We start from the raw sequence: 241,187 nt of genomic DNA, 5'->3' as shown, positions 1-241,187 counted from the left end.
ATGTGTTCACTTTGGAAAATTCATCAAATTGTACACTTAAAATTTGTGCACTTTTCTGTATGTATGCAATACAGGTTTTTTTTTGGTTTTTGTTTTTGTTTTTTTTTTAATGAAGGTACAAGTATAGCTGTCCTGAGAGAAGGATGCAGTTTTTCTACAGAATGTCTCAGGTAATGTAGATTTAGTGGTTCCTAAGTCTGGCTATGGATCAGAATCATCACAGAAAACTTGTTAGGAACACACATCCCTGGCTTCATCTCAGTGCCTGGCACACAGTAAGAATTCAAAACCAACCACCATCATTATTGGGGTGTTATAGAAGCCCCCGAATGGAAAACACAACCCTACCCTGGGATTGTGAAATATTTCCCAGGACCCTCCTGCCAACCCCTGCTATCTGCACTAGGGCTACAAGTAATGCTTAGTCCAGTGCCTGTCCTCAAGGAGCTTACAAAATAGGGAGTGCAAGAAAACCAATAGCAACGAGTCAATGTGATGAATGCAAGGTGCTGAGGAAATAGGAGAGATGGCCTGTAAACCAGAAATGAGATGAGAGGAGCTGGATTTTATATTAGTTTTGTATTGCTGCATAACATATTACCACAAACTTACAACAACACACTGCTGGCCACTTATAACAAACACATTTATTTATTTATTTTGAGACAGAGTCTCACTCTGTCACCAGGCTAGAGTGCAGTGGTGCGATCTTGGCTCACTGTAACCTCCGCCTCCCAGGTTCAAGCGATTTTCCTGCCTCAGCCTCCCAAGTAGCTGGGACTGCAGGCACGTGCCACCACCCCCAGCTAACTTTTGTATTTTTAGTAGAGACGGGGTTTCACCATATTGGCCAGGATGGTCTCGATCTCTTGACCTCGTGATCCGCCCGCCTTGGCCTCCCAAAGTGCTGGGGTTACAGACGTGAACCACCACGCCTGGCCAACAAACACATTTATTATCTCACATTTTCTGTGGGCCAGGAATCTGAGGATGGCATAGCCGGCTCCTCTGCATCAGGGTCACCCACAAGACTGCAATCAAGGTATCAGCCAGGGCTGGAGTCTCATTTAAAGACTCAACTCAAAAAGGGTCTGCTTCTGAGTTCCCATGGCTACTGGCTAAATTCAGTTCCTTAATGGTTGTTGGACTAAGGGTCTCAGTTCCTAGCTGGATTTTGGCCAAAGGCTTGTCACATAGGCTTCTCCAGTGTAGCAGCCTGCTTCATCAAAGCATGAAAGCCTAAAAGTTAACAGGGAAGCCAAGAGTGGTGGCACATGCTGGTAGTTCCAGCAGGTTGGGAGGCTGAAGCAGGAGGATTGTTTGCCCCTAGGAGTTCAAATAGAGCCTGAGCAACATAGCAAGACCCAGTCTCTAAAAATTAAAAAAAAAAAAAATTCAAAGAAGGCAGTAGCGGCTGGGCATAGTGACTCATGCCTATAATCCCAACACTTTGGGAGACTGAGGTAGGAAGATTGCTTGAGCCCAGAAGTTTGAGGCCATCCTAGGCAACATAGCGAGACTTCGTCTCTACAAAAAAAAATTAAAAATTAGCCAGGCATGGTGGTGCATGCCTGTAGTCCCAGCTGCTTAGGAGGTTGAGGCAGGTGGATTGCTTGAGCCCGGGAGTTCGAGGCTGCAGTTAGCTGTGATCACACCACTGCACTCCAGCCTGCACAATAGAGCAAGACCCTGTCTCAAACAAACAAAAGGAGGCAATGGGAGATTCTATTAGCAAGAGAGAAATTACAATCTCATGTAACCTAATCATGAAAGTGACATCACTTTTGCCATGTTCTATTTGTTAGTAGCAAGTCACAGGATTTGCCCACAGGGGATTACACAAGGGCAGGAATACCAAAAGATGTAAATCAATGGAGGCCATTCTAGAGTCTGCCTGCCACAGATACTTAGAGGACACATATCAACCCCAGGTCTGTAGCAGAGGAGGTAGAGGTGCAGAGAGATAAAGACAATTGTGATAGTAATGACCACATTTGTCAAACCCTTGCTTCATCCCAGGCACTGGAATAAGCATTTAATATACATTATCTCTTTGACTTTTTTTTTTTTTTTACTGAGATGGAATCTCACTCTGTCACCCAGGTTGGAGTACAGTGGCACGATCTCGGCTCACTGCAACCTCTGCCTCCCAGGTTCAAGCCATCCTCCTTCCTCAGCCTCCCTCGTAGCTGGGACTACAGGCGCTTGCCACCACAGTGGGCTAATTTTTGTATTTTTATTTTTATTATTTATTTATTTTATTATTATTTTTTTTTTTTTGAGACGGAGTCTCGCTCAGTCGCCCAGGCTGGAGTGCAGTGGCCGGATCTCAGCTCACTGCAAGCTCCGCCTCCCGGGTTTATGCCATTTTCCTGCCTCAGCCTCCCGAGTAGCTGGGACTACAGGCGCCCGCCACCTTGCCCGGATAGTTTTTTTTTTGTATTTTTTAGTAGAGACGGGGTTTCACCGTGTTAGCCAGGATGGTCTCGATCTCCTGACCTCATGATCCACCCGTCTCGGCCTCCCAAAGTGCTGGGATTACAGGCTTGAGCCACCGCGCCCGGCCTATTTTTGTATTTTTAGTAGAGACAGTGTTTTGCCATGTTGGCCAGGCTGGTCACGAACTCCTGACCTCAGGTGATCTGCCCATCCTGGTCTCCCAAACTGCTGGGATTACAGGTATGAGCCACTGAGCCAGGTGCTCCTTGACTCTTTGTAAGAATGATAAGAGGTAGATGCTATTATTACCCCATTTTAAAGAGAGGTTTAAAGACTAGACCAGAGTCACAGAGCTGGTAAGTGGGTGGAGTGGGGATTTGAATTCAGCCCTGTTTAACCACAGAGCCTGTCCTCATAACCTCCCTACCAAGAGCCCTTCCCAAGCTCCAAGAGGTCTCAAGTGCCACAAGCTGTGTCAGAACAGTGAATGTTTCCCTTTATTGCTGTTAGTATTATTATTTTATTTATTTAGAGATAGGGTCTCCCTCTGTCACCCAGGCTGGAGTGCAGTGGCGTGATCATGGCTCATTTCAGCCTCTGCCTCCTGGGCTCAAGCAGTTCTCTTGCCTCAGTCTCCTGAGTAGGTGTGACTACAGGCATGCACCACCATGCCTGGCTAATTTTTAATTTTTTTGTAGAGATGGTTTCTCAATATGTTGCCCAGGCTGGTCTTGAACTCTTGGGCTCAAACAATCCTCCCACCTCAGCCTCCCAAAGTGCTGGGATTACAGCCACCATGCCAGTCTGTTGCTGTCATTTTTGGAAAACTGATCTTCTACTGACATGGAAGGGACAGAAAAAGGTGCCAGAAACTGTGTGTTTTGTTTTGTGTTGTTTTGTTTCTTCTCTGTCATCCACACACACTGGACGCATGGAAAATGCAATCTGTATCCTGGTGATTGGTTGGGAGAAAATCACATACAGCAGTCTTTGGTCCTTAAAATAATAATTCCGGAAAAAAATATATGCACTGATTCCATCTTTTTCTATGGGTACAAAGATGTTCATATCACAAAGGTTTTGGAACTAAATAACATGACTGTAAGAAGTCAAAACATCCAATAAATCACCAACTTCTCCAAATGTATCTGTTTTCTCATGTGTTAAACACGATAGTTAATATCCACCTCATCATTAGAAGGCTTAAGGCTGGATGTGGTGACTCGTGCCTGTAATTGCAGCACTTTGAGAGGCTGAGGTGGGAGGATTGCATGAGACCAAGAGTTCGAGACCAACCCGGGGAACATAATGAGACTTATCTCTCAAAAAATAAAAATAAAAAAACTAGCTGGGTGTGGTGGCACACACCTGTAGTCCCAGCTACTATGGAGGCTGAGATGGGAGGATAGTTTGAGCCTGGGAGGTGGAGGCTGCAGTACGCTGTGGTTGTGCCACTGCATTTCAGTCTCAAAACAAAACAAAACAGAAGGCTTAAATGAGATAATATAGACAATGCCAAGAACATAGTAGATGCTCGAAAAATGTTAGTGAAAAGGAAGGAAGGAAGAAAGGAGACTCCCTATCAGCTGGAGTGTTAACTTTTACATTTCTTTCATCTTTCTCCCTTGCCGAAAAAGCTTAATGAGGAATGTTGGTTTACAAAGGACACATTCTTGTCTGAGCTAATATGTGTCCAACTGAAATTAAATTTAAAAGCCGGGTTAACAGGAGAGGCCTCAAATCATGCATAAGTCATTTGCAAACATGCAAATACAGAGCAATTTCTTGGCCTGGCTTCTCCTCTAGATTAAAAGAAAAACAACTAAGAACAACTATTTGGGTTGGCAAAAGAGAGGAGTGTCCATGGTTCGTATAATCAACAAAGTCTAGGGGTAACTAGGGAGAAAACTGTCAATATTCAGTGCTACAAAATAGACACTGAAATATCTAGGTCTGAGTCTTGCCTGGCCCAGACACTCTGAGTCACCTCAGATGAATCAGTGTTCCCTTCTTTTGCATGTCAGTCCTCCAGCAAGCATGTGTTTGCAGAGCACTCATTGTTGAGATTAGCTGTTGTTTGGCGTCCAGTGTTTATTTCCTCTGTTTTCCTACCAATAGCAACTTGATCACTCCTTAGGGAACCGTCACTCCCATTTCAATATGTATGGAGTGGCATTGACCCCTTACCCAGAGTTTAAATGTCCAAAATTGTATTAGTCATCTAGGGCTATGCAACAAATCATCCCAAAATACAACAGTTTAAAACAGTAATCCCAGCACTTTGGGAGGCTGAGGAGGGCAGATCACGAGGTCAGGAGATTGAGACCATCCTGACTAACATGGTGAAACCCCGTCTCTACTAAAAATACAAAAAAACTAGCCAGGTGTGGTGGCGGGCGCCTGTAATCCCAGCTACTTGCTAGGCTGAGGCAGGAAAATTGCTTGAACCCGGGAGGCAGAGGCTGCAGTGAGCCAAGACCACACCACGCACTCCAGCCTGGGCAACAGAGCAAGACTCCGTCTAAACAAAACAAAACAAAACAGTAATAATAGTTTTTTAGGCCAGGTGCAGTGGCTCATGCTTGTAATCCCAGCACTTTGGGAGGCCAAGGTGGGAGGATCACTTGGGCCCAGGAGTTCAAGACTAGCCTGGGCAACATAGTGAAACCCCATCTCAATTTAAAAAAATAGTTTATTATCCCATATAGTGTCTGTGGGTTGGGAGTTCCAAAGTGGCTTGGCTGGGTGGTTCTGGCTTAGGGTCTCTCAGGAAGATGCAATCAGTTGTCAGCTAGGACTGAAGACTTGATTAGAGCTGAAGGATTCACTTCTGCAGTGGATCGTTTACTCGCATGACTGCTGGGTTGGTACTGGCTATTGGCAAGGGGCCTCGGTTCCTCTCTACAGGGCTGGTTGAGTGTTCCCACCACATGGCCCCTGGCATCTCTCAAAGCGAACAATCTAAGAGATCAAAGCAGAAACACCAATGTCTTTGTGGCCTAGCTTTAGACGTCACAAACTATCACTTCAGCCACATTTCTACTGGTCACATAGGCCAGTCTTGATTCAGTGTGGGAGGGGTCTTACTATACAAGGGCATGGATATCAGAAGGCAAGATCACTGGGTGCCATCTTGGAAGCTGCCACATCAATCTAATATGAGCCTGGATAAATGGCATATTCTAAACCTTCAGTCACAGTGATTGGCTCAAGAGTGGATACATGATGTTCAATTGTTTTTTTTAAGAGACAGGGTCTATATTGCCCAGGCCAGTCTCGAACTCCTGGTCTCAAGTAACCCTCCCGCCTCAGCCTCCCAAAGTGCTAGGATTACAGGCATGAGCCTTTCCATCCAGTCTGCCAAATCTATCCAGTGATACCCAATTCTGGTATCTTTATTTGAAATCAAAAGGAAAGAGAAGCTCTCCTTCTGATGAGATTGTTAGCAGTAAGAATAAACTTATGCTGGCTGGAGGCCACCACATAGAACCTGAGAATGAAGCCAACTCAGAGAACTGCAGAGCCAAGAAAAGGAATGATAAGCAGAGAGAGAATGAAAGAGAGAGATGACATCATTTGAACCCTGGATCTAGGCAAACCTGAATTCAGGTACCCTAAGGCTTTTCTCATGCCTGTTTTGCTTAAGCCATTTTGAGTTGGGCTTCTGTCCTAATACAACTTTTAGGTGCTCAGTCCTTCTCCTGTTTAGTTGACCAGCCTTTTCTAAAGATTATGACTGGTACCCACTGGGGCAAGAGGGGTGAGATTGTTAACTGTTCAAGATCATGACCAGAAACAGTGGCTGGCATTTCAAGTTGCTAGATTAGGGATAAGGAGATATTAGCTTCTGGATAGACCAGGTATACCTTGGGTACCCACCAATTGGTATTCTTTTATTAGACCAGTGGTGTTCTGGAGAGGTACATGGTAAAGAGGTAGCTGATGGATTGGTTGTACAGTCTAATGATGTAAGTGTTAAGCCCATTTATATCCCTTAATTACTAGGCAAACTGGACAAGTTGCTTAGCTTATCTAAGCCTCTGTTTCCTTAGCTGTATAATAATGCTTGTTCAACCTACTATAATCACTCAGCAACAAATATTCATTGAGCACCTACCATGTGCCAGTTATCATCAATAAAGTAACGATTCAATTCCAGCCTTCAAGGTTTTCACAGTCTTGTCAGAAATATGAATAAAACATAAATCATATAGCACGGTTTAAGAAGTATTGTGATAGGCATATACATAATGCTTTGAGGTCATAAGGGAAAAACCTTTTTTTTTTTTGAGACAGAGTTTTGCTCTTGTCACCCAGGCTGAAATGTAATGGTGCAATCTCGGCTTACTGCAACCTCTGCCTCCCAGGTTCAAGTGATTCTCCTGCCTCAGCCTCCTGAAGTAGCTAGGATTATAGGCACCCACCACCATGTCCTGCTATTTTTTCGTATTTTTAGTTGAGACGGGGTTTCACCATGTTGGCCAGGCTGGTCTTAAACTCCTGACCTCATGTGATCCACCCGCCTCGGCCCCCCAAAGTGCTGGGATTAGAGGCATGAGCCACTGTGCCTGGCCAAAAAAAATTTTTTTTTTTTTTTTTTTTGAGACAAAGTCTCACTCTGTTTCCCAGGCTGGAGTTCAGTGGCACCATCATTGCTCACTGCAACCTGGGACTCCTAGGCTCAAGTGATCCTTCCACCTCAGCCTCCCAACTGGTATTGCAGGTATGAGCCACCACACCTGGCCAGGAAAAGCATCGTATGTAGTAGGATATACATGGACTCTCTGGGGAGGATGCTGTTTAATCTGAGTTTTCAGGAAATCTAGGAACTGACAGGTTAGTAGAACTTAACAAGGAAAGGAGCAAAGACCCAGAGGTGTAAAAGAAGATGGACCATTCAGGTAATTGCAAGTAAATGTGTATAGCTTGAATCTCAGAGTTTAAGGGCATTTTAAGGAGAGGCCAGATTACGGAGGGCTTTGTGGACCATGCTAAGCAACTGACGGTGGGGAAGGTCCTGGAGGGTTTGAATGAAGCTGAGAAATTTTTAGAAAGATAACTCTAGTAGTCAATGGTAGGCAGTTTTGTGAAAAGAATAAAAGAAAAAAGATAACTCTAATAGCCATGGCAGTGGACAGAATAGATGATAGCAAGAATGGAGCTAGGGCTGGTGCAGTGGTTCACATCTGTAATCTCGAGAGTTTGGGAGGCCAAGATGGGAGAATCACTTGAGCCCAGGACTTTGAGACCAGCCTAGGCAACATAGAGAGGCCCTGTCTCTTCAAAAAAATATAAAAAGTTGGGTGTGGTGGCTCACGCCTCTAGTACCAACTACTTGGGAAGCTGAGGCAGGAGGATCACTTGACCCCAGGAGGTTGAGGCAGCAGTGAGCCATAATGATGCCACTGCACTCCAGCCTGGGTGACTGGCTGACAGAGCAAGACCTTGCCTTAAAAAAAAAGATAAAAGAATGGAGCTAGGCCTGTGTCACAGTTATCTGTTGCTGCATAATAAACTACCCCCAAATTTAGTGGCTTATAAAGATGTATTATGTCTCATGATTCTGTGAATTGGCTGGGCTAAGCTGAGTGGTATTTCTGCTCCACGTAGTGTCAGCTGGTGTTATCATTTGGTTACACTGAGTTGCGTGCTCATTTGAGGCTGGAACGTCCCAGACAGCATCATTCATATGTCTGGCATCTGAGTTGGGGTGGCTGGAATAGCTGGCAGCTGGGTGGGGCTCTCTTGCCACATGGTCTCTCTTATCACTCAGTAGTCTAGTCCAGCAGTTCTCAAGCAGGGGTGATTTTCTCCCACAGGGGACATATGGCAATGTCTGGAGACATTTCTGGTTGTCACTACTAGAGGAACTAGGTATTAGAGGCCAGGGATGCTGCTAAACATCCTGCAATACACAGAGCAGCCTCACCACAAGGAACTATCTCACCCAAAGTATTAATAATCATGAGCTTGAGAAATGGTGGTATAGCTGGAGCTTCTGTGTGGTGGTTTAGACCCCAAGAGGGTAAAAAATGGAAAACATATTTCTTTTCTTTTCCTTCTTTCTTTTTTTTTTTTCTTTTGAGACTGAGTTTCACTCTGTTACCCAGGCTGGAGTGCAATGGCATGATCTCAAGTCACTGCAGCCTCCACCTCCTGGGTTCAAGTGATTCTCCTGCCTCAGCCTCCAGGGTAGCTGAAATTATAGGCACTTGTCAACACACCCAGCTAAGTTTTGTATTTTAGTAGAGATGGGGTTGTACCATGTTGGCCAATCCTCAGCCTCCCAAAGTGCTGAGATTACAGGTGTGAGCCACTGTGCCTGGCCTGTTTTTTGTTTTCTTGAGACAGAGTCTCACTTTGTCACCCAGGCCGGAGTACAGTGGTGCCAACACTACTCACTGCAGCCTCGACCTCCTGGGCTAAAGCAATTCTCCTGCCTCAGCCCCACCAAGTAGCTGGGACCACAGGTGCATGCCACCATGCCCGACTAATTTTTGTATTTTGTGTAAGTATGGGGTTCTGCCACGTTGCCCATGCTGGTCTCGAACTCCGGGGCTCAAGCGATCTACCTGCCCTGGCCAACCAAATTGCTGAGATTACAGGCAGGAGCCACCGTGCCTAGCCAAGAAACTGCCATATTTCTTTTCTTTTCTTTTCTTTTCTTTCTTTTTTTTTTTTGAGATGGAGTTTCTCTCTTGTTGCCCAGGCTGGAGTGCATTGGCTCCATCTTGGCTCACCACAACCTCCACCTCCCGTGTTCAAGCAATTCTCCTGCGTCAGCCTCCCAAGTAGCTGGGATTACAGGCATGCACCATCATGCCTGGCTAATTTTGTATTTTTAGTAGAGATGGAGTTTCTCCATGTTGGTCAGGCTGGTCTCAAACTCCCAACCTCAGGTGATCCGCCTGCCTTGGCCTCCCAAAGTGGTGGGATTATAGGCATGAGCCACGGCGCCTGGCCGAAGCGTCATATTTCTTTTTATGTATGTATGTATGTATGTATCTTTGTAAGACCTCTCAGGAATGAATGAAGCTGCCATTTTTCTCAAGCCCTAGGCTCTGGAACGCCACACTATCACTTCGTCCACATTCTATTGGTCAAAGCAAGTTACAAAGCCAGCTCTGATTCAAGTGGAGAGGAATTAGTCCTTCTTCCCCATCCATGGGCAACTACTGGTCTGTTTTCTGTCTTACAGATCTTTGGTGACTGTTTTAACAGGAAATCAACCACAGCCAGCGAGACCATTTAATAAAAAAGATTCATGTGAGAAGTAATAGCAGTGTGAGCTCAACCATTGGCAAAGTGTCCTCATGAGAAAATGAAATAATGGCAGTTGAAATCTCTTTGCAAGGTGTCACATAAATATATTAATTTCATAATCCACACTGTCCTCAGCCAGGAACTGCTGTCCCTAGCAGCTTTCTGTTAAGCCAGGTTTTCTTTCGATAGGCCTCCATTCTGTGTCTGTCCAATCCCCCTGGCCTCTGTCGGATTCATCAAAGCTTCTGCTGACTCCAGAAGATTCTAGAGAATGATCACTGCAGTGAAAAGTCTCAAATCATCCCCCAGGGCCCCTAATAACAAAACATCTGCTTGTCATTGTCTCCTACCCCTTTTGGTTTTAGTGAGAAAACAGCGTTAAGTGATGATAATGGTAAACAACTTAAAAACCAGGTCTCCTGGCTTCCAGGAAGAGAGCTTTAATTTGAAGGCAGCTAATTATCCATTCATTATAATTTACAAATAGTGGTCGTCTTGCCTCCTGTCACTGGTCTGTGAACAACAGTCAGAAAGATGAAAAAAAAGTCAGAGTTAACACGTTTTAGAAATCAGAGGGCAGAGAATCCCCCAAATCGAAGAAAACGCTTACAGAACGTGTAACTCAAACCTTTCATTTTATGGATGAGGAAACTGAGGCCCAAAGAGGGAATGGGACCTTTCAGAATTACCCAGCAGTGGGGGAGATGGCAGAATGGGCACCGGAACCAAAGTTTCCATGCTGGCTCTAGCCTAAAGCCCCACCCAGGGAGATGAAAGGGTGGCCCTGTCTGCTTCCATGCAGCCTGGAGACTCTGCACTCAGACCACCCATCAAAGTGGCAGTTGGCATGTTCAGGTCTCTCTATAATCATCAGGGTGGGACAATAAAGCCACAGAACCAGGAGGTAGAAACAATTCCTCAAACGCTGGGACGTGGTTTAAATTCAGAGGGGGTTGGGGCAGCGAGCATTTTGCTTCACGTCAAGATTTAACATTTTTTATTTGGTAGCATCTTGTACATTCTTTTTTTTTTTTTTTTTGAGACAGGGTCTTGCTCTGTTGCCCAGGCTAAAGTGCAGTGTCAGTGATCACAGCTCACTGAAGCCTTGACCTCCTGGCTCAAGCAATCCTCCTGCCTCAGCCTCCTGAATAGCTGGAATTACAGGCGCAAGCCACTGTGCCCAGCTATTTAAAATTTTTTTTTTCTTAGAGATGAGGTCTTGCTCTGTTGCCCAAGCTGGTTTCAAACTCCTGGACTCAAGCGATCCTCGCAGCTCAGCCTCCCAAAGTGTTGGGATTACAGGCGTGAGTCACCATGCCCAGCCACATCTTGTACTTTCCATGTAGGATCTGAAAGGAAGGAATTTCAAGAGGTCTCCGGCTATCCTGGTGATGGGAAAGATTGATACTTGGCAGTTTTGGCCATTAAACCTGGGGTTTCAATCCAGTGGAATATCGCCAGCTCTTCAGCTTTCCTTGAGAGAGTTTGAAAAGAAGTTACTGGAAGATTTACCTTGACCATCATGAAAAGAAGGGAACCCTACTTTCTTTTCTTGCTGAGTATCTACTCTCTGGGCTTGCATAGTCCCCAGAGATTTCAGTATGCCGCTGCTCTGACCTAATTCCTTGAGTGCAACGGCCCCTTCACACCTCAGGGAACTAGCCCATGCTGCTTCCTCGGCCTGAAATAACCCCCTGCTCTCCTTGTCAAAGTAAAGCCTCCTCTTCATCTCATCTTTTCCCAGGTTATAATCACTTTCCTGATACACGCATTCCTAGCTAGCTCCCTTCACTTCCCTTGTGTATCACTGGTCACAGCTTATCTTCCTGTATTTATGTGTCATCAATGAATGATTGACTCCTTCGTTAGACTATGTGTTCTGACAAATTAGAGACCTCATCTGTTTTGTTCACCAACCTTATCCCCAGTGCTTAGCTTGGTACCTGGCATCTTATAGTGTGCAATAAATATTTGCTGACTGAATGATTGAATCAAAGTGCTAGGATAATCTAGACCAACTCTTCCAATTCCAAGTAAGAAACTGTGGTCCAGAGATGGGCAATGACTTGCCCAGGGTCACATAGAAGGTGTCTAATAGCTCCTTGTTGATTACTGACTTCCTTAAAATACCTTGGCCCTGAGACAGGGCCATTTTGAGGAGAGGCAAGACTGAGAGACTGAGCTGTTTTCCATACTGTTTTAGTCCGCTTGTGTTGTTAAAACAGAACACTTGAGGTTGAGCTATTTACAAAGATCATCAATTTATTTATTTTTTTTTCTTGAGTCGGAGCCTTGCTCTGTCACCCAGGCTGGAGTGCAGTGGTGCAATCTCAGCTCACTGCAAGCTCTGCCTCCCAGGTTCACGCCATTTTCCTGTCCCAGCCTCCCAAGTAGCTAGGACTACAGGTGCCCGCCACCAGGCCTGGTTAATTTTTTTGTATTTTTAGTACAGGCGGGATTTCACCATGTTAGCCAGGATGGTCTTGATCTCCTGACCTCATGATCTGCCCACCTTGGCCTCCCAAAGTGCTGGGATTACAGGTGTGAGCCACCGTGCCCAGCCTACAAAGAACATAAATTTATTTCTAACAGTTCAGGAGGCTGGGAAGTCCAGGATTAAAGCACTAGCAGCTTTGGTTGTCTGGTGAGGCCTTGCTTTCTTGCTTGCAAGATGGTGCCGTGTTGCTGTATCCTTCAGCGAGAAGGAACACTGTGTTCTTGCATGGCAGAAGGAGGAAGGGCAAGAAGGTTGAACTTCCTTCATCAAATCCTTTTATGAGGCCGGGCACGGTGGCTCATGCCTGTAATCCCAGCACTTTTGGAGGCCGAGGTGGGTGGATCATCTGAGGTCAGGAGTTCAAGAGCAGCCTGGCCAACATGGTGAAACCCCATCTCTACTAAAAATACAGAAAATTAGCTGGGCATGGTGGCAGGCGCCAGTAATCCCAGCTCCTTGGGAGGCTGTAGCAGGAGAATTGCTTGAACTCGGGAGGCAGAGATTGCAGTGAGCCAAGATTGTGGCCCCGTGCTCCAGCCTATGCAACAAGAGCAAAAAAAAAATCCTTTCATGAGGGCACCTAACTCAATCACCTCGTAAAGGCTCTACCTTTTAATACTGTCACATTGGCAACACCTGAATTTGGAGGGCGCACATTCAAACCATAGCACACATTCTGAACAACTGTAATTCCTCTCCTTAACAGAAGGCTCCCCATGAGGCACGAATTCTAAACTCAGGTCCATGAAGGGGCTCCCAAGATCTGTGTCCCTCTTGAATTGTACACAGTTGTGTTTGGGGAACATTTTTCAGTAGAGAGGCTGAGAGGCTTCATCTGATCCTTAAAGAAACATCCTCAAAAGGCTAAGAGCAACTCACACCAGCACCCTGGTGAACCTCTTGTTCCCTTCTAGTTAGAAAAGCCATCTCGGCCGGGCGCGGTGGCTCAAGCCTGTAATCCCAGCACTTTGGGAGGCCGAGACGGGCGGATCACAAGGTCAGGAGATCGAGACCATCCTGGCTAACACGGCGAAACCCCGTCTCTACTAAAAAAAACACACAAAAAAAATTAGCCGGGCGAGGTGGCGGCGCCTGTGGTCCCAGCTACTCGGGAGGCTGAGGCAGGAGAATGGCGGGAACCCGGGAGGCGGAGCTTGCAGTGAGCTGAGATCCGGCCACTGCACTCCAGCCTGGGCGACAGAGCGAGACTCCATCTCAAAAAAAAAAAAAAAAAAAAAAAAAAAGAAAAGCCATCTCAAGGCCCAAGAATCTGTGGTGATAGAAACATGGCTTAGTGTGAGGCTGAGAGGCAGGCAGTGGTCAGGGCAGTGGTCAGTGGTTAATACATGGAATCAGAAATACATTTTCAGCTTCAATTGGTTAGGGATGTCAGGGAAAGCTTACTGGAGTAGGTGCCAATCAAGCTGGGCTGTAATGGACTGTGAAAGTTCAAGAGGCTGCAAGTGATGTGGGGAGGGAAACACAGTCCAGAATTCCCTTTAGGTAGCCCCAATGTCTTCACCAATGCCCATTCCCAAAAGGGGGGCTTGTTTAAATTGTCCAGTATTGGTGTCATTTCCATCCAGAGATCATCCTGGATGTAGAGTTTCTTTTCCCCTTTCCCTTTATTTTATTTTTTATTTTTTTGAGTTAGATTCCCACTCTCGCTAAAGCTGGAGTGCAGTGGTGTGACCATGGCTCACTGCAGCCTTGAACTCCCGGCCTCATGTGATCTTCTTGCCTCAGCCTGTCAAGTAGCTAAGATTATAGGTGTTGGCTAATTTTTTTTTTTTTTTTTTTTAAGAGATGAGATCTTACTATGTTGCCCAGGCAGGTCTTGAACTCCTGGGCTCAAGTGATCCTCCTGCCTTGGCCTCTCAAAGTGCTGGAATTACATTATAGGTGAGTTGCTGCACCTAGCCCCTTCTCCCTTTATTCTTTATCATTTTATTTTCTTTTAATTTTCTTTTATTTATATTTTATATATATACTTTTTTTTTTTTTTTTGAGACGGAGTCTTGCTCTGTCACCCAGGCTGGAGTGCAGTGGCGTGATCTTGGCTCACTGCAAGTTCCGCCTCCCGGGTTCATGCCATTCTCCTGCCTCAGCCTCCCGAGTACCTGGGACTATAGGCACCTGCCACCATGCCCGGCTAATTTTTTCGTATTTTCAGTGGAGACGGGGTTTCACCTTGTTAGCCATGATGGTCTCGATCTCCTGACCTCGTGATCCGCCCGCCTCGGCCTCCCAAAGTGCTGGGATTACAGGCTTGAGCCACCGCGCCTGACTATATATATATATGTGTGTGTGTGTGTGTGTGTGTGTGTGTGTGTGTGTGTATATATATATATATATACAGAGTCTTACTCTGTCACCCAGGCTGGAGTGCAATGGCGCGATCTCGGCTCACTGCAACCTTCACCTCGAGGGTTCAGGTGATTCTCCTGCCTCAGCCTCCTGAGTAGCTGGGATTACAGGCATGAGTCACTGCACTCAGCTATTTGGCTATTTATTTGTTTTTAATGGAGATGAAGTTTTGCCATGTTGCCAAGGCTGGTCTCTAATTCCTGGGCTCAAGCAACCTGCCCACCTGGGCCTCCAAAAGTGCTGGGATTACAGGTGTGAGCTACTGCGGCCAGCCCATTCTTTCATTTTTTTGAGACAGTCTTGCTGTGTCACCCAGGCTGGATGGCAGTGGCACAATCACAGCTCACTGCAGTCTCAGCCTTCCAGGCTGAAGTGATCCTTGATGCTCAGCCTCCCAAATAGCTGGGACTACAGGAGTGTGCCACCACACCTGGCTAATTTTGTATTTTTATTTTATTTCATTTTTTTGAGATGGAGTCTCACTCTGTCGCCCAGGCTGGAGTGCAATGGCACGACCTCGGCTCACCACAACCTCCGCCTCCTGGGTTCAACCTGCCTCAGCCTCCCAAGTAGCTGGGATTACAGACGTGCACCACCACACATGGCTAATTTTTACATATTTTAGTAAAGAAGGAGTTTCGCCATGTTGGCCAGGCTGGTCTTGAACTCCTGACCTTAGGTGATACACCTGCCTCAGCCTCTCAAAGTGCTGGAATTACAGGCATGAGCCACTGTGCCCAGTCCCCTCTCCCTTTAGAAGAAAACATAGACTGATTTTGTGGTGTCAACCACTGCCAGTGGCCCTTTGTCCTCTCCGCTGAATTATTCATCCTGCAAAATGAATTATTAATTTCCAGTTTTGGAGAGCAAATGCCAGGCAAATAGGTAGAAATGGAATTGGGACCTTGGGCATGGAGCCACAGACCTCCCTAGGTCCTCCAAAGCACAGGCCACCAGGGCCAAGAAATGAAGCAGGAACCCACAAGGGGCTCACCTTGGAATGCACTTGACAGAGGGTGAAGTTGGTACAAGATTACGGTGCCCCTGGAGTGGCCGGGCTCCATTACTCCTGAGCTCTCAGACCTCTCGCTTTCCCAAGCCTTAGCTGTAGCCACCCTTTGATTGGCTCTGGCATAGGGATGTATTGCATTTTTAGAGTGGGCTCAAGCAGCATTCTGTGGAGTGACTTGGGTTTGAATCTGAGCCTACCATCCAAGTGACCCTGGATTAATCAAGCAGGGTTTCTCAATGTCAGCCCTATTGACATTTGGCCTGGATAATTCCTTGTTGTGGGGGACTGTTTCATGCATTGTAGGACATTGAGTACCATTTCTGGCTTCTACTCACTAGACGCCAGTACCATAGCTCCCTCCTTCCTCTTCCCCACTCCCAAGTTATGACAACCAAAAATGTCTGTAGACAGTATCAAGTGTACCTGGTCCCCTGGGTTGGAGGGGACGCAAAATTTCTTCTGCTTGAGAACTACTGGGTTGGTGCCATCACTTTTTTGAATCTTTTTTTTCTCATCTATTAAATGGGGATCGGAATGGTAGTGACCAGTATGATATGACAATCAAATGAGATCATGGATGTAAAGCCTCAGCTTATTTGGAGTGTCTCTACCCTGTGACTTTTCTTTTATTTATTTATTTTTTGAGACAGAGTCTCCAACTGTTACCCAGGCTGGAGAGCAGTGGCAGGATTTCGGCTCACTTCAGCCTCGTCCTCCTGGATTCAAGCAATTCTCCTACCCCAGCCTCCCAAGTAGCTGGGATTACAGGCATGCGTCACCACACCGGGCTAATTTTTGTATTCTTAGTAGAGATGGGGTTTCACCATGTTGGCCAGGCTGGTCTCCAGCTCCTGACCTCAGGTGATCCACCCGCCTTGGCCTCCCAAAGTGCTGGGATTACAGGCCTGAGCCACCACATCCAGCCTGGGACCTTTCTATTACATGAACTCATGGTTCTCTTTTAGGTTTAACTTCAGGCTTGGTTAGGTTTGCATTCAGCTTGCAAGTAACAAAACATCCACCATAAATGGACTTAAACAGTGAAGGGGAATCATTGGTGCACATAAGTGGAGATCCAGAAGTAAGTTAAGCTTCAAGTTTGGCTGATCCAACAACTCGCCTGGGTCCTCAGGGACCGGTTTTGTCTTTTTGCTCTGCCATATATAGTGAGGTGTTCTACTGAGAATGGTTCACCTCGGTGTCTTAAGATGCACTCCAGGCCGGGCGCGGTGGCTCAAGCCTGTAATCCCAGCACTTTGGGAGGCCGAGACGGGCGGATCACGAGGTCAGGAGATTGAGACCATCCTGGATAACACGGTGAAACCCCGTCTCTACTAAAAAATACAAAAAAACTAGCCGGGCGAGGTGGTGGGCGCCTGTAGTCCCGGCTACTCGGGAGGCTGAGGCAGGAGAATGGCGTAAAAACCCGGGAGGCGGAGCTTGCAGTGAGCTGAGATCCGGCCACTGCACTCCACCCTGGGCGACATAGCGAGACTCCGTCTCAAAAAAAAAAAAAAAAAAAAAAAAAAGATGCACTCCAGCGCCTGTAGTCCCAGCTACTTGGGAGGCTGAGGCAGGAGAATGGCATGAACCTGGGAGGCAGAGCTTGCAGTGAGCCAAGATCGCATCACTGCACTCCAGCCTGGGAGACAGAGCGAGACTGCATCTCAAAAAAAAAAAAAAAAAAAAGATGCCCTCCATCCGCAGCCAGCACCATGGGCTTCCTTCTTCCCTTGAGCACAGAAAGAACACACGTGTTCCAGCATTCCAAGCCAGTCTTGAGAGGCAGGCTGGCTGGGCCACTTTGGTCACATGCTCACTCCAAAATTAGTGTCTTCATTCAGTGGAATGGATGTACTTAAACTGGTTAGTTTAAGCCTCTCAGGTCCTACCCATGGGATGGAATTGTATTCCCAAAATACATGGCTGTGTGAATACTCAAATGAAGATCTAAAGCACCTACGATTCAGGGACTGGTCGTGAACTAATCATTGTAGCTGGCAGGCAGGAACAGGCTGTGTTGATTGGCTGGAACTGGGACTTGAGCAACCCTTGGAGTTGGTGTCTTGGGAACAAGGAGAGGTTAGCCTCACCCAGTCACAGGGACTGGAAGTGAGAGGGTGGTTTCCCAATCCCAAAATGGAGATGCTGTTCCCAGGAATGGAGGGAAGGATGCTGAGCACGTCTTAGTCCATTTTGTACTGCTATAATAGACTACTGAGACTGAGTAATTTTTTTTTTTTTGAGATGGACTATCACTCTGTCGCCAGGCTGGAGTGCAGTGGTGCTGCCTCAGCTGACTGCAACCTCTGCCTCCCAGGTTCAAGCGATTCTTCTGCCTCAGCCTCCCAAGTAGCTAGGAATACAAGTGCGCATCACAGCGCCCAGCTAATTTTTGTATTTTTAGCAGAGACAGGGTTTCACTATATCGGCCAGGATGGTCTCCATCTCTTGACCTCATGATCTACCCGTGTTGGCCTCCCAAAGTGCTAGTATTACAGGTGCCCAACCAATTTTTTTTTTTTTTTTTTAAAGATGGAGTCATTCTGTTGCCCAGGCTGGAGTGGAGTCGTGAGATCTCGGCTCACTGCAACCTCCGCCTCCTGGGTTCAAGTGATTCTCCTGCCTCAGCCTCCTGAGTAGCTGGGACTACAGGCATGTGCCACCACACCCATCTAATTATTGTATTTTTAGTAGAGACAGGTTTTCGCCATGTTGGCCAGGCTGGTCTTGAACTCCTGTCCTCAGGTGATCTGCCTGCCTCAGCCTCCCAAAATGCTGGGATTACAGGCATAAGCCACCCTGCCCGGTCTCATACTCTACTTTTAGGGGAATCTAGAATAAGTCAAAGATTTTAGCTGGTCTGAGATTTAGATTTGTCTTTATACTTTTTAGACATGTGAGAAATAAGTACATTTTGTGTTTTTAAATTGGCCTCCTGCCTGCTGATCAGGAGCTGCACTCAGAGGACGCTGCGCGAAGGGACTGAAAGTCAAGCTTCTGGAATTCCAGTGAGGTCCAGACCTTTCCTGGTAGGAGGCAGTAGCCGGCCAGCTGCTGTGCCTGGGGTGTACAGGCGGGTGGCAGAAGCATCCCAACATGAACTGTTGCCCAGAGAAGCTGTCAGGGGCTGACTGCAGGACTTGAGAACTTTATCAGCCTGTCACCAGCCTAAGAGAGAAGGCGGCTATGCCTCCAGCTGAGCTCATGTGGTTCTGACCAATGTATCATGCTACTACTGATGTGTTCTCAATGCCACTCGGTCACTGAGTGTTTCATTGGGGTGGCTTGCCGGTGACAAGGCACAAAGCAGCTTTTGCAGCGATACTAAGAGGAAGGAGGAGAATGGGCTGTCTCCCTGTCTCTAGTGGCTTTGCCGCTTCCCTACTGACTATAGATAGACATATGTCACAATACGTCTCTGCTCCTCTGGGCTCTGTGCCCTATACCAATGCCCACGGATAATCCCTGACACTGTTTGGATGAGTGTCTCATTTTCTCAACCCTCTGGCCCCTGTCCAGCCACCTGTGTCATCTTCCTAATAGGGCCCTTGGACACCTCCCCAGGCTGAAACCTTGCTTCCTGTTGATTGCCAATGAGACCAGCAGACACAGTACTTTTTGCCTTTGACAATCCTTTAGCTCCCTATGAGAAAATCAGCAGTGCCAGCAGGGCATGAAAACATCCCAGTTTATACGTATTTGTCAATATCTCAGTTTATGGTCAGCCGTATCTGGGGAATTTGGAACAAAACTGAATGGTTACTGACTAGCCCCGGATTGATATTTTGCAATGGTTCTCCATGGCAGTTCAATGAACTGTGTGGGGTATTTTAACCTCTTCAACTGTATCTTATCTTGTCCCACAAACACCCACAGTTGACTCAACTGTGGCTCCATGACCATCTCACCCCTCTAGCTCCCATGTCTGTATCCCAGCTAGTCCCACTGCAGAGGATGCTCTTCCCACTCCTGTTCCCCTTGTACCTGGTGTACTTAGAATCATCTTTCAGGTCTCAGCTGAGTGCCATGTCCTCCAGGAAACCCTTCTGACTTTCTCAAACTGAGTAAGGTTCCTCCTGTAAGTTCCCAAGTTGCCAAAAATAAACCTTAGCACATTGCCTTGTACTTGTCTATTGATGTGCTTGTCCCTTGCAGCAGGTGATAAATTCCTAGACATTCAAGTCCTATGTCTAGTTCACCAATCATGTCCTCAGGGCCAAGCCTTGTGTCTGGCACAGAGAAGGTGCTCAGTATTTCTTGAATAAATATTAGTTGGCTTCAAAGTGTCTAATAATTTGAGTTGATGATATATCTGGAGTTAATGAAATCTCAGGTTTTATATTATATATGAAAGTGAAAGCCACGTCTATAATTCCAGCTGCTTGGTAGGCCAAGATGGGAGGACATCTTGAGGCCAGGAGTTTGAGGCTGCAGTGTACTATGATCGCACCTGTGAAGAGCAATTGAACTCCAGCCTGGGCAACGTAGCGAGACCCTGTCTCTAAAAAATAAAAAAATGGAAAAATAATTAGTTCATGTGCTATAGTATGTTAATATGGTAGGCTAATATTATTATGTTAATACATCAAATATATATTTACATACACAAATATTTTAGACTCATATAACCACAAATTTAAAAATCCTGTATTATTAAACATGGAAAGAAAATAAATATGCAACAATCTAACAATATAAGCATTGTTTATTTTCCTCCAGTCGTATATTTTCCAAAGTGGCAGCATATGTTCTTTCTACCCTTTGACTTTTTTTTTTTTTTCTTGAGGCAGTCTCATTCTGTTGCCCAAGCTGGAGTGCAGTGGTGCGATCTCAGCTTACTGCAACCTCCGCCTCCTGGGTTGAAGCGATTCTCCTGCCTCAGCCTCCCGAGGAGCTGAGATTACAGGTGCCTGCCACCACGCTAGGCTAATTTTTGTATTTTTAGTAGAGACGGAGTTTCTCCATGTTGCCCAGGCTGGTCTTGCACTCCTGAGCTCAAGTGATCCGCCTGCCTCAGCCTCCCAAGGTGCTGGATTACAGACGTGAGCCACTGTGCCTGGCCTCTATCATTTTACTTAACATTACAACATCAACATTTTTCAAGTTGGAATCATGACATTGGGAACTAAAAAGAATGTTAGAAATGAGCCCATCCATTGGCTTTACTTTAAAGATAAGGAAACTGAGGCTCAGAGCAGTGACTGACTCCAAGTCTGCCAAGAAAATGACCATTCTAATTTCTTAACTTCCTGACCTCTGATGTCATCTTCGTGCCCTGAAGCCTTTGAGATTTTCTTAGACACTTTCTCTACTTTTGCGTTTGAACAGAAAAAAAACACTTTGAAATGAGAATTCTGAAGAACAGATAGATCATAGTTGGACTTGCAGGCAATCGTTTGTCAGAGTTTAATGACATAAAATTTTATACTCCCATGGAATTCTCATACACTGGTGGTGGGAGGATAAATTAAATTGATACAAATTGGAAAACTCGTTAGGAGCATTTCCCAGAACTGAACATCTACCTACCCTCTTACCAGCAACTCCTTTCCTACATATCAGAAATGGGTGCTTAGGGCTGAGCATGGTGACTCATGCCTGTAATTCCAGCACATTGGGAGGCTGAGGCAAGGGGATCACTTGAGCCCAAGAGTTTGATGCCAGCCTGGGCAACATGGTGAAATCCCGCCTCTGCAAAACAAAACAAAACAAAAATTACCTGGTCATTGTGTCTCATGCTTGTGATCTCAGCTGCTCAGGAGGCTGAGGAAGGAGGATCGCTTGAACCCAGGAGTTCGAGGCTGCAGTGAGCCATGATTGCACCACTGCGTTTTAGCCTGGGTGACAAAGCAAGACCCTGGGAAGGAAGGAAGGAAGGAAGGAAGGAAGGAAGGAAGGAAGGAAGGAAGGAGAGAAGGAAGGAGAAAGAAGGAAAGAAAGAAAGAAAGAAAGAAAGAGAGAGAGAAAGAAAGAAAGAAAGAGAAAGAGGAAGGGAGGGAGGGAAGGAAGGAAGGAAGGAAGGAAGGAAGGAAGGAAGGAAGGAAAGAAGGAAGGAAGGAAAGGAGGGAGGGAGGGAGGGAGAGAGGGAGAGAGATGAGTGCTTAGGTTCAACAAACATGTACACACAACCCCAACATCCATCCACAGTAGAATGGATAAATAATTATGATCTATTCATATAATAAAATACTGGACAACAATGAAAAACAATAAACCCCTGCTACATGTCAAATCATGAATGAGTCTAATAGACATAATGTTGAGTGAAAGAAGCCAGGTAGGCTCGCACGGTAGTTCATGCCTGTAATCTCCGCACTTTGGGTGGCTGAGGAGGGAGGATCACTTGAAGCCAGGAGTTCAAGACCAACCTTTGCAACAAAGTGAGACCTGGTTTCTATAAAAAAATAATTTTTTTTGAGACTGGGTCTCACTCTGTCACCAGGCTGGAGTGCAGTGACATGATCTTGGCTTACTGCAACCTCTGACCCCCAGGCTCAAGCAATCCTTCCACTTCAGCTTCCTGAGTAGCTGAGACCAAAGATACGCACCATTATGCCTGGCTATTTTTTTGTTGTTGTATTTTTAGTAGAGAAGGGTCTCATCATGTTACCTAAGCTGGTCTCAAACTCCTGAGTGCAAGCAATCCACCCACCTTGGCCTAATTTTTATATATATATACACAAATTTTTTTTTTTTTTTTTTTTTTTTTGAGATGAGTCTCGCTCTGTCACCCAAACTGGAGTGCCTGGCACGATCTCAGCTCACTGCAACCTCCGCCTCCCGGGTTTAAGTGATACTCCTGCCTCAGCCTCCTGAGTAGCTGGGACTACAGGTGTGCACCACCATGCCCAACTAATTTTTGTATTTTTAGTAGAGATGGGGTTTCACCATGTTGGCCAGGATGGTCTCGATCTCTTGACCTCGTGATCCAGCCACCTCGGCTTCCCAAAGTGTTGATATTACAGGCATGAGCCAACGTGCCCAGTCTAAAAAATATTTTAATTAGCTAGACAAAGTGGCACATGCCTGTAGTCCCAGCTACCCAGGAGGATCACTTGAACCCAGAAGTTTGAGGTAGTAGTGAGCTATGATTGAGCCATTGCACTCCAGCCTGGGCGATAGAGCGAGACCCTGTCTCTAAAAATATATATATGCGCACATATATACACACACACACGCAGATATATATATGCCAAAAATAAAAGAGAATATACTGTACGATTCCATTTATATAAAGTTCAAGATAAGGCAAACTAATATACAGCAATAAAAGAATAGTGGACCAGGCGAGGTGGCTCATGCTTATAATCCCAGCATTTTGGGAGGCCGAGGCAGGTGGATAGCTTGAGTCCGAGAGTTCGAGGCCAGCCTAGGCAACATGGCGAGATCCCCATCTCTATAAAAAGTACAAAAATATTAGCTGGGCATGGTGGCACATGCCTGTAGTCCTAGCTACTTGGGAGGCTGAGGTGGGAGATTCACTTGAACCCGGGAGGTCAAGGCTGCAGTGAGCTGTGATCACACCACTGCACTTCAGTCTGGGTGACAGGGTGAGACCCTGTTTCAAAAAAAAAAAAAAAAAAGAATAACAGTTATGTGGGAAGGCAGTTATTGACTATAGGGAACACGAGGGAGTTGGTAACATTGGGGGCTGATAACATTCTATATCTTGATAGAGATGTTGGTTACATGAATGTTCACATATATAAAACTACATCAGGCTGTACACTTAAGATTTGTGTACTTTATGTGTAGAATAAAATTGTAAACATATATTATGCTTCCTAAACTAGTGTAATCTGAGTAAGTCCGTTGTCTTGTTAATTGCCAATTAATTTCCTGACTTTGGTAATACACTATAGTTATGTAAGATGTTACCACTGGGGGAAGTTGGATGATGGGTACACGGAACTTCTCTGTACTGTTTTGCAACTTCTTGTGAGTCTATAGTTTTTTCAAAATATGAAGTTAAAAAAATCTTATCCTTCCTATTCTTCATTTAAAAATCAGACAGTTTAAGCATACTATTCTTTCCATCATAATCCTTCTGGCCTTCAACCAAATTTGTGGATCTAATTCATTTATTTTCTTTTATAAGTGATTTCAGGCTCGCTCTTCCCTCCCTCCCTCCCTTCCTTCCTCTTTTCCTTCCTTCCTTCCTTCTTTCTTTCCTTCTTTCTTTCCTTCCTTCTTTCCTTCCTTCCTTCCTTCCCCCCTTCCTCCCTTCCTTCCTCCCATCCAGCCTTTCCTTCTTTCATCCATTCATTCTATTTGCCTGTCATCCATCCATCTATTATTAAATCCTTCCTTCTTTCCTTTTCTCCCTCCTTCCTTTCCTTGAGTATCATTGAATCTGGTCTGTTTCTCCTTTCTGCCTCCTCTAGATCACCCTACCTCAGTGAATACCTGCTCTGAGGGGGCATCTCCACTTTTCTGCCCATAGACTCTTACTGCCCCATGCCTTGGTGAATCTAAGAGCTAGGAAGTCTAGAAGTCTTAATTCCACTACCCTCCCTGCTCTAAACCCTGTTGACCTATGGGCAGGCCTCTAATTTCTCTCTCTCTTTCTTTCTTTCTTTCTTTCTTTCTTTCTTTCTTTCTTTCTTTCTTTCTTTCTTTCTTTCTTTCTTTCTTCCTTCCTTCCTTCCTTCCTTCCTTCCTTCCTCTTCTTTCTTTCTTTCATCCTTTCTTTCTTTTTTTTTTTCGAGACAGAGTCTCACTCTGTCACCCAGGCTAGAGTGCAGTGGCACGATCTCTGCTCACTGCAGCCTCCACCTCCCAGGTTCCAGTAGTTCTCCTGCCTTAGCCTCCCGGGTAGCTGGGATTACAGGCACACACCACTATGCCCAGGTAATTTTTATATTTTTAGTAGAGACGGGGTTTCACCATGTTAGCTAGGCTGGTCTTGAACTCCTGACCTCAGGTGATCCACCCGCCTTGTCCTCTCAAAGTGCTAGGATTACAGACGTGAGCCACTGCACCTGGCATAATTTCTAAGTCTGGGTTTACCTGTTTGGAAAATGGGTTGAATAATAGATGCCTCCTTCACAAGAGTGTTGAACTTTAATTACTGTTTGCAACGTTGCTTAAGGGAGGAGATGAAAGGCATTTTTAAAGTTCATGTTACTGGCATTAGTAATAAAGCTGAGGAATTTGTTTGTGAGTTTGTAAGGTTGTTGTAACTGGGAAAAGGGTGAAAAAAAGGTTGGTTTTATGTGGAAAAACCTTACCCAAAAAACAGCCACAGATTCTGGTTAGTATAAATAGCAAGAACACGTTGTGCCTCAAAGTACTTTACAAATTTCACATTCTTCCATGCCCCTGGAAAGATAGAACCCACAATTCCAACACTGAAAATAAGAAGTTTACCTGGGGTAAGGCAGGAAATTCAAGAGCTGAGTTTTGGCTGAGACCATTCTGAGTTCTCTTCACAATTTGCAAGAAAAACGCAGTTAAAGCACAGAGTTCTGTATTTTCACCATCAATACTTTTCTTTTTCTTTTTGCATTCTGATCACTTTTCTATCAATATTACAGTTAACAAAAACTTTTAGAAATCTACCATTTTTGGGGAGCACTTTATAAAGGAGAGGTTAGGATAAAATAAAAGGCCAAAACTCAGCTCAAGCCTTCAAAGCATTTACCATCAAACCAGAAGATAAATAGGAGTGAGTGGCCTATATTTAGAATTTACTTCACAGTGCCCTGTTATTAATCATAACTGCCCCCTTTGGAGTGTCCAAAGCCCTTTAAAATACATTACTTCATTTGATCCACCGACAGTGCTGGAATTACAAGCTCTGGTTTAAAGAAGAAAGACTGAAGCTCCCACAGAAGTGACTTTTCTAAGGCTACAAAGCCGCCAAGTGATGGCATTGGGACTTAAACTTAGTCTTGGCAATTGGAATGGTCTAGAGGAATCTAGTTGAATGATGCAGTGTTCTTTCCACTGTACTGCTATCCTAGTAGAACTCAAAGGAGAACCTTGGCGTTTTGTCCTAGGTTCAAAGCTAGTCTGTGCCAAAGATCAAGGCCATGTGGCATCTAATCAGAGAGGAGGTATAGTGTAGAGGGTAAGGGTGTGGACTTGGACTCAGAGGCTCTGGTTTTTTTCCTGGCTTTTAATGGCTATAAAGATTGGAGCATATGACTTGACTTTGCTGAGCTTCAGTTTCCTCATCTGTTAAGTGGGTATATAATAACAATGTTTCCAACTTTACTAGGTTCTATTAAAAGAGTTAATCTATGAAGAGCACTTAGCACTGTGCCTGGCAGACATGGGCTTTGCCAAAAGCTATGAGGTGATCTTAGTAGACAAATGAACGGCCAATGCACCTTAAATCCTGAAATGAACCATCTTGGGCCAAAAACTCAAAAGAATTAAAACCTAAACCAAACCAAAACAGAACAAAACCCTTTTATTTTATTTTATTTTATTTTATTTTATTTTATTTTATTTTATTTTTGAGACGGAGTCTCACTCTGCCACCCAGGCTGGAGTGCAGTGGCACGATCTTGGCTCACTGCAACCTCGGCCTCCCAGGTTCAAGCAATTCTCCTGCCTCAGCCTCACACGTAGCTAGGACTACAGGCATGTGACACCATGCCCGGCTAATTTTTTGAATTTTAAGTAGAGACGGGGTTTCATCGTGTTAGCCAGGATGGCCTCAATCTCCTGACCTCGTGATCTGCCCATCTTGGCCTCCCAAAGTGCTGGGATTACAGATGTGAGCCACCGTGCCCAGCATATTTTATTTTATTTTATTTTTTATTGTTATTATTATTTTGAGACAGTCTCACTCTGTAGCCCAGGCTGGAGTGCTCACTGCAACCTCTGCTTCCTGGGCTCAAGCGATTCTTATGCCTAGTCACCCGAGTAGCTAGGATTACAAGTGGGCGCCACCACACCAGTTAATTTGTTTATATTTTTAGTAGAGATGGGGCTTCGCCATGTAGGTCAGGCTGGTCTCAAACTCCTGGCCTCAAGTGATCTGCCCGCCTCGGCCTACCAAAGTGCTGGGATTACAGATGTAAGCCACCGTGCCCAGCCACAACCCTTTTATTTTGAGATAATTGTAGATCTGTGTGCAGTTGTAAGAAAGCATATGGAGAGATCCCCTAGGTCCCTATGTCTTTTGCCCATTTTCCCCCAATGGTGACATCTTCTATAACTATAGTATATTATCACAATCAGGAAATTGACATCGATACAATCCATCGACCTTATTTAGATTTCCCCAGTTTTATATTCGTTCGTGTGTGTGTGTGTGTGTGTGTGTGTGTATGTATGCCTAGTTCTGTACAATTTTATCATGGGTAGATTTGTTTGACTACCACCCACAGTTTCATCACAAGGATACCTTGTGTAACCCTTTTATAGCCACAGCCTTCTCCCTTCCTTCCTGCCTCCCTAACTCCTGGCAACTAATCTATTCTCCATCTCTATAATTTTGTCATTTCAAGAATGTTACATAAATAGAATTACACAGTATTTAGCCTTTCTTTTTTTTTTTTTAATTTTATAAGTAGAGGTGGGGTCTCACTTTGTTGCCCAGGCTCATTTTTGAACTCCTGGACTCCAGTGATCCTCCCACCTCAGCCTCTCAAAGTGCTGAAATTATAGGCTTGAGTCTATAAACCAAAAGGCCATGCTCAGCCTTTTTTTTTTTTTTTTTTTTTTTTTTGAGACAGGGTTTCACTCTGTCACCCAGGCTAAAGTGCAGTAGTGTGATCACGGTTCACTACAGCCTCGACCTCCCCAGGCTTAGGTGATCCTCTCATCTCAGCTTTCTAAGTAGCTGGCACTAGAGGTGCACACCGCTACTTTTTGAATTTTTTTGTAGAGACAGAGTTTTGCTGTGTTGCCCAGGCTGGTCTCAAACTCCTGGGCTCAAGTGATCTGCCCACCTTGGCCTCCCAAAGTGCTGGGATTACAGGCATGAGCCACCGGGCCCTGCCCTATGTAGCTCTTTGAGATTGACTTTTTTTTCACTCAACATAATTTCCTTGAGATCCAACAAAGTCGTTGCAGGTGTCAATAGTTCTTTCCTTTTTATTGTTGAGTGGTAGTCCATGATACCATGTACCACAGTTTGTTTTACATTTACCCATTGAAGGTCATTTGGTTGGTTTCCAATTTGGGACTATTACGATAAAGCTGCTATGGATAATCATGCATAGTTTTTTTTTTTTTTTTTAGATTGAGTCTCACTTTGTTGCCCAGGCTGGAGTGCAGTGGTGCAATCTCGGCTCATAGCAACCTCCGCCTCCCAGGTTCAAGTGATTTTCCTGCCTCAGCCTCCCAAGTAGCTGGGATTACAGGTGCCCACCACCGTGCCTGGCTCCTTTTTGTATTTTTAGTAGAGATGGGGTTTCACCATACTGACCAGGCTGGTCTCGAATTTCTGACCTCAGGTGATCCACCTGCCCTGGCCTCCCAAAGTGCTGGGATTACAGGTGTCACGTACAGATTTTTGCATGAACATTACGTTTTTCATTTCTCTGGAATAAATGCCCAAGAGTATAACTGCTGGGTATTGGTAAGCATATGTTTAAATTTTTAAGAAACTGTCATATTTTTTCCACACTGTTTTTGCCATTTTGCATTCCCACCAGCAATGTATGAGTGATCCAATTTCTCTGCATCCTCACCAGCATTTGGTGTTATCATTGTTTTTATTATTTTATTTTATTTTTGAGATAGGGTCTTGCTCTGTCACCCAGGCTGGAGTGCAGTGGCATGATCATAGCTCACTGCAGCCTCGACCTTTCGGACTCAAGTGACCTTCCTGCCTCAGCCTCTAGAGTAGCTGGGATCACAGGTATGCCCCACCATGTCCAGCTATTTTGTTGTTGTTGTTAAAGACAGGCGCTTGCCATGTTGTCCAGGCTGGTCTCAAACTTCTGGGTTCAAGTGGTCCTCCCACCTTGGACTCCCAAAATGCTGGGATTACAGGCGTGAACCACCTGGTCTGTTTTTTTATTTTAGCCATTCTGCCAGATGTGTAGTTATATCTCATTGTAGTTTTAATTTGCATTTCCCTAATTACTAATCTGAGCATCTTTTCATGTGTTCATTTTCCATCTGCATATTCTCTCAGTGAAATGTCTGTTCATGTCTTTTGCCCACTTTCTAATTGAATTGTTGGATCTTTACTGTTGGGTTTGTCATTATTTCAAAGATGGGGTCTAGTTTTATTGCTCAGGCTGAACTTGAACTCCTGGGCTCAAGCAACTCTCTCACTTCAGCCTCCTGAGTAGCTGGGACTATGGGTGTGCACCACAGCGCCTGGCTTACCATTGAATTTTCATAGTTCTTTGTCAGATATGTAGCCTACAAATATTTTCTCCCAGTCTGTAGCTTGTCTTTTTTTTTTTTTTTTTTTTTTTTTTGAGACAGGGTCTCCCTCTATCACCCAGGCTGGAGTGCAGTGGTACGATCTCAGCTCACTGTAAGCTCTGCCTCCCGGGTTCACGCCATTCTCCTGCCTCAACCTCCTGAGTAGTTGGGATTACAGGCACACACCACCACACCTGGCTAATTTTTCTATTTTTTTTTTTTTTAGTAGAGACGGGGTTTCACTATGCTGGCCAGGCTGGTCTCGAACTCCTGACCTCGTGATCTGCCCGCCTTGGCTTCCCAAAGTGCTGGGATCACCGGCGTGAGCCACTGCGCCTGGCCTGTAGCTTGTCTTTTCATTTTCTTCACAAGGTCTTTCACAAAGCATCAGTTTTAAATTTTGATGTGGTACAATTTATTTATGTTTCCTTTTATGGCTTGTGCTTTTGGTGTCAAGTCTGAAAACTTTTTGCCTAATCCTAGATCCCAAAGATTCTCTCCTATGTATTTTTCTTAAAAGGTTTATAGTTTTATGTTTTACATTTAAGTCTTTGATCCATTTTGAGTTAACTTTTGTATATCATCCAGGTTCTTTTTTTTTCCATGGATGTCCAATTGCTCTGGCATCATTTGTTTAAAATGTGGTTTTTCCTCTGTTGAATTGCTTTTGCACCTTTGTCAAAAATCAGTTGGGCATATTTACGTGAGCCTACTTCTGAGTCAAGAACTCAAAGGAATTTTGACTCAAATATTGAACTGAGGTGAATAAAACATAAGAAATCAATCCACAGAGAGACTGAATGAAGACTAACATGTGAAACATTTATCAAACTATCTAATGCTCTATGTAATAAAGTATGAAATTATAAGAAATTGACTGTGAGTACCCTGATCATTAAAACATAGGCTCAGGGTAGTGGTTCCAATCAGCAGGGTGCATTGGAATAGATACCGACTTTGGGGCCAGGAGACTTGCAAATGGACTGTGATTCCATCATTTATCACCTGAGCGACACTAGGCGGGTAGGTAAGTTAACGAACCTCATGGAGCCTCACCTTCTCCATCACTCACTGGAGATCACATTACTTGCTTGTAGGATTAATTTGTGGACCAGTGAAATGGGAGCCTACAAAACGGCAGACACTAAGCTTGGTCCACAGTAGCTACAGCAGGGGCAGATCTGAGAAATGGTTTGGAATTTTTATCTCAAATTCTCTATCAGTCCCCTCCCAATTACTAAAAGTGAATATCCACTGTAAGTAAAAAGTGCATGTGTGGCCAGGCGCGGTGGCTCATGCCTGTAATCCTAGCACTTTGGGAGGTGGAGGCAGGTGGATCACTCGATGTTAGGAGTTTGAGACCAGCCTGGCCAACATGGTGAAACCCCGTCTCTGCAAAAAATACAAAAATTAACTGGGTGTGGCAGCGGGTGGCTGTAATCCCAGCTACTCAGTAGGCTGAGGCAGAAGAATTGCTTGAACCCAGGAGGCAAAGGTTGCAGTGAGCCGAGATGGCACCACTGCACCCCAGCCTGGGCGACAGAGGGAGACAGTCTCAAAAAAAAAAAAAAAAAGTGCATGTGCTATACATATGTGTCCTGCAAAGGCAAATGCACAGTTTCCTAGTCCCTTTTTCCGACCAGACTACTGCTCTTAAACCCTTGTCTTGTCTTATGGAAATTGCAGAGAAGGCAGGGCATGGTGGCTCATGCCTGCGATCTCAGTACTTTGGGAGATTGATGCAGGAGGATCACTTGAGTCCAGGAATTTGAGAGCAGCCTGGGCAACATAGCAAGAACCTGTCTATAAAAACTGAAAAAAAAAATTACCCAGTTTTGGTGGTACACCTGTAGTCCCAGCTACTTGGGAGGCCAAGGTGGGAGGATCACTTGAACCCAGGAAGTTGAGGCTGCAGTGAGTCATGTTCATGCACTCCAGCCTGGATGATAGAGTGAGACACTGTCTCTTTAAAAAGGAAGGAAGAAAGAAACTGTAAAGATGCTACAAGTCTACACCATGGGTTGGGCATCTCTTCTGAGCATCAGAGTCATTGAGTGGCACCTTCCTCTTGGCCATTGAGTGATTCTGCAAATGAGATTTTCCTTTTCTTTCTCTGGACATCAGCTGTTCCCTAGAAAGGAGAAGAAATTTGGTGCCCACCCCCTAAGGTGGCTTAGAAGGACCAAAATGTACAAAATGCAGAATATCTGGTAGATTTCCTCACACTTTATGTGTATGAAACACTGTTGAGCATGGCTTGGCAATCTACAGCTTGGGCCAAAATGCTGCCCCAACTCTTCCCTCCATCCTGTTCTCATGACCTGACAGCCAAGAATGGTTTTTATATTTTGAGGCATTGTAGAGGTTATTATCAAAAAGATGAAAGGTAAAGTGTTGGCAAGGATGTGGAGAAAGGGAACCTTTGTACACCGTGGGTGTTACTGTAAATTAGTACAGCCCTTATGGAAAACAGTATGGAGGTTCCTCGAAAAACTAAAAATAGAGCTACCATATGATCCAGCAATCTCACTGCTGGGCACATATCCATAGGAATTGAAGTCAGTATGCTGAAGGGATGCCGGCATTCCCATGTTCATTGCAGCAGTACTCAACCATAGCCAAGATATGGAAAAAACTTATTAAGTGTCCATCAGTGGATGAATGTATTTTTTCAAATATGGTATATAGACACAATGGAATACTATTGAGCCTTAAAAACACATGAAAGTCTGTCATTTGTTGTTGCATGGAAGAACCTAGAGGATATTATATGAAGTGAAATAAGCCAGGCACAGCGACAAACACTTCTACGTGGAATCTTAAAGTCAAATGCATAGAAGTAGAGGGTAGAGTGGTAGTTCTAGAGGCTGGTGGGGATGGGGAGATGAGCAGGAACGGGGAGATGTTGGTAAAGGGGGTACAAAGTTATAGTTAGAGGAATAAGTTCTGGTGTCCTATTGCACAGCAAGCTGACCATAGTTAATAATAATGTATTTGTCTATTTTAAAATAGCTAGAAGAGAGGATTTTAAATTTTCTCACCACAAAGAAATGATACATATTTGTGCTAATTCCCCTGATTTGATCATTCTACAATGTGTGAAACAGCGCATTGTATCTGATAAGTATGCACAATTATCTGGTAATTAAAAATAAATTTGAAAAAAGATAAAAGAGTTCAAGGAAGGAAGAAAGGAAGGAAGAAAATGCCACAGGGATGTATGTGGCTTGTAAAACATTAAATATTTATTATCTGGTTCTTTTTTTTTGAGATGGAGTCTTAATCTGTCACCCAGGCTGGGGTGCAGTGGTGCGATTTCAGCTCACCGCAACCTTTGCCTCCTGGGTTCAAGCAATTCTCCTGCCTCAGCCTCCCAAGTAGCTGAGATTTACAGGCACCCACCACCATGCCCAGCTAATTTTTGTATTTTTAGTAGAGACAGGATTTTGCAATGTTGGCCAGGTTGGTCTCAAGCTCCTGACCTCAAGTGATCTACCCACCTTGGCCTATTATCTGGTTCTTTTTTTTCTTTTCTTTCTTTTTTTTTTTTTTTTTTGAGATGAAGCTTCGCTCGGTCACCCAGGCTGGAGTGCAGTGGCATGATCTTAGCTCACTGCAACCTCCACCTCTTGGGTTCGAGTGATTCTCGTGCCTCAGCCTCCCAAGCAGCTGAGATTATAGGTGTGCACCACCTTGTCCGGCTAATTTTTGTATTTTTAGTAGAAATGGGGTTTCACCATGTTGGCCAGGCTGGTCTCGAACTCCTGACCTCAGGTGATCTGCCTGCCTCGGCCTCCCAAAGTGCTGGGATTACAGGCATGAGCCACCATGCCCAGCCTATCTGGTTCTTTACAGAGAATGTTTGCTGTCACCTGTTGTAGAGGATAAAAATGAAGCTCAAAAAGGGGAGAATATTATTGACTTGAGGTCACCCAACAAGGAAATCATCCATCCAAAATAAACAGATTGGGTTCCCTTTATATATAAGGATATAAATACTTACAACATCATAGAACAGTTAGTGCAGTGTTTTCCAAAGTGAGTTCCATGAACCCCAGATCCCAGAATTGCCCAGTAATGTGTTCTCAGCTCAAATGAGTTCTGGAAACTCTGTAAACTCCATAAGCTCTTCTTAGGTAATTATTATGTGCATCAGCGTATCAAGACTCTGAGTTCTGCTGCAAAGAATAAAATGGTTTGGTTACCTTGTTGAACTCAGCATGTCCCTAATTATTTTTCAGCTGGGAATCTTTTTTTGTGGTTTATTTTGATGATAGCTATGTAATACCTTTCCTCAGAAATATTCGAGAAATTCTGAAGACATAGGCCAATCACTTGGGTTTGAAAGCCAGTCCAGCCACCTCTTTGCACAGGACCCTGTGTAAGTTGCCCAGTCTCTCTGAGCCTCGTTGGTGGGAAGTGGAGACTCATTTCCAGAGACATTTCTGATCCCCTGGTTCCTGCCTTTAGAGCTACATTTCCCCATAGGGGTGTTCACTGGCAACCTTCCACACCACTGGGCTCAGGGTAGAGAATGAGCTTTATTTTTTCTCTCTGGTTGTACATAATTCTGTAATTTACTGGAAAGACTGAGGCCTCCACATCACACTGGGGGCCCTTTTATGCAGTATATGCCCTGATAAGGGAGGACACAGTGGGTCAGATTCTAGAAGACCTGACCTTAAAAAGTCACGAACGTGGGAACCAGGGAGACAGATGGAATATGTACAATAAAAGGATTTGTAAGGCCTGGCATGGTGGCTCACGCCTGTAATCCCAGCACTTTGGGAGGTTGATGCAGGCGGATCACTTGAGGTCAGGAGTTTGAGACCAGCCTGGCTAACATGGTGAAACCCCATCTCTACTGAAAATACAAACATTAGCCAATGTGCTGGCTTGTGCCTGTAATCCCAGATACTTGGGAGGCTGAGGCACGAGAATTGCTTGAACCCGGGAAGCAGAGGTTGCAGTGAGCTGAGATCATGCCATTGCACTCCAGCCTGGGTGACAGAGCAAGACTCGATCTCAAAAAAAAAAAAAAAAAGAAAAGAAAAGAAAAGAAAAGAAAAAAGAAAACAAAAAGAAAAGAGAAGGATTTTTCAACATTCAGAGACTTGTTGGGACAGGGTTGATTATTTCCTAGAGGTGCTGAAAAAGGAATTTGTACTATTAAAAGAATGTAACCATTATGGAATCCAGCCTGCACTCTGTGATTAACAACACAGCATTAGATCATAGAATTTCAGCAAAGATTCTCTTCTTAAAATGGTGAGCCTGCCTCACAGAAAGAATAAACCCATACCTGTTGGAGGAAGAGGCCAGCTCTCTTTTGCCTCTGTGTATTTGCAGGTTCTGAGTCAACTTTTTCTTTGATTTTTGCCCACTTAGCTCCTCCCCTTCCTTCAAGTCTGTGTATCAATGTTACCTGGACCTTCACAAGTCTGTAGGTTCCGCTGCACAACTGCTGCCATAAATCCTGTATCTTCTCCATTACAGCACTTACCTGGGCTTCTGTTGACTTTGTCTTACCAACTAGACTATAAGTCTCAGGAAGCCAGGGACTGGTTTTTGTCTTGTTCATGGTTGCATGGGCAGAGCTCGTCCTGGTGCTCAACAAACATTTACAACAAAAAGATTAACTAGGCCAGGCACGGTGGCTCAGGCCTGTAATCCCAGCACTTTGGGAGGCTGAGGCGGGCAGATTGCCTGGGCTCAGGAGTTCAAGACTGGCCTGGACAACACGGTGAAAACCCGTCTCTACTAAAATACAAAAAATTAGCCAGGCGTGGCAGCATGTGCCTGAAGTCCTAGCTCCCTGGGAGGCTAAGGCAGAAGTATTGCTTGAACCCGGGGGGCGAAGCTTGCAGTGAGCTGAGATCACATCACTGCATTCCAGCTTGGGCGACAGAGTGAGACTCCGTCTCCAAAAAATAAAAAATAAATAAAATAAAATAAAATAAGATTGCCTAAGAGAGCATTTGCATCTCTTTGGACTCCTTGGTTCTCAGACACATCGGGGAAACTGAGGCAGCTTGGCTGACTCTGTAGAGATGTGGCAGGGCTGGGAATGTAAGATCCTCTGACACCAGGTGTGAGACTCTTTTTCATAGCCCTCAATCACTTCTTAAATTCCTCCCCCAGCAGAGCTTCTGTGACCTTATTCTATTTTTTCTTGTCATCTTTGCAGAGGTTAAGACTGTTTCAGAGAATTACTTTATAACAAATGGGATCCAGAGTAGAAGAAAATTTATCTAACTCTCAGGGGCAGGAGAAATGTGAGCCTTTGGACCTTGAATTTAAATGAGCCAGCAAATCCCTGCTAATTCTCTTCCCTTGCTGGGTCCCGTCTGCTTCACATTCAGCAGAGGAGAAAGCCAGCCTGTGTCACCCATGATTTATGCCCTGCTGTTTGCTCTCTTTCTCTAGAACATTAAACACCCTGAGCAGAGGAGGAAGAGGTACTCTCAGGAGGCCTGGTTGCCAGACGGATGTCTGGGGGTGGGGAGTTCTCTGCTCTGTTGGGAAAAGGGAGGAGGTTGAGTTAAAAAAAAAAAAAAAAAAAAAAGGCCCATGGGGCTTCCACATAAAAGGAACAAGGGAGTCTCTGTGTGCCTTGACCTCTGCAAAAACAATTGGCCTCTGAGCCAAGTGAGACCTGGGTGCTTGATTTACTCGTTTACTAAGTATCTTTGGGCAAGACTTTCCTCTTTCCGGGCCTCAGTTTCCCTGGCTGTCAAAGAAGGGTCTGGATGGTTTGAGCTCCCTACAGCTTCATGGATGTGGAGCTAGTTGGCACAGCGACCTTGCACAGAGAGAGACTGTAGCGCAGTGGTTAACCATAGGGACTCCAGTCTGCCTCCAGACTGGAGTCTGGGTGGGTTCTGCCTCCAGTTCCACCTCCTACTTCCCACTATGTGGCCCTGGGAAAGTTCCTCACCTCTCAGTTTCATCTGTATGGTGAGGTTAATAGCCAGGAGCTTCTTCATTGGGTAGCAGGGAACTAAAGCCAGGCTCTTGCAGTGGCGCTGGCACTGACCTAGTACTTTATAATAGAGTTAGCTGTTATTGGGACTGTTCCTGAGATGGTCCCCTATTATGACCTTGGTGTCCCTCAACCCCAGTTCTCTGCCTGCAGCTTGCTCGGTGTAGGGCAGGGTGTCTTAGTGAGCAATTGGAAGTTCTGGGCAGAAGGGAGGAGGAGCTATTTTCAGTGGGTTCTTGTTCTATTTGTAGCTGGTAAGTTGGCCCAGGCTGCAGGGAAGCTTTGGGCACAGCACATTGGGCACTGAGAGAGGTGTGTTGTCTTACACTGGAGAGGGGAGGGAAAGGAGACAGAGGAGACACAGAGGTCAAATGGAGAGGAGAAGGAGGGAAGCCACCCCCCACTCACCCTGCAATACCTTTCTAACCCGTTCTTTCCAATTTCATCTTTTCTATCTTACCTGGGGAAATTTAGAGGGGGCTCTGACCTTTTAAAGGTAGATTTAGTTTGTAACGCAAAGTGATCCATCAACCCGGTTACCACAGTGTTCCGAAACCTATGGCATTGATTTTTTCCAGCTGAAGTGGGACTTGTATCCGCAGCAGAATTTTGGGGTATTTGTTAAGGTAGGTAGTGCCTAAACCACCAAATACTTGTCATTTTTCAAAATGAAGAGGAAGCTCTCTCATTTCCCCACTGGATACTGGGGCAGAACCTGCTGACTTCCTCTCCCAGAATAGCCAAGCGAGTTGCTTACCCTCTCTGGCCCTCAGTTCTTCATTCATGAAATGAGGCAGGGGTGCCAGGGAGACACGTTTGGAGCTCTTGAGTTGTTTCCAGTTGCAATTCTGTGGCTCCCTGATGCAATAATCAAACCAGGCGAGGCTGATCCTTTAATCAAAGGATGGTTGGTAGAACCAGGAGGCTCCAAGAAGAGGATGACATTCTACCCTGTCATTATCTGGATGATAAAACTGAGGTCCTGAAGGTGTGGTCAGATCAGACAGTGAGTCAGTGGCTCAGCTGGGTCAGTAACCTAAGCCTCTTACCTCCCATTGCAGCAAAGCCTCCCTGACACTGGACAGCAGGGTGCCTCTTCCTGGGGGAATGATGGCACCCACACCTACTGAGTCCTATTGTACTATTGTACTTGTGTTAACTGATTTAACTCCCACATTAATCCATTTTCCAGATGAAGATCACCCATATAGAAATAAATGGTGACATCAAAAGCTCAATCAAACACTATTTGAGTATTTCCCAATGTCCAGTTATTTGGGTATCATTCTTGTGAATTTTTGACATAATGTGCTTAGCACATTTATACTAATATTTACTTCCTACTTTTATTTCTCTCTCGTACTTTTTTATTTTTTGGAGAGAAAGTCTCACTCTGTAACCCAGGTTGGAGTGCTGTGGCATACTCATAGCTCACTGCAACCTTGACCTCCTGGGCCCAAGTGATCCTCTCACTCAGCCTCCCAAGTAGCTGGGACTACAGGCATATGCCACCACTTCAGGTAACTTTTGTATTTTTTTGTAGAGATAGGAGCTCACCATGTTGTCCAGGTTGGTCTCAAACTCCTGGTCTCAAGGAATCCTCTTGCCTCACCCTCCCAAGTAGCTAGGACTACAGGCATGCCACAGTGTCAGTCTTCGTCTCTTTGATAATAGCCATTTTTACAAGTGTTATGTGATATCTCATTGTGGTTTTAATTTGCATTTCCCTGATGATTAGTAACCTTCAACAGTTTTTCATACGCCTGTTGGCTATTTGTATGCCTTCTTTTGAGAAATGCCTATTCAGATCTTTTGCCCATTTTTTTAAGTAGGATTATTTATTTGCTTACTATTGAGTTCTTTATACATTTTGTATATTGACCCCTAGTCAGATGTATGGTTTGCTACATATTCTCCCATTCAATAGGTTATCTCATTACTCTGTTGTTTTCTTTGCTGGGCAGAAGCTTTTTAGTTTGATGTAGTCCCATTTGTCTATTTTTGCTTTTGTTGCCTGTGCTTTTGGAGTCATATGCAAAAAATCATTTCTCAGACCAATGTTATGAAGCTTTTATGTTTTCTTCTAGTAGTTTTAATTTCAGGTCATATATTTAAGTCTTTAATCCATTTTGAGTTGATTTTTGTATATGGTGTGAGATGAAGGTCTAATTTCATTCTTCTGCATGTGAATATAGTTTTTCCGAGCACCATTTATTGAAGAGACTGTCTTTTCTCCATTGTGTAGTTGTCATCTTTGTTGAAAATCAATTGACTGTAAATATCTGGATTTACTTGGGGCCTCTCTGTTCTGTTCCATTGGTCTGTATGTCTGTTTTTATGCCAGCACCATGATATTTTGATTACTATAGCTTTGTTATTTTGAAATCAGGTAGTGTGATACCTCTGGCTTTGTTCTTTTTGTTCAAGACAGATTTGCCTATTCAGTCTTTTGTGGTTCATATGAATTTTAGAATTTTTAAAAAATTTCTGTGAAAACTGTCATTGGAATTTTGATAGGCTAGTATTGAATCTGTAGATTGTTTTGGATAGTATAGATATTTTAACAATATCAATTCTCTCAATCCATAAACAAGGGATATCTTTCTGTTAATTTGCCTTCTTCGGTTTCTTTCATCAGTGTTTTATAGTTTTTAGTGTACAGATCTTTTACTGCCTTGGTTAAATTTATTCCTAATTTTTTTTTTGTTTGTTTTTGTTTGTTAGCTATTGCAAATGGGATTGTTTTCTTGATTCCTTTTTTGGATAATTAGTTGTTATGTTGTTAGTATACAGAAATGCTACTAATCTTTGTGTGCTGATTTTCCATCCTGAAACTTAACTGAATTCATTTATTAGTTCTAATGGTTTTCTGGTGGAGTCTTTAGGGGTTTCCATACATATGATCATGTTGTCCATAAACAGAGACTATTTAATGTCTTCCCTTCTGATTTAGATGCCTTTTATTTCTTTCTCTTGCCTAATTGCTCTGGCTAGGATTTCCTGTACTATATTGAATAGAAGTGGTGAGCTGGGCGCGGTGGCTCATGCCTGTAATCCCAGCACTTTCGGAGGCTGAGGCGGGCGGATCACCTGAGGTCAGGAGTTCAAGACCAGCCTCAACATGGAGAAACTCTGTCTCTACTAAAAACACAAAATTAGCTGGGCATGGTGGTGCATGCCTGTAATCCCACCTACTTGGGAGGCTGAGGCAGGAGAATTGCTTGAATCTGGGAGGTGGAGGTTGCAGTGAGCTGAGATCGTGCCATTGCACTCTAGCCTAGGCAACAAGAGCAAAACTCCGTCTCAAAAAAAAAAAAAAAAAATAGAAGTGGTGAGAGTGGGGGTCCTTATCTTATTCCTGATCTTAGAGGAAAAGTTTTCAGCTTTGTACCTTTGAGTATGATATTAGCTATGGGTTTGTTATATATGGCCTTTATTATGTTGGGATACATTTCTCCTACACCTAATTTGTTGGGAGTTTTATCATGAAAGGATACTGAATTTTGTCAAGTGCCCTTTCTGTATCTATTGAGGTGATGGGATGGTTTTGTCCTTCACTCTGTTAATGTGGTGTATTACATTTATAGATTTGTATACGTTGAACCATCCTTGCATCCCGGGGATAAATCCCACTTGATCATGGTGAATGATCTTGTTAATGTGCTGTTGAATTTGGTTTGCTAATAGTTAAAAAATGACGCTATTTTAAAAATATCATTGTAAGTCTATGACATGTTAACGTAAATGACATATTTTTATGGAAAAAATCTATATTTTCTCAAACAAAAAATTTCATGAGAAGAATGGCATTGTTTTTAACATGTCTGCAATTTTCATTAAAGTCTGACAAAGGAAGAATTCTGCATTCTCATATCTGCTTCTGCATTTAGTCTGGGGCAATTTGATTTTGTTGAAGTACATGAAGAAAATGCAGACTTATATATTTCAGTTCATTGTCGATATTCTTTCTTGATACTCACCAAAAGTTGGCAGGTAATAGTTTCTTAAAGTTTACTTGCATAAATTCATATCCACTTTAGGAGGCCGAGACAGGCAGATCATGAGGTCAGGAGATCGAGACCATCCTGGATAACATGGTGAAACCCCGTCTCTACTAAAAATACAAAAAATTAGCTGGACGTGGTGGCAGGCGCCTGTAGTCCCAGCTACTCGAGAGGCTGAGGCAGCAGAATGGCGTGAACCCGGGAGGCGGAGCTTGCAGTGAGCCGAGATTGTGCCATTGCACTCCAGCCTGGGCAACAGAGTGAGACTCTGTCTCAAAAAAAAAAAAAATTAAAAAAATTAAAAAAAAATTCATATCGATGAATTTTTCATACACTAAAATCCATTGGTCTACCTTATCCTTTATTTATTTATTTATTTTTTTGAGACAGAGTCTCAGTCTCTCACCCAGGTTGGAGTGCAGTGGCACGATCTTGGCTCACTGCAACCTCTGCCTCCTGAGTTCAAGTGATTCTCCTGCCCCAGCCTCCTGAGTAGCTGGGATTACAGGTGTGCACTGCCATGCCCAATAATATCATGCATTGGTCATATGGAAAATATTGGTTCACTATGTAGCTCTTTCAAATGTTGGCACATTTCATTATATGATATAAAATATTCATTTTGCTAATATCACCAACTGTGTCAGCAGATGTATTGGGAAGGTATATTGGGAGGCTGTCAAGCTCATGGTGGGACATTTAAGTTTTCCAGAATTATAAGTAAGCTTGAATTTTATCATTGACAACAAATACTATTAGCTGTCTTACTAGATGTGACAAACCTACTTCATATATTTTTGAGAAAATATCTGCCAAACCCCGAAATCTGGGTAACTGTAGTTTACATGTTAACCATTCTTTCAAGTAAAAATGGTATTTCCTTAAAAAAGAGGCTAGTTCATGTTGCAACTCAAACAACTGCAAAAGTGTTTTTCTTTGAGACCACTGTCCTACTTCTGTACATAGTAAACATGCTTTATGTGTGTGGGAAACAAGTGCTTAATAGGTAGAGGGTTTTATTTTAGAGTGATGAAAATGTTTTGGAATGGGACAGAAGTAGTGGTTGCATAACATTGTGAATGCACAAAATGTCACTGAATTGTCCACTTGAAATGATTAATTTCATGTTATGTGAATTTCACCTCAATTTAAAAAGTGAAAAAAGTGCTTTATGTGTAATTCCCAATCCATCACACAGAATAGTAAAAAGACTTGTATTCAAACATATAGAGATAATAAAACACATTTTTTTTTACTGCTTCATCAGTGATTTTCTTAAGTGAAACTGTCATTTTGTTTACTACTAGTGTATGTTGGTGAAGAGTACAATGGCTATTAGTACATATCATATCACTGCCTTGATTTGTGATAAAGTGTCACCAATTTTACTACCACTGCTTTTGCACTATTAGTGCAAATGTCAACACCGTAAAAAGGCAAATAATTTCTTGGCATTATTATTAAAATAGTTTTAATTTTATTTATTTATTTATTTAGAGATGGAGTCTCACTCTGTCGCCCAGGCTGGAGTGTAGTAGTGCAATTTCGGCTCACTGCAACCTCCGCCTCCCAGATTCAAGCGATTCTCCTGCCTCAGCCTCATGAGTAGCTGGGATTACATGCACCCGCCACCATGCCCAGCTAATTTTTGTATTTTTAGTAGAGATGGGGCTTCACTATATTGGCTAGGCTGGTCTCAAACTCCTGACCTCAAGTGATCCGCCTGCCTCGGCCTCCCAAAGTGCTGGGATTACAGGCGTGAGCCACCACTCCTGGTCTATGAAAATAGTTTTGACCCAACTAGAACCCTGAAAAAGTCTCAGGACCCTCCAGGGACCTGTGGACTATGCTTTGAGAATCACTGCTCTAGGCTCAATCAGAGTTGAAATTACCCTGTCCTACAGTAGGGTTGCAGTATGGTGTTTGGAAAATCCCAGGAGACATTGAATCACAGCAACATGATTCAACTCTAATTTCTGTCTGACCCGTGGCAAATTGTTCCTCAAAGTCTGAAAACCACAGTTACTTCTGTCTGCTTCGCTGGATTGGGAGATGAAGGAGACGCTGAAGAGATTATGGGCTAATTCGTGCAAAGTGCTCACTGAAATCAGTGACATTTAGAGTTAAGCAGTATTACCCAGTGTTGGGAAGTCTGCATTTTGGGAGGCTGAGGGACCCCTGACTTCCAGGGGCCCTGTATGACTTCAGGAAGCCTCCAACCCCCAATCAGCCTTTTAATCTGTCTTAGGCTATTTCAGAGTCCCGGTGAAGCTGGAAGAATATTTTCAGCTTTGAAGATAGGAGGAGGAGCAAGGCTGAAAGGACAGCAGGAGGAGGACAAGGTCAGGCGGGTAGAGGACTTTACATGAGAAATAGGGCAGCAAGATAAAGCCAGGGTTGGTTCCCCTCTTTCCTTGACCCAGTGCACAAAGCTGGGGCTCTGTCTTCAGCCAAAGCACACAAGGAACCTGTCCACTGATTTGGCTTTAAATAGAATATAAAATGTTCTCAAACCCATTACCTCAAAGAACCCTAACATGTTTCTTTTTCCTTTTCTTTTTTTTTATTTTTTTGAGATGGAGTCTCGCTCTGTCACCAGGCTGGAGTGCAGTGGCATGATCTCGGCTCACTGTAACCTCTGCCTCCTGGGTTCAAGCGATTCTCCTGACTCAGCCTCCTGAGTAGCTGGGACTACAGGTGTGTGCCACCACACCCGGCTAATTTTTTTATTTTTAGTAGAGATGGGGTTTCACCATATTGGCCAGGATGGTCTCGATCTCCTGACCTCTGATCCACCTGCCTCGGCCTCCCAAGGTGCTGGGATTACAGGCATGAGCCACGGAGACCGGCCAACATGCTTCTATGAGGTAAGTAGGTTAATGATTACCACCCTACAGGGCCATGAGGAAACCGACGCATAGAAAAGGGAAATGAGAAGCAGGTATGTGGAGGCGCCAAGAATCAAATTTAAGTCTTTAGACACAGACCAGCTTTCTTTCTATTGTGTCTCCTTAGGCCCTTCTTCTTGAGGTGAGTTTTCAAGGCCATGCTGCAGTTTTCTCTTTCTTATTTATAAATAATTTACTAAAGTCTGCCTTAAAGGTAAGCAGGTGGGCAGCAGTGGGGATGGGGTGTAGTAATGAAGTTGACAAGCATGCACTTGGAGTTAAATCATCTGGTTTCAAATCCTGACCTTTACACTTCCTTATGTGTCAAATGGAGGACAGTAACAATACCTTCCTATAGTGTTGTTGTAAAGATTACATTATCTTTAAATTTTATTTTATTTATTTTTTGAGACAGGGTCTTGCTCTGTTGCCCAGGCTGGAGTGCAGAGACGCCACCTTGGCTTACTGCAACCTCTGCCTCCCGGGTTCAAGGAATTTTCCTGAGTAAGCAATTTTCTTCCCTAGTGCTGGGATTACAGGCACCTGCCACCATGCCCGGCTAATTTTTGTATTTTTAGTAGAGATGGGGTTTCACCATGTTGGCCATCCTGGTCTCGAACTCCTGACCTCAGGTGATCTGCCCGCCTCAGTCTCCCAAAGTGCCGGGATTACAGGTGTGAGCCACCATGCCTGGCCTAAGATTACATTAGATACATGTAAAGTGTTCACATAGCGCCCGCCACAATTGAAAGGTTCAATCCAGTCAGCTGCAGTGGTGAATACCTCTGGACCCAGTAGGGAAGCCGAGGCAGGAGAGTTGCTGGAGCCCAGGAGTTGGAGGCTGTAGTGTGCTAATACCTGGTCTGCGAATAGCCACTCACTCCAATTCATGTTAGCTATTATGAAAAGGAGAAGGTGCAAATACTGTGATTTCATGGGCATAGAGAAATTCCTCCCATGTCCCAAATACTGGTTGAAAATTCAATTGAAGATTACTTAGCCCAGATTAAAAGGCAAACACGATGACACTTGACACTCTGTCTAAAAAGAGGCCAAAATTGTATGCCATCTCCCTCTCCCACTGTGAATTCCTGGGGAGCTGTGGGATTGGCTGAGTGGATGCTGACTGCCTATTGGCAGAACTCTTTGCCCTGTGCCATCTCACTGGGAGCTAGGTAGCCTATGGGTGGGCTGTCCTGGAGTCAGGTGCTAGCTTCAGTCCAATCAGAGGCCACAAACCTGTGGCAGTTCACCCTATGGCCTTTCCCTGAGCAGATGACTAGTTAGGGGAATTTCCCTGCAGGAGGTGCTTGGCGGCTGATGAGAACCTTAGCTTATTAAACAATGGGAAAAACAGGTTGGAAAGTCCTTTTTTTTTTCCCCCCCTTAATTTTTTTTTTTTTTTTTTTTTTGAGACGGAGTCTCGCTCTGCCGCCCAGGCTGGAGTGCAGTGGCCGGATCTCAGCTCACTGCAAGCTCCGCCTCCTAGGTTCACGCCATTCTCCTGCCTCAGCCTCCCAAGTAGCTGGGACTACAGGCGCCCACCACTGCGCCCGGCTAGTTTTTTGTATTTTTTAGTAGAGACGGGGTTTCACCGTGTTAGCCAGGATGGTCTCGATCTTCTGACCTCGTGATCCGCCCGTCTCGGCCTCCCAAAGTGCTGGGATTACAGGCTTGACCCACCGCGCCCGGCCTTCCCCCTTAATTTTTAAAGTTTAAGGCTGGGCGCTGTGTCTCTCCCCTGTAATCCCAGCACTGTGGGAGGCGGAGGCAGATGGATCGTTTGAACTCAGAGGTTTGAGACCAGCCTGGGGAACATAGTGAGACACCGCCCTCACCCAACCCCCCCACCCCGCCCCCCGTCTCTAAGAAAAATACAAAAATTTGCCAGGTGTGGTGGAGCACACCTGTAGTCCCAGCTTCTCAAGGGGCTGAGGTGGGAGGATGGCTCGAGCCCCAGGAGGTAGAGGTTACAGTGAACAGAGATGGAGCCACTACACTCCAGCCTGGGCAACAGAGTGAGACCTTGTCTGAAAATAAAATAAAATATAAAAATAAAAATAGGCCGGGCGCTGTAGTTCATGCCTGTAATCCCAGCACTTTGGGAGGCCGAGATGGGAGGATCACCTGAGGTCGGGAGTTCGAGACCAGCCTGACCAACATGGAGAAACCCCGTCCCTACTAAAAATACAAAAAATTAGCCGGGTGTGGTGGCACATGCCTGTAATCCTAGCTACTCGGGAGGCTGAGGCAGGAGAGTCGGTTGAACCCAGGAGGCAGAGGTTGCAGTGAGCCGAGTTCCCGCCATTATACTCCAGCCTGGGCAACAAGAGTGAAACTCTGTCTCAAAAATAAAATAAAATAAAAAACTTTAAGTCATTCATCAATTTTATGTATTTACTGTTTCTTCTCCCATTCCATAAAGCCTACTGTCATATAACAGTAAGGGAAAATCAGGAGAGCCACATATAAATAAAGGTGCAAAGTTAAGGCAGAAGTGGACCGGAAGGGCTAAGAAGAGGTCATTGCTGAGCTTCACATTTAGCCCTGGGCTTTCTGGAAGCCAGAGTGAAAAGAGAGACACAATCAGCTGCATAACAGTTATCGAAAAGCAGGAAGCATACCGGTTTTTCTGGTAGTAAAGCAAGGGCTTTCCAAGCTTTTAATTCTAAAGTAATTTATTTCGTTCATTCTTTTTTCTTGTTCTGACACCCAGGTTGGAGTGCAGTGGCACAATCAGGGCTCGCCGCAACCTCTGCCTCCCAGGCTCAAGCCATTCTCCCCCTCAGCCTCTCAAATAGCTGGGACTACAGGCGCGCACCACCACACCTCGCCAGTTTTTTGGTATTTTTTTGTAGAGATGGGATTTTGCCACGTTGCCTAGACTGGTCTCAAACTCCTGAGCTCAAGCAATCCACCTACCTTGGCCTCCTGAAGTGCTGGGATTTCAGGCATGAGCCACTGTGTCTGGCCTAAAGTAATTTCTTCCTTGAGATTTTATTTCAGGCTACTGTGTCATGCACTGGGCAGTACAGCCGGGTGGGTGAGAGCATAGTGGTTTTTCTTTTTTTTTTTGTCTGCTGGGTTTGAATTTTGTTTCAATACGTGCAACTTATTCTGTGCTTCACTTTCTTCATCTGTAACATGGAGATAACGGCATCTACCTATTAAAGTTGTGAAGATTCCATTAGATGAGTTGTATGAATAAATGTTAGCTGTTAGTTTTGTTTTTTGAGACAGAGTCTTGCTCTGTTGCCCAGGCTGGAGTGCAGTGGCACAATCTGGACTCACCGCAACCTCCGCCTCCTGGGTTCAAGTTATTCTCCTGCCTCAGCCTCCCAAGTAGCTGGGATTACAGGCGCCTGCCACCATGCCCGGCTAACTTTTGTATTTTTAGTAGATCCAGGGTTTTACCATGTTGCCCAGGCTGGTATCGAACACCTGAGCTCAGGTGATCCACCCACCTCGGCCTCCCAAAGTGCTGGGATTACAGGCGTGAGCCCCCGCACCCAGTCAGCTGTTAGTTAATCAAGAAATTGGACTGCCTACTACTTACACTGCACAGTTCTAGGTGCTAGGGAAACAGTGACGAACACGACAAGATCCTTGTCTTCAAGTAGCTTTTACATTCTAGTGGAGTAAAAAGACAATGAACATTGAAAATAGATTTCAGAAAGTGCTGTGGAAAAAGTTTACAACAGACGCAGGAATAGATTTCATTTGACTAGTCTTCCCAGACAGTTTACAGAAAAGTCAAGGGTAGAATGTTAAAAGGCAACTCAGAGGAGGTGAATCTGTTAGGGCCTACGGTATGCAATCCTGGTTTGTGGAATTCTGCAGGCTAGTGTGGGTAGGTTACAATTTTTTTGGGGGGGTTGTTTTTTATTTTGTTTGAAAACTTACTTCTTCCCGCTGAGCTTTTGATTAGGAGCTGAAGTTGAATCAGTTTGAAATTGTATTCTGGACAGGGTGCGGTGGTTCATGCCTGTAATCCCAGCGCTTTGGGAGGCTGAGGTAGGTGGATTGCTTGAGCCCAGGAGTTTGAGACCAGTCTGGACAAAATGGTAGAAACCTCGTCTCTACAAAAAATACAAAAATTAGCCGGGCATGATGTCAGTCTGTAGTCCCAGCTACTCAGGAGGCTGAGGTGGGAGGATCGCTTGAGCCCGGGAGACAGAGGTTGCAGTAAGCAGAGATGCCACTGGGAGACAGAGCCAGACTCTGTCTCAAAAAAAAAAAAAAAAAAAAAAAGAAATTGTATTCTGAATACAACTTCTAAAACACTATATTTACTTGCATTATATTAAACTGATTTTATCCTGCCCACAATTGCAGGTGGAAGATACCACTATTGTTCTATTTTTCTGGTAAGTAGAGTGAGCCATGTCTTGCCCAGGGTTACAGAGCTTGGAAAAGACGCCTCCTAAAAATCTGTAGGACCACCTTTGGTTTTCTTCCAGATTTTTTTTGTCATCTCTTTTTCTCCACCCATTTCCCATCTGTCGAGCCATTCTTCCTCCGCTGGGCTTTTTCGCGAGCCTCTCCCCAGCCGCGGGTATTAGTCTGGGCTGCAGCCTCGCCCATCTCCTGGGGCGTGACCACCTGTCCAGGCCCCGCCCCCGTCCAACCGGCGGAGATCCGCCCCCTTTCCCGGACACCGGGCTCAGCGCCCGAGCGTGCGCGCGCGTCCCCGGTCGTCGCCCGGCTCGGCGTCGGGAGCGCGCTCTGTGTGGCCGCTGCCGCCATGTTGTTGTGGTTGTGAGAAGGCGGCGGCGGCGGCGGAGTAGTAGCAGCAGGACTAGACGTCCCAGCGGCTCAGGCGCTACCCCGCGCCGGCCCTGGCAGGCAGCCTGGTGGGGTGGCGGAGGAGGAGACTGTGCCGTGGCGGGCCTCGCCATGTCCTGCTGCCCGGTAAGAACCCCATCCCCGTCCTCCGTCTCCTCGGGGGGTGAGGAAGAGCTGGAGGAGGGGCCGGCCTCGGCCCCGGCCCCGGCCAGGCGGCTGTCACCCTCTGAGGAGGCAGCGCCCTGGGAGGGCTGGGGACTGCGTGCGGGGCCCGGGGAGGGGCGTCCCCAGCGGCCGTCGCCGCCAGGGGGAGGCGCTGGGTGTGGGAGTGGGAATGGGAGCTCAGCGGCCGAGCTCGGCCCGGACCCTAGGTGCGGGGGAGGCGGGGTCCTGGGCTCGGGCTGCCTTCCCAGACCTGGCGGGGATGGGCCCGTGCGGCTCTGGGTGTGGGACGTAGCCTCGGAGCGCCCGGGGTTATTCCCACGGACTCCTGGGAGATGGATGTGCGCCCTTCGCCCCCTGCCGGGTCTGTGGCGGTCCATCGTTGCCGGATACTGGAGGTCGGGGGCCATGGGAGCCCCGGGGCGAACTGTACGGGCCTGGGCCTTGTGGAAGGGAGTGACCGCCTGATCATGCAACAGGGCATCCTCCTGACCTGGTAGTACTTAGGTGGGAAGGATGGTTGGGGGCGGTTGGCCTAACTCAGGGAACACTGGTCAGACTGCTCCGCAAATGATTACAGTGTTATTTCTCCGGTAGAAATTTTGCTTTATGGATGGCATTTCCGGACCCGTAAGATGATATTGTCGGTTGTATTTTGGGCTGGAAAACTTAGGTCAAAATTATGGGGTAGATTTTATGGCCACATTAATAGACTCCCCTGGAGTTTGATAATCTCACTTGTGAGTTTTGGACATGGATTACTATTACATATTGATGTTCAAATGTCCTTTCCAGACCCAGGCCTAAATTCTTACTGTTATAGTATCTTGACATCCACTTTGTTTTCTGACATCTACTTTTCCACAACCTAGACAAACAAAACAAAACCCCAAAACCATGTACTTTTCTAGTTGAGGTTCAGCTTTCTCATATGTGAATGGTAATGCCATGAGAGGCCTGGGTTGAATTACAGGAGATGATTTTTTTTTTTTTTTAAATGTCAAATGTTTGTGATTTGTCCATGGAGAGGTGGTGGAGACCTTCCCCTTTCAGATTCAGGGCTGTTCAGTAGGACAGGAGACATTGATGGCATGCAGAAAGTCTTCCCTTTATAGGGCCCATGACTTGGGTAGGCTAGAAGAGTTTACAGAATGACACCTTTTTTCATTTCTTTCTTTCTTTTTTTTTTTTTTTTTAAGACGGAATCTTGGCTCTCCCGCCCAGGCCGGAGTGCAGTAGTGCGATCTCTGCTCACTGCAACCTCCGCCTCCCGGGTTCTAGCAATCCTCCCACCTCAGCCTCCCAAGTAGCTGGGATTACAAGTTTGTGCCACCACGGCTGGTTAATTTTTGTATTTTTGGTAGAGATGGGGATTTCACCATGTTGGCCAGCCTGGTCTGGAACTCCTGACCTCAAGTGATTCGCTTGCCTTGGCCTTCCAAAGTGTTGGAATTAAAGGTGTGAGCCACTGCCCCGAGCCAGAATGACACTGTTTTGAGTAAACTCAGTATAGTATGTGATATTAAATTTGGAGGATTCTAGAATTTTAGATTGGCTGCCTATGAAGACCTCTGTTGGCTCCAATTACTCCCTCATTTTCAGGTGACTCAGAGAACTTCAAGTGACCAGCACAGTGGTACAGCCCCGCTTGTCATTAATGGCCAGCCATAAAAGAACCTGAGTTTCTCAGCTCATAGGCCAGGTTCTTCAGTGGTTGTCTAGTTTAAGGCTGGTCATTAGAAATATTATGGACTACCTAAATTCCTCGAACTCATGCAGGACCTGGTGAATTAAAAATCTCTGAGGATAGAGCCTGGGAATCTATCCTTATAAAACTCCGTGAATGATTCTGGTCAGTAAGGCATGTGAACTTTTGCTTTAGGTTGGGTATTCCAAAGACCTCCCATTAATTACGACTTCTCAGAGTGCTTTTGTTTATAGATCTTTAAGAATTTAAGAGGTGGAGAAGAAGGGAAGCATGAAAAAAAGAGATGCAAATTGAGCATCTCTTAAAATATAATGGATTTATGTCGGGGAAACAGATTTGTTGGCAAAAGTTAATTTGTGCACAGGTTATTAGGAACACATTTGATAAAATTAGATGCTGATTAATTGGAGATATACTGTACCCAAAGATATATTGAAGAATTCAGAAGAAATAAACAGGGAAGGAGAGGAAGTAAGTCAGCTTCTGGCTCATAAAGGGGTCCCCTGAAGATGCTTCCCACCATCATGGTTGCTCCTAAACCGTCTGACTCAGATTTCTAGTGGAGGGTAGGATGGGTGTGTTAGCAGCCATTTGAGACCAGGGTTGTGAACCAGGAAGGGTTACTATGGATTGTGAAAACTTCTTGAAATTTGCCGCAGGCCATGAGGAGTGGTAAAGTCAGTTTAAAAATCTGCTATAGTTCTAGTTAACACGTTCACACCTTCTTCAGTAAAGTGGAATGCTGTTACCAAAGGAAGTATTCATGTTTTAGAGGGGAGTGTGGTGAAGGTTCTTACAAGTTTGGAAGAGGTGGAAGAAAATGTTATAGTTGTGTAGAGTAGTGAAGGACTTTGGTAAATATCCTGTCAAATCATAGAGTAGTATTTTTAGAGTTGCACCCAGCTGTCCATTAGAAGAGCCAGAGGCCTTGTCTGTTTTGTTCCCTGGTGTCCCCAGTACCCAGTGCAGTTATCAGCATATTCTGCGCCCTCAGATATTTTTTTTAGTAAGTGAATAGTATTGATACAACAGTTATGGTGGTTTATAGCAGTGTTATTAAAAGCTACTTAATATTTTGCAATGGATTAAAGAGTCAGTTTTTGATCAAGTAGGGCTCTGGATAGGAAAGAAAATGAAAATAAAGAGCCAGCTTTCAGTGCTTGTTGTTTGGAATTTTTGAGATTCCTTTAAGAAATTGTTTTCTAAAGACTGTTGTGAACATTATTGTGTCCCCTAGTTTTTGAGTCTTAGTGGGTCTTAAGTGTTTTAGATATTAGTGACTTTTTTAAGAGCACAGTAAATGCAGAGGTAGTATAGAATAATGGGAACTTCTGGACTGACAGACATATATTCTGATTCCATCTGTGTCATTTATTGCTGTTGGGAATGTCACTTAACTTCTCTGGGCATCAGTTTTCCCATCTATACGATTAAGGGCCTATAGTCTTTGACCTCAAGTAGTTTCTGTAACCTGATTCTGCAAATTTTTAATAATTTCTAATTATGTTATTTGGTATTCATCTCATATAGGTAGACGAACCTTTCTTATTTAAAAGAAACAAGATTCTGTGTTGGGTTCTGCTTTTAGCTTATGGATTTTAGACATTGTCCAAAAGTGCTTCGGAAATTGAATGTATGTTGCAAGTGTTATGTAGAAAGAACATGCTTATGCTGTTGTAATTTGCTTAGTGTTGAAATCAAATCGGGTTTTACATTGGGAACTTCATAAGTTAGTGTGAAGTCACAAGACTTGAGAATGGTTTGGGGGGAGTTTGTGCAATTTATATAGCTAGCTGTTTCTTACCACCCAATTCTGTAATTTTCTATGGAGAATATATACATAAATTTATAATCAGTGTAACATTGATTTAAGATATAAGATGGTATCAGATTCATACTGGGTTGAACTAGGACTCCCAGTAACTTTAGAGGCTACCAAAGTTATTAACTTGTCATTGCTATTTTTAATCTTAATTTTGTGATATCAATACTGATATGCTTTCATCATTGCTTTTGTATCTAGAAACAATATACCTTTTAAGTTCATATTTGTATCAGATATTAAAAATGAAAATTGTAGCGTGAAAGTGGGTAGATAGTAAATCTTGGGTTCAAGCCTGGGTTGTTATTCTTCATTAGCCGTGTTGTTTCTGGCAAGCTACATAACCCTCTGAGCTCCAATTCCCTCATTAGTGAAAGGAAGAAGAGCAACTTCTCTACTTTTCTAACAGACTACTGGGGAGGATCAAACAGAATAGCGTATATGAAAAGTATTCTAAAAATGTAAGGGGCTGGTATTAGAATCATATTGTATTAGAATCCTATTTTATGCCTTGGCAGAATTGGCTTGTGGAGCAGTGGTAAACCTAGTCCGTATTGTCAAGTTCAGAATTTACCAATATCACTGATATGGCAACAGAAAAGGTTTCTGCTTCTGTACTCTGGCTGGAGAAACCTTTCAGCACGTGTATCCTGTCTGCCAGTCGGAATAGTCACAATGTTACTGGGACTTCAGAGGAGCCTGGGGTGTCTCACATTTATGCCAAGGTCTGTACTTGGAATAGACTTGGCTGACTTTCACCTATTTTCTTATGTTGGAGCAGTAGTAGAAGGTGGTAGGAGCAAGGAGTTTAGTACATTCTGTGTAAAGTTTTAAGGCTGTGTTTTTAAGTAGCAGGTGGCAGTATCATAGGGTAATGAAATCAGTGTACTTATTTAAAGCATTTTCAGAAGGAGAATGTATCAGTACGTTGCATAAAGTAAAAGTAAATATAGACACAGAGGTATTGTCTTGATGCTGATAACTACAGATACTCAGAATGATTCTGGTATGACAGATGGTAGCAAGCTTTTCTGATTTCACTTATCTGGGGTCTAAATCTAATTTCTTTAGTAGTTAAGACTTTTTTTTCTTTCTTTCTTTTTTTTTTTTTGAGACAGAGTCTCACTCTGTTGCCCAGGCTGGAGTGCAATGGCGCAGTCTCGGCTCACTGTAACTTCCGCCTCCTGGGTTCAAGCGATACTCCCTCCCTCAGCCTCCCGAAGTCGTTAATACTTTTGTAACTTAGTTGCGGAAGAGAAATAGAAATTTATTTAGTTTTCAGAATTATTCATAAATTTATACTCTGGCAAAATATAAAGAAATTAGAAGTGTATTGATAAATCATGACATAACTGGCAAGAATTGGTATAAAGACAAGATGGTTAACTTGAAATAGGGTTGTTATTTATTCTATGCCTATCATTTTTCTATGAGATAAACCAAATATTTAATTGTTTAGACTGATTCTACAAATGACATGGGAAGACAGAGTGTTTATAAAAGAGTTTTGGAAGTGATATAGGACAATAATTTGGAGTTTTAACTTAATATCATTTAAATTTCAAAATGAAATTATTTCTGTTATGAAAGCTACAGAACTTTTTTTTTTTTTTAGACGAAGTCTCGCTCTGTCACCCAGGCTGGAATGCAGTGACATGATCTCAGCTCACTGTAACCTCAACCTCCTGGGTTCCAGCAATTCTGCTGCCTCCGCCTCCCGAGTAGTTGGGATTACAGGTACCCGCCACCACGCCTGGCTAATTTTTGTATTTTTAGTAGAGACAGGGTTTCACCATGTTGGCCAGGCTGATTTCCAACTTCTGACCTCAGGTGATCGGCCTGCCTTGGCCTCCCAAAGTGGTGGGATTACAGGCGTGAGCCACTGTGCCTGGCCCAGAACAGTTTTAGTGTTTTTAAAAAAAAAGTAGAGATGACCTGTAATCCCATCTGGATGTAATGTTTGGTATTTTTATTTTTTTTTGTTATACATACCTATTGAAATAATTAAAGAACAACTTTCCATGTAAAATTGATATTCCCTTAATGAACATGTAGTTTTTATAATATGGATGTGTCATAGTTTATAGCAGTTCTGTGTTGTTAATGGATATTGTCAGTTTTTCTCTTAAAACAATACTGTGATGAACTTGTTTGGACATTGAATTGTCCTATTATTTCCTTAGGATAAATTCTTTTTTTTTTTTTTTTTGAGACAGAGTCTCACTCTGTTGCCCAGGCTGGAGTGGAGTGGTGTGATCTTGGCCCACTGCAGTCTCTGCCTCCCAGGTTCAAGTGATTTTCCTGCCTTAGCCTCCTGAGAAGCTGGGCATACAGGCACGCGCCACCACGCCTGGCTAATTTTTTGTATTTTTAGTAGAGATAGGGTTTCACCATGTTGGCCAGGATGGTCTCGATCTCCTGACCTCATGATCTGCCTGCCTCTGCCTCCCAAAGTTCTGGGATTACAGGCCTGAGCCACTGCGCCTGGGCCAGGATAAATTCTTAAAAGTGGGTTTATTAGCCAGGTGTGGTGGCTCATGCATGTAATTCCAGCGTTTTGGGAGGCCAGAGCGGGTGGATCACCTGAGGTCAGCAGTTCAAGACCAGGCCGGCCAACATGGTGAAACCCCGTCTCAACTAAAAATACAAAAATTAGTTGGGTGTGGCGGCAGGCATCTTTAATTCTAGCTACTTGGAAGGCTGAGGCACAGAGAATCACTTGAACCCAGGAGGCAGAGGTTTCAGTGAGCCGAGATTAAGCTACTGCACTCCAGCCTGGGTGACAGAGTGAGACTCAGTCTCAAAAAAAAAAAAAAAAAAAAAAAGTGGGGTTATTAGGTTAAAGGGTATGTGTGTTTTAAATTTGGATATACTCAAGATGCCCTTTAGATAGGATGTCTATACGAAATTCCCATCAACAGCATATTAGTATTCAATTTCATATATTCTTGCTAGTGATTTGTCATCTTTAGCTTGTTGTTGGGAGTTTAAAGTAGTTTGAAACAGCGTTTCTTCTGTTTCTTTTTCAGCATCAGGACTTCCTTCCATAGCTTAACTTTTGGGAGAGAGCTGATAAAAATGAAAGTTCACAGTGCAAGGGAGTGGTGTAGACCAGTGGTCTTCAAACTTTTTGGTTGCTTACCCCATCACTAAAAAATTTTGAGCATTAAGCAGGTGCGGTACATGGTCCTGTGGTCCCAGCTACTTAGTTGGCTGAGGCCGGAGAATGTTTGAGGCAAGGAGTTCAAGGCTAAAGTTCACTGTGATTGTGCTTATGAATATAGCCACTGTATTCCAACCTGGGCAACATAGTGAGACCCTGTCTCTTTAAAAAAAAAATGATGAGATGGGAAGAATGAAGTCAGAAAAAAAAAAAAATGATACGACTTCATGTTGTTGCTTTGAGAAAAGAGAAGAAAAATTGAGCATCAATTCTTAATCCTTAGATATTTAATTTACAAATAATATATGTATAGTAACTGATTATTGTGGACTTTATAAAATACAAACAAAAAATTAACAAGGTTGATAATTAAAAATAAAGTTCAGATATTTTCCTTTTTTACCCTGGGGCGTCTTGGTTACTCCTGGAGGTGTGTGTGTGTGTGGGTGTGTATATATAATATATATGTGTATATATTAATATATGTGTATGTAATATATATGTGTATAAAATATATGTATAATATATATGCATATATAATATACGTATATATAATATATATATAATACATAGGTGAATATGTAATATCTAATATGTATGTGTATATATAATATATAATATATATATATTTTTTTGAGACAAGAGTTTTTCTCCGTTACCCAGGCTGGTGTGCAGTGGTGCGACCTTGGCTCACTGCAACCTCTGCCTGCTGGGGTGAAGTGATTCTTGTGCCTCAGCCACTTGAGTAGTTGGGATTACAGGTGTGTGCCACCATGCCTGGCTAATTTTTGTATTTTTTAATAGAGATGGGATTTTGCCAAGTTGGCCAGGCTGGTCTGGAACTCTGCCTGCCTTGGCTTCCCAAAATGCTGGGATTACAAGTGTGAGCCACCGTGCCCAGTCTCCTGGAGATATGTTATATTTGCTTTGTGTACTACTGCTTTAGACTCTTAAGGTTTAATATTGGGCATTTACAGATGCTTGTTTTTGGGTATTTCACTAGTTTTGCAGATGGTCCAGTTTAGTTGGATCTTGAATGCCTTTAAAATGTCCTATGCTAGGCCGGGCATGGTAGCTCATGCCTATAATCCCAGCACTTTGGGAGGCCGAGGTGGGCAGATCATGAGGTCAGGAGATCGGACCATCCTGGCTAACACGGTGAAACCCGTCTCTACTAAAAATACAAAAAATTAGCCAGGCGTGGTGGCACGTGCCTGTAGTTCCAGCTACTTGGGAGGCTGAGGCAGGATAATCTCTTGAACCTGGGAGGCGGAGGTTGCATTGAGCCAAGATTGCGCCACTGCACTTCAGCCTGGGTGACAGAGTGAGACTCTGTCTCAAAAAAAAAAAAGAAAAAAAAGTCTCATGCTCTTGAGAGTCATATCTGCAATAAGGGCAAAAATACATTTAAAGCATCAGTTCGATACTTTTTGCATTGTTGAGGTGGCCGAATTTGGAAAGGACAAATAGTAGGATAAGAAGCAATGTAAGTAATCTATCTCTTTTAGATATGAAGAATTAATATTGTGTAGAACATATTTTAAAAAATTATGTTTTTTGGAAAGCAGTTTGGCTATAATATATATCTCCCTGTTTTATAAGAGGTTAGGTCCTAGAGACTGAGTGAAGGCATGAATAATTGCTACTTGCTCTCCTTTGCTTTCAAAGTACCACAATTAACCTGTCACTAACTCTATTTGGATTAGCCCGAGCCTATAAAAAACTTTCCATGATGATTCTTAGATTAAAAGATAATTTTTTTCTTGAGTTAGAATAAGTTGCTTTTCATCTGTGGCTGCCTGCCCCCCAGCCCCTATAAGTTGTGAAATCAGGAAACAAGGCTTTTTGTATTAGAAAACAGTGGGGAAATTAATTTCAGTTATTTCATATGGGTCATTGGCAGAGAAAGATAATATTAAAATCTTAGAGACTGTGAAAAGAGATTGTATTAAGCAACTTGAGTGATTATTTTTTTGCCAGTTAAAAGAAATGAGATAATTTATATGGAAGATGATTGCTATATGCAGTGCTTTGCACAAAAGGCTACATATCTCTTTTTACTTTAGGTAACATGATTGATAAGCTACTTTTACATATGTCTTCTTAGATCATCATAAGGATTTGAGATCATCATTTAATCAGGACTGTTGGGACTTGCTGGAGGCCACATGCTTAGTGTTCAACATCATATTTCAAGAGGTAGACTGAAAGTTGTGCAGAAATAGGGATTGGTGGCTGTTCTCTCCTTTACTTCCTAGCAGTTAATACATTGCCTGGTACAGAGTAAGCTATCAATATTTGTGGACTAACTGTTTAAACTCCTGCATATTTACACATGTAAGTAAGTTATAGTATTGTAAAACCAGCAGTTAAGTTTTCCATAGTGAGATTGTTCCTTCATCTTACGTGCACAGAAAATATTTTTGTGGAAGAGGTCATGAATTTTAGATCAATGTTTCACATATCCCTTTACTTTCTCTTAAGATACTTTCATGGTGACAAAAAAATACTCTTAATGTCATTCCTTTCACTGTGTGTGTAACTTCTGTGGCAAGACTGTATATTTGTATGTATGTATGTATTTGTTTATTTAGTAGGCTGCTATTTATGAAGGAAACATACTCATTAGTTGGCCGTTGCATACATAATGGTTCCCAAAACATGGACTCCATGGTTTGCTGTGAGTGAATGAAAAAGGGCAGGTATGATTCCCCTCACCTTTGTCATTCTCTCCAGTTTCCTGTACATATGGTTGACTTACTCAACTGTAAGTGTAACTTCTTTACACCGAAGAAAATTAGTCTTCCAAAGAACTAGTATGTTACTTCCCCCTTGTTCTGCAGTACTTAAAATCCTGTTTGGTAAATGAACTAAGACACTTTTATATACAGAAGATACCCTGGATGGCCATGAATGGAAATATTAGTAGTGATTAATTTCTGTCTTGGTGGGATAATGTGGCTTTTTTGCTTCTTATTCTTTTAGAGTTTCCCATTTTTCTACAATGAGCATGTATTACTTTTATAAGTAGGAAAAACTGCTGTTTTATTTTATTTTTTATTTTTTAAGGCGGAGTCTCATTCTGTCACCCAGGCTGAAGTGCAGTGGCGTGATCTCAGTTCACTGCAACCTCCGCCTCCTGGGTTCAAGCGATTCTCGTGTCTCAGCCTCCCGAGTAGCTGAGACTGCAGGCACAAGCCAGCACAGCCAGCTGATTTTTTTGTATTTTTTAGTAGAGGTGGGATTTTGCCATGTTGGCCAGGCTGGTCGTGAATTCCTGACCTCAGGTGATCCGCCCGTCTTGGCCTTCCAAAGTGTTGGGACTGCAGGTGTGAGCCACCACGCTCAGCCAAAAACTGCTATTTTAAAGTCTTTATTTTTCATTGGATGTTTTGTGAAGGTTTATGTCACAGTCACCATTGAGAAAGTGGGTGGTTAACTGGCTCCAGTTCCTAAGAGGAGTGGCAGTTGTAGGAAGTAGTATGGGAGGAATGGGGCAGGTAAACTGATTTGAACTTTATCATTGTGAACTCCCCTATGGCTAAAGACATTCTGGGATTTGATCACAATTAAACACAAGAGGACTGAGCCATCTAGTTTCTTTCTTCTTAATAAGCTGATTGAGAATTATGAAAGACACTTTAAGAAAAATCAGTTTCTATGAACTCTGTAAACACAGAACTCAGCCCAAACTGCCGGGTTCTGTATCCGTGTGTGTGTGTGTGTGTGTGTGTGTGTGTGTGTGTGTGTGGTGGTGTGTTTTAAATATCAAGTGGAGTTGTAGCAATTCAGATGGGATGTGGTGTATATTAATACATCTGATATGAGTTGGAAGATATTTAGGCAAATGATTTTTATTATGACAGTATAGACTTATTGGAGTTTTGGTGTTAATATACAGCTGGGAGTTGAGCCGTTCTAGGTTTATATAGTCATCTGGTGATATTTTAGGAAGAGCTGTGTCATATATCCTCTAGAGTTTAAGTGATTAGAGCTTGTTGGCTTTTGCTGTTAGTTTACTGCACACTTGTAGTGTTTTAAATGCTTCTGTGAATGGAGAACATCATTCAAAAAGGTTAGATTTCTGGGTTAAGACATTTGTTATTATCTGCCTTTAAAGAGTAAGATTAGGCTGGACACGGTGGCTCGTGCCTATAATCCCAGCACTTTGGGAGGCCAAGGTGGGCAGATGAGGTCAGGAGTTTGAGACCAGCCTGGCCAACATGGCGAAACCCCATCTCTACTAAAAATAAAAAAATTAACAGGGTGTTGTGGTGGGCATCTGTAATCCCAGCTACTCAGGAGACTGAGGCAGGAGAATCACTTGAACCTGGGAGTTGGAGGTTGCAGTGAGCCAAGGTAGTGCCACTGCACTCCAGCCTGAGTGACAGAGGGAGACTCTGTCTCAAAAAAAAAAAAAAAAAAAAGTTGAGCAGTTGAGATAATAAATGTAGGTACTGTTAGGTTGGTGTAAAATCAATCGTGGTTTTGGATTGTGAATTTTAAATCATTATAACTAGGCCCAAACAGATCTTTATTTATCAAAATAGGAACCATTACAATCAACACATTTTTGCCGATGAGAAACAAGTTTGTTTATTCTTGTAGTGTAAAAATCTGTGCTTTGGGATTTGATGAACTTTTGGAAAGCATTTTCTGTATCCTGCTGGTTGTGGAAGCATTTTCCCTGCAAAAAATTTTCTAGATGCTTGGAAAAATGGTAGTCGGTTGGCAAGTGGTCAGTTGAATATAGTGGATGAGGCAAAACTTGGTAACCCATTCAACTTTTGAAATGTTGGTTGTGCAGCGTGTTGTCGGGGAGAAGAATTGAACCCTTTCTGTGGACCAGTGTTGGCTGCAGGCATTGAAGTTCTTGGTGCATCTCATCAATTTGCTGAGCGTACTTCTCAGATGTGTTGGTTTTACCGGGATTCAGAAAGCTATAGTGGATCAGACCAGGAGCAGACCACCAAACAGTGACCATGACGTCTATTTGGTGCAAGTTCGGCTTTGGGAAGTGCTTTGGAGCATCTTCTCAGTCCAGCCACTTAGCTGGTCATCACTGTTGTCGTATAAAATCCACTTTTTGTTGCACAATCCAACCAAGAAATGGTTCGTCGTTGTTACATAGACTAAGAGAAGACAACATTTCAAAATGATGATTTTTAAAATTTTTGGTCAGCTCATGAGGCACTCACTTATCAATCTTTTTCACCTTTTGGCCGGGCGTGGTAGCTCATGCCTATAACCCCAGCACTTTGGGAGGCCGAGGTGGGCAGATCACTTGAGGCCGGGAGTTCAAGACCAGCCTGGAAAACGTGGTGAAACCCCATCTCTACTAAAAATACAAAAATTAGTTGGGCATGGTGGCGAGCGCCTGTAATCCCAGCGACTAGGGAGGCTGAGGCAGGAGAATCACTTGAACCCAGGAAGTAGAGTTTGCAGTGAGCCCAGATTGCACCACTGCACTCCAGCCTAGGCGACAGAGTAAGACTTCATCTCAAAAAAAACCAAAAAACAAACAAACAAAAAAACTTTTTCACCTTTCCAATTGGATTCAATTGCCAAACAAGCGTAGAAGGTCAACATTGGGTTCTTTGGCAATTTCTCATGTAGTTGTAAGAGGATCAGCTTTGATGATTGCTCTCAACTGGTCGTTGCCAACTTCTGGCCAGCCACAACACTGCTCATCTCAAGGCTCTCATCTCCTTTGCAACACTTCTTGAACCACCAGTGCACAGTTTCTGGGCCAAATGTGTAGTTGATGTTGTGAGTTGTCTCCACTGCTTTATGACCCATTTTAAACTCAAGAAAATCACTTGAATTTGCTTTTTGTCTAACATAATTTCTGTAGTCTAAAAAAAAAAAAGCAAAAAATACGTTATTAGCAAGAAAAGGCACGAAATGTGCATTCAAATGGTGTATAACATAACCACATTTATTTAAGAGTGTATTCCAGTACCAAATGGCAAATTTCAACAGTGCAAAAACTGCAATTACGTTTGCACCAACCTAATAATATAATTTTTTTTAAGTTAGAAATTTTATGGTACAGAATAACAGGCTTGACACACACACACACACACACAAATCCCATATAGAATCTACGAAGCCTGTCTGTCTCTGAATTCCACAACCTTGGCTTATTAAAGTAAAATTTAAATATTTAAAAAATGTAGAAAAATATGGAGAATAATTTAACAAACACCATGTATTAATTCAGTAGGTTTCTTTTCCTTCCTTCCTTCTTTCCTTCCTTCCTTCCTTTCTCTCTCTTTCTCCCTCCCTCCCTCCCTCCCTCCCTTCCTTCCTTTCTTTCTTTTTCTTTCTTTCTTTCCCTCCCTCCCTCCCTTCCTTTCTTCCTTCCTTCCTTCCTTCTTTCTTTCTTTTCCTTTCCTTTTTCCTTTCCTTTCCTTTCCTTTCCTTGGAGTCTTGCTCTGTTGCCAGGCTAGAGTGCAGTGGCACAGTCACTGCTCACTGCACCCTCCATCTCTCAGGTTCAAGTGATTCTTGTGCCTCCGCCTTTTGAGTAGCTGGGATTACAGGAGCTCCTTACCACGCCCAGCTAATTTTTGTATTTTTAGTAGAGACAGGGTTTCACTATGCTGGCCAGGCTGGTCTTGAACTGACCTCGGGTGATCTTGGCCCCTCAAAGTGCTAGGATTACAGGGGTGAGCCACTGTGCCTGGCCTATATTTGTTTTTAAAAATTAAAATATGCATACACTTGCAGTCCGTTTTGTCATCCTCTTAGATCCTGTTTTCTTATGCAGAAGTTATTTATGTTTTTAGCTCATGCACTTATATTCTTCCTACAAATATCTACATACATTTTATGTAGTATTGTGTTTCAAATTTATGTGATATTTTAGTACATACTTTCTATAATTTGAAAAATGACATGTCGATATATGTGTATTATTATTATTGTTTTTTGAAACAGAATCTTGCTCTGTCACCCAGGCTGTAGTGCAGTGGCGCAATCTTGGCTCACTGCAACTTCCGTCTCCCAGGTTCAAGTGATTCTCGAGCCTCAGCCTCTTGAGTAGCTGAGATTATAAGTGTGAGCCACTGCACTTGCCTTACTTCATTAATTTTAATAGCTGTGTAGTATTCATATGAATGAATAGTACACAATTTTAGTCCTTTATTGATAGTTGTTTTCAACAAATATACAAAGGTAAACTTTTTCCTCAAATTGGGTCAAGCTACATATGTTGTTCTAAATTAGCTCTTTTTCTCCCAATAATAATAGTGTGCAGGTTTGTTCCATGGGTATATTGCATGAAGTTTGGGGTACAATTGACCCCATCACCCAGGTAGTAAGCATAGCACCCGCTAGATAGTTTTAAGTTTTCTGAGACAGGGTAGGTCTCTGTCCCTCAGGCTGGAGTGCAGTGTTACGATCACTGGTCACTGCAGTTTTGACCTCTCGGGCTCAGTCCATCCTCCCAGCTCAGCCTCCTGGGTAGCTGAGACTACAGTGGTGCGCCACCATGCCCTGCTAATTTTTGTATTTTTTGTAGAGACTGGGTTTCGCCCTGTTACCCAGGTTGCCTCGAGTTCCTGGACTCAAGCGATCCACCCACCTCAGCCTCCCAAAGTGCTGGGATTATAGGTGTGAGCCACCATACCCAACCCCTAGTAGGTAGTTTTGAACCTCATGCCTTCCCATCCTCTCCTCTCTGTTAGTTCCCTGTATCTGTTTTTCCCATGTTTATGTCCATGTTTACCCATTGTTTAATTTAGAATGATGATCTCCAGCTGCATCATGTTGCTGCAAAGGACATGATTTTTTTTTTTTTTTATGGCTGCAGCAAACCTTTGGGTAAAGAAAATTTACAAAAGTATCTCATACTGGTTTTTTTTTTTTTAATGAAAGTAAGTAGTAGTAATCCATAGTTCAGATCTACTTTATAAGTGAGTCACTGATAAAGACAGTAGTTACACATTTTATAACATTACCTTGATGGGGCAAATGTTTCTTGTTTTTGTTTTACATGAGTTAATTTGGATGAGACTTTCTTGAATTACTTACATTTATAGCGTTTACCTCCAGTGGGGTTGAGATGAGGAGCCTTCAGTCCAACAAAGTTGTATACATGCATTCATGGAGATGACACTTGGGTTATTAAATCAAGAAACACTCATACTTGTCCACATGTAGATGCTACACATGGAGTTAGTCCTATTCTGGAAATTTTGCTATGTTGCCCATGCTGGTCTTGAACTCCTGAGCCCCAGTGATCCTCCCACCTTGGCCTCACAGAGTGCTGGGATTATAGACGTGAGCCATTGTGCCCAGCCAGAAATGTAATTTTAATTCCATAGTATATAGTATATTTTATTGTGAATAGAGTATGTGTTTATCCTTAAGTAGCAAATTGACTCCTTTAACAGTTTTAATAGTTTTTTTTTTTTTTTTTTTTTTTTGAGACGGAGTCTCGCTCTGCCACCCAGGCTGGAGTGCAGTGGCCGGATCTCAGCTCACTGCAAGCTCCGCCTCCCGGGTTCACGCCATTCTCCTGCCTCAGCCTCCCGAGTAGCTGGAACTACAGGCGCCCGCCACCTCGCCCGGCTAGTTTTTTGTAGTTTTTAGTAGAGACGGGGTTTCACAGTGTCAGCCAGGATGGTCTCGATCTCCTGACCTCGTGATCCGCCCGTCTCGGCCTCCCAAAGTGCTGGGATTACAGGCTTGAGCCACCGCACCCGGCCAGTTTTAATAGTTTTCTAGTTATTTTGTCTTTAGTTTCCCAGACAAATAATGCTGTTGTCTTCAATCACAGTATTGATTAGTTCATCCCATTCTTCATATTGATCATTGTTTTTTGGATATTAAATAATACTACTGTAATAATTAAGAAAGATGGAAAGCCTCACCAATTTGCATGTCATTCTTGTGCAGGGACCACGCTAATCTTCTCTGTATTGTTCCAATTTTAGTATATTTGCTGCTGAAGCGAGCACTCCATTTCTGTAAAGCTTGAAAAACGGACAAAACTAACAGATGAGAATGGAAATCAGAATAATGGTTATCTTTGGTTGTGAGGACAGGAGATTGTAGGTGTGCTGGTAATGTTCTGTGTCTTGATATAGGTCGTGATTTTGTGGTTGTGTTCAGTTTATGAGAATCATTGAGTGCCCTTCTTTGTATGTATATTATACCTCAGTTAAAAACTTTTGCCTCTCACAGAATTTTAAAGAACATAATCTGCTGAGTTTGTCTTCTTTTAGCTTTTGATGTAACTTTTCCACTACTTTTCTTCATATGTGAATACACTTAATGATAAGCCATTTAACCTGTTTATTATGATATAAAACAGACATTCAGAAGAGTGCACAAATCGAATGTATAGCTTAATGAAATTTTAAAATTATTAAATTGGAGGTTTTTGGGGGTGCATTATACCTGTATCTTTGTTAGGAGGGAAGGAGTTGATGGAGGGGTAAAAATTTTGGAGAGGACAAAGTTTTAAGGAATCTCAGAATACCAGAACCTCGCCTTGGCTCTGCCTTCACATTACTGTTTCTTTGGGTAAGTCATTTAACTTATTTAGACCTCACTTTTTTTTATATAAAAGGTATAATACTTAACCTTTCTTTTGCAAACTGAATTAGGTAGGTGCAATTCAGGTAAAATAATAAGAATATAGAGTACTGTTACTAAATAGGTCTTTATTTAGGCCATTGAATTTAGGCCACTTACCTTACAGAGCAGAATTGTGGTATACACAGACTACACAGCTGGTGATTATTGATATCATTCATTTATTATTAGGTTAGTATTGAGGCTTAGTTGACTATGCAGGTACTACCCTGTGATTTATTGTAATACATGTATTAACTCGTTTAATAGTCTAGGATTATTCCCAGAGGTAGGTAAAATTATCCCAATTTTACTGGGGAGACAGTTGAGGCAAAATTAAGTTAAATAACTTGCCTAGCTGGGTTGAGTTCTTGAGCCTGTGCTTAAAAAAAATTTTTTTTGAGAAAGGGTCTCACTGTCACCCAGGGTGGAGTGAGTGGCGTGATCTTGGCTCACTGCAGCCTCTGCCTCCAAGGCTCAAGTCATCCTCCTGCCTCATCCTCCTAAGTAGCTGGGACTACAGGTGTGTGCCACCACACCCGGCTAATTTTTTTGTGTATTTTATAGAGACGGGGTTTCGCCACTGGACTCAAGTGGTGTGCCTTGGCCAAATCCCAAAATGCTGGGATTACGGCTGTGAGCCACTGCGTCCGGCCTAAGCCTGTGCTCTTTTTTTTGTTATACTGCCTAGTTGTGTGAAAACACTTAAAGACTTTTAGGCAAATGTTAAGATTTTATAATAATCTGTTAGAGAGTTTTTGAAGTAAAAATTTTGGTATTTTGAACCAAAATTAGGAGAAGAGTCTCATTTGTTTTGACCATCATGATTCTGGAAAAGATTGATGTTAATATATATTACTTGGGCTTTATTCCCTTAATTCTCTCCTAAAATGACTAGGATATAAGCACTATGTAGTTTTCTTTAAGTATATATATATATTTTAATCTTAAAGGATTTTTTGACCAATTTACGAATATTGTTTAATTTTTAGGCAAAATGTTAATGAAAGGGAGTTTTCAGACTTGGAGGCAGATCAGACCAAAGTTTAGTGTTCTTGCTTCAGTGGTTTAAGCAGCATCTATTTGGTCTTGGTATTAGAGCAATAAAATTCTATCATATATATGGTTGAAAATTATTTTTATTAAGGTATGTTTGAGTATGGTTCTGTGAGGTTGGGAAACACATCTAGTTTTGCAACCACCATGATCAAGATATAGAGTAGTTCCTCAAAAAATTTCCTCATGACCCTTTCTATAGTCAGCCCATTTCCTCACCTCTAGTCTCTGGCAACCACTGATCTGTTTTTTCTCTGTTGTATTGTCTTTTTTTGAGAATTCCATGTAAACAAAATCATGTGGTATTTAGCCTTTTTGTTTTAATTTTTGTTTAATAGAAATGGGAGGTCTTGTTATGTTGCCTATGCTGGCTGCAAACTCCTGGCCTCAAGGGATCCTCCTGCTTGACTCAGTATGTGGCTTCTTGAGACTGATGTCTTTTATTTAACCTAATGTGTTTTGAGATTCATCTATGTTTTTATGTATCAGTAATTACTTTCTGTTGCTTAGTAGCATTCCATTGTATGGATGTACAACAGTTTCTGTATTCATTCCCCAGTTCATTTGGGTTGTTTCCAGTTTTCAGTAATTACAAATAAAACTGCCATAAAAGCATTCATGCATACATACATACACATGTGCCCATGTTTTTTTTTTATGGTTTAAAAAAATATGGTGCCTAGACCTTTTAAAACTTTATTACAGAACCTGAAAAGGCTGGTGATTTTCACAGAGCATTATAAATTGCTTAGGAAACTTCATCCCCAAAAAAGCCCACTCTGGAATGAGAATAATCTGTTTGTGTAAATAATCTTACAGTATAAACTGTAAGTCATTCGAATTTTTTTAAATTAAAGAAGTACACACACACATACTTGTTTAATGGGTAAATTTAAATATAGAACTCCTTAGTGCATAACTTCATATTTTATGTTTTTAGTAGCTTTTAAATTGTAAATCATTGACTTTTTTGTTCCTCTAAGTAGTAGAATGGTTATATAATTGGTTATGACAGTTGGTTTTTTTTTTTTTGAGACAGAGTCTCGCTCTGTCGCCCAGGCTGGAGTGCAGTGGCACGATCTCCTGCCTCAGCCTCCTGAGTAGCTGGGACTACAGGTGCCCACCACCACGCCCGGCTAATTTTTTTGTATTTTTAGTAGAGATGGGGTTTCATGATATTGGCTAGGCTGATCTTGAACTCCTGACCTTGTGATCCGCCCATCTCGGCCTCCCAAAGTGCTGGGTTTTCAGGCGTGAGCCACCGTGCCTGGTCGGTTATGAAAGTTTGTAAGTAAAAAGTATTTGGGAAAAATTTTAGAACTACAGAATTCCTCTTTCTTCTCGTCTCCTCTCCTCTTCTCCCCCAAGATGGCTGGAGGTATTAATATTGATAACCAGAGTTTCATGTGAACAAGACATAAAACTTAGGTTGATTAGCTATGTTAATAAATTATCTTCTTTGTTCCTGTGTAGTGAGCTTTCTTTTTGCAGCAATCTGAGGCCAAGAGAAATAGATGAGACCTTTTTACCTTAGAAAAGAGATTGCAGGCTGGATGTAATCCTAGCACTTTGGGAGGCCGAGGAGGGCAGATTGCTTGAGGTCAGGAGTTTGAGGCCAGCCTAGGCAACATGGTGAAACCTCGTCTCTACTAAAAACACAAAAATTATCTGGGCGTGATGGCATGCACCTGTAATCCTAGCTACTTGGAGGCTGAGGCATGAGAATCACTTGAACCAGGAGACAGAGGCTGTAGTGAGCCGAGATTGTGCCAGTCCACTCCAGCTTGGGTGACAGACTGAGACTCCATCTCAAAAAAATAAAAAAGAGTTCGCATGCCATTTTTGCAAGTTAATTTTTGAAGTTCCAGTTCCAACCCTGAGTCAGACTACCGAGGCCATACGTGGTTTGACATTTCAGAGAATAGTAGAGTGTTTTTGATTTTCTTTTTTTCTTTTTCCGTTCTTTTTTTTTTTTTTTTTTTGAAACAGGGTATTACTGCCACCCAGGCTGGAGTGCAGTGGTACAATCATGGCCCACTGCAGCCTCAACCTCCTGGGCTCAGGTGATCCTCCTGAGTGGTGGGACTTTGCCTCCTGGGTGGTGGGACTATAGGAACATGCCACCACGCCTGGCTAATCTTTGTTTTTTTGTGGGTGTGTGTGTAGAGATGGGGTTGTGTCATGTTGTCCATCTTGAACTCCTGGGCTCAAGAGATCTGCCTGCCTCAGCCTCCCAATGTGCTGGGATCACAGGTGTTAACCACCTTGCCCAACCATTTCTTTTGTGTAGTGTGGAATCTTAGTTTAAGCCCTCAGTATAAATGTATTATATAATTGAGGTACTAGGTGTACAGAGGTACTGGAACTACAGAGCTTTTCTCATTAATGTACGCTCCTTCTGATGTTGAATATTTAGAAAACTGAATGTTGTGTTTGGAACCAAGGGATATTACACTTGAAATATGGTCATTTGGTGAATAGGTATCTCATTTGTAGGCTATCATTATTTTTGGCTATTTCACATTAAAATACCTGCCTGGAAATACCTGCCCAGTTTTGCCAGTAATGGCGATTGCAGGTTAACAGTTTGTCTTCTATATGTCACTGTCTGATGTGGACAAGACTTGTAGCTCTTTACTTTAACTGAGACAATAATGTTGGTGATCCAAGTCTAGAATTCCAGGATGGGGCTGCCAAAATTAATACCATGGGAGTATGGAGGTAGCAACTATGGGATTAGTAATACAAATAGTTTTAATTAGCTTTATCAGTTGCACACTTAATCTTCATTGCTACCTTGTGAAGTAGGCATGGCAGGCTATATATTGTTACTCTTACTTTACAAGTAAGTAAATTGTTTTTCATAGCTGTCAGGACTTACCTGAGGTTGTCCTGCTAGTGAGTAGCTGAAATAGTACTTGAGTCCAGACATCAAGTTGGATGCTGTTTCCACCATGGCAGTTTACTGTCTGAATAAGAGCTCAGGCTTGGGTTTGAATTGTGGTTCTACCACTTACCTCTGATCTTGGGCAAGTTCTTTAACTTTTCTGAGTCTCAGGTTTAAAATGGGGATAACAATAATACCTCTTAAAGCTCTTGTGAGAATTCAGCAAGTGCTTACGATATGTAGATAACCAATAGTAAGCACTCCATATTTGCTAATTGTGGTTGTTGCTACTGTTATTACAGTGATAACACAACAGTTATACATCCTCTTTCCCCTAAGGATCTGTGTTAAGAGTTGAAAGGCAATACATGTAAGAAGCAAAAATATTCAAAGATGATAGAATAAGTAGCAAGGGGAGTTGATTTTAGCAGGAAGATGGACAACGTTCAGAGAGAGATGTGTGTGTGTGTGTGTGTGTCTTGGTTTTAAACATGGAAGGAGTTAGACAATTAAGTTACAAGTGTGTTAGACAGTTGGAGCTTTAGGACAGGTTGAGTAGGAGGACCAGTGTTGGAGGGAAACTTTTTAATCATCATCACAGATGGCATATGGAAATTTACATTTCTGCCAACATTTAAACATACCAATTTGCTATCCTCTATTATGGTTCTTAGAGCTATTGTTACATCAGAATGGAGTAAGAAGCTTATCGGCCGGGCGCGGTGGCTCAAGCCTGTAATCCCAGCACTTTGGGAGGCCGAGACGGGCGGATCACGAGGCCAGGAGATCGAGAGACGATCCCGGCTAACACGGTGAAACCCCGTCTCTACTAAAAAATACAAAAAAACTAGCCGGGCGAGGTGGCGGGCGCCTGTAGTCCCAGCTACTCGGGAGGCTGAGGCAGGAGAATGGCGTGAACCCGGGAGGCGGAGCTTGCAGTGAGCTGAGATCCGGCCACTGCACTCCAGCCTGGGTGACAGAGCAAGACTCCGTCTCAAAAAAAAAAAAAAAAAAAAAAAAAGAAGCTTATCATACATTTTTCATTTTTAGTGGTTATACAGAGAATAATACAGAACGTCAGCATATATCCCACTACAGTATATCCTTGGTATACTTGGGGGATGGGTTCCAGGACTCCCACATACACCAAAATCTGGGCATACTTAAGTGCCCCAGTTGCCACTGTGGAACCTGTCTATATGAAAAGCTAGTCCTCGGCCTGCTGTATTTTTAGGTTTCGCATCCCAAGAATACTTTTTCCGTCCACATTTGGTTAACAGAAATCTGCACATGAGTGGACCTGTGCAGTTCAAACCCCTGTGGTTTAAAGGACAACTGTGTAAATAAAAGGACGGTCCCTCTCCTTAAAATTTCATAGTTGATATTTGTATCATAGTTGATATATAGGAGTTGATGCTATGAAAATTTCATAGTTGATAAAATTTCATAGTTGAGCCCTTTTACCATGTGTGTAAGTCTTAGGACTAGGGAATTCAGAAGTATAAGTTACGGGGTTGTATCATTTGGTGCTTGAGTCCTTTCTTTTGGTTAAGGTACTTCCTTGATGTAAGGTAATGTTCTTTCAGGCATTTTAAATTAAATGAAGTTGTTTGAATTTACTTGTTGGGGAATATCTTGCCTTTAATATAATAGCTGCTGTGTGGAATTATGTATTTCATGTATTCAGTGTTTTTGAACTTGCATCTTTTATTACTGTATTTTTACAGCTTTCCCCCTTTTGGATATTAAAACAATTTTATGAGTTTTTGGTGCATATTTTAAATTTGTGCACTAAACACTTGCAAAAGCATATTTTAAATTATGGCAAGTTTCTTAAACCCGTTAACCTTTTATATATTAGTTGTTATATATTAACTTTTTTCAAAGTTATTATCTATCCTTTTGCTGACCAGTGTCAAACAAGTTCTGAGCATCTGAAAGTCTAGATTCATCCGGAGCATTTGCTCAGGATGGCATTTTTTTGTTTTTCTTTTAGATGAAGTTCTCATTGTGTTTTCGAGGCCGGCCTTTAACTCCTTGGGTCAAGCAGTCCTCCTGTCTCAGCCTCCCAGGTAACCAGCACTAGGTGCGTACCACTGTGCCAGGCTTGTTTTCAAAGTTTATAGGAAAAACTTTGGTGTCTTTTCTAAAAAGACCTTTTCTAGAAAGTACTTTTCTAAAAGTACCATTCGGTACTACCATACACGAATATATTTATCTCACATTTATCTCTGTCTGTCTGTCTGTCTGTCTGTCTAGCTATCTAAGACCGAGTCTCGCTTTGTTGCCCAGGCTGGAATGCAGTGGTGTGATCTTGGCTCACTGCAATCTCCATCTCCCAGTTCAAGCAATTCTCCTGCCTCAGCCTCCCTAGTAGCTGGGATTACAGGCGTGTGCCACCACACCTGGCTAATTTTTTTTTAAATTTTTAATAGAGACGGGGTTTCACCACGTTGGCCAGGCTGGTCTCCAACTCCTGACCTCAAGTGATCCGTCTCCCTCAGCCTCCCGAAGTGCTGAGATTATAGGGGTGAACCACCACGCCCGGCCTGTCTCACTTTATATACCCTGAAAGCATTATTACTATCCATTATTTTATTCAGAGCTAGGAGCTTTTTCATTCCTGTACTGTGGAACTACTTGAGTTGCCCTATATCCTCTCCCCCTTTCCCCATTCTCAACATTGTTTCACCTTATAAAAATTAAAAATTTGGCCGGTGTGGTGGCTCATCCCTGTATCCCAGCACTTTGGGAGACAGAGGCTGATGGATCACTTGAGGCCAGAAGTTCGAGACCAGCCTGGCCAACATGGTGAAACCCTGTCTCTACTAAAAACACAAAAATTAGCTGGTCATGGTGGCGTGCATCTATAATCCCAGCTACTTGGGAGGCTGAGGCAGGAGAATTGCTTAAATCAGGAGGCAGAGGTTGCAGTGAGCTGAGATGGCACCACTGCACTCCAACCTGGGTGACAGAGTGAGACTTGATTTCAAAAAAACAAACAAACAGAAAAACCCAAAAAACCCTCTAAAAATTACAAAATGTTTTATTGATGGTCTCCTCTAAAACCCATTACTAAAGCTGCTTACTAAAGAGTAGATATTTTACCCCTTCAGTGATAGTTGAAGGATCATCAGAGAATCCTTGGATATCTCAAGCTTTTACTTAACTTCAGAGTTCTTATCTGACACAGAAAAGTTGAATTTTCTTTCCTCAAGGGCATAAAACATTTTAAATGTACCTATTTGCATAAAATCTACTCAAAGAAAATTATCAAGTGATTTTATGGGATATTTTTGCATACTTGCACATAAGAGAATCTTTTAACATAGCTACTTAATCTCCTTTGTATTATTCATTCCCTCTCTTACTAAAAACAAGTGAATGGCTTGGTTGGATGTGTATCTATATCTTTTTTTTTGATACACATTTTGAAGGAGTCTTTTGAAATGCAGTGTTTTGGCCACCATTCCAGCTCTACAGGAATATGGTTTCATGATAAAGCCAACAAAGAGCACACTGGCAGCAGTCCAGCAGCTGACTCTCCAAGGAGTAATGATAGACACTTTGAAAGGAGTGACCTAGCTCGGGATCTCACATTTCAAAGCTTCATGCTATGATTACATCGGTAAAAGGCAGCCAAGAAATCTAGATGAGATCTCGCTTGTACCTCCTAAGAGTAATGGTATATAGGTAGGAAGGACTTCCATAGTCAGATGCAAGTAAGATTTTTTTTTCCTAGCAACCTTGTAAAACCCAGGGGTGGGGAACAAGTTGAGGATTCAGAATGGGAGTAACCATGGTGGAAGCTTTCCTTCTACGAACCTGGATGAGAACAGCCTTATAGTGACTGAGGGTTAACTCAAGAAGCTCAATGCCGTATCAGTTTTCTAGAGCTAAGGGAATATACATAGTTTAGTAGTAAGCACAAGTATCATGTTCACGTCAGACATTGTAGCTACTGCTTCCTACTAGAACAGACCAAAAGAAACCAAAGCAAGACCAGAATCAGTTCAGTTTTGAGGAACAGACCCTTTGCTTACTAGCATTGCACACTTCAGGAGTAAAAATAGAATGAAAGTGGATTTGCTTCAGTACTGTGAAATAGATAGTAACTCTTCATTGTTTTAGTGGATTAGTGATTGCGGCTCTGTTTCTAAATTAAATTTCATGGCTATATGTTGTTCTAGGTGGCAAATTAATCTTCTTTAATCAGTACCATAGATTAATTATTGGCCCTTTGCGGAAATAGCAGGAATGTGCCTTTTTCATTTTGTTGAAGGTTATCTCAGAGTTAAAAATTTACATAATCTGAAAATATTTTTCAGGGATAAGACTAAGTGACTGTATATACCGCAGTGATAGATTGACCCACTTTGATTATTGTAGAACTTTCTGTTTCTCAGTAAAAAGTGCTAAACATGATAAAATTATGAAGGATTGCTTTTAGCTATTTGCTGTATTCTTTAAAGCATATTTAGGAATGAAAAGTTAGTTTCCAAAGTGCTATCATTTATTTAATACACGTTTTCTCCAGAACGTGCTTCCCGAAAGTTGAGTACTTTTATTTATTTAAGAAATATGTTAATTTTTCTTTTCTTTTCTTTTTCTTTCTTTTCTTTTCTTTTCTTTCTTTTTTTTTTTTGAGACAAGTTCTCACTCTGTTGCCCAGGCTGGAGTGCAGTGGCACAGTCATGGCTTACTGCAGCCTCGACCTTCCAGGCTCCCACGACCCTCCCAGACTCCCACGACCCTCCCAGACTCAAGCCATCCTCCCAATTTAGCCTCCACCATGCTCAGCTGATTTTTTATTTATTGTAGAGACTGTATTACCATATTGCCCAGACTGGTCTCAAACTCCTGGGCTTACTGTGCCCGGACCACAAGAAATATGTTACTTTTTTTGAGATTTTTTTATATAGTTTGAGAACACAGTTGCCCTGCTCCCCCAACCCCTAGTGATATAGACCTGGTTTCGTTGCACTGAGAGAAAAAAATTAGTTTCTTAATTTATGTTGCTTTTCTGCCTTTTTGAGATTGAGTGCTTTGACTTTTCTCTTGTTTTCGTATTTGCTGTATATGTGTTGTTCCTGCTTAATTTCTTATATGGTTTAAACTTGCATCTGTAAATTATTTATTGGCTAGATTTATGACTTGGGCAAGTTACCTTATCTCTCTGCTCCTTAGTTTCCCTCTTTATAAGACGAGGATAATAATATTACCTACTTTGTAGAGTTGTTGTAAGATTAATGACTAATAAATGGTGAAGTATTTAGAAGAGTGCTCTATACATGTTGGCTGTTAAAATTATAAGCAAGGACCTGGACTTCTCCCTTCCATTATTTGTAGCTCTTCATTTTTATAATTTTTTCATAAATATATGTCTCTCAGCATATAACAGAACTTTGTATTAAGGAATAATAAATATCACCTTGTATGTAATTCTTTATTATAAATATAAATTTGCTTCTTATTAAAAACAGAGTATCATTTTATTGCCTCAGATTGAGCTTGAAAGAAATTAGTAGAAAGTGGGCCCTTTTCTGTATTTTATAGGTACCCACACACCACTGAATGTAGGTCATCGTTTAAATTCTGAGTGTACATCCAAATCTAGTGCAGTTATGTAGAACAAAACAGTTTGTATGGAACCTTACTAGAAAGGTAAACACTGTAGTTGGTAGCAAACTGATGAGTTAAAGTGATGGCTCAGCAAAGATTTGGGGGTTGCTGGTTTTTATTTCACTCAGTTGTTTCAGAGTGATTACTCCTGAAATCGAGTCATTTAAAATATAGATGTGTTAAGAAATTTCATATTCCTTTCCACTTAAACGTCTTGCGAAAGGAAGCATTTCTTTAGGGATAGTTAGCTATGTGAGTGCTACATGAATTTTAGTCATTACTGTGGCGACTATATGATAACCAAAAGTAGGAGTCTCACACTTTAGTTTCAGATTTGTGCTGTTATTGAGTAAATTTTTAAAATGAGATTGCCCTCTTCCTTGCTAAACTGCCATGTATATAAGCCCATTAAATTGACTTTTATGCCTCTTTTCCTTTTTTTTTTTAACCTGTTAAGACTTTTTTTTTTTCTTTTTTATATTTACCCTAGCCTAAGCAAGACCTCAGCTCTCCACGGAAATCTTTAGTACAAGGCAAAAAGATCTATTCATTATAAAGAGAAACCAGATCATATGTGACAGGACTTTCTGTAATTGTAAGTTAGTGGTTCGGTGTCAGGGGTTAGATTTTCTTAACTTTTACATTTAGTAGGATTATTGATAATTCCTAAGTTGTATCCTTAAATCATATTTTCTGGACATTAGGGATCTGCTTCCAACACTTAATTATACTAGTGAAAGGAATGGAACATTCACTGGATTTCTCATGAGATAGAGATGGATCCCATGGCACTGTGCCCTTGAGGACCTGGTCCTGAAGTTTTTTTCCTTGTTTCTAAGCATCATCTCATTATCCTGTGAGCCATCAAATTCTGATTTTTGGGCTGGGTGTGGTGGCTCGCACGTGTAATCACAGCACTTTGGGAGGCTGAGGCAAGACGATTGCTTGAGCCCAGGAGTTGGAGACCAGCCTGGGCAACGTGGGGAGATTTGTCTCTACAAAAAATAAAAAAAATTAGCCAGGTGTGGTAGCGCACGCCTGTGGTCTCAGATACTTGGGATGCTGACATGGTAGGGTCCCTTGAGTCTGGAAGGTCAAGGTTGCAGTGAGCCATGATCACGATACTGCACTCTAGCCTGGGTGACAGAGTGAGACCGTGTCTCCCCCAAAAAAAATTTTTTTAAAAAAATTTTGTGTAAATTAGCTTGAATTGGGTTTTTTTTTAAACTTACAACTGAGAATTCTGACCAGTATATTTAATGTTAGTCTGACCATTTCTCCAGTGCGCTTTGTACGTATTTAAAAATAGTTTGGACTTTAATCTCAGGGTAAACATTAATATACATAGGTACACTCAGTTTATATATGAGATAATATTCAGGATCAGTGGAGTGAAAATAGTAAGGTATCTTCCATTTTTTCAATGGCTTAGAGGGAAAAGTGTTTATAATGGGTATAGAATAAATCAGTATTCCTTTCCCATTATTTATGCTTATACAGTGTAGACGTTTTCCTTAAAGAGCTTGTCACCATAATAAGTACAATAGCAAAGATATAAAGTCAGTACTTTCACTAATTAGGCATAAATATCCTCTTTGTTGTTTTATTGCAAAGTAGCTGTTATAACCATATAAAAAGGTCAGAAAGGGAGGAGAAAAACTCGGTGAAAAGTCAGACAAGAGGAAATGAAGAGGTGAGGTATGTATAGTAAGCATTAGTGAATTTGTAGTAATTGCTTTAGGTTCCATGGATTGCCCACTTATGGACTAAATGTTAGACTTCTGCAAAATGAATTGATGATAGAGATGAAGAAAAGTCTTAATTTGTTTTCTTTATGCTAAAGTTAAAGTTGATGTGGTTAATTAGGTGTTAAGAGCAGTTTTCCTGTCGTTTTATTATGTTTATGACTGAAGAAATAAATGACGAGGTCTTGCTTTGTCACCCAGGCTGGGGTGTAGTGGCATGATCATAGCTCACTGCTGCCTCAAACTCTTGAGCTCAAAGGATCCTCCTGCCTCATCCTCCCAAGTAGCTGTGATTATAGGTGTGTGCCACCATGCCTGGCTAATTTTAAAATTTTTAGTAGAGATGGGTTCCTGCTATGTTGCCTGGGCTGTTCTAGAACTCAAGCGATCCTCCTGTGTCAGCCTTCCAAAGTGCTAGGAGGATTGTAGGCATGAGCCACCAAGCCTGGCCTTGTCTTGCTTTTTAATAAGCTGTTGTCATGATGTTGTCGTTCAAAATCCAGTTCTTTACCACCCCAGTTGCTTGGAGGTAACGCATTCAGTGAGAATGAAAGATGAGTACCTAAAAGATTCAGAATTGGAAGCCTTTGTTTAATAGGATCAATGTGTAGGAGCTGCAGGGAATATGGACTTTTAAATATTCCAGTCCCAAAATAAACTTGACTATTGGCCAAGACTGTGGTAAGCTAAGTATTTGAGATGTCTATGCTACATCATCCAACTCTTGGCCTGAGCTGTTTTAGCTGGCTTGCCTATGTAAATTGAAACTTCCTTTAATACTTAACTGTAAGTTAAACATAGTTCTGGAGCTCCTTCGAAAGGGTCTTAGTTGGCCAGGCACAGTGGCTCACACCTGTAATCCCAGCATTCTGGGAAGCCGAGGCGAGAGAATCGCTTGAGGCCTGGAGTTTGAGACCAGCCTGGGCAACATAGGAGACCCCTGTGTCTACAAAATAATAATAATAACAATAATTATCCAGCTGTGGTGGTGCTCACCTGTAGTCCCAGCTACTGAGGAAGCTGAGGTGGGAGAGTTGCTTGAGCCCAGGACATCAAGACAACAATGAGCCATGGTTGTACCACTGCACTCTAGCCTGGGTAACAGCGAGACCCGCGTCTCAAAACAAAAACAAAAACAAAGGGTCTTAGTTATACAGATCTTCTTAATCATCCCTAAAGCATACGTTCCAAGTTTGTATTTACAGTAAAGTGATCTATATCCCAAAACATGTTTCCACTGGTTACTAATTTGGGGCAAATCATTAACTTCTTAGAGCCCTTCTGTAACTAAGAGTTAGGGAAAATACTTGTCTTAACCAGAGCACATATATATACCTTTGACTTTTTTGCTGCCACATGGTTAAAAAATCAGCCTTAGAGAAGTATAATTTGCACAAATTTTACCTTTTTTCTAGGATGTAATATAAATGAAATCATACAGGATGTACTATTTTGTGCCTGTCCTCTTTCATTTTAGCATAATGCTTGGAGAGTCATCCATATTGTTAAAATTAGTAGTTAGTCCATTTAATTGCTAAGCAGTAGTCCATTGTATGGATATTCCACAATTCCTTTATTTACTAGTTAATGGATATTGTTTTTTTTTTTTTTTTTTTTTTTCTCCAGGTTTTGGGTTTATTTATGTATTTGAGATGAAGTCTTGCTCTGTTGCCCAGGCTGGAGTGCGGTGGCGAGATCTCGGCTAACTGCAACCTCCGCCTCCTGGGATAAAGCTATTCTCCTGCCTCAGCGGGCTGAGTAGCTGGGACTACAGGTGTGTGCCACCACACCTGGCTAATTTTTTGTATTTTAGGTAGAGATGGGCTTTCACCGTGTTAGCCGGGTTGGTCTTGATCTCTTGAGCTCGTGATCCGCCCGCCTCAGCCTCCCAAAGTGCTGGGATTACAAGCGTGGGCTACCACACCCGGCCCAGTTTTTGGCTATTATGAATAAAGCTCCTCTGAATATTTGCAACACAGATCTTTGTATGGACATATATTTTCATTTCTCATGGTTAAAAATCCAGGAGTAGAAGTTGCAGGATTGTAGGGTAAGTGTGTTTATAGTTTTTTTTTTTTTTTTTGAGACGGAGTCTCGCTCTGTCGCCCAGGCTGGACTGCAGTGGCCGGATCTCAGCTCACTGCAAGCTCCGCCTCCCGGGTTTACGCCATTCTCCTGCCTCAGCCTCCCGAGTAGCTGGGACTACAGGCGCCCGCCACCTCGCCCGGCTATTTTTTTGTATTTTTTAGTAGAGACGGGGTTTCACCATGTTAGCCAGGATGGTCTCGATCTCCTGACCTTGTGATCCGCCCGTCTCGGCCTCCCAAAGTGCTGGGATTACAGGCTTGAGCCACCGTGCCCGGCCGTGTTTATAGTTTTTAAAGTAACGGCCTAGTTTGCATTCCCACTGGCAATGCATGAGAATTCCAGGGCTCCAAATCCTTTTTGATGTTTGGTATTGTCAGTCTTACTAACTTAAGTCGTTCTAGTGGGTCTATAGTGATAAATCATCATGGTTTTAGTTTGTAATTTCCAGATGACTAATGATGATTATCTTTTCATGTGCTTATTTGCCATTTATATAACTTTGGTGAAGTGTTCAAATCTTTTGCTCATTAAAAAAATTAGGTTGTTTTTTGTTTATTGTGAGTTCATAAAGTATTCTCAATATGAGTCCTTTATAACAGGTTTTGCAAATTACATGTTTTGCAAATATGTTCTTGTAATTTGTTGCTTGCCTTTTCATTGTTAATAGTATAGTGTCTTTCAGAGAGCAGAAACTTTTTTTTTTTTTTTTTTTTTTTTTTTTTTGAGACGGAGTCTCGCTGTGTCACCCAGGCTGGAGTGCAGTGGCGCGATCTCGGCTCACTGCAAGCTCCGCCTCCCGGGTTTACGCCATTCTCCTGCCTCAGCCTCCGAGTAGCTGGGACTACAGGCGCCCGCCACCACGCCTGGCTGGTTTTTTGTATTTTTAGTAGAGACGGGGTTTCACCATGTTAGCCAGGATGGTCTCGATCTCCTGACTTCGTGATCCACCCGCCTCGGCCTCCCAAAGTACTGGGATTACAGGCTTGAGCCACCGCGCCCGGCCTAGAGAGCAGAAACTTAATTTTTATGTAGTCAAAGTTATTTTTTTTTCTTTTTGAGTTAATGACTTTTATAGCCTATCTAAGGAATTGTCTCTAAACCTAAGGTTACTAATATTTTCTTAAATTTTATTCTGGAAGTTTATAGCTTTGTTTGACATTTAGGTAAGTGAAACACTTCAAATTGAATACTGAGAGAGGTAAGTGTAGGCTTGTCTTTTTGTATGTACTGTGAATATCTGAGTTTTCCTCTGAGCAGTGCTTCAGTTGCAGCTCACAAAATGACATATTGTGTACTACTATTCAGTTTGAATATTTTCTAATTTCTCTTTTAATGTCTTTTTTGGCTTATGAATTATAAAAGTGTGATGTTTAACTTCCTGTATATATTTTATTGTTATTAATTTAATTTCATTGTGGTCAGAGAATGTACTCTATAGGATTTCAGTCTTTTTCAGGATTTCAGAATTTGAGATTTGTTTTGTCATAAGGCATATGGTCTATTGCAGTGAATGTTTTGTGTCTTTGAAAAGACAAATATTTGGTTCTACCAGTTTTGCCTCATATATTTTGAAGTTCTTTTTTAGGTACATACATATTTAGGATTGTTATGTCTTCTCAGTAAATTCATTCTTTTATGACTTGTCCCACTTTATTTTGATAATATTTGCCATCCCCTAGGCTACTTTAACATGAATATAACTCTGGTAGCTTTATTACCACAGTATTTGCATAATTTTTTCCCCATACTTTTACTTTCAGTCTGTGTATATATTTGCAGTGCATTTCTTGTAATTAGCACATAGTTAGGTCTTGCTTTTTTATTTAGGCTGACAGTTCTCCGTCATTCATTCATTCATTCATTCATTGAGACTAAGTCTCGCTCTGCCACACAGGCGGGAGTGCAGTGGTGCGATCTTGGCTCACTGCAACCTCCACCTCCCGAGTTCAGGTGATTCTCCTGCCTCAGCCTCCTGAGGAGCTGGGATTACAGGTGCCTGCCAGTATGCCCGGCTAATTTTTGTATATTTTGTGTTTTGTGTATTTACCCCCATATTGGCAAAGCTGGTCTTGAACTCCTGACCTCAGGTGATCTGCCCGCCTTGGCCTCCCAAAGTGCTGGGATTACAGGTGTGAGCCACTGCGCCCAGCTGACAGTCTCCTTTTAATTGTTGTTATTAAATGGTGCTTTACTCTGAGTTTGAGTATCCATGTGGTTAGGTTTCAGTTTACCATTTTGCCATTTGTTTTCTATTAATCCCATCTATTCTTTTCTGTCATTTTTTTGAATGAAAGATTTTGTAATATTTCATCTTATCCCCTCTTGTAGTGGAGATATACTTGTTTTATTTTTTTTCTGTGGCTGCTCTACAGTAGAGTAGATACCTTTAACTTTTGACATTCTGCCTTCAAATTATATACCACTTAATGTATAAGAATCCTATGGTGGTATGTCTCCAGTTTCCTATTTTCTGTTCTTTTTGCTATTGTCATACATTTTACTTTTGGATATGTTAGAAAATCCATAATTCAATGTTAGGCTTGTTTTTATTTAAAGCTTTGTTCAGGTGGGCCTGGAGAGGAGCCGTTGCCCTAGGGCTAGTTTAGCCTGTTTATAAAGGTTTCAGCTGAATGGCCTGAGTTTAATAAGGTCTCTTTAATCAGTCAGAAGGAGAATGCCTGTGTAAACTCTGGTAGTTATTATCCAATGGTTGTTCTTTGCCCACCCTCGTGAAAGCTCATCTAATGCATGTGCAGCTAGTTTAGTAAAGATGTAACAGTGCCTCACAAATTACAGCTGCCTCAGCCTTCTGAAACACATTTAAGTTTCTGATTGGGTTTCCACCCTCCCTAGATACTCAGTTTCTCCCTTTCTGGCTGGAGTCTGGAAACTGCTGCAAAGTACAAAGCTTGGACGATCATTAGGGCACAGGTAATTTGCTTGTCTTCTCTCAGGGATCACAGTTCGGTGCCGTCTATTGTCCAGCATCCAAGAATAGCTGTTTTATGTATCTTGTCCAGTTTTTTAGTAGTTTTGGTGGAAGGGCTAGTCTCATGTTACTCCGTCATGGTCAGACTAATTTAACTTTTTATAAATAAATGTAAGATTTGCATGATAAAGGCTATTATAGCGTACTTCATAAATTAATACATTGCATTCTGCGGGCAATGTTTTGCACCATTTGTCCTGGCTTAGCTGATATTCATGTTCTAATTGTTCATTACAGGATTTTATGTAAATAAATAAATGTTCAGCCTTTGTAATGGGATTGTTAACAGTACCCTGGATCTGCTACTTTACCAATTGCTCCCTAATGCCTACAGTTGATTGCCAGAACTATCTCACTGCCCCCTGTAACTGCAGTAGTTTGAGCTTTAAGATATGTCACTAATTAATTATGGATTATTCTGTTTTTGTTCTGTAATATCCCAGTATCTTCAGCAAAAGATTCTGTATTGGCTCTCACCAGCTAGTATTTACTAGAATGTGGAAATAATTCAAACAGGAGGACTGTGCTCTTAAAAACCTGCTTTAACATTAGAAGAGGAAAGGTGATTGTTAATGGCTATTTTTCATGTAAAGGAAGGATTAAGTTTTCATATCTTAATCCTTGTTTAAAGAAATCTGTAGCCAAAGGTGTCTGTTTTTAGTTGGGTCATTGGTTAGGACTATAGACTTCAGTTTTATATTCTTAGTAATGTTACCCCCTTTACCTCCTCTGATCACCCAGGAAAAGTTCCTTCGTGTAAGATTTTAAAAATTTTGCTGGAGGAGCCAAGTGGCTCATACCTGTAGTCCCAGCTACTCACTACTTAGAAGGCTGAGGTGGGAGGATTGCTTCACCCCAGGAGTTCAAGGCCCAAGGCCAGCCTGGGCAACATAGGGAGAACTCGTCTCTTTAAAAAAAAAAAAAAAAAAAAAAAGGGGATTTGAACAACTGTCAAGGGATTACTTGATACAGAGAAGCTGCTAATTTATTTTGAAATTGTAAAATACATTTTCCCCTCTGAAATCACAAAATGCCTCATGTGCTAATGCAGTGAGTTTAAGTGTTTTAATTTAGAAAATATTAGCAACTGCTGGTGTTACTTGGCATGCAGTGAACCTGGAAGGGAAGTGTTGAGGGGCATCATCTGTTTAGAACTTTCTTTAGAGGTGTATAGTGCTTTCTTACACTAGTATTCCAATGTATGCCTGAATAGCACTTTTCTTGTACTGAAAAATAAGTCCATGGTGTTAAGCAGGCATCTCTAAAGTGGCCATCTGATTTAAAATAGCTTCCATAAGTTCTAATTAATTTTGCAAGTTTTAGTGTCTCTTTTTGATAGCAGGTAGTAGCTCTCTGAAGCATTCCTTCTGCCTTGAAACATCTTTCTTCTTCATATCTTTGCCGTTTTCCTTTGTGAGACTTAGGCTTATAATACAATAAATATTTAAGTGCCACCTGTTTACTAGGCACTGTTAAGTTATAGGCTCTGGAGATGTAGTGGTGAACAAGATCTCCGTTGTTACTCAGTTTGTAGACTATGAAGGAAAAGGAATAAGGGTTGGAGAATTACTCATGTATTAAATATATGTTGCTTTTTGGAGGCAAATGGATAAAATATTTAGAATGGTTAAGACAATCTTCTGCTTTCTTTGGATTCACTAGGGGTTTTATAATGTGTCTCATATCATTTCATATGTTAAGAGTAAAGGGAATTTTAATGAAATATGTTACTACTGGTTGTGGATTCTAAAAGACAGAGGGACAAAATATTATTTGCCTTTAAGAATACAAAGAAAGGATTGTCTGTTTGTATGGTTAGTTGAATTGTCTTATTTCCTATTTATTTTTTTAATTGCTGAGATCTCACTTTGTTGTCTAGGCTGATTTCTAACTCATTGCCTCAAGTGGTCTCCTGCGTCGGCCTTCCAAAATGCTGGAATTACAGGCCTGAGCCAGTTCACACCAGCCTATTTCTTATTTCTTATTCTCCCTACAAGGGACATTTTAGTGTAAGGCAAAAATATAAACTTATCACTCATAATGTTTTTGGGAAAATATCATATGACTACATGGTTTTGTAGTTTTCGTAGCAGTCACTGGGTCATTAAGTTACCTCATTTTTTGCTTCCTGTTCTTCCTTTTTTCTGGGTAAAAAGTTTTCTCTAGGTCTCATCTCTTAATTCTTTAGCAAGGCATATTTTTATTCATCATACCATAACTGTATATATACTTAAAAGTAAATGACATTTTGTCTTACCATGGATTTCTCACATATCTGGTGAAGCGGTTTAAACTGTCCAATTTTAGGTACACTGAAAGCAAAAGCTAGCTGAGAAAGGAAAGTTTTTCTCATCAAGAGGTTGAAATTACTGTTATAAAACAGTGATAAATACCGGATAAGATATGTGATCCTTGAAGTTTAATAAATATTTTTGGACTATTAATTTATATTCACTTTTGGGGTTTTTTTTTTTTTTTTTTTTTTTTTTTGGAGACATGGTCTCTGTAGCCCAGGATGGAATGCAGTCATGTAATCATGGCTCATTGCAGCCACTGGGCTCAATCAATCTTCCCACCTCAGCCTCCTCAGTAGCTAAGACCACAGGCCTGTGCCACCATGCCTAGCTAATTTAAAAAACAAATGTTTTGTAGAGATGGAGTCTCACTGTATTGCTCAGGCTAGTCTTGAACTCCTGAGCTCAAGCAGTCCTTCTGCCTCACCCTCCCAAAGTATTGGGATCACAGTCTTGAGCCACTGCAGCCAGCCTGGTTTTAATCTTTAGGAAATATTTTTCTAGGTTAAACTCAACACAGTATAAGTATTTTTACATGTATTTCAGAATCTAAATTTATTAGGATACTGGCTGATGACTCTGTATGTACATTTTATTTTACACATGCTTTTATTAAGATTTAGGCTTCCAGCACTTTGGGAGGCTGAGGCGGGCGGATTATGAGGTCAAGAGATAGAGACCGTCCTGGCCAACATGGTGAAACCCTGTCTCTACTAAAAATATGAAAATTAGCTGGGCATGGTGGCACGTGCCTATAGTCCCAGCTACTCGGGAGGCTGAGGCAGGAGAATCGCTTGAACCTCGGAGAGGTTGCAGTTAGCTGAGATTGTGCCACTGCACTCTAGCCAGGGCAACAGAGCAAGACTCCTTCTCAAAAACAAAAAACAACCAAAAAAAATAGGCAATTTGCTTTAAAAATTAGATACCTCATGAACTCGTTGGTTATTCCTTATTAGCTAAGAAAAATTATTAGACCACTGTGTATTATGCTAATTAAATGACTCATTTCTGCTAGTTAAACCATCTATAATAGGCTGCAGAACACATTTTGCTGGAGTCATAGTGTGTAAAACTAAGCCCACCAGGAAACTTATGGCTAAAATGAAACAGAATCTTGCTAACCTTGTGTGTGTATTCAGTTTTGGTACCTGAAAGATTTGTGGTATTTCGAATATTCGTATGTTGTGTTATATTTGTTTAGATGTTTGTATTTTATATTTACATGACAAAAAGGATATGGTTGCTATTTAAACTTTTTGAATGGTAGGAAAATAATCTTAGGCACAGGAAATCGTGACAAGACCAGTGTTGTAGAACTATGATGATGGATAAAGCTTTTTTTTTTTTTTTTAACTTTATGTATAAGTAATTCTCTAGAGCAGAAATTACTCAAGCTTTCAGTGGTATAAATTGCATTTGGTCTAAAGATTGATACTGACCAAATACAAAAGATTTTGTTGTTTCTCCTAATTTTCTTATACCTTTTGATATTCTTTGAAGAGATCTAATGGTTATTTAATTTCTTCAGGTTTTACTAAATTTTGTTCATTCTAAAGACTTTTAAAAAGCTTACACATCTAATAAGTCAGAGCTATGACAAAAATGCCAGGTTTTTTGGGGGGCAGGGAGGGTGGCGGAGGTGGTCCTGTAGTAATGCTACAGTATCTTGATGGACATCCTGTTAATACTTTGGGGAGTGTATTAGTTTGTTTTTTATTGCTATGAAGGAATACCCAAGGCTGGGTAGTTTATAAAGAAAAGAGTTTTATTTGGCTCAAAGTTCTGCAGGCTATACAAGAAGCATGGCACCAGTATGTGCTTCTAGTGAGGCCTCGGGAAGCGTCCAATCATGTTGGAAGGCGAAGAGGGAACAGGCATGTCATGTAGCGAGAGGGAGCAAAAGAGAGAGGAGGAAGTGCCAGGATCTTTTTAAACAACCAGTTCTCACGTGAACTAATAGAGCAAGAACTTATTACTGAGGGGAGGGTACCAAGCCATATTAGGGATCTGCCCTCCTAACCAGATACCTTCTACTAGGCCCTACCTCCAATGTTTGGGATCACATTTCACCATGAGATTTGGAGGGGACAAACAGCTAAACCACATCAGGGAGTTTCTTTTGGGAGAGCTTAGGATCTTATTTTATTACTTTTTAATGGATGATTCATTTATTTTCTGAAACTCCTATTTTACTTTACTCTATTTCAATTGTACAGTTCTCTGGCATTTAAATACTTTCATATTGTGCAGTGATTACCACCATCCGTCTCTAGAACTTTTTCATCTTTCCCAACTGAAACTGTACTTACTAAACACTAACTCCCCATTCAATCCTCTTCCTAGTCCTTGGCAATCACCATTCTACTTTCTATCTTTGTGAATTTAACTACAACGCCATATAAGTGGAATCATATAATGTTTGACCTTCTGTGACTTGCTTATTTCACTTAACATAATGTCTTCAAGGTACATCCATGTCTTTCTTTTTTTTTGGAGACAGAGTGTCACTCTTGCCCAGGCTGGAGTGCAGTGGCGCCATCTTGGCTTGCTGCAACCTCCACCTCCTGGGTAGAAGCAAATTCTTGTACCTCAGCCTCCCAAGCAGCTGGGACTACAAGTATGCAGCACCATACCAGCTAATTTTTGTATTATGTCTTTTTTTTTTTGAGATGGAATGTTGTCCTTGTCACGTACGCTGCAGTACAGTGTTGCTATCTGTGCTTACTGCTACCTCTGCCTTCTGGGTTCAAGTGATTCTCCTGCTTCAGCCTCCCCTCCCGAGTAGCTGGGATTACAGGCACCCGCTGCCTTGCCCAGCTAATTTTTAGTAGAGACGGGGTTTTGCCATGTTGGCCAGGCTGGTCCCAAACTCCTGACCTCAGGTGATCCTCCTGCCTTGACCTCCCAAAATGCTGGGATTACAGGTGTGAGCCACCTTGCCCGGCCTGTATCACGTCTTTTAAAGACTGAAAAATACTCTATTGTGTGTATACTCTACATTTTGTTTATCCATTTATCTATTGATGGATAGTTGAGTTGCTTCTGCTTTTTGGCTGTTGTGAATAATTCTCCTATGAATGTTGGTGTACAAATATCTGTTTAAGTACCCGCTTTTACTTCTTTTGGGTATATACCCAGAATTGGTATTATTTTTGTTTACCCATTTATCTGCTGATGGACAGTTGGGTTGCTTCTACTTTTTAGCTATTGTGAATAATGCCTCTGTGGACATTGGTATACAATTATCTGTTCAAGTCTCTGCTTTTACTCCTTTTGGGTGTATACCGAGAAGTGGAATTACTGGATCATGTGGTCATTCTCTGTGTTAATTTTTTGAGAAGTCTCTATTTTTCTACAGTAGCTCTACCGTTTTACATTCCTACCAGCAATGCACAAGGATCCGCACACCCCAGCCAACACTTAAAAAAATTTAAAATAGCCATCATAATGGGTGTGAAGTAGTATCTCATTGTAGTTTTGACTCACATTTCCCTAGTGACTGGTTTTTTTTTTTTTTTGAGACTGGGTCTCACTCTGTCACCCAGACTGGAGTGCAGTGGGGTGATCAGGGCTCATTGCAGCCTCAACCTCCTGGGCTCAATTGGTTCTTCTACCTTAGCCTTCAGAGTGGCTGAGACCACCAGTACACACCACCACATCCAGCAATTTTTTTTTTTTTTTTTTTTTTTTGAGACAGTCTTGCTCTGTCGCCTAGGCTGGAGTGCAGTGGCACAATCTTGGCTCACTGCAAGCTCCGCCTCCCGGGTTCACATCATTCTCCTGCCTCAGTCTCCCAAGTAGCTGGGACTACAGGCGCGTGTCACCACTCCCAGCTAATTTTTTGTCTTTTTTTTTTTTTTTTTTTTTCAGTGAAGACGGAGTTTCACTGTGTTAGTGATGGCCTTGATCTCCTGACCTTGTGATCTACCCTCCTCAGCCTCCCAAAGTGCTGGGATTACAAGCATGAGCCACCGCACCTGGCTCGTATTTTTTTTATGTAGATACGGGGTTTTGCCATGTTTCCCAGGCTGGTCCCAAACTCCTGTGCTCAAGTGATCTGCCCACCTTGGCGTCCCAAAGTACTGGGACTACAGGGGTGCGCCTGGCTGACTAGGGATGTTGAGTATCTTTTCTTGTATGTATTGGCCTTTTGTGCTTCTTTGGAACAGTGTCTGTTCAAGTCTTTATTAGTTTTCTCAGGCTACCATAACAAAATATCACACTCTGGGTGGCTTAAATAACAGAAATAAATCTGACAGGGTTTGATTTTTGGTGATGGCTCTCTTCCTAGAGTGAACTCTCTGGTGTCTTGTCTTTTAAGGACACTAATCCTATTGGATCAAGGATCCATCTGCATGACCTCATTTAACCTTAATTACATCCTATAGATGTAATTAAGGCCCTGTCTTCAAATACAGTCATATTAGGGATTAGGGCTTCAACATTTCAGTTTCAAGGAACCAAAAAGCCCATATCAAAGCCCTTTGCCTACTTGTGAATTGGTTTTTGTTCTTGAGTTGTAAAAATATATTCTAAATATTCCTTAACAGATATGTGATTTGCAGATGTTTTCTCCATTCTGTGAGTTGCCTTTTGTACTCTGTTGATAGTGCCCTTTGGTGCACAGAAGGTTTTCATTTGGATAAAGTTAGTTTTTTCTTTTTTAGCCTGTACTTTTGGTGTCTTATCCAATAAATCATTGCCAAATGCCATGTCATGAAGCTTTTCCCCTATTTTCTTCTAAGAGTCTTACAGTTTTAGCTCTTATAGTTAGGTCTTTGATCCATTTGAGTTAATTTTTAAATTAACTCATGTTAATTAAAAACAGTTAATTACATATTATCTAAGATAAAGGTCCACCTTCATTATTTTGCATATGGATATCCAGTTTTCTCAGTACCATTCAGTGAAAAGACTGTCCTTTTCCCATTGCATGGTCTTGGTATCCTTGTTGAAAATCATTTGATCATATATGTAAGTGTTTATTTCTGGGCTCTCTACTTTATTCTCTTGGCCTATATATCTATTTTTATGCCAGTTTCCACACTGTTTTGTTTACTGGAGCTTTGTAGTAAGTTTTGCAATCAGTTAGTGTGAGTTCAAGATTGTTCTTTTTAAGTTCATTTTGGCTATTTGGGGTTTTTTGAAATTGCGTGTGAATTTTAGACTGAATTTTTCTATTTCTGTGTAAAATACCTTTGAGATTTTAATAGGGATTGCATTAAATCTGTAGATCACTTTGGGTAGTACTGACATCTTCACAATATGAAGTCTTCCAGTCTATGAACACATGATATTTTTTCATTGATTTGTGTATTCTTTAATTTCTTTTAATAGTGATTTGTAGTTTTCAGTATAATAGTCTTTTGCATCCTTGGTTAAGTTTATTTCTAAGTAATTCTTTTTGATGCCATTGTAAATGGAAGTTAATTTCTTTTTTTGGTTTGTTCATTGTTAGTGTATATGTATATTTTTTGTATCTTGAACCAATAGTAGAATTGCTAGATTCGACAGTTTATAATTAATTTGGCTATCCATACTAGTATTGATAATATATTTAATTGTCTAAGCAATAGGCTTTTAAAATGTTTGGCATGAAATAATTTGAGAAACATTTCCCCTTTAAATTTATTTTATTTTTTTGGAGACAGAGCAAACTGTCACCCAGGCTAGAGTGCAGTAGCACAATTACTGCTCACTGTAGCTGGTTCCTCCCAGGCTCAAGGGATCCTCCCACCTTATCCTCCCCCAGTAGCTGGGACCAGAGGCGTGCATCACTACGCCTGGCTAATTTTATTATATTTTGTAGAGATGGAATCTGGCTATGTTACTCAGGTCCGTCTCACACTCCTGGGTTCAAACGGTCCTCCTGCCTCAGCCTCCCAAAGTGTTGGGATTACAGATGTGAGCTACTGCTCCCAGCCTGAATTTTTTGACATCATTGTTAATTTGCGTGTGCTGTGTTCTGTCTGGGTGTATTGGACTGGTAGCTTGCAAACAGCTTAACCCTTGGAGATAAGTTTATTTAAAATTAAGAATAATTGTAGTAGATAATTGCAGAGGCCCTCAAAAAGAGTAAATCTCATTTTAAAAAGAAGGAACCAGGAGTAAGAATGTAAAAATATTACTTACCTTTTTATTTGTTTTCCTTAAAAAGAAAAATAGCTTTGTTGAGCTATAATTCATAGGCCATAAAACTCGATCTTTTAAAGTATACAATTAGGGCCGGGCACGGTGGCTCACGCCTGTAATCCCAGCAATTTGGGAGTCCGAGGTGGGTGGATCACTTGAGATCAGGAGTTCGATGAGCCTGGCCAACATGAAGAAACCCTGTCTCTACTAAAATCACAAAAAAATAGCTGGGCGTGATGGCGGGCACCTGTGGTCCCAGCTGTTGGGGAGGCTGAGTCAGGAGAATCTCTTGAACTCGAGAGGCAGAGGTTGCAATGAGCTGAGATCAAGCCACTGCACTCCAGCCTGGGCCACAGAACAAGACTCGGTCTCAAAAAATAAAATAAAAATAACGCATACAATTTAATGATTTTTGGCATGTTCAGAGTTACATAGTCATAACTGCTGTTTAATTTCAGAATCCCTAACAGAGACCTCATGCCCTGTAGCAGTTACTCCACTTTCCCACCCCTCTTTAGTCCTTCGCAACTGCTAGTTGATTTTCTTTCAATGAATTTACCTATTTTTGATATTTTATTTAAATAGAACTGTACAACATGTGGCCTTTTGTGCTGGCTGCTTTCATTTAGCATGATGTTTTTAAGGGTCTTCAATGTTGTAGCACATTATCAGTACTTAATTCCTTTTAATGACTGACTAATACTCCATTGTATGTATGGGTATACCACATATTGTTCATTCATCCATCAGTGATCATTTGGGTTTTTATTATTTTACTATTGTGAATACTGGTGCTTTTAATCTTTACGTACAGAGTTTTGTGGGGATGCATATTTTCAGTTTTCTTGGGTATATACCTAGGAGTGAAATGGCTAAATTATTTGGTAACTGTATGTTTAACTTTTTGAAGAACTACCACACTGTTTCCCATGGTGGAGCTATACCATGTCACATTCCTATCAGCAATATATTAGGATTTTAATTTCTCCACATTCTTGACTGCATTGTTATTGTCTGCCCTTTTGATTTTAGTCATGCTAGTGGATTTAAAGTGGTATCTCATTGTGGCTTTGATTTGTAATTCCTTAATGACTAATGATACTGGGCATCTTTTGTGTACTTATTGGTCATTTGTGTATCTTCTTTGGAAGAATGTTTATTTAGATTCTTTGCCCATTTTTAATTTGGAACTTAAAACAAATTGTTGTCAGGGGAGTTCTTTGTGTATTCCAGATACAAGTTTCTTATCCTTGGGTTGTCCTGATTGTACCCTTTAAAGCACAAAAATGTTTAATTTTGATGAAATCCCATTTATTTCATTTTTCTTTAGCCACTAAATGCTTTTGGTTTTATATCTCAAACCATTGCCTAATCTAAGGTTATGAAGATTTACTCCCATATTTTCATATAGAAGTTTTATAGTTTTTGCTCTTATATTTAGGTCTGAGGTCTATTTTGAGTTAATTTTTGTATATGGTGTGAGGTAGAGGTCTTATTTAATTCTTTGCTAGATGGATATTCAGTTGTCCCACCACTGTTTGTTGAAAAACTGTTCTTTCCTCATTGAGTTGTTCTAGCATCTTTGTTAAATAACATAGATGTTAAATTATTGTTAAATAAATTAACCATCTATGTAAGAGTTTATTTCTGGACTTTAAATTCTGTTCCATTGATCTGTGTGTCTTTATGCTAGTGCCACATTTTCTTGATAATTTCAAACTTACTGCTAAGATATACTTGAGAAGTTTGAGTTATTCAGCTTTGTCCTTTTTTCATGGTTGTTTTGGTTATTCTGGGTCCCTTGTATTTCCACATGAATTTTAGGATCAGCTTGTTGGTGCATGCGAAAAAGCTCACTGATAAAGATTGCATTGAATCTGTAGATGATTTTGTCAGTTTGTTATCTTAAAAAGTTGTCTTTAGATCAGTGAACAAGAGTGTCTCTGTTTAGGTGGTCTTTAATTTTTTTCAATAATGTTTCATAGTTTTAAAACATTTTTGTTTTAAATTCTTGTTATTTTATTTTAATTTTGAGGTGTTAGCCGATACTTCTATTCTTAGTGGTAGTGGTAGAGGTTTATCAAAAAGAGAGCTCAAATACTGATGGGCTTTCTAAAGCAGTGTGTATGCAATAAGGTGCATGCATTGGGCACAGCAACACTTATGAGAAATGATAGTAACATTCCTTGGATGAGACTCTTTAAGGAAGGAAAATGTATTATATTAGTTTCTTGTTTGCATCAGCACCTTCTGGAATTAATTTTTGGTATACAAGTAGGTGAAGAAATTCTCCTTTTAAAATACTTTTTTCTTTTTTTTAAAATTTTTTTTCAATTTTTTTTACCACAATCATGACTACATATCCTTGTAAAATATTAAAATGTAATGCTAAAATCTCTAGCCTTTTTTTTTTTTTTTTTTGAGACAAAGTCTCGCTTTGTTGCCCAGGCTGGAATACAGTGGAACCGTCTCGGCTCACTGCAAACTCCACCTCCTGGGGTCAAGCGGTTCTCCTGCCTCAGCCACCCAAGTAGCTGGGACTACAGGCGCAAACCACCACGCCTATGTAGCCATCATTTTTAATCCTGTTCTTTTATCATCCTCTGTATGGGTAATCACTACATTTTTTTTTTTTTCTTCTTCTTCTTCTTCTTCTTCTTTTTTTTAGACAAAGTCTTGCTCTTATCCCCCAGGCTGGAGTGCAGTGGCACGATCTCGGGTCACTGCAGCCTCTGCCTCCCGGGTGGCGATTCTCCTGCCTCAGCCTCCCTAGTAGCTGGGATTGCAGGTGCCTGCCACCTTGTCCAGCTAGTTTTTGTATTTTTAGTAGAGACGGGGTTTCACCATGTTGGCAAGGCTAGTCTCGAACTCCTGCCTCAGGTGATCCGTCTGCCTTGGCCTCCCAAAAGTGCTGGGATTACAGGCGTGAACCACCGCTCCTGGCCACATTTTTTTTCTTGTAGGCTTTCCCCCCAGTGCCCTTAGGTATGTATGTACCACCAAATAATATGTAGGTTTCTTTTTTTCTTCTTTTTAAGTATGCTGTATGTTTACTCCATATATTTTTCCCCAATTGATGGATATTTAGCCTGTTTCTAGTTTTTTGTTTTTACAACCTGTTGGTGTGAAGTTAAAAAAAAAATTTTTTTTTTATTAATTTTTTTTTTTTTTTTTTTTTTTAAAAGAGACGAAGTCTTGGCATGTTGCCCAGGCTGATCCTGAACTCCTGGGCTCAAGTGATCGTCCCTCCTTGGCCTCCCAAAGTGCTAGGATTACAGATGTGAGCCACCATTCCTAGCTCAAAGTTTTAAAAACATGCCTCAGGGCGTATGTGTGCTGACTTTGTCGAAATATATCAAGAGAGGTAGAGTTGCTTGGCTATATGGAATACGTAGTAGTAGTCGTAGTATTATTGTCAAGATACTCTTCAAAATAGCTTTAGCAGTTTTACCATTACCAAAAGTGTGTACAGTTACTCACTTTTGGCTGGGCACGGTGGCTCACACCTGTAATCCCAGCACTTTGGGAGGCCAAGGTGGGTGGATCACCTGAGGTCGGGAGTTCAAGACTAGTCTGGGCAACATGGTGAAACCCTGTCTCTACTAAAAAATACAAAAATTAGCTGGGTGCGGTGGCGCGTGCCTGTAATCCCAGCTACTAGGGAGGCAGGACAACTGCTTGAGCCTGGGAGGTGGAGGTTGCCGTGAGCCAACATTGTGCTATTACACTCCAGTCTGGGTGACAGAGCAAGTCTGTCTCAAAAACAAACAAATGAACAAAAAACACTCATTTTTCTACCAGTGCCAGTACTTGAAATTAAGCAATATCTTACTTTTCTGCCAATCTTTTTGATGGAAAACGATTATTTAATTTGCATTTTTTCTGATTATGAAGTTGAGATGTTTTCGTATGTATGTTGAACATTTGCATTTTTTCTGTAATTTTTTTTGGTCTGTTTTTCAGGTTTTTTCTCATGGATTATAGAAGGTTTTTTTTTTTTTTTTTTTTTTTTGGGGGGGGTGGGGGACAATCTCTCGCTCTGTCACCCAGCCTGGAGTGCAGTGGCACAGTCTCCTCTCACTGCAACCTCTGCTGCCTGGGTTCAAATGATTCTCTTGCCTCAGCCTCCCAAGTAGCTGGGACTACAGGTGCGTGCCACCATGCCAACTAACTTTTTTTTGTATTTTTAGTAGAGATGGGATTTCACTGTGTTAGCCAGGATGGTCTCGATCTCCTGACCTCATGATCCGCCCATCTCAACCTCCCAAAGTGCTGAAATTACAGGCGTGAGCCACCGCGCTTGGCCTTACAGAAGACTTTTTAAATGGAAATGGTCAACTCTTTTTAGATTATTATTCTAACACTTACTGGGAAGGTCTGAATTTTGACTGAACTGTTTATAGCATTGGACAAGTGTTTGAGAGATGTGAGTGGTGTATGGAAAGTACAGCAGGTAAGAAGAGCCCTAGTAACTGGACAGCACTTAGATTGGGTTCCAGACACATAGCCTTTCAATTTTTGTCTTTCAGTTGAATCTATTCAGTTAATTCCTTTCATACTATTTGATTTCCAGATAATTTTTTAAAGCCTTAGGAGTGTGTTTGTATAATGCTTTTGCTTTTGAAAGTCGATTTATTAAGGTAAATTTTATACAACAAAATTCACTTCATATGTTTTGGAAAATATATACAGTTATAATATACCACCTGATTAACATGTAGAATATTTCCATTATTGCAAAAAGAATTCCAGGTGCCTTTTGGCCATTAATTCTCTCTACTGCTCAGTGAACCACAGATCATATCTCCATCGCTATAGGTTAGTTTTGCCTCTTGTAGAATTTAATATAAATGGTCATTCTCAGATCTTTTATGTAGACTTTTAACATTATATTCACATTAAGAATATGAACTTGGCTGTGCGCGGTGGCTCAAGCCTGTAATCCCAGCACTTTGGGAGCCCGAGGCGGGCAGATCACGAAGTCAGGAGATGGAGACCATCCTGGCTAACACGGTGAAACCCCATCTCTACTAAAAATACAAAAAGATTAGCCAGGTGTGGTGGCGGGCACCTGTAGTCCCAGCTACTCAGGAGGCTGAGGCAGAAGAATGGCGTGAACCCGGGAGGCGGAGCTTGCAGTGAGCCGAGATCGCTCCGCTGCACTCCAGCCTGGGCGACAGAGCAAGACTTGTCTCAAAAAAAAAAAAAAAAAAAAAAAAAATAATAATAATATGAACTTGGCCAGATGCAGTGGCTCATGCCTGTAATCTTAGCACTTTGAGAGGCCGAAGTGGGAGGATTGAAGTGGGAATTCGAGGCCATTCTGGGCAACATGGCAAAACCCTATCTCTACAAAAAATTAACTGAGTGTGGTGGCACATGTGTGTAGTCCCAGCTACCTGGGAGGCTGAGGTGGGAGGATAACTTGAGCCAGTAAAGTCAAGGCTGCAGTGAGCTGTGATTGTGCCACTGCACTCCAGCCTGGGCGACAGAGTGAGACCCTGTCTTGAAAGAGAAAAAAGAGTATGAATTTTTGACTGGGTACAGTAGCTCACGCTTGTAATTCCATCTCTTTAGGAAACTGGGGCACGAGGATTGCTTGAGCCCAGGAGTTTGAGACCAGCGTGGGCAACATAATGAGACCTGTCTCTACAAAAATATAAAAATAAAAAAAATTAGCTGGTCATGCTGGTGCATGTGAATAGTGCCAGCTACTCAGGAGGCGGAGGTGGGAGGATCACTTGAACCTGGGAGGTGGAGGGTGGGTGCAGTGAGCTGTGATCACACAACTGCACTCCAGCCTGGGTATCAGAGGGTGAGACCCTGTCTCAAAAGAAAAAAAAAAAACTTAAAAAATGACCTAACTTTAAGAGTGGTTGGTTTAAAAATCTTGAATTTCTCTAGAGTTGAGGGTTGTTTCTGAATTGATTTGGCAACTTTGTCACTATTTAATAAGTAAAATTTTTTGTGTTAAATTCTGCAGTGGAAATACTGACACAACAAGGTTAACAGTACTTGAATCTCTGAAATGAGATATAGTCAGTGGAAGGAAGATAGCAGTTAATCTACCCCTATCTTTTTCCATACTTGCCTCTTAAATGTTAGTTTCATGGTACTGTTAATCATTATATACAATGATTTTTGGTTGTTCTGTACATACATATGTTGCTTTGAACAGAGGAGGACAACATCCAAAGTGATAATAGTATTTAGTTTTTGCCAAAGCTGTTTTTTCGTTTTGTGTTGTTTTGGTTGAGACGGAGTCTTTCTCTATAGCCCAGGCTGGAGTGCAATGGCACGATCAGTGCAACTTTCGCCTCCCAGGTTCAAGCGATTCTTCTGCCTCAGCCTCTCGAGTAGCTGGGACTATAGGCATGTGCCACCATGCCTGGCTAACTTGACCAGGCTGGTCTCGAACTCCTGACCTTGTGATCCGCCTGCCTTGGCCTCCCAAAGTGCTGGGATTACAGGCGTGAGCCACCACACCCGGCTGCCAAAGCTATGTTTTAAAAAAATAAAGTCCTCCTAGAAGGGGAGGAGAATCCTTTTTTTTTTTTTTTGAAGCAGATTAAGACTATTGGAGGGAAGGAGTATGTCTAACCTGATTCTTAGCCCTTTTTTATAAGACAGCAGTGTTACAGGTTTATCAAGATTTCATGTTATTTGGTAGGAACTCCTGACAGCCAGCTCTTTATTATTCTTTGCACATGTGCATTGAAGAATACTGTACACCTTCTCTTTAAAATTCTGGAATGGTTTATTCTTCTGAAAAAATTCCCATCTCAGAGATGCACTAATGTTGATCAGGATTATAAGGACTTGTTATAAATCTGAATGCCATTGTAATCTATTTCAGTCTATTACATTATAGATTTTTGACTTGAACCAGTAAGTTCTCTGTTCTCTAAGTGCTTCTCTTTTGTTCTTAATTAAAAAAATTGAGACATAATATACATATAAGGTATAGTAACCCTAAATTAAAGCCTGGCAGCTTTTTACATATGTATAGACCCATGTAACTACACCCATATTAATATACAGAACATTTATAGCTCTCTCCTAAGGTTCCCTTCCATCCTTTCTTAGGCAGTACACATTCTGAGATAATCACTCTCTTGTCCTCTGTCACCAGAGTACTTTTGTTTTTGTTTTTGGTTTCATAGTAAAAGTTCTTTTCAAAATGTTCCTTTTTTCGGTGGAAAGTTAACAGGGCACTAAATTGGTCTAACTAACTTACTAGGAAAGTTATAATCAAAGGTTGCTGGGAAGGCACGGAAGTGATCAAGACTAAATATGAGTCAGATTATTAATAGTATCATTGAAAGATAGTATTATGCAGCATTCCTCATGGTCAGAGGGTACTTCACTTGGGACTAGAGTACAACATTTTTAAAATTTGGATTTTACCATAAGGAAAATAATGAAAAAGCAAAAGAATAATGAAGTGATATGATGAATGTTCATGTACCTACAACCTAATTTAACAAATATTTATCTTCGTCATGTTTGTTTCAGATTTTAAAAACTAACTTTGTTATAATTTGAAAATAGTTATAGAAATAAGGAACTCCCAGTGTTCTTCACCAATTGTTTACATTTTGTTTCATGTGCTTTATTATTTCTCCCTTTCTCCATATTTTTTCCCTGAATCATTTTAGAATAAGTTGGAAGCACTGTGCCCCTTTGCCTCTAAATACTTGAGAGTTTACTCTTTTTAAAATTTCGAAATTTTTGTTTTTTGAGATGGAGTCTCACTCTGTTGCCCAGGCTGGAGTGCAGTGGCGCGACCTTGGTTCACTGCCACCTCTACCTCCTGTGTTCAAGCGATTCTCCTGCCTCAGCCTCCTGAGTAGCTGGGACTACAGGTGCATGCCACCACTTCTGGCTAATTTTTTGTATTTTTAGTAGAGATGGAGTTTCACTGTGTTAGCCAGGATGGTCTTGATCTCCTGACTTCATGATCCACCTGCCTCGGCCTCCCAAAGTGCTGGGATTACAGGTGGAGAGTTTATTTCTTGAGAATAAAGACATTATCTTTTTTTTTTCCTTTTTATTATCCAGGCAAAAAACCTGAAGAACATTATTTTACATAACCACAGACAATCCTTCATGGGTTTTTATAGATTAATTTTGAGGATGCTTTTATATCCAAGTTCTTGGATACACGTCACAGTTGGCAAAATATTTTGTGTACTATCTGATTTGTATACCATCAGAATTTTTAGTATATTTTTGATCTTCTTAACTAAATGCCAATGTAGCTTATTTTACTATCGGTCAAGTTATTTTAAAATTTAAGAATTAAAATGCATCTTGCTGGCTTCATTTGTATTTCACTGGGTGGTTGTCACCAGGTATGCTCCCTTCCATTATCTTCATATAATTTTTGAACTGAGAGGTACTAATCAGACTTTAGTCGTCAATGGTAGTCTTGTTCTTGGCACATAAAGATGATAGTATAAACCCAACAGAGCAGTTCTGTGTTTTTTTTTTTTTTTTCCCCCAAGAGACTGGGTCTTACTGTGTTGCCCAGTCTGGACTTGTACTCCTGGACTCAAGCCATCCTTCTGCCTCAGCCTCCCAAGTAGCTGGGACCACAGGTGTGCACCATTGTGCCCAGCTAAAGTAGGCATTTTTAGTTTTGCTTTCTTACCACTTCACAATGAGATGATGCACTTGTGCTTGTCCAGCCATACATACTCTTCTACTTATTTCCCTATAATAGTACATGTTTTTAGGGTAGTTGATTTATGGATAAAAACATGTTTGTATTATGTATAATATCTATGGAAGTGAATAAATTTGCTTATGAAAATTAAACTCTAGCTGGGCACAGTGGCTCACGCCTGTAATGCCAGCACTTTGGGAGGCTGAGGCGAGTGGATCACGAGGTCAGGAGATCGAGATCATCCTGGCTAACACGGTGAAACCCCGTCTCTACTAAAAATACAAAAAATTAGTCGGGCATGTAGTCCCAGCTACTCGGGAGGCTGAGGCAGGAAAATGGTGTGAACCTAGGAGGCGGGGCTTGCAGTGAGCGAAGATCGTACCACTGCACTCCAGCCTGGGTGACAGAACAAGACTCCATCTCAAAAAAAAAAAAAATTAAGCTCTGGACATTAAAGGTGTTAGCGCACATCTAATCAAATGAGCAACTGTGTATTAGATTACTTGAAGGTGGTATCCCATTTGGCTATTCTAGAGCCCAGTTTTTCTTTTGTATGTGTAATTTCTGAAGTTTTCTCTTGCCATGCTTGCATTTTAATATAAAAATCTATACTAATGTGGTCTCTTTTCCTTAGTATCTAAGTTGTTAATGTCATTATAGATTGTAATATTTGGAGAATTTGAAAAGATTCTATTTTAGGGGAAAACTAGGGCATGCAGGTTGATCTTGTCACATTATGGTGAGTTGTTTGTCCTACCCTGTTATATTAGAATCTAGAAACATACTAGCTTTGACCTTGGGCAAGTTATTGAATCCTTGGGAACCTTGAAGTCCTCACTGTTAAGTGGTTTAAATGGCACCTCCTTCAACTATGAAGATTGAATGAGATAATGCATAAAAAGTACATAGCCCAGTGATTGGCACATAGTTCAGTAAATACTAGCTTTAAAGTATGAAAATAATGGTGTTTATTCAGAGTTTGGTTTTGCTTAACAAAGTAATTTATCCATTTAGACTACTTTTATTAAGCATATATTTTTCTATTATAGTATTTAAGTAGAGCTTTGTGTGTAGTATATTTTAACTATAGATGTCTTGTGAATTAAGAAATGGATACTTCTGTAATGAAGACGTTTTAAGAGCTTTTAAGTTGTATATTAGTTTGTTCTTTGACAAACCCATGAGATTGTTTTGTCAGGGGAGATAATTCTATTTCTTTTGAGAGGTAAAAACAGCTTGTACTATAGTTATTGATCAATTTACAACAGGACATTAGTGGTAGAGCTAATATGTATGTGATTACTAAATGGCATGTACAGTTCGAAGTGTTTCTGTTTATTAGCTCACTTAATTCTCACAGTAACACTGTAAGATACCATTGGGAGTGGAAGCATGAGAAAGAAAAAATGACTTGCTCAAGATTACAGAACTACTAGATGCCTGAACTGGGTTTTGAGGCAAGGTCAGGCTGACTTTAAAGCTGTGTAAGAATGTGTTAAAAACTAACATTTAAAAAAGTGCTAGCGTATGTTTTCAGTTCTGACACACTAGTATTCCTTTTGAAAACCTTGTTTAAAACAGCAGAAACTGAAATGATACGGCAGAGTAAAATGAGGCGTCATATTTCTCCACTAGGTCAAAGAGGTAAAGAATAGAAGTAACACTGCCACAAATTTTGGAGAATAGAATAAAGGAAGGAAAGCAGGAGATCTATTCCTCAGTCCTGACCTTTACAAAATAATTTGCATATCTGATACGGTTTACTGGCTGGTTAAATGATCTCTTCTCTCCGTGCCCTTTTTTTTTTTAAAATTATTATTTTTTGAGACGGAGTCTTGCTCTGTCTCACTCTGTCGCCCAGGCTAGAGTGCAGTGGTGCAATCTTGGCTCATTGCAAGCTTCACCTCCCGGATTTACGCCATTCTTCTACCTCAGCCTCCCGCATGCCTGGCTAATTTTTTGTATTTTTAATAGAGACGGGGTTTCACCATATTAGCCAGGATGGTCTCGATCTCCTGACCTTGTGATTCGCCCACCTCGGCTTCCCAAAGTGCTGGCATTACAGGCGTGAGCCACTGTGCCCGGCCTCCATGCCCACTTTTAGGGGAAAAGTTTAGAAGATGGAGACAAAACCAACTATCCATTCTGCTATCTCTTTCTATTCTGTAGCCTACAGTCGTAATGTAGACCAAGATTAGGCTGAAGAATAAAATATTCCTTAATGTATCTAATATTTTTATAGTACTGAACTCTAACCCCATAATAACTTTTTTGGGGAAAGTCAGATTATTTGGTTATGCTTGGCAACTTTTAAGTAGTTGCAGCCTCATTAATAAACTGGTCACATGGACCAGATTGTCTTATCCGGTCAGCTTTTTGCTTCCTTGTTCTTATATTTGCTCTATTGTGCTGGTGCCCATAACAACATAAACTTACAGCTCAGTAATGCAGGGCAAGTAGACTTCCTTCCTGCCCTGGAGCTTTTTCCTGTACTAGATGCCAGTTCTGAGGATGGTGAGCCTGAGAGTTTAATGGAAAACCTGATTTCTTGATTCTCTGTGGTTAGATTAGATTTGTTCCAATGCTGAAATAAACTCTAAGAGTGGGTAGAAAGCAGTGCCTGGCTGGAGGATATTTAAAAAGTGTTCAGCTTTAGAATGAATGGATTTCTTGCTTTGTTGACTTCTTGAAAATGCCAGTGTCTTTAATGATACAATTTAATAGAGGTAATCTGTAGTAGAGCATTATTTAGTGATACCACGTTTTCAGTTCATTAGCCATTTATTTGCTTTTGTAAATTCTCTGTATTTTCTCATTCCCAAAGACTTTCTTCAGTTTTCTAAGTGAATTAATTTCTTTGAGTAATAAAATAGTAATATTAAAAAATATGGCCCCTCATGCTATCAACTTGAGTTTTAAGATGGTTAGGTTTTTTTCATATTACTGACTGGCTAAAAGGAGAATTTGATCCTGGAGAATTTGATCTGAGTTTTAGATTTAAAGGCTTATATTTTATCCCCCTTAAATTTTTTTGTCAAGCACCCCCTCTTCTACAGCTGACAAAACTAAGATACTTCTTAATATTGGATTAAGCTTTTGTTATTATATATTTTCTGTATTATCTTTCTAGTCATATCTAGTAGCGCCAAGCTTCTTTTATCTTGTACTTATTTGGATTTGCAGCTTTAAGATGCTTATCAGCAGGGCTGAATCTTATTTCTCTGGAGGATATGGACTCTTTAAATGGTTATAAAAATAATTTTTTGAGTGCCTACTCGATACCAAGACATTCTCTTCTAGAGACTTCTTTCTTTACCATACACTGTCTACCTTTGGTCACAGCAGTTTTGAGGCTTGGGAGCTATTTATTCTATTCCTTTTTTTGTGCTTATTCACTTTTTTCTCTGAAAAAACTTTGCAGATCTTTTTTTTTTTTTTGAGTCGGGGTCTTGCTCTGTTGCCCAGGATGGAGTGCAAACAGCATGATCATAGCTTACTGCAGGCTTGCTCCTGGGGTTAAGCGATCCTTCTGCCTCAGCTTCCCGAGTAGAGGGGACTATAGGCTACAGGCATGTGCCGCTGCACCCAGACTTGATTTGTTTTATAAAACACTAGTTTTTAGAATATACAACTTGGTGAATAGTAGCACCATGTATAATTCTTGAGTTTCAAGTAAACACATCAAAATGCGTTTCATGGGGAGTATATATTCAGGGCAACTTGAATCTATGCTCCCAAGAAAAATAAATGTAGAAAACCGACAAAAACCCAAAATGCATTTCATAAATTGTAAAAAGATTTGAAGTAATTAAATGATGGAACAAACTTTCACACGCCTTTTTTAGTTGTTGGTTCCTAATTTGGCATCAGTCTGTACTGAGTTGATGCTTCAGTAGGTTTGAGACAGGAATAATACAGGGTGGTCACAGGAGAACTGAAAATTCCAGGCAGCAGTTTTACATGACTAGCATAAAGGAAACTGTTGAAATAGCTGCATAAACTAGGGGCTGACAAGACCTTAAACCAGGATGTGGGCCAAGCTGGCTAAGACTGACCCAGCATGGCATGGGATTTGACCTAAGTTTCACCTAGGACTTCATTATGTGCTCATTAACATACTAAATCACATACCCACCAGCACCATGCAGTTCCAGGAACACCCATATTTGGTGTAGAAATGGGTGGCACTACAGTTCTGAGAAATCATCACTGGTTTCCTGGAATCTTCCTGAATATTCCATGCTTTGGCTAAAGAAACCCATAAAGATAGAAGCACCAACCCGCTTGGTACAACCTTCTCTTGAGTATACTCGCACTCCCCTTTCTTGAGTATAATTTTCGCTTTGTCATAAATCTCCATACTTTCACTGTTTCTGACTCATTCTTGAATTTCTACTAGTGATAGTGTCAAGAGCCTGGACACCGGCTGAGGGAGAGGTCTCACTGCTGTTTGGGACTTCCCCCAGCCCACTGGTGTTCAGACCTTTCTGAAATCTGAGTCTCTGATGTGGAACTGTATAGAGATAAATTTTTCTTGGTCATTAGAGTAAAGGTATATGCAAATTCTTTTCCTTTCCATAGACTCTTTGCTCAGGACAGCTGTATAATTTACAGGACCTCTTCAAGAGGTGATTTAGAAAACTATACATTTTCTTTACTTTTTTTTTGAGGCAGAGTCTCACTCTGTCGCCCAGGCTAGAGTGCAGTGTCGTGATCTCAGCTCACTGCAACCTCTGCCTCCCGGGTTCAACCGATTTTCTGCTTCAGCCTCCCGAGTAGCTGGGACTACAGGCACCCGCCACCACGCCCAGCTAATTTTTGTATTTTTAGTAAAGGCAGGGTTTCACCATATTGGCCAGGCTGGGCTGGAACTCCTGACCTCAAATGGTCCACCCGCCTCGGCCTCCCAAAGTGCTGAGATTACAGGAGTGAGCCACTGTGCCTAGCCGAAAACTATACATTTTCTAATTGTGCTGCATAATTGTATATTTTGTGATTTTTATGTGATGAAACTATGTCCACGCTGGAATTTAAAATAAACTGTTTTACAATGGTATTTTTGTTTCCTAACTTAAGATCTGGTTAAGGAGTGTCAGGGTTCAAACTGTTTTTATTATAGGTTTGAATAAAATAAAAACATAAAACATTGTAGGTCCAAAAGATGGGAAAGGGACTTTATTGGAGCTGATAGTTTTATTTTCAGACATCGAAATCTTGTAGAGATAGACTTTTCAAATTAATCCTGAGTTGTTAATTTTAAGCTTTGTGATTATCTCACTCTTGAGATAATCCTGCAAACCTTTTCAGACATAATCATTGAGGTTAGCCAAAACTACTTTTAGCAAAAGCCATATGCTTGTTTTCCCAGTGAGTGAAATTGAGCACTGACTTTTGGAGTCACAATGTTTTAGTGAAAATGCTTAAATTTCAAAGTAGACCTTAGTGACTTTCTATGTATATGGAGGTATTACTTGACTATTTTATAAAATAAGAACAATAATTGGTGTAGACTTTCAGACGAGATTGGGAACGTTCAGGGTGGTATGGCCATAGACAGTATGGACTTTCAGATAGCAGCTATAATTGTTAATAATACGAGTATGACTGTCAGGCCTCTGAGCCCAGGCTAAGCCGTCATATCCCCTGTGACCTGCCTGTATACATCCAGATAGCCTGAAGCGACTGAAGAACCACAAAAGATGACATTTCACCATGGTGATCTGTTCCTGCCCCACCCTAACTGATCAATTGACCTTATGACAATACACCCTCCCCGCCCTTGCGATAATGTACTTTCTGATATTCCCCCGCCCTTAAGAAGGTACTTTGTAATACTCTCCCTGCCCTTGAGAATGTACTTTGTGAGATCCACCCCCTGCCCATAAAAAATTGCTCCTAACTCTACCACTTATCCCAAACCTGTACAAACTAATGATAATCCTACCACCTTTTGCTGACTCCTTTCTCGGACTCAGCCTGCCTGCACCCAGGTGAAATAAACAGCCTTATTGCTCACACAAAGTCTGTTTGATGGACTCTCTTCACACGGACATGCGTGACAATGACTATACTTTTAACAGATGAGTGGTTTGATGGGAGTTGAAACTAGAACTTTTTTTTCCTCCCTAGTAGGAAAAATTGGAACATTCTTTAAGGTCCGGCTTTTCTCCCCCTGCCCCACCTTTTAAAAAAAAAATTGTTGCTCATTGCCAGTAGACTAGCAAGTGGTTGAACAGTTTCCTTGGCAAGAGGTGCCAGGTGACTGACTAATGCCATCATAAAGCACATGCCATTGATCATATCATATGGACTTGATCTCCTTGGAGGCTAATTATATTTAGGGACATTTTAGTACTTTCGAGGAACCTCAGACTTTGCTGAGGTTGAAAACACTGGTAACCTCCCTTTGGTTATAAGAGAGACCAGGAGTTCGTATGTATTCCTTAAGAAAAATTTGGAAAATGTAACACTGACCTTGGGAGATTAGTGCATATGATCTTGATTTTATGATCTTTTCTAGAGACACTGCAACACTGCTTTTGGATCAGTGTTAGAGCCTCTTTGGGATACTATTCTAGGATTTTAAAAGTTAAAATAGAATTTACATGGTGAAATACACAAATGCAAGTGTGCAGTTTGAGTTTCAATAAATGTTTACAGCAGTGCAGCCACCGCCTCAATCATGATACAGAACTTTTACATCATATAAGAAAGTTCCTTTATGCCCCGCTTCTGGTTAGTCTTTCTCTCCCCTAACCCAAACTACTGTTCTCTTTCCTGTCACTAAAAATTAGTTTCGTCCTTGAACTTCATATAAATGGAATCATACAGTATTCTTTTCTAACTTGTTGCTTTGAGTCAACATAATGCTTTTGAGACTTATCCATGTTGTGAGTATCAGTACGTTGTTTGTTCATTTTTCTTGCTGAGTATGGCAGTCCATTATAGAAGTATACCACAATTTATCTGATCACTTATTGGATATTTGGGGTTGTTCCCAGTTTGGGGCTATTATGAGTAAAGTTGCTATGAACATTTGTGTCCAAACCTTTTTGTGATTATGTGCTTTCATTTATCTTGGGGTGATACCCAGGAGTAGAATTGTTGGGTCATAGGATAAATGTATGCTTAACCTCATAAGCAATTGCCAAACTGTCTTCCAAAGTGGTAATTGCCATTTTACACTTCACGAGCCAGGTATGAACTCTAGTTACTCGACGTCCTCACCAACATTTGCTCTTGCCAGTTTCTTTAATTTAGTCCAGTGGATGTAAAAGGGTATCTCATTGTGGTTTTCATTTTGTGTCTCCCTGATGATTGATTTGAGAATACTTCTCCTACATGACTTTCCTTTTCATTTTCTTAATGGTGTCGTGGATAAGTAGATATTTTCAAAATAAACAAAATTTTAATTGTGGGAGAATATGTATAACATTTATTACCATCTTAACCATTTTAAAATGTACAATTCAGTGGCATCTCTACAAAAAAATAAAAAAATTAGCCAGACATAGTGGTGAGTGCCTGTAATCCTACCTACTTGGGAGGCCATGGTAGGAGGATCCTATGAGCCCCAGGAGTCTGAAGTTGCAGTGAGCTATGATTGTGCCACTGCACCCCAGTTTGGGCAACAGAGTGAGACTTTCTTTAAAAGAAAAAACAAAACCAAAAACGGTATTTTCTATCTTGAATGCCTTTAGTTTTTGGATATGTTGACCCTTCTGTGACACCTTGGTTCACATGATGTGTGTATTTTTCTTGTCTACATTTGCCACTCTTTTAGTATATAAGTTTATAAGTTCATAGAAATTTTAGCTAGTTTTTTGGAGGAATTGTGTTGGGTAAGGTGAGCTTGTCAGGGAAGGAAGGAATTAGTGTGTTATGACTATTCCAGATCTTCTGCTTTGAATCTGTATCCTATGACTTAAAGGATTATTTTGCTACGTCTCATATAGCAAAATGAGGCTCTTATAGCCTTAGAACATGATAGACTTTTAGTTTAGGCATTTTGCTTACCCTTCCCCACTCCCAACCCCACACCCCCAACACCACCTCCTTCATGTGGACAACTTTTTTATTTTTATTTTTTCTTGAGACAAGGTCTGGCTCGATTGCCCAGGCTGGAGTGTAGTAGCACGATCATGGCTCATTGCAAACTCTGCCTCCTGGGCTTATGCCATTCTCCCATCTCAGCTGCCCAAGTACCTGGGACTACAGGTATGCACCACCATGCCTGGCTGATTTTTTTTTTTTTTTTTTTGTAGAGACGGGATTTTGCCATGTTGCCCAGGCTGGTCTCGAACTTGTGAGCTCAGGTGATCCTCCCCGCCTTGGCCTCCCAAAGTGGTGGGATTACAGGCGTGAGCCACTGCTTCCGGCCTCCATGTGGACAACTTAAGGCAAGAGCTAGAGGGGTCTTAGAGTCCAGAAGAGCGAGAACAGTGTTTGATGGTTCCTTTTGAGATCTTAATATATTTCAGGTTGGTGCAAAAGTAATTGTGGTTTTTGCCATTAAAAGTGATGGCAAAAACTACTATTACGTTTGCACCAATCTAATACTTATCTCCACTACTCTTGTCTACCCCAAGAACTTGTCATTGTCTTAGGGGAGCACTAACTTTTACTTCTTTCTGACTTACATGTTAATTTTGTGATGTTTTATTCTAGATTGAGTATCCTTACTTGAAGTCCTGTTTTTGATAATAGTAAGGGGAAAAGTCAGACTTTTACTTTTGTCTTTTCTTCCTACCCCCACAAGAAGACAGGAAGTAGGTAGAGATCAAATTGAGTTGGAAGAGGATAGTATTTGTGGACTTCCAAACAAATTCTGTTATCCTCAGGACATATGTAGCTTGGCATGCAGAGGCAGCATGACTTTTGGAAATTAGGTGCCGTTCTTTTTCTTGTGTTGCATTTTAAAGTTTTGCAAGCTACTTTGCTCAGTTATCTTTAATTTTGTATGTTAGCCACTTGATTAGTGACTTTATTGTGATAAAACTTTATTTGCAGTAGATCTTTGCAAACTCTGAGATCATAGAACATATAAACTCATTAGAACTACTATTTTCAATTGATGTATTTCTGATTTAAGTTTTTCTTATTTTTAGAAGTGTTTACTTTTATATTTGCTAAATAGATATCATTTCAGTCATCAGTTACAATGAATGAACTATATAAATAGGTTCATTGCTGAAATTGCTGCTGTGTGTGATTTATAATAGCAGATTTCTCCATAATCAAAGTAAATACAATATCCACATTTTATTTCTGGAAATGAATTGTTTAAATATTATTTTTTAGACAGGGTCTCCTCTGTCGCCCAGGCTGGAGTACAGAGGGATGATCACCACTCACTACACCCTCAACCTCCTGGACGTGGGTGATTCTCTAGCCTCAGCCTTCTAAATAGCTGGGACCACAGGCAAGCACCATGAGGCCTGGCGAATTTTTCGTAGGGGTGGGATTTTGCCATGTTGCCCAGGCTGGTCTCAGCCGTTCTCTTGCCTTGCCCTCCTGAAGTGCTGGAATTACAGTTGTGAGCCACTGCGCCCAGCCTAGATATGTAAATAATTATAATGACATGTAGTAAGTGTTATAAATCAAAATAACTATATTGAAATGGCACAGTGAACTCTGCAGGGAAGCTTTTGCAGTAAAAATGTTTTTAAGCTGGCCAGGTGCGGTGGCTTACATCTGTAATCTCAACACTTAGGGAGGCCAAGGGACCGCAGACATATGCCACCACGCTCAGCTACATTTTTTTTTTTTTTTTTTTTTTTTAATTTTTTGTAGAGACAGGGATCTTGCTTTACCCAGGCTGGAGTTTGACACCAGCCTGGGTAAAGCAAGATCCCTGTCTCTACAAAAAAAAAAAAAAAAAAAAAAAAAATGTAGCTGAGCGTGGTGGCATATGTCTGTGGTCCCAGCTACTTGGGAGGCTGAGACAGTAGGATTGCTTGAGTCTGGGAGCCTGAGCCTGCAGTAAGCTGTGATCGTGCCATTGCATTCCAGCCTGGGCAACAGAGTAAGACTCCTGTCTTTAAAATGGGGGGTGGGGAGGGAGGAAGTTTTCAAGCCAAGAATTGAAGGACACATGGGCCTTATCCAGGTGTATAAAGTGGGATGAGGGAATCAGGCAAAGATAATAGCAGTTAAAAAAAAAATTCATGCATGAAAAAATTTTAAAAGCAGTCTCAACTTGTTTAATTTGGAAATGGAATGTCAGAGGGTTTATTTTTTGGAGCGAAATTTTAGGGGAAACTTCTATTGAAGGACTACTACAGGGAGTGTTAAAAGATTTGACCAGAGTAGTTCTGTTATAAAGTCAATTGTAAAACTTGTGTGTGTATGTGTATATTTGTGTGTGTCTAAAGTAATTAAGGTCTAATTAAATTTAAGCACATGTTTGCCAGTCAATTTGATAGAAAAAGTGGCGGTGATACTGATAACATGCAATGGAAAGATAAGAATTAGGCATTTCAAAGAAAGCAGTGAAAATTGGTGTCAGATTTTGTCATTGGAAATAGAGTCAAATGGTTTCTAGACTGGAATACCTAGAACAACTGTGAGGAGCTCCAAAGGAGTATTGAGGAGCTGTGGTGGGGAGAAGAGAGAGAGGAGAGGGAGGCAGATGATGAATTCTGTTTAGGATAGAGGTAAAGGTGCTAGATTGACAACCCAGAGGTGATCTGGTCATCTGTGGTCCTGTGCTAGCAATAGCAGTCAGGGTCGAGGAATATTTGGGGAGCTCTCTGCTAGTAGCTGAGGACTCGAGAGAAAGGCTTATCATTTCTGTGGGAAGGACTGATCCTGTTGCGTGTGCGCCAGGTCAAGCCTGTTCATGAATGGTTTCAGACTGTGAATGGATTGGAAAAATGTCTTATGAAGAAAAATGAGGGAACAAAGAATCCTGAGGAAATGATTTTTGTAGCAGTTTCTGTATATGAAGAATTTATATTAGTATTAGGGCAGTATCATTCAAACCTTTCATTAATGTACTACTTGCATATTTTTTTTTGCAGTATCTGTATACCCAATGGGAGTGCATCTTAAAGACAATGGCATGTTATAGTTGAATTGGAAAAGTTTTTTTTTTTTCCTAGCGGTATGTAAATTAATAGTGTGTCTTGAATTTGATGGCGTCTCAGATTGAATAAAAGGTAAAATTTTAAAAATGCTCATTAGCCCAAATATAGTTTTTTAAAAGATACTTGTTTATGTTCTGTTTAATCTCAGATATCACCAATGATAATATATACCTCAGCATGGAAACACTGGTAATAGAGTACTCCCATTGAAAAAATAACTATATGCTTTAGAATATAGGGTTTAGGTTAGATGTAAGGAAACTGTTGAAGATGTAAATCATTAGAAAAGAAAAAGTGTAAGTTCTTCCCAAGGTTCTTATGTTTCCGTATTTTAACACATATATATGTTTTGACTAAACACAATAGTAGTACAGAATCCGTTATCCAATTACAGGTCTGATTTTACCAGAGAGATTGGATAAACATATTATTTCTTTCTCCTCTTTCGGACATTAGCTCCTTTGACAAATGATTTTTATGTTGGAAAATGCAAGGAAAATAAGTAGCTCAGATTGACTTTGGAAATGTAATATTATTCTTAATTCACAGGCTTGTTGGCAACTTGAGAATTCCAATTACTTGTCGGTGTGGATTGGTTTTTTTAAATGCTGAATTGTATAGTGCTTAAGTTTTTGATGTATAAACAATATACTTAGTATATACTCCATAATAAATGAGGATAGGTTTCTATTCGGTTGTATGTTTGAGGAAGTTTTTCCTCTTATGAGAAAAGTAATTTAGCCAGTATGCTTTTTTTTTTTAAACAAACAAACAACTCTGCCTCCCAGTTTTCTGGAGTTAAGTAAAATGATAGTGTAAGAATTTTTTAAATTCAAGGTTTGGTCTGTCTGCATTTTTATGAGTCATTGATTTAAATGCAGTTACTTAAAAGCATACGGGGAGAAATTCCTTTTACTACTTGTTAGCTCTGATTTAACTTGGTACTTTTGCCTTCCTTAAGTAAAGCATGTCGATGAATTCTACTTTTTGGCTTTAGCTGAAAAAGTTCATTTTCTTACTGTGTGTATTTGGATGGCAGTCACATGTATTCCTCTAGTTTACATGAGATAAATATTACTAATTTTAAAAAGGTAGGTCTTTTCTGGGGATATGTTGAATTGAAGATGGTGTTCAGGTCAAGACAGTTTCTGGTCTTTTGGCCATTTAGTAATCTGAGAATTGCTTTGAAAGAGTAGGTATTTGAGCTCATCATTTAAACAGAGCCTGCATTGTGGTGCATGATTATTGGAGGTTGTTGGGGTTTTTACTGGCGTGCTTTCAAAAATATGAGTAGCCCCCTACCTAATTGCCAGAATACAAATTTTAACTAGGCCAGTAGAAGAGGGGATTATTTTCATTTCACATAGCCTCTACTATTTGAATTTTGTCTCTCTTTGAATGTACCTCTTGGCTAGCTAGAGTTGGACAGTTTTCAGTTGTGATAGCAGTTAAAAATTCAAATCTGTTTCTTTTTATTGTTAAGTTGTATGCTTAAAGGATGGGTCTGCATTTTCATTCAGCTTTCTGGTCCTTGTCGATTTTTGATGCCTATTATTCTGCATAAAACTGTGTGGCAGGAGCCACAACTTTTAAGAATCTTTTTGTTTACAGATGAGGAGACAATAACATTAACATTCATTAACATTCAAAATAAAACATTCTTATACTGATAAGCATTATGCAGGTTAGCTAGGTTTGAGATACTGATAGTTATTTTTTGAGTTTCGTTTACTTCCAAATGTCTTCTATAATTTAATATCTCAAATACCTACACAAAATAGGAAGGGCATACTTATTTATACATGGGCATACTCTTGAGTTCTGATGGCAAGCCAGCCTTCAAATTAAGTTGTGTTCCTAGAAAAGAAACCTCTTAGGCAACTGTGAAGGGAGAGGGATAATATAAAAAGGATGAGGGTTAGAGATTTGTGTTTTTATGGTAAGATCTAGAAACAAAGCATATTAGAATAAGCAGTGCAAATTTTGCACCTTTCAAAAAGATACTGATATGTTTTTATCATGAAATCTGCCCAGTGTTGTCTAAAAAACAAACAAACAAACAAACAAACAAAAAACCCAGCCAGGTGCTATGACTCATGCCTGTAATTCCAATACTTTGGGAGGCTGAGGCGAGAGTATTGCTTGAGCCTAGGAGTTGGAGACCAATGAGACCCCATCTCTACAAAAAACCACAACAGTAAAAATGAGCTGGGCATGGTGGCATGTGTCTGTAGTCCCAGCAACTCAGGAGGCTGAAGAGGGAGGATTGCTTGAGCCCGAAAGGTTGATGCTGCAGTGAGCCATGATCATGCCAGTGCACTCTAGCCTGGGTGACAGCGAGACCCTGTCTTTAAAACACACACACAGACATACACACACACACACACACACACACACACACACACAGAGACAGAGAGAGAGAGAGAGAGAGAGAGAGGCCAAGTGTGGTGGCTCATGCTTGTAATCCCAGCACTTTGGGAGGCCAAGGTGGGCAGATCACCTGAGGTCAGGAGTTTGAGACCAGCCTGGCCAACATGGTGAAACACCCCATCTGTACTAAAAGTACAAAAATTAGCCCAGTGTGGTGGCAGGTGCTTGTAGTCCCAGCTACTCAGGAGGCTGAGGCAGGAGAATCGCCGCTGGAACCCAGGAGGCAAGATTGCAGTGAGCCGAGATCATGCTACTGCACTCCAGCCTGGGTGATAAAGTGAGACTCTGTCCGCCCTCCCAAACACACACACACACACCCCCACACACCCACACCCACCCACACCCACAAAAAACAAAACACACGCACACACTCCACATTTCTGGTCTTTGCTGCCTATCTCCTTGATTAGTTTTCTGTTGAGTACATAAGAATAGGAGCTCTTAATTTAAACCTTATTAAAAACTTCTTGAAAATCTGTTTTTAAAACTACTTCTCTTCGTGGAGATTGATTATTTTGGGTCTTTTTGTCCAAGAAAATGAAATTAAGATTTTATTCTTTGATTGGTATGAGAGAGGAGGGAGAGTCGTCGGTCTAATGTTATTTAAGATGTAATTATGTATGTTTAAGAGGGGTGGAAGTCATTATAAGATTTTAATTAGGAAAATTTAAGTTTCCATAAGGAAGTATGAATTTCTAGAATATCTTTTATTTCCATTTGATTTAGGCATTGCTGTTGAAGACTCTGATTTGGGGCGAGCTGTTGGGGAGAACAGGAGGAATTGTAGTTACTTTCCTCTTCACCAGAGGTTAACTGAGAGCAAGAAGCAAGACATGAATGAGTGTGCAAGAATTTGCCTTCTGTTAAATTCCCAAAGGTAGACCTTGGAAATAGTCAAAGGAACCAAAGTTAGGAAACCCTTTTCCGAGGCTGGAGCTAGTCTTTCTGATCTTTCCAAAGCAATTATAAATATTGAACTGCCTCTGGCACTTGGATAAAATGATTCTGCATGGCTTTTAATTCAGTTAATTTCTAATGCTTGAATGCCTGGATTTTCTATGATTTCTGAACAACCCAGACTTAAGTATGCCTTTTGTTTCAAAAGGGTTATAATTTCAAAACCTTTTTGAAATTATAAGCGTTTTTTTTTTCCCCCCCTTAGGAGATAGGGAACATTTTTTTTTTCTTTTCTTTTTTTTTTTTTTTGAGATGGAGTCTCACTCTGTCGCCCAGGCTGGAGTGCAGTGGCGTGATCTCAGCTCACTGCAACCTCTGCTTCCTGGGTTCAAGCAATTCTGCTGCCTCAGCCTCCTGAGTAGCTGGGATTATAGATGCGCACCACCATGCTCAGGTAATTTTTGTAGTTTTAGTAGAGATGGGGTTTCACAATGTTGGTCAGGCCGGTCTCAAACTCCTCACCTCGTGATCTGCCCATCTCAGCATCCCAAATTGCTGTGTTTATAGGCGTGAGCCACCGCGCTTGACTGGGAACATTTCTTTCAGATGGTAAACCTAAATGCTGCCTTATAAAATTAGATTTTAAACTCTTAAGTTCTATAGTAAAATAATGCTTACTGTGTGATGTTTCGTAGAGGACATAGATTCAGAAAATAGCTTTATAGATCAAAGAACTTCCTTACAATCATGTTAATGATATATCTGAATATATCTGAGTTAAAAGTATAAAGTGGGCCAGGTGCGGTGGCTCACGCCTGTAATCCTAGCACTTTGGGAGGCCAAGGCAGGTGGATCCTGAGGTCAGGAGATCGAGACCATCCTGGCCAACATGGGGAAACCCCATCTCTACTGAAAATACAAAAATTAGCTGGGCATGGTGGCGTGTGCTTGTAATCTCAGCTACTCGGGAGGCTGAGGCAGGAGAATTGCTGGAACCCAGGAGGTGGAGGTTGCAGTGAGCCGAGATCGTGCCAGTGCACTCCAGCCTGGGTGACAGAGCAAGGCTCTGTCTCGAGAAAAAGAAAAAAAGTATAAAGTGAATGTGTTCTGCATGTAGAAGGGAGTATAAAGAGCAAATCAGAACATAATTTTATATTCATTCTTAAAAATTTAATTTTTACCCTTTTTAGCAGATTTCATGTGATCTTTGGTTTTAATCTCTTCTGGTGCTAAAGATATTATATATGGCTGATATTCCCCTACCCCCTATCTCTTGTATAAGGGTTAAGTTTAAAAGGAAAATGCTTGTGAAGTAAGTTATTTAAAAGGGAACCAATGAAATATGTTAAGCTTGGTTTACTCCCAGTTAATCTTTTCTGAGAACATGATCAGAGCTGCTTCCTCTTCTCTGTTGAGATGTGTAAAACAATAAGGTGCATGTGAAATGCAACCAGCCTAATGTCTAAAAATGTTAATGTGTAATTACTTTGCTTTTGCTTTCTCACATTTTGGGGTTTACATCTGGAAAAGCCTCTAAATGAAGACAAGTGATTTTTAAGCATTAATCACTAACCTACTGTTTGATTCTGTCTATTGCAGAACTTCTTTTGAAGAATGTGTTTAGAACCTTTCCCACATTAAAAAGGTCAATTTATGTAAAAGAATAAAGAGCATACTCTGTACCTTGTGTGTAGTTACATAATTATACATGATTGATCTTTTGGTCATTATTAAAAGAGAGTTATCACTTGTTAATAGTGGAAATTATCTTAAGTGTTGCTGGTTCAAGTGATTTATTACCAGTAAAGATTGCCTTTTTTTTTTTTTTTTTGAGACAGAGTCTTACTCTATCAAGTAGAGTGTCCTGTAGTGGCTCGATGATGGTTCACTGCAACCTCTGCCTCCTGGGCTCAAGTAATCCTCCCACCTCAGCCTTCTAGTAGCTGGGTCTACAGGCATGTGCCACCACGCCCAGCTAATTTTTGTGGGTTTTTTGTAGAGATGATGGTTTTATCATGTTGCCGAGGTTGGTCTCGAATTCCTAGGCTGAAGCCATCTACCTGCCTTGAGTACAGGTGTTTTGATACAGAAATGATTATCACTTGGAGTTCAGCTTGGATTCTGACAACTTACTAGATTTTCTTCCCCCTGGGGAGAAGATGGTTGTTTCTTGCTTAGGAAAGATAATATTTTAGCTGCTTATCTGTGCCCCACAGTTGGCAGAGAAATGCGGTACACTGATCATGAAGTTGCATCTGGAAGCCTGAAAACTCCCAGACCTTAATGTTTCCAAAGAGATGGAAAAGACACATAGCTTCTGGTTTTCGTTTTTTTGTTTTTTTTTTTAATTACTTGGAGATCTCTTTGAACCAGGACAGTGACAAAATTTTATATTTACCATTTGTTTTATCTTTTTCAGTGCATGGTCATCAATAGGGGAAAAGTCACACTAGGAGCATTGAGCCCTGTGAGGATATCACAACTGACACTGAAATGGCAATTGTGTAAGGGTAGAAACTTTGTTTTGTTCATTGCTGTATTTCTAGTTCCTAGAATAGTGCCCATCACTCAGAAAAACATGTTGAATGAACATCCATCACTTACCACAGTAGCTGAATGTAGCCATGCTTTTAACTCTCTCCTTGTCTATTTTCATTTATAGTTGACCTCGGTAACGAAGGTTTTAGAAAACTTGAGCAGGGAGTAAGACTAAGCTATAGTAGTTTTACACAGTGGGTTTTGGTTAATGCTCATGATTAATTTATCTTCCCACCAAAGAATGGTCTTACCTAACATGCTACAGAATTCTAGTTTCTGATATGTGAAAAATTAATAGACATAAGAAAGGAAACACTAACAAGCTGAAAAAAATGACCTAAAATTGTGGCAGTTGTAAATCTACTTCTTAAAATTTTGTACCTCTTGAATTTTTAAAATATTGCCTGTATACTCAAATTTTTCTCTGGATCTGTTTCTTAATATTAAATGCATGTGTAAAAAAAATCTATTTTAACATCAATGAAAGTGAAAAGATTGTTTAAAAATTATTCAGTATTGCCTTCTTAAGGTTTTGACTCTTAATTATCCTTCATTTGAAAAGTAAGACAGGACTATGTAGAAAAGTATTCTATTGTTTTTTTCAAGTTAACCTGTATCTTAGCCAAAGAAGTGCTGCTTTAGTCCCCAGTACCCCTCAACATTTTAGGAGGCCTGGCCAGAGCCTCTTAGTTTTTCCTCATGAATTTGATTCAGACTTACTCGTTTTTGTAGCTGGGGTTCTTTTATTATGTAAATGGTACAAATTGGTGTGTCTCTTTGCCCTTGTTGAAGCTGATGTGCTAGGTGGCACATCGATGGTCACATAAACAGTTCTGTGTAGGTGCTAAATATGTCCATTCCTTTTTGGCCTTCTTAGGGCCTCTGTGCCCTTCCTTTTAGTCATTACCTCATTATTTTTCAGAAAGGGACTTAGAGTATATTGTTAGGTCCCCCTCTCCAGTGAAAGCTGCATGATGGTATCCAATACTGTAGTATTTAATAATTTAGTATATTTTTACTCTCTTTAGGGTTATCTTTTACAATGGAGAAAATCCTATCCATATGGGACAATGTGTGTACCAATATGTGATGGTAAAAGTTTTACCCTCTTATTTCAGGTAACTTCCAGAAAGGTGTATTTATTTATACCCATCTTGCAGATGGAACCTAAGAACCCTGCCCACCCCTCTTCCCTGTTTGTCTGTTCATTAGTGCTTAATGTGTTTAAGCATCCTTTATTACCTTTTAGGTAATTGCTTAGATTTAACGTAACCACATTACATTCTACTACCTCTACAAATACGTGAATGTTCAGGGTTACCCAAACATAACTACTCTTATTCCTTGAGGTAGATATATGACTGGTACCATGGGAGACCTTATGGTACGAGAGAGCTTCTTTCAGACTCACCTCTACTTTGGCCCTTTTTTTTCTTTCTTTCAAATAAGTCATGTGTATGTGTCTTAAATTTAAAAGAGACAGGATCTCAATGTCACGCAGGCTGGGAGTACAGCATTGTAATCATAGCTCATTGCAACCTCGGACTCCTGGGCTCAAGCAACCCTCCTGCCTCAGCCGCCTGAGTACCTGCGACAAGTGTGTGCCACCATGGCTGGCTAATTTTAAAAAATTGATTTAATTTTATTTGTTTATTTTTATTTTATTTTATTTTGTAGAGATGGGGGTATTTCTTTGCTGTGTAGGCTAGTCTCAAACTTCTGGCTTCAAGCAATCCTCCCACCTTGGCCTCCCAGAGTGTTAAGATTATAGGCATGAGCCACCACACCCTGTCTACATGGCCCTTATCTGACAAATAGTCCTAAGAGGCATGGGCAGTTTTTAATTTTGCTTCCAGTGTTTCACAGTGACACACTAGTTTCTAACCAAGCAGATGTTTGATTGTGGCTATTGGGAAGAATAGTCTTTGCCAGTATTAAGCCCACCTACCCGAACCCACCTACCTGAACCCACCTACCCGAACCTTTTTTTGTTGACTCTCACTTGTTTGATCCATCTCTTAGAAGTTAATCGGCACCTGTGGAAACTTTACACAAACACTTCTGTATTACGGAAGATGTCTCATCTTTTTGACAGAATAAATTATCACGTAATTTTTAGAACATGTCAGGTAACTTTTACAGCAGATATAGTGATTTTCCTGAATTAAATCTAGCACCATCAGTTCATTCTTGCCCTTCGACTTGACCTGTCTCTTGAACCATTTCTCCCCCGATTTACCTGTTGGACGTACATCTACTTGGGAGGTCACTGTTAAAGCCAGCGAATCATAGTTCGATAACTTCGTTGGAATCTCCCCTTCATTTCTTAAAGATGATATCCTTTTTCTAGTTACCATAGGCCTTACAATTTTTCAGTTATTTTTGACAACTTGCTCTGCTTCCTTTGTTCCATTATTTTGTTGTTTGTTGTTGTTGTTGTTGTTGAGACAATCTAGGGTCTTACTTTGTTGGCCAGGCTGGAGTGCAGTGGCACCATTATGGCTCACTGCAGCCTTGACCTCCCGGGCCCAAGCCATCCTCCCATCTCGGCCTCCTGAGTAGCTAGGACCATAGGTGTGCATTGCTATGCCCAGCATTTTAAATTTTTGTAGACATGAGGTCTCTGCATGTTGCCTGGACTGGTCTTGAACTCCTGGCTCCAGTGATCCTACCTCAGCCTCCCAAAAGTTGGGATTACAGGTATGAGTCATTGTACCTGGCCAGATAAAATTTTTGAAAAGAAATATAATGTCCTTGCTCTAATACAAAGGAAAGATAAAAAGGAAAATAATAGTATGTATTTCATGCAAATACTCGGGTAGAATTACACTCTTGCAGGAAAAGGTTCTACAGATTTACAAATCCCCCAACACTCCTGCTGTACTATGTTGTATTTAATACTTAACTAACTTAACAGCAAGAATGGTCTTCATATTAAATACAGTTCGTCTCTGAAGTTGCAAATTATGAGTAGCTATTTTCATTGTCATATAATGTGTGTGAATAATATGGCCTGAGTTATAAGACTTAAAAGTTACTGGGGAGACAAAAATATTATGTGTAAGATGGTTAAGACACTTTATTGTTGCATATTTAGCTTTCCTTTTATGGTTCTTAGTTAATAATGTACCATATTTTACTGACTTTTTTTTTTTCTTTTTTGAGACGGAATCTTGCACTGTCGCCCAGGCTGGAGTGCAGTGGTGCAGTCTCGGCTCACCACAACCTCCACCTCCCGGGTTTGAGTGATTCTTGTGCCTCAGCCTCCTGAGTAGCTGGAACTACAGGTGTGCCCCACCACACCCAGCTAAGTTTTGTATTTTTAATAGAGCTGGGGTTTTGCTCTGTTGGCCAGGCTGGTCTCAAACTCTTGACCTCAGGTGATCCACCCACCTTGGCCTCCCAAAGTGCTGGGATTACAGGCGTGAGCCACCCCACCTGGCCTTGACTTCTTAATTTCAGAGTTTTAATATTCTGAGCAATCTTGTTCATTTATGTGACTTCATGTCATTTTATTTTTTTTTATTTTTTATTTTTTTTGAGATGGAGTCTCGCTGTGTCTCCCAGGCTGGAGTGCAGTGGCGTGATCTCGGCTCACTGCAAGCTCCGCCTCCCGGGTTCACGCCATTCTCCCGCCTCAGCCTCCCAAGTAGCTGAGACTACAGGCGCCCGCCACCACACCCGGCTAGTTTTTTGTATTTTTAGTAGAGACGGGGTTTCACCATCTTAGCCAGGATAGTCTCGATCTCCTGACCTCGTGATCCACCCGCCTCGGCCTCCCAAAGTGCTGGGATTACAGGCTTGAGCCACCGCACCCGGCCAACTTCATGTCATTTTAACAGTTCAAATGGATGAGTCGTGTTTGCACAACTTTAGAGAAATTGTCACAAAGGAACCAGGTCGATTAGATATTTTGTGAAGTTCAGATTGTTGCCTAGTGGTGACAAGAATTATTTGTTTTTGTTTTGTGTTTTTGAGACAGAGTCTTGCTCTGTTGCCCAGGTTGGAGTGCCGTGGTGCGATCTCCGCTCACTGAAACCTCCACATCTCATGTTCAAGTGATTGTCCTGCTTCAGCCTCCTGAATAGCTGGGATCACAGGCGCATGCCACCACGCCCATCTAATTTTTGTATTTTTAGTAGAGACGGGGTTTTGCCTTGTTCACCAGGCTGGTCTCTTAACTCCTGACCTCAAGTGATCGGCTTGCCTTGGCCTCCCAAAGTGCTGGGATTACAGGTGCGAGCTACCGTGCCTGGCTCAATTCTTTCTTTTTCTACCATATTCTTCTTACCCTTTTTCTTAAAAGGACAGATCCCTTGATAGAAGCCAATTATGTGTACAAAAGACCTTAAACTAAGTTCAAGCCTAGAGTGTCTGTGATCTTTTTAGTTTTGTAAAGTACCTGTTCCTGTAGTGGCAATGATTTACCCAAGAAGCCATCAGAAATGATGCTTGTTTGACTGAGGAAAAACTTAAATAAGCCTATCTGTGGGTTTTGGAAAGCTCTGTTCTGTACAGTTCTGCAATTTCTGAAGGCATGCTAAGGCTTGACTGGGTTGGTTCTGTGCAATTAAACATTCTAAAATCTGTGATTGACTAAATACTCCATGTTGCACCAATTTAAGAATCTTATTGTCATAGCATTATGACTGGTAGAGAAAGGTCTTGGGAGATCGAAGTGGCTTAACTTGATTCTTAGGATATTTGTCATTATAAAATTACTGGTTTTTCTTTTGCAGACTTCCTTGTGAAACCTCCTAGTAGAAAAAGTTCTTGGGACAAACTTCATTTGGTAAGTTTGTTTCTCCCCTCCTGCCACCGCCCCGCCCCGCCCGCAGTACTCTCTGTGCTGTTTCGAAGCAAGGAAAAATTAATTTACAGGTTGATTTTTGAGGATCTGTTTGTCAATGTTCATGATTATTTAGATGAGTTTTTCTGTGTTCACTTTAATGTCCTTACATGTGATGGTTTTTTTTCACTAGGACTCATACCAGGTCACTTTTTTTATATATAATTGCACTGTAATAGTGTACTGGAAAACTTGTATTTAAGTTGAGATTTTATGAGTTGCAGCACTAATCATTTGTCTAAAATAAATAGTTATCAATCTCCAGTTTTTGTTATTTTATTTATTTTTATCTTTTTTTTTTTTTTTTTTTTTTTTTTGAGACAGTCTTGCTGTGTTTCCCAGGCTGAAGTACAGTTAGGTGATTATAACTCACTGCAGCCCTGAACTCCTGGGCTACAGCAGTCCTCCTGCCTCAGCCTCCCAGTTGCTGGGACTACAGGTGTGTGCCATCACGCCTGGCTAGTTTGGAAACTTTTTTTTGTAGAGACAGGAACTTGTTCTGTTGCCCAGGTTTTAAATTCAAACTTGCTTCTTGTTTTGAGTTTTCTTAAATTGGTATATATCTATATGAAAAATAAAGCCTCTTATTACTAGAGTTAGTTCAGCAGCTCCCCCTTGTCTTCTTTTGCTTTCCAAGGTTTCAGTTATCCAACGTCCAAAAGTACTAAAATATCGAGAGAGAGAGCAAGAAAGAGACACCACACATTCATATAACTTTCATTACAGTGTATTGTTGCTTGTTCTATGTTATTAGTTGTTAATCTCTCACTGTTTCTAATTTATAAATAAAACTTTATCATAGGTACATATGTAGAGGAAAAACTATATATATAGTTTTCAGTACTACTTGTAATTTCAGGGATCCACAGGGGGTCTTGGAACATATTCCCCGAGGATAAGGCAGGGGATTACTGTAGTGCAAATGTGAATTTTAATGAGAAAAACAAGTTCTGAAAAATTTGCGAGTTCTTTCTCCAGTATGGCTGCCAAACCTTGTCCCTTTTCATAGACCTTTGTGTGTCTCTTACTATGTAAATCTTTTACTGCCTCTTGTTTCTGCTACCTGTTTAATTTAGGGAACTATAGTACAGTTTTATTAGAAGACAAGTTATTGCCTTGGTTTTAAGTTCCTAAATCCAGATCATTTCCTTGTTCAGGAACTGTTGCCTTGCCAGTGCCTCTAGAACAAGGATCAAATTCCTTAGCATAACATTTCAGGTTCTTTACAGGTGGGCTTCAAACAGCTTTTCACCTGTTTTCACTGTGTACCAAGTTCATCTCTTGTAGCCACACTGACTTACCTTCTGTCTCTCAGATACTCTCCAACGTGCTTTTTTGTCTTACTCTGCTGCCATGCCATTCCTGTTCCCCTAGTCTCAGTAGCTCAAAATTTGGCTGGTTCAGTTATTAAAAGCTTGAGTCTTCCAGAAAGTCTTCCTTAAGTGTCCAGCTCAGAATCTTTCTCTGCTTTTTGCATTACCATGGAATTAAATTTCTGTATCTTTTGACATACTCTGTCTTATTAGTTATATTTGTCTGTCATCCCCACAGGATTGGGAATGCCCTTGAAGGCAAGAACTATGTTCATATTTGAACTGTCAATTCACGGAAACACTCCTAGAGTCCTGGGATACCAGTGCCTTCTCAGTATAAATTCTTCTTGACTAGGGTTTTTGTTTTGATAAGAATAAGGGAGGAGAATAGATTGTTTTTAGTAGAGATTGGTCAGCATAATCTTGTTGATTTAGGTTACTGTTTTTTCCCCACTTTTCTGTATGGTGAAGGATCATAGGGTATATGTAATCTGTGCCCTTGTAGTCCAAATTGCTCAGTATATTACTTGAGGTATTCTTTTTTGCTAGTATAAGTTTTAGTTTTTGAGTAAGGAATTGAGTAATTTCTCTTTAACAGGTGCCTGAAAGATGAGATTCCACGTTCAATAGGAAGATTAAATGTTGCTTTGTTTCTGTAAAGATTTCTGAGAAGTCATATCATGGGTTGGTACAGATGATGGAGCTGAGAGAAGCATGCAGGTTCCAGTTGTCAAATTCTCATATATTAAGAAAAGAAAGATTATTTCACCTTGAGGCTTGGAGGAATCTTAATCTTCATTTAGCCGGGGGGGTGGGTGGGGGAGTGTTGCAGATTAGATCTGTAGAGAAGGAAAAGTCATCCTTCTTAATTAATTAATTTATTTATTTTGAGACAGAGTCTTGTTCTGTCACCCACACTGGAGTGTGGTGGTGCGATCTTGGCTCACTGCAACTTCCACCTGCTGGGTTCGAGCAATTCTCCTGCCTTAGCCTCCTGAGTAGCTGGGACTACAGGCATGCTCTACCACTCCTGGCTAATTTTTGTGTTTTTAGTAGAGATGGGGTTTCACCATGTTGGCCAGGCTGGTCTCGAACTCCTGATCTCCAGTGATCCACCTGCCTCAGACTCCCAAAGTGCTGGGATTACAGGCGTGTGCCACTGTGCCGACCAGAAATGTAATAACATAGTACTTGTCTCAGTAGCATTTATTATTTGTATTGCCATAATGTAAATTTGTAAAAGTGTTATTATTTTTTTTTTTTGACACAGGGTCTGACTCTCTTGCCCATGTTGGAATGTAGTGGTGTGATCATGGGTCACTGCAGCCTTGATCTCCTGGGCTCAAGTGATCCTCCCACCTCAGCCTCCTGAGTAAGTGGGACTACGTGCATGTCCCACCTTGCTGGGCTAATTTGTTTTTATTTTTATTTTTGTGAAGATGGGGGTCTCATTATGTTGCTTAGGCTGGTCTTGAACTCCTGGGCTCAAGTGATCCTCCCACCTCAGCCTCCCATGGTGTTGGTCTTACAGGCGTAAGCCACTGCCCCAGCCACATTCTTACCTGAAGAAGCAAGATCTAGGTTTGAAGAGAAAGATGTGAATGTATTTAATTTTGATGCCAGGAAACATACTGTTTAATTAATATGTGCCCCAGATTAAAGGAGACTAAAGAGATATAAAAATAGCTTCAATATATGATCCCAGACTAGATCCTTTACCAAAGGGGGGAATATTGCTGTGAAGGATAAAGGATATGATTGGATTCATTGACAAAATTGGAATAGATATGGTAGGTTATTATAGCAGTGTTAAATTTTCTGAAATTGAAACTAGAACTGTGGTTATATAAGAGATTATCTTTCTTAGGAAATACATACTGAAATAGTAAGAGTTAGAGATATTTGTATGCAAACCTCTTTTAAATGGTTCAAAAACAGTGTGCATGTGCATATGTGTGAACAAAAAGAAGACAGTGTTGGAAACTGTCCTATCCAAATTATCTGTAATGAAACATTTAATGAAGTACAGTCTTTATATAACTGTGTGTTGTCATATATGAATACATGTACATACTAACTTAAAAAGTGCTTATTACATGCCAGTAACTATTCTAAGCATGTTATATGCATTAATATCTTAATTCTCACAACTCTTTGATGCAATGATTATTCTCCTTATTTTCTCAATGAAGAAACTGAGGCTCAGAGAGGTAGTATGATTTGCTGTCAAGGTCATAGTTAGTATATGGCAGCCCTGAGAGCCATTGCTTTACATTCCTGATTGTTTTTCTTGAGGTTATTGCCTTAACACTCTGAGTTTAAATGAAAACCTTTCATTAAAACTTACTTTGAGTTTTGGGTTTTCTGTTTAAAAGCTTTTTTGTAGAAAAATTTGTTATCCTAATTGCAAATGTTTTAAAAATTTAAAAACTGAAAGTCGCTGCTCCCACTCTCTTCCCTAGAGGGGTAAATTGTTAACAACCATTATATGATTTTTTTGTATGTGTATAAACATACTTCGGAATTAATACAGACAATGCTTAGGCATATTTTTATTTTAACTTCTAAAATTACAGAACACTGAAAACTTATGGCAAGTTGATAAATATGTGTTGGTGTTTTTTTTTAAAAATAGAAAAGTATGTATGTACAGTCTTTGGCAATAATCCTTCTGCAGCCCCTCCCCCAAATTTATATGCTTTTACCTAGTATATTTTTAAGAATAATTAGGGCTACAGAAATAGTGACTTGTGCATACATATGGATAAGGGTGGTTATGGTGGCTTTTTTGGTGGTAATAGAAAAATGGAAACAACCTGAATGTCTCACTAATTGATGGATGGTTAAGTTATGATACATTGGGGTATAATGGAATACCAAACTGCCATATGTATATACTGATATAGGAGGGATTTGTTATATTAATTGAAGAATATATACTGAAGAAACTACAGTATGGCTTCCCCACCCCACCCATTTTGGGGGGTAGATAATGTGTGTCTTTGTACACTGATTTGCCACATAATGATGTTTTGGTTAGCAACAGACCCAAGATACAGTGGTAGTCCCAACAGACCCAAGATACAGTGGTAGAGATTAAAATGGAGTTGAAAAATAGCTGTCACCTAGTGGAGTTGTAGTTGTCATAATGTCTTAGTACAATTACTTTATTTTCTTTATAAATTTAGTGTAGCCTAGTTGTACAGTGTTTATAAAGTCTATAGCAGCATACAGTAATGTCCTAGGCCTTCACACATTCACTCACCACTCGCTGACATACCCAGAGCAACTGCCAGTCCTACAAGCACCATTCATGGTAAGCGTTGTCCTATACATGTGTACCATTTTAATCTTTTGTATCATTTTTACTGTATCTTCTCTGTTTATGTATGTTTAGATATACAAATAGGGAGCACTGTGTTATAGTTGCCTATAGTATTCAGTACAGTAACATGCTGTGCAGGTTTGTAGCCTAGGAACAACAGGCTATAGCATATAGCCTAGGTGTGTAATAGACTGTCCCATCTAGGTTTGTATAAATACCTCTGTGATGTTTGCACAACAGCTAAATCTACTAATGATGCATTTCTCAGAACATGTCTCCATCTTAGTTAAGCGAAGCTTGACTGTGTGTGCATAGAGAACTGTCTGGAGAGACTTATGAAATAGTTAACAGTTGCTTTACTTACATTTAGAGGAACTAAAGGGCAGTAAGGAGTGAAAAGCAAACTTCTGTTTACCAATCTTTTTTTTTTTTTTAAATAAGTTTAACTCAGATATGTTAATATAAAATTCACATACTATACAGTTCACCCATTTAAAGTGTACGGTTCATTGGCTCAGTATATTCACGAAGTTGTGTAGCCATCACCACAGTCCATTTTAGGACCTTTTTCAGGCCAGGTGTGGTGGCTGATGACTGTAATTCCAGCATTTTGGGAGGCCGAGGCAAGAGGATTGTTTGAGGCTGGGAGTTCGGGACCAGCCTGGACAACATGGTGTGAGACTCCCCCTTTCCCCGACAAAAATAAAAGTAAATTAGCCTGGTGTGGTGGCTTGCCCCTGTGGTCCTGGCTACTCTGGAGGCTGAGGCAGGAAGATCGCTGGAGCCCAGGAGTTCGAGGCTGCTGTGAACCGTGATCCTGTGATTACAGCACTGCAACTCTAGCCTGGGCAACAGAGCAAGACCTTGTCTCCAAAACAAAACAAAACTTCGTATTCCATAGCTGTCAACCTCTCTCCCCTCAGTCTCCCCCAGCTCCTGGCCCCCACTAATCCACTTTCTAAGATTTTCCTGTTCTGGACATTTCATATAAATGATATCATACAATATGTGGTCTTTTGTGACTGGCTTTATCATTTAACATAATGTTTTCAAGGTTCATCCACGTTGAAGCATGTATCAGTACTTCATTCCTTTCTCTTTTTTTCTCTTTTTTTTGAGACAGGGTCTCTCTGTTGCCTAGGCTTCTGGTGTCCAGTGGCATGAAGATCTGGGCTCACTGAAACCTCGGCACTGCATCCTGGGCTCAAGTGATCCTCACACTTCAGCCTCCCGAGTGGCTGGGACTACAGGCACATGCCAGCACGTCCAGCTAGTTTTTGTATTTTTTATCTTTTTAAATTTTATTATTATTTTATAGAGTCGGGGTTTTGCCATGTTGCCTGGGCTGGTCCCGAACTCCTGGCCTCGAGTGATCCACCTGCCTGGACCTCCCAAAGTGCTGGGATTACAGGCGTGAGCCACTATTTACGATACCTGGCTCAATTTTTGTGTTTTTTGTAGAGATGGGGTTTCACTGTATTGCCCAGGCTGGTCTCAAACACCTGGGTAAAAGTAGTGTGCTGACTACATCTTTTCAAAGTGTTGGGATTATAGGCATGAGCCAGTGTGTCTGGCCACTTAATTTCTTTTTTTTTTTTTTGAGACGGAGTCTCGCTCTGTCGCCAGGCTGGAGTGTGCAGTGGTGCGATTTCGGCTCACTACAGCCTCTGCCTCCTGGGTTCAGGTGATTCTCCTGCCTCAGCCTCCCGAGTAGCTGGGACTATAGGCGTGCACCACCACGCCCAGCTAATTTTTGTACTTTTAGTAGAGATGGGGTTTTGCCATGTTGGCCAGGATGGTCTCGATCTCTTGACCTCGTGATCCACCCTCTTCAGCCTCCCAAAATGCTGGGGTTACAGGTGTGAGCCACCATGCCCAGCCCACTTAATTCCTTTCTATGGCCAAATAATTTTCCGTTGTTTAGATATGCCACATTTTGTTTATTCATCCATCTGTTGATGGACATTTGGTTTCAGTGAGCCAAGATCTTCATGCCACTGCACACCAGCAACCTGGGTGACAAAGAGTGAGATCCTGTCTCAAAAAAGAAAAAGAGGAAGTGAAGTACTAATACTTCAAAATAGCCCATCCCACCTTTGGGCTATTTTGAATAAATCTACTATAAACATGTATTTACAAGATTTTACATGGACGTATGTTTTAGTTTTCTTGGATGTATACCTAGAAGTAAAATTGTTGAGTCAAATGGTAACTCTGTTTAATTGAGCAACTCTCAGGCTATTTTTCAAAGAGGCCGCACTATTTTACATTCTCACCAGCAGTGTATGATATTACTTGTTTACTTTTTACACCTGTATCTTAAAAATTCACTGAGCGCATGCATTATTAGTATAACTAAAAAGTTTAAGTATTACACTGCTTATCAGACTAAACAGTAATGACTCAATTTCTTCCTTTTGTGCTGTTGGTATAACTACCACTGTGGAGTTCACATTTTGCAAGTCAGGTGCTATAATGAACCCTGAATATTTCCTAAGGGTTGGTCACATCTGCTATTTGTAGTGTTTTTTTGTTTGTTGTTTTACATAATACCCAGACTGGTCTAATGCTCTTTCTAGTTTTAAAAGGAACCTTTAGCAGGTACTTGATTCTGAGTGGTTGCACAGTTTCCTGTGATCTTGGCTTTTTCTTACGGATTTGAAATTCCTATAGCAATTTTAACTTTTCTCAGATACTTAAAGCACTTCCTCTTACTTTCAGCTATGTTAACTATTTTCTTATCTCCTCTGGACTGTAAATTCTTTAATCTCCCTTTGCTGCCACATCCAGGCCTCTACCTAAACCTGTACACCAGGATATATTTCACATACTTAGGCTTTTATCTGTACTGCCTCCATTCTAAATCAAGCCACTAGTCTCTTACTGTAATTGTCTCCTAGTTCTCTTCTTCATTCTTTTTCTCTTTTAATCCATTCACCCCACATCAACCAGGGTGATCTTAAAATCAAATCATGTCACTCTGCTATTTAAAACCTGTCAGTGGCTCCCTGTTGTATTTGGACTGTATTTTAAACTTACTATTCATGTGATCTTTTCCTTGTACATTTCTCCAACTTCAAGTTGTGCCACTCTTCTTTCTGATTCAGTACAGTTTAGCTACAATGGTTTCCTCCTCTTAGTTCTTCAGAATTATCAAGGTCTTTCCTGTCTGAGGAACACATGCAGTTCTGTATGTTAGAAACTGGCCTTGCCCCACAGAGTAGTCTTTTCTGGTCACTTTACCTAAAGTAAGTCTTTGGTACCCCCAATCCCCAGTCCCTGTCTCAGCATCCCGTTTGTTTACTTTATCACATTTAGCACAATTTGTAATTATTACCATCTTTTTCTGTCTTCTGCAGTGGTATATAAGTCGAATTAATGCAGAGCTAACACCGTGTCATACTGTGTAACACATAGTAGATTATTGGTAAATTTTGACTGACTGAAGGGCAGAACATCATTTTACAGTCTATTTGTTATAGAAATGGAAGGCCTTATTTCTGGGTGAAGACTTTGTTTAAATTGAGACTTTTAATGCCAAGTGGCAAATCTCTGTCTTGGTATTTCTGTACTCATTAAAAAATTAGAGTAGGCCAGGTGTGGTGGCTCACACCCTTTCAGAGGCCAATGCAGGCAGATCACTTGAGGCCAGAAATTCAAGACCAGCCTGGCCAACATGGAGAAACCCTGTCTCTACTAAAAATACAAAAATTAGCCAGGCATGGTGGCACATGCGTGTAATCCCAGCTACTTGAGAGGCTGAGACACCAGAATCACTTGAACTCGGGAGGCAGAGGTTGCAGTGAGCTGAGATCGCACCACTGCACTCCAGCCTGAGTGATAGATGAGACTCTGTCTCAAAAACAAAGCGAAACAAATTAGATTCGACTGGGAAGGTAGCTTGTGTGTGTGTGTGTATATATATATAAAAATAATGTGATTGCAGATTGAGAGTTTATTTTGTAATTGGAATTTGATTTCTAGTTCAGTGTCACTGCAGATGAATACATTTTAGTTGGGACATCTGGGATACTTGTGAGTTTTTCTCTGAAAAACTGAAGGACATAGCAGTGCATATTGATAGGCTTACTGTATAAACAATGGTTTTATGACAGCTTAAACTCTGACTCTTTAATTCTTCAATAACTGGAGGTTTTGAGGTAGAAGAATTGCCATTATGGTTAAAAAAAAAACTTTATTATGTGAAAATTTCAAATATATTAAAGTAGAGAAAATTGTTTAATAAATCTCCATTAACTTATCTCACTGGTCTTTGAAAGTTACCAAGTCATGACCCGTCTTATTTCAGAGGTACTCCTACTCATTCTGCCTACTCCTTGGTATATAACTTTATGTATTTTATAGTTAAAAGATAAATTATTTTTAAAAACCCATAACCACACACAAAAACCTATAACCACACTAACATTGTCAATCATATAGAAAATTAATAATTCCTTAATATCATCAGATATTTAGTATGTGGTCAGATTTCCCTAATAGATGGCTCAACTTATACTTTGAATAAGGATCCAAATAAGATCTATATATTGCAGTCACTTAAGTGACATGGTCACTTAAGTCTCTTTTAATTCTGTAGGTTTCCCTTCTATGTCGATCTTTTGTTTTGCTATTTACTTAAAGAATAGGGGTTATTTTCCTGTAGTTTTCCATAGACTAGATTATTATTTGCATTTTATATTTCATTAGCAGTTGTAAAATAATACTACCAAATTCTGTCGTCTTTGTATATTAGGTAGAATTCTTCCCTCATCAACTACTTGATTCTATACTAGCTCATTTTGTGTAAGAAAGGCAGGATAAATACTTGATTCTTTTCCCTTACTTGCTAGTTTTCAAAAATAAAAGGTTAGTTCCTTAACATCTTCCACTGGTGACTTGTAGGGGAGTGTGTGTGTGTCTGTGTGTATGTTTGTGAGAGAGAATATTTCTTCATGAACTCATATTTAAACATACTGAAACCCAATCCATTGCATTTAACCATTTTTGCTCAAATTGTTTCCTTTTTAGCTAGTGAGTCTCTTCAAATTGACTCCCAATTATTTTTGACTTACCCTGAGTAGTCTTTTATATGTTTCTTACTTTCCAGTTTAATATGATGTTTCAGAATCAAATTGTACATTTTCTGTTCTAGACCTGGAATTGGCTATGTTTTTTTTCAGATGCCCCATCTCCTTTTGAAGTGGGAATTAGTCTTTAGGGACCATAGTCTAGGGGCTTAGAATGCTCATTTGCTGCTGGGTTGATACTGTAACTTTTTTGCAGCGGTTTTTTTTTTTTTTTTTTTTTTTTATGAAGAGTTTGATTATATTGTTACTCTTCACCTTGGGGGGGGGGTGTGTGTGTGTGCGTGCGTGTGCGTGCACACATGCACATGTTTTTTAGAGACATGGTCTTGCTCTGTCACTCAGGCTGGAATGCAGTAGCATAATCATAGCTCACTGCAGCCTTGAACTCCTGGGCTCAAGGGATCCTTCCACATCAGCCTCCCAGGTAGCTAGGACTACAGGTGTGTACAACCACCTAATTTTTTTAAAAAAGTTTTTCAGTAGAGACAGCCTTGCTATGTTACCCAGACTGGCCTTGAACTCTTGGGCTCAAGCTATCTTCCTGTCCTGGCCTCCCAAAGTGCTAGGATTATGAGTGAGCCACTGCACATGGCCTCTGTAGTTTTTTTTTTTTTTTTGGAACTATAAGTCATATCACATAAAATTCACCCTTTTAAAGTATACAATTCAGTGGTTTTTAGTATAGTCATAAGGTTGTAGAACCATTACCATTACCTAATTCCAAACATTTCATCGTCCTACAAAGGTACCTTATACCCATTAGCAGCCACTCCCTATTCTTCCCTCAACCTAGCTCCTGGCAACCACTAATCTGCTTTCTGTCTCTGTGGATTTACCTTTTCTGGACATCTCATAAAAATGGAATCAAACAATATATGGCCTTTTGTGCCCCAGGTTCTTTCACTTATCATGTTTTCATCCATGTTGTGTCATATATCAGTATTTTATTCCATTTTATTGCTGGATAACTCCATTGTGTATACATTTTGTGTGTGTGTGTGTGTGTGTGTGTGTGTATGTATTTTCTGTTTATCCATTCACATTGTGTTTGTCCATTCATTGATTGATGCATATTTGGATTGTTTGCACTTTTGGCCATCATGAATAATGCTGTTGTGAACATTTGTGTACAAGTATTTATGTGGACATACATTTTTAGTTCTCTTAGGTATATACCCAGGAATGGAACTGATGGGACATATGATGACTCTGCAACTTTTTTGGGAACTGCCAAACTTTTCCTCAGAGGCTGTACCACTTTACATTCCTGCCAGCAGCATATGGGGGTTTCACCTTCACATTCCACCTACATCTGACAGTAGTATCTTCCTCACTGGAGTTATATTTTGTTATTTAATAGTTTTGCAAAATGCATTAAATTTACTTCCATTTAAATTGTTTAAGGTACAGCAGTTTGAGTGTATCTATGATGCTATCTTTAGAAATTTTATTCTAAAACACAAATACCTTTTATAAAATTTTAGGACAGTTTTTTAAAAATAATTCAGTGTGTTTCTTTTTTGAAAAAGTTCTTTATAACAGTATCCAGTTCTTTTAATAAGGTCATACCCTCACATTTTCTTTGCCTTTGCCCTTCTCCTTTTTAATTAACTCCAACAGGTGCCTTTTTGCACATCTTTACCTATCTAAAATAGCACTCTGTTACACCATCACCAAACCCTGCTTTATTTTCTTTCCAGCAGTTGCCTACTGCCTAACATTAGTTATCTGTTTCTAATGAGAAAGACCAAAAATAAAATTAAGTTCCATGAATTTTTGTTCACAATGGTCTCCCCAAAGTCTACAACAGTGCATGGAGTGTAGTAAATATTGAATAATACTGAATAAATATTTATTGAAAAGAATGAATAAATAAGATGATTTTGCATTAGTTTCAGTTCTTGAGCTAGGCCAAATCACAAAAGTTAGGCTTGGTTTGAAGAGGGGTAAGAATGATGACTCCAACTTGGTTTGTTACTGAACCGTAAGGTTCTTCCTATTCCTTCCAGCCTCTAAAAAATGGCGTACCCAAAACCCCTGTCCTTAGTCATCTTTACCCTCTCCATTTATACTTGCTCCTGCGTTTGGCTTTAATGCCATTCACACACTGATGTCTCCCATTTATGTTTATATCTCTAGACTCTATCTTCTTGATCTTCAGTCTGGTTTAACTAGCACTTTACTTGGCATCTTTGTTTAGATATCTGATAGGTTCTCAAACATAATGTGTCTAAAATGGAAACTTTTAATTTCTTGTTCCTTGTCCATGGAGCTGTCTCTGCATGGCATGAGAAGAATCAATTTTTCTCACAATGCCCTTCATCAATAAAGAGAAAATCCTTGCTTCTGGTTGCTGACACGAAAAGCTTGACTTCTCTTTTCCTGTCCTATTTAATTCATCAACTCAAATCCTATGGGCAGTATTTTCAAAGTATATCCAGAATCAATGACATCTCACCACTTCTATCTCTACTACCTTTTCATTGCTATATTTTCTCTTGCTGGGATTGATGCCTTCTAATTGGTCTTCCTTTCCCCCTTACCCCCAGTAGCCTTGACTATTCCCTTGCCCAACAGCCAAAATGATTTTTTTGTTTTTGTTTTTTTGTCGAGACAGAGTCTCACACTGTCGCCTGGGCTAGATGTGCAGCGGTGCAATCTCAGCTTACTGCAACCTCCGCCTCCCAGGTTCATGTTACTCTCCTGCCTTAGCCTCCTGAGTAGCTGGGACTACAGGCACACACCACCATGCCCTGCTAAGTTTTTGTATTTTTAGTAGAGACAGGGTTTCACTATGTTGGCCAAGCTGGTCTCGAACTCCTGACCTCATGATCTGCCTGCCTTGGCCGCCCAAAGTGCTGAGATTACAGGCATGAGCCACCATGCCCAGCCCAAAATGATTCTTTAAGTCATCTCCTGCCAGTCCTCTGCTCAAAACGCCTCAACACGATTTGGGCCTGCTACTGCTTTGATGTTCTCTGTTCCCTTGCTTACATTGCCCTTGAAAGAGTTTTGTGCTGCACGTTGAAGCCCAAGCTCCCTGAAATATCCTGTTACAGAAGCTTAGCAAACTAGAAATGTTGGTTTTGCATGAGGCTGTTCAAAGAAAAGAGCAACTTACTTACTCTTTGTATAAGCCTATCTTTGGGTTTCTCGTTGGGTATTCTTTACTCCTTTTTTGTTCTTTATAAAACCAGGTAAAGATATTAGTACAGATTATAAGTTTTTAGAAGAACGTAGAATATTTGGGTAATAAGGCAAATTTATTTTTCCTATTTTGCTCATAAGTCAGTTTGGTTTCCTCAGATAAGGGATCCATTTTGAATTTAGAGATAACCGCAAAAACATCCTAAAATACTACAAGAATAATGATTTTGCATTTGCAGGTTGACTTTATTTTTTTGAGACAAGGTTTTGCTCTGTTGCCCAGGCTAGAGTGCGGTGGTGTAATCACAGCACACTGCAGCCCTGACCTTCCAGGCTCAGTTAATCTCCCACCTCAGCCTCCTGAGTAGCTGGGACTACAGGCATGTGCTGCCATGACCAGCTTTTAAAAATTTATTTTTTTATTTTATTTTATTTTTTAGAGACTGAGTTTCACTCTGTTGCCCAGGCTGGTCTTGAATTCCTGAGCTCAGGCCATCTGCCTCAGCCTTCCGAAGTGCTGGGATTAGAGGCATAAGCCACCTTGCCTGGCCTGCAGGTTGATTTTAATTGTTGCTTTATTCATCAAAGTTTTATGATATTTTTTGTTTTACTATGAACATTAGGAATGTTAGCCTTTGATACTGTTTTTGCAGAAACAGGTTAAGACTAACAGGATTTTTACAAAGGAATTGTCAAATTGGGATTTGACTAGTAGGAATTGGCTGGGTGATAATCAACTTTTTCTTGGCTGACTCTGATCAGCTTCTTAGGCCTGCGTGTATATATAATACCTTTATTAGGATATGGCCGATTAGGGGAAAAACTATTGCCAATTTTGCCTTCCCCCTCCTTTTTTTTTTCTTTTTTTCCCCCACCCTCAAAGACCTCACCATAAGGGAAAGAAGAGAGCCTTGTTGGACACTGAAGAAGGGACGGGGATTTCTTCTCCTAATCTGGGCCTCCTGTCATGGTAAGTACAAGCAAATAAGAGTAAAAAAAAAAAAAAAAAAAAAAAAAAAAACCTCTGTCCTGACAATTAAGTGAACACTAATAAATTCATACTTACCCATTTTTGTTTTTGTAAGAAATTATTTCTTTTTCTTTCCCAGATCTTGTCTCCTTTCTTTTCTTGTTTACTTAGTGGTAATAATTACAGAATACTCCAATATACAGAGCAGTTTCATTTCTATTAACTTTAATCCTGTGAGCTAGATATTGTCTCTTATTTTTCAGTCAGCAAGCAAATGGAATCAAGACTAAAACATACAGTTCTTGGACTCCAGGTTTTTAATTCCTTTTCTAGGAAGTAGCATGTAGTGAAAACTTTGTATATGTGTGTGTGTGTTTGTAGACAAATTGTAAGATGGTAATCTGCATATTTTAAAAATGTTTTAAATTGACAAATTATGTATGTATTGTGTAAAACATAATGTTTTGAAATATATATATACCTTGTGGAATGGCAAAATCAAGCTAATTAACATATGTATTACTTCACATAGCATATATGCTTTATGAATTTATGGAAGCAATTCCCTACCTTCCCTGTTCTGTCTCTTTAAGGCAATATTTTGATCCCATAGTAGGTGGAGCAGCCCTGCACACCCCCTCCTGTATCTTTAACCAGAAAGAGAATTTAATGGACAATTTAATGACTTACGGGCCATTTTGGGGCCCAGCTCAAGCAGAGAAGATGGAACAACGAGCCAGCCACATTTTCATCAATCCCGAGGAAATGTAAACAGTGCTTCAAGGCTTGAAAAAGAAACGGTCCTCTGTAATATTGTCCTTCTTCTACCTTGTGATGTTTCCTAGATCCAAACTGTTTTATGCTGATGCACAGAGAAGGAATTGAAAAGGCTATGTTAATTTCAAGCTTCATTAGGGATGTATGGAAAATGCATTTCAAAATTAAAAAAACAAACTAGTTGTGCAGAAATGTCATATTAAAAGGAAGAGAAAGGTAACTGCCCTTATCTTAAAGGCATGCCAGTTTTTTCTTAGTTTGTGGGCATTACAACTTTATTATTTATCTTATACCTAAACATTGAACTTTTTCTGTTATTTCTTCATTATACTTTATTGGTTTTCCGACAGAGTTTTCAATGAATTGAAAAAGTGCTTGTTTAGTATTTCAGCCAGTGCTAATGAATAAACAAATGATGGGCTTATGAAAGCAGCTCTGTTCTGTATTGAGGATTTGTCCTTCATTGTATACCACACAGCTAGTAACAGTGTGGTCCTCTTCCTGGTGCTGCTGGGCTCTCCATGGTGCGTAGCAGAAAGTCTTCCTGGTGTTGTCCCTGGCCTGATGCTGTAGACAATGCTCGGGAGTTGCTTCTGTGTGTACTAGTTGGGGAGTAGCATGGCAATGTATGTATCTTTTGTTTTTGTTTAATTTCTCATAAAGTAATGTTGTAACAAGTTTTTACAAATCCTCATTTATAATTCTACCGTCAGAACCCATGGTTGTATTCCTTTTTCTTTTCTCTTGAGACAGAGTTGCTCTGTTGCCCAGGCTGGAGTGCAGTGGTGCAATATCGGCTCACTGCAACCTCGGCCTACTGGGTTCAAGCGATTCTTGTGCCTCGGCCTCTTGAGTAGCTGGAATTTACAGGCGCCTGCCACCATGCTTGGCTAATTTTTGTATTTTCAGTAGAGATGGGGTTTTGCCATGTTGGCCAGGCTGGTCTCGAACTCCTGACCTCAGGTGATCTGCCCGCCTCAGCCTCCCAAAGTGCTGGGATTACAGGCGTGAGCTACCGTGCCCCGTCTATTATATTCCTTTCTAACTAGTTCATGTCTCATATATGTGTTTTATATAGTTAGAATGATACAATAATTTTCTATTTTGCTTGTTTCACTTAATGAATTAAACATTCTCCCATGTTGATTCTTTGGATTCCTAATGATCATTTTACTAGCTGTAAAACGTTCTGCAAGTTGTTGGACCATTGATTTTAATTATACTGTATTGTAGCATTTAGAGTGTATGTCCTTAATCCTTAGTTTTTGTATAGATAATTCAGAAGCATTGAACATTATTTTTGTTTTTAATGTAAACCCCTGTACTAATTTGAGAGTAACATTTCCCCCTGTCTTTTATACTCGTAAAGGTTCTTAAATGAGATTGGAGTCTGTCTTTGAGAGGTTAAGCATTAGCAAAATATATTTTCATGTTTTGTTTTGGAAAATCTGAAGCCTATGCAGAAAGAAAAGTACAGTGCACTCATATACACATCATTCAGCTGCAGTAATCATAAATTCATGACTATTCTTGTATTTGACTTCTTTTACCCTTACCCCTTTGGCAGTAATCCCAAGCATTTTATCAAGGGAAATGCACTGTTTGTCTTTTAATACCAGTCTTAAGAATATGACTGGAAATGACAGTAGGACTGGTAATTATTTTCACTTCTATGCTTTGCAAACACGAACACTAGATATAAATTCAGTTAGTAGGATTAACTGACTGGTCATCAGTCTCTCCTTCCCATGTACTGTATTTTTTTGAAATGGAGTTTTGCTCTTGTTGTCCAGGCTGGAATGCAATGGCGTGATCTTGGCTCACTGCAACCTCCCCCGCCTGGTTACAAGCGATTCTCCTGCCTCAGCCTCCTGAGTAGCTGAGATTACAGGCACTTGCCACCACGCCCAGCTAATTTTTGTATTTACTATTAGTAGAGACGGGGTTTCACCATGTTTGTCAGGCTGGTCTCAAACTCCTGACCTCAGGTGAGCCATCTGTCTCAGTCTCCCAAAGTGCTGGGATTGCAGGCGTGAACCACCACACCCGGCCCTTCCCATGTACTTAAAATATTTATCTCTATGGTTGACTTCTGCTCTGAGGCATGTACTTTCCTCTCCTAGCTGCATAATTTAGCCAGTAGCAGAAACTAGTCTGGAACTGTGGTGACTGGCCCTTTTTCAGTATTTTGTGAATGACCCCACTGACTTTATGGAGGTGGATGGAGACTACGAAGTGCCAGATGCCACAATGCCTGGTGTTCCTCAGCAGTACCAGGAAATTAATGACATGGAATACATCTCTTTAATAAGTTACTGCTTATAGCCTAGGATAAATTTGTTTCCAAAACTGTTACCAGGCCAACATTTCCCAGTTTGTCTCCTTCTAACTTCTCACCTTATTAACCATCTCAAGTTTGGCCTTCTTCACCTATGAAACTCACAGAAACTATAATAAATTCAGGCTAATTCAACTGCTAAATTCAACTGTTCAGCCACATGGGATCACCAGTCCCCTAGATTCAGTGAGTCCTAATGTTATTCCTTTTGGAATAAATGTATTTTTGTGTACAAGGGGAGAAAAGTTCTGAAGTTTTACAGGTAATGTGAACTGAGACAATAGCTTTTAAAAAGAACATTTGTTTGATTTGTGAAAAATAGGTATTTCATTCTTGCTTTGCTGGCCTAATTTTCAGTTGTTTTATGTTGAAAATCATCCATTTTCAGTTTTCAGTAGCTATTTTGGTGATATATTGGTCTGGATTAGCACCCTGGTGAGTGTGCCAGCAAGAGTGAATAGGTAAATGGCTTCTTTTTGTTCTTTACAAGCCTGCTACGTTATTTCAGTTCTGTGCTAAAAGTCAGCAGAAAACTAGGTCAGGGAATCACTTAAAGATTAATAATGGGTACCTCTGTAAAATGACCTTACAGAGAATAAAAGTCTAGGTCTTATGAATTTATGTGAGGTAAAAAGCTAGTTAATGTGATGCTGAGAAGATAATGTTAAAAGTATACTTTTATATAAGATTTTTGCTCCCCTCCATGTTTATATAGCATTTCCTTACTATCCCATATTGGTTTATGAGAAAAATCTCCCTAAATTCAAGATTCTTCACATCTTTAATTTTGTCTCTTTTTTTGGAGACTGTATCTCACTCTGTCACCCAGGCTGGAGAGCAGTGGTGCAATCATGGCTCATCTTTCATAGATAGCACTAGGAGAATGGTTTTAGGAAAAACCTGACTTTTGGAGTGAAGCAGCTTTAATTGGTATTTAGTGTTAGAGTATAGTAGACAAGCAGCTCTGATGGTTTCCAGACCTCTTTTTACATTCGTAAATTATTGAGGTACCCCCAGGAGGGTTTGTTTATGTGGGTTATGTCTATTTATACCATATTAGAAAATAAAACTGAGAAATCTTTAAAATGCTCATAAATTCATTTAAAAGTAACAACAAGCCAATTATGGTAGCATAAATAACATTTTTTGATGAAAAATATTTTTTCCTCATCCAAAGATAATTAGTTTTAGCGTTAACATTTTTGCAAATCTCTTTAATATTTGGCTTAATAGATGACAGGTGAATTCTCATATTCGGCATTTAGTGTGTTACAATGTTTTCTTTGAAATATAGGAAGAAAATGCAGCCTCAGGCAGATATGTAGTTAGAAAAGTAGTTACAAAAGGGAAGAGTATTTTCAGTTTTCCCAGATAATTTATATTTTTCTTTAATACTTGACAAGTGGTGTGTTTTTTTGTTTGTTTTTGACACAAGGTCTTGCTCTGTTGCCCAGGCTTGAGTGTAGTGGCGCAATCACAGCTCACTGTACTCTCTACCTCCTCAGGTGCAGGTGATCCTCCCACCTCAGCCTCTTCAGTATCTGGGACTACAGGCATGTGCCTCTGTGCCCATCTCATTTCTCTGTTTTTTGTAGAGTTGGGGTTTCACCGTGTTACCCAGGCTGGTCTTGAACTCCTGGGCTCAAGCAATCTGCCCACTGTAGCCCCCCCAAAGTGCTGAGATTACAGGTATAAGCCACGGTGCCTGGTCAGTGGTGGTTCTTTAAAGGTTAGTTGCAGTATAGAATCTGAAACCATATCAGTGAACTTTTTGTATTATATTACATTAAAACCGTTGGTCTGTCTTGCACTTCGAGTGAATCTTTATTCACATATGATTTTTGTAACATCATGCATTGGTCATTAGGAAAATAATGGGTTCATTCATTGAGGCAGATCTTCAAAAGTTGACATATTTTATTATAGTGTGTATGTTTTTTTAAAATCCCACTTGGTAATACCTCCACTTTAAAGATAAAAGTCCTAAGTACTGGGAAGCTATAAAGTTCATGGTGGGAGATGAGAGGTTTTCCAAAATCTAATTTTTGCACAAAAGCTTTATTATTGGCAACTAATACTATCTTTTGTTGTTGTTTTTTTCCTAATACTGTCTTTTGGAGAAAAGGCCTGCCAGATGTCCAAGTCTGTATTACATAGTTTTTCCATCAGTTGTTCTTCCAATTAAGAATGATATTCAGTGAAAAAAATGGCTAATTCATCTCTTAATTGAAGCATTTGCACAAGTGCTTTACCTCTTGACACCATAATACTGCACCGTGCGTCAGAGGTGTTTTACTTGTATTTCCTCTGTAAAAAAGACTTCTACTTAATGGTCAGGATTTAATAAATAGAATTTATAATATTTCCTTGTTTTATCAAGGTCATTCTTATGAAATTGGTACCACTGCCTCAGTTGTGCTAAGGTACCAGCAGTTTTACCTACCAGTTATTTTTTGTACTATTAGTATAGATGTCAATACGGTGAAGAAAGGCAATAATATCATATTATTGGGAAGGTTTTGATCTCGCAGGGCCCTTGTAAGCATCTCAGAGTCTGTGGACTTCATTTTGAGAATTTTGCTAGTGTAGAGTATTACCATTTTATGATTATGGTTGCTGTTAGTAAAACCTTAAGTGTTGTTTATAGATAAGAGGAAAAACTTTTTGGGGGAGGATTTATAAAATTATTGGAATTGTGTTAAGTAGTATATACAGAAGCAGCCAGTAACCACTGGTTATAATTCTTAATGCTGTCAGTTGAACATGATGTGGCTTTTGCTCTTTTAAAAATTGCTGTGTGGGGCTGGGTTTGATGGCTCACACCTGTAATCCCAGCACTTTGGGAGGCTAAGGTGGGAGGATCACTTGAGCCCAGGAGTTTGAGACCAACCTGGGCAATATAACGAGACCTTTTCTCTACTGAAAATAAAATTAGTCTGGCATGGTGGTGGGTGCCTGTGGTCCCAGATACCTGAGAGGCTGAGGCTGGAGGATCACTTGAGCCCAGGAGTTGGAGGTTACAGTTAGCTGTGATTGTGCTACTGCACTCCAACACGAGTGACAGAGCAAAACCCTGACTTTAAAAAAAAAAAAAAAATTGCTGTGTAAACAGATTCTATTATAATTTAGTCAGGCTTTCTAATAGATGACATTTTTCTCATGTCTTCCTATACCATAAAAATTCATAATGCAAAAGATTACTTTTTAATACAAATTATAATTCGATTCACATGCATCTAGATGAGAATTTATTGCTGCTTCTTTTGAAATTGTCTTATCAGAAATACATTTTGTAATATAAGGCAGAATAAATGAAGGATAGTCTTTCAAATATTTTCAACTTGGGAAATTCAGTTCTTAAGCTTACTTTTTCTTAGAAATTGTTTTCAAGCTTTCTATTATGAAAATTTCACATATAACCAGAGTAGACACAATGACAGAGATAATGAACTCTCACCCAGTTTTATGAATTATTAATTCATAGGTAGTCCTGTTTCACTTACGTCCCACTTCTTCCTTACTCCCGCCCCAATTATTTTGAAGCAAATTTCAAATGTCACCTTTCATTTTTAAATATTTCAGTATGTATCTCTCAAATAATTTAAGATTGTAACTTAGAGAAAAAAGCATTATATCTTGGTTTCTCTTAAAAGTAATGTGGGACTGGGCACAGTGGCTCAGGTCTGTTATTCCAGCACTTTGGGAGGCTGAGGCAGCTGTATCACCTGAGGCCAGGAGTTGGAGACTAGCCTGACTAACATGGCAAAACCCCGTCTCTACAAAAAATAGTAGCCAGGTGTTGTGGGGCACACCTGCAGTCCCAACTACTCAGGAAGCTGAGGCAGGAGAATTGCCTGAACCTGGGAGGCCGAGGTTGCAATGAGCCGAGATTACACCACCACACTACCTGTGCACTACACTACCAGTGCACCACTGCCTGGGTGACAGAGTGAGACTCTGTCTTTAAAAAAAAAAAAGAAGAAGAAGAAATGTATTAACAAACCTGTTAGTGCCTAAAAGAAATATTCTAAACTCTGACATTTTTTTTTCTTTTTTTGCATTAATGTGCTTTCAGACCAGTTGTACCTAATATAATGGATAAAAAACTTTTAAGATCTGTATTGTTTCCTTGAGCTTTTCTGCCTGTTCACCTTGGTCTTCGTACTTTCATTGTGATTATACTAGCAGACATGGCAGAAAAACCAAATATGGATGATTAGAAGCTTTGAAATTATTTTAAGGTTTTGGACTTTTCCAGGATGAAGAGACTCGACACAGCCTTGAGTGCATCCAGGCCAATCAGATCTTTCCCAGGAAGCAGCTGATCCGGGAGGATGAGAATCTTCAGGTAATTATAGGCCACTTTTAAATATAAAATATTTATTTAGCATTAACTGTATAGCAGAGTTAATGGATTGAAGTGTAATGTGATAGATAGATAGATAGATAGATAGATAGATAGATAGATAGATAGATAGATAGATAGAAAGAAAGAAAGAAAGAAATGCAAGCTGGAAAACATCTCATTTTAGCCAGACTTATTTCCTGGGAATCCACTGTTTAAGATGATCTTCTCTGTATCATTCCTTTATTAGTTCAGAATTTGAATAACTAGATATATTTGAATTAGGTGGGTATAAACCCATCCTCTTTAGGTTCCTTGTCTACTTACGTGCTGTGTTTTCAACTTCAGTGGCAGAGGATTTACCATCCATTCAGCCAACTAATGTTTGAAGCCTTTTTTTTTTTTTTTTAACTGCTTCAGAACTCTAAAGGGTTTCTTTCATTTCGAAGGTTCCTTTCCTTGAACTTCATGGAGAGAGCACAGAGTTTGTGGGCCGTGCCGAGGATGCCATCATTGCCCTTTCCAATTACAGACTTCACATCAAGTTCAAGGAGTCTCTTGTTAATGTAAGTGATTACCAACTGTTCTCCCTCTAAGGTAGATGGAGAAAGGAAGTCAAATTTAATGCTCTCAAAGAGAGGAGAGGCATACAGAATTGGGAGTGAAAGCATTATGTGCTCTGCTTTTCTCACTTAATTTAGCACTCAAGGAACACTAGGTCAGCAAGCAACTCTTATGCTTGATTTAAAATGATGTGTGTAGTTGTCAGCTGAGGTGTCCATTGTTTAGTTAACAGTGAATGATTTGCACTAGGTAATGCTGTATCATTAAGCTTTATAAAGGTGTAAAGGCTGAATAGGCTTTTATTCCTCAATCTTTAGTAGTTACCAACTGCCTCAGTTGAGGTAATTCCCTGGGCCTTAATGTCAAATGATGAGATGTACTTTGAGCTCACTGCAGACTCATTACAGCATGAAGTTACTCTAATGACTCCTTGGTGGTATAAGTGTAGATGTTAAGTATAATGTTTATTTGCATAATGGACTATGTATTACTGAAGAAAAGGAAGGCTCTTGATTCTCAAGAGTACATTTACCCTTTTCAGTTATGAATGTCCTCTCAGTGAACTGGTTCTTTCAATGCTCTGCTATCATTAGTCTTAAATGAAAGCAACAAAGGCCTGAAAATTACTTACTTACAGCAAATGCCTTCCTCCTTCTTTACTTGCCAGTGTTGTGGCTTTCTACACTCCACTTCCAGCACAGAGAAGTGTGTATTATGACACGTTAAAACAGCTCGGAACTGTAATTCCATGCAGACTGTGTTTTGGGTTCATTTTGGGATTCTTTGAAATCTATTGTTCATTTGTTTTACTCAGCAATTAAAGAAAAGCTCAGTGGCTGTCATTTTTTTTTCTTTTTTGGTAGTCGACATTTTTTACTTGTTACTGTCATTGTTCTTTGTAGTTAAGCATTTATGTCCAAGAGCAGTTTTGGCCTGAATCCCTTCTGGCTTCTAGATTTGGGCCGTGATAATAGCAGTTACATCAGTTTCTATCAGCTAAAGATACACACCAGATTCATTAAGGAAAGAGCCAATGCTGTTCTTTCATACTATGTAGCACTCTGTTCAGAAGGGTCCACTTGGATTTGAGTAGTCGTAATGGGGAGGGGAAAGGGGTTCTGGAAACACCTATAAAATCCCAGCAACTGAGAATTCCCCACCAGCTACTGTGGAAGTAATGATAGTGATGTTCAGTAGAACTGCCCAGTTTAACTTTGTGTTCTTTCAGTGTTTGAATTGCTGGAATTATAATTAAATTGCATGTGAGAATGATAGTTTTATATCATTGCATTTTTTCATATACTGTATTTATCAGTTTATTGGTTGATGGCCAAGTATTTCAGAGACTATTTTTAGAACTATTTGAGAATAAGGTCTGCCGGAAAGAAAGCATGAAACTGATCATGTCATTCATCAGCTTAAAGCCCTTCAGTGTTTCTTCACTGCTTCTATGATGATCAAATTATTTAGCATGGCATGAAGCTGTTTGTGATCCTTGGTCCCTGCAATGTTGTCAGCTTCCCTCCTTTCCCCATTTTCACGTTTTTTTACTTGTAAAAGCAGCCTCCTTGTACTCTTCAGCCATACCTCATATCTCTGTATTCCCTTTTCTGCCCAGAAACTTCTATTCATCTGTCAAAATTCAGTTCAGGTGATAACTTCTGTGAAGCCTTTCTTAGTCCCAGTTCCCTCTATGAACGTTAATTACACTCTTTGCTTTGTCTTTATCTTGTACATTCTTTTATAACATTTACCAATTAGGTTGTAATTTTTGGTTAATTCTTTGTATCTTTAAGATCCAGCATGTCTCTTGGTGCCACAATATTCAGTAAATATTCAATGAATTGAAGTTAATGTGGGTTTGAAGTGGGCATTAGAACCTTTTCCCCCTTTGGCGTTTAAAGCTTATTTTAAAACAATACATATCTGTGTGAATAGGCTGTGTCTTAATTGTCTCTAAGGATAGCTGTGTAAGTAGGTTGTTGACTGGAATTGCTGATCCCCCATTGTGATTGAGAGATAATGCTTAAGGAAACTTGCCGCTGTTCTTTCTTTTGATCCATTTTCTTAACCTGAAAGTGTTTTTTTCTGTTAGCATCGTAACCCTTTAAAGCATAGAGCCTACATGTTACTTAAAAAGCCCAGGGTAGGCCGGGTGCAGTGATGCACGCCTGTAATCCAGCACTTTGGGAGGCTGAGGCAGGCGGATTACCTGAGGTTGGGAGTTCGAGACCAGCCTGGCCAAAATGGTGAAACCCCATCTCTACTAAAACTACAAAAATTAGCTGGGCATGGTGGCATGTGCTACTCAGGAAGCTGAGGTAGGAGAATCGCTTAAACCCAGGAGGTGGAGGTTGCAATGAGCCGAGATTACGCCACTGCACTCCAGCCTGGATGACAGAGGGAGACTCTGTCAAAAACAACAACAAAACCCGACAAAAACCCCAAGGTAATGACTTTGTACAGAAAAATGATGGTGTAAAAGTATTTTGGCATTGCAGTGACTTAAATTTCAGATTGAGAGAGACTAGAACTCCTCCATAAAAATTAATTTATCACAGCTAGTACTAAGAGATTCCTGAAACCTGAAATCTGGAGGTACTTAGGAAACAAGGACTCCTCCTGCATCAGGTCCTGGATGGAGATCAGACAGTTGGTAGTGGTATTTCCTTTCCTTTCTCAGCAAATAAGTGTTTCAATAAAATGTTAGATCAGGAGGCTCTCTTTAAAGGTTATTTTATCTATATCAAACACATTTAAACCATCAAAGCCCAAACGTACCAGTATATGTTGAGGCATGCCCCAGTTTGCATCATTTTGTATGCTTAAAATACTTAGCACTTTAGAAAATGACTTACCATCATGTTTTAAATAGCTACCTGATATCATGTATTCTCTTTTAATTTCACAGCACATTGAGTAAAATGTGTCTGTAGGTTTTGATACCATAAACATAATTACTTTAATTCACACATTCACTGAATATCAAGTTCCAGTTCCTGTGGTAAAGAATCTCTGTAGTAGTTTGTGTGTAGCACTTAAGGTATAAACTGCTCCTATTCTGTGCTTTTCCCAAATTATTATTACATATTTACAGACGTAGTTCTTTGAAGCTTAGATAATTTATAAACAAGTTAAAGTGTTCAAGTGGAATTCATGAACATTTAAAAGTGTGTGTGTGTGTGTGTGTGTGTGTGTGTGTGTGTGTAATTTAATAGACTCTTTCTCAATCTGCTGCTTCTGAAATCCCAGTAAGTAGCATGAAAATTCTAGGTGGTTGCTGCACCTGTGCTTGGAGCTAATTGATTTTGAGTGTTAGATGCTCACTTTGCAAATCAGCAGAATGTTTCCCCTCTGCATGAGTCCTTTTCCTCTTACTGGACCAAATTCTAGTTGTATGCTACTATGAGAACAATTTGTAGGTAAAGAAAAAGCCCTATAGTTTATACATAAGCAGATGGAATTGTGACCTTCAAAAAAATGTAGAACAGGTTTCTATTAGAAATAATTTGTAAAATCAACACTAGTATTTTTTTCTTACCCTTTTTTTGGAGACGGAGTTTCACTCTGTCGCCCAGACTGGAGTGCGGTAGCACAGTCTAGGCTCACTGCAGCCTTAGCCTCCTGGGCTCAAGTTATCCTCCCACCTCAGCCTCTCAAAGTGTTTGGACTATAGGCATTAGCCACCACACCCTGCTGCGAAGGAGGTTATTGTTAATACTTAATGCACTTTTATCTAGCATTCATATAATAGTGGGAGCCTCCGAAAGCAGTGCTGGAGGCTTGTAATTTGTCAAAGGTGAACAACAGAGTTTGAGTCTTAAACCAGTGACAGTCTTTTGCTGGTTAGTGGATTTTTGGTGGTTGTTTTTTGAAACAGGGTCTTGCTCTGTCGCCCAGGCTGGAGTGCAGTGGCGCCATCATGGCCCACTGCAGCCTCAACTTCCTGTGCTTAGGTGATCCTCCCACCTCAACCTTCTGAGTAGCTGGGTCTACAGACACGTGCCACCATGTTCAGTTAATTTAATTTTATTTCTTGTAGAGATGTCTATGTTGCCCAGGCTGGTCTCAAACTCCTGGGCTCAAGCAGTCCACCCACCTTGGCCTCCCAAAGTGCTGGGATTACAGATGTGAGCCGCTGCACCCAATTTTTTGTTTTATTTTATTATTTTATTTTATTTTTTTATCTTTTTTTTTTTTTATGTTATGTTATATTATTGTAGTGACAGGGTTTCACCATGTTGCCCAGGCTGGTCTTGAACTCCTGGGCTCAAGCGATCCTCCTGCCTCAGCCTACCAAAGTGCTGGGATTATAGGTGTAAGCCGTTGTGCCTGGCCCTGATTAGTTTTTAAATGAAAAGATTTTGCGCCCAGATATTCCACTTTATTACTGATTTTAGATTTAGATCCATTTTTACTCTGTTACTGGCATTTTAACTTCAGGTGTACAAGTACAAGATTAGTACTTCCCATTCAGGCTATAAAAAGGGTGTTTGTTTTTAAAAAGGTAGAAATTATCCCACTCTAAATTCTGGTGTTTAAAAATAATGCACATGTATGCACACACACCCAGAATGAGTTGAGGAGGTAAATATAGTAGGGTATGATGGCATCAGATCCCTCTGAAATGTGACAGTACTTTGGACATAACCTGTGCATGTCTGTTAAGTTTTTAAACTGCCGCTCTTCTGCTTTTGTTTTTGTTTTTTTTTTTTGGATTGATGCTCTTAAGGGTGTTAGTGTCTGTGATGTAACTTTTGGCTTTTTGAGGAATTGGTTGTAGCACTGAATGTGTTTGATGCATTGTTTGAGCCTGAGTTTGGTGAAATTTATATTAGGAAAAGCATTGTAAAGTGAGATTGTGTTACCTGGCAGGTGGAGATAGAGGAGAGAGGAGCAAAAAGAAAATGAGTTGTTACAAGACATTGAATCAGTAGGTTTAAGGGATTTGAAAGTGAGTTTATCTTGCTACTGTGTTACAAAAAGAATGGCATCTGAGGAGTTTTGATTTAAACTCTATTTTTCTCTTGAAGATCCCTGGTGGAGAAGCTACTTATTTGTGCAAGAAGAACTAAAGTACAGCTCATATGAAAGAGAAGTCCAAGTGTAGGGGAAGAAAGAAAGGCACACCATGTGTGGTGGAAGGAGCCCAGGCTGGAGGACAGACATGGATTCTGGTCCTGACTTTACTATACTAGCTTATAGTGTAGTAGTTTAACCTTCCTGGGCTGTAAAGTGGACTGGCTCTTGAATCTGTAATTTGCTTTTGAGTTTGAATGTAGGGTATCTCTATAGAAATGGTAAGAGATCATTTTCTTACATGAGGAAATTTGAACCTAAAGCAATGGAGTGGGCCTTAAGAAAGTAGGGAAACAGTATGTTTTGGATGGAGGTATGAACAGGAGAAGGCCAATTCTGCCTTTTAGAAAAGGCATGATGGACTGGGCGCAGTGGCTCACACCTTTAATCCCAGAACTTTGGGAGGCCGAGGCAGGTGGATCACCTGAGGTCAGGGGTTCGAGACCAGCCTGGCCAAATGGCGAAACCCCATCTCTACTAAAAATACAAAAAATTAGCTGGGTGTGGTAGCAGGTGCCTGTGATCTCAGCTACTCAGGAGGCTGAGGCAGGGAGAATAGCTTGAACCTGGGAGGTGGAGGTTGCGGTGGACTGAGATTGCACGGTTGCGCTCCAGCCTGGGCAATAGTAACAAGACTGTCTCAAAAAAAAAAAAAAAAAAAAAAAGAAAAAAGGCAATCTGTGGACGGAGCACTGAAGGGAAACAATGGAGTAGAAAGGAGAAGAAAAGGGAGACATTTGTTATAAAAATCATGTGTTTCTCTTTTATAGGTCCCTATTCTTGCTGCATATTAAACTTTCCTGCTTGTGACAATCTGCATGAATATTAAAATCTGTTCTCCATATCTGTGACTTGTATACACATGGTTGATTTTGGTGACTTGCTAGTGTCTGCAATCTGATTTCAACCCATAGAACCAACATTTTAATTCTTCTTTCTTAAATTTACGATGTTAAAATACAGAAAAAATATATGTGTATATATTGCCTCAATTTTAGGTAGCCAATGTTTTGCATGCTCTGAGATACTTCACTCTATTAAGTTTGGGCACAGGCCATTGGGCTCTGATTTAGTAATAAGGATGTAAAACTTACTTGTTCTTTGTAGCAACGTAGCAAAGGCTAATCCATTTCCCCCAGCAGCTGCTAAGGGCATTAGCTGGTTTTCATGTCTTCTGTCCATAAAGTCAGTCAGTTGCAGGGGACTTGGGATGCAGGTGACTGCTGCAGGAGCAGCTTCTTCATGTGGATTTGTAAAGCTCACTCTAATCCTATCCCAGACTCTTCCTAGGCCCCATGCCTGAGATTTCCTTAGTTGTGACTGAGGTTCAGAAAGCAGAGGCTGATGGCACATGGGAAGGCTGGAGGCTTGCCCAATGAAGCCGGCAAAATTTTAATTGGTAACATTTTAGAAAATTGAGATTAGAACTCACGCCTTTTAATTGCCGGTGTGCAGCCACATTTTGGGGGGATATATAGGGAGTAGGGTAGTTAGCAGGAGTATATACAAAATGCAGTAAGTGTCTGTTACAGGCTACCCAGAGGACTGGCCTCAGAACAAAGCAATATTGTCTTCTAATCTCTATCTTCTTAATCTCAATATTTCTTCTTTATAGTGTATCTCTGATAAATTGTAGGTTTTTTTTTTCCCCTTCTTAGATGCACAGGTCTCGGAAGAAGTCTTAGTTGCATCAGTTGCAGTTTCTCACAGCACCTTGGGTTTAAGGACGTAAACAAAAACAGAGGGCCAAAAGCTCCTTTTGTTCTCAGAACACAGGCAAGATTTTTTTTTTTTTGAGATGGAGTTTCGCTCTTGTTGCCCAGGCTGGCGTGCAATGGCGTGATCTCAGCTTACCGCAGTCTCCGCCTCTGGGATTCAAGTGATTCTCCTGCCTCAGCCTCTGGAGTAGCTGGGATTACAGGCATGTGCCACCACACCCGGATAAGTTTGTATTTTTAGTAGAGATGGGGTTTCTCCATGTTGATCAGGCTGGTCTCAAACTCCCGACCTCAGGTGATCTGCCCACCTCAGCCTCCCAAAGTGTTGGCATTACAGGCGTGAGCCACCACGTCCAGCCAAGATTTCTTAGTCTTTCTCTGACCCCAGTCCTATTACATTTGTAAGGGAATTTTTGTAGAGTGTAGACTTAAAAGCAAGAAGACTTTAGTCCTAAGGTAGAAACTCCCAGTCATTTATGTGAGTAATAATTATTTTGCTTTCTTCTCTTCTTTAACCCCTGCCCCAGTTTGTTTCTTTGTCCATCACTAGGCTTCTTTTTGATCCCTGCATCCTCATTCTGAGAGTTTACTGCTGACTGGCAGCTCCGTGGTGGGGCAGAGTTTGCAGGAAGCTTGTTCCTGAAACTGGCTCAACTAACACGAGAGCCAGCCTGTGCAGACAGCACTCTTGTTCCTGTCTGCATTGGAGGAGACTGCCCTCCTCTTTGCATACTAAACACAAGTTGTTGGAATGCTATTTGCAACTCCCAGAGCCACATTTTGGCTAGGCTTGATACACTGTAAGAGGCAAATGGCCCACTCCTTTTTCAAGGAGTAAAAGTATTCACTATTATTTTACCAGGTTTGCCTTGAAAGCCTAGAAATTGCTTTTTGAAGCCAAGGGTTGAATTAGGATGATTTGAGGGATAGGAGGAGGATCCTCATATTGTCCTGAAGATTTGGCACCCTGTCTAGATGCTTTTGCTTCTATCTGTCTCCCTTCTGTCTGCTGTTATACATAATCCTGTGTCCAGTAGAGTTTGCAGACCAGATTGGCAAGGAGGAACCATTCCAGCTTGTTCAAACCTCAAACCCCATTTTGCAAACAGGGCTCCTAACTGATCTTTTGAAGCAAATCTGACATAGTTATAGTTTTAGCGTCTTTGATCACTGTATGGCCTTCTCCCTCCTTTTTGATACCTTTTGGATCTATTCTACTTAGTAGAGAGCCTGGCCAGAAGCTATTACCCCATTATCTTCGCTGTGCAATCCACAGTCAGCTTAGAACTCTAGTCTTTTTCAGGAGCCTCATTGGCTGACACTAAAGCCCACTCTGTCATTTGGGGCAAACAGTAGTTTCCCACTGGTGTTCTGATCTGTAGTTCTTTTCTATAAGCAAGAAAAGATTACTGTTCTGGCTCCCTTCAGCTTCTGTGTCATTGCATTATTGCAAATCATAGTCAGTTATAGCATCTAAAAGTAGTACTCTGATCTTGTGAATTCAGTGCCTGAGAGATATATTCTCCCCTTCTTCCAAAGGTGGTGCCACCTCTTTGTTGCCTTCATGCTATGACATGACGTGAGACCACTGATTTAGAGATAAAGGGAAGTCCTAATTCACTTTGTAGTAAATAACTTGAGTACTGTTGATGCAGATAAGTTTGAAGCTCTATTTTTGTTGCTTTCCCTTATAGATCTTTTTAATTAGTCTTGTTGGACACATTGAAGAACTCCAGGGTCAAAGCCTTTTTGACTAAGAGGACTTCATTTTTTTTTTAATTGCAGGTTCCATTACAGCTTATAGAAAGTGTTGAATGCCGAGATATATTTCAGCTTCATTTGACTTGCAAAGACTGCAAAGTTATCAGGTATGTGGTATGTTTGTGTTGCTGTTTAGTGTGGAAAATATTTTTTAAAGAATGGGTCCATTATTTGGTAACTTAGTAAAATACCTTTTGATGATTAACGTCATTAGGAATATTTTCTGAGTAGTTTTTGCCTGAAATATTTTATCTGTAGGATGTGTACTTTGCTATGTTGAAAGATGTTTTTTTTAAAAAAAAAATTTGGAAATAATTTTATATTTACAAAAGTAAAAATACTAAAAAGAATATCAGTACACCATTTACCCAGATTCACTTGTTAACATTTTATTATTTGCTTTATTATTTGCAGAGGCCTGGGGTGTGTATATGTGTGTGTGTGTGTGTGTGTGTGTGTGTGTGTGTGTGTGTGTGTGTGTGTGATTCTTTTTCTGAACAGATTGAGAGTAAGTTACATAATCATGGCTCTTAATCCCAAAATACTTTAGTGTGCTTTCCTAAGAATAGGGATATTTTCTTACATAACCATAGCATCATCAATTTTCAATTTTACATTGATAATACATATATCCAGTCTACTATACATGTTCCAGTTTTGTCAGTTCACCTAATGACCTACTGATATTTTTTTATAGCGTTCTCCCTCACCTCATTCAGTACAGGATCCAGTCTAGGTCATATATTGCATTTAGCTGCCATGACTCTGTAGCCTTCTTTAATCTGGAACATTTTGTTTTTGTTTTTGTTTGTTTTTGAGACAGTCTTGCTCTGTCGCTCAGGCTGGAGTGCAGTGGCACGATCTCAGCTCACTGCAACCTCCGCCTCCTGGGTTCAAGTGATTCTCCTGCCTCAGCCTCCTGAGTAGCTGGGATTATAGGCGTGTGCCACCACACCTGGCTAATTTTTTGTATTTTTAGTAGAGACGGAGTTTCACCATGTTGGCCAGGCTGGTCTTGAACTCTGACCTCATGATCTGCCCGTTTTGGCTTCCCAAAGTGCTGGGATTACAGGCATGAGCCACCATACCCGCCCAAACTGGAACATTTTCTACAGCCTTACTTTCTTTTATGACGTTCACATTTTGCAGAATACAGTCTTTTGTTTTAATGGAATACTTCTCATTTTGTGTTTGTCCAGTGTTCCTTCAATTAAATTGAGGTTATGTTTTCTCAACTGGAATACTGTATGTATGATGTCACGTGCTTTTCAGGGTATTGTATTACATCTGGAAGTACCGTGTCCACATATCCTTCACTGGTGATGTTAATTTTGATTATTCCAGTCGAGATGTCACCTGGTTTCTCTATAATTGCTGCATTTTCTCTCTGGCAACTAAAAACAGTCTGGGGGCGCACTTTGAAACAATACGAATGTCCCTGCTTCTCATAAAAATTTCTCCATAAGTTTGGCATTCTTTGATGATTTTTATCTGCTCTTAACTATAATGGTTGCAGGCTGGGTGCGGTGGCTCACGCCTGTAATCCTAGCACTTTGGGAGGCCTAGGTGGGTGGATCACTTGAGGTCAGGAGTTCGAGACCAGCCTGACCAACATGGCAAAGCCCTGTCTCTACTAAAAATACAAAAATTAGCTGGGTGTGGTGGTGCATGCCTGTAGTCCCAGCTGTTCGGGAGTCTGAGGCAGAAGAATTGCTTGAACCTGGGAGGCAGAGGTTGCAGTGAGCTGAGATCAAGCCACTGTACTCCAGCCTGGGTGACAGAACAAGACTCCGTCTGAAAAACAAAAAACCAAAAACCAACAACGATGCCTGAAATGCATTTTTAAATTTAATAGCCCTAGAGGTCTTAAATTCCACAAGTTTTTACTGCATTCCTCTGACCTTTTCTGGGGTGTCAGTAAACATTATGTGTGGGTATATTGATAAGCCACCGTGATTGGGACGAGGGAGAGGTTTAAGTGACCCCTTGGTTTTAAGACAGATATTTAAATTGCTTTTTAGTCAGTGAGATTTTGCTTATTTTTTATAGATACTGGCTACACCACACAGTTTAAGAAGGTAGTTGCTTATTAATTAATTTTTAACATTGCATTCAAAAAGGCCAAATATTTAAACAAATCTTTATTTTTATTTATTTTCTTGAGACAAGGCCTCACTCTGTTGCCCAAGCTGGAGTGCAGTGGTGTGATCTTGGCTCACTGCAAACTCTACCTCCCTGGTTCAAGCGATTCTTGTGCCTCAGCCTTCTGAGTAGCTGGGATTACAGGTGCATGCCACCACAGCTGGCTAATATTTTTGTATTTTTATTAGAGACGGGAGTTTTGCCATTTTAGCCAGGCTGGTCTCGAACTCCTGACCTCAAGTGATCTGCCCGTTTTGGCCTCCCAAAGTGCTGGGATTACAGGCATGAGTCACTGAACTCAGCCTAAACTCATCTTTAATAAATTAGTTTTCAGTAATTATTTTAACTCCTTAGTTGTATATACTGAAAATTGCAGTTGACAGTAGAATTGTTTTGTTCTCTACATGGTCATAGTTGAAAGTTTCAGTGCAGTCTGTCTTTTGGATCTGATTTGGCCTAATAGCTAAATATTGAAATTACTCCCTAACTGGCTAAAAATAATGCTGTGGTTTTTTGTTTGTTTGTTTTAAACTTGTGCTAATATGTTACTACAAAACAAAAAGGATTTTTCTAAACACATTTTTTATGAGGGACAACCATAAAACTTTCATGGAAGAAGTAGAATGAAGCTCCACTCGAAAGAGAATAGCTGCCATTTTTCTGTAATAATTGTCATTAATAAATCTTAGAAGAGATTTCATTAGTCTAAAAAAATAGGTTTTCCACATGGTCAGCTTCCTTCTTTGGACATTTTGGTCCATTGGCTAACATTTGTTTTTCTTATAAGTGATAATGAGCATGCAAATGACTGCCTGCCTCAGATGCTTTCTTGACTGTGGTTCCCAGTTCGAGTGGGCATTCTTGAAATAATGGCTTTTCTTACATTTCACTTCAACTGTCTGATTACATCCATACTTGTTTGGCTTTACAAAAGGTGTCAGTTTTCAACTTTTGAGCAGTGTCAAGAGTGGCTGAAGAGACTGAACAATGCAATCCGACCACCTGCTAAAATAGAAGATCTCTTCTCATTTGCATACCATGCTTGGTGCATGGAGGTCTATGCCAGTGAAAAGGAGCAACATGGAGACCTGTGCAGACCAGGTACGCCTTTCAGAAATGTGCAAATGGCCAGGGGCTTTATCAAGCTACTGAAGGAGGTACTTTTAACATGAAATGGGACACCTAAGCATTGATATATTCAATCAGTGTATATTTTAGGGAGCACCTAGCATGTGCGCAGCATTCTTCTAAGCTTAATAGAACATCTTTTCTGCCTTCCAGGGGAAGGGAAGAACACTAGAAGGCATCACAATCTATTGGGCCTAAAAACAGCTCAACTATAATAAGGTTTTATGAATATTATGGAAGCCTAATAGAAGGGAGCCATGAGTTTTGTATACATGTGTGGGAAGGCTTCACATTTAAACTGGCTTTTGAATCAGCTTTGAAAGTTGAATAGGAGTTCATTGGTGAGAGGCCAGGTGCCTATCAAGAACAAATAGATTTTGTGGGGTTTTTTTTTGTTTTGTTTTTCTTTTTTTGAGACGGAGTTTCGCTCTTGTTGCCCAGGCTGGAGAGCAGTGGTGTGTTCTCAGCTCACTGCAACCTGCACCTCCTGGGTTCAAGCAGTTCACCTGCCTCAGCCTCCCGTGTAGCAGCTGGGATTACAGGCATGCGCCAAGCGCCACTATGCCCAGATAATTTTTTATTTTTAGTAGAGATGGGATTTCTCCATGTTGGTAAGGCTGGTCTTGAGCTCCCGACATCAGGTAATACGCCTGCCTCGGCTGCCCATAGTGCTGGGATTATAGGCATGAGCCATCGCATCTGGCCTAGATTGTGGGTTTTAACATGTGACCCCCCCACAAAAAAAAAAAAAAAAGAGATGCTGAGCCTGTTCTGGAACCCAGGCTTCCTGATTCCTCTATGGTCTTTGTTCCCTTCACTGTCATTCTCCGTCAGAAATGGCTTTGACCAAGTTCATGTTATTTTTCTGCGTGTAGTTTCCTGTAAGCTTTATGTGGTCATAGATAGAACTTTGCTGGTCTAACACTGACTTTTAGTGTGTCAGGTTTCGAAGTGAAGTCTTAAATTTCTATGCAGTGAAAAGTTGTGAGCCTCCTTCAAATAAAGTTTACCCTTGGGACTTTTTTCTAGAAACCTGAAATTTTAATCCTGAATCTTCAATCTTATAAGTCTGCCTGGGGTCATTTTAAACATTTGAGGCTAATCTTGCTTTTGTTACTTTGTTCTCTGGCCCCATCACTAATTGAAGCTTTTGGTTCACATTCTTGTTCTGTTGTATTAAAATGCTTATAACATTAGCATTATCTTATGTTTAATGATGCTTTGATAAATACTTTTGTTTGATCCTCATAATCTTGTCAAACAGGCAAGATAGGTTGGTGTCTGTTTTGGGAGCCAAAGAAATGGAGGCTCAGAGGTAAAAAGCCTGTTGTCAAGTCCCAGTGCTAATCACTGACCACAGAATTTAAAACTTAAAACCAGTTCTCAGTTATTCAGACCTGACCGTGGGGGGTGCTGTGGATACAGAGTTTGAAAAACAAAAGCACCTGCCCTCATGGAGCCTCAGGGAAAGCCTCGGAATCCCAGCTTCTCACAAGCATGTCCAGGCTAGCAGAATCCTGTCATCTACGACAGACCACACCAACCTTGACGTTTATGAGAATGTGCTTAAACTGTCTCTCACTTCACTCCAATTGTTGCATCTATTTTTTGTCTTTATTGAGATGCCATCACATTTTAAATACATTTTTAAATTTTTTTATAGCTCTTTTCAAATTTGGGGGTTTTTCTTAAAGAGAAAGTTTACAGACAGTGATGTGTACAACTTTTACATGTACATTTTCTGAGTTTTTAACCATTGTATCTTCTTTATTTTTAGTTTCTACCATCTCCTAGGATAACGAACTTAATGAGTGGATTGTACTGCATTATGTTATATAAGAACTTTAATTTGTTTAAGACCCCTGACTCCAAGAGGTACTCCCTAATTTTGGGTTGCCAGCATTTACTCAGCAAGATTTGCTTTCTCCTCTCCTGTTCTCTCACAACCACAGATGGAAAAGTCCTTATCTTTTTAGGAGAGCTTTTTTAGTCCCTTGATAATTTTAGTTTCTTTTGGATTTGAGCAAACTCTTAGGATATTCCTGAGAGGTACCTCTGTCTAGTCTTTTAATTATGGGTGGCTTTGTCCTGAGGTGGGATGACTTTTGTCCCCAGACCCTTTCCCTTCCTGATGATATCTGATATTCTTTGGCCATCAAGACAAAGATATCTACGGTGTTGTCTGTCTTTTTGTAGGTTTGTGATGCAAGGGCACATGAGGGGTAAAGTACTGACTTAGGAATTAGGAAACATGAATTCAAATGCGTACTCTACAATTTAGTTGAAAAAGAAAACACTGGGCAAGAATTTATGCTCTCTATGCTTTAGTTTCCTTTGTGCTTTAAACTGGGACATTCATGCTCTTCCTGCCCAGGCTGATCCAGGTATCCTGAAGATCAAATCTGTTAATGCTGCAGAGTTCAATTCAGTAAATGTTTAAGTGCCCCCTATGTGCCATGCTTATGAAAACACTTTGGAAATTATGCAACTACAAGGTAATGCAATCATAACTGTTTGGCGAGAGATTATGAGTAAGGGTTGCATTTTGTTTCTTCCCAGTATATACACAGTCCACACTTATGTTAACCTGCCACCACTCAGCATGGAATCTTTTATTTCAGTGACTTGGTTGAATGTATGTGTGTGTATGGCTTTTGCCTTTTATATATATTCACTGTGGAGTACAAAGGAAAAACTTGGTTTTAATTTAAAAAAAAAAAAAAAAAACCACCTCGAGGACATCTAGTCAACCTGGTTCTTTTGTCGTTACCTAATATTGTGGAGTGGTGGTGATGTCTATAGCATTACTCATCAAATATTAGCATACCAGACAACCACATACTTACAAGTCATCTTTAGGGTGAGACAACACTTGAGATATTTCAAAGTCATGCCTTTTTATAATCTGCCCCAGTACATGATATCACAAGTGTAGACTCTGAGAGGTGGAAGTTAATTTAATCTCATAGCAGTTAATAAAGTCTTTTATGGAGTCTTCTCTACCTAGCTTGCTAGAAGTAGAATGTATCAGAGAGGAGGGAAATGAGAAAATTACATAATTGTCTTAGTATTCATATAAATCTTAGTTTCTGGCTGTTGAACCGGTCATAGTTGAGCCAGCCATACTGTGGTCACAGCTCTAAGGCTTAATCAGCTTTGGAAGAAGTTTCAGTATTGCTGTTGGAGTTTACCTGTGAAACCTGCAGAAGCCTTTGTCAAATTCTTGACCCTTCTTTTAGCCCCTTAAACACTAAAAAAGAAGTGGGCTTAAAGCTGAAAGCTTCTCTCCCATGTCCTTAACTTCCTGCTCCTCATTGCAACTGACTTGGTGGTGGTGGTCTATACTAGTGTTATTCTGGAGGCCTGACAGATGACGGGGCAGTTTAGCTGCCAGTTTAGTAGCGTCAGGCCTACCTCTCTAACCTCTCTCATGTGAAATGTCCATTAAGCCCGTCTTGTTTATCCACAAATAGCATATGACTCTGGGTCTTAACACTGTTGTGAAGCTGCCTATTTATCTGTCCTCCGGGTTTGAATGCAGTCCAGGAAGTTACATCTAGAGGATTTACTGGGACCTTTGTATGTAGAAAAGCATAATTCCTTTCTCCATATTTGAAAATCTGGTGAGAAATAGTTTCTTACCTTCTCTCACTCGTATTCGTCTGCTTCCTCGCCTGCCAGGTAAAGGCCGGTCCCTTCTGTCCTAGGCCTTTTAGGCTGTATATAATTGTGGGCTTGAATACTCAGGATCAGCCAGGGAGCTAGACTTTTTAGGGAAAACTTTTTAGATCACTGATTGACACTGTGCTTCTGATAAAGAGAGTTAGGGAACTTCATTGCTTTTAAAAAGAAAGTTTTTTTTTTTTTTTTTTTTTTTTTTGAGACGGAGTCTCACTCTGTCGCCCAGCCCAGGCTGGAGTGCAGTGGCGCGATCTCGGCTCACTGCAAGCTCCGCCTCCCGGGTTCACGCCATTCTCCTGCCTCAGCCTCCCGAGTAGCTGGGACTACAGGCGCCCACAACCGCGCCCGGCTAATTTTTTGTATTTTTAGTAGAGACGGGGTTTCACCGTGGTCTCGATCTCCTGACCTTGTGATCCGCCCGCCTCGGCCTCCCAAAGTGCTGGGATTACAGGCGTGAGCCACCGTGCCCGGCCTAAAAAGAAAGTTTTCATTTCCACTAAAATGAAAATTGCTGGACTGTATTATTTTTAGTTTAAGAAATACTAAATGCTGAAAAGGGACAAAGGCAGATAGGAAGGGTTGAAATGGAAATATAAAGCCAAACAAAAACCTTATAAGCCCCAGTATTTAAAGTAAGTTGGGATATCACAATGTATTTAATGTTGAATTGATTGAGACCTGAGAATTCTGAGATGGAAATTTTTAAGGGCAATCCAGCAATAGATGTGTTTGTGCTTATTTTTCTTGCTAAGTAAACATGAGTGAACATCTCACACAGTTCGCAAAAGCTGGTTAAATTCCTGATGTATGTAATGATGAATGATGTGTTTTTCAAATCCAGTAGTGGGTCATGAAATCTAATTTTAAAGAAATGGAATAGAAAATATCAAATTGTGTCACACAGTAAGAGTGGATATTGTTTTGTGAAATGCTTTCAAAAAAATAATGTATGTTGTATTAGCTGGGCACAGCGTCTACCTATAGTCCCAGCTATTCAAGAGGCTGAGGTGGGAAGATTGCTTGAGTTTAGGAGTTCAAATCCGGCTTAGGCAACAGAGGGAGACCCGGTCTCTCAAAAAATGAAAAAATTAAAACATGTTTGTTGTATTGTGATATAAAACATAATGCTTATTGTGGGTTGTGATGATCAGTTTCACAGTTTATGAAGTCACTGCGTTAGAGGATATAAAAATTAAAACTCATTCCCATTCTCAAAGAACTCAAAATAACAGATTTTCTATACTTGCTAGTCAGTATATATTTCTGTGTATAGCTCAGAATGTTGTGCTCTGGATGGTGGTTCTAAGTCCTTCTTTGGAAAGTGATTCTGTGAAGTAAATTGCTAGTGATAGTGATTGTTACTGTTATTATTTTGCCGGTGGTTATTTTTAAATCACAAGATCCTTTTAGGGTATCTATGTGTTTTACCCTAAGATAGAGGTATTAATGTTAAAGACCATTAATGTACAGTTCAGGAAAAGCACAGAAAAAATTAAAAAAAAATCATTAATGAAATACTTTCACCTCTTGCAAAGACTTGGAGCTATATCCCGGAGTAGGGGGAAACAAATCTCTTAATGAACTGGGAATTTGCCACAGTCTTGCAGCTTTTACATTGGGATTATGAATTAAAGACTCCTTGTCTTTTTTTTTTTTTTTTTCTTTCTTTCTTTTTTTCTGAGACAGGGTATCACTCTGTTGCCCAGGCTGGAGTGCAATGGTGTGATGACGGCTCACTGCAGCCTCAACTTCCCTAGGTTCAGGTGATCCTCCCACTTCAGCCTCTCAAGTAGCTGGGACTACAGGCATGTACCACCACTACCTAATTTTTGCATTTTTGTAGAGACGGGGTTTCACCATGTTGCCCAGGCTGGTCTTGAACTCCTGGGCTCAAGCAATCTGCCTGCCTCAGCCTCCCAAAGTGCTGGGATCACAGGCGTGAGGCACTGTGTCTGGCCTAGTATTCTTGATGGTCAGTATTCCTTGCAATTTGTATACAGATGGCACCCCAATTCAAATAGTTTTTTCCTGTTTGGAAGCCTGCTACATTGCTTCTAAAAGTTTTCCAGAATGGGATGGATCTAGCTATTATTTCTTCTTGTACCTCTCAACCTCATCTTTTTATAACTCTCCTTCAGGAAACGTATAATACCTACCTTGAGCTCAAGAAAAGCAGTTTAAATGGGAAAGTAGTTTAACAGAATTGTCTTTCATTCAAGTAATTGCTGTTTCCTATTCTGTAGCTCCTCTCCCAGGGAGAACAAAGCTTTATACCTTGATCACCAAAGTGAAGTCTGTTTTGTGCTTTTGTTGTTGTGGTTTCTTCCAGCACTGCTAGCACTTATTTTACAAGCTGTACCATTGTATATTAGAGGTACTGCTTAATATTTTTTAAAATAACATACTGACCTCAGGCTGTGTATGTTTTCAAGGAAGAAAGCTATTTCAGATTTACTGAATTTATGTTAGCTTCATTTCTACCTTTGTTTTGCTTTCTTAAGGAAGAGAAAGCCAGATTCATTAGGGCAAATATAGCCAGATTATACCAGCTTGGGTGGCTGTTCTTGCAAATAATCAGCACTTAGTAGTATGGTGTTTCCTGAGATTCCTGACTGGCAGTTATGATTCCATGACCTGTTAACCTGCAATTCCATCATCTAAAAGGCTCTGGAAACCAGAATGTTTTTCATTCACTATTTGGTGTCTTGGCTGGACCTGATCTGAGCTGACATGAGGCTGTTTTGTTGCTTTATTTATCCCACCTCGTGTGAATGATACATATCTTTCAGGAAAGAAATATAAATACTTGTTTAAGGAGATCTTGTTAAGCATGTGAGCCTAATATTATAATATATGCACTGTTTTATTACCTTTTGAAAGTTTGGAAAACTCTCAAATTCTAAAATTTGAACCAAAGGGTTTTGGATGAGGAATTATAGATCTGTATTGCTACTTGTGGTGATCTTGTTATTGATTTTATTTCTTATTAAGTGTACTGTCAGTCTGAGTGTGGAAGTAGGCAAGTAGCCAGTGTTGTAGGACAAGAGCATGGGTTTTGGGGCCAGACAGGCCTGCCATAGTAACTGCTCTGTTTTAATTTTGTCCTTTGTAAAATGAGCTTAGTGCTCCTGTTCTCAGAGTTGATAGTAAGGATTAGATGAGATAACATAACTCTTGATCAGAATTAATTTCTTTCCTTTTTATAATCTTCACCTGACAGGGATCTTTCTAAACTAAAACTATATAATATGTTACTTTTATTATTTATACAATGCCTACGTTTAAAAATACACAGGCTGGGCGCAGTGGCTCACGCCTGCAATCCCAGCACTTTCGGAGACCGAGGCGGGCAGATCACATGAGGCCAGGAGTTCGAGACCAGCCTGGCCAATGTGGTGAAATCCCATCTCTACTGAAGGTGCAAAAATTAGCCAGTCATGGTGGCATGCACCTGTAATACCAGCTATTTGGGTGGCTGAGGCACAAGAATCGCTTGAATCCGGGAGGCGGAAGTTTCAGTGAGCCGAGATCACACCACTGCACTCCAGCCTGGGTGACAGAGTGGAACCCTGTCTCAGAATATATTTATATTTCCATATATGTAAAAAATATATATTTCCATATATGTAAAATAGATAATATAAATTTCTTTGTTTTTATTCCACCCGTTTTGCAAAATGGTGTTCATTTCTTCCTTTCTGCTGTTTATCCTTGGCCTCTAGGGGAGCATGTAACTTCAAGGTTTAAAAACGAGGTGGAGAGGATGGGTTTTGATATGAACAACGCCTGGAGGATTTCCAACATCAATGAGAAGTACAAGTGAGTTATATGGGTCCCTGTGAACTATGTTTCACAGCCAGTGCCTTTGCAGAAACCACAATTCTCATGTGGCAGAACATTTGAACTTAGAGTTTTTCTTTGAAATGGTTTTATTTATTAAATCTAAAGGCATATGATCTTCAGAGTATTTATTGAACCTTCTGTTCCCATTGCTATCATTGGAGTGGAAAGTGATCCTTACTTAACAGGATCCTAGAACCTTCCCTTCTACCCCCTTTAGGCCTCTGTTTTTTCTGGTACATGCATGTCTAGATAATACTGTGTTTGCCTATAGGCAGGCAGTTACCATTTTTCTCATCACCACTTGGCATCATATTAGAGATAGGATCAGTGGTCTCATAAGCAGTGACAGAACATTTATGAACTAGTTTTTATGACTGTAATTTTACTCCAAGTGCTGTGAAATAGACATAAGTATAGGTTGAGTATCCCTTATCTGAAATTCTTGGGACTGTAAATATTTCAGATTTTGGATTTTTTTCAGGTTTTGGAGTATTTGCATGAACATAATGAGATTATCTTGGGCCTGGGACCCAAGTCTAAACACAAAATTATTTGTCTCATACACACATTATACACAAAGCTGGAAGGTAATTTTATACAATATTTTAAATAACTTCACATGATGTTTTGTACAAAAAGTTTTGACTGTGACTTGATTGTAAGCCATCGCATGAGGTCAGGTGTGGAATTTTCCACTTGTGGCATTATGTCAGCACTCAAAGTTTCGAATTTTGGAGCATTTCAGATTTTTGGATTAAAGATGCTCAATCTGTATTATTCTGTCCTTTAATATGTTGCTCTAAAACCAACTTCACTGCTATGATCATTTAACCATTAAATATTAATGTAACCATTATTTGACTGGGCATGGTGGCTCACACCTGTAATCCCAGCACTTTGGGAGGCCAAGGCGGATCAGCTGAGGTCAGGAGTTTGAGACCAGCCTAGCCAACATGGCGAAACCCTGTCTCTACTAAAAATACAAAAACTAGCTGGGCGTGGTGGTGCACGCCTGTAGTCCCAGCTACTTGGGAGGCTGAGGCAGGAGAATTACTTGAACCTGGGAGGTGGAGGTTGTAGTGAGCTGAGATTGTACCACTGTACTCCAACCTGGGCAATAGAGTGAGACTCTGTAACCATTTAGCCATTATGCATTTCCTTAAAATGTGTAAGTGCATTGGTGGGGGAGGACAGTTAACTACTGTGATTTTGGTAATCCAAATTTCTATAAAACAAAATTGTCCAGGATAGTTAAATATCTTAAATCTTTAAATATATCCTTCTCCTACCTTTTCCTGCATCACTGATCATTCTGTGGCATCTTAGCTGTCTCAAATTATGATAGCCATTTTCCTGGTCTATTTGTGGCTAGCCATCAGAGTGTTTCAGTTTTCACTGGAAAAGCTATAGCTAATTGCTGTAGACAGTTCTTAATGTGGACCTTCTCCAGGGAGTTAAGAACCCAGGGTGTTTTGAAGAGTTGGGCGCTGCAGACTTTTTATACTTTTGCCTGTTCTCAGTGATGAGTCAAAGCAAAGAAAGAGGGTGAATACTGGATGAGGGGGCGGCCTCAGAGAGCCTATGGCTGCATTAGGCTTTCCTGAGTGTAACCTGTACTGGAAATTGTTTATCCACAACTAAGTAGGTACTGAAGAACTGACTACTGGGAGTGTAGTACCTATAGGACAGTGAACAGAATGTTTAGAAAATTAGATCAAGTTAAAAAACTGTGAATTAAGACAGACTTGTTGGAAAATAATCCCTAATTAATATGGATTTTAAAAGTTAACTTCTTGGGAGGCCAAGATAGGAGGATTGATTGAGTCCAGGAGTTTGAGACTAGGCTGGGCAACAGAGTGAGACCTCATCTCTACAGAAAATTTTTTAAAAATTTGGCCGGGCACGGTGGGCTCATGCCTCTAATCCCAGCACTTTGGGAGGCCGAGGCGGGCGGATCACGAGGTCAGGAGATTGAGACCATCCTGGCTAACATGGTGAAACCCCATCTCTACTTAAAAATACAAAAAATTAGCCGGGTGCGGTGGTGGACGCCTGTAGTCCCAGCTACTTGGGAGGCTGAGGCAGGAGAATGGTGTGAACCTGGGAGGCGGAGCTGGTAGTGAGCCTAGATTACGCCACTGCACTCCAGCCTGGGCGACAGAGCGAGACTCTGTCTCAAAAAAAGAAAAAAATCAGCTAGGCATGGTGGTGCATGCCTGTAGTCCCAGCTACTGGGGAGGCTAAAGTGGGAGAGTTGTTTGAGCTCAGGAGGTTGAGGCTGCTGCGAGCCATGACCACTCCACTGCTCTCTAGCCCAGGTAACAGAGCAAAACTGTCCCAAGGAGTTTACCAGTTACACCTCAGAACCAGTCTTTAGGATGTTATCACCACTATAAGACAAAACGAGGAGGTCGGATGGGAAACAATAGGATGTTGAAAGTTCTTCCTACTACAAGGGAAGAGTGAGAGCCAAATTTACTCTTGAGTTTAATACATACTGAAGGGAATGAGATTTATGGTTAGATATTAACCGTCATTACTGGGTGCCAGCTTATTTTTAGGAGTTTGTGAATAGATTTGTATGGCTACTCTTAGTCATAGCCATTCTCTTTGTTCAGTGGCTTTTAAATTCCTGAGACTTAATCTTCTGGAAGTTGAGAACGGGAGAGATTTAGTGCAAAATGATCAAAACCCCCAACACCTAAGCCATTTTGTGTTTTTCTGTGCTTTCCCCTATGTATAGGATAGGCTGGGGCAGGGGGTTGGTGGTGTTGGTGGAGTTTGTGCATTTTAGGATTTGGATTAAAGGCCTTATTGCCTTCACTATTGAACAAAGAAGATTGGATTATCCAGAGAGAGACATTGTCCTATAAGTAAAAATGTGTCGGAAGTATTGCTTCCCAGAATACTAGCTTGACTGCAGCTAGGATCTTCCCTAATTAAAAGAAAGCTTACCCCCTAGCCCCGAGTGTAATTTGTTCTGAAGTATGTTTTATGGAAATTATGATTAATAGCTTAGTCACATTACTAACCTGGTTCAATGGGACTGAGGCTGTGTATGCAAATAGGCTGGCTTGTATTGGTTTTGCATACCCATAGCTGCACCTGTTACCTATAAGGACCACACCCTGTGTGGTTCAAATCAAAGAATGAGTTAATCCTGTGAAGTCTCTGGAAATGTGAAATTGTGGGCTTTTGTCCTTCCTTGAGGGTCTAGTAGAGCTGACACAGACTCTCAGTTCTGTAATTGGACTGGGTGCTCATGTATTTAGAAATAACGTGTGTACTTGTTACAGCAGAAGAATTGTAATGAAGTATAAAGAGACTGACCCTTGTCTCCCTTTTATTTTCATTGATAGCCAAAAGGTAGCATCAAGTGGAACAATCCAAAATAGTATCACTTGTTGTATACACATAAGTAAACATTTAAGGCAACAAAACAAAACAAAACACACAAGGTAATCCATTCTGTTGAGGAGACCAAAACTCAAATAAAGCACCTCATTGCCTTTAACTGGCTCTGTGGCAGTGAGATCATCATCCTTATGCTGGCTCACCTAGTGTCTCTCTCTCCCCTTTTCTCTCTCCCTCTCATCTCCCCTTGACTCTCCCCACTTCTCATCTTCTCTTTAGATTATGTGGTAGCTATCCTCAAGAGCTCATAGTGCCTGCCTGGATCACTGACAAAGAACTAGAAAGTGTAGCAAGTTTCAGGTCCTGGAAGCGCATCCCTGCCGTCGTCTACAGGTAAGTTAAACTGAACCAGTCCCAGCTTGGGCTGGTGCTGCTGCCTGCTACATATGGTCTGCTGCCTCTGCTGCTGCTGCTGCTAACCTGGGAAGGGTGGGGAGGGTGGGGAGGGTTCAGAGAACTTGCTAGGCAAGGCTGTACTTCCTTATTGCTAAAGCTTCTCCTACAGTAACACATCAGTACTGACTGCATTCAGAACACTAGCTGGTGGTTCATTTGAAACAGCTAAGGAAGTTTTAGTTGTAAAGTGGCTGGACTTGCTATTTCAACATCCTTCTGACATTCTGTGAAGCTAATGTGCTTACTAAGCATTTAGTTTCAGCTGTTAGCAGGGCTTTTGGATTGAGAGATGAGTTAGCTCTGATTGTCTTTGTGGTTGAAACTTTGACATGTGGAAGAACTCTGTTTCAAGAGGAAGCATTTAGAGAAAGACTGGGGCATGACTAGATAGAAGATTTCAGTGATCAGAGGCATGAGAGCCAAGGGATGCAAGTTCTAGATGGGGATGGTGGCGTGGTGATGGAGCACAGATTTTGGAGTCACAGGTCTGAGTTCAGGTATATTCTTACACTCCTTGCTAAGGCACCTTGAATAAATTCCCTAACTGACTTCAGTCTGTTCCTAATGAATACAATGGGAATGATAATTCTTGTTTTGTAGATCTGTTCTGGTTCTGAATGAGGGCCTATAAACACTGAGCTTCTGTACCAACATTTGGATTAGGTTATGTCTCTTGAGTGCTGCTTTTATAATTCAGTGAATATCTCAGTTCTCACAGAATCCTCTTAAGTTTTAAAGAAGTCCTTCCTTCTTATTCTGGAAATGTTTTGGATGTCATCTCTTTGTAATGTTTACGTTCTCCATTTCATTTTCCCAGTTTGCCGGCTTTTTGGACTCTCCCTGAGTTGGGCCAATCCAGTGGCTTACAGTTAGAAACTTCATTCCACTGAAATATTGAGATTGTAGGAAGGGATTTGTCTCCTTGTGGAATTCCTACAGAGGTAACCAGCTTGTTCATTTAGTCTACTAAAGGCAAATTCTGATACCCACTCTGAATGGAGAGAGATGGAAAAGTATTTGCTTTGGCCCAGTGGAACCCATTACGTTTTAGTCTCAATTCTCATCACTGTTGTTTTCAGACAGTCCTAGAAAAGTCAGTCACCAAATTTACCTGTCATTCAAGTGGTAAGCATGCTACAGGAACTAGAGAGTAGTGAAAGCTAAAGGGATTTATGAGTCTTATCAATGATCAGCTCAGCTGGAATGGGGAAAGCAGCCAGTTGCTGCTCTGGCCAACAGTTGTGTTAGGTCAGCAGCCCTGGCATTTGCGGGGCTTGCTGACTTTGACCAAAAGGGGTAAGGTACTCTCATTTGCAGAATAAGAGGCTTTAGGTGAATTCTTCCTTTGGGAAGAGAAACTTAAGAGGGCTGGTTGAAGAAAAACTTCTTAGAATGTAATAAAAATGGAAACCTTTTTTTCCCTTCTAAAATTTATTCTAGAGGGCATGCACCCTAGGTTTTCCCCCCTTTTTCTAGAGACACAAGGGGATATATAAATGAAAATTTTTATTTGCAGTTTTTCAGAGAAGTCTTTCAAAAGATCAGAAGTTAAAGTTCTTGGTGTAGTAATCCATGCAAAATCAGGCAGGTTTCCTGGAACTGGACTCTGTCTCAGAACACGTGTCTTGTATTGCTAAGATCCAAACTGGGTTGCTGTATTATTTGGGAGCTTTGTAAGGGGTGTGTGGAATAATGTTTGGGACCCTCCACCATGCTCTGCTTTGCCAGCCTAGGAGGCAGGATGCCTGTGACTCTTGACATCCATTTCCTGTATTTAGTTGTCTGTAGACTGGGTCATGATTCCTGAGATTGCCAGCAGGAGTTACTTGACAGCACCATGCTGAACCAGTGCTTGATTAGGGCTTTGTCCTACTGTGATGAGAGAGCACTTAATTGGATTTATTACTGAAGGCAGAGATTGCTGTAACAACAGCAAGATGGTGTGAAGGGTGCCCATCTGTAGTGCAGTTCGCAACTTTTTCGTTTGTGCATGTGGTAATTATTATAAACTCCTAGTTACTTAAGGGAGCTTGCCTAAAGCTAAGTTGGGGTTACTTAAAACAATTATGTTTCTATATAAAATCGAAGCATTCTCGGTTTTAGTAGTGAGGGCTTTATCTGTTGGACATCATAATTTTTATACTTTGCCTGGTTCTGTTAGTGATAGGAATGCATTCCTTCAGTGATTTTTTTACTGTAGTGTTTGAGTTATCTTTCATGTAGTCTGAAGCATTTTAGACTGCAGAAAACATAATTGTTTATTGCAATAGCCCAGTTGAAATCTAATAGCTCCTGTAATGCGCAGTGGCCCCTAAAACCCAAGATCCAGGCTGAAGAGTGCCACCTACTGCTCCTCTTGGGTATCGCTGGGAAGCATTGAAGAAGAGGATGCTCAGAAAAGGCCCAACCAGCCTCTTGTGCATGGTTTGGAGTCATTCAACTCAGTGGTTGCCCAGTGCCTATTATTTGCTAGGAGTCATTTTATAAAGAATCCTTGAGATTTTTTCTGTTTTGGCCCCATTCAACACGTGAACCAGTTGAGCATGTTGGCAATACACAAGTACTTATAGCTACTTGTCTCGTAGGGAGGGAGGATTTAAAAACTACAAGCAAACTGGTGATTTCAGTGGAATTTGATTAGTGCCAAATTTAATTTATTTGTGAGCTTTAGGATTAAAAACAAATTGTACATTTTCATCGTCCCAAAAAACCCATTCACAGGGCACCCAATCACCCTAGCCCTGAATAATTAAGATGTCCAATGGATAAAGCCCCTGCTACTAAAACATAGAGTGCTTCAGTTTTATATAGAAACATAATCGTTATAAGTAACCCCAACTTAGAATTAGGCAAGCTCCCTTAAGTAACTAAGAGTTTATAATAGTCACCACATGCACAAATCTACTTTCGTCTTTATAGATTTGCCTATTCTGGATATTTCGTGTAAATTTTCATACAATAAGTTGCCTTTTGTGACTGACTGACTTTCACTTGGCATAACATATTTGAGGTTCATCAGTGTTCTAGCCTGTATCAGAACTTCATTGCTCTTTACTGCCGAGTAATAGAAGTTTTCTAACTTTTTATTGGTTAAAATTGCCTAATTAGGAAAAGTCTGGGTTTTAATAGCACCTTAAAGTAGACTGTGATTTCTGGTCTGTCTTATTGGAAAAGGATATGTCAGAGTATGGTTTTCTGAGGTTGATGCTCTTCTTCTCTTTCTGTGAGCCCTAGGAAGGGTAGCTGGCTCATTGAGCTATCTGCCTATTATAAGAGCAGTTTGTGACTCATGAAATCTCAGGATTTTTTTTTGTAAAGGATTTTTGTAAAGCAATTCACTGTGGGCCAGGTAAATGTTTTATTCCCAGAGGCAGGCTCTTGGTTCAGTATTAAAAAGGTAGCAGATTTCACTATTGGGTAGCAGAATTAGTGTAGTATCTGTAGATTAAGTTACGAATGTTTATTTTTGCTAAGAGTACGCATTAATTTTTTTTGTCGTTTTTTGGAAATGGAGTCTTGCTCTGTCACCCAAGCTGGAGTGCTGGAGTGCAGTGGCACAATCATAGCTTTTTGCAGCTTCAGCCTTCTGGGTTCAAGGGATCCTTCCACCTCAGCCTCCTGAGTAGCTGCGACTATAGGCATGTGCTACCATGCCCGGCTAATTTGTAAAAACTTTTTTATAAAGATGGGTTCTCACTCTGTTGCTCAGGCTGGTCTTGAAACTCCTGGGCTCAAGCAATCCTCCTGCCTCAGCCTGTCAGAGTGCTGGGATTGCAATGTGAGCCTCCCTGCCTGATGCGTTAGTCATTTTTTGGTAACTTTACAGGGATCTCTGTGATGTTACAATCATTGAGAAAGACACACAGGTTTTGTTGTTCTTGTTGGTTGTGTAAGATTTCTACCCTCTTTAATACTGAGAAGACTTGAAGCTGACCTAACACTCACCTAGAATTAGACTATTCATTAAGGCACTTAAAATCTATTTTGTGTGAGTACAGAGAGCATCTGAATGGGTACAGTTGTTGTCTCTTATTTCTCACACAGGCACCAAAGCAATGGAGCTGTCATTGCCCGCTGTGGACAGCCAGAGGTTAGCTGGTGGGGCTGGCGAAATGCAGATGATGAGCATCTGGTACAGTCAGTAGCCAAAGCTTGTGCCTCTGACTCCCGATCGAGTGGCAGCAAGCTGTCAACTAGAAATACTTCTCGAGACTTTCCCAATGGGGGAGACCTTTCTGACGTGGAGTTCGGTAAGGTGCTCCCTGGACCCATGGCAATAATTTTTATAGCATCTAAGAACCTGTTCTTGAAATGGCCTTTTCCTTACAAGACATAGATTTACTTTTATAGAAGTGAATGTGCAGAGCTTCACTTGATGGGATTGAGGAGTCGTGGGTCTTGGTGGAGAATCAGAAGACCCTTTGTTTCAAACCTCAATCAAGATATTAGTGTGTGTGTTGTCTTTCTTGCCATTGTGACAAAAATGGAGTGTGTATGTAATAGGGGACTTGCAGTATCTGCAGACCATGGCAGGAAATGCCAGGCTTCATGAAAGGACGACAGGTGTAGAAATGAAGTTGGCCGGGCGTGGTGGCTCACGCCTGTAATCCCAGCACTTCGGGAGGCCGAGGCGGGCGGATCACGAGGTCAGAAGATCGAGACCATCCTGGCTAACATGGTGAAACCCCGTCTCTACTAAAAATACAAAAAATTAGCCGGGCACGGTGGCGGGCGCCTGTAGTCTCAGCTACTCGGGAGGCTGAGGCAGGAGAATGGCGTGAACCCAGGAGGTGGAGCTTGCAGTGAGCTGAAATGGCGCCACTGAGCTCCTGCCTGGGCGACAGCGCAAGCCTCCATCTCAAAAAAAAAAAAAAAAAGAAGTATAAGAGATTGGACTGTGTGAACTCCATGTGTACCTTGGGAGTCAGTTTTGGAGAATAAATCCTTCTCATCTTTCATAAGAAGGCAACATAGAAAATAAACTAAAGAGAAAAGTCCTATGTATCAGGGTTTTGGTTAGGGGATTTCATTTTATTGAGCCTTTCCATAAGATGTGCTTGTGGGTCTAATTCTGCACAGTTCTGGGAGAGACAGGCTCATTTAGTATGCCCCCTCCCTCTATGTCCCTAGATTCTTCTCTGTCAAATGCTTCAGGAGCAGAGAGTTTAGCCATCCAACCGCAGAAGCTTTTGATCTTGGATGCTCGCTCCTATGCAGCTGCTGTGGCAAACCGAGCCAAAGGAGGAGGCTGCGAATGCCCAGGTGAGGTGTATGGTGCTTTGTTCCCATCCTTTCTCCTTGTGACTGCAGCCCTTGCCCATCTGAGACTTAGTTCTCAATTTGAAATAAGTGGCAAGCCATATTCCTCATCCATCCTGTCGTGAGAGTGCCAGAGCTTCTCTCTGGATTAACACTGTGTGTTCTTTTCTGAGGAGAAATGGAGGAGGAGGTGCAATGAAGTCACATAATCTTCCTTCCTTGTGCCAACTTTTAGGTGATAAGGAAAGCAGATCTTCCCCGTAGTAAGGCCTGTTCATGTTTGGAAGCTGCTGCTCTAGTGGGCTCAATTTCTCAGCCGTCTAAAGCTTTTTGTTGCCTTTGACAGAGGCTATGCTCATCACTGGCCTTGTAGCAAACTCCTCAAGGGCCTTTCCTTAGAAAACCTGGGGTGAAAACTGAAGCAGTAAATATAGAACCCTAGTAAGGTACCTCTGTCCTGAGCTGTAATACCATTACTGTTGGAATGCTAGCTTTCCCCAAGGAGGGACCCCCCTCAGTGCCTCTGGCACAGGCAGAGGCACCATGCTCTTTGTTCAGATGTGGTCTAAGCTGGAAATTGAAAGCAGCTGTACCAAGGTGAAATTTGAATGTGAGAACGCATTGTTCTGCTGAGTTCCTTTCAAAGAGATTCCAAAGCCACAAGTTAGATAAGGCCCAAGAAGTAAAGCCAAACTGAGATCGAAGTAGGCCTTTTAAAAAATAATAGCTTTTATTTTATGTCAGTATCTTCTTTACAAATCTAACCTTCCATTTTCACCCTTTTTGAAAAGATAGCTAAAATTCAGTGTTTTCCTCTTATTATAAAGGATTGGGCTAATACTTAAGCATTTCAAAACATTTCAGTTTCATTAATCAGAAGCTGCAGTGGGTTTGTTTTATAGCCAGTTTGCTTTTAGATTTGGCCCTGTGGGCTTTAAATTCAACATATTTGTGTTCTCTTTATTGTTACTCTCTCCAGAGTATTACCCAAACTGTGAAGTTGTGTTTATGGGGATGGCAAACATTCATTCTATTCGGAGGAGTTTTCAGTCTCTGCGGTTGCTGTGCACTCAGATGCCAGATCCGGGAAAGTAAGTCCTTGGCCTTGGCTTTCATTTTGCATTGCTCTTAAATAATTAGTTTTCTTCTTTCCTCGAACTAAGGGGGGAAAAAAAGAAAAAAAAATTAATTTGTAGCAGTCTTTCCTTCTGTTTCTTGGTAAACTTCAGTTACCAGTCCAGTCTCTGCAAGTATCTCCTTCCTGCATCCAAAATGTGGCAGCACAGAGGAAGAGTTGGGAGAAAATACAGCCATTTGAAAGGTTTTTAAATCTGTAGCACAAAAGAAATCTCAGCATCAAAACAGAAGCATTACCTTACTGTTGGTCCTGGGACCTTTCCCTTCCACATCATTTTTTAGCCCAAAGTAATTTAATTCTTCAGTTTCTGATGTCCCATAGTGATACTTAACCTGTTATGAACTGGGATGTTTTATCATGAAAAGTCAGAATTTAGTTGTCATGTTCTAAAGGGGTTAAAACTTGCCATTAGGTCAGTTCCTTTTACATCTGCTTTCAATTTCTAAACTATTCTCATTTACTAAGAACATTGTCATTCTTACTGCTTATTAAATATGAATGGCTGGCATTTGCAGTGAGGAAGGTGAAATAATACCCCCTCCAAGGGTACTGATTGAATACAAGATAAATTAGGAAGAATGTTCTATAAAACAAACATGGACAAATAAATATTTAAAAGTCCTCTTTTACTATTTCAGGAAACCAGAGATAGGTGCCAGAGAAAACAGAGTTTTCTTTTTTCTGATATTTGTGCTGGAGCCCATAGTTGCTTCTCTGGGTCCTATTCAGTAGATCTCATGATCACATCAAGTTTTCCTGCATTCTTTATTTGATTTATTAAATCAGATGCTGCCTAAACCACTTATATTGACTGCCAGTAGCAAATGATTAAATTCACCATAGTTGTCATCAGCCCAGAGGATGAAGCAGTGCCTTTGGGGAAAGCCTGACCAGAGAATTGAGCTTGCTGCCTCCTTTGGGGATTAACCATTTGCATTTGCTACACAGTTCCAGGTCCCAGCTAGCAGCACTTTCTTCCCTAGCGTGGTATGTAGAAGGAGCCTGGCTAAGGACCCAGGAGATCGGCCACGGACTGTGTAACCTTGGCCAAGGGGTTAACTGCTGTAGATCTCAGTTTTCCTGACTATAAAATGAAAGAGATGTAATCAACAATACATGATCTCTAATACCCTCCATATGTTAAAATTCTTAACTATCAGAGTCAAAAAGATATAATTAGCCCTCATCTGGTCCACATAAATGTCTTGGGGATTTTATTAAAGGTAATGCTTTTATGCATTTGGCAGCAAATCATGCTGCACTGAAGTCTCCCTCATGGATAAAAAGCAGCTGTAGCAGTGATGGGCAGCTGTAATTAGGCCCGTGGCCTGTGTTTGGGGCTGTGGAGGATGAGGGAATGGTAGGCTTCTAGTGCAGGTTGAGAATAGGACAAAGGAATGGGGAGTCTGTCAGTAGCCCCTCCTTGGCTGGCAGATTTTGGAGTACAGCTTCGTTAGTCACAGACAACACCAACTGGTATTAAATAATAGTTTAGTTAGGTTCAAAAGAACCTCACACTGGTTCTCTTGTTTACCATTTCTTCAGGTGCTAGGAGATAATTTAGTGTTTTTTCTCCTAAGCCTTATCTTTTAGTTCCTTTTGAGAATATGTGAGGAATGAAAATAAACAATTGACCCTTCAGGAAAAAAATGTTTCTCGGGTACCTACTAGGAGATAGAAAGTCTTAAGATTGGATTTTTACCAGTAACAGACTTACAATTCATTAAACAGGTGGGACTCCCTGCTGTATGCTAGGCACTGTGCTGGGTATAGTTATGACTGAGACATAGTGTTAGCCATCTGAGGAGTCACAGTCTGGTTGGTAGTCCAAACAAATCCATATACAACCAGTACTTATGCACTGCATTCTGTTGTCTGCCTGGAAATACCCCCACCTCCTTAGACTGTGCCAAAAATTCACACTTATTCCACAGGGTTTAGTAGGCCTTTATAGCTTTCTCAGAGTCCCCTGACAGAAGTGTTTGTTTCTTCCTCTGACTCAGTGTTTGAAAGGCTTGACTTGTGATCTTAACTATAAATCTGATCACATTTGGGAAAAATCAGAACTCTTTCTTAGGGATTGGGAGGGGTGAGGGAAAGCACAAGAAACAAAATGTCAACACGGTTTAAAAAGCAAGTGTGATTAGCTTGTGATTACTCCCAAGGGGCAGCCGTTGCTATCTGATACTCCTAAAATGAGATGGAGTCTCGCTCTGTCCTCCAGGCTGGAGTGCAGTGGCCCAGTCTCAGCTCACTGCAACCTCCGCCTCCCGGGTTCAAGCGATTTCACCTGCCTCAGCCTCCTAAGTAGCTGAGATTACAGGCATGCACCACTACACCCAGCTAATGTTTGTATTTTTAGTAGAGACGGGGTTTCACCATGTTGGCCAGGCTGGTCTGGAACTCCTGACCTCAAGTGATCCGCCCACCTCAGCCTCCCAAAGTGCTGGGATTACAGGTGTGAGCCACTGCGCCCAGCCCCTAAAGGTCTTTCAAAAAAAAGTTCTCCTAGATCCTTGCTGAATCCAGTCTGTGTTAAGCCCAGCAACAGTGTGTGGCCATTGGTGTACTAATTTGTATGAGAATAAATTATCAGATTGGCCCGTCTGGTTTTAGTAAACATTAAAGAATTAAACAGTGGTAGGTGTTACAGTCTGGGTCATAGGCAGTGTTGTGTATACCATTCTTGTATACAGCATCCAGCTTATGTCTTATAGATATTTTTGTATTTATGAGTTTTTCTTAAACTTTTTTTTTTTGAGAACTTGTTGGGCATAGTTGCTGGTGATTAAGTATCTTCTGTTTTACATCTCAGCAGTGGCTACATTTTATTCAGGAGAAGATTCCAGAAAGAGCTACTTTCCTTATACCATGGACTGAAAAATGTCAAATATTTTGTCTGGGAAATCATCCATACAGATTTTAGAACAAAAGGTGGTCCTATTAATTGTAGCCCCTATGTCTAAGGCTCTTCTCTATTGTATAGTAGAGCTTGGGCCTCACCCTGAGAAATGCTTTATGAACACACAGATTTTTTTTGTTTTGGCAGTGTTATATTTGGAGAGAGAAATCTTTGGGAATTACTTTTTAATTTGACAATCATTGAGCATGATGCAGTAAATCATAAATATCAGCATTTTCTAATCCTCTCCTGTTTTTATAGTTGGCTATCAGCTCTTGAAAGCACAAAATGGCTCCATCACTTGTCTGTGCTTCTGAAATCAGCGCTTCTGGTAGTGCATGCTGTGGATCAGGATCAGCGGCCGGTGCTAGTGCACTGCTCAGATGGCTGGGACCGCACCCCCCAGATTGTGGCATTGGCTAAGCTCTTGCTGGACCCTTATTACCGAACCATAGAGGTGAGCGCATCCAAATGGGAGGGGTTGGTACTTCAGGATGAGCTGGGGAGACATCTCAGGAGTGATACCAGTTTTTGGGAGTGGTGATTAGGTTAAAGAAAGTGAAATTTCTGTTTTGATCATTGGTCCTTTATACCATGAGCTAAATTGTGGTGGTTCCTCCCACAGTTCTTGCACCTCTTAAAATGGGGCAGATGATGGGTAACAAGGTATTGAGAATATAGACACATTTTCCTTTGCAGTCTGTCTACTTGTAAAAGTTTTTAGCTACCTCAGGAAAATAAGGCATCTGGAAAAGGATCTTGGCATGCTAGATGTTGACACAGAGTGTTCTGTGGAGAAGCAGCTCTACCTGAAATAACCATCTGTTGGGTTAAAGATGAAAGAAAAATCATAAAGTACCCTAAAATATACACAAATATTTATTAAACCTGGGGTGTAGAAGGATCTTACAAACTTGACTTTGTAAGTGTAACACTAGAGGCAGAAATGTTAAAAGAGAAATTTAGGGGACAAGTGTGGCTTTTATATAGTGAACGCAAGAGGCTAAAAATACACATTCAAGAAGGGCTTAAACGCAGTCAGTACCATTTCAGTGATCATGGAATGGAGTTCAGAGAATTGGGAAATTTCCCTAAGTGTGTGCCTCATCAGGGTTGGAGCCTTCCACCAAAGGGCAAGGCCAGGTGGGCTTTCTGGGAGGCTGTTAGAGGGGATTGCTTTCTGTGACACCAGGCTTAGGACTGTCACAGTCTGGATAGTCTAGCACAAATGGTCTCTCCTGGATGCTTCCCTGCAGGGTTTCCAGGTCCTCGTGGAAATGGAGTGGCTGGATTTTGGCCATAAATTTGCTGACCGGTGTGGTCATGGGGAGAACTCGGATGATCTGAATGAACGTTGCCCAGTGTTTCTGCAGTGGCTTGACTGTGTTCATCAGCTTCAGAGGCAATTTCCTTGCTCTTTTGAGTTCAATGAAGCATTCCTTGTGAGTTTCTTCATTTTGGGGACGTTCTCGATTTGCAGGAGGGTCAGTACAAATGTTAGTGGGCCAGTTCTCACATGAAACTGTGCTGCCTCTTGCAGAATTTAATAGAGATGATTTTTTTCCTGTTACTTTTTTTTTTTTTTAAATAGTTTTGCTATTTTTCAAAAAGAGGTATACCAGGTTTGCATGAAGTCCTTGTGTTGTTTTTAAACTTATTTTTAAAGGGATGGTAGAAACCCTAAATAGCAGTTAGAAATAGAAGCAATCAGAATGTCTGGACCATGCTCCCTCCAGTCTGTCTACCAGACCCCCTATGTCTGTCTCACACTCTCTCCACCCTCTCCTTTGTTGGAGGGTTCACTGTCCCTGCCCTCTTCCAGCCCCCTCTGTCCATTTGTATACCAGCTCTCATCTCCTCTCATCTGCTGCACTGGCTGGCTCCAGCATTTCTCCTCTCTGCCTTCTGCGTCAGTGCATTTCCCTCTCTACCAGAAATGGGTTTCAGCTTAAAATGTGTAGTGTCTCTCATTTTTCAAAACCCATTCTTGGTCCTGCATTTATCTCTAACTATCATCCCATTGCTCTTATTCCCCTTTATAGCAGAGCTCCTCAAGTTTTCTACCCTTGCTATCTCAAATTCCTCTTTCCATTCTCTTAAACCCACTTCAATCAGGCATTCACCCTACTGCTTTACCAAAGCTGCTCTTGTTAAAATGACCAGTGACCTTCATGTCACCAATCCAGTGATAAGTTCTCAGTCTTCATCTCTTCGATCCATCGTTACCATTTGGCACAGTTTAACCACTCCCTTGAAATGCTTTCTTCAGTTGACTTCTAGTACTTCCTTGCTCTTAGTTCTCCTTTTACCTTACTGGGTTGTTTCTGCCTCCTTTGCTGATTCCTCTTAATCCCTCCAGTTTGTTTGTTTGTTTGTTTGTTTGTTTTTTTTTTGAGATAGTGTCTCACTGTGTCAACCAGACTGGAGTGCAGCAGTGTGATCATAACTCACTGCATCCTCAAACTCCTGGGATCAAGGGATTCTCCCATGGGCCTCAGCCTCCCCAGTAGCTGGGACCACAGGCACATGCCAACATGCCTGGCTAGTTTTAAAAATTTTTTGTAAATAGACATGGAGTCTCGCTGTGTTGCTCAGGCTGGTCTCAAACCTCCTGATAAGTGATCCTCCCACCTTGGTTACCCAAAGAATTACAGGCGTAAGCTTCGACACCCAGCCTCCTCTCCCCAGTTCTAAATGTTGGAATGCCCCATTGCTCAGCCTCCAGGCTGCTTCTCCATCTACACTTCTAAGTATTTCATCCATTCTCGTGGCTTTAATTGCCATCTACAGATGGTGTGCTGATGAGTCCCACATTTATACACCTTCAGCTTAGACCTCGTCATTTCGGAGTCACATACCTATCTGTGACTACTAGGTATCTCTACTTGGTTGTCTTAATGTTATTTCAGACTTAATAAATTCAAAACTTGATTCTTCTTTTTGGAGACAGCATCTCACTCTGTCCCCCAGGCTGGAGTATAGTGGTGCAAACACAGCTCACTGCAGCCTTGAACTCCCAGGATCAAGTGATCTTCTTGCCTTAGTTTCCTGAGTAGTTGGGACTGCAGGCGCGCACCACTGTGCCTGACTGATTTTTTTTTTTTTTTCCTCCTAAGAGATGGGATCTTGCTTTGTTGCCCAGGCAGGTCTCAAACACCTGGGCTCAAACAATATCCTCCCACCCCAGCCTCCCAAAATGCTGGTATTACAGGCATGAGTCACCATGCCTGTCCAAAACTTAATTCTTGATTTCTGTGTTTCCTCACCATAAAACTTGATCTTCCAAACTTGATCTTCCAGAAGTCTTCTCTCTCACCATATGGTATTTCCATCCCTCCTTTTGTTTGGGGCAAAATTCTTTGTCATCGTCAAGTCTCCTCCCTCCCTGCCTCCCTCCCTGCCTCCCTCCCTGCCTCCCTTCTTTCTTCCCTCCCTTTCTTCCCTCCTTCCCTCCCTTCCTCCTTCCTTTTCTCCCTCCTTTCCTCCCTCCCTCCCTTCCTCCCTCCTTCCCTTCCTCCTTCCCTCCCTTCCTCTTTCCTTCCCTCCCTCCCTCCCTTCCTCCTTTCTTCCCTCACTCCCTCCCTCTTTCACATTTAGTCAGATTCTGCAGCTCTGCTTTCAAAATATATCTAAAACATTATTATTTATTGCCACCTTTACTGGTACCACACTGGTTGAAGCCACCATCATCTGCCCCAGTTGAGTCATCCCAGCATAGAGTCTCTTCTAAAACATAAGACAGGCTGTGTCTTTCCTTTGCTTAAAAACCTCTAGTTACATTTTACACAAAGTAAAAGCCAAAGTCCTTAAAGTGGCCTTCCAGGGCCTTCCTAGAGGCTACCTCTCTAGGTTTATTTCCTACCATTCTCCCTCTTGTGCAATCTCGTTTAGTCACACTGGCCTCCTTGCTGTACCTCAGAAATTGCAAGCATGTGCTTACCTCAAAGCCATTGCACATGTGGTTGCCTCTGCCTGGAGTGCTTCCCCTCAGATACCCACATGCCTGCTCTTTCATGTCCATTGGGTACCAGCCAGTGAGGCCATCCTGTACTGCCTCATACATGTCCTGTCCATCTCAGTCTGCCTTGTTCTCCATAGCACTGGTCACTCTTCACCTATGACTAGAGCAAGCTCCATCAGGGCAGAAGAATTTGCTGGTCATTGCTGCATGTCTAGCACCTTAGTCATATTTGGGGCATGTGAAATGCTCAATAATTTGTCGAATGAACAGGTAGTTTTACAAGTATACTCTCAGCTCAGACTTGAGTTGTACACGGACGTGCTCCTGTACCCTGTTCATATGCTCTGGCGCTTGTGAGGGTGGCTGTTAATTCAGAATCTCAGACTATTTATCAGGGAAGCTAAGAGGAATGGGAGTACCAACAACCTGTCTGACTCAGGTGGTTGGGTCCTGGAATTGGTGGTGTGAGGAGGAGGAGGAGGCTACTGCATGGCTCACTGGGTTCCCCGCCCTAACAGAGTAAATTGAAGTGTTCTTAGGGATGTCAGGATAAGGTGGCTCGGCTGAGCTGATTTCTCAGAGTATGCATGCCTGATTGCTTAATTTATGCTTTATTGGAATCCCATAGGTGAAACTGGTACAGCATACCTATTCCTGCCTCTTTGGAACATTCCTGTGCAACAATGCCAAGGAGAGAGGGGAGAAGCATACTCAGGAACGGACATGTTCCGTGTGGTCACTTCTTCGGGCTGGCAACAAGGCTTTCAAAAACCTACTGTATTCCTCTCAGTCAGAAGCCGTATGTATCCTTCAGCCTTTCCACTGTGATCAGCAGAAGGAATTTGGGGTTGGTTACATATGAGAGCCTTTTTGAGTAGTGACTGTTTTTGTGAGGGCATCTCTATCTGTGGATGGACTGATTCCATTTTTCCCCTATGATTCTGTCCTGAGGAAGTCCTGCTTCTGATGGTGCTCTGACCTGTTTCTGATGACTACTTGCTGAAGGTGGTTTGGTTTAACACAGATCTCTACTTTGCCACCCTAGACATGAATCTTTTTTGGCACTGCCTCCAGAGCTTATTTCTAGCATGTTCTGTCTTACGGGAGAGGCACTTAAGTTGCTTCCTGATGCACTGATAGCTCAGAAGGAGCTGCCACCAGGCCCCCAGCACCCTCCCAGTGTCAATAAACAATGATACCCACCATAGCTTCTCTCAGAACAGTAAACTGTGTTTGACATTGGTGTGTGTGTGTGTGTCTGTGTGATTCTCTGCTCACATGAAGAGCTGGCAGGCCCTTTAAGACTTTGTTCCCCGAAGAAATGAATACCTTCTGTTAAGCAGAGAAAAGGAGGCACATAGACATATGTGTCAGTTTCATAGTAATATTGTCTTTGTCAGAATGTATCTTAAACCCTAAAGAAGTCAAAAGGAGGCTAATCAGAGTTTATATTGATTTCCTGGATTATTTATATGGTTCTTATTACATTTAAGTAATCACAGAAAAGATTTAAGCTGACTGCTTGTTTCTCCCCTTCAGTGTGCCTTCTGAGGAAGTAACAATACAGCAGAAAAATTTCCTTTTCACATGATTAATTTAAATTATCCTATAAAATGGGTTTGACAGTGTTTCTTGAAGCCAAGCTTTTGTGCCAGCGGGATGGACAATCAGCATCTAATAGAATGACTCACTTTCTTAGGCAGTAAAAGCAACAAATCAAGCTGATGAAAGTCAGACATTGAAGGTGACCCAAGAAATAGCTATAATGAGAAAGGGATCTAAAAAAATATTTTAGATTTTCATGCTCTCAAGAGGCTCTTAGGTGAAAAATATTGGCCATGTAAAATGTCTAGTCCTGTATTGGTCCTCTTGGGATAGACCTGTATCCATTGGTGCTGCTGCTTTGTGGAGATCCGGTCAGCCCTGTTTGGTATTCCAGCTGGGTGCTTGCTCTTGATCCTCATTTCCAGACATCCTAGAAGACTTATTGGGACCTATTTAAACCTGTGTCCTCCCCCCTCCTCAGGTGCTGTACCCTGTGTGCCATGTGCGTAACCTGATGCTGTGGAGTGCAGTGTACCTGCCCTGCCCATCCCCAACCACCCCTGTGGATGACAGCTGTGCACCATACCCAGCCCCAGGCACCAGCCCTGATGATCCACCCCTGAGCCGGTGAGCCCAGGGTGATGCCACGGGCCTGACAGCCTGTGTGGTGTATTCCTGTGTTGGGACATGTCCAGGGATGGTTAGAGATCATAATGTTATCTGCCTCCACAATATCTTTCTTAGATCTCTGCAGTTTTTTCAGGGAAGTTATAGGGATTTCTGGGTTACAAGGCTGTAAGAGCCTTGTTTCTGGGAGTGAGTTGGGCCCTGTTGCTTCATGTTGTTTTGCATGCACTGAGCAGCTCCTCAGTGATAGAGCAAATCCTCCAGGTTTTCTGTGACCCCCTGGTTTGTGTTTTCCCCAGTGCTCTGTGCCCCTGCCTATTTGCCATGATTTGTCTTCTGAGGCGTAAAAGGCAGATGCTGTCAGATGACAGAAAATTTTGCTTTGGGGCCAGGCTTGGTGGCTCATGCCTGTAATCCCAGCACTTTGGGAGGCCAAGGCGGGAGGATCACTTGAGCCCAGGAGTTCCAGACCAGCCTAGGCAACATGGTGAAACCCCGTTTCTACCCAAAATGCAAAAACTAACCAAGCGTGGTGGCACATATCTGTAGTCCCAGCTACTTGGGAGGTTGAGGCAGGAGGATCGCTTGAGCCTGGGAGGTGGAGGTTGCAATGATCCAAGATCCATTGCACTCCAGCCTGGATGACAGGGCAAGACCTGTCTCAGGAAAAAGAAAAAAAAAAAAAAAAAGAAAAAAAAAAAAATTTGGCTCTGTCACTTGAGAGTTAGCTTTATTAAATACAGACTGATAGATAACGCATTAATTTAAAATACTGTAATATCAAGAAACACCAGTGCTACTTTGCCACCCACTGAGAAACACAGCAGCATCATGAAGAATGTGTTTTGGAAATAGCATTTGCAGGCTGGGCACAGTGGCTCACGCCTGTAATCCCAGCACTTTGGGAGGCCAAAGTGGGCAAATCACCTGGGATAAGGAGTTCAAGACCAGCCTGGCCAAAATGGTGAAACTCCCATCTCTACTGAAAATACAACAAAAATTAGCTGGCCGTGGTGGCAGGTACCTATAATCCCAGCTACTCGGGAGGCTGAGGCAGAATCGCTTGAACCTGGGAGGAGGAGGTTGTAGTGAGCTGAGATTGCGCCACTGCACTCCAGCCTGGGTGACAGAGTGAGAGTCCGTCTCAAAAAAAAAAAAAAAAAAAAAAAAAAAAGCATTTGCTGTTAGCTCATTTGTATGTATGGGGCATGGGGTTGGGGGAGGGTGAAAGGAAATCTGCACACTAGGAGGAGGACTTGTTCCGGAGCTTTGCCGCTCCAGCAGTCTGGGCCTCGCTCCAGAGATGCTATAGCTCCATGAGTAGCTGTAACGGACCCAGTTATAAAGCAACTGCTTGTTAAAACCTATTGTCTCCTACTTCCCTCCAGACAGCTTCCAAGATTTTCATTTCCCCCAAATTTCTTTCCTGTAGGCTACCAAAGACTAGATCGTATGACAATCTGAGCACAGCCTGTGACAACACAGTGCCTCTAGCCAGCCGGCGCTGCAGCGACCCCAGCCTGAACGAGAAGTGGCAGGAACACCGGCGCTCGCTAGAGCTGAGCAGCCTGGCTGGCCCTGGAGAGGATCCCCTTTCTGCCGACAGCCTAGGGAAGCCCACCAGAGTGCCGGGGGGTGCCGAGCTTTCCGTTGCAGCTGGAGTAGCCGAGGGGCAGATGGAGAACATCTTGCAGGAGGCCACCAAAGAGGAGAGTGGAGTAGAGGAGCCTGCCCACAGGGCAGGCATTGAGATGCAGGAGGATAAAGAGAACCCTCTCTTAGAAAAGGAGAGCAGGAGGAAGACGCCTGAGGCCTCAGCCATTGGACTTCACCAAGACCTAGAACTGGGTGATGCTGCTCTGAGGAGCCATCTGGACATGAGCCGGCCTCTGTTTTCACAGGGTATTTCTGAACAGCAGGGTGGGCTCAGTGTTCTCCTCAGTTCTCTCCAGTTCCCCCCGAGGGATGAGGATTCCCTGGAGGTCCCTGTGGAGCAGTTTCGAATAGAAGAGAAGGCAGAGAGTAGGGAGGAAGCAGTTCTTCCAATCCCAGTAGATGCAAAAGTTGGCTATGGTACCTCACAATCATGTTCTCTGCTACCTTCCCAAGTCCCTTTTGAGACCAGAGGACCAAATGTGGACAGTTCTACAGACATGTTAGTGGAAGATAAGGTGGAATCAGGAAGTGGGCCCCAAGTCCATCATAGACCTTGCCTTGTTAATAGTGGCAAGGACAGGCTTCCCCAGACCATGGAACCCAGCCCTTCAGAGACAAGCCTGGTTGAGAGGCCCCAAGTGGGGTCTGTGGTGCATAGGACTTCCCCTGGCAGCACTCTCAGCCTGACACGTTCCCCTTGTGCCTTGCCTTTAGCTGAATGTAAAGAGGGGCTTGTGTGCAACGGTGCCCCAGAGACTGAAAACAGGGCCTCAGAGCAGCCCCCAGGTCTTAGCACCCTCCAGATGTACGCCACACCCAATGGGCATTTCGCCAATGGGGAGGCTGGTAGGAGCAAGGACTCACTGAGCCGTCAGCTCTCTGCTATGAGCTGCAGCTCTGCCCACTTACACTCAAGGAACTTGCACCACAAGTGGCTCCATAGCCACTCAGGGAGGCCATCTGCAACCAGTAGCCCCGACCAGCCTTCCCGCAGCCACCTGGATGATGATGGCATGTCAGTGTACACAGACACAATCCAACAGCGCCTGCGTCAGATTGAGTCAGGCCACCAGCAGGAAGTAGAAACTTTGAAGAAACAAGTCCAGGAGCTGAAGAGTCGCCTGGAGAGCCAGTACCTGACCAGCTCCCTACACTTTAATGGAGACTTTGGGGATGAGGTGGTGAGTAGGCTGTGGTATTCCTCCATAGCTGCCTAAGGAGACAGGGCACACTAAGGCTGGGTGCCTTTTGTGCCAAGAGCATGGTGATTGGTACAGGTTGTTATAAGGATTGGAAAGGTCCAGAGTAACCCTGTTAAGAGAGGCTGGAGATGAGCCTCTGCCACAGCAATGGCAGCCTGCCTGTTTTCTGCTTTGCTTACTTTCCACAGATGTCCTATTGAGGCCGTTGGAAAGGAAGAGACTTAGCATGCACTACATGGTTGGTCAGATCTCTCAGACACAGGATCATAAGTCTTCAGAAGGGCTTGAACCCGTGGGCAGAATGACATCTGTAGGGCAATGCCAAGTTATTCCTGTCAGATTTTAGTGCCTATTCTACCTTAGTAACTGCAAAGTATTAGCCCTTCCAGATGTAGGCTATGACTTTGAAGGTTCAGTTCTTTTTAAACAAATATTTATACCCCACCCTGTGGCAGATGCTGGCAGTAGAAATGGAGAGAAGGGACTGGTTTCTAGCACTGTTGAGGAGTTAGCTCTGATGGGGGTTGGTGGCTGGAAAGGGGTTCCAGAGGGGAGGTTCTCAAGGAGATGCTTTCTTCTCTGGGTAGAGTTGATTCAGGCAGCTCAAGTACAATTGTGAGCCTGGCTCTCAAGTGGTCAGCGTGCATTAAAGGCGGGCACATCCAATGACTTTCAGTTCAGAGTGACTTGGCTTTTCCTTCATGCTAATGAGTTTCTCATGTTCCCAGAGAGTCCTTCCAAAAAGAGGGCGGGCATCTGGAAAGCACTCAGCTTTAACTAAGTGGCAGGCAGGTTTGGATTGACAGGCCCACTGGAGCAGCTGACATACAGAATTCTCATTCCATTTGGGTCACTTCTCTCTCACTTTCTGGAACCCTGAGGCCTGTCTTTCCACTCCAGAGTCACTGCACACAACCTGTGTATCCGTCTCCCAGCTGAGCCCAGGCCCACACTGCACTTCTTCACCCAGTTCTTGATGGCTGATGCATCTGCAGATTCGGCAGTCCTAGCACTCGGCCCCACCCAGAGTCCTCAGTGCTCCCCTCTTCACCAGGCCTTTTCTTCTTTTGGGAGGAGACGAGGTTCATTCTGTTCAGCTGTGTTTGTTTGCCAACAGACTTCAATCCCCGACTCGGAAAGCAATCTGGATCAGAACTGTTTGTCTCGCTGCAGCACAGAGATTTTCTCTGAAGCCAGCTGGGAGCAGGTGGATAAACAGGACACGGAGGTACAGGCTCAGCCCCTGCTCTGAGTGCCATCCATTTAACTGTTTTGTGGTTCTTCTCCACCCCCATTCCCACCCCATACCCCTGGCCAAGGAAGCACCTCACAGCACAGCTAGGCTTGAGCCTCTGGCACCTCAGCTCCTGGGAACCCACATGAAGCCTAGGATTTCTGAGCCAGGGAGACTCAGCAAGCTGGCCCTCCCTCTTCATTGCCTCTATGAACTGGAGCCTTGCCAGCTCTCACAGTGACCCAGGGTGCTGCTGCCTGCTACTTTATCTCAGGGGAGATTGGAGTCCCCTCCAGGGAAACGATTTGGACGCCTTTCTTGTACTGTTGACATCAGATCTGGGCTGGTGCCACCAGAGCCAATGAGGTCCTTGTGACTCTTGCTGCCCCCAGCATGGCTCTGCTGGCTCCAGCTGGATGACCCATCTCCTGTCAGTAACCTGGCCCCATCTGTTTTGCAGATGACCCGTTGGCTTCCTGACCACCTGGCCGCCCACTGCTATGCGTGTGACAGTGCCTTCTGGCTTGCCAGTAGGAAGCACCACTGCAGGTACCATTGAAGGGGGTATGATAGGGTGGGCTGGGTGTGGAGGCTGAGGGTTGGCCCACAGAGCCTGCAGAGTAGAGGGTTGTGGGCATCTCAGTGTTCTGTCTGAGGCAGACCAATGGTCTCATCTTCCTGTGCCTCTGAAATTGGTGTTTGCAAAACTGCATTTGGCATCTTTGTTGAAATTGAGAGGAATCACTATTAAATTCTGAAATGTGCAAATGGTAGCATTTGGTTTTGTCTCCCAGATTGGTGGAACAACAGCCACCACCGAAACCACCATTTCTCATTCTCAGCATAACATTTCTTCTCATTCAACATGGCTACTATGAGCAAAACCAGTTTTCCTGTGATAGGGAGGGAACTATTTTCCTATTCCTTTCCTGCTCCCTGACCTCACCCTTGTTTTCCCTTGTGCCATTGGTGAGCAGTCATAGCTTGGGCAGTAGTAGGGACAGCTGAGGACAGTCTTCCAATCATTAAGGTTCCTGACTTCTTTTTCCTTCTGGGTTGGGGTAGTGAGTTACGAGGGATGCTTTGTCCCAGCTAGGGTGTTGACCGTCTGGCGGATGTTCAGTGTTCTTGGAAGTTTATCTGAATCGTGCCATAGCTCACCCACATGAGTGAACCTGGATTGAAAATGGAACAACCTCTTTGGCTAGCAATGATGCTTCTAGGACATGTATCTCCCCACCCTGCACCCCAAGCCCAGATATCTTTGGTTGGCTTCTCTTCTGAGCTTTTTCTCCCCTCCTTGCAGGGACACTGACCGTGTTGATCAAACGTGGTGAGCATTTGCAACAACCTGCCTGTGATGTCTGCACATCTACAATAACTTCTCCACACTAACTCTTATCATTTCCCCCTCTCTGCACTCACTGGGGTGAAGCCTGGGGCCTGGGGTGCACGGGCAGGCAGACGTGGACTTGAGGGGATGGATTCAAAGCAGCTGAGGAGAGGCCATCAAGGGTGGGTCAGGCTGTAGCCATGTGCTCCCCTCCTGATCACAGAGGTCAGCCAGGCCGTCTTGCTTGTGACAAGAAGTAGTGCTTCTTGTCTTCTGGTCTTGTAGGGGAGCCAATTGGGTTTTCAGAGCTATTTATTTTGGGTCAGTGATTCATTGAGATGCCAGAATAATGCTAGTAATTTCCAGGTCAAACAGCATCACTGCTGCTCCCCCCCCCCCACCTTTTTTTAAAGAGACCAGGACTGAACAGAGGTGGTCTTTCCAGAGAATTGTTTTAGCATGGAAGACTTTAAGGAAAGACTCCACTTAGCGTCTTTCAGGGTCCTCTGAAAGAAGTCAGATAGAAAAGCATCAGCCAGGTGCAGTGGCTCACGCCTGTAATTCCAGCACTTTGGGAGACCGAGGTAGGCGGATCACCTGAAGTCAGGAGTTCAAGAGCAGCCTGCCCAACATTGTGAAACTCCACTTCTAGGCCGGGCGCGGTGGCTCAAGCCTGTAATCCCAGCACTTTGGGAGGCCGAGACGGGCGGATCACGAGGTCAGGAGATCGAGACCATCCTGGCTAACACGGTGAAACCCCGTCTCTGCTAAAAAATACAAAAAACTAGCCGGGCGCGGTGGCGGGCGCCTGTAGTCCCAACTACTCGGGAGGCTGAGGCAGGAGAATGGCGTGAACCCGGGAGGCGGAGCTTGCAGTGAGCTGAGATCCGGCCACTGCACTCCAGCCTGGGCGGCAGAGCCAGACTCTGTCTCAAAAAAAAAAAAAAAAAAAAAGGAACTCCACTTCTACTAAAAATACAAAATTAGCCGGGCATGGTGGTGCATACCTGTAATCCCAGCTTCTTGGAAGGCTGAGGCAGGAAAATCGCCTGAACCTGGGAGGTAGAGGTTGCAGTGAGCCAAGATCGTGCCATTGCACTCTAGCCTAGGCAATAAGAGCAAAACTCCATCTCAGAAAAGAAAGAAAAGCATCAAATTCATGTCAGGCTTTTGAGCTGAACTCCAGCAGGGATGTTAAAGAAGTGTAGCTGTTCAGAAATTTTTCTGTGTAACTACAGGTTTTTGCTGACTCATGCTTTTTAGAACTAGTTATGAAGTACTTACAACATTCTAGAAGATGAATTTTGTGTTTTTCTTTTCTGTCTTTGCATTGCCCCATGTCCCCCCTTTCATTTTGTGGTATTCTTTTGTTCCCAACTGGTCTTCAGTCTTCTCTCCTGTGCCTAAGTGATCCTTAATCCAACAGTGGGTTTGCGTTCCGAACAGCATAAATGAAAAGTTAGTGATCCTGGCTAAGAAGCTGCCTTCCCTCAGTCTTTGGTGGGCTGTGTCAGGCTTCTTGGGATTTCTTGTTCTTAGGCTCATTGGGATTGATTTGTACCTCAGGGCCCAGGAAAAGTAGAGTTGTAAGGTGGGCAGAAACAATTCCCTTTCCTGTTGGCTCTGATGGGCATCCGTCTGGGGGTGCAGGCCTGTGCTGCACAGATGCCTCAGAATCCAGCTTTCAGGGGAGGAGGAGAGGGAGGCCTGGGGCCTGAGTGCATTCTGGCCTTCTGGTAGAACTCTGGTTTTCCCTGGAGATGCATGGGTTGGGGAGTGAGCCATAATTGACTGACACCTATCTAATAAGGGGGTGTGTGTGCACGTGTGTTTATCTGTGTTCTTGTCCTCCCATCTCTCCTCTTTCACCCTCTGAGCATGCATCACAGGCTGCTTGTCCCTGGCTTTGCATGCTGCCAGCAGAGCAGTCCAAAATGGCAACAGTCTATCTACCATGTTTCTGCCTTTGATTCTCTGGAGAAGTGGCCGTTGGGCAAGGTTCCTTACTCCCCAGTGAGGCTGGGTAGTTGTTTCTCTCATTTGAGGAGCCTGGCCTTTGTGATCACAAGCTACACAGGGGCATTGACTAGGTTGGTGTGGCCACTGGGTTTTCCTGGATCAGGACTTAACCCATTGTTAGGCCTATGTATTCTCACAGATCTCTCTTGAGCAGCATTCTTCTGTATACCTGGTACCCTTGAGTCAGTGGTGAGGCAGCCAAGTATCCTTGTCCCTAAAGTGAAAATGACATGTGACTCTGCTAGGTAGGGACACCCTCCCTACCCAGCTTGTTCCTGGGCTAGAGAGATGAAAGGATTTGATCTCAAGGAGCTCTAGCACATGCAAATTACACACAGCAAACTTTGTCTTTTGAAGTTGGTTTCCCTACCGCATACCTGCTGGCCAAAACTAACATTGTTCTGTTTCTTCTCATCTCAAGGAATTGTGGGAACGTATTCTGCTCCAGTTGTTGTAACCAGAAGGTTCCAGTTCCCAGCCAGCAGCTTTTTGAACCCAGTCGAGTATGCAAGTCTTGCTATAGCAGCCTACGTCCCACGAGCTCCAGCATTGACCTTGAACTGGATAAGCCCATTGCTGCCACTTCCAACTGAAGCTCAGTGACCTGGGTGGGCAGTGGCCAAGCTGCTGTTCCTATGACAGGCCCACACAGCCTGGGCAGACCAAGAGGCCCGTGCACTTTGGAATGGGGGCATGGAACCACCTGTACAGAGTGACAGAAATTTGGGATGCACCACTGGATTGTAGATTGATTTTTATTTCCTGTCCTTACCACTCTCTCCCTACCTTTTCCATCCTCTTTCTTTGCCTTCAAAAAAGGAAACTCTCCCTTGGTTGTCTTAATTTTTTTTTGATGGAAGACCAGGGGTTGCCAGGCTTGCTGTCTGCTGTCAGGTGACACCGAGGGATGGCTTGTTTCTCCTGGGTGGGAGGATGGTGGTCAGAGCCAGGAGTATGGGGATCTGAGACCGTGAGCAGGGAAGAAAGCCAGTGCTAACATACAACCATTCCTCACGCCACTGCCACATCAGAGCTGGTTGGGAACCCTTTGCTGCTGGGGAGGCTGGAAGCATATTCCCCAAGAGCACTGCCCTGGGCATCATCTCCCTCCTGCAAGGAGCTGAGCCAGTCCTCTCACAGATGGATAAATGAGGCTGATGTTTGGAGGGAGGGGCACACGGTAAATGGCATCCTCTTAGGCCCCTCTTTGGGAAAGGAAAGTGGATGCTCCTTTGAGGCAGGCGAGGGGCTGAGAGTTGGGTAGCCATCATGTTATCCCCCGTGGGATTCCATTTTTAACTTGACCCAGATTGTCTTGGGCCCCCTTTGCTTTCAGGGGGCTGCTTCCCTGGGCCAGGCTGTGTAGCACTTCCCACCCTCAGGCATGAGTACAGACTGGCCAAAATAGTTATGCACTCAAGGCCAAAGCCTGCCCTGAGCCCAGATACACCTGGGTCCTCATTCTGGGGCCTGGTCCCTTAAACAATCTCTTCCTCAGCCAGCACAGGGAAATCCAGACTCAGGGTTCCAGAAATCCCCCATTCCCAAACCAAACCAATCATGGATCTTCCCTTTAAGGGGTAGAATCAGCCTTTAGAGTTACAAGCCCCTGGAAAAGGGAGCAGGTCCTCATACAATCAGCCTTTCTCCTTCTCGGAACAGGAAGAAGGGCTGAGCATTCCCCCTTCCCCACTCCTGGCTGGCTGAGTGGGCACTTGTCTGGCTGCTATCCAGCAGTGAAGGGCCACTTGGTGACTTTGTAGGGTTCCTTAGAGAAGTGACATGGCCTTGAGGAGATTTGGGGCACCTTTTCTCAGTGAGCTTTGATATGGTCCGAAAACAGCCTTAAATCAAGAATATTTGTGGAGGTGGGTGTGGGGAAGGTTGGAGAAGAGGTAGGTTTGTGCTTTGTAATTTTGGCATCCATGTTTTTGTGCCTGCCCTCCCTCTTGGGGAGGCCATGCTTGGCTCTGCTGAAAGCTGCTAACTGGTGACAGGGTGGATCATGGTGAGGACTAGGGGTAAGGTCAGGGAATGCTTAAGCTCTGGCCTTGCCCTGTATTGCTCTTCTCCTTTGGTAGCAGTTCCCTGACCAAGGGCAAGCTGTGTCTCAGGAAGGTGGCTTCTGTGCGTGCCTGGGTGTGTTACGGCGTAGCCCAGAAGGCTTCCCTGGTGTTCTCAGTTCAGGCAAAGCCCAGAGCATATGAGCACGTCTCTGACTTCCAGTGGCAACAGGTTGCTCAGAGTGTGTGTGTGGTGAAACAGGGTGTAGTTCTTTACCACATTCTGTGTCATCTGGTTGTGCAGGTAGGGGAAAAGTTGGTCTAATTGAAGATTGTGCAGTTCCCAGTTACAGGTGCCAAGAGGTTATGATACGGGTTTCTTGGGTCTGATGTACAGTGTGAATAAATGCTTGCAGCTCTTAGCTCTTTTTTGATCAATGAAGCACTTTTTTATTAATATTTTCCTTTGTTAAAGGAGGAACCGTAACTCTCCATAGCTGTACATATAACCCTTTTCTCCTAAAGAGGAGTCAGTGCTCCTATATTTTTCATTTTTTGTCAAAGCAAGAAGTAAATACTTTAGAATTGTTAAATATATAAATAAAGTGAATAAAGTTGAGTGTTCCACATGGTGGCATTTGCTAACACTTCCTAATTCTTCGCCCTGTGGTTTATCCCCTCTTCATCCCTTTTCCCTCTTACACAGAAGTGTTTGAGGGCCTGCTGGGAAACTGACCTTTGGCAAAGGAAAGCTACAGATAGCCTTCCATCTCTAGACCTTGTCAAGGAGCCTCACCATGATGTCCAAGCACTGAACGCATTTCCTCAGTGATTTTGCTCCTAAAATCTCCCAGGCTAAAAGAGGGCAAAGCAGTCAGGCGTCTGACCTGGCAGCTGTTCCTCCTCCTCTGAAGAGTGGCACATCAGTAGTCATTACAACTACCTCTCGCCTCTAGGCTCCATTTTTAGCTGCTGCTCTGATTTCAGGGCAGCCAGTACTCTGGCCCCTTCGGTGGGGGAGTGGAAGGAGGTGTGGGGTAGGGGTGAGAAAATGCTTCTGCCTGTTGTTCTTGAAGGATAGACTATGGATGGGCAGAGAGAACTGGGGACAGAAATGGAATTAGATGTGATTGGGTTACGCAGTCAACTAGAGGTCTCCTTCCCACCCTCTCCACACAGAGGAACCTCTGCTCCTTAGCTCTTACAGCAGGGCTGTGGCATCTAGTCACTTCAGTACTAGTTCTTGCTCTTCACAGAGATTTTTCTATCCCCTACAGCGCTGTTGGGCATCCCTTCCATCACATGGGTCTGTGGGTGAGATATATTCTGCTGTTCCTCCCTCGGGAAAGTTGGTATTGAGGGTTGCCTGGCTCCAGAGTCACTAGCCCAGCATCTGTGGTGAGTTGGCTAGGATCCAGAGAGTGGCCTGCTCAGAGCTCCCCAGAGGCCTTCACTCTTTGGGGCAGTCTCTCTAGGGTCACTTTCTGAATGTACCTTCTACCTAAAGTACACAAACACATAAAGCCAGCTAAGCTGGTTCTAGTATGAAAGCTGTAAGTGCCACCCAGCAGGCATTTGAAAACAAGAAATAATTCTTCTGTGGAAGGAGAAGGTGCCATCTCAGCCACCCTCACTCCGCCAGGGAGCCCAGTCTGTGTATTCAGATGAAATTGTGAAAAACATGAGTGTGTGCCATGGCCAGCGTGTCTACACACAGCCACTATTGTTCCTGTGGGCTAGCCCCCAGCAAATTAAAACACTGGCACGGCCCAGCAAGGCCGTTATGAGCTCCTAAATAGAAAACTTCTCTGATGGTAGGAAGATGAAGAGCCAAGATGCTGGTGAGGCAGGTGCAGTGAGGATCCAAGGCAAGGAATTGCCCTGAGAGAGGTGGCTGCATATGGAGAAAGGGAGATCTCTGTGGGCAAGGCCAGCTTGCTTCAGGCTGTAGGGGGAATTTGGTCTGAAGCAACAGGGCACAAACTGTCACTCTGAGCTGCCAGGTTGTCTTCATCTCAGAACTTTCCTATCCTGGCACTCTAGTTACCTTTCTTCTATACATTGGCCTCAGTAACTGCAGTCCAAAACAAGTTACAGCTGCCTTAATCCACTGAGATTCTCTATGAGGGGGTGCAGAAAAGTTTTCCTCTAGTTTGCTTATATGCTCTTTTCATGTTAGCAAAGAATATGAGTTAGAATGTTACTGTGGTAGATCTAAAGGAGAATGAACAGAAGGTGCTGGAGGACCTGTTAAATGATCTCTGGCTGTTAAAAAACATCAAGATGAGAATTAAGGGTATATCGTGATATACTTGGCTGCTTGCACATGAGGCTAGGAGATCCCATGCCTGTTGAAGTTAACTCTAGCCCTGACCTCTGTTGATCTTTTAAGAATGAGGGCTGATTTGAAGGTGCTGTGCAGGATTTCATTTAGCTGCTCCCCGTTCAAGTGACCTGTCCCGAGGACTGCAGCTGTATCCACCTGATTGCATGAGGTGAGGGCTAACAGCAGAATTTAAAGTGGGCCCTGGGCTGTGGAGCAAAGTGACTATCCATTTGGAGTTCTGTATAACGTGGCAGGAGTCCCAGCTGTTTAATTTCTAGTCACATTTTCAAGAAAGTTGTTCTAAGTTGAGGTTTCTGACAAGATTTCTCAAGGGCAGGACCAGATATGTGAGAGACTTCTAATTCAGAGCTGACCCGTCTAAGCCTCTGACACTTAAACACGAGTCCTGCTGTCCCCAGCACACAACTGCACTGAAGCCTCGTTCCTCTCGGCTGTTGTAGAGTTCATCTGCTGCATGCTCTGTGCAGATACCAGTTGCCTCCCTGCTTGAACAGGCCTCTCCTAGGCTAGGCAGGTGTTCACAGGCATGAAGTTCTGGGCAGGGGAAGGGCATCTTCTGAAATGCGAGTTACCAGGTTTTTAAATGCTGCTATCCTTTTATTTACCATTTAAGGTCTTTTCTATCATATCTAGGTTACTAGTCAGCTTTTCTTACAGTGCTCATAGCAGTTGTATTTGAATTGTATTTTCAGTGAAATTTGTTTTACATTGGCATTTAAAAATTGGCCTTTAACAGCTTCCCAACTGGCTTATAAGATTTTTTTTTAATGAAAACATAACCCATGAGGCTCAGATGCTGTTGAAGAAATAAACAGTATGTTGCTGCTGACAGTAGTGCTTGCCTATTGTAACAGCATTGATTCTGCTGTAGCCTCGATGAACATTTAAGTTGAATAAATCCGTCATTTTCACCCACAAACAGTTGCTGAGCACCTGGATTTGGGTTGTCACTGTGGTTCTCCTGCCAGCGCTGTAATCCAGTGTCTTAGGTGCAGAGTATAAATCATAAATCAGCTTAGCCTCTTAGGAGAGGGGCTGTCAGTGAGGAGGGGACAGTGAGGGGGGTCACTCTGTCTTCCAGAGGCAGGGTACATGAATTCCTGATGTTTAGAGGTGGAAGGGACCTTAGATCATCTACTTCCACGGTTTTCATACTGTTCTGTGGGGCCATCAGGGAGAGGGAGCCTCCAGACCCATTTAAAGCTTTATTAGATTTAAAAGTAAGATCTGGTATGAAGAAAGGTTTTGTTTCTTAAAATAAAATGTCTGAAAATCACTAATCCAATCTCCTCCTTTTTCATTGAGGAAACTGAGGCTCAGAGAGGGCCAAAGACATCCAGATTACCAATGAGTTAACAGCAAAATTTGAATAAAAGTCATTCTTGGCCAGGCACGGTGGTTCATCCCTGTAATCCCAGCACTTTGGGAGGCCGAGGTGGGAGGATCACTTGAGCCCAAGAATTCAAGACCAGCTTGGGCAATATGTTGAGACCCATCTCTACAAGAAAATATAAAACAAACCTGTCTCTACAAAAAATATGAATAAACCAGCCAAGCATGTGGTGCACTCCTGTAGTCCCAGCTACTTGGGAGCCTAAGGTGTGAGGATCTCTTGAGCCTAGGAGTTCCAGGCTGTGGTGAGCCATGATTACGTCACTGCACTCCAGCCTGGGCAACAGAGGGAGACTGTCCCCCACCCCCCTACCGCCCCCCCCCAAAAAAAAAGGGAAAATACTTTCCTGACTCCTAATCCTCCTCCTGTGCTCTTGGGCCTCCAGAAAGCCTTACGTAAATAGCTGTATTGGTTCTCGTTGAAATCTTGGTGAGGAGCTAAGGTAGTTGCCATCACAAGGCTTGAATTGTGAGCCCTTCTCCCTCTTAATCAAAATCAGAATGTTGTGAGTCTAATCCAGTGTTTTTTTTAACTTTTCAAATACATAAAAACAAAAACAAATGATACGTTATTAGCATGAATCATCAAAGTTTAAGTCATAACATCTTAAATCAGTGGGCTCGGGGAGGGAGCATTTTTTATCAGTGCAGATAGGTTCATTGTGAACTGTCCCAGCATCCAATTTATTTCTGGATTTTTAGTTATATGGGGGAGTTTTATTTTTAAAAATTTGAGTTTTATAGGTAAGTGGTTGCAAATGGTAGTAGTCATAGCTTGCCTGCAATCTCTTGTTGACAAAACTGAAGTAGATGCCTGAAAAAAGGGATTAATAGAATATCCAAAACCTGCTTTCAGTCTTTATCGTCCATATATCAGATAAGAGACACCCAAGGATTTATAAGCACTAGAATTACTCTATGCTCAGGGCCACCAGGATTGAGTTGGCCCTGGGCCTAATGATCACAGCACTAAGCTAGTGCCCTCCCAGTCAGTGACCCCTGCAAAGGCCACACACACACAGCAATGCAGACTGTTACAGTGAAGTCCCAAGCAGCCTCATTGGATGTGTTTTAAACCTTTGAGTGTATATAGTTTAAAAGATGGTTAATATTTATGACGTTATTAATATCATCAGGACAAATTCTGCGGAAGCACTGCCACAAAAGTTGGTTTGAAAACCACCAGTTTGGTGGAAAGCACCTGTGTTTTAGAGCCCACAGACCTGGAGTGGGATCCTAGCCCTGCAGCAACAGCCGAGTTGCTCGTTGGTGTATGATGAGGAACTCGGAGACATTTCCTCATCTGTAGCAGAGCACTTGGCATATAAATGGAGTGGGAAGGTGGGGGCCTAGCAAATGCTCTCCTCCCCACTGTCCCATGAAATGAGATAGCATTTCTGTCTCTGGCTTCTAGCTGGCATTTGGAACAATCAGAGCCAGGCAGCACTTCCATTCCACTGTGTGTTGAAACTAGACCCTGCTCTGGCTTCCACCTTACGGGGAAAACATTTTTTGAAGCATTCCAATCTGAGTTTTGTACTAAGTTACAAATGAATCACTAGCCGAAGACAAACTAAAGTTCATATATGTGTTTTATTTTTTTTTATGTTGAGACAGTGCCTCACTTTATTACCCAGGCTGGAGTGCAGTGGCGTGATCTGGACTCACTGCAACCTTTGCTACCCAGATTCAAGTGATTCTCCCACCTCAGCCTCCTAAGTAGCTGGAATTACAGGCACCTGCCATCATGTCCAGCTAATTTTTGTATTTTTGTAGAGACAGGGCTTTACCATGTTGGCCGGGCTGGTTGAACTCCTGACTTCAGGTGATCTGCCCGCCTCAGCCTCTCAAAGTGCTGGGATTACAAGCGTGAACCACTGTGCCTGGCCTCATATATGTGTTTTGTTTTGAAATTAACATTTTGTAAACAGATGGTGGTCTGCATGTGCCCCGATGCTGTACGAGTGTATGGAGCCAATGGGAAGGGAGTGTGGAGAGAAACTGTTGGGGTTGAGGCAGCATCTAAGAACGCCTGAGTCCTGCCATGGCAGCAATCCTGCAGACAGACAGGACCTCACTTTGTTAAACTGATGAGTTTAAGTTCATGACTAAAGATGAAGCCAGAAGCTGCAGACTAGCTTCACAGCTGAGGAGTGGGGAAGGTGGAGCCAGGTGGGCCTCACCTCTGCATCACAGAGGCCTGGGTCCAGGCTATGATGCTCTTAGCATCTCTTTAATAATAAATCCCAGAGCCCAAGGTTGGAAGAGGAAGTGGAGGCCTTGGAGTTCAGATGGCCCTCCCTACCCTCTTCAATGACAGAGGAGCCCAAGGTTGCCGAACGTATTTAAGACCATGTCACCCAAGTTCAAATAGACATGAGTTAGTAGTAAGTGGTTGCTGCACTTTGCCAGTTGGAAGATCAAGCCTTAGAACTGGAGGTTCTTTCAAGTCCCCCAGAAAGTGCTGATAACCGCTGGCATACACTTTAGAAGTCCCTGTCAGCCCTTGGGACATAACCTGCATCTCCTGGCCCCTTGGGGGTGGTCTGATTCTTTCCATTCTCTTTCATCGGATTCAGTAATGTTAGCTGCTGCCTTATTACTGCCTAACTAGAGACTCCTAGTGTTGTAAAGACAGTAAGATGTCAGCTTGCCAGCCTCTCTTACTGGGATGAGGAGATGGAAATGGAAACCATGAGAATGGTATGCCTCTCGACAGTTGCCACTGACCCCTGGAGAGGAATCCTAGTTGGTTGGGAGAAGGGGGATGGTCTTGAACTCTCTCTGCCCCCTTACTTTTGGAGCAGCAGCATCCCTCCAAGGAGCTGAGAGGTCACTCCCTGGGCTAAGCAGCCTGAGCTAGTGCCTATCCACGGACAGGATACTTCACAACTCACAAAAGGGAGCAGCTGCCTCTGGAAACCATGTACATCCTAAGAGCCCCTCTTGCAGCACCCTCCTTAGGTTGATTCAGGGAGGGAAGCTGTGGGAGGAGTCGGGGAAAAGCCCCGGAGCAGTGCTTCCTCTCCCTGCTGCACCAACATCTTGGAAGCTTGGTGGAGGTGGGGACACAGCTGTTACCAGTAGTGCTGCTCTTCCTCCTGTCCCACACCCCCACTTTCTCTTCCCCTTTCCAAATAGTTTTAATGTGATCTCCTGGCGTTGGAGACCCTGGGCACCACTGCACATTCAGGCCAGTAAACAGGTCAGGCCCATGCAGCCACCGGAGGTGGCAATGCCCAAGAGGCCATCCTGCAGGCACTAGCTGGAGATGCCAGTGTTGAATGACTCCAAGGAAATTGTTTTCCTTCTGAAAAAGAAGCACACAGCTGGGCGCGGTGGCTCACACCTGTAATCCAGCACTTTGGGAGGCCGAGGCGGGGTGGATTGCCTGAGCTCAGGAGTTCGAAACCAGCCTGGGCAACACGGTGAAACTCCGTCACTACTAAAATACAAAAGAAAGCTGTAACTAGGCGTGGCAGCGTGCACCTGTAGTCCCAGCTACTCAGGAGGCTGAGGCAGAAGAATTGCTTGAACCTGAGAGGCGGACACAGTGAGTTGAGATCATGCCACTATACTCCAGCCTGGGCCACAGAGTGAGACTCCGTCAAAAAAAGAAAAAAGAAAACACCATTCCTTTTGCTGAAGTGGGCACAGGCCAGCCCCTAGCATCTGAGCGCTTGCAGTGCTGCAGGAAGTGCTCTCCTGGCACTCCCTTGTCCTACCAAGAAGTGGGGACAGCATGGGACTTAGAGCAACCCAGTACGTGAACCTCTTCATTTACAGAAGCATTTTGGAGGCTGTTTTCACTATACAAAAGGTTCTATAGAACTTTCCAATTGTATTTTGCATTTTAAAATATACTGTTCATTAACATAATATAAAAATATACACAAGGCCGGGCACAGTGGCTCATGCCTGTAATCCCAGCATTTTGAAAGGCCGAGGGAGGCGGATCACTTTAGGTCAGGAGTTCAAGACCAGCCTGGCCAACATGGCGAAACTCTACAAAAAATTAGCCAGGCATGGTGGCGGCGCCTGTAGTCCCAGCTACTCGGGAGGCTGAGGCAGGAGAATCGTTTGAACCTGAGAGGCAGAGGTTGCAGTGAGCCAAGGTCGTGCCACTGCACTCCAGCCTAGGTGACAGAGCAAGACACCGTCTCAAGAAAAAAAAAAGTGTACACAATTACAAGTGAAATTCCCACTTGCGAGAGGTAACTGACTCACCACCTTTAGTGAGTTGTCTTGGTTTTGTTTTTTAAAATTCTCTGCAACAAAGCTTTACTTGTTTTTGTTGTCTGTTACAGAGTAAACCATGGTGTAGGTTCTTCTGCCAGAAATTCTCACACTTTCGAAGTTAGGGAACAGAAATGGTTCAGTAAGTGACAAAATGACAGCCAGAATAGATGGCCTGGGGCTTTGTCACACATCCACCATGGCCTCAGCCTTTTTCTTTCAACCTTGTTTGGCTGGCTCCTTCCTCTGTCCCTAAAGCTGTCCAGTCCTCCACCTGCAAAGCAAATTCTTTCAAGTCTCTGCCTCCAGCAAGTACCCTGTCTTGCTCCTTCCCTTCACTGTGAAACGAATAGAAAGAGTGGCCAGCTCTATATGGTCTTTGTTTCACCACCCCTTCCTCCTCCTCCTGCTTCTGCTGCCCCCCGCCGTCCCAACACTGGGTGTCCCCAAGGATCAGCCACACACTCTAGACCCACTCCAAAGCATTCCTTCTTGCAACCATTCTGCAACCTGCAACCTTGCTAACCCTCCTGCTGGTTCTTCTGTCTCTGTAATTGGCTTGTGAGACTTTGCAGGCAGCCCTCTCACCTACTTCCTCGGCATTACTGCTCTGAGGTTCAGCGCTCTGCCTTCCTTCCACACACGCTTCCTTGGACGTGCAGAAATTAAAGTGCTGAAAATGGAGGCCTGTTATATACCACAGTTCTAAGTCTCTAGAGGCCTCCTTCAGGCACCTGGGGAGACTGTGAAAGCATCAGGTGTCCCCACCTGGACCTGTCTATGTGGCCATGCTTCACCTGCACCCCCACACAGCTTGGTGGCATTAACCTGGGGACTAGTTCTGGGCCTGAAGACTGAGCTCAGCCTTGTCAGCCAGAGATGCCTTGGGGCTTCCCCTGAACCGAGAGGCCACAGCGTCTGCTCTTCGCGTTTACCCTCTGTTTCAGGATGCAGTCAGCACCTAGTGCAGGGGTGAACGCTGATGCCAAGTTTGCCCTCCTATCCCTCAACCCCAAGTAGGAAGTTCACCTCTTATTTCCATATTGTAATTGAATTCCGACACCCCACCAGCCCTTCCTGGGACTAGGGGAAGCTCCATCGTCAGTCTGTTTATGACACTCAGTCGTAGGAAGCTCTGACCTTGGTTAGACAGGAATGGGCCAGAGCACCCAAAGCCACTGGGCATGGCTTCTGTGTGCTGCCCCAGGTGAGGGCAGAGGGGCCTCTGCCTCTCCTTACCTGGGACTACCAGATCACCCATGCCAGTCACATGTCTTCCGGGTCACCCTGCTGCCCTCCAAGGCACCTCATGCCCTCAGAGGGCCCTGCTGATGCCTGAAAAGCCCAGATCAAGCTGAGAGCAAGAGCCTGGCTGTCTGTTCAGGAACCCTCTGCCCTGTTCTGCCTTGGTACTGTGTCACCCCTCATTGCTGAGGACTGTAACCAATATGTACAGAGGGGGTCTTGGCTTCTGACAGCTCTGGATATGCCCTGTGATGCCTTCATGTAGTAAGTCATTGAAGGTAAGTATCTATACAGGCTTCACTGGTGACTCACACATGTCCCCCTCCACCATTCCATGAAATGACATGGCACTTCTGTCTCAGGCACTGTTTGCTCTCACGAATGTGCTGCCTGTTAGGGAAGATGATCAGGCAGATAAATACATACCCTCATCCAAAAAGAACAGGACCTGAAAAAGCCTCTTAGAGACAGCCCATTGAAAATGGAGACCAGCATTTCATACAGCACATAGTGAAAAAGGTTTGATCTGAATTTAATCTTGCAAAATGAAAATATTATTGAAATAAGTATCTTTTTTGAATTGACAAAAATTATATATAATATACAGTATGTTTTGAAATATGTATACATTGTGGAACGGTTAAATTGATCTAATTAACATACGCGTTACCTCACGTACTTTTTTTTTATGATGAGAAACACTTAACATCTACCCTCTTAGGGATTTTCAAGAATATAATACATTGTTATTAACTAAGTCACCTTGTGGTACAATAGAGCCCTTTCACCTAATCCTATTTAACTGAAATGCTGTATCCTTTAACCCGTATCTCCCACTGTTTTGTTAAAAAGTATGTTTTAACACAAGGTAATTGCAACTATAGGCTAATTCTTTGTTGTTGTTGTTATTGAGACAGGGTCAGTCTCCCTCTGTCGCCAGGCTGGAGTGCAGTGGCACGATCTTGGCTCACTACAACCTCTGCCTCCCGGGTTCAAGAGATTCTCGTGCCTCAGCCTCCTGAGTAGCTGGGATTGTAGGCATGTGCCACTACGCCCAGCTAATTTTTGTAGTTTTAGTAGAGGTGGGGTTTTGCCATGTTGGCCAGGCTGGTCTCAAACTTCTCACCTTAAGTGATCTACCTGCCTTGACCTCCCAAAGTGCTGGGATTACAGGCATGAGCCACCACTCCCGACCAGGCTAATTCTTAAAAATAATATTTTAGGTGTATTTCCCTCCCCAAATTATATGATTACACAATAGGACATCATTTCATGTTTGATTTTCTACAGTGTAACCAATCACAGGATCATTTTAGGAAAAGTTAGTCAAGGGCTTCCTCAGTTTCCCTCTTAAATCCTTTAGTTTTGATATTCACATCGTCCCCCTAGGAAGCACCTAATTGGTTAGACATGTCACTTTCCCCTTCATTTGTTAATGGACCTACTCTCTGAGATCCTTATTTGCCAATGGCTACACTCATCTGAGCATTTGGCCAATACCACATTCATCAACTATGTGAAATTCTGCATATTTTACAAAACTTAAATTGTACTTTGATACCTGTTTTGTTGTATTTTCAACATCTCACAATCCATAACAGAGAGGAAAGTTGGGCTATGGTGGATGGAGAGTATGTTAAGGAGGGAGAGATGTTTAAGTGGAGAGTGATTTTTCTAAGTGGTTGAGTTGTGTAGAGAATACTTTTCATGTCTGATGACTTTAGCTTTCTCCACAACTAGTGGCTACAGGAACTTGGATACTGACTAGTTGGAGTTATAGCTCAGAGGAAGAAGAGAGTACATGCACGTCTGAGCAAGGAACCTGCCCCTGGGGGGATAGCAGTGACATCAACACATGGCAATATGATGAGGTCAAGGTGAGTCAAGACAAGAGGGTGGGTTTCAGGATCTGAGCCAGAGTACATGGGTTAGTGAACAGGAAAGGCAGGAAATATTTGTTAAAAGCTTAGGCCAAAAAAGTCTCCTATGTCAGGCCAAACACTGGTCCCAATTCTATAGGTATTTGAGGTTTCTGAACAGAGAATGGAACGAGATGATAATAGTATTTATTATGGGCTAGGACTGTTCGAGTACTTTCCACGAATAACACACTTAATTCTCCTGTTAACCTGGCGAGGTACTGTCATAGCCTCATTTGAAACTAATATGACTGAGCCAGTAGAGCTGTTAAGCCCCTTGCCCAAGGTCACCCCGAAAGTTGAAGCAGCAGAGCCACGGTTTTCTGAATCTGGACCCTCTGCCTCCTGAGATCACGCTTTCAACCGCTGCGCTACCCAGGCTCTCCTGGGCCCAGGCTGACTGGAAGTGTGTGCTGGGAGGTGAGGCAAGTTGAGGTGGAAAGAGCGGTAAGAGGCCACCTGCATGATAAAAGGCCTAAACCAGGGCAGGGAAGAGTTCAAGAGCAATTCCAAAGAACACTGCATGTTAAAGTACTAGTGCTGTTTCATTGGGTTTACACAGGACTGTTTCTTTCCAAAACTCAGTAAATCATGCATGAAGCAATCACCATTGCAAGAAGGAATCAGCTGCTCACTAAAATTCACTGTTTCAGCCAGGCATGGTGGCTCATGCCTGTAATCCCGGCATTTTGGGAGGCTGAGGAAGGTGGATCACCTGGGGTCAGGAGTTCGAGACCAGCCTGACCAACATGGTTAAACCGTGTCCCTACTAAAAATACAAAAATTAGCCGGGCGTGGTGGCAGGCACCTGTGATCCCAGCTACTCGGGAGGCTGAGGCAGAAGAATTGCTTGAACATGGGAGGCGGAGGTTGTAGTGAGCAGAGATCGCATCATTACACTCCAGCCTGGGCAACAAGAATGTTGTTAAAAAATAAAAAGTAATATAAAATAAATAAATAAAAAGTAACATAAAAAATAAAAAGTAAAATAAATAAAAAGTAACATAAAAAATAAAAAGTAACATAAAAATAAAAAGTAAAAAGTAAAAAAATAAAATAAAATAAAAAGTAACAAAAAAATAAAGAGTAAATAAATAAATAAAAATAAAAATAAATAAATAAATAAATAAATAAAATAAAAAGTAACATAAAATTCACTGTTTCTCAGGAGGAGCTCCCTCAACTAAACAGCTTCCCTTCTAATGCAGGGACAAATTGGCACTTAAGATAAATTTGCAGCAGACACCAGGGGGGTTAATGATCCTGTGACTGATTACACTATAGAAAATCAAACATGAAATGATGAAGCTAGAGCATAGGGTCTGCCTAGGCAAGTGCCTGCTTGTGCACAGCTCTGTGCCACCCAGCAGGCAAAGCCCTGACCCAGTGTTGTGAGACCTGTGTTCTAGCCTACAATCACTTACGGGGTGGGAGTTGACCACTCTACTCTGCTTTAATTTCTCACCTATGGGGATTTTTGTCCGATCTGCCCATGGGACTGTTGAGGGGACTGTTGAGGATCCAGTGAGGAAGTAGATCATGTTTTCAAAGTCTGGCTGATCTACAGCAGAAAGAACGGTCCTGCCAAAGCTGGCACTTGAACATCTGTGACTGATTCCCAGCACCTCACCTGTGGTCTCCATGGGAGGCGGCGGGAACCCTGCTTGTCTGCCACACAACCTGCCAGCTCCAAGGCAACAGCATCTCTCCTCTTACCCATATCTGCCAAACCCAAGAGAAGAGGGAAATACGTCAGGTCTCTCAGAGTGTGGGAAGGACTCTTGGCCATCTCCAGCCAGGACAGTCCCCAACAAGAAATACTGGGGTTGGGGTGTTGCCAGGGACAGGTTTTCTGGCAAGGATAGGAAGCTCTGCCCTTGGCTGCTGAGCTCTGAGAGATGGGCTCCATGGGTGGCCTTGCTTCTAGCACAGGCGAGATCTAGGCAAGTGGTCAGCAGTGCAGACCCCCTCCCTTCAGGGCTCCAGCCACCTTACCTCCATGTGGGCCAGTGTCTGGATGTGCAGTCAGTGATCCCTGAACTTCTCAAATACAAACCTCTTGATGGATGCCCATCCTGGGAAAGAAGTGGCGCCAGAGGTTGACTCCCTGGTCAATTTCTAGTGTTTCCTCTGAGTCCCAAGGGCAGTATTCTGCAATAAGCTGTCTTGTCTGGCCTCTCTTGCATATAACTGGTCTATACCCCACAGGGAATTGGGGTCAGGCGGCAGGTCCAGAGGATAGAGACGCTGTGCCCATGCCTACTAAACAGCCCGGTTATGGCCTTGCGGGGAGCGTTCCCCGTCCAGTCTCAGAGTAGGAGCACACGTCCAAGGATTCCTCCAGGGCCCTTTCCTCTGTAGTACCCTCAACCCTGCTCTGCACTTCAGTAGTCCTGCTTGACCCACAGATCCCTCCCACCTGCTGTGCCCCCCATGCCCAGGGCTGCTTCTGTTGCTCCCCCACCTTCCCTTCCAGCCCAGACTCCCACTCCCCTGCAAGCCATCCAGAAGAAGTCTCACACTAAGTCATGGAAAATGCACAAGCCAGAAACAGCACAACTGTCCATCCACAGGGCAAGGAATAAGGAACTTGTGAAAGTTATCCACAAACAACATAGCAACGAATCAATAAAGTAGTTACATACAGCCACATGGATGAATTTCACAGAATATTGAGTAGAAAAAAGAATAAAATATATGCTGTATGATTCCATTTTTGAGAAGTTCAAAACCAGGCAAAACGAAACTATTCTTTGGGGATGTGAGGACATGGTAACTACAAAAGCCGAGGTCCCGGTGGTCTCTAGGAGGATGTGGAAAACAGGTTGGGGAGGATCTAGAGTGCTAGGGATGCTCCAGGTCTTGGAGTAGTGGGTTTATAATTCAGCAACCCCTACAGATATGTTTGATGTGCTTTTCTACATATATGTTATTTCATGAAAAAAACCCTCGCACCCCGTCCCTCTGCTCTGCCTTGACCGGCTCAGGGCACGAACCCGCTAGTGTGCACACCTCTTACCCTGTTGGCCTCAGTGGGGAGCATTGGATGGGGAGCTTCCAGGGCCTAAGGACAAAGGGTGACCCACCACTCAGGAGTCCCACCTTTATTCCTTCCTCTGGGGTGTCTCCCTGTCCCAGGCTGTCACATCTCAGCCCCAGCCCCACTGTGTTCTCTGGGGAGTTTGGCTGTGTTGACCTGGAGCACCCAGTCTCCTGGCTTCCTTGGGTGGCCTTACCTGACCTAGGTCTGTTTCTTACAGAGGGACCTGCTCTGATGAGCCATTCCAGTGCCCCAGCTTAACGTAATATCTGGTGGGATAGTCTTGGTCTTCGTCATTTTTTTCTGTCACGTGGTCACCTGCTCACTTACTTACAGTTAGGGGAAAGCTTACAGGGAGTCCATGTCTGGGAACGTTTGATTCTTTGTGAGAATGTCAGTCACACAGCAAGGTGAACTCCTACTCCATGTCAGAGGCACCCTGGCCATGGAAACCAGGCTCCTTGTCCTCATGGAGAGGAGTGCTGAGAGAAGACAGGGAAGTGTGATGAGGGCTGCAGAGCAGGCTGGTGGCCTGTGGGAACCTGCCATGAGCAAGTCAGGAAAGGAAAGAAATGTTTCACTGAAGGCCTGAGGGATGGAGAGGGAACAAGAGGGAAGATGCTCAGCTATGTCTTCATTTCCTTTAGCCCTGACAACATGCTTTGTGATAGGTATTATGATTCTCATTTTACAGAGGTGGGAACCGAGGCACAGAGGGGTAAAGAGCCCAGCCCAAGCTCACTCAGCTAACATGTGGCAGAATGAGGACTTACACTCCCGTCTCCATGATTCAGAAGCTGTCAGTGAGGAGGCTGCTACCACAGCCATGGTCAGGAATGATGGTGGTTTCACTGGTTATGGAGCAAGGAGATGTGTGGGCTCAGGAGAGGCACTGATGATAGAACTGATGTTCCACGGACTTGGGGAGGGATCAGAGACAACTCCCAGCTTCAGCCTTGATCAACTAGGTGGACAGTGATTCACATTCACCAAGATGAAGAAATGGGAAAAGCAGATTTGGAGGGAAAAAAATCATTCATCTAAATTTGATACATTCTACTTCAGTAAAAAAAAAAAAAAACAAAAAAAGAGAGAAAGAAATGGGTTGATTAAATGAAAACAAAACAAGATGATTCCATGCCTAGAACTCCCACTGTATGCCACCCCTCCTTCAATCCCAACATTCTCACACCCTTCGCCCTGCTTCCTTCCAGCGTCCTCATGTATACCTGTCCTTTCTGAACCTGGGGCCCTCCAATATCCAATGCCAAGCAGATTGCGTTCAAGAGAACCACCTAGAGGACACTGTCCTTGGCCACACCATTCACCACCTCACCCGTGCTTTCTCCTTCTCAGGGCAGAATTCCCTTCATCTTTCTAGTCCTGAGACCATTCTCTGCGTGCAGAGCTGGTCTATAGGTGTGCAGCCTCTGCAGTTACACAGGGCCCCACACTCAGAAGGGCCCACCTTCAGTTTAATGCTCCTCTGTTGCCATCTTGAAGTTCCTAACATATTAAACAAAGGGCCGCACACTTTCCTTTTGCACTAGGTCCCACAAATTATATAGCGGGTCCTGTACATATGTCTGCATCATAATGAGGCAAACCAACGTGCGGCAGCCTTTCCCATCTGTGGCAATGAACCTCATTTCCATCTAGGAAGTCCAACTGCTTCAAATCACAGGGAGACAAAGCAAAAAAAGAAGCTCAATTCTTCTGTTTCTATGAAATACAGTTTTATGTGTAGTTTTATGTTTCTTCCTGGATAATAATTTAGGAGGGAACCCTGAGGAACAGGATACAGAGATAACAAATTATGGGCCATTAACTGTGGCTAATTATTTCTTTATGGCTTAGAGTGGAGGCACATCTGAGTTACTCTGGCACTCACAGTTCCAGAAGGGAGGGGCTGCTTAACTACAACATAGGGCCAACATAGGGCCCATGGGGAGACGAAGGGAGAAGCCATTTAGTGCAGGCTCGGCATCCCCAGTCCAGAACCTGAAACGTTTTGAGAACCGACATGCTCAAAGGAAATGCTCATTGGAGCATTTTGGATCTCAGATTTTCAGATTAGGGATGCTGAACTATTAAGTATAATGCAAATATTCCAAAATCCGAAAAAATCCAAAATCCAGAACACTTCTGGTCCCAGCATTTTGGATAAGGGACACTCAACCTGTAATCTCAGCCTGGCTTCTGAAGCATAAAAGCATAGCAGCATCCAAGCATGCAAATAAACTTATGTCCAACCCAAAGGTCTAGTATCTGGTTTGACTTTGTGGAAGAAAAGGATTTCCTATTTCACAGAATCCTTTTGTTCCTCACCCTTTCTACCCAGAGAGAGAGAGCCGCTTAGCATAAGTCATGGAAGGATGACTGGGGACTATCAGAACCCTCAAGAGAAAGGTTTGTTGGTCTGGTTTATGCTACATTTAGAAGAAGGCCCAGGACTGTTCCTACAGTCTAGACTGGAACGAGGACTCAGGGTAGGGGTGGGGTGGGTAGTGGATGGAGAAAGAGGAGAGTAACCAGGAAGAAAAATGGGTACCCAGGTATCCTCTGAGGGTGACTCGAAAGAGATCAAAAAGCAACTGACTGAAAGTCAAGAAACACTTTTGCCATCACCGTAATCCATGAATGTTGAAGACTGACTGAGCAGGCTGTTTTCTTTCTGGTAATGGACAGTTCCTTCTAGACGCGGCAGAGTTACAATTCCATACTGTAATATGTTGGATAATGAGCCTTCCACTGGGTCTAAAATTAGGACTTTGACATACAAGAAAAACGTCTTTAGGCTTCAGGTTTTCGTTATCTGGTTTCTTTTGGATACTTTTTGCTCTTCTATCTTTCCTCCAGAAAAGACCAAGCTGACCCACTCACTGTCAGCACCAAGAATGCTGTAAGGGTACTGAAGACAAATTGTGCTGGTTTGGGAATAAGATAAAAGAAGACAAACTCCTCTTTCCACAACTATGTGCTAGCCCAGAAGTACCCTGGCCACTTTAGTCATTTATTTTACCTCATTTGACATTGATCTATGATATGATCAACATGACTCACCGGTGCCTAGAGATTCTCTAACTTGTTTTTCCTGGCCCTGCGCCCTTCTCAATACCCCACACCCCAGACTTACTCCTCCTCCTTGTTACAGCTGGCTCGTGGGAAATGGGACTGGCCTGGGGCTCTCTAGAGTGGGCGGAGCTACCTCTCTAGCAGTGCTCTCGAAAGTGGCTATTGTTTCTGAACTGAGAGCTTTACAATGAGCAGACACTACATGCACTGTTCTTCTGAAGATTTAATTCCATGTATCTGGACATGGCCCAAGAAGGCTCTTCCTTTAGCATGGTTTGTATGCTCATGTTCCAGTCTTCCTATTTCCTACCTGGAGAACTTTTGCTCTTCATTGATCCATTCATTCTTGGTGTGCTAATTTGTGTTTCAGCTGTGCCAAAATTAAGGTTTAGGATTATCTTCTAAACAAAAAGGATGACCTCCTTCTCCTGCGTCTAGACCCTAAGGCATTTCCCTGCTCACTAATGGGATCAAGAGTATTTTCATATGTTTATTGGCCATTGTGAATTTTTTTTTTTTTTTTTTTTTTTTCTCTTCTTACAAACAGAGGTATTATTGCATTTGGTCCACAGTTGTATTTCACATTATCTCATGGAGCAGGGCCCCTGGGTGTTGGTCCTTGTGCAGTACTTGGCGGGGCATGTGGCAGGGGGAGATGCAGCAGTATAGCTGGTCAAGCCAAGAAGCGGGGAAGGAGGGCTGGAGGCTCCTTAAAACCTACTGAGGGGCTGGGCGCAGTGGCTCACGCCTATAATCCCAGCACTTGGGGAGGCTGCGGCGGGCAGATCGCCTGAGGCCAGGAGTTCGAGACCAGCCTGGCCAACATAGCGAAACCCCGTCTCTACTAAAAATACAAAATTTAGCCAGGTGTGGTGGAGCACCTGCAGTCCCAGCTACTTGGGAGGCTGAGGCAGAAGAATCCCTTGAGCCCAGGAGGTGGAGGTGCGGTGAGCTGAGATCACCCCACTGCACTCCAGCCTAAGCAACAACAACAAAACCTACTGAGGCCACAGTGTGGGGAGTTAGTATGGACAGGGGGTCAAGCTTAGCCCTCACACCTCAGAATTCCACTTCCTTGTACGGGCCTCACTTTCCCCACCGGGCCCCAGGGCAGGTCTGAGGGTCTGAGATCTGTTGGTCTGAGGTTACTAGGGAAATCCAGCCACTTGGGAGCCTGAGATATTTAGCATTGTGGCCAGGCCCCGTTTCCCAAGGGACTCATTTCCCAGCACCCTCTCCACTGTCCCCGCCCCATTCCTAGGGGGAAAAAAAAATGTATGTTTCTTTTGTTAATACATCCTGAAACTTTAGTAGGTACAGAAACCACAAACTGATCAGCTGACAAAAGGGGGAAAAGGTGAGGCAAGCGGAAAGCTTTGGGGACCAGTTCCCTCCAAGCCCAGGTCTCTTCTCCCCAGCACAGCTCGGCCCACAGCCTGGAGGTGCCAACAAGGACCCTCACCCAACACTTAGCGGGATATGGCCTTGACCCCTTCCCCACAGCCGGGTGGCTCAGTCCTGCGAAGGACCAAGGCAAGGGAGACAAAAGCCCTGCTGCCTGATCCCATGCCACCACTCACAGACCCTCAGTTGATTGTCAGCACTGAACACGTTAAGAAAAAAAGAGATGAAAACACAGAAAAACCCAAAAACCCAGACGGGGAGATGATGTGGGGAGAGAGCATGCTGCGAGACTCAGTAGCCAGCCTCCTCCTGGTAGTAAGGGGGATATTCAGGGACCTCCCCCGGGCCCAGGCAGTCGCCAGCGCCTGAGGGAGCCCCATCCGCCACTGTGCCTTGTGGGCAGTACTTGGGGTCGTATATCTGCTGGCCCAGGCCAAGACCTGGCCACTCTGGTTGGCGCCCTGTGTGTAACCCTTCTGCAGGGACATGGAAGAGTTCTCACACTTGTCATTTCCCAGCTTGGGGTCATAGATGTGCCGCCGTGGCCCGGAAGCCATCATGCACACCTGGCTGACACACTTGTTTGTGCCCATCTGGACACTGATGATCGAGTGGTCCATGGGGGGCAGGATTTAGTTTTTGGGGTCATAGAAATGCCTCCTCGTGCCATATGCAGTCATCCCTGACTGGCTGGCGCATTTGTTGGTGCCCATCTGCAGCCTGAGGATGCACTGGCCAGCCTTCACGGGGGGCTGCTGAAGTTCCGCTCCTGCTTCTCCAGTACTTGATGCCAGCATCCACCCCGCTCTGCAGCTCCTTAGTCTTGGCCTTCCCTGCCAGGGCAAGAAGAGACACCTGCAGCTGCAACCTCAAACAGGTCGTTGGCCTCGAACAGGTCCACAGGGTTCATGCCATAGCTGACCATGGTCTTGATGAAGTTGGAGAGGTTTTCTAGTTGGTGCCAGTTCTGCATGGAGTGGTTGGGCTTGGGGACTGAGCCCAGCTGTAGCTTGTTCATGAGTGTGCATAAGAGCATCCCGTCCGTCCTTCAGGCCCTTCTGGAAGTTGGGGCTGATGGAGAGGCCAGTGAGTCCCTAACCCAGCTGCGGAGCTCTGCCTCCTTCTGGGGGTCATATTTGGACAGAAGCCAGTTCTTGACCTCAGCCAACAGCCCGTATGAGGAGGTGCCCTTGTTGAACTGCGTGGAGCTCATGACTGGCAGACGCGGCGGTGGGATAGGACTGGACAGGATGGGACAGTACCTGTGAATCTTTTGTTCTTATCTACCCACTTTTACTGGGTTGCTTTTTCTTATAATGGTTTATAAAAACCATTATATATTGGAGCTTTGAACTTTTTATTAAATGCAATGTAATCATAGGCTTGTTTAAACTGAATTTTTTAGTGGCATCTTTGTCAGTTACTAAGCTACTGTCTCTCGGCTTCCAACCCACCCTTCTATATTCAGCTCTGGGATGCTGGAACTGAAACTGCGAAACTATAGTCCTCCGTAGCCAGCTGGCCTTCTGATAGGTCCTGCCAACAAGGGGAGCTAGAGAGAGACTCGAAGCCAGGAGGAGGGTAGAAGGAGTTGCTCCTTCCTGTTTTGCTTGATGCTCCAGTCAGTGTTGTTCCAGCATTGGCTTCTTACCATGAAGGGAGCACTTGGTTCCAGTTTCCAGCCTCTTGCAGCAGTCCCAGAATGATCCTCATTCCAACCCTTGGTGGTAACAGCTAGGTTATATCTGTGGTAGGCAGAATAATGGCTCTCCAAAGACATCCACATTCTTATTCCTGGAACCTGTTGAATATGTTATCTTAAATTGCAAAAGGGACCTTGCAGATGGGATTAAGATGAGGACTTTAAGACGGGAGATTATCCTAGGTAATCTGGGTAGGACCAATGTAATCACAAGGGTCCTAACAAATGTAAGAGGAGGGCAGAAGGGTCAGTGTCAGAGTGATGTGATGTGTGAAGGATTCAATCAGCCATTAAAGAGGAAAAGAGGAACGATAAGCCAAAGAATGTGGGCAGCCTCTAGAAGCTGGAAAAGGCAAGAAAATGGATTCTCTCCAAGGGCCTCCAGAAAGGAACACAGTCCTGCTGGCACCTTGATTTTGCTCAGTGAGTTCAGCCAAGAATGGCTGTTGAGGTGCTAGGGAGCAGTGACCCCAGGGGCCCTGAGTTCTAGTATGATTCTGCCATTAACTAGCTGGCTTTGGAGATAGCATGGTCCCATCCTGAGCCTCAGTTTCCTTACTCACTGTGTGCTGGGCACCATTATCTCACAAAACAAAGTAGGTGTTGATATTTCTCATCCCCGATGGCTTTAAAGAGGGAAATGAAATAATTAGATTTGTACTTCAGAAACATCACTTGGGCTGTGGTATTAAAAAATAGTTGGCTCTTTCAAGGCTTGGTTCACATTTTCCCTCTTCCACAAGTCCCCTCCCCACCCTGCCTAACCTCTTAGTTGGAGTCATTGTCTACCTGGCGCTCCCCATAAAACAGAGAACTACATATACTGTAAACACCTTGAAATTGGACATCACACGTTTCATCCACATGTGCTCCACCAGGCTAGGTCTATGCCAGGACTGATAAATGTGTGCAGAATTATCCTCTGCACTGAAAAACCATTTTCGTGGGACAGAGGAAGAAATAATTGAGCCACTCAATACTTGTTGCGGACTCAAGCCTTCTTTTGATAAGGGAGTTTATCTGCAAGCCTCAAGGGGTGTACAATTAAGCACTGCAGATGTATTTCCCCTAGCTCTGAAAGGTTCTGATCTGCCTTGAGTACTGATGTTGAAAAGGACTGTCTAGGAAACAGGCCCTGAGGCCAGCTTGGTTTATTGTCACTAGGCTTTAATCATATCCTACAACTTGGAACCTGAGAGGGTTCTTTTCACCTTGCACAATACGATGTGAGCTTTGCCGAGCTGCACTATTGATAAATGGGAAAGAGCAATAGTGACCTGCATTTTCTTTTGAGACTTTTGCCCATTAAATATATTATTCCTTAGATCCAAGCAATTCAGTATTATGGAAATAAAAAGCTTTTGTTGAATACCTGTTCTACAGTTTGAAGAGCAGTTCTCCTGTTTTCATAATTTAGAATAACTTGAAGAAAAAAACCAAAATACCTATTATTATCTATGAAAAGACTGGAAAATTTTTGTGATTTCTATAGAATCCATAACCAAGAACAGTAGACCTAAGATATCCAGAGACTTCCCAAATAATTTTTTTTTTTTTTGAGACAGGGTCTCACTTTGTCACCTAGGCTTGAGTGCAGTAGCATGAACATGGCTCACCACAGCCTTGACCCCTTGGGCTCAAGTGATCCTCCTGCCTCAGCTTCCCAAGTAGCTGGGACCACAGCTACAGGTGCACACCACCACACCTGGCTAATTAAAAAATTTGTTTTGGTAGAGATGGGGGGTTGCCATGTTGCCCAGGCTGGTCTTGAACTCCTGGGTTCAAGCAGTCCTCCTGCCTTGGCCTCCCAAAGTGCTGGGATTACAGACCTGAGCCACCATGCCTGGTCCCAAATAAATTTAAAAAGAATTTCACTGGGGATTAGTTAAAATATTCTGGGATTAATTTTTACTAATTTATTATTATTATTCTACCACACTGCCTCTGGTGGTGTGGTGGGGACAGAGTTCGACTGAAAAGAAACAGTTGGGTGAGGTGGCTCACGCCTGTAATCCCAGCACTTTGGGAGGCTGAGGCAGGCGGATCACGAGGTCAGGAGATTGAGACCATCCTGGCTAACATGGTAAAACTCCGTCTCTACTAAAAATACAAAAAATTAGCTGGGCATGGTGGTGGGCACCTGTAGTCCCAGCTACTTAGGAGGCTGAGGCAGGAGAATGGCGTGAACCCAAGAGGCGGAGCTTGCAGCGAGCCAAGATCGCTCCACTGTACTCCAGCCTGGGCGACAGAGCAAGACTCTGTCTCAAAAAAAAAAAAAAAAAAAAAAGAGAAAGAGAAAAGAAACATGAGAGAACTTTCTGTAGTGACAGTCATATTTTATAATTGGATGCAGGGGCTGGGCAGGGTGGCTCACGCCTGTAATCCCAGCACTTTGGGAGGCCAAGGAGGGCGGATCACCTGAGGTCAGGAGTTCAAGACTAGCTTGGCCAATATGGTGAAACCCTGTCTCTACAAAAAATACAAAAATTAGCCAGGCATGGTGGCGCACACCTATAATCCCAGCTACTGGGGAAGCTGAGGCAGGAGAATCGCTTGAACCTGGAAGGCGGAGGTTGCAGTGAGCTGAGATTGCGCCACTGCACTACAGCTTGGGCAACAGAGCAAGACCCTGTCTCAAAAAAAAAAAAAAAAAAAACTTGGATGCAAGATACATATGTGAATACATTTGTCAAGACAAAGACTAATTCCAGCAGCAAATTATGGTGATATTATATGTAAGCAAGTAGACAGTGATGGAGGTTACCCTGAAATGGAGCTCAGCCCCTGCCATGCTCACGTGTTCTGTAGCTTTCACTACTGGCCTCTTTATGGCCTCCATTGCAGAGGGCCAGGCTGAGAGGAAAAGATGTTCTGCTCTCTGAAGCTGCTGAACCTGGAAGACACAGGGGAGGCAAGGTAGAACTGTGGAAAATGAGAAAGGTACTAGGAAGCATATAAAAAATAGTAGCTAACATAAACCCCATTCTATATGTGGGTATTTTATTTCTTTTCTAGAAAAATGCTAAAAAATTAGCCTGGGGGAGCAGATCAGAGCCACAGTTCCCAATGTGTGGTGAGGAGGGACCCTACAGGCTCTGAGACTCATTCAGATGGTCATGGGGTCTAAATTATTTTAATAATAATAATAGGCCGGGTGCGGTAGCTCACTATTGTATCCCATCACTTTGGGAGGCCGAGGTAGGAGGATCACTTGAGGTCAGGAGTTCGAGACCAGCCTGGCCAACGTGATGACACCTCGTCTCTACTCAAAATATGAAAATTAGCCAGGCGTGGTGGCGGGCGCCTGTAGTCCCAGCTACTAGGGAGGCTGAGGCAGGAGAACAGCTTGAACCTGGGAGGCAGAGCTTGCAGTGAGCCGAGATGGCACCACTGCACTCCAGCCTGGGTGACAGGGCGAGACTCCATGTCAAAAAAAAAAAAGGAAAATAATAATAATAATAATAACAGGTTATTTGTCTTTTCACTTATTTTCTCTTTCAAGTGTACAGTGGAGTTTCCAAACACTGAGTGACATGTGAGAGCTTAAAAAATTAAATGCAGAAGTTGGTTTAAAAATCCAGCCATCTTCTTTTAAGCCACATATTAAAGAAATTTGCAAAGATGTAAAACAATGACACTCTTCTCATTATTTTTTTGTTGTAGACAATATAGTTGTTTTTCAATAAAATGTTATGTTAATGTGTAATGAGTTTATTATTGTTATTTCTAAATGAGTTAAATATTTTAAAGTTTCTCTATTTTGGGCTGGGTGTGGTGGCTCACGCCTGTAATCCCAGCATGTTGGGAGGCCAAGGTGAGTGTATCACTTGAGGTCAGGAGTTCAAGACCAGCCTGGCCAACATGCGAAACCCTGTCTCTACTAAAAATACAAAAATCAGCCAGGTGTGGTGCCACACGCCTGTAATCCCAGCTACTTGGGAGGCTGAGGCAGAAGAATTGCTTGAGCCCAGGAGGTGGAGATTGCAGTGAGCTGAGATCGCACCATTGCACTCCAGCCTGGGTGAAAGAGCAAGACTCTATCTCAAAAAAATAAAAATAAATAAAAATAAAGTTTGTCCATCTCAATTTATAATATGCTAATTTTTATTTTATTTTATTTTATTTTATTTTATTTTATTTTATTTTATTTTTTTAAGAAACAGGGTCTTACTCTGTCACTCAGGCTAAAGTGCAGTGGTGTGATCAGAGCTCAGTGCAGTCTCAAACCCCTGGGCTCAAATGATTCTCCTGCCTCAGCCTCCTGACTAGCTTGGGGTATAGGCACACACCATCGTGCCTGGCTAATTTTTACATTTTTTGTAGAGATGGGCTTTCACTATGTTGATAGGCTAGTCTTGAATTCCCGGGCTCAAGTGATCTTCCTGCTTCGGCCTCCCAAAGTACTGGGATTAGAGGTGTGAGCCACTGTGCCTGTCTAATATGATAAAATCTGATAGCTGTTAAATAAACACAGGATCTTTAGGAGTCCATAGTAATTTTTTTAATTAAAAGTGTTTTAAAAGTGAGGTAGAATTTACATACAGTAAAATGCGCAAGTCTTTTTTTTTTGAGACAGAGTCTCACTCTGTCACCAGGCTGGAGTGCAATGGCGCGATCTTGGCTCACTGCAACCTCCGCCTCCCAGTTTCAAACCATTCTCCTGCCTCAGCCTCCCAAGTAGCTGGGACCACAGGCGCCCACCACAACACCCAGCTAATTTTTTGTATTTTTTAGTAGAGATGGCATTTCACCATGTTAGCCAAGATGGTCTCAATCTCCTGACCTCGTGATTCGCCCGCCTCCGCCTCCCAAAGTGCTGAGATTACAGGTGTGAGCCACCACACCCAGTCAAATGCACAAGTCTTAAATGTACAATTCAACTAATTTTTACATATGTATACACCATGAAACCTTCACCCACTTCAACAGATAGACCATTTCCTTCACCCTGGAAGGACCCCTTGCACCTTACTGAATCAATACCTAGTCCACCAGAGGTAACCATTATTTTGATTTCTACCACCATAGATAATTTTGCTTGATTTTGAATGTCATATAAATGGAATCATATACTTCTTACTTCATTTGGCTTTTTTTTTTTAATCTCAGCATACTGTTTTTGAGATTCATCCATGCTGTTCTGCATATTACTATATTTTTTTACTTTTATTATTGCTGGTGGTATTCCATTGTAAGATTATATCCCAAATTGTTTTATGTTTTTCTTGATGGATATTTGGATTTTGTCAAGTTTTTGGCTATAGAAATTAAGTGGCTATGAACATTCTTGTACAAGACTTTTGGTGGACATATAAACTAATTTTTCTTGAGCATATTCCTGGATGTGGAATTGCTGGGTCCTAGAGTTTGGCTTTGTAAGAAACTGCTGGCCAGACGCGGTGGCTCACGCCTGTAATCCTAGCACTTTGGGAGGCCAAGGCAGGTGGATCACTTGAGCTCAGGAGTTTGAGACCAGCCTGGCAAACATGGTGAAACCCCGTCTCTACTAATAATACAAAAATTAGCTGGGCATGGTGGTACGCTCCTGTAATCTCAGCTACTCAAGAGGCTGAGGCACAAGAATCACTTGAACCCGGGAGGTGGAGGTTGCATTAAGCTGAGATTGCACCACTACACTGCAGCCTGGGTGACAGAGTGAAACCATGTCTCAAAAAACAAACAAACAAACAAAACAAAACAAAGGCCAGGCGCGGTGGCTCACGCCTGTAATCCCAGCACTTTAGGAGGCTGAGGCGGGCGGATCGCCTGAGGTCAGGAGTTTGAGACCAGCCTGACCAACATGGTGAAACCCCATCTCTACTAACAATGCAAAAATTAGCTGGGTGTGGTAGCACACACCTGTAATCCCAGCTACTCCAGAGGCTGAGGCAGGAGAGTTGCTTAAACCTGGGAGGCAGAGGTTGCAGTGAGCTGAGCTTGCGCCACTGCACTCCAGCCTGGGCAACAGAGTGAGACTCTGTCTTGGAAAAAAAAAGAAAAAGGAAAGATCGATAATACTAAGTGGTGATGAGCATGAGTAACAATTGGAAATCTCATACATTGCTGGTAGAAATACAAAATGGTAAAGCCATTTGGAAAAATAATAGGCAATCTCTTATAAACATACTCATCCATTTGACATAGCAATCCTATTTTTAGGTATTTATCCAAGAGAAATGAAAGCATATCCATATAAACACCCGAATGTGAATGCTCATAGTAGCCTAATTCAAAGTAGCCCCAAACTAGAAACAATCCAAATGTCTACCAACTGGTGCATGGACAAACAAACTATGGCACATCCACATAATGGAAAGCTACCCAGCAATGGAAAGGAACAAACAAGTGATCCATGCAACAACATGGATGAATGCACTGTGGTCAGTTGAAAAAAAAAAAAAAAGAAAACACAAAGGAGTACATACCATATGATTCCACTTATATGACATTCTAGAAAAGGCAAAACTATAGGGACAGAAAACAGATCAATGGTTTTCAGGGACTATGGGTGAAGAGAGGAGACTTGACTATAAAGGAACATGAGGAAACTTTTCAGGGTGACAGAAATGTTCTGTATCTTGACATGGTGGTGATTGTATACACTTGCCAAAACTCACAGAATTAGATACTTATAAAGGGTAAATTTTACTATATATAAATTATGCCTCAATAGACCTGACTTTTAAAAACAAACATTTCAAAAACTAAGACAAAACCCCTCCAAAAGTCATTACCTTGCAAACAAAAATAATTCCTTTTAAGCACGGCCTGACACAGAATGATGTGTTCAGTGAGAGAAACTGGAAGCAACAAGAAGAAAGGAATACCTCCTAGGTACATGAAGTCCCACTTATATTTTGAAGGCTGGAGAGACCTATGCCAAGACTATAGCTCTACGCATGAACGTATTTATCTTCGAGTCTTTGTGCTTTCCTAGCACTTAGCAAACGATAAGCATTCATGAAATATTTGTTCGAATGAACTTTTGTTTTGGCTGCTGAGAGTCATGTGGCCTAATTGCTATAGTGGTTATGACAATTTGGCTAGTTCCATGTGAGTGATTTGAACTATGTCAAGAGTCCCCAAGACCACCCTCAGGTTCAGTAATTCACTAGGAGTCACAGGACTCTGTTAAACTTATGGTTATGGTTTATTATAATGAAAGGATACAGATTCGAATTAGCAAAGGGAAAAGGCATGTAAGGCAAAGCCCAGGAGAAACTAGGCATAAACTTTCAGCTGTCCTCTACTAGTCTCACAGACAGTGTTGAATGCTCTGAGTAATGATGTGTGACACGTGCAAATTGCTGCCAACCAAGGAAGCTCACCTGAGTCTCGGTGTTCAGGATTTTAACCGAGGCAGTCATACAGGTATGCAGCCCCTGTGTCAATGACCTTAGCTATCAGTCTCCAGCTGCACAGGTCAAACTGATACTGTGTGGACCAGGATTTCAGACATACAAAAACAGGCACTCACCATAAATCACATTGTTAGCATAATCTACCTGGACAAACAGATGCAGTGTGGCCCAAGGCCTCAGGCATACAAAGACGCTCTTATCAGGCAGGATATTCCAAGCTTCAGAAGTTATCTCCCAGAAGCTGGTCAAGGGCCAGTCCATTATTTGGAATATGCAGGGCTTGAGTAACCCAAGCCTGCTGATTTAATGCTTTATTGCACAGACTGTATCAAGATTTTTAAACCAGGCTTTGTGAATAGCTATATATTCATGTGCATGTGATATATTCCTGTGCATGTGAGGGCATATAATTCTCTCAAAATTCATATCTCATAATTTCTGTTTGTATATTTTTTCTAGGTAAAAGATGTTTCACAGCTTTTGACAGATTATCAAATATCCCACAACTCAGAAAGATTAAGAATCTGGAGGGATGTCAGCAAGAGAGTAGAATAGGAAGCTACAGACCTTGGTACCCTAAAGAAACACTGGGCTGGGCATGGCAGTTCACACCTGTAATCCCAGGACTTTGAGAGGCTGACATGGGAGGATTGCTTGAGCCCAGAAGTTCAAGACTGGCCTGGACAACACAGTGAGACTCATCTCTACAAAAAAATTTAAAAATGAAAAATAAACTAGCCAGGCATGGTGGTGAATACCTGTAGTCCTAGCTATTTGTGAGGCTGAGGGAGGAGAATCGCTTGAGCCCAGGAGTTCGAGGATGCAGTGAGCTATGATTGTGCCATTGCACTCCAGCCTGGGTGACAGAGTGAGACCCTGTCACTAAAAAATAGACAATTACTTAACAATAACATGCAGTTTAAAAAGCCTTTATGAGAGCTCCAAAAACCAAGTAAGAAGTCACTGAGGCCGGGCACAGTCACTCACACCTGTAATCCTAGCACTTCAGGAGGCTGAGGTGGCTGGATCACCTGAGGTCAGGAGTTCAAGACCAGTCTGGCCAACATGGCGAAACCCCATCTCTACTAAAAATACAAAAATTAGCTGGGCGTGGTGGCGCATGCCTGTAATCCCAGCTACTCGGGAAGCTGAGGAAGAAGAATCGCTTGAACCCAGGAGGTGGAGATTGCAGTGAGCCAAGATCGCGCCACTGCACTCCAGCCTATGTGACGGGAGCGAGACTCCATCTCAAAAAAAAAGAAAAAAAAAAAAAAGTCACAGTACCCCATGCAAGTGCAAAGCCAAAAACAGCTGCATGGAAACAGGTAAGAAGCCATTGCCTTCACTCATGATAGTCCTTTCTTCACAAGCCAGCACAGCTCAGTGTAATCATAAAAAAATGCCCAACTCATGGCTTCTCCCATGGGAGGGAATGAAAAGAATGGAATATATATCTAATGTTCCAGTTTTTTTGGGATACTTCCCAAGGGACTGGTTTCTGTTTTGTGTGACTCCGAATGCTGACAGAGAACCAGCATACTTTGGATACATGGGGGCCCTCGAGACAGCTCCGCAGCTTGTTGCAGCACCGGAAAACCTGCAGTACTGCAAACCCAATGGAAGCAGCAAGAAATTATGAGCTCCTGATAAAAACCAGCAAACTCTTCTAATTGGGAAATCACATGCACAAGCCCAGAGAGACACATCCCCAGAGAAGGTCTGAGAGGCCCACAGAATCTCTAGCTGGACTGATTGATGAAGTTCTTCTGCTGTATGAAGTCAGTCTGTAAAGACTGGGAGAAGTTGCTGTTTTTGCAAATGCTCAAATTCCAACAAGAATTAATAAGGCATATGAAGAAACAGGGAAACATGGCCCAATCAAAGGATCAAAGTAAATCACCAGAAACTGATCCTAAAGAAATAGAAGCCAGCTGTGTGTGGTGGCGCATACCTATAGTCCCAGCTACTTGAGAGGCTGAGGTGGGAGGATCCCTCGAGCCTGGGAGGCACAGGTTGCAGTGAGCCAAGATCATGCCACTGCACTCCAGCTTGGGCAGCAGAGTGAGACCCTGTCTCAAAAAAGAAAAAAAAAAAAAAAAGATATAATAAATAAAGAAAATAATTCACTAGAAAAGTTCAGCAGCAGACTTGATCAAGCAGAAGCAAGAATCAGCAAAGTTAAACACAGGTCATTTGAAACGATCAAGTGAGAGGAGCAAAAGAGGAAAAGAATAAAGGAAAATGAAGAAAGCCTAAGAAACTTATGGAACACCATCAAGTAGGCCAATATATGCGTTATGGAAGTTCCAGAAGGAAAAGGGAGAGAAAAGAGCACAAAGAGCTTATCTGAAGAAATAATGGCCTAAAACTTCCCAAATCTGAGAAAGAAAATGGACATCCAAATTCAAGAAGCTCAGCCAGGTGCAGTGGCTCATACCTGTAATCCCAGCACATTGGGAGGCCAAGGCAGGCAAGCAGATCGCTTGAGCCTAGCAGTTTGAGACCAGCCTGGGCAACCCCATCTCTACAAAAAATACAAAAATTAGCCAAGTGTAGTGGTTCACACCTATAGTCCCAGCTACTTGGGAGGCTGAGGTGGGAGGATCCCTCAAGCCCAGGAGGTTGAGGCGGCAGTGAGCTGTGATCAACATCACTGCACTTCAGCCTGGGCAACAGAGCAAGATCCTGTCCCCCCCCCAAAAAAAAAAAAAAAATTGAAGAAGCCCAGAATATTCTAATCAGAATGAACCCAAACGGACCCACAAGAGATGTGTTATAATAAAACTGTCAAAAGTCAAAGACCAAAAGAAAATCTTGAAAGCAGCAAGAGAAAGGCAACTCATCACATACAAGAGAGCTCCCATAATATTATCAGTGGATTTCTTAGCAGAAACCTTACAGACCAGAAGGGAGTGGATGAATTGGATGACACTTTCCAAGTGCTGAAAGAAAAAACCCAAAAGGGTGGGCATGGTGGCTCGTACCTATAATCCAAGCGCTTTGGGAGACTGAGGTGAGAGGATCATTTGAACCCAGAAGTTCAGGACTAGCTTGGGCAACATATAGGGAGACCCATCTCTATACATTTTTTTTTTAAAATAAAAATCAGCTGGGCATGTTGGCATGTGCCTGTAGTCCTCATTACTTACACGACTGAGGCAGGATTGCTTGAGCCTGAGAGGTTGCAGTTGCAATAAGTCATGATTGTGCCACTGCACTCCAATCTGGGTGACAGAGTAAGACCCTGTCTCAAAAAAAGAATAAAAAAGAAAAACTAGTAACCAAGAACACTATATCTAGCAAAACTATTTTTCAAAAATGAAAGGAACTAAAGACCTTCCCAAATAAACAAAAGCTTAGAGAGTACTCACCACTAGACCTGCCTTATAAGAAATGCTAAAGGAATTCCTTCAAGTTGAAACTAAAGGATACTAGATAGCAACACAAAAACATATAAAAATATAAAGCTGTCTAGTAAATATATAGACAAATACAAAATCCTATAATACTGCAATGGTGGCATATAAATAACATTTAATTCTGGTACAGAATTAAAAAGGTAAAATCATAAAATCATAAGAATTAAAAAGGTAAAATCATAAAATCATAAGAATTTAAATCATAACTTTAAAACTATATTAATGATACAAATATAAAAAGATATAATTTATGAAAAAGGGATGTAAATGAGTAGAGTTTCATATGCAATTGAAGTTAAGTTGTTGTCAGTTTAAAATAGATTGTTATAAGATGTCTTATGTAAAACCCATGGTAACCACAGAGGAAATACCTATACAAGATTAAAAAAAAAAAAAACTGGCCGGGTGCGGTGGCTCAAGCCTGTAATCCCAGCACTTTGGGAGGCCGAGACGGGCAGATCACGAGGTCAGGAGATCAAGATCATCCTGGCTAACACGGTGAAACCCCGTCTCTACTAAAAAATACAAAAACCTAGCCGGGCGTGGTGGCGGGCATCTGTAGTCCCGGCTACTCGGGAGGCGGAGGCAGGAGAATGGCGTAAACCTGGGAGGCGGAGCTTGCAGTGAGCTGAGATCTGGCCACTGCACTCCAGCCGGGGCCACAGAGTGAGACTCCGTCTCAAAAAAAAAAAAAAAACTGAGAAAGGAATCTAAGCATGTCACTATAAAAAATTAATGAAACACAAAGGAAGACACCAAGAGAAGAAAAAGGGGACAAATTAACTATATGACATTAAAAAAGAGAAAGAAATGGCAATAGGCAGTCCTCTATCAGTAACTGCTTTAAATGTATATAGATTAAACTCTCAAATCAACAGACATAGAGTGACTGAATGGATTTTAAAAACAAGATCCAACTATATGCTGTCTACTGGCTCACTTTAGACATAAGGACGCACAAAGGCTGAAAATGAAAGGATGGAAAAATATATTCCATACATATAGTAACCAAAAGAGAGCAAAGGGGCCACACTTATATCCAACAAAATAGACTTTAAGTCAAAAACTGTCACAAGAGACAAAGAAGAACATCACATAATGACAAAGGCATTAATTCACCAAGAAGACGTAACAATTATAAATATATATGTGCCTAACATAAGCACATCCAAATATAGCAAACATTAACGGAATTGAAGGAGAAATAGTAACACAAAAATAGTAGATTTCAATAACCCATATTCAACAATGGGTAGAACAACCAGACATAAGATCAATAAAGAAATGAAAGATTTGAACAACACTTATACCAATTGGACCTATACAGAACAGTCCGCCCAATAACAGTGATAATGGTGAATACCCATTTTTCTCAAGCATACAGGAAACATTCTCCAAGACAGATCACTTACTAAGCCACAAAATAAGCCTTAACAAGTTTCAGAAGACTATAGTCATACCACGTATCTTTTCTGACGACAATGAAATAAAACTAGAAATCAATAGCAAAAGGAAAACTGAAAAATTCCTAAGTATGTGGAAATTAAACAACACATTGGAATAACCAATGGATCAAGGAAGCATTCACCAGGGAAATTAGAAAATACCTTGAGACAAATGAAAATAAAAAAGATCAAGAATCTGGCCAATGATTCCAAGGATGACCAAGTTTAGTGAAAAGAATGAGATTTGTAATAAGTTGACCTGAGTTTGAATCGCCAACTTTACCACTTACCGGTTGTGTGTCCTTAGACAAATATTTCAAGCTCTCAGCAATTGTTTCCTAGCCGGTTTAAAAATGGGCATAATCATAATTTCCTCATAAGATTGTTGTAGGATCAAATGAAATAACACATTAAATGGGACCTTATAAATTGGAAGGCTTGAATTGTCACTATTCTTTGCCCTCTCTGCTGCATTTCAGCTCTTACTTTCACCCTAATTGTGGTTATTGCTCAGGTTCTCTATGTCATATGTTGCAGCTGGAAAATAGAATTTCTTTTTTCTTTTCTTTTTCTTTGAGACAGAGTTTCACTCTTGTTCCCCAGGCTGGAGTGCAATAGCACGATCTCAGCTCACCACAACCTCCGCCTCCCAGGCTCAAGCGATTCTCCTGCCTCAGCCTCCCAAATAGCTGGGATTACAGGCATGCACCACCATGCCCGGCTAATTTTGTATTTTTAGTGGAGACGGGGTTTCTCCAAGTTGGTCAGGCTAGTCTGGAACTTCTGACCTCAGGTGATCCCCCCGCCTCGGCCTCCCAAAGTGATGGGATTACAGGCCTGAGCCACTGTGCCTGGCCCAGAAAACAGAATTTCTTACCCACAAGGACTGTTCTCTTCTTACAGTTGTTAATGCTCATGTTACAAAGAGCAGAACTTAGAACATTAAACCAAGATTGTAAAACTTGATTGAGTCCTGGATTTGCTATACATAATGTGTAGTCTGCACTGGTCCATAAACTTTTTTTTCTTTTTTTTTGAGATGGAGTCTTTCTCTGTTGCCCAGGCTGGAGTGCAATGGTGCCAGCTTGGCTCACCGCAACCTCCGCCTTCTGGGTTCACATGATTCTCCTGCCTCAGCTCTCAAGTAGCTGGGATTACAGGTGCATGCCACCATGTCCAGCTAATTTTTGTATTTTTAGTAGAGACAGGGTTTCACCATGTTGGTGAGGCTGGTCTTGAACTCCTGACCTCGTGATCTGCCTGCCTTGGCCTCCCAAAATGCTGGGATTACAGTCGTGAGCCACCGTGCCCGGCCTGGTCCATAAACTTTTAAGTATTTTCTCATTTGTGAAAAAGCAAAAGCAGGCTAGGCATGGTGGCTCACACGTGCAATCCTAGCACTTTGGGAGGCCGAGGCAGGCGGATTGCCTGAGGTCAGGAGTTCAAGACCAGCCTGGCCAACATGGTGAAACTCCATCTCTACTAAAAATACAAAAACTAGCTAGGTGTGTTGGTGCATGCTTGTAATCCCAGCTACTTGTGGGGACTGAGGCAGGAGAATCGCGTGAACCCAGGAGGGGAAGGTTGCAGTGAGCCAAGATCGCGCCACTGCCCTCCAGCCTGGGCAATAGAGCGAGACTCCATCTCAAAAAAAAAAAAAAAAAAAAAAGCAATCTGTGCGTTGCCTGTCTCTGAGGGTGGTTATGCTGATCATCTGAAAACATGTATGGGAAAGCATGCTTAAAATGTGATTATTATTATTGGCCCATCTGACATGTGGTAGCAAAATAAAGATTTAAAAAATATGTCATAAATATACCTCAGCCTACAAAGATCAACCTTAAGTGGACATCTTCAAACAGAATATGTAGGAGCCAAGGGAAACTTCCCCTTTCCCCTCTGAATGTTTACTGAAAATCAACTGACTAAAGGCAGATTAATAGCAGAAAAGGCAAACAAATCTGTTAGCATGCATCGGGAGAAACACAGAGTGATCACCACACCACGGGAAAGGGAGATGAGGAAGTGTGGATGATGTTGGGGGGATAGTAAATGATTTTTAAGGGACTTCAATGGACTTGAAGAACATATAATGACCTGGAACAAAGTCCGTTGGGCCCACAGAGCAGACAATGGTTTGTGACAAAAGTCTGTCCAGCTGTGTTGATAGACTTCAGTCTTTCTTCCTGCAATACAAGTTCAGTTAATGAAAACTCAGGGAAGGGACCAGAGGTAATTATTTTTTTCTTTGGTGGGTCCAGACTTTAGGTAGATAAGGAAACTTTATCCTGTGTTTAGTGAGACAGAAAATTAGGAGACAGTAGTTGGGGGCAGTAGGCAGGGGAGGTAGAAAAAGAGGGGAAGATCAGAGAAACCTTGAGAAACGACTTTTTCAGTTCAACAAGTCAAAGCACTGTATTTTAGGGCATCAGTTTCCGAGCACTGGCAGAAAAAAGTTGGTTTATTTAATGAAGACCAATGTCACTAAGAACTTTAAAGACACAGTGACAATGTTACCTAGAATGTTTCATAAAAGTTCTTACAATCCTTTTAAACTTCCCAAGTGAAAATCTTTCTCATTTTTCTGTGACTATTCTGAAACTACTCTCTCTAAGACTCCAGGATCACACTTAACCCTCTCTGAGCAGATGACCCCTCTATAAAAGGGGAGATAATATCCTTATACTCTCTCTCTTTCATCTGTCCTATAACACCTATACCATATCAATACATCCTTAGCACCTTCAATCCTGCCTGTGTCAGAAAATAAAGGCCCTCTAATTGTATACAAGGCAGGTCTTCCTGATCAAAGTCCCTCTTGCTTCCTCTAGGACTTTATGCTCTCAGTTACTCCCCACACTATCCTATATGCAGACACTCCTTTGAGACAAGGTTTTTCTCAGTATACAAATATGGGCAAGTCTCTCCAAACCTAATCAGCCTTGCATTTTTTTTTTTAAACTTTACTTGGTTAGGGAGGATACAATAATTAAAATATGCTTAGAAAAAAGTGGTGATACACAGTTTAAATTGGAAAGAGGGAGAGCTAGAAGTGAGTTGGTTGGTTTGGATGCCTCTGTAGTAATCAAGGTAAGAAGGAACTAGGATCTGAGTTGGAATGGTGCCAAGAGAATGAAAGGAGAGAATATTGAAAAAAAAAAAATTGTGTAATTAATACTGACACGTCCTGGAAACTAAATGAATGTGGGATAGAAGGAAAAAGAAGAACAAAATAGAATGTTTTTCAAGCAGAGATTTCTATAGCCACACGTAATAAAGAATATAGACTTTACAAAATTAGTTCAGGGAAGTCACTACAGAAACAAATGACAACAACAACAAGCCCTAGGGCAGAAAAATATGATTTTCAGATTATTATATGATTTCCACATTATATTACTTTAATTTTGTTTCTTTTTTTTTTTTGAGACAGAGTCTCACTCTGTTGCCCAGGCTGGAGTGCAGTGGCGCGATCTCAGCTCACTGCTAGCTCCACCTCCCAGGTTCACGCCATTCTCCTGCCTCGGCCTCCCAAGTAGCTGGGACTACAGGCACCTGCCACCACGCCCGGCTAATTTTTTGTATTTTTAGTAGAGACAGGTTTCACCGTGTTAGCCAGGATGGTCTCGATCTCCTGACCTCGTGATCCGCCCGCCTCGGCCTCCCAAAGTGCTGGGACTACAGGCGTGAGCCACCATGCCCGGCCAAATTTTCTAATTTTCAACAAAATTATAAGACATAGGAAAAAAAAAAACCAAGAAAGTATGACCATAAACAGAAAAAAAAGCAGTCAAGAGAAATAATCTCTGATGTTGGACTTAGTAGACAAAGACTTTAAATCAGTTCATATATATATTCAAAGAACTATAGAAAACCATGGGCTAAAAACCTAAAGGAAAACATGAGAATGCTATCTTGCCAAATGTAGAATATCAATAAAGAGAAAGAAATTATTTAAAAAAGAACTAAATAAAAGAAATTATTAAAAAAATAACTAAATAAAAAATATAAATTCTGGAGTTAAAAAGTATAGTAACTGAAATGAAAAAATCATTTCATTTCAGAGGGGATCAACAGCAGATTTGAACTAACAGAAGAAGCAATCAGTGAATGTGAAAATAGATCATTTGAGGTTATACAGTTGAGGAGGAAGAGGTGGAGGACACGATCAACTGTATCCATATATATGCATAATGAAAGTTCCAGAAGGAGAGAAGTCAGATAAATAAGAAAGAATATCCAAAGAAATAATGGCCAGAAACTTCCCAAATATAGAGAAAAGCATTAATTTACACATCCAGGAAGCTCAGTAAACTTCAAATAGAATAAAATCGGAGACCAATATGTAGATACATCATAATCAAATGATTGATGGTTAAAGACAAAGAGAAAATTTAGAAACCAACAAGCGAGAAGCAATTAATCACATACAAAGAATCCTCCATAAGATTAATTCATTTCTCCTTGGAAACCATTTAGGTCAGAAGGCAGTGGGATAGCATATTCGAGGTCCTGAAAAAAAGAAGTACTGTCAATCTAGAATTCTGTATCTTGAAAAACTATCCTTCAAAAACAAAGGAGAAATTAAGACATTCCCAGATAGACAAAACTTGAGAGAATTGGTCACTAGCCGACCTGCTCTACAAGAAATACTACAGGGAGTCCTTCAGGCTGAAATGAAAGGAAACTAGACAGTAACTCAAATCCACATGAAGAAATAAAGAACACTTTGGTAAAGGTAAATATAAAAGATAACATAAATGTATTTTTTGTTTGTAACTTTTTTATTCTATCTAATTTAAAAGACAATGGCATAAAGTAATAACAATAAAGTGGTGTTAATGAACTTATAATGTATAAAGAGGTTTATGCATGTTAAAAAATAGCATATACGGGCTGGGCGTGGTGGCTCCCAATGTACCAGTACGTTGGGAGGCCAAAGTGGGAGGATTGCTTGAATTCAGGAGTTTGAGACCAGCCTGGGCAACATGGTGACACCCTGTCTCTATTAAAAATAACAAAAATTAGCTGAGTGTGGTGGCACATGCCTGAAATCCCAGTTACTCAGGTGGCTGAAGCATGAGAATGACTTGAATTTGGGAGATGGAGGTTGCAGTGACCTGAGATCATGCTACTGCACTCTAACCTGGGCCACAGAATGAGACCTTATCTCAAAAAACAAACAAACAAAAAAAAAAAAAAAAAAACAAGGCCGGGCACGGTGGCTCAAGCCTGTAATCCCAGCACTTTGGGAGGCCGAGACGGGTGGATCACGAGGTCAGGAGATCGAGACCATCCTGGCTAACATGGTGAAACCCCGTCTCTACTAAAAAATACAAAAAACTAGCCGGACGAGGTGGCGGGCGCCTGTAGTCCCAGCTACTCGGGAGGCTGAGGCAGGAGAATGGCGTAAACCCGGAGGCGGAGCTTGCAGTGAGCTGAGATCCGGCCACTGCACTCCAGCCTGGGCGACAGAGCGAGACTCCGTCTCAAAAACAAACAAACAAAAAAAGATACAGGAAGGGACAAGGAATGGCGCTACATAGAAACAAAGTTTTTCTATAATAAATTCATTTTGTAAAATAAATTCATTCAATAAATTGTATTAATCTGAACTAGATTACTACAAATTAAGATGTTAATTGCAATCACTAGGAAACAACTAAGAAAATAACTTTAGGCCAGGTACAGTGGCTCATGCCTGTAATTCCAGTATTTTGGGAGGCTGAAGCAGGAGGATCGCTTGAGGCTAGGAGTTTTTTTGTTTTTGTTTTGTTTTGTTTTTGAGACAGAGTCTTGCTCTGTCACCCAGGCTGGAGTGCAGTGGTGTGATCTCGGCTCGCTGCAACATCTGCCTCCTGGATTCAAATGATTCTCCTGTCTCAGCCTCCTGAGTAGCTGGGATTACAAGCGAGCACCACTGTGCCCAGCTAATGAGGCCAGGAGTTTGAGACCAGCCTGGGCAACATGGCAAGATCCATCTCCACAAAAATTTTTAAAAATAAAGTTAACTGGTTGGACATGGTGTCTCACACCTATAATCCTAGCATTTTGGGAGGCCGAGACAGGTGAATGGCTTTACCCCAGGGGTTTGAGATGAGCCTGGGCAACAAGGTGAAAACCTATCTCTACAAAACACACACACACACACACACACACACACACAAGTTGGGCATGGTGGCTCATGCCTGTAGTCCCAGCTATTCGGGAGACTTAGTTGGGAGGATCACTTGAGCCCAAAAGTTCAGGACTGTAGTGAGCTATGATTGAGCCACTGCACTCCAGTCTGGGTGATAGAGTAAGACCTTGTCTCCAAAAAATAAAACAAATTGCCCGGTGCAGTGGCTCATGCCTGTAATGCCAGCACTTTAGTAGCCCGAGGCAGGCGGATCAGAAGGTCAGGAGTTTGAGACCAGCCTGACCAACATGGTGAAACCCCGCTGTTACTAAAAATAAAAAATTAGCTGGGTGTGGTAGGACGCACCTGTAATCCCAGCTACTTAGGAGGCTGAGGCAGGAGAACTGCTTGAATCCAGGAGGGAGAGGTTGCAGTGAGCCAAGATGGTACCACCGCACTCTAGCCTGGGCGACAGAACAAGACTCCGTCACACAATAAATAAATAAATAAATAAATAAGATAAAAAATAAAAATAAAGTAAATTTTCAGTTGGGCATGGTGGCTCATGCCTGTAATCCCACCACTTTGGGAGGCCAAGGCAGGTGAATCACTTGAGGTCAGGAGTTCGAGACCAGCCTGGCCAACATGGTAAAACCCTGTCTCTACTAAAAATACAAAAACTAGCCAGGCATGGCAGTGCGCACCTGTAATCCCAGCTACTCGGGAGGCCGAGGCACCAGAATCGCTTGAACCTGGGAGGCAGAAGCTGCAATGAGCTGAAATCATACCACTACACTCTAGCCTGGGCGAAAGAATGAGACTACGTCTCAAAAATAAAAAATATAAATAAATAAATAAAATAAATCTGAAAAGAAAATATCTTTAGAATATACAGGAAAATAAATGACAAGAAGTTAAAATGGCACATTGGAAAATATCTACAAAAAAAAGCAGTAAGGGAATAAGAAATAAAAACACATAAGACGCCGGGCGCGGTGGCTCACGCCTGTAATCCCAGCTCTCAGGGAGGCAGAGGTGGGAGGATAGCTTGAGCCCAGGAGTTCGAGACCTGCCTGGGTAATATAGCGAGACCCCGTTCTCCACAAAAAGGAAAAAAAAGAAAAAAAAAAAAAAACACATAAGACATACAGAAAACAAATAGCAAAATGACAGACATAAATCTAACCATGTTAGTAATTACATTAAATGTAAACATAAATGGATTAAGCACTTCAATCAAAAGGCAGATATTGGAAAAATTGATAAAAACAACATGATCCAACTATATTTATATATATATAAATAAACTATATATCTATAAGAGATATAGTTTATTTCATTTATTTTAATCTTTAGAGATGATTTAATCTTGCTCTGTTGCCCAGCTTGGGTACAGTGGTGTAATCACAACTCACTGCAACTTTGAACTCTTGGGCTTAAGCAATCCTACCTCAGCCTCCCAAGTAGTTGGGACTAAAGGCACATGCCACCACACCCAGCTAATTTTAAGAAGTTTTTTTAGAGATGGGATCTGTATTGCCCAGGCTGGTCTTGAACTCTTGGGCTCAAGGGATCTTTATCTCTTTCCCCCCAACCCCGCCTTTAAAAAAAAATAAAAAAATAAAAAAAAAGAGACAGGATCTCACTCTGTCATACAGGCTGGAGTGCAATATCACAATCATAGTTCACTGTAGCCTCAAAATCCTGGGTTGAAGTGATCCTTCCAACTCAGCCTCCTGAGTAGCTGGGACTACAGGTGCGGGCTACCAAACTCAGCTAATTTTTAAGTATTTTTTTTTCTTTAGAGACAGGGTCTCATTTTGTTGGCCACGCTGGTCTTGAACTTCTGGCCTCAAGAGATCCTCCCACTTCAGCCTCCCCAAATTCTGTGATTACAGGAGTGAGTCACCACTCCTGGCCCATCTGGTGTTTTTATTATTGCCAAAGAAAAGAGCTGGAGTAGCTATACTCGTATCCGACAAAAATAGACTTTAAGATAAAATGCGTTACTAGACACACACAAAAAAGGACATTTAATAATGATTTTAAAAGTCAGTCCATCAAGAAGATACAGGCTGGGCACAGTGGCTCATGCCTATAATCCCAGCACTTTAGGAGGCTGAGGCAGGTGGATCACTTGAGGTCAGGAGTTTGAGACCAACCTGGCCAACATGGTGAAATCCTGTCTCTACTAAAAATACAAAACTTAGCTGGACATGGTATGGGGTGCTTGTAATCCCAGCTATTCAGGAGGCTAAGGCAGGAGAATCTGGGAGTTGAACCTGGGAGTTGGAGGTTGCAGTGAGCCAAGATCACACCACTGCACTCCAGCCTGGGCAACAGAACAACAATAACAAAAAAGAAGATACAACAATTATAAACAAATATCCACCTAACAACAAGAGCCTCAAAATACATGAAGCAAAAAATAAATAAGGGGATAAATAAATAATTCAACAGTACTAATTAGAGAAATAATACTTCCCTCTCAAAAATAGGTAGAACGACTAGACGAAATACCAACAAGGAAATAGAAGACTTGAACAACATTACAAACCAACTAGATCTAAGGAACATCAATAGAACTTTCCACCCAAAACCAGTAGAATATACATTCTTCTCAAGTGCACATGGAAAAGTCTCCAGAATAGACCATATGTTAGGCTATAAAACACGTGTCAATAAATTTAACAGGATTGAAATCATACAATGTATATTGTCTCACCACAAGCAATATCACAATAAATCAACAACTGAAGGAAATTTGGGAAATTTACAAATATGTGGAAACCACACAACACACTCCAAAATACCTATTAGGTCAAAGAAGAAATCACAAGAGATACTAGAAAATACTTTGAATGAATGAAAACAAAAACACAATGTAGCAAAATTAGGGCTGGGTACAGTGGCTCAGACCTGTAATCCCAGCACTTTGGGAGGCCGAAGCAGGTAGATCACCTGAGGTCATGAGCTCGAGATCAGCCTGTCCAACATGGTTAAACCCCATTTCTACTAAAAATACAAAAATTAGCTGGGTGTGGTGGCATGCACCTGTAATCCCGGCTACTCGGGAGGCTGAGGCATGAGAATTGCTCGAACCTGGGAGGTGGAGGTTGCAGTTAGCTGAGATCAGGCCACTGCACTCCAGCCTGGGTGACAGGGCAAGACTCCATCTCAAAAAAACAAAAACAAAACAAAACAAAAAACCCCACCAAAAACAATGTAGTAAAATTTATGAGATGCAGCTAAAGCACACCTAAGTGGGAAATTTATAGCTGTAAATGCTACATTAAATAAAGACCTCAAATAAATTACTTAATCTTACATTTTCAGAAACTCAAAAAAGAAGAGAAAACGAAATGCTAAGCAAGTAGAAGGAAGGGAATAATACAGATTAGAGTAGAAACAAACAAAATTGAGAATAGAAAAACAATAGAGAAAATCAATAAAACCAAAAGTTGTATCCTGGAAAAAAAAAACCAACAAAATTGACAAATCTTTAGCAAGGCAGACTAAGAAAAAAATTAGACTGAAGTTATTAAAATTAGGATTGAAAGAGGTACATTATTACCAACCTTACAGAAATAAAAGGAATTATGAGAGAATTTTATAAATAATTGTCTGCCAGCCAGGGGCAGTGGCTCATGCCTGTAATCCCAGCACTTTGGGGGGCCAAGGTGGGCGGATCACTTGAGGCTAGGAGTTTGAGACCAGCCTGGGCAGCATGGCGAAACCCTGTCTTTACCAAAAATACCAACAACAACAACAAAAAAAATTAGCCAGGCATGGTGGTGCATGCCTGTCAGTCCCTGCTAATTGGGAGGCTGAGGCATGAGAATTGCTTGAACTGGAAGGCAGAGGTTGCAGTGAACCGAGATCATGCCACAGAACTCCAGCCTGGGTGATAGAGCAAGACTCCGTCTCAAAAAGAAAAGAAAAAAGCAAAACTGTATGCCAACAACTTAGGTAACCTAGATGGAATGGACAAATTCCTATAAAGACACAAAATACTGAATGACTCAAGAAAATATAGATAACCTGAATAGGCCTATAATAAGCAGAGATTGCATTAGTAGTTACACACACACACACACACACACACACACCTTCCACAAAGAAAAGCCCAGGACCAGATGGCTTCAATGGTGAATTCTACCAGACATATAAAGAAGAATTCACACTCTTCCCAAAAAATAAAAGGGGAGAGAACACTTCCCAACGCCTTCTATGAGACCGGTATACCAAAACCAGATGAAAGAACATCGTAAGAACACTACAAATCAATATCCCTTGTGAATATAGACACAACACTCCACCCAAATAGTGGCAAACTAAATCCAACCACATATGAAAAGGAATATACACCACAAACCACATGGAATTTATCCCAGGATTGCAAGGTTGGTTAAATATATAAAAATCAGCCGGGCGCGGTGGCTCACGCCTGTAATCCCAGCACTTTGGGAGGCCGAGGCGGGCGGATCACAAGGTCAGGAGATCGAGACCACGGTGAAACCCCGTCTCTACTAAAAATACAAAAAATTAGCCGGGCGCGGTTGTGGGCACCTGTAGTCCCAGCTACTCGGGAGGCTGAGGCCGGAGAATGGCGTGAACCCAGGAGGCGGAGCTTGCAGTGAGCCGAGATCACGCCACTGCACTCCAGCCTGGGCGACAGAGCGAGACTCCGTCTCAAAAAAAAAAAAAAAAAAAAAAAAAAAAAAAATATATATATATATATATAAAAATCAATTTAACATGCCATATTGAAAAAATAAAGGATAAAACTCACATGATCAATAGATGTAGAAAAAGCATTAAACAAAATCCAGTATCTTTTTCTTTTTTTTAAGATGGAGTCTCGCTCTGTCACCCAGGCTGGAGTGGCACAATCTCTGCTCACTGCAACCTCTGCCTCCCAGGTTCCAGCGATTCTCCTGCCTCAGCCTCGTGAGTAGCTGGGATTATAGGCGCCTTCCACCATGCCCAGCTGATTTATGTATTTTTAGCAGAGAAGGGGTTTCACCATGTTGGCCAGGCTGGTCTTGAACTCCTGACTTCAGGTGATCTGCCCGTCTTGGTCTCCCAAAGTGCTGGGATTACAGGTGTGAGCCACTGTGCCTGGTCAAAATCCAGTATCTTTTTATGATTAAAAAAAAAACATTCCAGCCGGGTGTGGTGGCTCATGCCTGTAATCCCAGCACTTTGGGAGGCCGAGGCGGGTGGATCACCTGAGGTCGGGGGTACGAGACCAACCTGGCCAACATGGAGAAACCATGTCTCTACTAAAAATACAAAATTAGCCGGGCATAAATAAACAGCACCCAGATTAGAAAAGAAGAATTAAAACTATCTTTATTTGCAGATGACAAAATCTTATCTATAGAAAATTTACAAAAAAATCAGTGAGAACTAATACAAGTTCAGCAAGGATACAGGATCCAAGATTAATATACAAAAAGCAATTATTTTTCTATACACTAGCAATGAACAATCCCAAAATGAGATTAAGAAAACAATTCCATGTATAATAGCATTGTTAAGGACTGAATTATGCCCTACCCAATCCCAATTCATATGCTGAGGCCCTAACCTCCAATGTTACTATACTTGGAGACAGGACCTTTAAGGAGGTAATTAAGGGTAAATGAGGTCATAAGGGTGGAGTACTAATCCAAGGGGACTGGTGCCCTTATAACAAGAGGAAGAGACGTCAACGACATCTCTCTCTGCACATTTGCATAGAGAAAAGACTATGTGAAGACACAGCAAGAAGGAGGCAGTCTGCAAGCCAGGAAGAGAGGCCTCACCCAAACCAACTCTGCTGGCACCTTAATCTTGGACTTCCAGCCTCTAGAACTGTAGGAAGATCAGTTTCCATTGTTTAAGCTACACCATTTTTGGTATTCTGTTATTGCAGCCCAAGCAAACTAATATAAGCATAAAAGAAAATTAAAATCTTAGGAATAAATTTAACCAAAGAAGTGTAAGATTTGTACACTGAAAACTATAAACATTGTTGAAATAAATTAAAGAAAACCTATATAAATGGAAATATATCCATATTTGTGGATTGAAAAACAATATTATTCAGATAGCAATACTCCCCAAATTGATCTACAGATTCAACGTAATCCCTATCAAAATCTCAGTTGCCTTTTTTGGCAGGAAGTAACAAGCTGATCCTAAAATTCAAATGGAAATGCAAGGGACTCAGAATAGCCAAAACAATCTTGAAAAAGAAATAAGTCAAAAGGTACACTTCTTGAATTTCAAAATGGCCAAGAAGCAAATGAAAAGATGTTCGACATCATTAGTCATTAGGAAAATGCCAATCAAAACCACAATGAGATATCATTTCACACCCAGTAGCATGGCTATAATTTTTTTGAGATGGAGTCTCTGTCACCCAGGCTAGAGTGCAGTGGTGCAAACTCGGCTCACTATAACCTCCGCCTCCCAGGTTCAAGCGATTCTCCTGCCTCAGCCTCCCAAGTAGCTGGGATTACAGGTGCCCTCCACCACACTCGGCTAATTTTTGTATTTTTAGTAGAGATGGGGTTTCACCAGTTTGGCCGGGCTGGTCTCAAACTCCTGACCTCAGGTGATCCACCAACCTTGGCCTCACAAAGTGCAGGGATTACAGGCGTGAGCCACCATGCCCAACCTATAACTTTTTTTAAAAGGGGAAAATGACAAAGCAAATATGTGGGAAAATTGGAAACCCTTATATGTTGCTGGTGAATGTAAAACAGTATAGTTGCTTTGGAAAGAGTTTGGCCATTTCTCAAAAAGGTAAACATAGAGTTACCATGTGATGCAGCAATTCTGCTCCTAGATATATATCCAAGAAAAATGAAAACATATATCCACACATAACTTTGTACATGAATGTTCATAGAAGTATTATTCTTCACAGCAAAAAGGTGAAAACCTAAATGTCCATCAACTGATAGATGTACAAAATGTGGTAAACATGGAGTACTTTTTAGCCATAAAAAGGAATACATGCCACAATATGAATGATTATACTTTAGTTATTAAGTGAAAGAAGCCAGACACAAAAGGCCATAGTGTATGATTTCATTTATATGAAATATCCAGACATAGAGTCAGAAAGTAGATTAATGGTTGACAAGGAATAGAGGAGGAAGGACTAGGGGAATGACTGCTAATAAGCATGGGGCTTCTTTTTGGGGTGATGCAAGTGTTCTGGAATTAGATAGTGGTGATGGTTGCACAACTTTGTGAATATACTAAAATATGCTGATTTGTATATTTTAAAGTGGTGAATTTGATCTATATGTTTAATTAAAAAATGCTTTTTTTTTTTTTTTAAGAGACAAGGTTTTGCTCTGTTGCCCAGGCTGGAGTGCTGCGGCACGATCACAGCTCAGTGCAGCCTCAACCTCCTGGGCTCAATCAATCCTTTTACCTCAGCCTTCTGAGTAGCTGGGACTACAGGTTCATGCCACGATGCCCAGCTAATTTTTGTATTTTTTTATAGAGATGGGGGTTTCACCATGTTTCCCAGGCTGGTCTCAAACTCCTGGGCTCAAGCGATCCTCCCTCCACACCCTCCCAAAGTACTGGGATTACAGGCATGAGCCACCGCACCCAGCTCCCAATGCCTCTTAAAACAGTAAATCTTTCTGTGCTGTGCATTAACGTGACTGAGGTTAACCTAGCCCCTGGCACGTTTAAGAACACGGTTTCCACAGAAATCTGGCTTTTTGGGAGGAAGACAGTTTCCTTAGATGTAAGTTCTAGCAAACCTGTAAAGGAGGCCTTCTTCCAAGTCTCTTTCTCCCTTCCATTTTTAGAGCTAGGTAGGTAATTTTCCTGTGATGTCTTACACTTTCCAGATGTTTAACCTTTCTTTTGGCAGGAAGAAATTGGCCTTTGTTTGTTAGTTTAATGAGAAGAGGTGTAAGAAAAGTCTGCCTCAGATTTCTTATATTATTGTGTTCAGTTTATGCAAAGATAATAAGTATTCTGATCTTAAATTTGGGACCTTTGCAATCAGAGATCATTAGTATTTACAAATTTAACGTATCACGAAATTAGTATCAACTAAGGGAAGAAAAACAAGCCCCTCATGGGGCTGAGCCTGCAATATGGTCGTATAGGAATTCTAAACCATTTTTTAGGTAACCGTCATTTTCCAAGCGCCAGGAAGTGTAGAAAATAAAGGCCCTCAAATGTTAGGCTGTCAATAGTGTGGAGCATTTTGTACATCACCTCATCTAGATCTCTGTGCAGATGTACCAAGTAGCAATCACAGAAAACTAGTTTAAAGTCGATTTCATTCGAAACTTCTATTAAGTGATAATCATTAAGGGGAATAACATTTTACACGTCAACAAAACTTCACATTCAGAAGACAGAACCAAGTAGCTAAATAGAACATTTCCATAATGCTTGAGAATTCAATATCTTTCTCGACATCATTTCTTAGTCTAGGCACTCAAGAAGGCAGCAGCTTGTCACTTACAGCCCCGCCATTTCCTGTTCTAGTTCATTAAACCCTAGGCTTTCCCCAGAAACTCACAACCCTCAGGGAGATCCTTCTGCCAGTCAGAACAGATTCATTTGAAGGAGGCAGAAATTGATATGCAGCTCTGAGTGAGGATGAAGGCCATAATAAATTGCCACCTACACATGGAATTATATTTTGTAGGATGACAGTGTGTGGGCAGAAGCAGCAGGAGTTATGTTTAGACCTTATAGTTGGGGACTTATTTCATATTGACTGCTTTCTCCTTGGCTGCCAACGGATGGATAAAGTTAAGAAGCTATAGCCAGGTTGGGAACTCTTTACCTTTGCCTTTCTTTCTACAAAATACCCCAAATAAGCTAGCAATATAGTCAGTTCACATGCAAAGGCTTGAATCAAAACTATAGTTCTCTAAATCATTTTGCTTCTTTTTTCTCAGGGATGCTTAAAATTCTAGAATTTCAGAGTCATGTTCAGAAATAAATTTATAAGCACCGCTGACCACTCCTGGCAATCACATGGCTACTGCATGCTGCAATGGAAACCGGAATAAAATGACATCCCAACATAGAAATGAGCGCTTGAAATAAGGCAGCTGAAAAGAAAAAGCCACATTTAACTTAACCTTACTGAGGAAGGGGACAAAGATGAGGGAGTACTCTCTCTACTCAGCTTTTCTCTTAACCATAAGTGAGACACTTGGAATTGCAAAAGCAACATTTAGCTTTCAGGAGCATGTTGCTGCCAGGAGTGGAAAGAAAGGATCTTACACCTCCTTTTCTCTCCTGGTTCTAAAGTGGTGGGCAAAATGTCTGCTTTTATTGGTTTGAGGTATTCTAACCATTGCCAAAGAACAAGTAAAGAAAATGAGATACACATGCTCTCCTCCTAAAAATGTCACCTCCTTTGTAAAGCTGTCTTGATTCCCAATTCAGAATGTATAGCTTCCTTCTCTACATTCTATCATATACTTTATACCTCTATTAGTATCACAGATCTCCCTCTCTCACTAAACTGTAAAATCCACATTTCAGGGACCAAGTCATTACCTCTGTGATCCCTGCAGTGCAAAGTAGAGTGCTTTATTAATGGTACAAAATAAATGCTTGATGAATGAATGTGGTGGTGTCAACTTCATAACTGGACATTATGTTTTCAGAGTTCTAATAAATGTTGAAAACAAATAAAGAACCTACCTTTCCTACTTAGCTGCTCCCTCCATCCCAATCTTTTTCCCTATATTTGGTATCATGATATTGCACCTTGAAGAGGGAGACACATCTAATGGGAGATATCCTCCTGAGAAGATATTTTTATATTCAATATGTCTATTTTGATAACTCTCCAATAAACCATCTTTTGGGGAAGATTTCCAAGGTTAAACTGAACTTGAAGAGCAGAGTTCCAATCATTTTAGGTAGGCAAAAGATAGCTCTGCTGGCAAGGTGCAGTGGCTCACGCCTGTAAACCCAGCACTTTGGGAGGCTGAGGTGGGCAGATCACTTGAGGTCAGGATTTCAAGATCAGCCTGGCCAACATGGTGAAACCCTGTCTCTACTGAAAATACAAAAATTAGCTGGGTGTGGTGGCGCATGCCTGTAATCCCAGCTATTCAGGAGGCTAAGGCAGGGGAATAGCTTGAACCCGGGAGGCGGAGGGTTGCAGTGAGCTCGGATCGTGCCACTGCACTCCAGCCTGGGCAACAGAGTAAGACTCTGTCCCCTCCGGGCAAAGAAAAAAAAAAAAAAGCTCTGCTTCCTACGACACAGTGTGCTGTAAGATGCCTCAGAATAAACTATAAGGGTCTAAAAGCTGAAAGCATGACACCAAGACTCCCCTAACCAGGTGCTGCCTATATGAAATGATCAAGAAGAACAAAGAAGAAACCCTGAATTCTTTTTAACTAATAAGGAAAAATGGTCCTTAGCCCTCAAAAAACAAGAGTCAAACTAGAGACTGATTGGTAAAACTGTTTCAGGTACAGAGTCAGGTGATGTAAATGTGTCTAAAGAGAGAAAGGTCAAATTTAGCCAATGAAAGTCATCGCAAATAAGATTCCCCCTCTATTTTCACCTGTGTCACGTGTTATTTTACTACTGGGGTTTGGCAAAACCTCAGCTGGAGGCTTTTGACCTTTGTCAAAATTCTGGTTATTTGGAAATTTCTAAACAATGATCAAGTTCTACCATAATGCACATTTTCTCCTTGCAAAACAAACAAAATGCTTTGACAAGGACAATTCTCAGTCTCTTATCACTGAAAGGTACAAAGGAAGCTGGAGAGTTGTTTGAAGATCATATAGCACTTTTGAGTTCATTACGCCATTATCCCCAGGGTTGGATTTAATCAAGATGAAAAAGCACAGGCTCAAAGCCTTTTTAGTTGACAAGAAGCAATTTTTTGGCTTGGGACTTCTGTGTCTGAGTTGTAAGTCAGGTTCACAGAAAAGTAATCAGAAACTAGCCTGACTGGAGACAAGAAAGAGTCTTGAAATAAGAGGTGTGAGACCATGGGTTGTATGTGTGACCCAGCCTCTTAAGAAGCTTAGGGACCTTGAGCAAATTACTTATACTCTCATCTGTAAAGTAAAGGACTAGACTTGGAGGATTTCTAAAGCCCCCGTAACACTATCAATTTTTAATTATCTAATGTTGTTCCTTAAGTAACCAATTCGTTCATTCAACTATTTGAATACCTTCCGGGTTCACTGAGGAACAGTTAATTCAGGTATCTATTTGAATACCTTCAATGAACATAATGAAAGAAGTAAAATTAACAGCTCTTGCCCTCAAGGATTTGATAAGCCAGTGGGAAAGGTGAAGGCTTTACCCAACAGCTTCTAGCACAGGGCCAGGCACAGGGGCTTATTAATCCATTCCTTTGGTCACAAGGAGCCTGCCAAATGATGAGGAAGGAAAGGTGTAAGAGAAACTCCACAGAAGCTCTTAGGAGAAAGACAGGGTAATTTATAATTTCAGTCCACCAATGTCTATTGAGTACCTACTGTGTGTGATGCCGACTCAGCCAGATCAGGCCTCTGATGACACTTACTTACTTATTCTAGGTGATAGAGAGAAAAAAACAAAACAGGTTATCAAAGAAATGAAATCCAGGGCTGGGCTTGGGGGCTCAAGCCTGTAATCCCAGCACTTTGGGAGGTTGAGGTGGGTGGATCGCTTGAGGTCAGCAGTTCAAGACCAGCCTGGCCAACATGGTGAAACCCTGTCTCTACTAAAAATACAAAAATCAGCCAGGCATGGTGACACATGCCTGTAACCCCAGCTACTTAGGTGGCTGAGGCAGGAGAATCACTTGAGCCCAGGAGGTAGAGGTTGCAGTGAGCCAAGATCACTCCACTGCACTCCAGCTTAGGTGACAGAGTGAGACTGTCTCAAAAAAAAAAAAAAAAATTTAGATTGAGAGACATTCTATGAAAGAAACAGAATAACAAATAACTGTGTTTGCTGGTGGGGTGGACTGCCATTAGTATAGGGCAAAGAGGGGTAAGTCTTTGGATATGGTAGTAGTTGACTGAACTCAGACCTGAAGGCAGAAGAAAATTAGAACAGCCAGCACAGAGGGCCTAGCGATCCAGCTAGAGAGGCTGGTAAATGCAGAGGCTGAGAAGGGCTGGTGCAGACAGACCATCTGTGTGGTTGGAGCTTAAAAAGCAGTTACTTCCAGAAAGTATAGAGTGAACGCAGTAGTTCTCGACAGAGGGCAATTTTGCACACCCCATGGGACATTTGGCAAAGTCTAGAGACATTTTTGGTTGTTATGATGGTGGGGGTGGGGGGAAGGTTGAGAAAACTTGCACTAAAGGAATATTTCAGCCCAAATTTCAGTTTTAGTCATTATGTTCTGAACTCATGTTCTCGCCAGCTTGAATAGTTTTTTTTTTTTCTTTCCTGCAGAAACAAAATAAGAACAGGTTTCAAGTGGCTCACTCTTTCATCTACTCTCTTGGGAAATCCCATTGGGGAGGTTCATAGGACTCCAGGAACCTTTGGAAAGCTCCACAGGATATGAAATATCTACCTAAACCGGTGGGAAAGGATCCAAGGAGCCACACCCCCAACTGCTCCCTCAGTTACCAGGGCAGAAAAAACTGAGATTAGGGGTAGGGCACAAAGGAGAACATATTCATGTTTTATTTGCATAATTACAAACTAATGTTAAAAAGAATACAAACTCAGGTCCAGGGTAGGGATGAAGAGGTTGCAGATGCCCTCAATTTTTGAAAGCTCTGGCCTTCTGGCCTTATGTCTTTTTCTTTTTTTTCTTTTATTTTTTTTTCATTTTTGAGACAGGGTCTCCCTCTGTGGCCCAGGCTGGAGTGCAATGGCACAATCTTGGCTCACTGCAACCTCAAACTCCCGGGCTCAAGCGATCCTCCTACCTCAGCCTCCCAAATAGCTGGGACTACAGGCGTGTGTCAAGATGACCCAACTAATTTTTGTACTTTAAAAAAAATTTTTGAGACAGAGTCTCGCTCTGTTGCCCAGGCTGGAGTGCAATTGGGGGGATTTTGGCTCACTGCAACCTCAGGCTCCCAGGCTCAAGCGATTCTCCTGCCTCAGCCTCCCAAGTAGCTGGGACTACAGTGCGCGCCACCACGCCCAGGTAATTTTTGTATTTTTTATAGAGACGGGGTTTCACCACGTTGGCTAGGCTGGTCTTGAACTCCTGACCTCAAGTGATCCGCCCGCCTCGGCGTCCCAAAGTGCTGGGATCCCAGGTGAAGCCACCGCGCTGCACCCCTCGGGCCTTCTTCTAA

General features: G+C 42.0%; 1 protein-coding gene, 1 non-coding gene and 1 pseudogene across 46 annotated transcripts; 1 reads left to right on the top strand and 2 right to left on the bottom strand.

Annotated features, from left to right (window-relative positions):
* Positions 1 to 47,515: 47,515 nt before the first annotated feature.
* On the top strand, positions 47,516 to 189,839 carry MTMR3 (myotubularin related protein 3). Of its 45 annotated transcripts, none has more exons than XM_074004031.1 (23): positions 47,516 to 47,704; positions 52,886 to 53,007; positions 69,958 to 70,033; positions 119,191 to 119,243; positions 133,059 to 133,145; positions 140,519 to 140,608; positions 141,055 to 141,171; positions 149,752 to 149,834; positions 152,804 to 152,970; positions 160,401 to 160,497; positions 164,155 to 164,268; positions 168,376 to 168,581; positions 169,462 to 169,593; positions 170,570 to 170,681; positions 173,892 to 174,087; positions 174,887 to 175,072; positions 178,220 to 178,390; positions 179,618 to 179,763; positions 181,196 to 182,600; positions 183,739 to 183,849; positions 184,316 to 184,404; positions 185,162 to 185,188; positions 187,629 to 189,839. In XM_074004031.1, the coding sequence occupies exons 5-23, from the start codon at positions 133,143 to 133,145 to the stop codon at positions 187,798 to 187,800; spliced, it is 3,624 nt and encodes a 1,207-aa protein (XP_073860132.1). In that variant the 5' UTR covers positions 47,516 to 47,704; positions 52,886 to 53,007; positions 69,958 to 70,033; positions 119,191 to 119,243; positions 133,059 to 133,142; the 3' UTR covers positions 187,801 to 189,839. The 45 variants fall into 45 exon arrangements, with proteins under 45 accessions (XP_073860132.1, XP_073860131.1, XP_073860129.1 ...); XM_074004030.1 differs by having other exon boundaries at positions 69,958 to 70,047; XM_074004028.1 differs by lacking the exon at positions 52,886 to 53,007.
* LOC123567409 (U6 spliceosomal RNA) lies at positions 63,293 to 63,395 on the bottom strand. Its single transcript, XR_006690318.1, has one exon. It is a non-coding gene; the product is annotated as a U6 spliceosomal RNA (small nuclear RNA).
* An 18,171-nt stretch (positions 189,840 to 208,010) lies between the features above and the next one.
* Positions 208,011 to 209,213, bottom strand: LOC141407854 (calponin-2 pseudogene; annotated as a pseudogene).
* Between the last annotated feature and the right edge of the window lie 31,974 nt (positions 209,214 to 241,187).

Source organism: Macaca fascicularis, chromosome 10 (assembly GCF_037993035.2).
Source record: "Macaca fascicularis isolate 582-1 chromosome 10, T2T-MFA8v1.1".
Lineage (NCBI taxonomy): Eukaryota > Metazoa > Chordata > Mammalia > Primates > Cercopithecidae > Macaca > Macaca fascicularis.
This window is presented reverse-complemented; position numbering and strand designations above follow the sequence as displayed.

Excerpts from the sequence above, each read along its gene's own strand:
- MTMR3 (XM_015457520.4), top strand. Across the intron at positions 70,034-119,190 it reads CTCCTGTCTCAGCCTCCCAG|ACTTCCTTGTGAAACCTCCT; the intron begins GTAACCAGCACT and ends TTTCTTTTGCAG. Across the intron at positions 182,601-183,738 it reads GAGACTTTGGGGATGAGGTG|ACTTCAATCCCCGACTCGGA; the intron begins GTGAGTAGGCTG and ends GTTTGCCAACAG.